This window comes from Lontra canadensis, unplaced genomic scaffold (assembly GCF_010015895.1).
Source record: "Lontra canadensis isolate GAN:19392208 unplaced genomic scaffold, GSC_riverotter_1.0 scaffold106, whole genome shotgun sequence".
Classification (NCBI taxonomy): domain Eukaryota; kingdom Metazoa; phylum Chordata; class Mammalia; order Carnivora; family Mustelidae; genus Lontra; species Lontra canadensis.
The window spans coordinates 1,697,055-1,984,283 of NW_022631100.1; the positions used below are offsets into that span (position 1 = coordinate 1,697,055).

Genomic DNA, 287,229 nt, shown 5'->3' on the forward strand with positions numbered 1-287,229 from the left:
ATGGGTTACGCCCGCACACAACCGCGTGGGGATGAGCGGGGGTCTAGGTCCTTCTTTTCACCACCTGAGTCTCGCTCGGTCACAACAAGACAACCACGCAGAGCCCCTCACTCGTCCCCTCTGCTGCATGGTGTCTGTGACCTCAGTTCCTGCGGACATCAACTACTTCGTGTGTTTCCACGTAACAAAATTCAAAAGCAGCTTCTCGGTCAGGAACACATACCTGTCCAACTGCAGGGCACCTAAGTAGTAAAGCAACTGCCAAATTCAGGGACCGGATTTTCGAGTTCCGCAGTATGACGTAATCCCTGGGAAGCTCAGAATCATGTTTCAGACCATGGAAATTACTCAAGTTAAAATACAAACAGCTGAACACATGATGTAAAAGATTGAGTACTTGGTTCTGCTAACATATTTACCAATTAAAGTCACAAAATAGTCCTCATTATTATTCATGCAGGTAACTGAGGAAAAAAAGTGCAGAAATTAAAAGAAAAATTATTCCTTCCCTTCCTCCCGCCTCCCCCATACTCTACAAAAGGTTTTCCCTGGGACCAGGCCTTGAAAAGGCCGCTACGTGTTAGTGGGACATGCATTACTGTCTGCAATTAAAAAAGCTAATTTTGTGGTGGTTGTAATTACATTATAAAAATGTCCACATGCATAAATCTAAAAAAGGTTGAAAACCTACAGTAAGTCTACAATATATTGTTTTACATTTGACCACTGGTGTGTTATGTAGGAGTCATAGATTTTGGTAAAGCATTTTAACAATTTAGGAAGGCATCTAAATCTTTAAATTCTGGACGAATTTTATGTTTTAATCTACAAAATTGCATGAAGGCTAACTCGAGAGACTTCCTATCATTCTAAAATTCCTCAAGCCAGACAAACCATTTTTAGGACACTTTCTTATAAATATCACCCTTGGAAAGCACATACAATTCCATTTGTTCCACATTTTAGGATCTTAACCTACACAGGGCTGATCTCCATCCCTCACGGAATATCAAATGTGATAGGAAGACAAACCTGAGAGAAACATTTACAATACAATTGTGTAACTTGCTCATTTCTTCATCAGCACTCTCTGAAAACAAACTTCTTAAGCCTTTCTCCTCTTTATTTTAGCAATGGATTGTGAAAAACGTGCGATTTTGTCTTGACATGAAAATATTTCAATGCACGGCGATCTTGCCTGATAGGTTTAGTATTTTCTGCATAACTATGAAACAGGAATTCATATCCGACTCTTTCATCCTGTTGAAAAGGTCAGAAAAAAGCAGCAAACTGGGAGGGAAATAGCTTATCGCCAGAATAACGCGTCTGAAGGCTCGTGAGGATGTTGGTTTTCCTCTTCCGACTGTTTGTCTCCACTTTCTTCTCGCAGCTCACAAATGTAGGGGTTTGTTGTTAACAGCTGTGGTTCGCAGGGCTCTTTCTCCAGACTAGAGTCCTATTCCTCCTCGGTTCGTCTCTCTACGCAGAATTGGACTTGCTCAGTTCTTGCCTAATCGCTGGGCATGAAAAGGAAACGTATTTCAAGTAAATACAATGGTGAGGTAAAATCAGTGAGAGATTCCTTCTAAGAAACCTCAGTGGCTGTCTTCAAACTCCCAGTAACAGAGAGCCAAGCAGACCCTGCATCTGCTGCTGCACAGACTTTGGTTTTCTTTTTTTCTTTTCTTTTTTTTTTTTAAAGATTTTATTTATTTATTTGACAGACAGAGATCACAAGTAAGCAGAGAGGCAGGCAGAGAGAGAGGGGGAAGCAGGCTCCCCTGCTGAGCAGAGAGCCAGATGTGGGGCTCGATCCCAGGACCCTGAGATCATGACCTGAGCTGAAGACAGAGGCTTAACCCACTGAGCCACCCAGGCAGCCCCAGACTTTGCTTTTCTTAACACAGAGACGGTACTAGCTTGTGTGCACAGACACACACACACACACACACACACACACGCACATGCACACGCTCATTCACACTCTCCCTTTCGTGTCCACAATGATAACACGGACGTTGTGGGCTCAGAGTCCATAGAGAAGGCAGCAGGTTGGGATGTGAGGCCAGAGACAGGCCCCTCTGCCTGGACTTTGTTCTGATGTTAATCAACCCCTGTCACGTAGGGACCTCGTTTAATCCCAATTTTTACAAATAACTTCCACCGTAAGAAGGAGAGGGCTCCTTTCTGACATCCTAAGCCATGTGAAGGGCAGGATACTATACAAAATTGTTTTATACCCTCAAGTAATAAACTGGTTACTTTTTATGTGCATTTCCTTAAAAATGGGTATTCTCCAACATTATACAGTCAGCAAAGCTGTTTATATACTCACCATCAATGAGCTCTTCTTTTAGCTTTGTTAATTCTTTTCTCATTTCATCTAAAATGTCCTAAAATATTAGAGAAAAACATCAGAAATACAGGGAGAAAAAATTACTGCTACAAATATTCTTGTTCACATAGAATTTTAAGAATGCATGAAGTCTGCTGTATGGTTTCTGTTGCCGGACTCCCTCCCAGACAAAGGCTAAGCGCAGCCGGGCAACTCGTGTTTTAACAGTCTTCCCAGTGTTCACTTCTTTCAGCCTAGCGAAACGGGAAACATTATAGTGCTTTCTAAAACTAAAAATAATTCTATCATCCAGAGAAAGGTAGGCTTCAGGTGATTTCTAGAAAAGATAATAGCTCTGCTTTTAACCTTGTCTTCTGGGAGCAGCCTGGAAGATGGTGCGTAGGGCAATTTCAGGGAACAGGAGATGTAAACCAGATAAGCAGATCCTGGCCTGTGTGTGATCTGGTTTGAAGTATGGGGTTCCTTAGGAATCGCACTATGGCTGTCAAACCTCCCTTCAAGGAATCCGAGACTCCCCTGGAGCTGCCTCACGGGCGGGCTGCCCTAATTGGCAGAGGCGAGGGTGGATAGGCCCCACCTGGATCTATGTGGTCTGACAGGGCGGACGCAGGCACACGCAGCCTCTGAGCACTGGAGACGTGGCCAGTGTGAAATGGGATGCGTTGCCAGAGTAAAACACACACAGATTTCAAAAACTTAGCATTAAGAAAGTAACGTGTAGTAATTCTTTAGTAATGTTAAAATATTGATTACATACTGAAATACTATTTTAGTTACATTAAATTAAATTAAACTAAATACATTAAAATGAATTTCACCTATTTCTCCCTACTTAGTTAATATGGCTATCAGAAATTTTAAAGTACTTGTGTGAGCCCTGTTTGTATTTTGATTTAATACTGTTGTTCTAGATGCTTCTTCCTCCATGAAAACCACTCCACCTTAAAATATTTCGCAAAATCTGTATTTATAAATTCACTTTGAAATAACGGACCATCACCCCACCCCCGCCCAAACTTAAAAAAAATCACTGAGAACAGGGGCTCCTGGTGGCTGAGTCAGTGGGGTGTCTGACTCTGATTTTAGCTCGGGTCATGGTCTCAGCATTGTGAGATCAAGCCCTGCGCCGGGCTCCGGGCTGGGCATGAAGCCTGCATAGTACTTCCTCTCCCTCTGCCCTTCCCCTCCCCAAATTGCCAAGAACAGTGTCACATGCCAGCTGAAAGGGCTCCAACACGGTGACACAGTTTGACACCTACCCTTTGAATGATTAGTTTCCACTATGGGACCTTTTCTAATACTGCACACCTCAGGTAAAATTAAATTTCTCTAGTTTAAGGTTCATTTTCTTAAAAAGCTTTTCATGTTTAAAATAAGGTTGAAATTACCAATTAGTATAATAACTCCTCCACTTTACCAATGAGGAAATAAGCACAGAAATTATTAGCACAGACTATCAGATATCCTTACTCAAATTATAGTAAAATCAGCCCCAACAGGAAACCTTTCCTCTCTTCTCCACTACTTCAGGTAGCCAAAAATTTACCACGTGTTCAAGTGTGTGTAAGCATCTACTTTAAAGTGTTTTTAAGAAAAGAAAGCCATGTTTAATATACAGGAAAATTAGGGCTTGATCATCAATGACCTCAAGCTTCCTTTTCAAACTATATAACTCAAGTTAACTTTTCTAATAGCTTTGCAACATAAAAATCAGATTTATCTGAAATTGGCTTTGAGGAACGATCTGGGCTCTGATCCTGACTCAGCTGCTGACCCAGCCATGGGACCGAGCCAGGTAACTCCTCAGAATCTCAGACGCCAAGTCTGAGTCTACACACTATCCCACAGGCCTCCCACGAGGACCAGAAAACAGCACCATACTAAGAGCCCTGCTGACGCCTGGCCCGCACATCTACCGGCAGGTCAGTCCGAGGCTATGACAAGGACTGGTGTGGTCACTGCTCTCAGAGGCCCCCAGGAATGTGGGGTAGGACGACCAAGGAGACAAGACCCTGCTGGCGGCAGCAACTCTGGGTTCCAGTCCGTGAAACTGACCATTGTCTAAGGTGTGTACACTGGCCCTCCTTTAAATTTTTCTTAACACTACCAATTTTTTTAAATTGTTTTACCTCTCCTGGGAATTAAATATTTTAAAGCCCCACAGCTCTTCTCACCTATCAGTCCTTCCCCTTTCTTGTTTGAGTACCTATGTGTATAAAGCAGAGGTATCCAAAATATGGACAAGATCCTTTTCTTTTACAGAAAGTTGAGAGAATTGTTCATACTGTTTCGTTACTTGTCTCTCTCACCTAGCTGGGTGAGTGCTCACCATTCAGTACATAACATGCTCATTTTTGATTCCTTAATGACCACTGGCCCCTGCCCAACCCTATAGAGTTATATACTTCTACAATAGTTTCTTAGCATAAATTCTTGGAAGTGAAATTATTTGGTTCAAAGGTAAAATATTTATTTATTTTTAAGGCTTGTGATCTGTTTTCCTAACTGCTTCCTAGAAAATAAAAGTATCCGAGAATGCCCATTTCCCCGACATTCTTGCCAAAACCAGATTCACTGGGTCCATTTTTGCCAATGGTAAATGGAAAGTGTAACCCCATTTTCCTTTACAAATACATACCACGCGCTGACACTGAAAGCTGACGTTACACCATTAAGACACCTGCCCCACCCTCCACCACTGCTGGAACTTTATGTGAAAACACTGAACCAAAAAAACGAAGATTTGAAAAAAAAACAATTCGGTACTCGTGTTGCTGTTTCCTTTGTACAGAAAGATCTAAACTCTATTTCCCAGTATATTCATCATCCGTCAAATGCCAGCACACCAGACATTTTTACAGAGAAAGCAGTGCACGCGGCGGGAAAGGGAGGGAAAGCTGCTGTCAGGCGCCTACCTGCTTCAGCCTGTCGTAGTCTAGCCCCTCCGTCTGGACGCCGTTGGCACTGGGCTGTGATGAAGGTGCAGATTTTGGTCTGTACAAATGGAATTTCCAGGACAGGTAAAAAATACTTGGGATGTTTAAGGAGTTCACAAAAAACTGCAAATTTATCAACCCAACATCAGATTTCGGTACTTTTCTTAAAACACAGATGTTAAAAAGTTAACCGTCAAAGTTGCAGCACTGATTAGAACAGAAAATAGGAAGCATTTTTCACTTTGCTCAGTGTTTCCAGTTCTTTGTAAAGAAATCAGACAATGGTGACAGGAACACGTTCTCTGCCCAAGAGATGGGAAACGGGGCCGTCTGCAGCACAGTGACCGGGAATGGACACACCGGACGGACGAGCTGCGACATCAAGGCCCAGGGAACACAATCTCGTTCTTCTGAAAGTGTGCAAACCAACCACCAAGATGCATCAGTTTACAAATCCGATGGTTTATAGAAAAAGCCACTTTAGTAATAAGCACATGATCTGTTCCATGTGTTTCATGCCGTTTCAAGCATCCAAATAAATAAGAATGCTGGGGAAATAATTAAAAGATTCATATCCAGTTGGCTATGTGGCTGTTTCCGGACAAGTTTTTATGGAGATGCTATCTGAACGAGTTTCCAACTACTTACACAAACTTATTTTGCCTTAAAAAAAAGAAAAAAAACAAAATAGGGCAGTGCCTGGGTGACTCAGTCAGTTAAGCGTCTGACTCTTGGGTTTCAGCTGGGGTCATGATCTCAGGGTCGAAGGACTGAGCTCCACGTGGGGCTCCACACACCATCGGGAATCTGCTTGGGATTCTCTCTCTCCCCCTCTCCCTCTGCCCCTCCACCAGGAGCACTCTCTCCCTCTCAAATAAATAAATCTTTAAAAAAAAAAAAGAAATGCCACACAGATGCAGTTTGCCAATTATTACTACACGCTCAGAAATTTAGCCTCTCTTAAAAATTCAACATGAAGAAATAAGTCTTAGAAATTAGGTATGACTTAAGCAAAAGCTTCAATAAAATAAACCAGTCATGGCTCCTCTCCCATTCCAGCAAGTAGAGAAAATCCCAGCGGAAAATCTAGAGTCTTAACTGGGCACTCCTCTACATTTTGGTTTAATACCAGTAAGTGGCCACAATTTGAGTTCCACAACTCAGTGCAGATGAAAACTATCAGCTGAGTCATGGATCTTCAAGTTTGCAGAGGACCAACATCACAAATCTAAACCAAAACTGGTATGCCCAGTAACTTCTCAAAGTTATGATTTCATAACTCTTAAAGGCATATTATGCTCCAAACCCACAGGCATTGCTGGGGAAGATGAAATAGTAAGTTAATTTGCTTTCATATCAAACATAACAGCTTAACATGTTGTTATATAAAGCAAGTCGATCAATTTCATTTTATGAGACCTCGGCTGCTCTGCTTGGACGAACCAGGGAAACCAACTTTCAGAAAACTTAATTCAGTAAGCCCTGAGCGAGGCACTAGGACATAAGAACACTTACTCCCAGGACGTATTTCCTTTCCGCTTTGCGGAAGGGACTGCTGCACCCCCTGGTCACAGAAGAGGCACTGAAGGCCCCGGCAGGCAAGGCAGGCGCTGTGGCCACAGGCCGGTCTGGGGAACACCCCTGACGGTCCACACACTGCATTTCAGTCACCCACGCTGCCTGGCCCTGCTCGCCAGACTCACACTCTTAATTACTTAGCTTCTCTCTCACTTTTCACATTTAAGTGGTAAAATCAGTGAACGCTTTTCTCCTAAGTTATATAATGAGTATTCCCAACGTTCATATGAGTATCTACAGTATGCTAAAGTTAACCGGGCAGTGTGTTATGAATATATCTGTACTTATTAAAAACACAACACATTACTGTTCCATAATAAACGATCGAGGAAACATGCAATTAAGAAATTTAAATTCATGCTAACATGCAATCCACCACCATCACCATGATGATTAACTAAAGGGGGGAACTTTTCATACTGAAGGAAAGAAGTAATCACCACTCTTTTAAAAAAGGTTTATTAACGTTATCCTATCAAGGGGCCCTAGTGGGAAAGCAGCAAAAAAACTGAGAAGATTAACAGAAGATCTCATTAAATGCTATTTCCCTATGTCCTAGCAAATTTTCTAAGTAAGTCTTCTGGTGACAATGATTAAACTACCTTGAGAAAAGCAGGAAAATGATTTCATGCTTGTAATATAAACATTTTATGCAGATTCAACTGACTGGCAAACTTACCAAATATTTTTATCATCAATGGCATGAAAATAATTTGGCCAAATACAGTCTGCAGAACTCCTGACTCACTGCCATAGGCACCCTTCCATATACTGTTTAAGTCATGTTCCTAGTAGACTTTCACTACTTTCACTTGCACAGGATAACATGGGCGTACCTCGGTTATTTATAATCTATGGGTTTTCACCACAACTGACAACAAAGTATGAGGCCTTCCCAGAGGTTACTGTGTTACCTCGAAACAGCTGCCTAACAACTACCACAGTATTTAAAGTCCCTGTTCTGCCAAATCAATTCTAAATATAAGCATGAACACTTGAGGAGTTTTAAAAAATAGTCAATTTCTTTAGTTAAGAAATACGTGTTTCTTAATTTTAATTTTAAAAAAAAAAAAAAAAAAAAAAGGTGTCACAGGACTCATCCTAGAAAACCAGCTGCCCAGGATGGGAGACGTCAGACTGGGAAAGGCACGTAACCTGACCCCAAGTGCGGACAGGCCGGGGATGTTCCTCCAGGAATACGTTTCTCGCAAGTGCAGCTGTGATGTAGTCCCGTGTTCCATGAACTCCCAGTACGAGTCTCCTGCTCTACCTTTTAAAGGCTGTCTCAAGCTTCTACGAAGAAAAGCCTTTAGAGGAAAATGCAACAGCTACCGAGGGCCTGGAGAAGACACAGGCGGCCTCATACACCACTCCAGCCTTGCTGGGGTATATGCTGTTCATATGTATCCTGATCCAACTAGGGAATCAAGGCAGGAGAATAAACCCTATTAGCTTTCCTAATCAAAATCTCGTGTTTTTTAAAAAGTGCTCTAAATAAAGCTAAATACGAAAGATTTGCTCTTCCTCAAGTCATCTCCCTCGTGGTGATTACCAATCCAGGTAGAAAAAGCTCAGCCCTATCCTGAACATGTTATTCCGAAGTCTCAAACCACAAAATCACACCAGGATGATACCTGTGTAATGAATCATAGGACCTGTTGTCAAAAACAATCTGATTTTTCCTTGGAGAATCCCGTCTATGAAGGGGAAAAAACCATTTAAAGGGAAACACAATAGAACTTTTAAAAAATAATGCGCACTATGTTCCTGTTTTATAGATTTGTAGTCACAGCCGAACAATGAAAGGAGTCCATTAACCTTAAAATGATAGTTTTTTTTCCCAATATGAAAGGAGGTACTCGGACACTAATTCTAGTTATGTAACATACTTGTTTGATAGCTGCAGAGAACGAAAAGTAAATCGTGGTGCGTTTGCGATGACCACCTTTAGAGAGTGCACACATAGTAAAGGCTACTCCACAAGGTACCAACAAGTACAGAAACATAGTAGAAATCACTGTAGCCTTAAGTTCGCAAAATTAACTCTTCTCAGAAAGAAAGAGTGTGAACTCTCTTTCTACCTTGAATATAAGATCTGTGAGCTCTTACTGAAAACCGTATAACTCACAAATTTATCAATGGGACATTCTAGTCATAGTTTAAGGTAATTTTAACAACATTTTTGCATTTACCCCACTACCTGGCATCTTCACTGAATAAATACGGCACAGTGTAGCACCTCACGTGCATGACCGGAGTCAATCCATCCCACCCTAACACAACCTCGACATGGACGTTTGTAAGAGAAAGGGGTTCTTTCCCCACCACGCAAGGATGAGGTGCACATCAAGTGGCCATATTAATACAATGGTTCTCAGCAGGAATGGGGGAGAAAAGTTGGGAAGAAAAGCCACACAGTTTAGTCCTTCCAACATACTTGCAAAATCTTTTTGGCTTAAAACCGCTTGGTGTGAAATTTTAAGACACGTTATCACTGGCTGGCTCAAATCTATCAAAAGGTATATGAGTGGTCAGAAAACGACCGGGCGTTTCCAAATTTTCATTTCAAGAAAGGAGAAGAAAACCAACCTACCAGAGCAGAACACCATTATGATACACTGCTAGATAATAAGAACCAATACATGGTTAATCTACAGAAAAGTCCTAAAAATGAAAAGGTGACTTTCAGAACACTTATTAAACTTCCTTTAGAAGTCTGAATAATCTTTTAAAGACTATTTTTTAAATGAACCTAAACACATCAAGGAACTTTTATTCCACTTGGGAGAACCCACTTCATGTCCCTCCATGGACTTAGGGTTTGCTCAGGCTCACCACAGAACCCCTATCAGTAAGGTACAGATGAAGAGTAGAGAGAAACAGGAAGATTCTTCCCTGTCCCATTTCTGTCTTCAAAAGATACATGGGACATCACAGTTCTGTGCTCTGATATGTACTCGATAAATCAGGCTTCAAAATGTGCTAGTGGAGAAAATCTATAAAAACTACCAGAGACACACTGGGAGGCCACATCAATCAGGTATCTGATAAACGTAAATGTGTAATTTTCTACTCTGTTGAAACCATGTCCACCAAAAGCAATTCTTGCATTTCCTCCTAAAATAAAATACATTCATCTTATAGTCACTGAGAAACTAAAAGCTTCTACATGGTTGAAAAGGCTTTGAGGAACTAAAGAAACTGTGCTATCACCAAATCCTTCCTACCAGCACAATGAACCACATAAAAACAAGTCCAAATTTAGATTTAGGCTAACATTGAACAGATTTGTGACAATGTGAGGTCTATCCTTGTTTTTTATTAGTTTTCTATTATTAGAGCCAAGTTTGCTTTTTAAGAGGTAAAACTAAAGCAAACAACTCAGAAAGAAAAGGCCAAAACCTTTTTAGTCTCTAAAGACATACTTTTTTTCTGGAAAAAAAATGTAAGTCCTTTAAACTATCTCATAAATCCAGAAAAAGTTTCATCTATGTTCAAGACCTGAGATATAAATTTAGTATGACAATAAAATATGCATAGCTAAGAAATGCTGAAATTTGCTAAGACCATGCCTCACGGCCCGTGGGAGAAACAGAAATTCACTAGTCTTGTTTCTGGGCACTCTTTCCTAAGTTGATTTTAACTAGAAGTTTCAACTGAGAGAGAAATCAATCTTTCTACTTCACAAATTCAAAACTTCAGGTTTTGTTTTGCTCTCTCTTAAACATTGCAGGCATTTCTCTCCTGCTGCCTTTCAATTTAAAACATAGCAGTTTCTTTGAAAGATTACATTACCAAAATGAAGGTTGTCATTTTGAGACTACTGGGGAAACGTGACTATATCACATAATATCATTGTTCAATGTTAGATTTCTTGAGAGCGATAATGGTACTGCGGTTACACAGGAGGATATCCTGGTTCTTAGGAAAAATGATGAAGGATTTTTGCAAACTGCTTTTTCACTCTCCAGAGGAACACAAAGGCACGTCTCTTTTTTCCCAATGGGGGCAAAACTAATAACTGGGGAACCTGGGTAAGGGGCACACGTGCATGTGCTCTACTATTCTCTCAACTTTTCTGTAGTTTTGAATTTTTTTAAATAAAAAAAGTGGGAGGAATAAAAGTGATTTTAAAATTTCAGACAACCTGTCTAAACAGTAAGCATCCAGACAATCGCTAGGAAAAACACCATGGTGCTCAGCAGGAATAGGATTCCAGGTTTTATCTGCTTCTCTGTACAATTTCAAATCCACCACTAGAGCCCAGAGAGGTTAATTTCTTTTAGATACACGTGTAGCATAAAAGTCAGAAAGTAGACATACCTGGAGATAACAGGTGACTTGCTGCCATTCATTGTATTTGTTCTTTCCCAAGGTTTTCTTGTTGGTTCTTTAAAAATAAGGAACATAAGTTATGAAGTGCCCTACGTGCTCCCAGAGTAATTAATTGCAAAAAAAAATAACGAAATATTAAGTAACCTTTTTTTATTTTTTTATTATTATTATTTTTTTAATTTATTTGATAGATCACAAGTAAGCAGAGAGGCAGGCAGAGAGAGAGAGGAGGAGGCAGGCTCCCCGCTGAGCAGAGAGCCCGATGCGGGGCTCGATCCCAGGACCCTGAGACCATGACCCGAGCCGAAGGCAGAGGCTTCAACCACTGAGCCACCCAGGTGCCCCACGAAATACTAAGTAACCTTAAACATGCTTTTGTACAGATGAAAAGTTTTTAGTTACAATTCTGAACTTTAATTAAAATCTATTAAGGATCCTAATTTGTAGATAAGAAGATATTAATAAGCAAGTGTGACGAGCCCCCTGGGAGAGCCGCAGGCCGTGAATCTCTGACAGCGGAGGCCTACAACCAGGAGGCGCACCACCTCTCTAGCAGAGCAGGGCTCCCTATCAGAGACGGATGTCTCAGCTTGGGGCCCGGGGAAGCGTTAGGGAGCGCAAGAGAGAAATTATGAGCAAATCTCTATAAAAATATGGTCATCCCCTCTGGCAGGGTGGGGCAGATTCATAGTTCTTCTCAAACTGTACATGGTTCTGTGACTCTAACTTACAGTGGAGTTCTACAGTTTTTGTGTTCTTAGTAAAAACATCTGTGTTAATTTTGGCTTCTGGAAGAAAGATAAAGCTATTACAGTAAGTAGTTCATAAACCAGAAAATTTTTAATGGAAGTAACATTAACAAACTGAGCTGAGTCCTATTTAGGAAAAAGTCACAATATTTACCACAGTACAGCCTTCAAAATATTGAATAATCACCATTCAATAAGGAGAATGTGAGATTCTTTTTTCCTTTTTGACAAATGGGTCGCAATCACACAGACTTTTTTTTTTAAGAATTTCTTTCTTTCTTTTTTTTTTAGAATTTCTAAACAGTGGAATTCCAAAGGTCCCGGACAGTCTCCAACTGAAAATGGATAGGAATTAACGTGGACGTTTCCCTATAAAACCATGGCCATTATGGATGTTAACTCATTGAAATGACCAAACTTATTCCCATCACTTTATTTTAAACTAGATAAAGAGCTGAACAGGTAGATCTGCTCTTCGCTTTGGCCAAACACAGGGAACGGCCCCTCCCGTCCTCGTCGACCCCGCACCGGTCAGGTGCCTCCAAGGGCAGGTAGTTTGTTCATATTCTACGGAACAGCCTCGCCACCTAGAGTCCTTGACATCAGAAACCTCACGGAGCTCAACACCACTTCCCCAAAGCTGTAACGAAGCCTCTTTTTTCCTTAAAAATGAGAAGTCTTAGTTCCCCGATTGTCTGTATTACCCAGAGGCATGGTCAAAAGGACAGCGCTCTCCATCTGAGAATGTTTTGAAATGGACATTAGTGCTAACTGCGTGCTCACCACGTCTCCACCTTTAAAATTCCGGGATTAAAAGTCCTTCCCTTCCATCTAATCATATACGTCTCCATGCTCTAGTGAATCACCTTAAATCATCAACAGCTATACACATGGAATGTGTAAAAATTAGGATTTTCGAAGACAGAATCCTCAGATTCTGATCTTTGGGTTTTGACGGATCTTTTCATATCACGAAGGCAGAGGACAAACAAGTCGCTGCTTTTAAGGATGAACGAAGAACAACATTTCCATCACCAGGCAGGCACTTGGCTCCAACACGGGTAAACAGGGCATTTCCAGTTGAGGAGTATTAGTATTTCAAGGTTCATAAAGGTTAAAAGAGAGCTCCTGAACTTACCGGGTGTACTTGTCGACGAGGCCTTAGAAGTTACAGGCTCTGACTCTTCCTAAACAGACAGGAACACTTATTAACCACACGGAGACTACCAGAAACCTGGAGCAGAGACTCAGAGGCTCACACTCGTCCACACCCAACACATCTGCTGCGTTGCCTGCCGTGCCCTTCATCAGCCCCCTCTGCCTTCCACCGCAGCCCAGACCTGCCTCCTCTGTCCTCCACAGCCCCCGTCCGGCACTGGGCACCGCTACCGAGCCAGGCGTCAGGGCACCGGAGCCCAAAGGTGGCAGGGAAGCCACGGTGCGGCGTGTCCGACGGGGGCACGCGGAGCGGACTCGGGGCGGGGGCACAGCTAATAACCACAGGGCTCCCAGGGGATCAATCTAATTCTTTCCTTTTCAACTCGAGGAAAGAGAGACCCGAAGAGACTCCAAATGCCGAGCAAAGATGCGGCACTGGCTCCCGGCTGAGCGCCGTGCTCCCCCACTGCAGCCCCACCCTGGCCCATCTCACAGGAATGCTCTGAAAACGTGACACACCGGGCTCAAGACAGCCGTCTGTACCATGTGCAGAGCTGACGTAAGAAACTGAACGTCCAGCTAACCTTGGACTTCGCTCTCCTAAAGAGCTACGCCTGGCTTTCCCATTTTCAGTTGTGGTCGACTCTCCTTACTACTTACATTTTTGTCCTCTTTTTGTTCTGTTTCTACCGTTGATCCCTTTTCAGCAATTCTTCTCCTAGAGAGAAGGGATATCCGACTTTTAAAAATTCATCTTAGTGTAAGAAATACTCGGAAAGGGAAGAGCCACATCTAGTTACACTGCACGTGGCCTCAACGAACACAGCCCTCTCGGTTCTGAACGCGTTTACACGGTTGCTCACTCACCTCCTGGCCAGCAGGGCGCTCATCTCTTCCATCAGCCCACTGCCTCCTAAAGGAAGGGGTCCATTCCCACGGCCCGTGTCCGACTTCAAGGAGGCCGCGTTCACACCGACGGTAGTCCCTCCGCTTGGGAAAGAGCCATCCTCCATCTTAATGAGAATACAGACAGATAGTAAACTCCCGTGTTTAGGACCTTAATTTCAATACAAACATCCAGATATTATTTTTTAAGTCTTTCTAAGAACCTGTGGCATGACTGATACTAACATTCTATTAATCAGTGGAAGTTTCATCCCAGTTTACACCAACAATAATGGGATAAAACATTATCACGTCTCCCTGTTCCCTACACTGAGGACACGTCACTGTTGTGGCAAAAAAAATGCGTAATCTGCCAAAACATGCATAATCCAAGTGCAATCTTGAAGAAACTATTGGGGAAACCAAACTGAAGGGCGGGCTCCAGAGTCAGCTCTGTAGACCTCGCCCAAGTCAACCTCAGGTATGAAACTATGAGGAATTGTCCCCAATTTTATGGCAAACTCGGGACCTCACAGCTAAATGTACCAACTGATCTCGGGCTAGAAAAGAAAAGTGCCCTAAAGGACACTGTTGGACAATACATGACATTTGAATCCACTTGCAGAATAGAAGAGTCCATCAACTAAACCCCCCATTCCTAAGCACTCTCCAGTGGGCGTGGAGGTCAATGTTCCTGTTTCCACAGACCACACACTCCAGCGTTTAGGGAAATGGGGGTGCAATGTGTCTGACTCACTCTCAGTTCAGACAAAAAAGGGAGAGTATGTGTGTCCCACAGAAGGAAACCCATGCACAGAGAATAATTAAGCAAATATGACAAAATGTGAAGTGGTGAGACTGCGCAGTGGGTTTACAGAAGCTGCATTCTCCTGACTTTTCTGTAAATGTAAATTACCTCGAAAATTTTAATCAGTGAAGTAACACTGGGTTCATGAAAGAAGGCAGTAAACAGGCTACCCCAGTCACCGAGGAGGAAGAGGCACAAGCAGACAGCACAGAGATGGGAAGATGCATTTACCCGGGACACTTTCCTCAGTTTCGCTCCGGCGATGGCAGCCGCAAGTCCAGTCAAAGGGCGATTGTCTTCAGATGCAGATCCGGCAAAAAATCCAGATGCAGGGAGTGGGGGAGCGGGAGGCGGAGGGGGAGGCGGGGGTGCTTGATTAGGAAGAGGGGGCGGCGGGGGCGGGGGTGGAGGCCCTGTAGCAGGGAGTGGAGGTGGGGGCGGAGGCCCCGGGTGGGGGTGCAGCACTGCTGGAGCCGGCACTGGCCCCGGAGGGAGTGGTGGGGGGGGCGGAGGTGCTGGTGGTCCCAAGACAAGGCCTGAGTGAAAGAGATGTTAAATAAGACCGTCAACAACAGAGCCACACGGGGCGACCTCGTGGACAGGGATGTGGGATGCCTCAAACATTTCCTGCCTATTCGTGAATTCTATTTAAAATAACGTTTAAAGTCTAGATCAGTGTTAAAAAGATACTAAAATGCAAAGCCAAGTATGTGAGGTCTTACTTTAACGTTAGAGCTTTATTAACAGAACTGTGCGACAGTCACCCAGCTCCACCTCTGGGGTTCCCAGGGCTGGGGAGGTGCTTCTAAAATCTGTGATGGAGGCAGCACCCTGAAGAAGCAAGCCTGTGCAGAGGACTGCAGTTAGGACGGATGGAAATAACAGACCCCCAAGAGTCTGTGTGAACCTGTCACTGTTGAGACCCTGGAGCCTACACCTGTGAAGACCTGCATTTACACTCTGAGAGATGGCCACAGTGGCTGGACTGAGAACAGGATGGGGGGGGAGGGGGGAGGGGGGTGGGTCCCCAGTTCAGCATCTTAAAAACGTTCCGCCTTCAAATGCCATGTGTACAGAGTCACTGAAGTGAAGGGATCTACCAGGACAAATACAACCTGAAAGTAACAGCCGGAAATAATTAAATTAAATGATACAGAACTTGAAGCTCCTCCTAGTCTAGAAAACAGGATAAGAGAAAAACGTCTCCAAACCTTGTAAAAAATCACAGAAGTGAACGAGAACTCATTCAGTATCAGAAGACCAAATTAAAAGGGGTATTTTAGGACAAATAAGATGCTATTCGTACATGGGGTGGTAATTTTTTTTTTTTAACTGTAAACAGCAGCAGCTCTCAGAGGAACACAGAGCAAAAGACTGCTTCTCTCCCTCAGGCTATGGGCTGTAAGGGCTCGGCAGGTGGGTCACACGTGATCTTGTCAGGCTCACGGTGCCTCCCTGTCTGGTATTACTGTCATGGGACACAAGTCCTCATGCACTAGAATTCCGACTCAGTGTTTAAGCATAACTGATGCATCCACAAGGAAAACATATTTACACACACAGCAATAATAAGTCTTATTACTTAAGAATAAAGATTTTTTAAAGGATATTTAAATCTAGGCTATAACCCTGGTTCTTTTTTTTTTTTTAAAGATTTTATTTATTTATTTGACAGAGAGCAATCACAAGTAGGCAGAGAGGCAGGCAGAGAGAGTGAGAGGGAAGCAGGCTCCCCGCTGAGCAGAGAGCCCGATGCGGGACTCGATCCCAGGACCCTGAGATCATGACCTGAGCCGAAGGCAGCGGCTTAACCCACTGAGCCACCCAGGCGCCCTATAACCCTGGTTCTATGTACAAATTAGTTGTCACGTTCCTTCCTATAATTCCTGCTAAATCCTATCACTGCAAAAAAGGTGGGACACCTGGGTGGCTCAGAGGGTTAAAGCCTCTGCCTTCAGCTCAGGTCATGATCTCAGGGTCCTGGGATCCAGCCCCCATTGGGCTCTCTGCTCAGCAGGGAGCCTGCTTCCTCCTCTCTCTCTGCCTGCCTCTCTGCCTACTTGTGATCTCTGCCTGTGAAATAAATAAATAAAATCTTAAAAAAAAAAAAAAGAAAGAAAGAAAAAGGGGGTTGCCAAGCATCTCCTTATTCACTTACGGAACCAGGTCCCTCTCTCCTTACAAATAATCTAAACTTAGGAGACCACGTCCTCCCTCCCCTGTTACCATGATGGCAAGTTGGGGCAAGGGGAGGGGGTGGGAGGGATAACTGTGGAAGATGCTTTTTCTCTTCCTGTCCCTTCAGGCCACGACTTCCTGTAATTCTGTAGCATGGAATCGGCTGGGGCACACATCATGCCTGCCATACTCCCGCCACCCCTTTTGCAGTGTTGGGCTGCTCCTTAGGATTCCAAGTGTACCTAGTCTAATGTGGGAAGCCCAATACAGGAGAGGCCAACATGAAACAGGGCCCAAGAATCGGAACTGTTCAGGAGGAGACTCCAGGATCACACACGTCCTGACTTCAGTTGGGAACCAAACAGAATCTCTCAATTTCCCACAAATTAGAGGAAGACAGGTTAGGTCATGTATTTACCATGTAGTTAAATGTGTCAAGTAACGTTTTCCTAGTGGGGTTTACAAGGGATGTGCCGCGGAGGCCCTCAAACACGGAACACCCCTCCAGCTACAACGCTGCGGGAGACACCAGACCCCAGTCAGTTCGGACACTCCTCACGCGGATCCTCTGGCTGCACTTAACCCAGCAGAAGGAGCCTCACTCTTCTGCTACTTGTTTAAATTCCAGAAAGTCGGGCACAGTGACACAGGGCTGCTCGCCTCTCCAACCCACCCCACCTCCCCACGCTTCGAGGCAGTGACATCTGCTGACACCACGTTTCCAGGACGCGTTGTCAGCAGCACAAACGGAAGCCTTACCCTGTTGGGCTGGAGTCTCGGCCGGCTGAGAGGCTGCCTGCAAGCCTGGCTCAGAAGCAGAGGAGTCCCCCAGCACAGAGTTTAGAGGAGTCTCCGCAGAGGCAGGGGCAGCTGCAGAGGGAGAAGGGAGAACACTAGGCTTGGATGAGGGAGTTGAGGCAAGAGGGGTGCTTGGAGGAGGAGAGGCTTGAGATCCACAGTGTGAGCGCGGTGCGAGGGAAGGCAGCGGAGGCGGCGGCGGCGGCGGCGCTGCTGGCCCTGAGGTAGGCGGCGGAGACACTGGACATGGGACAGAGTCAAGCGGCCCATTGGGTGCTGTTGGTGATGGAGGCATTGGGGGCACAGGAGAAGAAACACAAACAGGGAGGACAGGCCTGGGCCCAGTCGCTTTGCCTGGGGGGCTGCTAATCATTACTGGAGGAGATGGAGGGAGGGGCGAAACAGTGGAAGTAGACCAGGCACAGGGCTTCGCAGCTGAAGGCTGAGAGGAGGGTGTGTTCACAGGAGAAGAAGGCCGAGAGTTTTTATTCAGAGGACGAGGAACTGTAGCGTAATGGGGAAGAACAGGGTGGAAGGCTGAACCTACAGATGCTGCAAAACGTGTCGCTGAGTGTCGAAGTGGTGGTGTAGGGGGTGTGGAAGTAGGTGGCAAAGCGGTCACTACAGCATAGTCGGGAGTGGCCTCCGACACCGGAGCTGAGATGACTTTAGCATAGGATGGAGGAGGTGCCGAAGGAGGCTGGCAACTGGCATACTCAGGAAGTGGCGCGTTATACAGGGAGCTGTCGGAGGATGGAGCTGCACAGAAGGTGGGAAGCAGCAGCAAGGACAGGATAAAAAAGGAGAGAGAAAAAGGGAGCTAGTAAAGCCACAAAACCAGCATTCAGACAAAATGTACAAATGTAGACCACAGTTAGTACCCAAGAACTAAGCACGTGTGCAAGAACTGATCTCACCCGAGAATGTGTGAACTCGTTCGTGCATTTTGAAACCCAGAGGAGGAAGAAATGTTTTCTATTTAGCTGATAAGTATACGGATAAATTGCTTAAGCTTATCCCTTGCAAGAACAAGACTATCTTAATTCTAATTGTTTAGCCCACTAAAAGGACATTAAAATTACAGGAAGAGGACCACAAACAGAAGAATACATCTGCTGGTCTTTCAAGAACAACAAGTAGCGCAACTGGCAAAAAGTTTTTACAAAGGGCTAGGAACCCCCTATTCAATGCTTATTTGTGGATAAGTGTTGTTTTGTCGGCTATCACCCCAGAAAATAACTAGGCAGTTAAAAACAAATATTGCAAACAACAAACCAATCAACCACACTGGGACCCACAGTGAGACCTTTGATATAGGCATATGGAATAGAAAGATTATTCGGAAATCCTATTCCAATAAATGTCAATTTTAATGACTGACTCAAATTTTCACTTTTCTCTTAACCCTTAGGTCTTTCAATAAACTCCATCGGATTTAGACATTTTCACTAAAATTTTGCAATACCAGGACATCCGTAAACTACTTAGTCAGTTTTAGAGAGGGTATTTTCCTCCTTTGACAAGTCTAAGTGCCATCAAGCACATTTCTTGAATCCTATAGGATTCAGGACAGTTGAGGCAACCGCAAAAGGGAAAGAGATTCCTAGTTCACGCAATATAAAACGTTTCCCATGAAAAACACACTTGCACTTTACAGCCAATTTACTGTCAGTCAGAAGAATTAGAAAGCCGGACTACAAAGAGCTTTCCTAAGTCTCCAAGCAGTAAGTGCCATACAGAGAGGACTAAGAAAGTGGTAAAGTAGCAAGTGCTGCATGTTTTGCCCTGTCCTCCCTCCCCGCACCCAGTGCCCCACACCTGGTGCACCCCGCACCCCCGCGGCAGAGCCCGGCCTGCACTTCTTACCGGCGGCCGACAGCCTGCGCTCACGCTCCCACTCCAGCTGCTCGCGCTCCAGCTGCTCCTGCCGCTCCCGCTGCTCCCGCTCACGCTCCCGCTCCCGCTCCCGCTGCTCCTGGCGCTCCCGCTGCTCCTGGCGCTCCTGGCGCTCCCGCTGCTCCCGCTCGCGGTCGATCCGCTCCAGCCGCTCCCGCTCCAGCCGGTCCTGCCGCTCCCGCTCCCGCTGCTCCCGCTCCAGCTGCTCCTGCTCCAGCCGCTCGCGCTCCGCCCGCTCCACGCGCTCGCGCTCCAGCTCCTTTTGTCGCTGCTGCTCTTGCAGCTGCCTGAAATGTAAAAATGTTAACAATCAGAAATATGCAACAATGGCTACTCCTCACTGACAGCACCCACTCATCCAGATGAAGCTCTGCGTGCCTTAGTTCTGGGGCAGATACCAAGTGGAGCCTTCGATCAGCCAACACCCACCAGTGAAGAGATGGGAGCGGTCAAGCAGCCAGCGTTCCAGACAGGAAAACGACTCGGCTGGATCAGCCACACACAACACCAGCGTCTCACTCTAGTCTGCACTGTTCACGAATGAAGTACTACAAATAAATGAACTCCTGCTACCGAATGTTCACTGTACAAGGAACACATCCCTTCAGCAAACACAATGGCTGGCTGCAGCCGCAGCTCCGCGGCAGCTGGCTTCCTTTACTTTTGTGCCTTGTCCCTACGGCTTTGGAAGGACCGCCACCAGCAGGCTGGCTAGGGCAGAAATGGCACCATGTCTCAAGATTTGGATACATGGCTCCAAACTGTGTTTGGGAATGGTGACTGGGCCCACAAGCAGCCCGAGAGATGAGAGCTCCCTTTCTCCTCTCCAACAGTGAACACCATCACCGTTTTTACCGGCGGCCAAGAGGCTTGCTCCCACGGACAGCCCACACCATGCCCTTTCAGAGCGCAGCATCTGACCCATGGCTGGACGCGCGCTCAGACTGGCTTGCTCCCGGGAGAGTTCAGATTCCATGCTCATGTGAATAGCTCCTTTCTCTATTAAAGGTAATAATAACCCTTTGTCACAAACGCTGGTTGTATGTATTTTCAACTGTTATTATTGCTTTTTAGATGCCTTTGATTTTTAAAGTTTCATTTAAAACTACAATGTGTTAACTTTGTTAAAGTCGTGATCTGGCTTGTAACTTTTCCACTGAGAGTCTAATGCTGGTATTCCTTTATGTGATCTGCCTTCGCGATCTTTCTTGGCCCCTTCTCACAAGGTTATATAATTACACGTTTTTACAAAAAAACTCTTAGTTCCTATGAAATTCATCTTGGGTTTGGGATGTGTAATAAATACTGAGCTACATCACAGCACCATTTAGTTGCTTGTGGTCCTGATTTGGCATGCCAACTTCATGTGTCTTCACTGTTTCTGAAATTCCAGCATGTTCTGGTTGGTGGATCTGTTTGGTATGGTACCAGTTCCTTGATACTCTGCCATCTGAGATAAATACCTAGTAGGGTGCAACCATCCTTATCACTCCTTTTTGAGTTTTTCTAGGTGATTTTCAGACACTCAGCTTCTTCTGGGTACATTTCGGAATCCTTTGTTAAATTTACGCCTTCCACCAAGACCTATCCTTCTCAATTCTATTAATGCTTTATTAAATTTGAAGATCAGTGAGAAAAACATTCATGTATTTTAATCTCCTTGTCTAAGAATGTACGGAATGTCTCAGTATTTGTGCAATTAAATTAAAAATCTCCTTTCACTCTAGGACTTCACTCCTTCACTTCTAGAACTTATGCTAAAACTTGAGGCCCAATGTATATGGCTCTGAAACATACAGTTTAGTTTCAACTTCCATACGTATAGGTAACAGAGCAAGCAAATGTCTCCAAGTATCCAACCCAACCTCAACAATAGTTTTGGTATAAAAGTTAACTCTCCCCAAAATAAAAAATAGCCCCATCTTATATGTATTTCATAGCATTGTAGGTACGATTAAATGAAGCTCTTTAAAAAGTTCCTGGGGCATAAAAACACTCAATAAATGTGAGCTACAATGGGGAATTTCACATGTGGACTTCTCTTGGACTGGCTAATACACCGCAGGGTTCCTAGGAGAGGCACAGCTAAGCGACAGACTGTGGATGCCAGCCTTTGTCCCTCCCAGCACTACCAGGATACCACTTTTTCTCCAGAAATCTCTCCCCTTCATGTTTCCTAAACTAACTATAAAAAGGAAAGAGGCCACTTGACAAGTGAGCCAATCCCACTTGTCTCAGAAAAGCAGGAAGGCTCTCTCTGGGCCTATCCCTGTACTTAACAGTACCTGCATGGTGTGTGTGGGGGGGGGGGGTTGGAGCCCAACGGTGGCGCTCTGTGTGAGCGAGCGGTCGCTGCCTCAGACACTGGCCACAAAATTCTAAGGCAGACCTTTAGGGTGCGGTACTGACATCGTGATCCTGGCGGACAGAGCACTGGCTGCCACAGTTTCTGAGGGGTAACAACAATATTGCCGCAGGGGTGAAGGCAAAAAATTCAGGATATTCACAAGGATGTTCTCAATAATAAATGAGAGAAGAGTTGGCTAAATAAATGAACTCAGCCGGGACTTATATTTAAAACACACCATATGTGTCAAAAAATAGGAGCACACACTATACATGTGATACTCTAAGCAAGCTACTGGGTCCAGAAGGGAAAGACACACCCGTACTATTCTAATTACAACGCACCTGTGTACAGAAGCTAAGGGAAACTGTTTAGCTTCAGAGTGCGGCAGCTCCCCAAGAAATCGAGGACGAAATGACACAAGTTCCTAGGCCCTTTTCTGTTCCCATGCCATCTCTTTCATTTTATTCTTTTCAACACAATACAGGTACATAAAGCTTATTAACAAAAACTAACAGCTCATTGCTCCAACCTTCCCACCCATTTCCAATTACTGTCAATTCTTTTGGGACATTTCTTTGAACTTCAGACACTGCCTACGGGTAACTCCTGTGGCTCCCTCACCACATCCAAGCCTCCCCCAGCACAATCACAGGAGAACACACCTTCCTGGTGAAATCGATATTCAGAATCTACGTTTTTAAGACAGCTACACCGTACAGTATCCTAAGACTACACTACATTTCTCTTCTTTATTTATTTTAAGTCATCTCCACACCCAGTGTGGGGCCGGACCTCAGGCCCCTGAGGATCAAAAGTCGTAAGTTCTTCCAACTGAGCCAGTCGGGTGCCCCACGCTGCATTTCCTACTGACATTCTTTGGTTTGTTGTGTTGTTTTGTTCTTTTTACCTCACAGGACACGGCCACTTCTCCAAGCCACACATGCTTTTATCACAAAAATAAACTCAAGCCACACACAGGAAGCCAGATCTCAAAGAATTACTGCATGACGGCATTTACAGCCGGGATTCCTGATTTAGGAAGATTATTCCACATGTCAGAACGTCGTATTTATTCAAGGGTTTTCAGTCTTTCAAGATCAAGAATGTCTACTGATATAGGAAAGGAGTATGGTGCCAGAGAGATTCCCCAAGCTCATGGGTAGTGAGTGGAAGAGGCAATTCACAGAGCTGCAAAAGATTTTCTTAATTTGAAGGGGGAAAAAAGGAGGTGATGAAACTCCCCGGTAATTTTTAGCCTGCTCCCTGAAGGGATGCACATCTAAATATATTTCCCAAAGTGGTGTGTCAGAAAGAAAATCTCAGGCTTACAAATCTTTAGTGGCATGAATAATTCCCACCTTAAATGGATGATATATAAACCTGACATTCATGTTTTGACCTCTAAAGCAGGACATCTATATTATCTTTTTAAGGGGACAGTTTCCAAGTTTATAAACCCTGCTTTGCTTAGAAGCATCACTGCCGACTCACAGACAGGGAACACACGTGACTCTTCTTCCCAGAGCTACATCTACAACCGTTCTTTACTCACTGTTACAACCACCAGAAGACTTCCTCACAATACAAGGGCTTGAATTCTGAACTATGCAAGAATTCTGCCAGACTAATTCTTAAGCTAGGATATGTGTTTTACATCAACTTGGAAGTTTCTGAAAAAATATACAATTTTTCAAAGACAATTATAGGGCAAATGACCAATATTATAGCCACCAAGAGCATTTAAAAAATCATCAGAAATCGTTCCTCCCACCACCAAAATACCTACTTCCTCCAAAGAGCCATCCCCAAATGTAAAGAGATTCCCAAAGCACTAGCCAATGATGAAGTTAATAGCTTTTTCTTAAATATATTCAGACACAGATTTAGTTTATGTTGGCTCAAAGACTTTTTTTTTTTAAAGTAAGCAAAATATAATTAAAGTTTAAAAATAAATTTAATATGGCTTTACCTATGCGGCAGAGTGTTAGGTTGGTCAAGAACATTTAAACTTTGACACAATGAAGTAGAGGAGAGCAGATCTGGCAATCAACCTGAGTTGATAACATTTAGTAACACTACAATGTTCCTGACATTTGTCAGAAAGAAAAAATTACATGACTACATTCTGATCACATCATGTGGATATCTCACTTCTCTCTTAGCAAACCAATGGAAAGTGGACAAAACAAAACAAGACCATCAAGACATCACGCTGTGGGCCGTACTTACAGGAGGAGGCGGTCGACTCTCGGCCCATCCTGCCTGTGAAGGCCGACTGGGGGGCTGTACACCCTCATTGCTGCCCGCTGCCTCGTGCTGGGACAACCAGTCCCCTTTTATAACTTTCAGGTAGCAGTGCTGATCTGCTAACTATTTATAGACATTAACTAAATTGAGTTCTATGTTGAGACTAAACACAGGACTGAGTCATGTTTCTTAAATACGTTTTCCATCACTGTCGAAGAAGCCAAATATTAGTAATATGAGTAGACACCAAAAGCTGATATTAACAAATGAAACAAAAATGAGTAGAAAACTAAACCATACTAACATCATGGGATGACAGGACTGACTAACATCCAAAGTCAACATTTGTTTCTTCAACTTGAACTCACCCTCACTGAAGGAAAATAATGAAATGTATAAAATACACTCACAGCAGGAGGACAAAGTTTGTAACAAAACAAGAATCCTTCCCTGGGGAGGGACCCTCCCTGCTCCTGATTTCTCTCTCCAGAAGCAACTACTTTCAATCTGGTACTGAGCTTGTGTTTCTAAACACCATGGTGTGCTCAGAGCGGCTCCTTCTTAGCCCCCAGACTGCCGTTCTCCCGCACGAAGGAGCGCATTCCCACCCCTTCGACCCGCAAAACCTCTCTCTCCTCATTCTTCCAACCAAACCACACTGTCACTTCAGTCACATTATTCATGGCTGGTCACATTTACTTTTCAGAGCAATTCTTCCTTGTTCTGGTGTTAAAAATCACTATTTTTTTTCACTGATTCTTTTTATTTACACTATCCCTGCTTCACCCCAAACTCTCCAAGAGAACGATGAAGCCTCTTGAGGTAGAGCCTGCCCCACTCCTCTCTCCAGCTTCTGGTGATGGCTGCTATTTCTCGCTGTTGCTTGGCCTCCAGATTCATCACTGGAGTCTCTACCTCCAGCCTAGGATCTTCTCCCCATGTCGGTCTCTGCCTTCACGGGGCCATCCTGCTTCTGTATTTTTTCCTCTTCTCAGGACATGTCGTACTGGATTAAGAGGGCCCACCCACTCCGGTATGACCTCATCTTAACTAACTAATCTATCTCCACAAAGCGTCACATTCTGAGATACCGGGGATTAGGACATATCTTCCTTGGGGGACACAATTCAATCCGTAACATCCCTCACCAATACTAGTTTGGAAATTAGAAAGTGGATGGCCATTTCGTATCTGTCATGTTACATAACCGATGGGCTTCAAAGCCCAGTTGACTTTCCTAGACAAACCAGATTCTAAATATTGTTTAAACTAAATGTTGTTTAAACTTTTCTTTAGTAATTAATTTCCTTTTTGGAACTATTTCAGAAGCCTCGAAAAAACAACTTAAAGAGTAAGAATTCTTAGTTATTAATTAAAATAATCCATTAATAATTTATGGTTCTGAACAAAAATCCTACAAGCTTGTTAGGTGTACCCAACATACATATGCCTGAGAAGCACATCACTCCTATCATTCTCTCCCCACCCATCACTCAGTTTGACCACCAAGTACAAACCACTTGCCTGCCTTCAAAAATCAATTCCTAATACCCCTCACAACAGCTGACCTAAAAGAAATACATAGTTTATTATAACATGAACTTCATACTAAAAACAGAACTACCCAAATCTTACAGGTGAATATTAAGATGCAAATGAATCTTCATTTTCATTGTCCTTTTCAGTAATGGTGTAGAAAAGAGTCAGTTAGGGAGCCAAAGTTAGTAAGGTCCCAAAATAAAAGTTGGTCAAGGGTACTGTAACATGCCTCTGAAAATAAAACCAAACACAAGAAAATTTATTTCTATATAAATAACCACAGGAAGTAAGTTTTGGAAATAGAATTTGTATTGGAAACCCAACTTCTGAGCAGACCACACGGTGTATCCCACCACCACGTCTCCTCAGCTGCAGACGATGGTCCCACAGCCTCACACTGCTGCAGAGACGAAGGCCAATGCCAAGCCTGTGTGTGAACACGTACTCTAAAGCATCTTCTTCCAAGTACAGTTTCACCAGGGGCAAAAACAGATCCTGTAGGATGTAGGCAAAGGAAATGGCATATACCTTTCTCATAATTTGAGAATCCTAAAGTGTTAAAAAGCAAAGTGCCTTTTTATTATACGACAAATTCAGGAGAAAAACACTTTACAAGCTGGATACAACCTACTTGTCCGACAGTTCCATCAGTCCCGTGTCACAGGGCTTTCTGCACCCCTGTGCATCTGCTCTGTCTACCTGGAATGTTCCTCCCTTCAAGGACCTCAAGTTCCTACTCCGCTTCCTCTTCAAGGAACGGCTCCAAGCGCATCTCCTCAAGGAGGCCTCCCAGCATCTCCCAAACAGCACAGACAGAAAAGTCTAAGCAGCGTGAAAGTGGGGTGTATTATCTTATTTAACAGTTCCCCAAGCCGTACAAACACATATATTTTCTGCCTCTGATACCTAACACCTACAGATACATGAATTCAGTACCAGAAGCTACTTGGCTTTTTCTCAGAGACTTTATTCAGGTCTCTACTCTCAAGGAGCCTAGAATGTTCGCTGTGGAGGCAAGGCTGTATGAATTACATGGTAAAATATAAAATAAGAGAGTGTGTGATGAAGCCGTAGGGTTCAGAAAAGCCACTGGTACACCTGGAGAAGAGGCTGCAGACAACAACGCAGTCAGAAGAAGAAAACGCTGGTGAGACAGCCTGGAGAGAGGAGACAGGCGTGCAGGGCGGATCCTCAAACATCAGGCCAAACGGTGAAGCTGGATGTGAGCAGGGCCGGCCCTCGGGAGTGCTGAGGGTGAAGCGACACAACAAGACTGTCTCAACTCATACTCAAGTCTCCCCGCACTCCCAAGATTCTACTGGAATTCCAGAAAGTTGTATCTGTCCATAAACAAACTCATGACGAAGCAGAAAACCAAGGGGTCGTCAGCAGACCAGCTCTATCATCAAGGTCATGAAAGCAGGAACGGCAGAGAGGAGTGTAGGCCAAACCTCTCTCCTCAGTTTCCATAGAAGGTATATCCAAGTGCCCATTCAACCTCTTTACGTGGATGTCCAACCTCACCCTCATGTTCTCAAAGTTCACCTCTGGTACCTCCCAACGAAACCTGCTCCGCTCACAGTCTTCTGCATCTCAGTTAAGCACAACTCCATCCTTCCCACTCGCTTATTAGGTTAAAAGCCACAACTTCCCCTCCTCTTCATACCACACACACGCCCCCCCAGAAAGTGCCAGAATCTGCCTTCTCACCACCTCTGTAACTTGGCGGAAGCCACCATTACATGCCGCCTAGTTTCCGTTCACAGCCTCCCTGGTTTTCCCGATTGGGCTGCGCTCACCGCCTCCATCTGTGCTTCTCCGCAGGCTGGTGTCGACAGAGCAGCCAGACTGGCGGTTTCTGTGGTAAGCCAAATCCTTTCTATCAAAGCCATTCAGGGGAGCCGGCTGCGCATCCAACTCTTGATCTCAACTCAGGTCTGATTTCAGGATCCTGGGATTGAGCTCCATGTCCACGCTCTGCAGAGAGTCTGCCTGAGATTCCCCCTCTCCCTCAGCCCCTCCCCCCATTCTCTCTGAAACAAACTCTTAAAAAAAAAAAAAATTCAGGGGCACCTGGGTGGCTCAGTTGGTTAAGAATCTGCCTTCGGGGGGCGCCTGGGTGGCTCAGTGGGTTAAAGCCTCTGCCTTCAGCTCAGGTCATGATCCCAGGGTCCTGGGATCGAGCCCCGCATCGGGCTCCCTGCTCAGCAGAGGGTCTGCTTCTCTCTTTCCGACCCTCCTCCCTGCTTGTTTTTTCTTGTGTGCGCGCTCTCTCTCTCTCTCAATAAATAAGTAATCAAAAATGCCATTGTCCCCCTTTCTCTCAGAACAAAAGCTACCTTCCCTGCAATCACTGGCCAGGTCCCGCACAACAGGACTCTCCGTTAGCGTCACACTCTCCCGGCATTCTCCCCCTTCTATTCTTGCTCTCTCTGCCCAGGCCACCGTGGCCTCTTCGTTTGTCCTCGTGTATACACACACACACACACACACACACACACACACACACACACACTCTCTCTCTCCTGCTCCAAGGCCTCTGCACTGGCTGTTCCCTCTACACGCAAAGCACTTCACCCAGACACCTACTTGGCTGGCTCCTTCCTTGTGTCTCGGTAAGACCCACCCTGACCAGCCTATCTAAAATTATAACCGGCCTTCCCTTGCCCCTCTGCCACACATACTCCCTTCTGCTCCGCTGGGTCTCCCCCCAGAGCACTAGGCACCTTCTGCTATGTCTACCGTTTACTGTCGAATGGGGTAATAAGGCTGTTTACGCCCCGACCCCACTCCCTGCCCCGTTGTGTCGTTAAGCATGGGGAACAAACGGTGCCCGGCACCTCCTCGCCGCGCTGCAGAGAGGAGGCAACCACAACCAGCACATACACGGAGAGTGGCTGTGGTGCATGCAACAAGAGGAACCTGGGGGAGACCTCCCGTGAGGCCAGTGGACACAGAGGACGGCAGAGGGTGACATCGCCATGATCAGGCTGACTCAGAACCTCGCGCCTTGTCTGAAGAACAGCGGCATCCACCACTCCCTCCTCCCCAGCCTCAGGTCAGTGGACGGGGTGACATTTGCCACAGAAGACTGTTCCCTAAACTGGACATGCCGCCTCGGGTGAGCCAGGGCTCCTCAGCACCTGTGGGACCCCACCCTCATACCCTAAAGGACAGCCTACCAGTCTACACACTCCGCCCGCTGCCACAGACCTCCTGGAAGCCCTCCGGGTCAGGGAGGAATGGGCCGACCAGAGACCTCACTTCCATGATGCAAGAGGAAAGCCAAGCCAAGGACTGAGGCCAGTCCATCTCATCTGTTTAAAAAGAAACACCACTCAGGATGACCAGGTATTTGAATAAAACCAGTAAAACAAACCAACTCTGCAGGAAGGAGAAGATTCAGGCAAAGGAAGAGAAACAGGAGAGGCTTAAGATATAATCATGAATTTGGAATAGGCTGTCAAAAAGGGAATAATTACAAAATACAAAAAACTCCTGGAAATTAAGGTTCATCTTTTGACAGACAATCTACTACTACGTTATGCCCACTGGGTGGCCGTGAGCCATGCATGTGGCTCCTCAGCATTTACCATGTGGCCTGTCTGGACAGAAATCCGTAGTAAGTGTAAAACACACACCAAATTTTGAAGACTCAGTATGAAAAATACAATGTAAAATACCTTAGCAACTTTTATACAAATTTCATATCAAAATGACAGTACTTTAAATGGACTGGGTTAAATAAAATGTATTTTTAAAATTAATTTTACCTATTTTTTTTTACTTTTGATAACATGGCCACTAGAAAAATTTTAATTACATATATGGCCCATATTGTATTTCTACTAGAAAGTGCTGATCTAGACTATACCGTTAAAAATATCACCAAGAATACAGAACAAAAAAAAAAAGAAGCAAAAAAATGAGAAAAGAGAAGTATCCTGACGAAATAATCCAGAAGGACCAGAATTGACTAGTAGGAGTTCGCAAAAAAGAGAGCAGAGAAAACAGAAGAAATGTTTAAATGGGTGTGAGTCTTCAAATGGAAGAGGTCCATTAAGTACAGACCTAAAGAAAAAAAATGATGAAAAAGAAACCACAGAAACCAAACACTTCAGCTAGTGACATATTCCTGAAAACCCAGATTACCATGGTTGACAGGTTTAAAGGGATTCCAGAAAGGGGTGGGTGGGGGGAAGATCACCTGTGACATACAGACAGAGTTAACAACACATGTAGGAAGACTGCAAATCTCTAAACTGTGAAGTGAGAAAACCAGGGGGTGGGATGGAAGCGCAGGGACAGGGGTGTCACAGAGCAAGGAGCACAGAGATAGCTCAAGTGAAGAGGCAGGTTCAGTGTGAATGAGAAACCAGCAGCAGAACTGAAACGAACAGCTAATGGAAACCGGCCAGGGAGGCGGACAAGTCATACTTCCTAGTGCAGGGGCTTGGGTGGGGGGTGGGGAGGGTAAGAAGCCCCCAGCCGTCACATGACCATCAAGAACTAGAAAGAGAAACATATTATTTCCATGGGAGAAGCCATCAGAAGTACTAAACGTAGAAATGGTTAAGCGTGAAATTCATTCTGGGGATTGATATGAAGGGAAGGGCATGACTGCATGACAGGTGACCTCTCCCCATCTTAGGCCCTCTGGTGCCACATGGGAGTATATCACATGCAAACAACTTTAAGAAGAATTAATCTGAAAGAAATAAAGTGGGAATAGCTGAAAGGGGTCTGGGTTAAGGACCAGAAAACCAACTAGAAAGCACCAGCAGTACACAGAACAACAAATCCTGGGAAAGTTATTAGTCCTGACAGTGTCAGCAGATCCAACAGGCTGTTAGAGAAAGAAGTCAAAAGCTACACTGGGACAGGGATGGTCAATGAAGAGCATTACAGGCCTCCTGCACAGGAAGCTTGGGAGGAAAACTGAAGAGAAAAAGCATGCACACGAAGAATAAAATCCTACGGGTTTACACTGCAGTATTAGTGGGACATCCAAATGCATGAGCTCCATGACAGGACTTCTCACAGCAGATCACCTGGTGGAACTGAGAGGGTCTCTGACCCTCTGAAATGACACACAAATGCATGTCTACATGCATATTAGAAGGGTGGGAGGTGAGGGGAAGAGGGCACGTGTCCACTGCTTATCACCCAGTTCCCGAAAGGATGCACGAATGGCTCCATTTCGTGGAAAATACCACATGGATCTCAGGTGCAGGATCACAGCTGTCCGTGTGGAAGCCGCCAGCCTAAGAAGAAACGACACTATGCAACCCTATCATCAGTCTATCGAGGCAGACCATGTACAGAGGGAGCATGAGGATAGCTCGTGCACGGGTGCATGGAAGAAGCTGGAGGGGCCTATGGGACAGGAGGTGAGAAGCTAGAGAGTCTGAAGGATTGAAAGGAAGAAAGCAAAGAGGCAGACGTGCATGAGCAGAAATCTCAAACAGAAACAAGTCAATGCTGGAAGCAGTGTTTCCAGGAGATTTGAGCAGACACAAAACAGATCCACCGGGTAAAACAGGAAGTGGGTGGAGGAGAGAGAAGGGACAGAGATGAAAATTAACATCGACAGAGAAAGACAGTGGTTTCTGATAGGTTTCCCTGAAAGAAAGAAGAGGGGCGCCTGGCCGGCTCAGTTGGTGCAGCAGGTGACTCTTGATCTCAGGCTCATGAGCTCAAGCCCCACACTGGATACAGAGTTTACTAAAAAGTAAAAAAATCTTTAAAATTATTTTAAAAATTAAAAATTTTTAAAATAAAAGAAAGAAGACTCCATGTGGCTATGGACAGAAAATAATTTTAAAATGCATATCCATTTTTCAGAATTTTAGATTTCACTCTTCAAAACAACTGAGCTCAAGTCTTGAACTAAACAAGTAATATAAACACCATTCAATTTTCAAGCCCTGCAGTAGCCTTCTGCACACAGGCAGACAAGCCTCAAGTCCTGGGGAGTGCCGCAGGGCCAGCCAGCACTCGGATAGGACCAAATCAGACACAGGGCACAGCAGTTTCACAGCGGTAGGTAAAAATTCACTCAATATTTACTTCTACTGAAACTGCAGGTTGCTAGTTCTGAATAACATCGTGCAGTGGACCCCTCATTGGAGGGATCACTGGCAGCACCCTCCGCTGGCTCCAACCTCTATTCTGTGTTGTCCCCACCCAGCAACTGTCCCTGGGGGGCCCTTGCTTGCCAAGCCATGATGCCAGAAATTATCTGTTATGTTTGGGTTCTCTCCTGGTTCTTCCTAGCTTTCTACAAATGGTATTCCTGATAATACCATGATCTTTTTTTTTTTTTTTTTTTAAAGATTTATCCATTCATTTGAGAGAGAGAATGCGAGGATGGGCAGGGGCAGAGGTGAAGTAGATGCTCCAAGCGTGGAGCCTGACCTGGGGCTTGATGTCACAACTCTGGAGATCACATAACCTGAGCCGAAACCAAGAGTCAGATGCTCAATGGACTGAGCCCCCCAGGCACCCCATGATCATTTTGTTATTAATCACTTTTCTGTGGGGGAGGGGCAACAGAATCATTACAATTTCTAACTCTTGGAATTGTTCTGGTATGTTTAAAACACTCAATATAGAACTAAGATTCTATCTCTTAAACTTCCCTTATTTCTACAAAAGTTTTATTTGCATGTTATAATAGCATCACTCAAAAGAGTTGCATAGATTTTCATCAAATTTGGGGGCTATTTCTGGAGCGACTGAACTGAATATAAAAGGCTGTGACAAAAACAAAATTCATTTTGGGAGGCCTTCCCCAAGAGCTAAGCAGTTACACCCCAAAGCAGCCAGTAGAGAACATAGTAGAGATCCATCTGTCTGTCAGGGGAACATGACACATGTATCAAAACAACATGGAGAATCTGAAGAGCATTTCAAATGTGAGATCCAAATCCAAGGTCACAAGAAGAAATGCTGGCTTGGCATGGAACAAATGCTTATCAAATGGAAGAATCCATCCGTACCATGGTTATCAGCTCTCTAAAATAAAACAGGTGACCTATAGTGATAAAAAGCAGTATCAACATCACCAAAAATTTTCATTTGTTTTAAAATGGGACCCCTGGTTTAATTTTCATTACTGTATGTGCCTGAATTTTATAAAACTATTTTGTTGTGAATTTGGTAACTTAGAGTTCAGAGACTCTGCTAATTCAGAACAACGATACCTGAATGAGGTTGCATCAGGCTTTCCAATGTATTTCTTTATAAACTGAACTGAAGCAACGAGGTAATATTATTGACCTCGCCAAACCAGCAATTTAATCATAAATAAAATGAGTTTGTATTCCATTACTAAGCAGGGGTAATATCTCAAGATCAATGACGTCTATGAACAGCCAACAAGATTTCGACTTTCTAGTTAAATTAGTTATGTGAAAGCCATAATGACCACGGATCAATTTATAACCGCTATAAAAATAAGACTCCTTGGAATGAAAGTCACTTTGTATGCTAAGTGACTTTTAAACAGCTGACAAGACATAATCCACTTTTGATATTAGGATGCTCACAGGTCCTCTGCAGTAGAAAGAAAAACTGCAAAGAGCAACTTATAAAAAATTTACCTTCTTTGAATTTCCAATTCCTCTTGTGATGGACCATTTTGAACTTGGGCAGGTAGTTGAGAATTTTGTCTAGGCAATGTTGGCCCTAAAAAGGAGGAAAACATTATAGATGAACATTATCTTTATAGTTAGCTGGATGGAAGAGATAAAAACATGAGAAGAATAACATAAAACCATCACATATTTACGAATGTATCTTCTTTTTTTGTTTAGCAAAATAAAATATAAGCTTTACATAACACACAGCAAATGAAAGATTGCAACATAATACTGTCATCATCTCCAGAAGGCTTACTTGAAACAAATGGAAAACATCAACGATAAAGGCAAAATAAAACATTTGTATATGAAGAGCTTGAGGAAAACAAGTGTTCAATGAGCATCTGAATAGGCACCTGAGCTGGACGTTTCTAAGACAATGAGACATTCTCTTTGGGGTAATTATTCATGAAGTGGAGAGGGAGAACTTAAATGAAAAAAATCAGAATTCAAACTCACCTAAATAGAACACTGGAAATGAAAAACAGGAGAGAGAGAGCATGAGAACCTTATTACTAAGATGAAGAACGCTAATGCATTTAACAAATTTGCCCAATTTAAGCTGCCATTTTTATTTAATGGGTTGGCATTTCCAGCACTGGTGAAAACAAACATTTGCTAAACTTCTATATAAAATTAACCTACGTATCTGAATTTTTAATGTAACATAGATCATCACTTTTCATTTGGGACTTAAAAAAAAAAAAAAAAACCCAAAATCAAAAACAAAACAAACAAAAAAACCCACCCAAAAGCCAAAAAGCTACCTTCAAACCAGCATGGTTTGGTCACGAGAAACTAATGACCATCCATTCCCACATACCATGTGCAGTGCAGACCCATTTTACCATCTTATAACAAATGCCACTAAATATGGGACAATTTAATGTCACTGGATATAAAAATTAAATGTGTCACGAGAGAAATAAATACTGGACCTAATACACGAAGCCTAGGGTTAAAACAGAACAATCTTGAAATCTAACCCAGTAAACAAACAGAATCCAGTAAACAAGTAAATCTAGAGTGCCAGCAAATGCCCCTAACAGATATTTTGACAGTGTTTTGTAGGCCGCTAGTACCAGAAACAAGTAAGAGAGAAATGCCTCTTTGTACTAACGTAAATTTTTGGTAACTCTGTGCCGTGCTAGGGAAGTAAACCTTGCAGCTAGAAGGATGAAGTTCGGGCAATTTTGGTATGGTACTGGCATATCCCAAATGTGGAAAAACAGATAAGTGGATCTAAACTTACCTACTAAATTTTTGTTCTCATCTCTTTACCCATTTCTAGATTATTCATGTAATTTGTCCTCTAAAAGACAAGTTACATGACAATTGCAGTGATGTATTTCATTAGATTTCCTAAGTCTGCTATTTTGAAAACCACATAAAGGAAATATTAAAATATATTAATTCTAAGTCATCAGTAACAAGAACAAAAAATCAAAAAGCGTTTTAAGTTAGTGTTAAACACACACTTAAATTTTTGCATAAATGAAAAACAGAACTTGTCTAGTAAACAGGCTGGAATTCTTTCCTTCTTTTGGAAATGAACATAATGATGTAAAAACAGACTGTCATATTAAGCCATAAACTAATGTCTAATACTCATAGAAGGAAAAGATGTCTTATCTCTTCCAGCAGAAGGGGGGACAAACAGAAGACTGGGAGTGGAGAGTAAACACGAAAAAATATAAACTAAACTATTTGGGGGAAGTATTTTTTATATCCAAAGTTGCATTTATCCAAAAATATTAAATGTGAGCACTTAGCCTGGGCAACTCATGAAACCATTCTGGCTTAATTATTTTTTAAATTAATATTTGTTATTTAAGTGAAAAGCTCAGACTGCTCAAATAATTAAACAGCTGGATGTCATGGGGTCAGAGAGATTCATCCATCACCCATCCCAAAAAAGGACACCAACATACTGCTCACATGTAGCACAGGCATTTGTGACCTCCATGGTGATACGGACAGATGAAATACCCCAATATAAAACTACCGATTTAAGTTTTAAGTCAAATACACAAATTCAAGAAAAGGGTGTCAAAATTTCAATTCAACCCTGATTTTGTTCAACAGATTAAAAAAAAAAAACTAACAAAAGTTTGATTTAACTCAAAAAAAGTTTGAATGAGAAAAAATTATCTTTTAAAAACAATTTACAGAAACTGTTCTGGATTTCTTTTTTTTTTTTTTGTAAGTTAAAAACTTAACAAATTTGTTTTAAAAGGAGGTTTTAAAAATGTGGAACATATTCTCTGGCTGGTATCATTAGAAAATTAATTCACCACAAATTTATTCATGTAGCCAAAAGAGGAAGACCCTTTTAACATGAGGGGAATCCTGATCCAAGAAAAGCTCTCCCGAGTGTATTCTACATGGTTCTTTGTGGTAACGGGCAGCTTGTCTTTCCACACACATCCCCTCCCTGGTGGGCCGGAGAGGAGGGGCCTGCCCCTGGGGTCTTCTCGCACCTGTATTTAGTCTAGTTGTCTTGTCTGTTTCTTCGCCATCAGTACTGTCAAGTCACAATAAGGAGCACACTCAAACTCATGTGTATTTAAGAGAATGTAAATATACCGTAAGCACTGCATCGAAGAGTTCAGGGTCACTTAACTCCAGGGACACAATCTCATGTTTCCTTCTGGTTGGTCCCACCCACAGGAGGGTCTGGACATGAAGCAACAACTAGAAGTAGTCAAGGCTGCCAGCTGCCGCCATGTTTTCTGGACTGTAACCACTACTTCACATCGGTCATAGATTCCTAAATGAGCATCTGTGTTCTCACAGAATGCAAAAAAAGGCACTTTCCTATCCGGTGGGCACAAGACAGTATTCTTATGAGCATCCTGTGGTGGCTAATGGTTCTCTTTCGGGAAAAAGGAAAAGAGACACGTGAGCCTGCCTCATCCCTACTGTGGTGTCATGAAGAATGGTAGCTAATTTTGAGGGTTATTGCCTCTGTTTTATTACCAGAGCCGGAGACAAGGACTGATATTAATCTGTCCTGGCTATAATTCATACAGCAGAGATGTGACTTAGTTTCTAATAAAGAAAATGTGTCCATGTCCCTGATAGATTCTCTATAAATGATGGAGAGCAGAATAGTGTGTCTCTCGATTCCAGGAATGAATGGCATTTCAGTCTTTACTTAATACTGAGTTTTGGCTAAAGCACACTGCACCTGCTGTCACATTTTAATTTCCACAAATCTGGTTTTACACTTAGCCACAGACTGCTTAAAAACACAGGACTAAAAGACCAGGAGGTGTTATTATACACAATACAATCAAGTGTAAACTTAGCAATGTGGTAATTATATTATTGTACACAGTTAAATCAATTAAAGGTAATAATGGGGAAAAATCTGCTTTTTTAACACATTATTTTACAACTTAAAAATTCACCTTTATTAAGGGAAAATCAATCCTCTCTGCAATTGGGTAAATTGTATCTATTACTCTGCATATGGAACTCAACATAGTAAGTAGCAAAGTACAGAACATCAGAATGAACTAAAAAAAAGTCCTAATAACACCAATATGAATAATAACTCATGGCTAGTTCAAAAGGTGGCCTAGAAGAACCCCCAGGAGGAGGCTGAGAGAAGCATCGCTTAGAGTCGCTGATTAAACCCTGGGAAGCAGGGAGTTAGGAAGACCAGCAGCACAGGCTCACTGATGGGACCGTGTCGTCCGGAGCAAGCCAAAAATGGAACTTTAGGTGATTAAGAAATACACCAGAGTTTTTATTTTTGGAAATTTTATAACACATGCTTCTTTGCCTCAACCAGCAGTACATAAATTTTTAAATTCTAAAGAATTAGGTAAAGAAACAATATAAGAAATACTGAAGAATCACATCAAAAACTGAGTCACGTGGATAAAGCACACATACAAGGCTGAACTGTTTATATAAAATTTTAGCAATATTAATACTTTATAATTATATGTCTCATAGAACAACTGGGCCAGTCAAGGTATACAGGAGTAAAAAAAAGATCTATATATTAGGAGTCAAAAAAAAAAAAAAAAAAGTTCTAACACTTACAAGTCATTTTTTGAACTTGGTTTTCCAAACAGAAGGTTTTAGAATCAAATAAGGATAAAAACAATTCAGAGGAAGGTGTGCGTGTCTGTGTGTGTGTTCATGTGTGTGTGCACGCGCACAAAGCTCTATCCTCGTGTAAGGGCAGGAACACGCACCTAACTGTGACTCGGGGCAGCTAAGGGACGTCTCCGGCTCGCACATGCGAACACCACATAGGTGTGCGCGCGTGTGCACAGGAGTGCAAGAGCACTCTGTGAGCCCAAGCTCACGCCTCACCTACTGCAGGAAGAAGGCGGTCACGGAGGAGCCGGAAGCAGCAGTGGCTTCCACCCGCCTCGAGGACTCATGTGCCTACAGCTTCACTCGGGTGGAGCAAACGATCCCTTCGGAGAAGACACATTCACAGTCCTCGACACATACTGAGGTGCATGGATTCTGTCCCTTCAGTAATAAATTAAAAGACTGCCTCAAACAAAATAGTTGAAAACAAAAACGAACAAACAAAAACCCCTCTTGCTCCCCTGGCAAGAACTGCGGAAGAACTCACTGGAAGACCCTCACCCTGACTACGTCCTAAGAAGCCAACTCAAAAGCTGCCCGAATCACTACGTGAACCACGACAGATAAAGAGCACGACATAAAACGGGAGCTTGCTGGATACCCCGAATACCACAAGCCAGACTATGGCCTACGGAAACAAAAGTTATGGAAATGTGCAAGTAGTATGTACCACAGCTTGAAAAAGGAATGTAAACATAATGTTGCTTACCACAGAAAATACATCGCAAATTAGTGCTGTCCTGGGTAGCAGCAACCTTGCTCTGGGCTGCAACAGACACCTGGTGTTAGAAGCTTCAAAGGACAACGGGGCCGTCTGAAGAACTTCACACAAACTAAAAGGTGCTTTCAAAGGTTCAAAATGTTTTTATACATACGTCCTATCTAGATCCTCATTCTGGAAGCTCTGTAATTTAATAAAAACGTATCTTCTTTAATATAAACTTTAAAAAAGAATTTTTATGTGTAATCTTATTTGTGGAAAAACCCTGTAAGAAGCCCCAGACCAAATGACGCACTTCTAGCTTCTTTCTGGAGTTAGACAATCAGAGAGTGCAATCAATCCACATTTCAAAACCATATTTTGAAAAGTAAATGGAACTGAGGTACAGGAGGTCAGCTTCCATAGCTGACTTAATTTCACAGTATCTACCACTTTGCAGCTGAAAAAAATTCAGGGGAGACACTTAAAATTAACTTAAGCTAAAAAGAATTCATTTCTACTAGTTGAAAAAGACAAAAGTTGTTTTAAACAGCCTGTAGCAATTAAAGTGTTTTATAGTCATTGATGTAAATAAGAGCATCTTCATTGCACTCTGAAAAAACATCAAAACTATTCACTGTTTTACCAAGCCATATTTAATGATTCCTTTTTTCCCCCCCAATATGTTTACATACTTGTTAAAATATCTTACTAAATACACGTGGCCACTTCAAATAGCCATTTTTATTTAGGCTACCTACATTAAAACTTACCCTAAGTATTAATGAAGTAAATTCTCTTTAACAGAAAAAAACTCAGTGAGAAGAAGGTGCTAATTTATGAAAAGGGGAAGGGCTTATATAAAATCAAGGTGACACTCAAAATTGGGATGGGAAAAACAAAATTAAAAATTTTCTTACTATTACATTAGTGCTATTTATAACTGTATCAATAATTTTCTATAAAATGCCAAAGAAATTCTTTTCAGCGTAGGAAAGATTTTCTTTTTCCCTTGGTATTAGCCAAAAAACAATGAACAGATTAAAATATACTGACTCAAGAAAGACCGCATAAAGGCAAACAAGACAGTATTTTAGATTTCCCCAAACTGTGTTCTTTAAATAATACAATTTATGCTAACTAAAAAAGTTTACATAGACTCAGAACCAAACCAATTTAAAGACCATACATCTGAAAATGGCAATAAATCTTAAATAATCAGAATTTTAAAAATCATTTTTAGATTTAATATCATCCAATTAAGTTTAAACTTTGCTTTAAAAATATTACATACAGCAGATATTTTCAAACACAAAATAAAATCGAGAAATGTCACCTTTGCTAAGTACTTTCAACAACCCTGTCTATTATATTATTATTATTATTATTATTAAAGCCGCATGCACAACATTCACTGTAATGACAGGAGAGAGACCACAGGCATACGTGTAACATGTCTACCAAGTCAATCACATCATTTCAAAGGAGACAAACAATTTGGGAAATTTTCTATAATTATATTTTAAGTTTAAACTTTAAAAGAATCTGTCTTACCAATGTCTGCAAATGACTACTCCTGTAAAGCCTTTATTAATAAACATGCCTGGTCTTCAGGTTTTACCCTTCTGTTCCTTTAATTCACGTTTAAAGGGAAAAAGAGTAAGGAAAATATGAAAACTTACAGAAAGCCCTGAGACAGGATCTCGCCTCGGACAGCAAAGCGCCTTCCAGGCTGCGCTGCCAATCACACTGGCTCAGCCACCTGACCGCTGTCAGAATGCGGGGAGCCCATGCAGACCTCACGAGACCCCCCACTCACCACCAGAAACTCCCACTCTTGTCTCCGTTTACGCCTGCTAAGCACCACTCTCGCACTCGGTATCTTAAGGCATCTTTCTACGGACTTCCACTGCTCACCACCGCATCGAATACTGCTCTCCGTCCTACCGCAGAGGGCACTTCCCGCCGGATGCTGAGGCCACTCTGTCCAGGCTCAGCTGGGGGGTGGGGGAGGGTGGGCAGTGCAAGAAGCGGCAGTCACGGCCCCGACCAGGCGGGCGCAGGAATGGGGACGCCTGCGGCAGGCTAATGGCCCACGCGAGTGCCAGTGCTCCGCACACCCGCAGAGACCCCGTCTCTCCAGGTCAGCCACAGGACCCATCAGGCTCGGCGCTCAGACGAGCACGGGCCCTTGAAGGAAAGTACGCGCCGAGGAGGTTAAGATGCGCCAAACCCACAAGATGTAGCATCTGTACTGGACGTCCAGAGAAGCGAAATGAGCTCGTCTATCAGCCGCTCTCCCCGAGACAGTCCTGTCACGGGGGTGCCCACCACTCCCCTCAGGGGTTTGGTCTGAGTGGCAAGAAGGAAGCAGCCTGGGAGAAGCGGCAGCGGCGACCATGCCGGGCTGTTTGCATCTTATCAGTATGACATGCTCCCGCCAGAGAGAATCACAATGGCAGACCCTCGGCTACAGTCCCCAACGCAGCTCGTGATGGGGCTATTACCCCTCTCGGCCTTTTTTCTGAGCGGTCAATGAGATAATGCTTGCTTAAAGCTGGTTTTACTTCACTTTGCTTCTAGAAAGCTGTCTGTTGAGGGGCACATCCATCACCAGCTTCCAAATGAGCAGCATTCGTGCTCTGACCATCAGTAAAGCCCCCAGGTGCAACCCTCGTGACAGCGACGTTCTATGACATATGTTTTAAAAGGGAACAAAAGCAAATGTGTGTGTCTGTGCTAAGGTGTCAAGAACAGAACGAAGGAAGACACTGCAGTGGTGTGGCTGCCTGCAATGAAAAAACAAAACCAAATAAAACCAAACAAAATCGGGCAGCGCGGGCATGCCAGTGGTGCAGCCAGTGCTGCGGGACAGGATGGAGGTTCCTCAAAGCTGGTTCCCCCATCCAGCAATTCTGCTTCAGGGCATATAGCCGAAGGAAATGAAAACAAGATACCCAAAAAACACCCACACCCCTATGTCCGCTGCAGCCTCAGTCACATCCATCAGGACGCTGCAAAAACCTACTGTCCATCCGCGGATGAACGGATCAAGAGGATGCAGTGTGTGAGATATTCTATTCTGGAACCTTACGGAATACACACAAGGGTGTATCACTCAGCAGTAGGAAGAAGGAAATCCTGCGCGAACTTGGATGGGCCCTGCAGGCATCACGCTAAGCGGAATGAGCCAGACAGACAAAGACAAAGACTGCATGGCATCACTCGTGGGTGGACTTGAACAAACAAACTAACTTACAGAAACATCAGAAAAGTGGCTGCCAGGGCCTGTGGGGGAAAGGGAGGTAAACAGAGGTTGGTAAAAAGGTACAAACTTTGAGACATAAGATGCATAAAGACCAAGGCTCGAATACACACATGGTGACGGTGGTTGACAGCACTGTACCGTGTAACTGAAATGTGCAGACTCACCCACAACACACACACACACACACACACACACACACACACACAGGTGAAGATGATAGATGCGTTAATTAACTGGATGGGAGGGATCCTTCCACAATATATGCTCTATCGGGACATCATGACATGTGCTTTAAATATCTTACAATTTCGTTCGTCAATTATACCTCCATAAAGCTGAAAAAAAGACACATACAGACATATACGTGGGTCTCATTCTACAGGACCCCGCGCCAGCAGACACGAGAATCACAACAAAGACCAAACTGTGTTCAGAGTAATGGTGTTTTTAAAGGGCATTTTAATACATTTTCAAAAAATGTTCATATTTTCTTTTAAAATACATGCAGTTTTTAATAAAAGAAAACCTTTATATATCTCAGGAGTGTCATGGATCAGCGACACATGAAAAAATGCCAACATACAAACTTCCCTCTTGTGTCGTCATGCCAAGTCTCAGGGAAACTGTACAGGTGATGGGGTTCCCCTGCCCCTTCGATTCTTGAATCCTTCCCCAACTTATGGCCTCAAGAAACATTTTATTCCTTTCTCAGCAAGTGGAAGATGGCTGCTGACAGACTGCGGAGAATTCCTTACAGGCCTGAACTGCGATAGTCCCGACGTGTCCCCAGCCCACACCTGTTCTTACACCATTTATCTTCAGCTGTGGAATCATTAACTCTGCCCCCAGCTAAAGAACCCGTTAGAGTCAACCAGAATATACCAGCCTGCCACATCCCGACACTCAAGAAGGGGAGACTGACCCACGTCCCATGCCTACTTCCCTGCAGGGCCCTCGGCCACCACGGGCACAGTCTGGCAGCGGCACTTTAACGAGCAGGATCTGCTTATGGCCGGAGCCCGTGCTCTATTCAGTGCACACACCAGAAATCCAGGGCCCTGCTCACCCCTTCCTTTTCATTACTAGTGAACCTACTGCCAAGCCCTTCCTGTCCCCTCGAAATCCCTCTCTCCAAAAGCCTCTGCTGCCCCGTGACCTCTTGTCCAGACGGTGGTTTGCAGAGGGATGCACTTACCCCAGAATGCTGACCACACACAGGCGCGGGAAAGAAAACACCAGCACTTCTATTTCTGTTCATTTTTCTCTCATGCCTTTTTTTCCTTAGGTTTCATAATATATGCAGAATGTCAACACCCAAGTACACACACTTACACAAGACACACACACAAGCAGGGATCAGCTCCAACACTCGCGGACCGCTAGCCCTGACTGTGGCGGCAGCATCGCCTCACGAAGCTGCCCATTCTGATCTCGGTACGACCCCCTTCCCCACAGCAGCCAGTGAACCAGATCAACTCGCCTCCCTCCATAAAACGTCTTCAATTGCTTCCCACTGGTCTTCAGCTAAACCTCAAACTCCAGGGCCCTCTCTCTGTGATGTGACCACTGCCTCCGTCATCCAGTTCACGCTGTCTTCCCAGGCTCCAGGCATGCCAGTCTTCCCGCCTTCCCGACGGGCTCGCTCGCAGCGCCTCCCTCTGCCCGGCCCCCTCCCCAACCTCCTTCCCCCGCTCCCTTCCCCTGCCCATGCCCCTGCCCCTGCCCTTGACCTCCTGCCCACACTCGTCTTCCCCTGGGTGGCGGGAAGATTTCCTTCTGCAGTAACTAGAACTTGCTGATAGTCTACACTCAACGTGAGTTCCCGTCAGGTCCCTACAATGAGGACAATCATTACCCGCCTTCACTAGGAGTTTTTTTTCCCTACTTCAAGTTTTAGCAACCATTTTCTCCTGTTAGCCACTTCAAAAAATCTGAAAGGATATAATAAGCATGAATATAAATTAGGTAATTATCAAATTATCTAAGAAACTTGAAGAATCGGTCTGAGGACTTAGGAGAGAGGTTTGAGTACAATATTATAATTAGGCAAAGTGGTCCAAACTTCTACTTGGGCGAGAGACAGACCAAACAGGCCCACAAGAGCCCCCAACACTGGAGACCAGCTGGGGGAGAACCACCAAAGCACCCAGCTCAGCGGGGAAGGCTGACTGAGGCACGGGCAGGAACACAAGGACACCTTGGATCATTTCTCAGAAAACTCGTTGCACTCTCACCATACAACAGAGACTTTCAAAGTCCCTGTCTCTTCGTTCCTACTTTTACGAAACAAAAAGAATTAAGAGAATCAAAAAAAGGTATCAAGTTTCTAAGCGAATGCTCCTGGATGTGGGAAAAAATGAAGTCAGGGCAGCTGTGGGCAGGGGAACCGAGCCTGGGGACAAAAGACGACGTGGTCAGAGATTTTGCAAACGCGATCAAGTGCTTCCTCTGTTTGCATTCAGCTCGGCACACACTTCTGCTGCAGTTCACCACGGTTTAAGAGGTTGAGGTTTTTTTTTTAAACTAAAGAATCTGCAGAAAGCTTTCTGCTTTGCTTTTAAGCTCTTTACTTTAAAAAAATGCTAAGATTCGGTCATTGCATTCACCATACACCTCGGCCCAACAACTTTAAAATAAGAAAGCCAACTACTGACGTGTGAGAGTCCCACTGGCACAACTTAGCACACCTAGACATGTGACACACGCTTTTTACTATGCTGGACTTCTCACACTGCCATGCGTGACCCACACTACAAGACAGCTGGAACCATGAACACATCATGCTGAACAAAAGCCGGTCACAAAAGAGCACGTATCATCTGGTTCGACGTACAGGGGACGTCCAGAATAAGCGAGTCTCCAGAGAGCAACTCCGTGGTCGCCAGGAGCAGGGAGGGGTGGTGGCGGCGGCTCCAGGCTGGGGGGCTGCTTTCCTGTGTGACTGAACTGTCTAAGGCTGACGGCGGGGACAGCTGCTCAACCCGGTGAAAGCACCGACCACTGGGCCATACGCCTCACATAGGGAAACGCTGTGCGAAAGCTCCAGAAAGCTGTAAAGGAAAAATACAGTGCCATGGTGGCTTTGTGTTCTTTATCTCAGAATCGTTTTTAACACAAACTTGAGAAGTATTTTGACCCCTATCACCTTTCCCTTATGGAAAATATAAAAGGTGACTGTGTTCGGGTGGTAGGCTTTTAGGTTTGTCTTTTTTCTCTATGTTTTTCTGCACTGCTTAAATTCTTAAAATAAGCACACAACTTTTTAATCATAAAAACAAAAAACAAAACAAAACAAAAACCACTTATCTTCCCCTGAAAAACAAAATGCTGTGGAAATCAGAGTTCCATTAGCAAGAGCTCTGGCTGGCTGAGGGCCCTCCTGACTCTGGCCTTAGATCAAAGAAAAGGACACAAATGATGAAGGAAGGGACCCGAACAATGACACCAGGGTGACCCCAAGGGTCTGGATGGGCTACAAGGCTACGATGCCCTTTCCAAACTCAACAGCTTGTGTGGGAAGGTCCGTGGCAGCGCCCCTGCCAGGAGGAATCAACACTGAAGGGGTTTCTTAGGTGGTGCCTCTGAATACCCATGCGCTCGTCAGGATGGTTCATCCCAGTGACACCAGGACAGCGGGCTCCCCGTCCATGGGGCCCAGCGCCTGGCTCTCATCTCCGCACAGGAACTCCAGCTACTCCAGCATGGAGACCAGGAAGCAACTTCTACCGAAAACCACATCAGGCAATTAATACTTGCAACGAAGGTATACACAAATTTACTTTTTGAAACTCAAAAAAAGGTAAAGTTTTATTAAAAGCATAGTTTGGTTAAATACATAAAACACAAAATAAGCTGGGCTTGTTCACGTGGTGCAGGGTTTACCACTGGGGCTTGCTGGAGGAGGTGGGGGGGTGGAGGAGGGTAGGAGGACAGAGGCAGAAGGAGAAGCAGACTCCAGGTGGAGCAGTGAGCCCAATGTGGGACTTGATCTCAGGACCTTGAGATCATGACCTGAGCTGAAGGCAGAGCCTCAAATGACTGAGCCACCCAAGCACCCCATTACTCTCTAAATACACTGTCTCACGAATGGCAGTTAGCAGGCCATAAACTCGGCTGCCTATTCAAACGTGATGGTTTGCGACGGTGATGAAGAATTGATTTACTCAAATAACACTAAAAACAGGGATCGTTTAGGTTATAAAACTTATAAAAATTAAGGAAACTTTAAATTATGAGTGTCACAGGTTCCCACTCTTAATAAAGTGTTACTCAATAAAGTACTTCTTTTTCAGGAAAACTGTACACTTACCTTTTAAATTTTATATATATATATATATATATATATATATATATATATATATATTTTTTTTTTTTTTTATATATTCTATTCATTTATTTGACAGAGATCACAAGTAGGCAGAGAGGAAGGAGGAAACAGGCTCCCTGCTGAGCAGAGAGCCCGATGCAGGGCTCGATCCCAGAACCCCGGGATCATGACCTGAGCCGAAGGCAGAGGCTTTAACCCACTGAGCCACCCAGGCGCCCCTTAAATTATATTTTTAATATTTATTTTCATCTTTAGGTTTCTATTATTCTACTTTCTTCATTAGACATTTTTCATGTTAAATCTGAATCTTTTAACTACTTACCCTCTAAAAATAAGATGTAAAAGCAGCAGCAATTCATTGTTGTTTACAAACAAAATGGGGGTTTGGGGGGGTGGTCTTCAGTACCAGCAAGAGCCTGGAAGGAAACACCATGAAACGCCAGGACAGCCCACGGGAGCCCGAGGTCCCTGCGATGCGCTGTGTGACTGTGGAGTTATGGCCTTGTACTGTCTCCTAAGAGTTAGCGGTCTGCCTCGCCGGACTTGAAGATGCTCAGAGGTAACATCTGTGCCACGTTCACATCCTAATGTGAGCGACCAGCTTGGCACGGAGAAACTGATATACTTGTTTAGCTCAAGTGATTTTTCACAGAATCCACTCACATTAAAGAGCTTGTAAAAGGTATACTGTGTGCTAGCGGTCGTCTAAGTACCTTTACTTCAATCCATCTAAATGATGCAAATGGGTAAGATGAATATGAGAACAAATCAATCTGTACATAATTTTATTAAAAAGGAGAGATACATAAGACCAAAAATATTTAAACAAAAGTCAGGGAAGGGCGCCTGGGTGGCTCAGTGGGTTAAGCCTCTGCCTTCGGCTCGGGTCATGATCTCAGGGTCCTGGGATCGAGTCCCGCATCGGGCTCTCTGCTCAGCAGGGAGCCTGCTTCCCTCTCTCTCTCTGCCTGCCTCTCTGTCTACTTGTGATCTTTCTCTGTCAAATAAATAAATAAAATCTTTAAAGAAAAAAAAAAGTCAGGGAAATAAAACTGGTTTTAAATTAAAAACAAAACAAAACAAAAAAAACCTCTGTGTGGATGTATCTGAAGTTTTTAATGGACTGTAACGTTGGGCTCCCATGAGCCTCCAGCAAAGAGGGAATTCTTTAAAAACAAGGAAGCAGCCTCGTCCACAGCCACTTTCCAACATGAAGAAATTCAGGTGAGGGCAAGTTCTTTGCCCAGTCCTTAGGACCAAAAGCCATCAGAAGGCAGGGCACAGGAGCAACCCTTCAAGGGAGGCAGGACCGCAGAAACCAGAGCTGTCCTGAAAAAGGCAGTCTGGCCATGCATCCTCTTACCATGTACCCTCCTAACAAGCTTACCCGGAGCCTGCGTGGAAGCAAACCCACACTCCACACACCGCGGCCATTGCTCTAAGGTGAAGTGCACAAGAAACACTCGTGCACGGTGGGATGTCTAGATAACACTTGCTCAAAATCATACTGTACTGAGTAGAGGGGAAGTTTCGACAGAAATAAAAGCTGCACTAACAGACAAGGTGGGATCACCTCGGTCCTGACCACCCACTGAGTAGAGGGGAAGTTTCGACAGAGAAATAAAAGCTGCACTAACAGACAAGGTGGGATCACTTCGGTCCTGAACATCCACCCCCACTTCGGGGGGATGTGATCTTGAAAACAGAACCACACTCTGCAAACGGAAGCAGATGTGTTTATTTACAAGTGAGGAGATGTCATTCAAGCCGAGTTCCCCAAAGAACAGCATGGATCCTGCTGGAGTGGAAAAACAGTGATGGTTTCCTGCGAACAGAATTCTAGACGCGCTGACATCCACTCATGGAAATAATGCTACCAGGTACTATTACTGCATTAAATACACTTGAGAGCTGTTTATAGATCACATCTTAGTCCAAATTAGCAGGCAGCAGGTCAGCAGAGATGCTTTGAGTACCTTGATCTGTTTATGCCAAGAGAATCTGCTAGTAAAGACTAGCATTGTCACTAACTTTGGTTCTGCCAAATTCATTTATTCACTCCAGAAATAAAAAGTTTAAAGTGTTCTGAGAAAACACAAAGTTCCTCAGTGGTGAAAGCAGCAGCAGAAAAAGCCACGGCCCGGGATGCAGGGGGCTGTTTGCTGAATGTACAGTCCAGAGGGGCCAGAGCCCAAGGACCAAGAGCCACAAAAGATGGAGCTGCTTTGTTCTAAGAACAACGGAAAGCAAGCAGAACGCTACCTGGTGCCCACGATAGCAGGACTGTGACAATCTACAGTGCCCCACATCAATGCAAGGTTCTCCCAACCCCCCAACAGTACTTGTAAAGAGACCAGAGACCCACTTCCTGGTAATTAATGTCACTCATTCAGTCGACATCTTCAAATTGGGATGTACGCTCCTAAGGCTTAAATATATGAACTCTAATTCTGAGTAAGAAAAGGTAATTCTTGTGTTTAGCACAGCATTACCACAGTAAAGACCAGGACAGTATCTGCAAAGGAAAGTCCTTACTATAAATGCATTTCTTGGGGGGGGGGGGGGGGTTATGGACATTGGGTAGGGTATGTGCTATGGTGAGTGCTGTGAAGTGTGTAAACATGGAGATTCACAGACCTGTACCCCTGGGAGGGGGGGAAATATATATATATATATATATATATATATGTTTATAAAAAATAAAATTATAAAAAAAATTTTAAAAAATGCATTTCTTCCTACGTGAATGACACTGTCATAACCAAATACTCCTGAAAGTTTCCAGAAAACAGAAGCCGTTTGTTTTCTGGTGTGAATTTTCTCAGAAATTGCAAAAGCCCACAGACACAGCAGGTCTACCTTATGAGAACTATTTTCAGTGTCTTCCGATGAGCAGCTCGCTGTGTTCATTCTACCTCACAATCACCACTCTGTCCCTCTGCTGGGACACACGCTGCCAGGCAGACCTTTCTGACTCGTCTGTCTTCTCTACCCAATTCACAGCCTCTTAAGGTCCACAATTTTGAATTACTCATTTTTGTTTCTCTCATAACACGTAACACAGAACCTTATTAAGAGTGTAAATAATTCAGTTTCCTGTGGCTTTTCTTCTTTAGATCATGAGACCCACCTACCTCTTAGGAATTTTCTATGGGTTAACGAAACAATAGTCTTTATACAATACTGACTTCAAACATACCACTATTTAATACCATCTTCAAAAGACTGATTAGAATTTTTCTGTCTTGCCTACTAGAACACAGAAACAGAAATGCCCAATGTTCACACAGAGACAGCAATGTACGCAAGCTCTTTGCTGAATGCAAACACGGACAAGCCACAATACGCCATCCCACCTACAGACCAATCCACGGCAGTCCAAATCCAGCTCTAAGAATGGCGGCGCACCTCGGCTGCCCCTGTGTTGTGACTGGTCTCAGCAGAGAAGTAGGTCCTGCAAGTCAGTTCTCACCACCAATGAAGAGCAAGGTGGAGTCTGTTTTATTAGAGCTGCTCCCTACTCCCTACATCCTTACTTAAAGATGGAAAAATCTAACAAAACAGGTAGCAGAATTTCTGACATCCAGCAAATACTTCTCCAATTTATGAGCAACACACAGGACTAAATTTCAGGAATACAAGTAAAGGGACTATATAATTACCACTCTGCTGCAGTAAAATGTGCAAATAATCAAGGATGACATCCCAGATCACGGCAGTGCCACTCATTAAATTTTAAACTGTCTGTAAAGTAAGCTGAGAAACGTCATCCCCAGCCAGACCTGAGTCAGACCTGACAAGAGGTCCCGCCACCAGAGAAGCAGAGAAACAAGAATGACAGGCAGAGAGAAGAGCGTGTATGACAATAAACTTCAGGCCACAGGCACCTTCCATAAGACTATGACATGCAGATTCAACAGAAAAATCTTATCTCTTGTAGTCATTCGGTCACATCCTTCTGTAGCGGGACCAGCTCCAATTCCGTACCGTAAGACTAACACCACGCCCGTGAACAGTGCAGTGTCAGACCTGAGTCACAGCCACGCTGAAGTGCTTTCCCCAAACAGCTAGCCATCTGGAACTTCAAAGTCTAGAAGCAAATATTTTCAACTTCATTTATTACACGGATTATAGAAACATGTAATTCAACTATTAGAACATCACTGTGGAAATCACAAGAGAAGTCACAAACGCACCAATGAGAAACCAGAACCTGAACTTCTAAGAGGCAGAGCTCACACAGCCACAGGGGTTACTAGTGTTGGAGAGAAGATGGTTCCAAATCTATTGCTGGGCATTTTTTATACCTGCAGCAGGAAACAGACCCCCATTCTCCCTGCTGCTGATAGGTGGTGACAATCCGGACAGGAGTGAGGTCTGCACTCTGCCCACTACCGGACAGGCCCAGCATGGGAGGCCTCCTGATGGGAAGGACAGAAGATGCAGAACAGAGGGAAGAATAATGACAGAAGAAAGGCTCCTCTGTTGTAAGCAAAGCTAGGCTTATCTTAAAGACACAGAGTCTTAAAGAGATAGAAAATATGGAACCTCAACTGTCAACCACTAAGAGGACAAGAGCTCTTTGCTAGGCTGCCTGGAAAAATTGACTTTATTGTTGAACTATGTTTTCACTCCAAATTTCCAAAGCCATTGGAAATTCTCTCCTCAGTCAACAGTGCCCCTGTTGATTAAGGAGGGCAGTCATCCTCAAAGGCTCGGGTCCCGGCCCCCTCATACTCTTAAACATCATTAAAGACCCTGAACAGCTCTTGTGAAGGTGAGTTATAGCTACTGTTATTTGCTGTATTAAATAAACAATATCCTTCCAGTTTTAATTTCCAGTAATTCATTTTAAAAATAGTAATTCTTTTCCAAAACAAAATTATTTCCCAAATAAAAAATACTATTAGCATGACATGGCTTTATATTTTTACAAATCTCTTTAATGTTTGGTTTAGCGAATACACCTGGATTATTTTATTTGCTTTTGCATTCGGTATGTTACAGCACCTTGCTTTGGCTGAAATGTAAGAAGGAAAAAGGAGTGCCTTACAGACTCCCTGGAAGGGTCTAGAAGAGGGTCCTCAAGGATCCCTGGAGCACACTTCTTAAATCCTGAGTAAGGGCTTTCAACTCAAGATTTCTGATGCTGCAGGTGGCTTGGCCCAAAGAAAATGAGAATATGGAGAACAGTTAGATAGAGACCATAATCCAGGGATGGCATCGCTTCTTGGCCTTTTGGCCTAAGATCAAGTGCAGAATCCAGGGATGGCATCAACCCCTCCGATGACAAGGGGACGATGAGGGCATCTACAAACCACTAGTGGAAGCTACAAGGTAAACACTCATTCAAACTGTCCTGACCAAGAACTAGCAACAGAGTAGTTCCAAGTATGACTCACCACAAATACTGGAGGATAAAGCTATCCTGAACAAATGAGAAGGATGTAATACCTTAGTGTTTACCACTGGCACTAATCCAGTCACTTTCTAGTCCCAGAACTTCAAGATAGCTCTTGCAGGTGAGGCCAAGGGAACAGAACCAGCGAGAGGCAGCCTTCCAAGGGAATCTGGGTCTGGTGCACCCACTGAAAGTAACGATGCCTGCGCTCCATCCTGGGGAGAACAGAGATCCATCACCCAGATCACTTTCCAGAAGTGCTCAGTGCCCCCTGGAAGCGCAGCTGAGGAAGGGAGAGACATGGGCGGGAAACTAAGGCTTGGAAGTATGGTGGGTAGGACAAAGGAACTAGAAGCCTGACTCAGCAGCTCCTGACCTGTTTCACAGCTGAAAACCCTTATATTACTTTAACTAACCCCCTTGGACTAGACGTTGGGAGTGAGTCTGTCCAAAGAACCTTTCACAAGTAATCAGACATGCAGCTGGTCATGTTTTCAATTCAGGTCCTGGGACTATTTAAGCTTTTCTTATTGGCATCTTGGCACAATCTCATAATCACAAAAAGATCCAAAAATTCCTAAAATGTCAGTAACAGTAGATCAGAATTTCTGATAGGTTTTAAGCGGAGTATCTCTACAAAGAGCTGGTAATTTTTAGTCCCAAGCAAAAAAACTTAGTATTTGAGCTAGTGGTGTAACATCACCTATCACTAGAATGTATGGTGTAGTACCGTTCCTTTAGCTTTCCAAACTGAGGGAGATCATCTCACAACTACTTGTTGTGTGGTAGTCTTGTGCGTAACAAACTGAAAATCACTGTTCTAACATGAAAGAAATCATCTTCCACAGAATAGGACATACACGTTACACTCATGTTAACTGTCAGTAAGTTACTGAACTGGGGCGCCCGATGGCTCAGTCTGTTGAGCCCAAACCAAGTCATGATCCTGGGACTGGGCCCCATGTTGGGCTGTGTTCAGCAGGGAGTCTGCTTGAAATTCTCTCCCTCTCCTCCTCTCACTAATAAATAAGTAAATCTTCAAAAATGTTGTTACTCAACTTGGGGCTGAACACCTTTGCTCTCTAATTTCATTTTCAAGTCTGTAGAAAAAATTAATAGTTTCTTTGCCTGAAGACAAAACTGTGTCTATGTACCTTCCTTTCTGAAACCTGGACTCAGATTCACAGTAAAAATTGACTTTATTGTTGAACTATGTTTTCACTCCAAAGCTAACAGTCATACCACGTCTCCCACAGACGCCGTCCTCGCCCGCAGAGCTCTGCCAAGGTCCTGTAAAATGGGCAGCCAGAAGTCCTTCTCAAGGAAAACAGGCACCTAAGGGGGTGAAGCACTAGCGTATTGGCTTCCCGTGCACTCACCTGACTCACTGCTGTCATGCTCCCGTCTCAATTTCCCCTCTGTTCTCGTGATTTCTGTCTCCACGAGGCATCTCATGCTTGTCCCCCTTGCCTCCAGCAGCTCCCTTTTCAAACCACTGCCACTTTCTTAAGCACAGTTTCTTCCCCCTCGCGCCACCTGCTCAAAAACTCCACTAACTCCACGTCTCCCAAAGGCCCTTCTTGATCAGACCTAGCTTCTGACTTTCTCCCCAAAGGACAAAACAGGCAAACAGGGCTCACTCCTTCCCCTCCCGTTCTGCCATCTCCCGGCTCCCTGTGCCTACACTTCATTTACCTCCCTAAAGTAGCTCCAAAAGCCACCTCATCAACACCTGCCCAGCGGCCCCTCTGCGGACACCTCATTCCCCTTCAGAGAGAACTTCATCTGTGCCTCAGCGGGGGCCTTCTTTCAGGGACAATGGGTGTGTCTTCTCTCCCCTCCGAGATAAGAACCCCTGGACAGGAGATCTGAGGGCATTCAGATGCACCCATACCATGGAGGAATTAACAAACTTCCTCTGGGAAAAAAAAAGGAACAAGGCAGGTCTTCACCAGGGAGTGAAGACAAGGAAGAGGCTAAAGAAAACCAAAGTCCTTCCTCGAAGCAAGTTAACCCATATTGCAAAATTTTCCAGGTGTTTATAAAGATTAGCATTCAAAAACAACATCTTATAGCTTTGTAATACTAATGTCTTCATCTCATTGAATTCCCAGCATGATCTCCTAACATGGTCTCCAAAGGAAACAGTGGTAGAGAAGTTAAGAGAAGGCACCCGGCCACCACAGGAAAGGACAGCATTAGAGAAGTTAGAGAAGGCACCTGGCCACCATAGGAAGAGACTGGCTCTGACTCCAATTACAAGTGCTTTCCACTAAATGAAAGACCTTGAAATCTTACTAAAATACAAGAGACAAAAAGTAAATGAAAGCTCTTTTCTTTCCTATTTTCTGGCCCCAAAGTGACTTTCCCTGATGATGTTGATTTGAAAAGCAGAGAAACAGCCCTTACCCCAGCTGTGCCTCCCCCTCTGGGGCTATGACCCAAGGGAAGTCCCCTGGGTCTTAACAGTCTCTGTAGCTGGACACTGGAGACACAGCTCCAGCAGATCAAGCCCCCGTGCCTATGAAGACTGTGAAATTACACGTGGGGGAGAGTACGGAAGAGGTAAGGATAAAAGCAGGACGTGACCGGACCCACAGAAAGCCGGTCCCACCCACCTGACCCCCAAACCCGTTACTCACTGCATCCTGAGGAGCAGCTAACACTGTCTGTCTCGAAAGAGGACTTTAGTAAGGTAAGTTGATTGGGGAAAACTCAGTGAAAAATACTGTCCAAAAGACAAGCTCTGGGATTCTTTCAAGGTCCGATCTCATAGGATTTTATGAGGGCCTTAATAAAGTGCTCCAAATGTAGCATCTCCAGAATCAAACCCGTGACCCAGGGCCCAGAACCACACCCGCCCCTCTCCTCCTCTGGCTAACGCCATTTTTGCCAGTGGCCTGGATGATGCTCGGTGGCTGGAGAGACACGTCTGTAATCACCTCACAGCACCCCTGCCTCCTTCCTGGCCTGCCCATCATAAGTCACCGACAGAGATCCTAAACGTGTTTTTTTTTTTTTTTTAAGATTTTATTTTTTGACAGAGAGAGAGAGAGAGCGAGCGCACGCACACACGCACACGCAGGGGGAGAGACAGGCAGAGGGAGAAGCAAGCTCCCCTGCCAAGCAAGCAGCCCAATGCAGGACTCGATCCCAACACCCCAGGATCATGACCTGAGCGAAGGCAGACGCTTAACCCACTGAACCCCACAGGTTCCCCCACCTAAATGGGATCCTATGCAGTGGTCTAGCCGTGGGCCCCAGGGCAGGTCACGTGACCGTCTGTAAGCTTCACTCTTCTCTCCAAGAGGAAGACACTCCCAATGCTGCAGGGTTATCATAAAGACCATCAGTGATATGCATGCCTAGGAAGGACCAGGCATACAGCAGGCACCTAGTAAACAGACCATCGTTCCTGCCTCAGACGGGCTTTATGGACAAAATGCAACAATACCCTCGAGGACACAGCAGCCAGAAGTAGAAGCATCACCTCTTCGTCTCTCTGGTCCTCTTCCTCCGTGACGGCTCCGTTTCAGGATGCCACCTTTCTCAACCGCGGCATCACAGCACACCCTAAACCAGGCCAGGCCTGGGGCGCATGCTAACCTGCTAACCAGCCTACCACGTCCGTGCTAGAGCACACACCTGCTCACAGAACATGCTCCTGGCCCCCTCGCAGGTGGCATCCCCCCGACCCGGCAGATCCGGCGCCTTGCCACGCACAGCCCTCAGCGGGACACAGGCCCCTCCCCGCCTTCCCTGCTTTCTCTCTCAGATCTCTCTCCTCTGTAAATTCTCACACCTAGGCCACAACACTGCCTCTCGGTTGTTTCCCAATGCCCCCACCCAGAGCATCTAGAATGTTCTCCTACCACAGCTGAGGCCTACATTCTTCAAATCATACCTCCAGCATCATCTGCTGTTCGAATCTCCCCTGGACCCCGGAGTTTTCTTCGGTACTCCCCAGTCCTTGGTGCACACCTCACTCATGGCATCCCACACACTGTATCCTAATGTGCTGATCTTGTTTCCAGTAGCCCCAGCCCTGCTGAAAGCCCGGAGGGCAAGGGACAGGCCTCAGCCTATTAGCACCAGTCCCCACGCCTGCACAGGGCCTAAGCTCAGAGCACACTGGATGGCATCTGTGATAGGACCTTAGTATTGGTCCCATGAAACATGCGATCTGCAGGCCTGAAAAATAAATGTCACTATTAAGATATTTCTAGGAACTTTTTGAGATTTCTAAAATCCAATTAATTCTAAAACATATCTCCAAAAGATTGAAAAATGCGGAGATAAAATTCATATAAATGCTCATACTGAAGGTATATCAGACCAAATTTCCAGTAAGAGTAATTAATGGACTCTCTATATAAAAATATTTTTTAAATCTGAAGAAAAATTTAAACATGAGAATCGCATTGTATTCTCTTCTTCAAGCTATAAAATATATCTTACAGCTATAAAATAAATCTAGCAAAAGCAGTCTTAGCTAATGGTAAAATATTTTAAGGTTTTCCCTCTACAAAAGTATGCTTAATCTTGGTCAAGAAGAACAAAAGTCGAATACACTTACTGGCTATGCTTACAATTTTCCTTTTTAAAAAGTGAATTTTTTAAATTATTTCCTATTTTCAAATACCCTCAACCTTTCTCAAAAAAAATTGTGCAAATTTACCTCCACTAATCATCACAAGACTAACTTTACATTTTATATAATCCACAACTATTTATCTGCAAAACTGTTATAAATATACTTGACAAACAACACAGAAATAAAAAATATTGGTCTGGATAATGCCATCCGAATGTAAGCGTTTAAAAATCGAGTCTCTCATTAGAGAAAGGGGAGAAATACACTGTAGCATTTGGTACAGAAGAAGGAAGGCTAATTCAACTCTTTTTCAAAAACGTTAGAACATGTGATTTGTGGTTTTAAATTCCAAATATAACTAGCTGTATTTAGCACCTCCTGTACTTTCCAGTATATTAGATAATTGCACACCAAGTTAAAAACAAAATAAAGGAAAACACTCCTGCCACCCTCCTTTTCATAAAAGAGATGGAAATATCACACACACACAGAGCACCTTATGAAGGTCAGTATGAATAGCCCCAAAGAAAGTAGTTTTTTTCTTCATTTAAAAAATGTTTGAGGGTTTAGAGAACTCAGGGACAAGGGAGAGGTAAAAGGAGAACCAAGTGATTATGGGTTTTGGCAAAAGAGACGGGCTAGTACCTTCAGCCCCTGCTCTGGAGAGCCGCGTGCTGCCTGGGCGGCTTGGGCTCTGAGCCCCCAACAGTCAGAGTGGCGCCACGGTTTTGCATGTGAAGGTGCTGAGGTTCTCAAGAAGATTCTGTCTGAACAAAGGTGCGCGTCACTTTAAAAACCTAAAAATCACTCAGAAGGATAAACCAACATTCATGGATAATACTGCTATTAGCAGCTAAAAAAAAAACAAAAAAAAAAACCAAAATGAACAGAACTATTCAATATTGAAAAATGGTTTTACAATGTGGCAAATCATTAAGCAGCAGGAAAGACTGATGTCTGCAGTCACTTCAACTTTAGGAATGTTTGTTTCTGCTGCTTCTGATCAGAGGGTCACTGGGTATATTGTTTGCTTAGGGAGGGGACACACACGTTAAGCTTTTCCAACGTGGTTTTGGCAGGAAGACAAAAGATGATTTCAGTAAGGAGCTGGCTGTGAGCCCGAAGCAAACAGCTATGGAAGGGGAAGGCACGCTCAAGATGAGAGGTGACATTACTGGGTACGTTTGTTTAGGTGGATGGGACGGGCCCACTAAATAACCCTGGGGACAGGAGACACACGTATCCTACTCTGCAGAGCTACAGAGAAGACTCTAGCCTTCTGACTCTCAGCGCCGGCCTCCTCCTGCGCCTCCACTTCCAAGTCAGTTAATGCCATCAAAGATCAGAAATCAGTATACTACAGTAATTTATGAGAAGTCATTTTCTAACTAAACCCTCTCCCAGGCTTTGTTTTCTCTGAGGAAACCAAATCCTCTCTGCAGGGAGCCGGTTAAGCCAGGCCCACCTGTTCCACCACTATCCCCCTCCCCTCGGCCTGCACAAGACAGGCCTAGGCTGTGACACGGAAGAGAACAAATGTCAAGATCATCTAAGAAGAATCTGTTACATTTTTCTGCCTTACCAAATGCTCATGGCTAGTGAGATGATGGGCGATTTCCCCACTTGCCAAACTTTCTAGAATGCGGAAACTACAAGAGAATGTAACAGCGTTTCTCCACACTAAGACTCACTGATTCCAAAAGATGGAGCTCCGAAGGAAAAACAAGAGCATTTGCATTCTGAAAGCAAACTGCAAGACTACACAGGATAAAAACAATCCTTTCCATTGGGTAAAAACAAACCGATGACAAAATGAAAAACAATCATTTTAACCACTTTAGTAACATTTAGTTCCTAACATCCAGGGACACTCTTTTGAAGGTTCAGAAATAAAAATGCTAGTTTGTTTCACACATGGGGAAGCCAAACGTCAGTGTCATATATACACCCTCTACACTTTGGGCCTTTCATCATTTGGTGTGCAGCTGGCCTCCCTGTAGAATACGGAGCCACAATTCTAGTCTCTCTGCTACAGTGAGACCACAACAAGGGGACATTCTACCCCTGGAGCAGAAGGCAGACAAGAGACGGGCACAGGGGCACTCAGACAATCTACACCTGAGACATGCACACCCCAGGGCTTCTCTAGGCTCTGCACTTACAGATGAACCAGGAACTCCTGAGGCTTCTCAAGACAGAGAAGATATAAGAGCTATGTACCAATTCTTTACAGAAATCTTCATTTCCTCAAAAGAGCTCGTATAAACCATCTACAGGCATAAAAAGGTGGTTTGGGCAAGATTCCCATATGTCTTCTTACTCTGTAATTCATATCTGAAATAGACTAAGCCATAGGCTAGATGTTTCAACCCTTCGTAGAATAAGACACGGTATAAATAAAATTTAACATATCAATAACAGGTTTTGAAACTCTACACCTTAACAAGGTATCAAAAATGAATCTGTCTCTCCTCTTAAAATATATAAATACATTTTGCTTAAGGCACATTTGTATATTCAACATCACTACTAAGCACACAACAAAAGCAAGAGAGATCACATTTACATTATTTTACATAGAACTTATTTTTAGAATATAAAATCTCTCTCCCTAAAGAGTTCACCACACACTGGCGTATTCGTTTTCAATTTTGTGAACTAAAACTAAAACACAATTCATCTCTGATACATACACAGATTTAAATCCTGCGTTTTCAAACAGTGAATCGTTTCTGCTTCTCTTTTTTTAACCACCACGCCATGTCAGAGGAGAGGCAATTCAAGGCTCGCACCACCTGAGGGCGCTCCTAAAATCTTTAAACAACTTTCAGAATCAAGTTCTCACGAACGAGGACGAAAGGAAATCCAGTCCTACTTGAAGTTCACAGGCTCAGCAGTGACTTAAAAAACGTGTTTCAGAAAACATGCGTTTCTTCGTACAAGGGCGAGATGATAAACACACATAATTTATCTCCACTGCATGTTCTCTGAGCCTCACATCACGCAACAAAAGCTGAGGTTCTAGAGGAGCAGAACTACCTTCGAAGGCGAGTTAAAAATTGACTGACTACCCAATATCATGAGATCATCCCTCTAGGCCATATGCTTACCATCAACAAGCCAAAAATTACATTTCTGTAGAGAACAACAGAAATTCGGGAATTACTTCAAATACATTTTACACACACATATACACGGCACTTGGAGAAAACAAGGAAACCCGGACACCGTACCTGTTTCCTGGGAATTCAACACCTCTAAGGCGTGCATCATGGCACTTGCGAAGACATTGGCATCCTCCTTGCTGCCAAAGTTGAGGCCGTACACCTGTCGAGCATCTCGCCACTGGTGGAAGGTCTGCGTAGCCTGATTGTACTTCAACCCCTTAGGGATGGCACAATTTATCACCACCTGAAAGATACGGATGCCCCACAGAGTCAACCTGATATTCAGCAGAATCAACAGACCCTGACTGAGTGTTCTTACTCAAACCTGGTCCTTGTGGGCCGTGGCAAAAAAAAAAAGGTTAAAAACCATTCTCTCAGGTAACATCAGTCCACAGAAATCACAGTCTGATAGAAGGTAAGCTGTCTGACGTTACAAAGGTCTGCCTTAAAATAGTAAGTCGGCAGAAGAAAAAAATAAAAAATAAAAAAAATCGACACCCTCATTAAATACATTTTAACAAGCTCATTTAAGTATTATACATTCAGAAAGCATGTGAAAAATAAGCAGTGAAGCAGCCAGGACCCTGATCAAGAAAAAGGCATGTTAACACCAGAAACTGCCTTTGTAAGAAGTCCACCTCCCCAAAGGTACTAGCCACAGTCCGAGGCTCACAGGATCAGTCTTGCAGGCTTCTGCAGTTATTTAAGGAGAGCTACGCGGTACATATGTCACATGCCTGCTCTCTGTCCCTCACGACTGTTTACGGGAGTCAGCTATCTGTCGCATGCGGCTCCAATTTATTCTTTTTTTTTTCCTTTGAAGATTTTATTTATTTAATAGAGAGAGACAGCACAAGCAGGGAGAGAGGCAGGCAGAGGGAGAGGGAGAAGCAGATTCTCTACTGAGGAGGGAGCCCGATGCGGGGCTCAATCCCAGGACCCCGGGATGATGATGTGAGCCAAAGGCAGGCGCTTCACCAACGGAGCCACAGAGGCGCCCCATCTCTGGTTTCTTCTTTATCACTCTCTGCGGTGTTCCATCTTATCAACCACGCTTATTTCCCCATCCTCCCATTCATGAACATTTGCATTACTTGCAGTTTGGGGCTATTAAATGAGTGATGTTATGAACATCCTACTAAATGTCTTCTGCTACCCATGGGCACCCCTTCTGCTGGGCGTATACCCAGGAGTGGCGCTGTCATGGCCAAACTCATGCTCAGCTTCAGCAGACAGCTCCCAGCAGCCCTGCAGATCCGTTCTATCAATCTCTGCTCCCACGGCGGCGTACAACAGCTTGTGTGAACACACACACAACATTACAACTGAACGGTCCGTCTCTATCTGAGCACTTCTGGTAGGTATGAATACCACACCATCCTGCTTCCAATCTGCATATCCCTGATTACTAACAAGATATAGTACTGATTCGTGTTCTAACAGCCACATGGATTACCCTCTTCTATGAACACCTGCTTAAACTACATCTCTTGCCATTTTTCTACTGAGCTGTCCATCTTTTTCTCTATTGATCTGAAGAGTCCTTTATACATTCTAGATGGGACCCCACCCTGGATAATCCAGGCTGCAAAAAGCTTCCCCCAGGGTGCAGCCTGTCTTGTTACTCCCTGAATAGTGTCTTCTGATGAATGCCAAGTTCATAACTTTTATTCAAGTCCAAAGTAGCAATCTTTTCCTTTCATGATTAATGTTTTTTCTAACTTGTTTAAAAAGTGCTTCTCAATTCCAAGACCATGAAAATATTATCCCACATTATTTTAGGAGCTTTACTGTTTTACTTTCATAGTTACATCTCCAATCCACCTGGAAAGTTTAGCCTCTGGTGTGAAATAAGGCTCAAGTTTCCTTTTCATTTCTATATGGCCATCCAATCAATCCAGCACTATCTATTAACTGTGCTGCAGGCTTCCTCATTTCATAAATCAAGCGTCTAGATGGCTGTTTTTGTTCTGCTGGTCAATATGCCTAACTTTGAGCTAGCATCAGTGTCTTAATACGTCGCTCTATCCTGAGCATTGGCTGCCACTGGAGTATGTCATCCTCACTCTATTGTTCCTCGCTGTTGCCGTGGCTAGCCTCAATTCTCTGTGTGCAGCTACAGTTTTATATGCAGACTATCAATTCTGCATGATTACACAATCTGCCTCTCTCTGCTTTTCACTGGAGGGTTCAGTCCATTTATTAGTTTCATGTAAATTACACATGAATTTGGGTCTAAATCCATCCCACCTTCTTTTAGAGTGTTACTATTTCTTATTATACCCTTCTACTAGCTTGCTAGTTATACAAGCTTTCACTGCCTTAGAGAGTCTGACAAGCATCAGCACCTCACTGTTACTTTTATAAAACAGATGACCACTGGGATTTGCCCATATTTACACCTGCTGCTACTTTTTATTCCTTTTGCCCTTTCCACGCTTCTGTTGGGACCATTTCTGATCGTTTCTGCAACACTGCAGAATTTCAGTTTCTTTCAATGCAGATCTCGTGATAAATTCTCTCCTTTTGTCAAAGAATGTCTTTAATTCACCTTCATTTTTGAAGAGGATTTTTATTACATAGGTCACTTGTTTTCTTTCAAACCCACTGCCTTCTTTGTTTTTGATGCTTCTACTGAGAAGTCAGCTGTCTGCGGCAGTATCTTCAAGCTGTTTCGTCTCCACTGGCCGCTCGCGGGTCTCACACTGCACTTAGTTTATGATCATTTTGTATGATGGGTTTATACATGGTTTTCTCTGTATCTATCTCACTTCAGGTTTACAGCATTTCTAAGCGGATGTTCTATTATTAATTTCTGAAAATTCTTTTTCATTACCTCCTCAGTTTTTCTTCTGCCCTATTCTCTCCTCTCCCCTGGGCCTCTAATTACATATATATTATACTTTTTACTATGTCCACTATGTCTCTCTCTCTTTTTTAAAAGATTTTATTTATTTGAGAGAGAGAGAGAGAGCACAAGCACACATGAGATGGGGGAGGGTCAGAGGGAGAAGCAGACTCCCTGCCGGGCAGGGAGCCTGATGCAGGACTTGATCCCAGGACTCCAGGATCACGACCTGAGCCAAAAGCAGTCGCCTAACCAACTAAGCCACCCAGGCGCCCCCACTATGTCTCTTTTTTCTCTTAATCCCCCTTCACCTCTTTCACCACCACCCACCAATCCCTCCTCCCTAAGCAATGCCCCATTTATTCTCTGGATTTATGAGTCTATTTCTGTTTGGTTTGTTTTATAGATTCCACATGTAAGTGAAAATATACAGTATTTGTCTTTTATTTTGTTTAGTGTTATAACCTCCAGATCCATCCGTGTTGTTGCCAATGGCAGGGTTTCATATTCCTCTTATGGCTGAGTAATACTCTACTGTGTACACACACCACATCTTCTTTATCCACTCATCTGTCAGCAAACACTTGGGTTGTTACTTCCACATTTTGGCTACTGTAAATACTACTGCAATAAACATCTGGGTGCATGTACCTTCTGGGGTTAGTTTTTGTTTCCCTATGTTTTTTTATGCGTCCATATTTTTCCTCTCTCAGAATTTCTTAGTTTCAGTCTGAATATGTTCTTCCTCTTTCTTGGGTGGGGGGCAAAGGGAGAGAGCGAATCCTAAGCAGGTGGCTCCTGCAGCACAGAGCCTGATGCAGGGCTCCAGCTCACAACCTCCAGATCACAAGCTGAGCCAAGCATGCCACCCAGGTGCCCCTGAATATTTTCTTCTGACCTATATTCCCTTTACTGCTTCTCTTTAGTTGGCTGGAAAACCCACCACTGAACTGTTAACAGCACCGAGCTTTCAATTCTGAAATTTCCATGCGGTTCTTTTGTCAAGTTTCTATTCTCTGCTAAAATTCTCACCCTCGTGACACTTCCTAGAATATACTGGGCACAGTTACTCTAAAGTCAATTCTGGATTCCTGGTGGGTCTGTCTGTTCTGTTACCACTTGCCTCGCCTCCTCACGCCAGACGCTGTGTGTGGACAACTATATGGAAATCGTGAAGCCTACAGTGATGCTCTGTTTTTCCAGGAAGAGTCACATTTGCTTCCGGCAAGCAGCTAGGGAAACTAGCAATCTGAAATCAAGTCAATCCCAAAGTGAATGACGTGATTAGAGGCTGGGTATCAGTTCCCATAAAGACCAGCCTCATTCGGAGGCAAACCTCTTCCCAGGGGATGGGGCTTCAGGGTCCCAAATCATGGCCCGGGGATTAGCAAGAAAGTCCTCTGCCATGAGCAGGCTCTAACTCCCAGTGCTTGTTCTGCTAGTCCCAGAAGTCAGCCGAACGCTCCACTCAGTCCCTCTTTCAAAACTGAGACGCGCCTCTAGGTAAACAGAGGCCCAAAGCTGGGCGCACTTCTCTGGTTCTCTCCTTTCAGGTCACGGACCCGTAATTCTTCTGTCACGCAGGCTCTCCAAATACTTTCTTCTTAGGATCATTCCGTCCGATAGTGCTGGTTCTCAGAGAGAAGCTCTGTCTGTATTACGTCATCCACCAATACCCAAACTGGAAGTTATTTTTAAATACGGTGACAGCCTAAAGACATTACGCCAAACACAAGCTGACAAATATTTTCTGACTCCACTTATTTGAAATACCTATAGTAATCAAATTCACTAAAAAAAGAGAAAAAAGGTAGATTGAAGGTTGCCAGGGACTAAGGAAAGGCAAACTGAGCCTGTTTCACAGGTTCGGTTTCAGCGCAGAAGGAAGACAAACAATGCTGACGGCTGCACGCCAACAGGAGTGAACATCACGCCAAACTCTACACTCCGACGCGGGTACAATGGTCAATCTCCCACTCTATTTTACAATTTAAAACAGGATGGCCTCTGTCATGTGATGTTTGTATGTACCGGGGCGGGGGCCACAAATCATTATCAGAAAATCGTAAGCCCCATTTAAAAAAAAAAAATTTTTTTATTACTATTTATCTGACAGCAAGAGAGAGACAGTGAGAGCAGGAACACAAGCGGGGGTGGGGGAGAGAGGGAAAGCAGGCTCCTCGCTAAGGGGCTTGATCCCAGGACCCCGTGGTCACAAGCTGAGCTGAAGGCTGACAATTAACAACTGAGCCCCTGGGCACCCTAGAAGCCCCATTTTAAGGTGGATCTATCCCCTTGCTAAGCAAATAGTCTGAGAAGATGGGCAAAGAGAGCGACGTTCACTTATTCAATTGTTCAGCAACAGAATGTTACAAAAGAGGAGGAACATGCTACTTAAATCCTACTGTGCACATGACTAGTTCCCTTCCTCCACTGGGAGAGACTGAACATGATTCAATTACTTCATTCCTTTCTAACTTTCAAGGATAGACAGTAGCGTACATAATCTCAAGAAACTTAATTTTTTGGTTATTTTTTACATTTTATTAAGTAGGCTCCACGCCCACCATGGGGCTTGAACTCACAAAGCTGAGATCAAGAGTTGCAGACTTTACTGAGCCAGGCAAGTGCCCTTCAAAAAAAAAAAAGAAGTAGTAAAAGGGAAAGCAGATGTATTCATGTAAGACTAACTGCTTGCTCCAGGTCCACTAGGGAGGTCACCCTCAATACCCCCACCCAGGGAGTCTGAGTCTAGATGAATGCTAATGCTCCATCTTCCACATGTTCCCCCACTTCTAGCCACATCTTAGTAGAGCAAACCATGCACTGGGCATCTACCCTTCCTTGTCTTCTTGGCTCAGTATCCCATCCCGTCTATGAAGTTGCTCATGACCCTCCCTTCGCATCTTCTCAACGAAATGACCATTCCTGTCTATATGCTTCACTGTGCTGCAAATTACATGTACCATAACTGAAACAACCCATTCTTTACTGCAGCTTGCTTTCAAACCTAAGCACAGTGCTTAGAACATAGTATCTGCTTAGTAAGTGTTAAGCATATTTTAATATGTATGAATGTATTATGTGTCTATTCGATTTTAAGAATAAATGGGGGATTTTTTTTTTAATGGCTCTCACTACAGAAAATTTAGGTATTATTTAACAAAGTATAAAAAGATGTTTCCATTTAAAACAAATAACCATTAAAAAATGTAACAAGGTGGCAGTGCCTGGGTAGCACAGCGACTCTTGGTTTGGGCTCATGTCATGATCTCAGCAGAGAGCCTGTCCCTTTTTTTCTGCCCGCCCCCCCAAAATAAATAAATGTTTAAAAAAAAAAAAGGATAACAAGATGATCTGGAATTAAAGGAAACCAATTAGGAGCACCTGGGTGGCTCAGCTGGTTAAGCATCTGACTTTTTTTTTTTTTTTAAAGATTTCATTTATTTATTTGACAGAAAGAGACACAGTGAGAGAGAGAACACAAGCGGGGGGGGGGGGGGAGGGGGGAAGCAGGCTTCCTGCTGAGCAGGGAGCCCAATGCAGGGCTCGATCCCAGGACCCTGGGATCATGACCTGAGCTGAAGGCAGACGCTTAACCAACTGAGCCACCCAGGCACCCCAAGCATGTCTGACTCTTGATCTTGACCTCACAGCTCAGGTCATCTCAGGGTTGTGGGTTCAAACCCCCTGTCAGATTCTCTCTCTCTCCCCCTGGCCCTCCCACCCCTAGAAAGAAGAAAGAAAGCAAGCCAATTCTTCAGTAGATTTATTCTTAATAAGTACATTATCATTTTTGTTATTTAGCAGTATCTTTTCTTTATAAAATTACATAGCTGACCCCCACACAACACGGGTTTAAACTGCATGGGTCCACTTACACATGGACTTTTTTTTAAACAATCCAGTGCTGTAAATGTACGTTCTCTTCCTTATGATTTTCTTAATGGTATTTTCTTTTCTCCAGCTTACTTTATTGTAAGAATACAATGCATAACACATATAACATATAGAACATGTGTCCACTGACTATGTTATTGGCAAGGCTTCCGGTGAACTGCAGGCTATCAGCAGTTAAGCTCTGGGGGAGTGCAAGGTTACACAGGGATTTTCAGCTGAATGGGAGGTGGTGAACTCAACCCCCATGTTGTTCAAGGGTCAGCTGTATTTTCAGATTGTTTATTGCTACTTACACAAAAGCGCTACTGATCTTTATAAACTGATCTTCTATCCAGCAACCATACTTGACAATGTTATTAGTTCTCCTATCTCATCTGCAGATGCTCCTGGGATTTTTTATGTAGACAACTGTATCACCGGGGAATAAGGTCGGCTCTGTTTTCTCCTTTCCAATTCGTACCGCTTGGATTCCTTCCTCTTCTTATCACTAGGTTACCTCCCCCTCTGCACTGCTAAATGCAAATGAATAAAGCTGAAATCCCCAAGTAATTCCTGAGTCTCATGGTAATCCCCTCCAACATGATACTATCCTGTAAGATGTTGGATGTATGTTTACACTATGAGTCATTATTAGCTTAAGAAAATACATTTTTAGGGCCGCCTGGGTGGCTCAGTGGGTTAAGCCTCTGCCTTATACTCAGGTCATGATCTCAAGTCCTGGGATCAAGTCCCACATTGGGCTCTCTACTCAGCAGGGAGCCTGCTTCCCTCTCTCTCTGCCTGCCTCTCTGCCTACTTGTGATCTCTGTCAAATAAAATATTAAAAAAGAAAAAGAAAATTCATTTTTATGCCAAAGGTGCTGGAAATTATTATGTATGGATTTCATCAAATGTTTTTTCTTAATCTTTTTTTGTAGGTTTTCTCCTGGCAAATTACATTAAAAAATTATCCAATGTTAAACTAGCCTTACATTACCAAGATGAAGACATGCCTTATTTGGTCAAGAGGTGATAATTTTTCCATATACATTGTTGCATTTGGTCTGCTAATATCTTATGGAAGATTTTTACATCTATGTCAATGCTCATAACTGAGGCTAGCCTATAATCTTCCTCTCTCAAACTGTTCTATGTTGCAGATATCAACATTATACTAGTCTCATAAAATACTATTGTTTAGAACAGTTTGTATAAAACAGGTTAATACCTTAAAGGTTTTTAGATTTTGTTTGTGAAGCTCTGGATTCCCTCCCTCCTTGTTTTTAGATTTTGGGGGTAGCCTATTAACTACTGATAGATTTTATGATGGTTGGTCTGTCTTCTATTTCTCTGCCAACCCTGGTAAATTATGTTTTTCTACAAGATGATCCATTTCTTGGCTAAAGCTGTTCATAATATTGTAATTGATTTCTTTACTATAATAACCTTTTTCAATCCTAATACTGTTTATTTTTAATTTTTCATTTGATTCTGCCAATTTTGCCATTCAATGAAACAGCTTTTGTGTTGTCAATTTCCATTTCTTTTTTATTTAACATCTCCTTTTATTTTTAGTATTTCCTCCTGCTTTCTTTGGGTTTGTCCATCAAAGGACAGCTTAGACGTTTTACTGGTTTCTAGATGTAACATCCTGTCACTCCAAAGTCTTTTCTAAACATTTTTTATCTTCATAATTATTTCATCTTAGTGTCACAAATTACTAAGAAGTTTTTTTAAATCTCCAACATTCTAAGAAACATTCCATTTGTCAAAACCTAGAAGTGATAGTTTACTTATGAATAAAAATGTCAGTGTTTCATATGAAATTTTCCTGACATATTTCTAAATTTTTTCACTCATTCAGGCATAACTGATACATATTTATATAACATAATAATATCCAGGTGTACAACATGATTCAATCGAACTATTTTTAAATAGTCATTTTCTTTTCTGCCAGCTTTTAGATATTTTAGGGTTGTTCATCAGTACTATGAAATGATCAATTCATTCAATTTACCAAAAATGTCATACTCGTTTGACATGTTGTATTAAAAATGCTAAGCCATTTCTAGCAAGTTCACTTTCTCCTCTGTAACAGCTTCTTCAGGAGTGTCTGCTTTGTCTCGGGCCTGACCCACACGGGGCCACTGTGCTGGAGGGAGAGCCCCCGGCAGTACCTGGGTTCCCCACCAGCAGCGAAGTTTCCTGGTACGCAGACTGGGGACCAGAGAAGAGCCGCACAATGGGGCGGAGAGCGGGAGGGGGAGACCGAGGAGGGAAAGAACAGGGTAGGGTGGGGTCCAGGGGGGCCAAAAGAGGGAGAAAGGACCCTGCGAAGGCAGGAAGGGGGGCAGGCTGGGCAGTTTGCATTAAGTGGGGGAACTGCTCTATCCGCAGGCCGACTCCTTACTGCACGCATTTCTGCGGGGTGTCCCAGGAGGGTCACCAGTGTCTGTTAATCTCCGGACCATGGCTGTGTAAGTGAAGCTGGAGGATCCCATCTTTCAGAAAGCCACAAACACATTTGCATCCCAGGCTGACAGTGTGCAGGCTGGCATGCAGCCCCGCCCTGCACCCCAAACTGTGGTCTCAGAGCCCGACCGCTCACAAGCCCACAGCCACTGTGTGCAACCATGACGAACCTAAGTCCCTGGTATTCGCAGTTTGTAACCACCACCCTATAACACAGGACTGCTGCAGCATCCTGCTACACACCACACCTCAGGGCGTCCTAGTGGAAACCTAGGGACCTGTCTTTGGTTAAGGACTCAGCTGGAAATCTGGTCCACTTTTCCTGCATGTGGCTAACCCTGGTTGATTCCACCATCTTAGTGGAACCAAAGTATTTCGTAAAGCTGTCCTTTAGAGAAGTTCTTGCTGCTATTAGCATATACTTAATGCTAGTAAGACTCCATCTACATTTTCCTCTATCTACTGCTCCTGGTCAAGAAATCAAGTCATCTGATAAATTCCGTCATCCTTCTGAGAAATCCAGGGCGGGAAATAGATAGAAGTTTAGTTTTCATCCCAGATATGCGTCGCAAAAGCCTAACTCTCCCAAAAACCTTGACACCTACAATTTTTCTATCACACATGAGTTCAACAGTACTTTCTGAAACTATGTACACTTTCAACTCTTCCCTCTAGCCCCACACCTTCGGCAGGAAATCAATTCCTTAAACATACAATCTGCTCCTTAAATCGTATTTCACATTTTTGTTTGTCCTAAATTTATTCCAGATTCCCAAACCTAGTTAATTGGAAGTCCAAAAGACCTGACACATGTTCATAATTTAAAGTTGTATTTGTATTTTTGGGCAATTAGCTCTAAATCCTCACCCAAATGCATGGCTCCTAAAAGGGGGAAACAATGGGAAGGAAGACCGGTACCCGGTTCTCCCACACAGAACGTGCTGACTGCACTGGCAAAGCACTACTGCAGCTCACTATTTCACAAGTCCTTTTATAATTCAAGACAACTTGCAGCAAGAATTTAATTAACAGACACTTACCTGATGGTCCTGAATCTTCCTGCCCACCACTCGGAACGTGTTGTTGCCTGTGTGGTGATAGATGTGAACTCTGCTGAACCCAGTGGAGCCACCAGCTGGTACCCACTTCTTGTTGGCGTCATCGTACACCATAACAGCAGCTCTTGCCTGACAGATACTCTGTTCACTGTGAAAAATAAAATATGCAAACTTAAGATATTTGAAATATGCTAAGTTTCCCATACAGCTATGCAGAGTTAGCAAACAATCAGTGCTTTCCTGGGTACTAGAACAAGAAAGACAGTGGCTTCTGGCCATTATGAGCAGAATCTGATGCGGAGAAGAGACCAAAAACTTAAGTGTGGTGAGGGACCGGAGGAGGTCCGGGTCCACAAACAGCAGAGACAAGCAACACAAGAATGGTTTTCTCATCAAATACGCTGAGTATCTAACATGCTCATGAAACTGAATACAACTGCAAGTATAAATTAACCACCATTTGTTCAACTGGACATCTGCTTATAATACTGATGACCTGTGATTACCCACTCTTTACTGGCAAGATTAGTTTTACCATCAGGCTTGCTTCAAGGTCTACAAAACAAATTCTGATAAGCTCTATTTGCCCCTTGAAATACGGAGAGGCCACCAACAATCAGTGAATGGCAATGAGACTAAGGCCCTGTTTCCATTTGGGAAGACGACAGACTATGTCCTCAATTTCTTCATGTAAAAGTGAGATAATTTTTAAAGATCCTTCTAGATTTTTAATTCTAAACTTCATAGACAAATATTAACAGAAAGACTATTTCCATGATAGAATCTTTAAATCTCAGCTTTGTTTCAATTATCTGTTACCAAGTAAGACTGAGATACATACAGAAATAAAATGTAGAGATGATCTGAATTACATATTAAGTACTAGGTTCATCTTTTAAATATTCTATAATACTACTGGGGGAAAAAAGACTGATTTGAATTTTATTACTTCATACCATATCTTATTTTTTAGAGTCAAATTCCAAGAGTGAGCAACAGATGAAAAGATACACATCTGACGCTTAAAGAGAAGTTAATGGAGATGCCCCTAAGTAGCTCATCCAACCTCATCCTTAACAAAAGCACTGCTCACCTATCAATTTTAGTCTCAAAGATTTTAAACCGCTAATCACGACAGTTCTTGGCCAATACCCTCAAAAGCAAAAAATCCCTTTCAGGCCCTCCCCTCTTACACTCCTGCCCCATCCCTCAACAGCCTGTGGTTTACTCGTCACATGACTTGATGACAGATGATCAGGGCAAGACCCACAGGGGTCACAGGACTGAGTGACAACAGTCACTTCAGAACAGTGAGGTCATCATTATTTCTAATTTTCCATCAGAGAAACTTTACAAAAACTAACTCATAACAATGTATGTATAGCACAAACACTGAAATAGAGTGGTACTGTCTAAATTTTCATGTTGCACTGAAATTTCTTGGTACACTAGTCCTGGGAATAAAAGCAAGTTAATGACAAAGGCGTGATTTCTAAACACCTGATTAAAGAGCATTTGTCAGCACAGAAGTTGAAATCTTCATCACTCACAACAGAAATATTTGTGAAGTGACAGCATTTTCAGGACCTCACACAAAGATTACATGAAAAAAGCTAAGGCAAAGTGCCCCTTACAGCAAATAATCCAAGAAATCTACTAATAATTGTAAATAACAAAACAGTATTTTCCAGTTTTCAAAAAAATTAGTATTTTGGACACACGTTTCCTAAATTCATAATTCAGTTTCTCCTCCATAAGTCGCAATGGGATCACAGAAGCCAAAGCAACAAACCCCCATTTGCTGTAAATTAAGTCATTCCATGACTAAAAACAAAACAAAACAAAACCCTTTTTAATATACATAGGAAATCTAAAACCAAGAGAGTTCGACACAATGTCCCCACTGTTTCCTCCATTTTTCTCCACCATTGCACTGGAGTGGGCAGCTCGAGACATTCCACACAGTGAAGTACACAGTTAACTCAACAGCTTCAACTCACCCTTGATTAATCAAGATAGATACAAGCTACGTAGCAATCAAGTGTCTGGTCACTTCCATTGCCCGGGGAAAGCTATCACCACAGAAACAAAGACAGACATATCCAAGCAGCCAAGAGAGGACACAAATGCCAAAATTAGTTGACTAGTTTTCTAATGAAGATGAAAAGAAATCGGGCACCTGTGTGGCTCAGTGGGTTAAGCCTCTGCCTTTGGCTCAGGTATGATCTCAGGGTCCTGGGATCAAGCTCCGCATCAGGCTCTCTGCTCGGCAGGGGGCCTGCTTCCTCCTCTCTCTCTCTCTCTCTCTGTCTGCCTCTCTGCCTACTGGTGATCTCTCTCTGTCAAATAAATAAATAAAATCTTTAAAAAAAAAAAAATCTTCAAAATGAGATACTAAAAATACAGACCCAAATCTAAGCAAAGCCAAGAAGCACAAAGAAAAGCCGAGATTAAAGAGAAGAAAAAGTAACACGCTGTGTGGCAAGCTGTGAGGGACAGGTCATGCCCGAATAACTGTCGTCCTACAAGCCACAGCAAGGCCCAGACAAGAAGCAACGGCACCACCCGCTGGGGTCCTCAGTGATGAATGCAAGCCAAGTCCTTCCAATTCCATTCCACAACATCTGAGGACCTCTCCTCACTAGACAGACATCTGTGTTGTCATAAAAATTATCTGGTCTTTGCCCTGGCTCCAGGCACAGAGCTCCTAAAACCCCTGGAATCTCCCGGTCAGGGAGTGTGTCTACACTTCCCGATGCGGGCCAGCTACTGGAAAAACCACACCATGCTTAGAGGGTGGAAACTTTCAGTTCCACTGCACCCCTCACCTCTGCGGAGGGAGGAAAGGCCAGAGATCGGGTGCACTCACCAATGGGGAATAGTGTCCTCCACAGTCAGAATACTTCGTGTGCATCTCCGTTCTCCCTCCACTTTAAAGAAACCAAGGCTGCACTCAAGACAAGGCACAACTGTGCCTTAGGAAAGAAAACGGAGAGAATTCTCGTCACCAGACCAACACTAAAAGCTTACCAGAAAAAGGCTACAGAACTAACATGTATATTTTAAGAGACTATAACGTTTACAAGCATAAATCATTTTTAAGGACACCAAGCTTGAACGAGTTCAGAGATCCAACCTTCATCACGAGGACAGGTCACACTGGATTTGAGGGCTTCCACTACAGGGCACATTTAGGAAATGCTGATGAAGATTTTCTCCTTCATATTCCATCCTGGGGCAGGCGGGAAAGAACCACCTTGCTAAGATTCAGAGGGAAAGCTGCCTGCTAGTGACAGGTGCCACCAAAGGACACAGGAAAAGACGTGAAAGAGACACAGAGAGAACAAGGAAAGGCAGCAAACAATCTGTTATCTGCAAGGCGAAGAAACCATCTGGGAGGCAGCAGTTCCAAATATGTAGAAGAGCAAAACTTCCCATAAAGACCACAGAGGCATACATCACTCTTCTGAGAAATACTAAGGTTAAAAAGGGAAAAAAGGGAAAATAAAAGGGCGCCTGGGTGACTCAGTGGGTTAAACCTCTTCCTTTGGCTCATGGTCTCAGGGTCCTGGGATCAAGTCCCGCATCGGGCTCTCCACTCAGCATGGGGGCCTGCTTCCCCCCCCCGCCCCCCGCCTGCCTCTCTGCCTACTTATGATGTCTCTCTGTCAAATAAATAAATAAAATCTTAAAAAAAGAAAACACCAATGTGACACTACTGAACTCTTCATCGCACAACATCTATATTCACGTGTGAAGTACAAATGCAATCGAGTTTATTAACTGATCCATAGTCACAAAAGAAAATGATCCATCTATCTAAGGCAAACAGCATGTTTCAGGAAATGTTTCAGCAAATCTGTTGGGTTGTCCTGTAGGATGAAACAAATCTCTTAAAATGGGGAAAAATCATTGAGTTGGGTAAAATGTAGAAAAAGTACCTTCGAGGAGGCGCTCACTGCACGCAGCCGTGCGTGTTCAGAGGTGAGGAGGGCATCCCCCAGACACCCAGAGGCACCATCTAGCTTTAGTCATGACTACACCTCTTGACTTGGGCAAGCACACAAAACGCACAAGCCGGTCAGCATGACAGTGACAAGAAGAACCGCCCAGCTCTGCCCACAATGTAGCTGGAAAGAGAGGAGCGACAAAGGAAATGAGAAGGCACAGCTCCGGAAAGCTCAGAACCACACGAGAGGAGGAAGCAAGGAAGCAAGGACAAGAGCTGGAGGCATCTGTGGGGAGAGAAGAAAATGAAGTCGTGCTGGGCTGAAGTCAAGGGAACAGCAGGACAGGAAAGAGCCTGGGTGGAAGCCTGCCTCAGTGCACGACTCAGGCTGGGTACTGGGAAGGAGGCTGGCCTTACTGCAAAGGAACACAGGCAAATTCAAGCCCTCCTGCCTTTCCTGGGGCCTACAGGAAGGAAGACTAGGTTCCCAAAGGAAAGCAAATGGTATTTTCCTAAAAATTAAAACCAACTGCTTCAGAGGACTGTGCTCTACCGCTATCTATAAACCAGTATTTTTTAAATACTTAAATTTAAAAATATGTTTTAACGTATTACTTAACTGCAAGGACAAAAATCCTAACAAAATGAAGGAGGTAAAATGTACTAATGGTACCACTCTCTGTACTCTCTAGTCCAGACTGTCACATCCCCTCTTAAAATCAAGGTCATAAAGAACCCCAATCACTTTACATCATCAAAGACCTAAAACCCAGAGACATTTCGGTGACACAGGTCATTAATTCCTGAGCCAGTGCTGTGGAGAAAATGACACTAATAAAAATATAACTATATGAATACAACACAAAGTATCACACACTGTTCTATGTGCTTTGCCTTTATTAATTCATTTATCTACCCACCAACCTTACTGGTAGATACTGGTCAGCAGGGGCAGAAGTGAAATTCAGAGCGGCCAGTCAGCTTCAGAGTATGGACTCAGGACCACTCTACTTGAATAAAGTGGACTCTTTCTAATGAATAAAGTAGACTCTAATGATCAATTATATTAGTTCCACAAAACCACCTCCTCAAAGTGTTCTACTATTTCCACATTCTTCTTCATGTTCTACTTTACATGAAGCTAAGAGAAAAGAACCTGGATACGACGGACTCTCAAACAACATGGGTTGCAACTGTGTGTGGATTTCAGATGGACACAGTGAAGTCCTGTAAATGTTTGCTCTTCTTTTGAGCTCCTTAACATTTCCTTCTCTCCAGCTTACTTTATGGTAAGAATACGATATATAATTCATACAACATACAGGATATGTGCTAATCAACTGTTCATGGGATGGTGAGGCTTCTGGTTAACAGGAAGCTATTCATAGTGAAGTTTTTTCAAGTCGCAAATTATACACAGATTTTTGACTGTGTGAGGGATCAGCACCCTAAACCCCATATTGTCCAAGATCAACTGTACACACAATGGAATATCAGTCTTAAAAAGGAAGGAAATCCTGACACCTGCTATAACACAGATGAACCTTGAGGACATTATGCTGAGTGAAATTAACAAGTCACAGAAGGACAAATGCCATTTACGTGAGGCACCCAGAGAAGTGGAACTCAAAGACAGGAAGGGGAATGGTGGTTGCCATGAGCTGGAGGGAGTGAAAGGTGAGGAGTGATTCAATGGGTTGTTTCAATTTGGGTTGATGACAAAGTTCTGGAGATGGATGGCAGTGATGGTTACATAACCATGTGACTGTAGTTAAGACCACTGAACTGTACACCAAAAATGGACTAAGATGGTAAATTTAGTTATGTGTATTTTGCCATAATAAAAAAATATATATAATAGCTTTTAATATTAAGAAAATGTAAGAAAATACTTTTGCCCATCAAAGAATAAAACTATATTCATTAATCTTACTTGCATTTGGGTGAAGGTTGTATCTTAACACAAATTTTAGGAAATTAGTATTAATAATGAAAACAAAGATGATGACATTTTCTAGAATGAATCTAACTTGTTATGGTAAGAATTTAAAGTTTTGTTATCCTCCTTTGAGATACTCTGCTACTCTCATTTCTTTCTCACTACAAGACTTTTCTCTTTGGGTTGTTACTGACGACCCACTGCTTCCTTGTTACAAACTCAGGGTTTAAAATCTCTGACCCGTGTACATTTCTGCCGCGCCCCCCCCCACCCCGCTGTAAGTACACACTTATGAGAAACAATTCACATCTCCTTCCCTCCTTCCAACAACAACCAGACAGGAGACTCCCAGCGCCCCCAACTTCCTAGTACTCATGCCCTTGTGTGATCTTCTATTCTTTGGCAAAAGTTACAGAATGTCATTTCCAAGGTTAATTTACAGAAACAGTGGCTTCCATTTGTGGGGAAGGCCCACGACAAGGCCACCCACCAGGAAGGAACAGAACCCCCTAGTTCAACAGCCCACAAGCAACTGAATCCGACCACTAACTCTGTGAATGAGCCTAGAGGCAGCTCTTCCCAGGGGTGAGGTGGCTCAGGACCACAGCCCTGGCTGGCGTCTGGACGGCACTTATTTACTAACACGCACCCAGATTCCTGACCCACAGGAACCGTGTGGTAATGAACGCATATTGTTTGAAGCCGCTGCAGTTTCACTATCATTTAACTGTATGGCCATTAAGAACTACACACCACACAGACCGGACACCCTCTTGTCTGTCCCTAAGACCTTAAACTTTCCCCCCATTATATTAGCTTCAGGTATACACACGATTCAGTATTTGTATATACTGTGAAAATTACCACAATAAATCTAGTTCACATTCACCACCACACATGGTAAAAAATATGTTTCTTATGACGAGAACTCTTAAGTCTATTCTGTTAGCACAAATGTACAATACAGTACTTACAGTATTTCTTTTAAAAGCCAAGATAACCTCAAACTCATACACCCCATGGCACTTCACACATGACAGACACACACAGCACATATTCTTTATCCAGCCCCCCATCTCCTTAAATCGAACTTGCAGTGTCAAAGACCAGTTCCCAGTGCACCAGGCACACCTAACAGCATGAGAGCTCACACAAAGTACAGACATTCAGAAACAGTCACAGAAGGAGAGATACACGGAAACACTTCATTTCACTATCCTAGCAAATCTTCCCATTAACAAGAAGTTTTCCTCAGAACGACTAAATAGAGGTTATTTCCCCTTTTTCCTGAGGCCTTTTGCCTCACATAACTTTCATCAGGTTATATACCAAAGCAGCCCAAAGAACATTCAAGCAATTGAGTTAAAAATACCCAGGGGGCACCTGGCTGGCTCCGTCAGAGAAGCGGACAACTCTTGATCTCGGGAGTGTGAGTTCAAGCCCCATGTTGGGCGTAGAGCTTACTTAAAAATAAAATCTTTTTAAAAAAAGTTTTTCAAAATAGCAAGTCTGGCTGATTTTAGCTATAAAGACACCACACAGGGCCAGGGTAGGCCCGACTTGGAAGTAAAAATGGGTGTGGGGCTGGGCTGGACGCAGTTTCACTTATTTCTCTTTATATTCTCACTCTGGTAGGTTATTAATTTCCTGAGGTAATAATTCAGTAAACATGTATGAGCAACAGGGGAAAAAACAGGTACCACCTAAGACTGGGAAAGAACTGAAGCAGAATCCTGTAGGATCTCAACTTCCTCCCCGCTGACAAAAATCCATGCCAAGAGGGTTCTGTTTCTGGCTAGCTCCTTCCCAAATGACCCTCCCATTGATAAAGCTATAAACTCTGGGTAAGATGGACAGAAAAACGATCTGGAAGTGCTCTTTAAAGAGTGATCGGAAAGGAGTCCGCTCTGGCAGAAAAGGAAAAATGCAGGAGGAGATCCCTGAATTGTACTGCTCTCAGCCTGAGGACAGGACCCAGGGACGGTACTACCTGGCAGATCGGTGCCAACAGAAAACGCCAGTCTTCCTAGTTTAAAGAAGCAAAAGCTAGAGTTGAGGGCAATCCAGGGGGCTGGAAAAGTGGCGGATGACTCTCAGGGAACACATCGCGTGGAGGAAAGCGGGCTAGATTCGTGTACACACTCTGCCTGCCCCTCCCAGGGAGCCCTGACATGACGCAGGTGCCAGCAGCTTCTAAGCACAGCACCCAGTGATGGCTGACAGCTACACAGACTGAATGTACAGTTCAAGTTCAGCCAAGCTACCGGCCTGCCAGGACATCACCAACACCTTTCAGGGTACCTCAAGGGCAGCCACAGGGTCCGCAGCATATCTCGAACCAGGTCCGTCAGTCCGTGAAAATACGCAGGGGTCTCCAGAAAAGGGACAGGTACAAGAGCCCATGCACAAGATGAAGGCGACCAACGCTGGACTGAAGGCAGCTACTCTCACTGCGTCCAAAGGCATAAAGTAAATGCACTGATAATGGAAAGACAGGAAATATCAGAGGAGAAATTCCCACTACTGAAAAATACTGTTTTCTTTATTGTTAAACTGAAAATTCTCTAGATGGCTCAACGGAATGGAAATGGCAGGGAAAGAATTGGTACACTTTACAATATATCAATAGAGATTACCCCATATAAAGATGAGAGAGGAAAAAAGACTGGGGGGGTGGAATAAGCAGTGGTTCAGGGGCCTGTGGGGAGCAGCAGCAGGTCTAACATACACGCGGAAAGAGTACAGGACCGCAAAAAATAAATAAATAAAAGTGAGGCATAAACACATAGAAGCAACCCCCACAGGCATACTGTAGTCCAAGATGAAGAGATATGCTTGAAACACCAGAAAGAAATGAAATATTACATACAAGAGAACAATTCAGATGACCACGAACTTCTCTTCAAGAAGCAATAGGGACACAAATGTCAATCCACACCACACACCACACAACAAAATTAGTTCAAGACACATCATCACCTTAAATATACAAGCTAAACTCAGAGAGGTTTTAGAAGGAAACAGGAGAGGGTCCCCATGAACTGGGAGCAGGCAAAAGTCATAGAAGAAAAGAGTTGGCAAATCAAAATTTACTCTCTTCAAAATACACCTTTAAGAAACGGAGTATGTATGAATATAAATAATAGCTCAATAAAGCTGGTACAGAAAGACAGGAGGGTGGAGGGAATAGATAGGCAAGGCGCAGAGGAGGAGAATAAACACAAAACATGAATCTGGCACACATCCAGGATCTGTCTTTTAAAACTACAACTAAATACAGATCTTCCTCGACTCATGACGGGATGGGGTTACATCCTGATAAATCCATTTTAAGTTGAAAATACCCTAAGTTGAAATGTATAGAATACAATTAAACTACTGGACTCCTCGCTGAGCCTTGCCCACCGTAGCAGCGCTCAGAACACTGACATTAGCCTGTAACACAAAGCTGGTTTCACAGTCAAGTATTGATTCTCCCCTGTAACTTACGCAACATGGGACTGGAAGTGAGACGCAACGCACCTCTGCAAATACAGCATGGCCGCATCAGCCGCTGCCCCCACGCCAGTGTGGCCAACAGACCCAGAGAGTGCCCAAACTGCCACCAACAGGAGAACAGGCAACTGTGATCTGCTCACACAACGCCCTAGCACCCATCAAGAACCTGCAACAATGCAGGTGACGGCACCTGCACCCCACCGTGAAGGAAGACTTACACAAAGTCCACATTCTGTGACTCCTAACAAATGAAGTTCTAGAACCAGAAACGCTAATCAATGTAGAAAGTGAGCAGAACGGGGGGCGGGGACGCCTGGGTAGCTCAGTGGGTTAAAGCCTCTGCCTTCAGCTCAGGTCCTGGTATCGAGCCCCACATCGGGCTCTCTGCTCCATGCGGATGCTTCCTCCTCTCTCTCTGCCTGCCTCTCTGCCTACTTGTGATCTCTGTCAAATAAATAAAATCTTTAAAAAAATAATAAATAAATAATAAATAAAAAAGAAAGTGAGCAGAACAGTGGTTATCCGTGGAGGAGAGAGATAAAAGCCAGGAGGAAATGGGAACTCTGCCCTCGCCCCCACAATGTTCTGTGTCTGGAAAGGGGTTTGGGTTACATGGGTGCGTTCATCTGTCAAAACTCACCCAATGGTTTATTTCACCATGTATATTTTGCCACAAGAGGAAGGAAAACTATTACTGGGCCCTAGTGAATGATACACATACTGAATACTTAAAACACCGTGCACTTGTGACTGAACCTTACTTCTTGGACATACACCTAAATAAATAATTTATACACACACACACATGGAAATGGATAAATGGACAGGAATGTGATGAAACAAGTCTAGGGAAATATTAATGATCAGAGAGATGGTTGCCAGAAGCGGGGGAAGGGAAGGAGTAGGATATGGAGGGGGGTCAAAAGGCACAAACTTCCAGTTATCAAATCAGTTCTGGGGGTATAGAGTACAGTTACTAATAATATAATGTATATCTGAAAGTTGATACAACAGGTCTTAAAGTTCTCATCATAAGAAAAAAATATTTGTAACTGTGTGTAATGACATATGTTAACTAGACTTAACTGTGTTGATCATTTCCCACTATAAGCATCAAATCACTATATGCTGTACACATGAAACCAATACATCAATTATATCTTGATAAAAAAAGAATATATATATATACATATATATATATCTCCATCCCCACACATATAACTTTTTCTTCACATTTGTGCCAAAATCCAATAAATATATAAATTTCACACTGCTGAAAATCAAAGTCCTGGAGAATGTTTAAAAAAGTGTTAATGGTAGAATCTAGATTGTGGGTATACATATTTTCACTGAATAATTCTTTCAACTGCTGTGTATGTTTGGAACTGCTCATAATAAACTTGTGGGGAAGGGGGACTAAGCAGAACTAAGTGTCCATGCCTGTGCAGCCTTCTCTCTAAAGCAGCTAACTCTGTACACGCTTCACACCTGTAATGGAAATTATGCAGAACAGTACATTTTTAAATCTTCGTTAATAAAAAGGAAAGACAAAAGACTGGCATGTTTTATTTTTCCACATTCATTCAAGTAAGAATTCTAAAAGTTTTAAATTGGATCAGTTTAGGAACAATGTGTAGATGAAAATAAAGTCTGGCAGCAGGGTAGTGACTAGTCCCCTCCCCCTTATTGTCAGCTCGCAAGCACACACACATGCATGCACACAAATGTACACGTGTGCATGCATGCATGCGTGCACACCCCCCCCAAGGCTTCCAGAGCCCCACAGCATAGTTGCAATAACAGCTGTAAGTGCCATAAAGATATTTACAGCCCCTACCTCTCTCCTGAGCTCCAAACCCACAGAGACAACCACCTAGCATGCATTTCTACCTAAATGTCACAAACACCTCAACATACCACCTCCTTTCTTCCCCCATCCTGTGCGCTCCTGCCTCCATTTCCCATCCTGGAGGAAGGGTACCGAAGACCCCGCTGTCTGGGCCCGGCTAGAAAGCCCAGCACCCGAGCGTCTCCAGCAGGCCCCTGTCCCTTGGGCCCCATGGACACTCCCGGGCACCCCCCTTCCGTCCCAGATGACACCCCTCTCCGGCCCTCTGCGAGCAGCCCGAGCACCGGCCCGTCCCAACAAGGACATGCATCTAAGCAGTACCCAGGAAATGCACTGTCCCACTATCTCCGCATAGGAGACTCCAGTTCAGAATATTTTAATTAGGGCTTTGACAAAATACATTTACATTTCTGCTGGCTTAAGGAACGTCCTTTTCAGAGAGACTGTTGGAGACGGTTTATTCACGTTACTCATCAACCAGGTAATGCAGAGACCTTAGATGTCCTCACGGAACCACCTCAAGGTCCACATAGGTCACCAAATTCACCGGCACACCAACTGGGCCCTTGTCCCCCACGGTGCCTGGAGTCCAGCTTCCGGTCTCACCCTGAAGGTTCTGCAGAGCAGGCGTCTTTGATGCACCGGGGCCACATAGGGCCCCCGAGCCTCCGTTCGCGCGCCTACAGTGCGGAGTCAGAGAAGCACCTGCATCCTAGAAGCGCCCCGAGAGCATGAGCAAAGGCGGCATGCAACACTCACGCTCTCCGGCCAGCAGAGGCAGCCACAAGCTGAGCAAGGGCCGCAAAGAAATGGGGCTCCCGAATCACATGTGAGTGTGCCACCACTGAACGACGACGGCGCCCCCTTGGCCTGTGATGTGTGCACAAATCACCCAGTGTGTGTGTGCTGTATGCATGACCGACTCCCCATCCTCCATGTTTGGGGCTCCCCCTCATGTGTGGCCATGGGGGGCACAGGGGATGTTTGCAGACCTGGGAAGTCACCACAGCCTTGAAACGGCCCCAGCGCACTAGCACACTGCTCGCACTAGCACACTGCTCGGCTCTCCCTCCCAGGGCTCAAGCCTCACTTCTTGTTTGCATTTAAATGAGCTGCTACTGCATGTGACCTACAAGGAGTGTGGGCTCACCAAGTCCTACTGAGCTGCTTTTCTGTTAGTGTCTAGTATTTGAATTAAAAGTCAACTGAGGGGCAACTGGGTGGCTCAGTGGGTTAAAGCCTCTGCCTTTGGCTCAGGTCATGATCTCAGGGTCCTGGGATCGAGCCCCGCATCAGGCTCTCTGCTCAGCGGGGAGCCTGCTTCCTCCTCTCTCTCTGCCTACTGTGATCTCTGTCAAATAAATAAATAAAATCTTTGGAAAAAAAAAAAGTCAACTGAAAACCAGATCTCTATGAATATAACACCCAAGTACCTTGAACACTCTGACGACTGCACCGGGACGCTGCTCGAGCTGGCAGGGGGCCAGCTGAGGCAAGCCTACTTTTCCTATCATTCTCAGGAATCCCTTTATTTTCCAAGAGAACTTCTTGGACATTCATGGGTCCAAACCAGGTATTTACACAGTCTGGCAAATATATTCAACATTCACCAGCTGCTCACTCCTGCTCAAAATGACTTCCTATGCTGTGAAATCCCGTCCAGAATGCTGGCCTGTCCACCACAGCTGGGAGAGCACACTGTCGCCTCTTTTCTGTGGAAGGCCCCTCCGTGCAGACCAGCACTCCAGCCCCTGACCACGCCAGGCCAGATCCCTCGGCACCACGAGCTCAATCAAATAAGGCCAGCATACTTCACTTCTGGGAACTAGACTCTACGACGGCCACACACCACAAAGCCCAGGAGAGATGATTCGAGACAGCACACAGCGGACTGTCAACACACATGCCCGACATGAGGCTGGGAGCCCTGACGAGCCTATGGCCAACAAAGATCTTGCAAGATTCATGCTTTCTATTAAAATTTAATGAGTATTCTGCAATTCACTCCATCATACAGCCGATCTGAATATGATGTTCCGCCCTCAAAACCTGCTCTAGGTGGGTATGCCACATTCACCCTATGGTCCGCTCCATGTGCTGGCACACTGCGCAGCCTGGCCCCAAGGGGTACCAGCGCCCCAGTAGGAGAAGGCAGACATACCCGAGAGTGCTGCTGAGCCACAGGAGGAAGCCTGAGTTTCAAGGCCTGCCACAAAAGCCTCCCGTGGGGCAGGGGAGGGGGCACGAAACGTACAGATGGAAAGTCATGTGACTGTCACTGACAACAGAACAAACATGATAAAAGCAAGGAATGATTTCGGCGTCACTAGCATATGATGTTTTGTTCACACACTTTGGCAGTGTGTTCAGAAAGTAATTATAGCACAGCATGATCAAAGAGAATTACTGGCCGTCATCTGAAAACCAGCAGCCTGCTTCTATCCTGTGTCTTCAGCCAATATGAACTGCATGACACTCAAGAGACTTTGGAATGGTGCGTCCTATGCTCTACAAAACGTTCAAACGAGATGGAATGCTAATTATTACATGTTTAAGAAGGGAAAAAAAGGTGCTTGACAAGAAAGCCTCCGTGCTATGCTTTTCCGACACTCGGGGCAAAGCGGAGTTATCAAACAGTCAACCGCGCCTGCAGGCAAGAGAGTCCGCTGGAACCTGCTGGAAGCGCACCTGCGATTCTCACACAGTCTCAGCTGTAAGATTCTCTTCCATCTACCTGAAGAAGCTGAAATGGGCATGCACGGATTCAAAGTTGAGGTGAGACAAGTTTGCTACCCTGAGAGCCAAGCACACTGCTTCTCTGGTAGGCCTGCTAGACTAGATTCAACGTTTAGGGCAATTTGGTCTTAAATGGCTGTGAAAAGTGACAAGCCATGCAGTTTTTATTTTTTCAATTTCAGTGATGACATTTTCAAGCAGAGCACAAAATCTACTGGAATTTCTTCAGGGAGATTACATCACGACAATTTACTAACTCTCATCATTCCCACTGAGGCAACAGTCTCTTCTCCCCATTCCATTAATCATGCTATTTACTGCCGAGCATCCGGAAAGCCTTCTTCATCTGACCACCTTGTTAAGCGCTGCTGCTCATCTACCTCCCCAGTTCACACCCAGGTAGTCCTCTCGGACTGGCCACTTCCCACACCAGCCCTTACATAGGTCTGCGACACCACCAAACTCCAGTAATCACCCTACCCCAGATGATTCCCACCGGATTCCCATCACCTGTTAACCAGGCCCGGCGTCCCAGCGTAGAGAGCTGCATCACCTCTACCCACGGTGCTAATACCTGGAGGCATATTCAAGTATTTGCTGAACAGCGAATGAGCAAATGAACGTACAATGTCCACGTGACCACGGACCACCATTATTTAATGTTTACAAACTTTTTAAAATTAGAGATCACCTTTCAGAAAGAACATGAAACTTTGTATTTTAAGTCAATGGGGGAAATGTCTCTTACTTTATGTCTTTGCTAAAAGTATGATCCATGGGGATGCCTAGGTGACTCAGTTGGTTAAGCCGCTGTCTTCGGCTCAGGTCATGAGGCTAGGGTTTTAGGATCGAATCCCGCATCGGGCTCTTGCTCAGCAGGGAGCCTACTTCTCCCTCTGCCTCTGCCTGCCACTCTTCCTGCTTGTGCGTGCTCGCGTGTACGCGCATTCATGCTTGCTCGCTCTCTCTCTCTGACAAATAAATAAATAAAATCTTTTTTTAAAAAAAGTATGATCCATGAAGGTTAGACACTATACACTAAACAAATATACAAAACTGATACAATTTAAGAAAAACAGGCATACAGAAAATAATATATACAGTGTCAGATCTATTCACTGAAGCCTGGGAGCAACTCAATCTTAAAACTACCACGTTAATCATGGCACAAAGATTCAAACTAAATCTTTCTACTCATCAATTAATTTTAACCAGATGAAGTATGAAACTGAAGTAGATTTAATGAAATGCATCTTGACCTGAGCAGGTGGTCACTCTTACTCTAGCACCCAGCAAAATGATGGGCAAGCACTCTCAACTTCCCCCCAGTCTCCGAATCACGAAATAGGCTTTGTCATGACACACGGATACCTAAAATACTGCACGTGCAGAATCAGAACATTCTAACCTATGATGTTCCTACCCACATCCTCATGTGTTAGCTTAATCTCTTAAATGTGTAGCAGCTGACTATCAACTGGCATGGGACCTAAATCCTGATCCGATTTCTCAAAATAATTCACACAACATCTCTAAGCAACAGCTGTGTAACTTTTATAGTATATCTAAAAATATAAAGTTCAAACATTAAATGAATTTCATCTAACATTTAGGAATATGACTGAACAAAATACAGTCAACTCAATTCATGTTAAAGAAGTAATTTAGCAGAAGGCAACCTCAAAATGACGAGTAATCCAATTCATAAAAAATAAAAACATTTTGGGGCTGCATTCTAATTTTAGAAGTGCCCTTTTTTTTCCTTCAAGATATATAATGCCTACAACTAACCACAGAGTATTCTTTTTATCATTATTTCCCTACTACTAAAGAAGATATTCCATTTGGTTAAAAATTTAGAAACTATAACTTTTCTCATTATATTGACATATTTTTCAGCCCTCCCACAACCGTAACCAAGACAGACTTTTCTGAAGCTGCCTCACTGTGTCATGCCACCTTGTCCTACCGATACTCTGCAAGTCCCACCTCTCCTGAGACCGACAGCTACATCTCACACAAAGTACTCATTGAAAACCCAATTTTCAGGTACTTCTTCCCCTCAGTGACAATCGCAAGAGGGACCTATACCATCTGAACTGGTCCCTCTACCAGTCAGACCTGCTGCTTGGTCAGCTGAGAGTCTGGAGGGCTCGCACTGAGCTCAGCCTTCCGGGGTCTTCAATTCCCTGATCTCTAGACTAAAAGGGTTCCTAATATTAGCCAAGTCATATTACAAAATAAGACCACACAGAGCCCTATAGTGATGCTGTACAACTTCAGGTGGGGGGGGGGGCTCCAAATAAGTCTTTTCCAAAAAGTTTCACTGTTTAAATTTACCAAATAGCAGTTAAATTATGCTACAAGAACAACCAAGACTACAAATACTTTTCTCCAATTCTTAAGCCGGAAATGAGTGATTTAGTTCCTAGGAAATTTTACTTACTTGGTCTAGGATTAAGATTCAAAATCTGATCTTCTAGACAGCCATTTCTTTTCAAAAGCCACGAAATAAAAACATAAGGGGCACCTGGATGGCTCAGTGGGTTAAGCCTCTGCCTTCGGCTCAGGTCATGATCCCAGGGTCCTGGAATGGAGCCCTACATCAGGCTCTCTGCTCAGCGGGAAGCCTGCTTCCCCCTCTCTCTCTGCCTACTTGTGATCTCTGTCAAATAAATAAATTAAATCTTTTTAAAAATAAATAAGTAAATAAATAAATAAAAACATAATCAGGCGAGGGGGGCCTGGGTGCCTCGGTCAGTTGGGCACTCGACTCCCGTTTCAGCTCAGGCCATGATCTCAGGGTCATGAGACTGAGCTCCCTCTTGCCTCCATACTCGGTGGGGAATCAGCTTGAGATTCTCTCTTGCTCTCTCTGCCCCTCCCCACCCGCTCTCTCTACCCCTCTCTAAAAATAAATAAGTACAACTTAAAAACATTATCAGGTGATGCAGGCACAAGCTGGGTGGCAAAGGGTTAAAGATCATGGTTTATCTTGCAGTAGGACAGGCCGTTCTTCACACAGCTGCCACCTTAAGACTTCCATCTCTCTCTGTAATGTTCAGATGAAAATGAAAATTAAACATCTGACCAGTGAGATAAAAATGGTAAAGAAGTTGAACAAATGGCCACAGCTGTTGGTGGCACAGTTTCTGTCATTCCGATGAGCACCCTGGGGCAGAAGACTTAAGGGAACCCCCCATCTCTCCCCCTCCTTTCTCCCACACTGCAGAACAGCAACAGCTCTCCAGTCACACCTGGACACCATTGCTACCCAAAGCAACCACACATTTATGTTTCTGTTCTGGAAAGAAACAGATATTCTGCCAGTGGTGACATAGGACAATTTAAATCTTTACCCAGGGAGACTGTTCTGTAATGGTAGTGCCTTGGAACAGGTTAACAATGAAACCCAACCTGTAACCCAAACTGGAGGACACTAAACAAAATAATCCTCTTCATCAAAAAGATCAAGGTTAAGAAAGACTGAAGGACTTGCTCTGTATTAAAAGACACATGATAATGAAATCTCCCATGCCATCTCAATCGACTCCTGAATTAGAAAATACCGCTTTTGGGGCACCTGGGTGGCTCAGTGGTTTAAGCCTCTGCCTTCAGCTCAGGTCATGGTCTCAGGGTCCTGGGATCGAGCCCCGCATCGGGCTCTCCACTCGGCGGGGAGCCTGCTTCCCCCTCTCTCTCTGCCTGCCTCTCTGCCTACTGTGACCTCTCTCTCTCTCTCTCTGTCAAATAAACAAATATTTAAAAAAGAAAAAAAGAAAATACCGCTTTCTTTTGCTACACTAAATCTGAACAAATTTTCATAAATAATGCATTAGGCCCACAAGGTATATTCTAAGATCATGTTCTATGGTGAACCAGATCTAAAGTCAAACTGCTGAACTTTTAAAATTTAAATCTTTACTTTTTAATCAATGGCATTAAGAGTTTCCCTCTATTTAATGTTTTTTACAATCATTATCTAGTTATATGCTTCCCAATTACCTCCATCTTTGCAACCCTCAGCAAGGTCAGTATTCTAAATTCCTTTTTAAAGATACGGTAACAGCTGCAAAAGCCAGAAAGAAGCAGAGCTGAGAGCCCAGATGGACCCAAAGACCCTTCACACAGGGTCTGCTACACTCACGTCCTGTGCGGTAAAGTTCACAGAGAATAAAGGTGTTTCTTCATACAGAAGTGTCAAAACCTTATTTGTAATTCTTTTAATTTAATCATTTAAAAAGAAACTATAAATTACACCATCCTTTGCTGTCTTCTAAGCTAACCCCACACAAGAGTACACAGGAACAAGAAAGTGAGAAGGAAGGAAGGAAGAAGAGAGGGGAAAAAGAAAAAGGCAAATGAAAAGAAAAGGAAAGACAGAAAGCTATCCATAATGAAAGGAACTAAAAATCCTACATAGCATCAGCTTCCGTGGGCGGGGGAGGCCTCACCAAAAACCTGAAATATAGTAAGGCACTTGTCTCATTAGAGAAGGTACAGTCTTTGGTAAATGTTTAAAACCAACAAAAGTAAATGAACATACACGTTTTAAGTGAAGAGTAAATTATGCTCAAGTGCACATGCACGCACACAAACTATGACTTGAAACCAAAGGACGAAGAGTACGTCTATCAGGGAAGGCAGGAGGGGCAAACAAGAACAAAAGGAAAGCAAACAATATAAAAGACAAAAGCTCAAAAAGCAGTAATACCCAACAAAATATAATAGTAAAGCAAAATTATAGAGGCATGGTAGTGAACAGAATAAAACTACTATCCTATAATAATGCTTGATTCATGCAAAAATCTATGAATGCTAAACAGTGGGTTGCAGCTGCTGGATATGCATTCGGTCTCAAAGCATCACTCCACAAAGTACTTATCAATAATGAAGAGACACAGATGCCTTTATAATGAAGAGATGTGATTCCGCACCACCTTAACCAAATGATCAAACCCAACACCCCAGAATTGGAGACGATGGACATCACTGGCCTCCACATGATGGGCTAGAAAGAACACAACATGGCTATGTAGTAGAATACTCCTGCCTCAATGGTTAGCCTACAGGTGCTCAAGCAGAAACAAGCAAGCAAGCAAACAATCCTGCAACCAGCCAGGACTCCTCAAACTGGCAATGGCAAGCCAGGGAAAAAAGGCATAAGAACCATTTCTAGAATCTAGATTATAAGAAACCAAAGAGACAGGCTGGACAAATGGAACTGATGAATGAATGGAGTGGAGGGGCAGAGCAATAAAGAACATGAACTCGGGGCCAGTCAGCATGTTAGCACAGCACCAACGTTAAACTCCAGTCTGATAACTTCACTGTGATGACAGGGCAAAGTGCCTGTGTTGTTCACATTTGAGGGAACTGAGTTCAACTCCCAAACGGTGCACCAAACACAAAGAAAAATTAAAAAGCAAATATGAAAAAATATTAACCAGTATGCTGGTGAATCTACATAAAGAGCACATTAATTTTCTTTGTAACATTCTTATAACTTCAAAAATTTTCCCAAAAAAGTAAAGTAACATAAAAAATATATAAAGAGGTTCATACTGATAAAAACCAAAGAGTAAGCTCTATCCACCATGAACACATTCACCCTACACAATATGCCCTGAAATACATCTAACAGAACTGTAGGGGGAAACTGACAATTATTTTTAATTGAATCTACTGTTCAGAATGGACAGATCAAGCAAACAAAATATAAGCAAAAACATCAAAGTCCTGAAGAACACAATTAAAAGGCTTGAATTAGACAGCCCAGCGGAGCCGCGGTCCGGAGGGAAGCGCGCGCCCCGAGCTCTCCGCCTCCCCCCCGCCCGCCAGCCCGAGGCCTCCGAGCCCAGGCCGCAGCCCCCGCAGCAGCGCCGAGAGCAGCCTCCGCAGCAGCGCCATGGCCGGGTGGAACGCCTACATCGACCACCTCATGGCGGACGGGACCTGTCAGGACGCGGCCATCGTGGGGTATAAGGCCTCGCCCTCCGTCTGGGCCGCTGTCCCCGGGAAGACCTTCATCAACATCACGCCAGCTGAGGTTGGTGTCCTGGTTGCAAAGACCGGTCAAGTTTTTTCGTGAACGGGCTGACACTTGGGGGCCAGAAATGTTCTGTTATCCGGGACTCACTGCTGCAGGATGGGGAGTTCACCATGGACCTTCGTACCAAGAGCACCGGTGGAGCCCCCACTTTCAACATCACTGTCACCATGACTGCCAAGACGCTAGTCCTGCTGATGTGGCAAAGAAGGTGTCCACGGTGGTATGATCAACAAGAAATGTTATGAAATGGCCTCCCACCTGCGGCGTTCCCAGTACTGACCTCGTCCGTCCCTGCCCCCCACCACTCCCCACGACTTTTGCACCCCTCTCCTTCCCAGACACACACATACACCATTTTTATTTTTTGGGCCATTACCCCACACCCCTTATTGCTGCCAAAACCACATGGGCTGGGGGCTCCGGGGATGGACAGACACCTCCCCCTACCCAAACCCCTCCTGTGTGTGGTTGGAAGACTTTTTTTGTTTTTGGGGTTTTTTTTTTCTGAATAAAAAAGATTCTACTAAAAAAAAAAAAAAGGCTTGAATTAGAAATACACAGAATGCCACCCCAATAAAAGAGAAAATATGCAGGTTTTCTAGCAATCTGAAACATTTATATAAATAAGCCAGGTACTGGGCAAAAGGAAGCCTCATTAAATTCCAGAATCTATCTTACAGATTATGCTCCAATATAATGCAATAAAATTAGATGTAACAAAATTACTATTAAAAAATTCCCAAATTTAGAAAGCAAAAAAAGTATAATTACATAACCTTGAGGTTGAAAAGATCGAAAAAAAGAAATATTTAGAAAACATGTGTGTCAGAGCAAAGACAGAGCTTAAGAGGGATGTTCGTGGCTTTAAACACACGTAGCAAAAAACAGAAAAGACTGAAAATTTTTAAACCAAAAGAGGAAAACCAAAGAAACAGAAAGGGAAAAATGAGATCCACAGAAGTCAATGAAAATCTAGACCAAGAGAACGGAGAAAATTAACACCAAAAAACGTTTCTTAATAAATATTAACAACCCCTAAATAATAAATAAATAAATACTAACAACCCAGATAAAGTGGTTTTTAAAGAGTTAAGAGATTAAAGTGGTTAAGAGTAGTAGAAAAACAGATAAAAGACTCAAGCGTAGGGAAATCATCAGACAGATTTTCGTAACACGGTAATTTCAACTACACACCAAGGAATATGTAATCTAGATAATCTAGATAATCTGGCCAGATTATCACAGAAAATACAGAGGATCTGAATAGACTGAAAAACAAACCAAAAAATTAAAGAAACTGAAATGGCAATACTCTTGTCACCCACGCAAACACCACACTCAGACACTGACACACACAGACATATACCACACACACCACACTCACACACACCAGCAACAAAAACTCCTGCCTGAGACTATTTTGATTAGGTAGATTCTACCAAGCTTGAAGAAACAGTTTATTAGTATGTTAAATAAGTGTGTTCATCAAGTAAAGAGCAAAAGATGCACAGTCCATTTAATCAGACCAGTGTTGTCTTGATTTGAAACCCGAGGAAAGTTAAAGCTAATTGACTTACTGAAGTAGGTGTCCCTGAAGTCACTGGCCAACCCAGTAATGTATTTTAAAAAAAAAAAAAAAAAAAAGGATTCTCCATATTAGAAGATAAAAGAAAAAACATGATTATCTCCACAGAAGCAGAAAAATCTGAAGGAATCCATTTAACAATTTTTAAAATCTTATCAAGCGAGGAACAGAAGAGAATTTCCTTCTTTTGGTAAAGGTTATATACACCAAAAGCCATGACAAATATAGAGGAACTTCAGATGCATTCCCCTGAAGTCAAAGGAGGACTGCAGACAGCCCAGCCAACACCGAAAAAGGAAAAAGAAAGAGCTAACACTCAGGAGGAAAAGAGAATACTGGCACGAGTGCCACAGACGACATCATCCATCTATGAGAATCCATCCACTGCCCCCCCAAAATCTGTACATTTGGGCAATCTCAAATTCTAGTTGGCCTCTTCAAGGAGCTCAGAAAATTGACCCAATATATTTATGCAAAGGCAATGGTTAATCAATGCCTAAATCAACCTGAAAAGCATCAACTTGCACAATCAGATAGGGAGACATACTATTAAATTACAGACACAACAGTATGAACAGTAAGGTGCGAGCACAAGAACAAAGGCCAAGTAGAAAACAATGGAACTTTCTTCATGACACAGGATGAAATGATAACTTAATAAAGGAGAGAAGGGGAGCGCTGGGTGGTCCAGTCAGTTAAGCATCTGCCTTTGGCTCAGATCTTAATTCCGAACTCCCAGGATTGAGCCCCATATCGGGCTCCCTGCTCACCGGGGAGCCTGCTTTTCCCTCTGACCCTCCCCCTTCTCATATTCTCTCTCTCTCTCTAAGAAATAAAAATCTTAAAAAAAAAAAAAAAAAAGGATAAAAAAAGCACCACAAATCAATGGCCAAACAATGAACTGTTGAATGGATGGTTCTTGGCCGTCCAAAATGAGGACTCTAACTTAGAACATTTCCCTAAGTTAACTTAAGTAATGTAACAAGCATTTAAGATTACACGTGGGGGATGCCTGGGTGGCTCAGTGGGTTAAGCCGCTGCCTTCGACTCAGGTCATGATCCCAGGGTCCTGGGATCAAGTCCTGCAGCATCGGGCTCCTTGCTGGGCAGGGAGCCTGCTTCTCTCTCCGCCTCTTCCGGCCACTCTCCCTGCTTGCGTGCTCTCTCTCTCTGACAAATAAATAAATAAAATAAAATCTTTTAAAAAATAAAAAAGATTACACATGGAACTTCTTGAAACTTCAACGGATTTTTTAACAACACATACAGTTCTTTATCAGAGTTCAAAGTACATGTTTAAAGCTTGGACACTTAAATAACCCCTGAAAGAATTTAAGATACAGTAAATTGCAGGTCCCATAAAATTTTTAATTATACAATAATACTCAAAATTAGAGAAAAACGGGACAAGTACACCTTCAAACAGACGCATGCTTTTCTCTTTGTCCACAACGCAGTTTCACAAAGACAGGGAGCTGCTGTTTATGCTACCATGGCCTCAGACCGCAGGAGAGGTTCATGGCAGGCACAATGGGCTGCGAGTCACACTTTATTTTCAAAAACAACACTTAGAGCCTATCAATCAAAATGACTGTGAAAACTACATTAAGGAAAACATCTGTATTTACCAAATGTAGTTTTAAAAATCAGAGATTGAGCCAATATACAAAATCATAAAAACCCAGTTTATATAAAATTTCAAACATTCAAGTAGCATATGGCTATTGGATTGAATGGTCAAAATAAAAATTGGTAGTCACTCATAACTGTAAAGAAAAAAAGATCATGGCAAAATCAGAAATGTGTTACATAAAACAAATGAAAATACCACCCAAAAGCCTTTCACATATCGGGTCTTAAGGGGTCAATCTTATTTAACTATAATTCAAGGTAAAACTTTTTGTGAGCACTATAAATTTCTGCTAGAAACTTCTAATAAGCAAACACCTGAGTGTATGCCAAAAAATTTTTAGTAATAGTATACATTATGAGTAAAAATAATAACAGTCATTCCACAAAATAAACTCAGAATCTTAAACAGGTTATTTTCAGTGGTAGACAATAAAAACAGGAATTCCTTGTCTCTTCATTTTGGAAAAAAACAAATTCCTAGTGGATATTCCAGGCAAATTAAAGCCCAGACTCTTCTACCATTTTCAGCCAACGAAGTTACTACTGTTCCTTTTTCCTTTGGACAGTACCTTGAGAAAGAAGGGACAACAGAGCCAAAGGGGAAACGGGGTTTTACCTTTGGGGGGGGGGGGGGGTGGCAGAAGCAGGTGGGAAAAAGGTACCAAGCAGCTACTGAACAAGGGAGGACTGCACAGAGTGACCTATCCACTTGAAGTGAACAACACGGTGTAAAAATCCCATGTGTTAACACAGAATACTAGACTATATTCCTAACAGTATGTAAATGACCTAACAGTAGAAATCCTCCTTTTTTATTCAGCTAAGTATCACAAAAAAGCAAATATTTTTGTAAATGGTGAAAAAACAAGATTTGAAAATAAGCATAATAGAGATGGTTTAAGTAATCCCTAAGGGAAAAGATTACAAGATGGCTGCAGGCTGACTTTAGTCACCATTAATTAGACATTCCAGTAGGGGTTGTCAAGGGTTAAAACAATGCACAAAGGGGATGATGTCAGTCTACAGCATTGATTTCTCACAGGGTTTATGAAGGAAAATCTGCACAACAGAAAAACAATTCCAAAAACATGAACCTAGAGCAATCAAGGGCTTGTTCATTTCTGAAATGCAAATAGGAAATACCAAATTAAAATCTTAAAAAAAAAAAAACCAACATCTTGTAAACAGGCATTATTACTTTGAAAACACAACATCATAAAATAAAGCTCAGAACATGTAAAACAAAGTGCTACATCTTCCCTTTCAACAGTCCTCTATGTCACAAAAACAGTACTTCCAATGTACTAACCACGTCATGAATTACTATAATCCAATTTTAAAAGATCGGAGACAAAGATCTAGCTCTTAAATTGTACTGGGTAAAGAAAAAAAAAAAAGCTGCCATTTTTTTCTCAGTATTTAACCAAGCTAAGCTGTCAAAGTTAAAACTAGGCACTGTTCTTATAATGCGCAGGCTCCAGTCAAGACACAGGGAGGGAGGGAGGATGTACTTGTGTGGTAACCTAACCAAGAAAAACCCAAGCACCGTCACAGACACAGGTCAGTTACTGGTCTCCACTGAAAACCGATGCTGACCTACCCCAGGAGTCCCTCTGAAACATGGTGCACCCTGGCTTACACCATTTTTAAACTAGCATTATCCCATGATTAGAAAAGCAAAAAAGCACCTAAATAGATGTATTCGAGAAATTACTTTGACACTAACTACAATTAGAAGGAAACACATACTGTCTTGAAATGAAAAATGATAAATATCATTTAAAATTTTAAATTTTATCACCAGTCGATGGAGTTTTCTAATGAAAAGGAATGCCAAAAACAAAGAGCACCAACGGAATCAAGGATTGCTCTCCCACCCACTGAGAAATCTGACTGCTGACCTTCAACAGGTTAGCTTCACTGACTACCCTGCCACAAGCTTCGCAACCATGACCCACTCAATCCTTGGAACAATCCCGGCAAACAGGTACTGCCGCTATCCCCATTCTGCAGATGACAATACTGAGGCTCAGATGTTAAAGACCTTGCCTATGGTTATAAAGGTACTAAGTGATAAACCCAGGGTTCAAACTTGAGCCATGTGAGCACAGAATGCTTCCCTTAACTACCAAGTGGGTATGTGTTTGGTCTTCTGGGTTTCAGCTTCTTCACCCGTGCAGTCAAAGGTTCTAACTGTACAATCCAAGGTTCTAACTAACAAAATGCAAAAGCAGCAACAGAGGTTTCAACTATTAGGACAGATTTAGAAGGAGAGGAAAGGAGAGTCAGTAAGAGAAACACAAATGCCCAATTAAAAAAGAACAATTCACAAAACATTCAGAGAAAACAGAGATGAAAAACACCCCAGTTAGCTATGGCAAAGAAATGCAAGCTAAAACAAGATACCCTTTTAAACCCTGTTAATGCCCATCTGGGAAAAAGGTTTATCTTGTTGATAAAAAGGAAATGGTACAAGCCCTGCCAAGAGCTGTTTGTCCTTATGCATCAGGAGTCTCTGAAATGCAGATATCCACTGATTCAGCGGATTACACTGTTTATAAGTGTATTCTGTAAGTGTATCATGTATGTACAAATGTTAAGCCAACAACCACTCATGATGATGGGAAATTCCAACATGAGACCAACTAGGTAAATACATTTTCAGATTGAACTTTATGAAACTGTCGATATTTGGCCACTTGTGAATTGAAATACACAGAGTAATTTTAAAAATAATATGTATCTCTATTTAAAGTTGACCTTTTAGGACGCCCTGGTGGCTCAGTTGGTTAAGCGTCTGCTTTCGACTCGGGTCATGATCCCAGAGTCCTGGGATTGAGGCCCACATCAGGCTCCCTGCTCAGTGGGGAGTCTGCTTCTCACTCTGTCTGCTGCTCTGACAAAAATAAATAAAATAAAATCTTTAAAGTTGACCTTTTAAATATCAAAGAGGAAAAAATAGGAGACAAACCCCACTATTTTAGGTAAAAAGAAAGGTCAGTGAAGAGAATATCTGAGAATCAACTCTCCGCCTGGCACCTTTACAGACATTGTCTCTAATTTCCTACAGTCGCCCTGTAACGTACTGTTACTCTCAGTTCACAGGTTTGGGAGCAAATCTCAGACAGGTTAAATAATTTAGGGAACTAATCAAAGGCGAGGCTAGGATTCAAAGGAGACCTTCATGTCTGACTTCAAAGTCTGTACCATCTCCAATCGGTTACTTCCTCAAGTGTATTAGAACTAATATTATAACATATTATCAATAACAGGAGGGCATCCAGGACATAATAAAAAATTTTCATGAAATAATACTGCTTTCAAAGCAAAAAAGACCATGAAAATACATGTTGTGGGCTCAGCTGTGACCCCACCCCTCAGAAAGCCACTGTATTTGGAGATGGGACCCTTAAAGAGGTGATTAAGGTAAAACGAGAGCTCATACAGCTGGCCCCATCCAACCTGACTGCTGCTCTTAGAAGAAAAGATGAGGATACAGACAGAGGGCAAACTGAGGACAGCGAGAAGGTGGCCTTCTGCGAACCTAGGAGACAAGCCTCAGAAGTAACTGGACCTACCAATACCCTCTTTCTGGACTTCTGCCCCAGAGCAGAAAGAAGGTGAGTTTGTGTCGATGAAGGCACCATCTGTGGTGTCTGGGTACCTACCCAGGTAGGGCAGCCTACCATGCTGCCCTTACTCTGAAAGGACTGAACGCCGTAAAAACCTAAACCTGTCCCCCCTCCCGTATTAAAGAAAATATGCTTTTAGACAGATTACCCAGAAAGCACCAAAAGAGAACATTTTACAAACACTTTTAATGAAATTTGAGATGATTTTAAAAATATACCTCCATTTAACCTACTGGAATTACCATATTAAACAGCTTTGGTAGTCCATTCAATTACAATCCCAAAACTAGCCCTTCTCACACCTATCTAATAAAATAACCTACCTCGGTCCTGATTAATGCAGCAGACAGTGCCCACCGCAAAGACCTGAGATGCACAGCGGAGTAGTGGTATGTCTTACATGTCCAACACTAAATCATGAATGATTTTTCTTTAAAGGCAGAGACCACAAACAAGAGCAGAGCACCACAGCCGACTACAGGTGTCAGCACAACTTGGGAGCTGGAAAGCAGATGGATCCACGCTGACGGACTGAGCAAGCTGAAGAACAGGGAAATTATCTCATGGAGTCATTGCTGGTACGAACAAAGAAAACCCTAGAAAGGCTCTGGAATCAGGAATGAGGAAGGCTAAAAAGAACTGGCTGAAACACCCCAGAAGGAGTCATCCATCAAGTCCCCAGATCCCATAACCCAAGCAAACAAGCAGACACGGAGCCCTCAGCACTGCCAAGTTCACAGGGGAAGGACATGAACAAAGGCGTTTCTGAGGGAGGCCCACCGGGAAAGATCACCACCAACAGCCCCCTGCCCGCCTCCCCCAGCTCAGCTGCAGGGTCTCCGCAGCCCACCTTTGCCTCTCAGGCAGGAAGACCCTTTTTTCCCTTACAGGAAAAAGGACCTACAGACACTGACAGCTGAAAGTCTCTCTGAGAAAGTCGGATCCAGCGGTCTGGTCAATAGAGCAACACCCCTCTGTAAGGCTCCATCCTCAGGAACGTGCCTCCCAACTCAAGGTAAGAGAAAAACAAAACAGAGCCTCACACTTAAATCTGACAGCCAAGGACCATGGAACATTCGTGAAATCCTCCAATTTGAAAGATAAACAAAACAGAGGGAAGGGAGACATTTTTTTAAAAAACAAAAACAAGACAATGCAGGGAAGAGGAAAATTTTCTAATTACATATAATTGATATCCTCAAAGGGAAATATTCATTGGTGAAATAAGCATTTTACTAGAAGAAATATTCATTAAACAAAAAACCCTTTGAAATTAAAAAATAAACAGTAAGATGTTCGTGAATCCAGTAAGAGTTGAAACATAAATAACAACAAAGATAAATGGGGGGGGGGGGAGCTAGTCCAGAAGGCCCAGAAACCCCGTACGAAGCTCTTCCCTTTCAGACTGCCCATTACCAAACAAATTGCTGAGCACTGAAAGGCAAATGCTTCTAGATTTAAAGCATCCATCAAAAGCCAGCACAATGAATTGGTTTTTACAGACTCACATTAAGACACACCACAAGAAAGTTTCAGAGCACCAGGAATAAAAGGGAAGTTTCTAAAGCTTTCAGAAAGAAAAAAACGGTTTCTTCCAAAGGACTGAGAAACAGAATGATATCCAACTTTTCAGAGCAACCCAGGAACTCAAAGACACTGGAGCAACACCTTCAAAATCCTGAGGAAGAATAATTTCCAGCCTTGACTTCTAACCACAGCCAAATTACCAATCAAGCAGAGGCTCTAAGAAAAACATTCTTAGACACTGTAGGTCTATAAGAACTTGCTTCCCAGGCCCCATTTCTCAGAAAGCTACAAGTGGTAAGGAACACAGAAAAAAGGCAAAGAGAATTCACAGGACAGTGAAAATTATACTGTACGTCACCCAAAAAAGCAACTGGTCCAAACTGGAACAGAAGGTTAAAGGTATCCAAAAAAATAAAAAATAAAAAGCCGCTGAAGGATGGCCTGGTATGTTTGTACTGAACGGAGAGGTCACCATTGGTGGGATAGTCTGAGGCCAAGAAAGTAGTGAGAGCGTGGAAAACAAAGCACAAAACGCCAAAATCCACCAAATCCAGACTCGACAAAGTCATCTGCAAGGAAAATGTGACCACGGTGTACCACAAAGCTCAGATGTAAACATTACTTATATAATCATAATAATACCAATCTTGGTTAAGATTGTTGTTACATAACTGTATCTAGAAGACAAAAAGAAAAACAAGTACGTATCATGGGGAGGGAGGAGGGACTAAGAAACTAAATTCCTACCTTCCACAATGGGAAGTCAAGGCATAAATTCTAAAACTGGAGCGAGTCAAGAAATGTTTGAAATACCAAAAAACTGCAGAAGCAGCATGGAAAGGTGGCAGTGGTTCTTCTGGAAAGCTGGATTCTAGAAAAGAAAGGTACAGGGCCAGGGATTCCTTTTTTTTTTTTTTTTTTTAAACTCTAGGATCTGTGGAACTATTTGACTTCATAAACTATGTACTACTTTGATAAAAATTAAATGTCAGAATCATGCTTTAGTTTTTAAAAATCATGCTTTAGAATAATATTTAATTACACAGGAAAATATCCACAGTACATTACCAAGGGGGAATCACATTACAGAACATTATGTTCAATTAAAAAAAGAACAGAAAATAAACATACGAAAAGTGTTTTTTTCTGTAGTGGCGGCATTATTTTCATTTTCTTACGTAAGCTTTTCTGTATTGTTCAAATTTTCTAGCATATACACGCATTACTTTGTAATTCAATTAATTAAGTAAAGAAGAAGTAAAAGGTCAGTAGAGCCCAAAGACCAAATAATTAAATAATGATTCCTGTCCCAGGAAGTCACTTAGGCCCCATTGTGTGGTTAAAAATAAATTTGTAATTTTTATAATTACTATAAAACCCTGGGGGACACTCAAAATCTAGCAAGAAAAAAAAACAATGCCAGGTCCCCATGCCAGAAGCTGTTCTCATCTTTTTCAAGGGTCCTTATATTTCATCTGTCGTAAACTTCACACCAAGATTACAAAGCTCAGAGAGCTGACTTCCAGCTTCAAAACTCTAGATGGAGCAATCACTTCGTAAACCTAAAATGTAACCCAAAATGCTGGAACACAGAAACAATTTAGAACTTCTCTTATGTCCAAAACAGAACTAAAATTAAAAGTGGGGGGGGGGAGCAACCAATAAAGTAGAGGAATATTTACAAAACAGAAGTAGTACAACCACTACAAACGCTGGATTTGGCCCACACATGCGTTCAGAGGAAAAACAAATACTCGAATGTTCATGACATTGTAATATCCCAGCATTAATCCAAATGCTCATCAAAAGTAGAATGGATAAACAAACTAGCATTCCACACAGTGAAATAAAATGAACAAAATGAGTGACATGCACAAACGACACAAAGCTGACGTTGCACCGAGGCAGCAAGACACTGAATACGTACCGCGCGGTTCTATTTAGGTAGGGACCAAAACAGGCAAAACTAATCTATGCCATCACACGTGAGACAGTGGTTACCCTCTGAGGACAGACTGTGACTGTGAGAAGGCAGGAGGGCAGCAGGGTTCTCTTTGCGCTCTGGATGCTAGTTACATTAGTCTGCTAAGTTAGGGATGACTTATGATATGTGTTCTCGCCATTACACGTTCTTCTTCAGTAACAATTTCAAACGGAAGAGTGGTAGTACTCAAATGACCAACAAGCACATGAGAATATACTCAACATCAGTAATTATTAGGGAAAGACAAACAAACAAAAAAAAATACAAGATACCCTTCACACTCACTAAGATGGCCACAACGAAACAATAAAAAAAACAAAAACAAAAACCCTAAAAATTAGAGCCGGCAGAGGACATGGAGAAATTGGAACTCACATACATTGCTGATGGGAGTCTAAAATGGTGCAAGCACTGGGGAAACCAGTTAGACACATCATGAGTAAGTTAAACACAGACTGACCGCACGACCCAGCAATTCCATCCCTAGATCTATGTCCCGAGGAACTCTACAGGACCTCAGACAAAAACGTGCATATAAATGTCCACAGCAGCTCCATCCACAGCAGCCAAAATGAGAAACAACCCAAATACCTGTCTACAGACAAATAGAGAATCAAAATGTAGCTATCTATATACAAGCAATGGAATGAAAAGGAATCGAAGTGTGAAAAAGAATTAAGTATTGAAGCTTGCTACAACACGGATGACCCTGACACCCTAGCTAGATGGGAGACCAGACACAGAAAGCCACACATTTGGTTCCATTCATTGCAGATACCCAGAACTGGCCAGTCTGTCAGGTCAGAATGCAGATCAGTGCTTGCCAGGAACTGAGGGGGTGACTGCTTCATGGGTATGGGGCTTCAAACAGTGCTGGCAGTCACACCACATGACCAAGGTACTTAATGCCACTCACTCATGCACTTTAAATTGGTTACCATGGTAAATTCTGTGTTAAATCTATTCTACCACAATAAAAAAAAAGTCTTTGAAAAAAGGTAACCCTTAAATGCAGGCCAGGATATGGTTAGCATTTAAACTAAAAACAATCCATTTTGCAAAGAATTTTGGCAATAAATAATTTAAAAAATTATCTTTGGGGACACCTGGGTGGCTCAGTTGTTAAGCGTCTGCCTTCGACTCAGGTCATGATCCCGGGGTCATGGGATTGAGCCCCACACTGGGCTCCCTGCTTGGGGGGGAAGCCTGCTTCTCCCTCTCCTACTCCCACTGCTTGTGTTCCCTCTCCCACTGTCTCTCTATCAAATAAATAAATAAAACACATTAAAAAAATTCGTTTTTGTCCAAGTTCATATTTCTCCTTCTGAGAACCCTAAGAAACAAACAAAAAAAACCCTTTAGATCCAAAAGTGCTCATTATAACATTTTTAATAGCAAAAAATAACTAAATGCCAAGCTATCAGGGAACAGGTAAGTAAATCAACAATATATTTATAAAATTAATTATGCCAAAATGAAAAATGTTTACTGAAGGCATCCATTATAAAATAGGGGAATATTTATATGAAGAAGCAACTATGATTAAAAGCAAAAAATACAAATTCTATAAACACAAGCCAATAATTGTAAAAGACTCAAAGAATGCTTACTGTGGGTTTGCTATGGACACTGTATTTTCATTCTACTTTCTGTCTCTTGAACAAAGCAAGCTCGTTCTCATCTCGGGGCCCTGGGACCTGCTCTATTTGGAATGCTCTTCCTCCTCACCTGACACCTCCTCTCTCCAGTCAACTCAGACTTCACCCATGAGAAGGGCCTTCCCCTACCCACTCCCATCACAACAGGCCTTGGTGCACCCCCCCACCCCATCCCACCTTTTCCCACCCCACAGTTCATCTTCTTTACACTAACTTGAGAGTAACTGACTTGATTTACTGGTACATACTGCTTCTCCATTCCCTACTAAAATACACCCCCTGAGTACAGGGACTCTCACCTTGTCTATATACACATCCCAGACAACTGTACCTACCAGCAATAATGAGTATTTGTGAAGCTAATCAATAAATGCTCATTGACTGGTTAATGTGTTCCCTTTACTTTCCCACAGTTTGTCAATTTTCTAAAATATATACTACTTTTCTTTTTAACCCTATTTTTAAAGTTTACTTCAATGCTTAAATATTATTTATCAAGGCAAAGAATATACAGAACTTTGTTGGATATTCCCAAAGGACAAGCCAAGGGTCTAGCTTTTTATCACAACCACAAAAATAACTAGTTATAAATCCTTCCTAATAAAGGATAATGCTCTAGTATACTTTATAGCCTATCTTACCTATTTTCAGAAGCTTAGAGAGCTCAAATTTCAAGTTCCATTAAGGTGTTTAATCACCTTTCCCAACACCAATCCTCCCTTCATTCCATCACCCATGCCCTTCCCCACCATACGACCTCTGAGTGCCATTTTAAAAGACTCACATGTAATTTATGAGAATTATTTCAGAACTCACTGGAAACAGTATGCAAAAATATTAAATGATGTTGAGAAGTAAATAAATTTAATCTTACTCATATATATGAATTTCAAATTAAGATACACTAGAAAAGCAGCCTAACTGTATTTGCTCTTCTGTTGATCTGTGGTTGAAGTGCAGTTTCACAAGAACATAGCTATATATAGCATTTATAATTATATTTATATTGTATCCATATACAAAAATTGAAAAGAAAAATATCCTTTTCTGAAGACAGAGCAAGTCGAAATGTTCAAGAATCAAAAGTGCTACCACACTTTGTAGGCACTGACAATGCCAGATTCCAATAAAATACAAGCATTTAAAATTTACTCATTGTTTCCATTTGTCATTGGAAAACTGTGCCCATCCACTAAATCAAGGTTTGAAGATGCCTGGCTTAAATGCTAAAAATCTACTGAGCCAGCAAATATAACCTTGAACATCCAAAAAAAAAAAAAAGTTCTCTCTGTCATTTTATCATTAGAAGAACTTTGCTGGTGTACTGACAAATGTGCCAGCCATTTTAAAAGTAGATTTAAATCCTACTCACAATGATACAACCAAACTACATATACAAATAGACCTCCAAGTTCTTACTCTTCAAGGCTCAAAGATATCACCAGAGACCTTCAAGATAAAAAAAACCTGCTCCGGTAACACAGAAAGACCTTCTACTGATGACTGACAGCTTACAGCTCAAGCCTAAATAGACCCAGGGGTTGTTAAGATCCTGGCTCATAATTTAGACACATTATCTGGTGTTTAAAGATGAGCATACATTCACATTAAAAGTTACCCACCACAGGTTCTTATTTCTGTAGTATTAAGTAAGTGTTCATTCGGATGATCAAAAGAATCTCAACAGAGCAGTACTAAGTCACAGGGTGGCAATTAGTGTCTTCTGTAAAGTCTTGACATAATTAGAACCATCACAGCAGGTGAGATATCTCACCCCATGGATGCCACACAAACCCACTAGGCAAACTTAGGATTCAATCAACTAAGTAAATTCCACTACCAACGCTTCTACTACCAATGCTTCTAGAAATTATTAGAATTTAAATTCCAACACAAAATATGGATATGATAAATCATGCCTCATACAATCCAAACAATAAGAAGGCATTTGTGTCTCTGCCATTGCCAAAATGGTTAAATAACATACAGGTAATTTTTTACATTCTGCTACCACCACTCATAATTAAACTCTGAACAAAAACTAAGAGAACACACAAGCAACATTTTCAGTTTGCTCAATACTAGCTGTCAACTACTCTTTAAAGGAAGCTCCCCTAAACAGAAAGGTTATCCATTAGAAGCATTATCAGCCAAAACGAAGTGAATGTAACAAGAGGACTGAGCAGAGAAAACACTCATTCTTGGGGCACCTGGGCAGCTCAGTGGTTAAGCGTCCGCCTTCGGCTCAGGCATGATCCCAGAGTTCTGGGATTGAGTCCTGCATCGGGCTCCCTGCTCCGAGGGGAGTCCGCTTCTCCCTCCTTCTCTCCCTCTCCCCTGCTGTGCTCCCTCTCTTGCTGTCTGTCAAATAAATAAATAAAATCTTAAAAAACAAAAACAAAAGCAAAACCCCTTCATCCTTGAAGCAAAGGAACATGATTTCAGGAACCAGGAAGCAGATTTCAGCCACATACCAATGTGCACCTAATCCCCAAACGGACTGTTTAGCAGCCGCTGCCCCAAACATGTTCCTGGAAGAAAATGACAACTCCCTGAAAGCAATCAGCCTTCCTAACATTCAACTTTTCGGTAACTGGGGAAAAGAAAAAGGGAACCATGGGCCAATATCCCTAAAAACTAAAATCACCAGCAGTCTCTCTTAAAAAAGAATGGTCATCCAGATACAAAACTGCCCCAAGGATTGCTTTTAACCAACCAGATGCCAATTTAGAATTCCTGTCTCCTTTATTTCTCTCCTTCTAAGAGAATACAGCACAGAAATAATGGGACAACAACTACCTCTGCTCCTACCGTCACTCCTGCTTCATCACTCACTAATAAGTAATTCAGGGACCCTAGACAGGTGCTCAGGGTTCTTCCCATCCATTCATTCATTCAGTCCAGAAAGATTCACTGAGTGCCCACTAAACGTCACACGCTATCCTACCTTGTTTTCCTCTGAATCACTGATGAATCCTCAGTGATTTCTGTACTAAAACTCAACCAGAAGTTTTAGTCTTACAACACTGAAATGAAAAAGCAGAGAGCCACCTCTGTGCCTTAAATTTCCAGTTTTTAACTATCTTTATACCAGCAACTACTAGGAAGCCCCTTAAACCCAACCAAACAAAACCCCAAAGGATTCTGACACAGCAAAAAGGCAGAAGGTTAAGAAAATCCCAAGACTCCTACAATGGCATACCGTGAATCACAGAGATGTCCAACCCACAACCACTCATCTCCCAAAAAGCACTTGCCAATGCTTTGAAACCAATGAAAAACACGCTGTACAGAATACCAGCCCGTACCTACTGGTTGGACACTCAGAGAAACACAGTTTCACAAATCAATACTTGCCATTACCAATACAATGTATTCTGGCATATTCTATTCTTTCAGTTCAGATAAACGCTGTTAAAAACCCAGCTGGAGGGGCACCTGGGTGGTTTAGGTCATGGTCTCAGGGTCCTGGATTCGAGCCCTGCATCCCACTCTCTACTCACCAGGGAGCCTGCTTCTTCCCTCTCTCTCTCTACCTGCCCCTCTGCCCACTTGTGAAATCTGTCAAATAAATAACATCTTAAAAAAAAAAAAAAACCCACTTCGAAGACCACCACCCTAAACAGTCCTTGCTTGCCCTGTTCCCCCCTCCTCAGCCTTATTTTGGAGACACAGAGGAAGGGAGGCGAACTCCTGGAGAGGAGAGCCATCCAAGCCTGGAGACTCAGGAGTCCCTGTTCTCAAGGCAGATGACGGAGGGAGCTGCATCGAGGGGAAGGGGGTCTTCAAACCTGGGCATTCCACTGGGAGACGCTGAATGGGTGGTCCTGGAGAAATATTTTTAAGACCTATGAGGTCAATTTTGCGGCCCCAGTACGACAATGAAAATCGCTGGTGATGACAAAATATACCGAATTGCCCATATCTGACGGGTTTTGTTTTGTTTTGTTTAGAACATCTTAAACTTTTTGCCCTTTGCGGGTAACCTAGACCACTTTTGAATGGACATCCGTGGAAGGCCAGTAACCGCCTCGAGCGAGCAAGCGCCAGGCGGGCGGCCCGCGCTCACCCCTCCCGCGTCCCTGTGGAATGAAAGCTTTCCCGCCCTCTCAGCACTCTTCAGATAGGTTGGACGGGAGCGGGCGCTAGGGCTGGGGGATCGTGCCTCAGTGCTGTGGGGAGCTGGATCACGAGGTCGGTTTCGCCTGCTAGCTCCCAGTTTCCAGCACGAACTAATGGCACACTGGCCTGCCCCTTTTCATCGAGGTCCGGGTCACAGGTCTTCGGTGGTTTGAACGTGCACTCTGCAGCGAAGTCAGCTCCAACCCTGACGGCCCCCCTCCCCTTACCACATGCAAGGCCGCCCGCATCCGCCCCACCTGGTCCACCCCTCATCCTGGCCTTCCCAGGATGCAGAGCGGCAGCCCTCCCAGGGTGCCCCACGCGCCTGCAGCCCCGCACTTCCTGTGCGCGGGCCTCAGACCTCCCAGAGCTGTACGGGGCGCAGCAGAACAACAGCGCAGCACCTGTGGCGGCCGCCGCCAACCCCCACCCACCTCCAGCTCGGCCCACGGCCCTGACCGGCCCGCCTAGCTCTCCGAGTCTCTTCCGCCCCGAGCAGCCAAGGAGATGATCCTTAGGCGATCCTTTCCGTCCCTGGCAACCCGGCTCTCGGCAGGGCCTCGGGCTGCTGAACGGAGTCTTCTCCGGGAAATCCCTGCCCCATTTCCTTGGCGGAGTGCCGGCTACGCCGTCCGACCTACCAGCAGATTTGGTCGCTGGGAGAGCCCCTCACACCCCGGGCCTCATGTCACCACCACGCAGGCCGTCGCTGCGTCAGTGCTACTTCATGCACAGAAAACTTTCCCCAACATTCCCCCCTGCTCACGCCCTCCTGACTCACCCCTGCGGCCGGGACCGCAGAAGACCTCCGAGTGACCTCTCTCAGCCTCAGGGCACCACGGGTTAGTCAGGCGGATAGAGACGAGCACTGCACGCTCTCACTTGCACGTGGCACCTAAGAAGGCCAAACCCGTAGAAATATACTAGAGGGGGGTGCCAGGGGCTGGACGGGGAGAGGCGGTCAGGGTGGGGGGGCTACACGACTGTGAGCTCAGTTCTGGTCAGTCTACAGCGCGGTGACTTCCTTCGATGAGTCGGATGTTAAGACAGGGCGTCTTAAATGTTCTAGCCATAAGGAAAAAGGAGATTATGTGAGGATATGGAGCTGGTGAGGTTTTCACAACGTTCACGGATCAAATCTGCACGATGCACACTTAAACTTCCCTACGTTGTCAACAGCGTTTCTCCATAAAGCTGGGGAAAACAGCGGTGCACGCGTAATTAAATGGTCTACCTCCTCAACACACACACCATGAGGATCCTATCACACCACCCACCAAAACCCTCAGTGGTTTTTACTAAATTATTTTTTGAATTCAGACTTCTCCCATATGGCACAGGAGCCTCCAACAACTGAATACATCCCACCACCTGGGCACATACTTCGGCCCCCGCTTCGTTGTCACCTAACATGTCCAAATATAAGCTCTCTGCGACATGCATGTTCTCCCTTCCTAAACTACTCCCACAGCGCAAGGGGACAGCAGCATCCGGTCTGGCGGACAGGGATCATTCAGACCCGATCATGCTCTCCCACAGTCTCCTCCGACCCCCCTCCTTATAGCCCCCCCTCCTTGTAGGAAAGGCTTGAAATGCAGCTGAAACTGTTTCTACCCCCAACATGAAACATTCTGTGTACTATCCTGTTAGACGCATAGAGAGGGTGTTTTTAATGTGTCAACTCTTTAAAAAGTCTTATTAAGACCATGTAACAATATGGAAAAGCGTTAATGATACCGTGTTAAATCAAAGAGACACTGAAGCTCATGCATCTTAAGTGTTAGGGTTTATAGGGAACGTCGTTCTCTTTCCTATATTCCAAATTTTTTTGACAGTGCTTCTAATTTTAAATTGAGGGTGATGGATATGTTCCCTAACTTGCCTGTGCTGATGGTTTCATGGGCACATACATGTCAAAACTTATCAAACTGTACACTGTATATAAAGTGTACATTAATGAAGCAGTTAAAATGCCTCAGTGGTATGCCTGAGAAACTGCTGCACAATGTCATTAACCCAAACCTCAAACATGTAACTACAGGAAAGGCTGGAAGGAGGGGGTCCAAGCAGGAGTCTGCTCCATAACGCCAAAGACTGAATTTCAAAAGGAAGAAAGGACGAACCTGAAAAAAAGAAAGATATGCTTCTAAAGAAACTGCCCCCCCCCCCCCCCACACACACACACCACCCGGTGCACAGAAGCCTTCTCTACGGAGCAAAAAAATACTTGGAAGTTAAGGCATTAGAAGTGGAACTTTTGTATTGCAGAGATTTGGGATTACACTAAAACCCAGAAGAAAAGCAGTCAAGAACTTTCAAGGCATTAGAGTTCTTCCCATGAATTTAAGAAATCTCAGGGGAAAAAAAAATCCAAAAAAATAGGCTTAGAGAAAGGGCCAACATGAAACAAAGAGGTGGCAGGTTTTTTGTTTGTTTAGGGACATATGCTTCTTGTGCTTCACTTCTCTCTTCTATTGCCCCATTTTTTTTTTTGTATTTTATCCTATAATTAGTAAATTAGTCCTTTTCATTTGTTTTCTAAAATGTTTTTCCCAATTTTTTTTTTTTTTTGCTTTGCTAAATATTAATAAGATACTTCTCCAAGGGTTCTCAGATTAAAGGGTAACCCTTTTGTGCTGGGTAGCTATTCTAAAAAACATCTGTATTAACCTGGTGAGTAAGGAAAGAAAGGAAACAGCCAACATGTCTTTTTATCAAGCAATCAAAACCCTGTAATTTCATCTATAAATCCAAAGTCAATGACTCTCTCATTAACAAATCTCTTGGAAGAGATAAGAGACTTTAAAAGCTAAAAGCTGGAGAGCCCAAGTGGCTCAGTCCATTGGGTGACTGCCTTCAGCTCAGGTCATGATCCTGGAGTCCTGGGATGGAGACCCACATCAGGCTCCCTGCTCAGCAGGGAGTCTGCTTCTCCCTCTGTCCTTCCCCCTCTCAAGCTCAAACTCTCATTCTCTCCCTCTCAAATAAATAAAACCTTTTAAAAAATAGTAAAATAAAAGCTAAAAGCTTTGTAATTTAGTGGCAATTGAGCAATCTGTCCTTGACAACAAAAGGGTGCTCTGTTCCCCACATCCGGTCTCAACCGCAAGGTGAAGAAGCTTAAAGATCCCCTGAAGGGGACATACCTAGGATCCCGGTTCTTATGACACCTGGCATGGGGTCAGTTCTCCCCAGGCCACAATCTTACGTGGCGTGTACTTCCTGCATCACCAAGTAGGTGGGATGTGAAGTGGCTTCTCCCCTGCTCTGACACCTGATGGTGGAGTGCCATGGTCAACAACATGGATATGGAACACTCAGACACCAGGTCCAAGCATCCTTACTCTCCTACATGACCCACCCCAAAGGTTGAGTGGGCAAGAGCCAACCAAGCAACAGTCTTAATGTAAAAATGAGTTTTCAGGGGCACCCAGAGTAACTCCTGGTCAACCAAAACTGCTCATATTCTTCTCATCCCTGAGGTCCAAAGGCAGCTCTGATTCTGGAAGAGGTGTACTTCCTCAGCTGACTTGAATTTCCAACAGTTTCAACGAAATCATCTTGCCTACCATATAGAGACAGCTTATGTATAACTAGGGCAGAGTCCCACTGAAGACGGAAGAACACTGCTTAGGAATACCTAGTGACTTCTGGATTTGTATCAACTGTGTTATTAATATTTCATCTCTTCTATTTCCCCCTCATTTTTATAAAGGCAAAAGTACAGTCACAATCAGTGCACCCCACACTCCGTACAAGGGCACTAACAGTGCACCCCCAAGCCAGCAGCTCGTCCACCCTGCCAACCGCCCAGATTCTTGTTCGTCAGCTGATGTGAAAAATACAAACCTGAGAACCGGGAGCAGTGTCTGCAGGCACAGGGACACATGAGAGCTCCCACAAGTCAGTGTCCTGTGTCCTGAGCAAGAACTTCTGGACTCAGTCATTCAGGAGGATGCAGGCAAACGTTCCCACTAGAAGAAAATGACGGGGTCTAAAGCTTACCAAACGAGATGGAAGGCATTTGCCTTAATAATTCAGCCCTTTATGTTATTGTTTTAGTTAGGACTCTAAGAAAACGCTGTCATTGCAAGACCCATTTCTCAGTCAGTGTAATTTTGTAGGAACATACTGCACACGTGGATTTGGACATGTGGTATCAAAGGTGCCTGTTAGATACACAAATGAATTAAGTTCTCAGATGACTGTCTAGAGCTCACAAGAGACAGGGAGCCTGAAGTTTAAATCTGGGAAGCAGCAGCACACGGGGCATAAAGAAAAACTGGGAGGAATGCAAGTCTGAGGGGGAGAAGAGAAAGACAGCAGAGGGAAGGACCCAGGGAAGCAGCCAGTGTGATAAAGAGAGAATCAAGAGCTTCAAGTCCCTTAAGTCCAAGTGGCTCAAGGCCAGGAGGGCTGACTGTGCTGGATGCGGTGACAAAGCCTGGGGTGACCAGGAGTCCCTTCCCTCAGCCTCCTCTCCTCAGAGAAAACATTCTTCTCAGCACATGAGAGTTGGGAATCCTATAACAACCTTTCCTTTTTCTTCTTTTTTTTTTTTAAGATTTTATTTATTTGACAGACAGAGATCACAAATAGGCAGAGAGGCAGGCAGAGAGAGAGAGAGGAGGAAGCAGGCTCTCTGCTAAGCAGAGAGCCCAATGTGGGGCTCGATCCCAGGACCCAGGGATCATGACCTGAGCTGAAGGCAGAGGCTTTAACCCACTGAGCCACCCAGGCGCCCCCTGTAACAACCTTTCTGAGAAAAGCCACTTGACCTCCAGAGTTGCTAATGATTTTCTAGCTAGAGAAGCAACAGTAACTCAGGCTACATCCCAGAAGCACCCCCTGGACCGGTGGCTCCTGAACCTCGTTTGGGATGCGTATGCTGACTGTACAGAGCCCAAAGGCAGGGGAAAGGAGACAGCCAAACCTATTCCTGCCCCCAGCTTCCAAGGGAATGGCATTTCCAAAGACTCACTACTTTGTCCCACACCCTCCAACTTATCAAAGCAATGAAAGCAGAAAGAGTCCATTGTTTCACGCATCCAAAAGGGCACAGCAGTAAATGAGAGCTTACCTGGGCAGCAAATGCATCACCACAGAACTTAAAGAGAGCCGGAGGAGATGGCGGTAACCAGGCCTTCCTCCTCCCAAACGCAATCCCACCACCTTTAGAGTCTAGGTATGATTCAGGATAAAGGCCCAGTGGAGCCATGAGTCAATTCTTGTAGATTTAAAGGTCAACATCAAAACATTCTCTGCCGCCGCCGCTTGCCGTGAAATGGACACTCTGTATATTTGCAGGCTGCCATGAAAACTGGCACAACGCTTCTGGAAAGCATTTGGCACTGTGATTCAAGAGCTTTTAAAACGGTTTCTATTTATTTGGAGATCTAATACTATTTCTGGAAATCTATCTTAAGGAATTAGCTGCAATTAGGAGGAAAAAACCCTTTGGGTCCATAAAAGCATTATTCATTATAGAGAATCACTTTAAACCATGTAAATAGCCATTTAAAAGGAAATAGGTAAATTACAGTGAAATATGCAACTAATAAAATTGAGTTTTTTAGAAGCATAGAAAATGCAAAACTTCAAATGAACAAAATATGCAGAGCTCATAATCAAATGTGTACATGAATGCACAAAAATAAAGGGAGGAATTTTTTTAAGATGGTGAACAGTAAAGAGAAATGGAAGTAAACTGTAGAGCCAATCTGGTTGATCAGGATGGTATATACAAATTAGGGGGGATTCAGGCCGAGGAGTCTCAAAGGCAGAAGATGTGCCAGAATATTCACAGGAGGAGGGAGAGAGTCAGAGGGAAGAGTGGGTTCTTTAGCTAAAGAATGGGAGTAGAGAAGCACCTGGGTGGGCATCTGACTCTTGATTTCTGTTCAGGTCACGATCTCTGGCTTATGGGATTGAGCCCCGTATCAGACTTTCACTGGGCGTGGAGCCTGCTTAGGATTCTCTATCTCCCTCTGCCCCTCCCCACCCTTCTAAAATAAGTAAGTAAATCTCTATTTTAAGAAAAAAAAAAAAAATGGGAATAGAGATGTGGTCCCTAGCAGAAAGAAAATCCATCATCTCTTGCATTAACAGAAAGCTCCAAGGACCCCGGGCACTGCCCTCTCCTGCCTCACTCCAGCCTACTGCTCCTCATTCGAGATTGCCAATATGAGCATCAAAAAGGTTCTCCATGAAGAGGAGGAGCATGAACTCAGAAAACACTGAGAAGCAGAAGATCCAATGCTGAAGGGCTTCAGACTTTGGATGCATCACATCAGAATTCCCTCCTAACAACCCACCTCCCTATATACATGTGTGTTAGGCTACCAGAAAACACCATGCATTCTGCGCACTCTCCCAGAAGGAACAGCATGGGAAGTGGCCCAGAAACAGGCTGGAAAAGGGCACTAAATCCTCGACATGCAATTAGCCGTAACATTTATAATTTTATACACAATTTGCCATAATAGAAATGAACACAAACTGCATCCTTTTAAAATTCATGACATACACAATTTATAGCCAAACTAAATGCAATAATGGTCCAAAATGCCGGCAAAAGATACTAAATTTACTTGAAAAAATTCTGTAGCTTTTTTTTGGGGGGGGGGTAGTTTTGAAAAGATCATCACTCTTAACCACTGCACAGAAAAGAAAGTGATTCAAAGAGAGGGCGCCGTCTCGTGGCAGCTGAGCGCATGGGTCTGGACTCCCGGGACCAAACCCCGACTCCGTCCGGCCTGCTGCGCGTCCTGCTCTGCCTCACACAATGTGTGCTCTCTTGGAGCAGAGCAAAAGCACCGTTTAGGTTTGTCACGAAGATTAAATGAGTCAGTTTATCAGAAGCACGTGGAAGACAGCCTGGCCTAGGTCACTAACTGGCCGCACAGCCTGTCCCTGGAGGAGGACAGAGGGGGCAGCCAGGACACCACTGTGAAGGTGCCCAACGCAAACATCCCACCCCTGAGACAGGAAACAGTATGTATACTGTACCACCATGTTCTAGAAAAAGGCTATTATCTGTCATCCACTTGCTATCAGAAGATTTTGATTTCTCCTGGAAAAAAAAAAATAAACTATTAGATTCTACATGAGATTCTATATAAGGGTAGGAATCCTGTAAAAATAATCTTTATCAAGCAAGGCCTTCTGACATCAACTTCTGGACCCATACTTCAAAAGAAACAAAGCTCTGATGTTCCAATTACTTAACTTGAATTTTCCAGCAAAAATGTACTCATTTTTGAGTAAACAGTAACAAAACAAATAAATACAATACAAAGCAAAAATATAAAACCCTTTCTTTGAACACAGCATCTCAGTGTAACTTATATGTGAGAACAGAAAGACCTCCCAGGCCTTTAAAGTAACCAATTATAAAAAGCAAGGAGAATCATCTTTAAACGTCTGTTTTAAAAAGAAACCTTGCAAAATAGCCCAAAACCACTTCTCTCCCATTACAAAATGAGCATGTGGTGCGAAGGGACACAGAATACCAATTTCCGATACCCTGTACTGACTGACAATGCTTGTTGCCTGGCAACGAGGGCCCGCAGGCTGGAAACAGCACAGAACTCCTTTTCTCCACTTGCCAAGCCACAGTTAACCCTGTCGCAGCTGAGGAGGGATGCAAACACTGTCAGGCAGAGACTACCACCAACACCCACAGCCTAATGGTAGAAAGTCTAAAGCCACAGAAACACAAGCCCAAGTCCCAGCCCATTTATATCTTGAGAGCAACTGAGATGCCTTTACTCTGTCCCTAAGTACAAGGAAAAAACCACTGCCCAGGGGACACATTTCTTTGAAATGCATCATCTGCAAGAATTGGTTTAAAAAAAAAAAAATCCAGGATGCCTGGGTGGCTCAGTGGGTTAAACCTCTGCCTTTACTCATGTCATGATCTCAGGATCCTGGGATCTAGCCCCACATCGGGCTCTCTGCTCGGCAGGAAGCCTGCTTCCTCCTTTCTCTCTGCCTGCCTCTCTGACTACTTGTGATCTCTCTCTCTGTGTCAAATAAATAAATAAAAATCTTTTTTTAAAAAATCCTAGGTAATGACATACCCATGCATCTTTTGTTTCATAATTTAAAAGAAGGAATTTGAGTGTTTCATTTTGTTTTCTAAAAATCGTAATTTATGAGTGAGGGCTGTAATTTCCTAACAACTTAAATTTTTCCCGATTTAAAATGTTATTTGAACTATTTGTATGTATTACCTTATTACCTATACAGGTAATTAGTAACATTTCATAAAACTTTTTTTCAACAGAATTCTGCTTCATCTAAAGACCAAAACATAAAAGCTTGTCATTATTCTTGCCATGGCTTTAAATACTTCCTTGTTTTGGGATTTCCCCATTTCTTTTGTGAAATGGTTGCCACACTCCACCTAATAAACAGATTAAATACCAGATAAAATAAACTTACAGAGTGGCTCTCAAACTTTTCGAAGATGAGAAAGCCATTTTAAAGTCATGACTTGTACTTTTAATGTACATTGACTGAGAAAATGTGATTGAAAAGCACTTTGGGGGGGGCCCCCTGCCCTGGGTGGCTCTGTCAGTTAAGTGACTGCCTCTTGATTTCAGCTCAGGTCATGTCTCCAAGTCGTGGGATCGAGCCCCGTGTCCCCGTGTCCTCCCTCCGCACTCAGCAGGGAGTCTGCTCAAGATTCTCTCTCCCTCTCCCTTTGCCCCTCCCTCTCTCTCTTTCTAAAAAAAAATAATAAAATACATATAAAAGCACTTTGAATTTACTATCTTTGAAATTAATCTGTATAATATCTTAAGGGCATGTACATATTTACTTGAAATATGATGCATGCGAATTGAAGGCTGGCAGCTTAGGATCACAGGCAAAGCTTGGTGCACACAGGTATATAAGTACTCTGCAAAATAATCTTACAGCTGCCCTCAGAGTCCACAAATGGGAAGTCATTAATCTACCAGAAAAGTTCAAATCATTTTGAAGACCTAGGGTAAAGTACACCCTTTGGTGTACTTTGGAAATGAAATGAACCACTCCCAGGTTCGGGTCTAGGCTCTGCGGCTTGCTAGCCATGCTCACTCATGCGCTGTCTCTGTCTCTCTCCAGCCAGAGCATCGCCGAGGCTAATCCCCCCATTGCAGGTGGCTGTGCCCTTCACGACCCATCAGTATCATTCCTTTACCCTGTCCTTCAAAGACTTACAAAATCTGCGCCCCCCCTTACATTGCCCATCACTTCCTTCCTGTACAAACTGAGAGGAGAGCAGAGACAGCACAGGATGTGATCTTAAGGTTGGACCTCAAATCTGAGCAGCAGCACTAGAAAGTAAAAGAATTACGGGCCGTATAAAGTCTGAGGAGCAAGGTCTTTGAAATTAGGCAGGACTCTGATTTGAACCTCAGCTGTCATTCACCAACCACATGACTAAACCCAGGATTCCTCCAAGGTAAGTGACCACACCAATCTCATGGCTTATCCTAATCCATTATATAAAGTGATTCACCGGAAGCACCTAGCAAGTCGCCTGGCCTGACCTTAAATGTACAATAGCTTTTACATATCACAGATTGACATATTTTACAGAAGGAGGGAATATTAAAAGTTGTCATATGTCACTGGCTGCCTCACTTGGGTTTGTACCCAGCGTGAGCAAAGGTTCACCTTGGAGATACTGTGACTTCTAGCCAGGAATTCGTGCCCTGTGCCTGGCCTGTATCGAGCTGCCAGATCAGTGAGGAAAACTCATCAAGTCTTTGGGACACAAAAGTTCATCATGAAAATATCTTTTAAAACAATGAGCTAATTAAATACTTGCATGAACTAACAATGAGGTATAACAAATTTCTTTCAATGTTGTTGGTTTTTTTTTTTTTCATTTCACTCGTGTTAAAATTCAAAAGTTGATTTTTTTCATCTTCATGGAGTTCCTAACTTAGAAATGGGATTTTTTCAACTGATTTCAGGACAGATTTTCTTTCTGAAACACTATTTACAAATTGTGGTGATGTTACCAAGCTAACAGATGTGTCTTTTGTAATAAAAATAGGGAACAGCACAAAAATCACCTTTTCTCACTTAAACAAAACAAATATTTTAAACATTAAGCTTTTTTTTTTAACTTTTCAAAATTGTACAGTAATTCCTGATATTACAGAATTTAGAGTAATAGTTCTCGACTGAGGGGACTTTTCTGCCATGCAACATTTGAGGCTGTCTAGAGACATCTTTGGCTGTGGCCACTGGAGGCCACTGAGGGACGGCTGGGGTGAGCTACTGGCATCTACGGGCAGCAGCCTGGACAGCCCCCACAACACAGAATTATCTGGCCCCGAACATCAATAAAGCCTGATTGAGAGGTTGGGATTCACAGTGGAGGTAAAAATACTTTCTTTCAAAATGACTAGAAATATCCAGTTTTCCCAGCATCATCTGTTGAAAAGATTATCCTTTCCCCATTGAATGGCACCCTTACCAAAAGTCAACTGACCACAAATGTGCAAATTTCATTTCCAGATGCTCCGTCTAGCTCCAACAGCCTACAGGGCTGTATCCACACTGGAACCGCACGGCTGGGATCACTGCAGCTCTGGGGGAAGTTCTCAATCAGCAAGTGGGAGTCCTCCAGCTCTATTCTTTTTCAAGATTGTTTTTACTACTCTGGATCCCTTGAAATTCCATCTGAATTTTAGGGTGGGCTTCTCAATTTCTGCAAAAAAAAACTGCCATTGGGATTTTGACAGATTATACTGAATGTGTAGATGACTGTAGTACTGTCATCTTAACATTATTAAGTCTTTAATCCATGCACAGAGCTCTGTTCATTTAATTAGACCTTCAATTTCTTTCAGTAATATTTTATAATTTTTAATATACAAGTCTTTCACTTTCTTGCTTAAATTTATTTCTAGGTATTTTATTCTTTTACATAGTACTATAAATAGAGCTGCACTCTTATGTCCTTTTTCAGACTGTTCACTGCTGGTATACAGAAACACAACTGATTTTTGTGTGTTGATCTTATGCCCAGCAATTTTGCTGAATTTATTTCTTAGTTCTGGTAGCCCTTATGGATGTTTTGCATGTGTTTCTATTTAACGTGTGCGTATGCATGTATCCCCCCAAATCTGTCATCTTGGGCAGTTAGCTGATCAAAGGGAGAGATGAAGGAGACCAAAGTTGTGGCCCATACCATAGTGGGAAACTCAGACAGGAAATGATGTTGAAATCCTAACACCCACCCCCCCACCTCCCTTACCTCCCGATCCCCCCACCCCCCACCCCTGTACCTCAGAACCTTACTTGAAAACAGGGTCATTACAGATGTAATCAGTTACAATGAGGTCACACTGAGGTAGGTCGGGCCTTTAATCCAATAGGACCAGTCTCCTTAAAAGAGGAAAACACCACACGAAGACAGACACACACAAGGAAAGGTGGCCATATGCCCACAGAAGCAGAAACTGACTGATGCATTTATATAAACCAAGAAATGCCAAGGACTGCCAGCAAACACCCGAAGCTGGAAGAAGCAAGGAAGGAATTCTGGCTCAAGACTGTAACATAAAAATCCCGAGTTTCCAACCTACTGGCCTGCCCTACAAATTTGAGATGCAAGATCAACTCGCCGGAGTTTCCAGCCCGCCTTACAAAGTTCAGACGTACCAGCCCGCATCACCATGACTCAACTCCAAACATCCACCAGCAAAGGGAAAGAATACATTTGGAGCTCGCAAAAAGTAAACTGCTTGCTTCACAACCGCACCCGTGATCTGTATAAAAACGTTACCGAATCAGTTTCTGATTTTAGTACTTTGTGCAGATTCAAATAGAACTGCACCAATTAATCAGTTAAAAGGAAACAGAACTGCTGATTGGGTGATAGGATACCTATTTGAATAAGGTTTCCAGGCAGGAAAAAACAGACTTGATGTGTCATCCTTATACTACATAAATATATTAACATTTACATATGGAAATTTCTTATCCCAATATTACACCATGATACCTTCACTTTGTCACTTAATCATACCTTTCGGCATAACTTGATTATAAGGGTATAAAAACATACTGTATTTAACTCAAAATTGTTCAAAGTACTATCTTAATACCTTTGAAAAATCGCAGGATTCAGCTAGAGAATTAAAATGGGAAGGCCTAAAATAATCAATAATCATGACTTTAGTTTTTAAATTTATTTAAAAGTTATTAGAAGTCCCTGATGATGCCCAGCATGTTACAAAGTGCTTAGGGAAATGCACCTGAGTAAAAGCTTACCTTTAATTTTTTGAGGGAAAACTTACGCCTAGAGTAGTACCAAATGCTCTGGAAGGTGAACAGATGCTATCAGCCCAAGAAGGGAGTGACCACTAAAGACATAAAGAGAAAGCTGAAGCGAGAGACAGAGTGGGCACCAAAGCAACTTTCAGGAAGACAGAACAGAAGAAACAAGACCAAAATCCCATGGTCACCTTCGGGGAACCACAGACAGACCATCCTGAAAGACTGGCCCGGCGGAAGGCTCATGAAGGTGCCGAAGGGCCAGGTGGAGACGTCCGTCCTGAGTGCCACGGGGACAGGTCAAGGGTCTCAGGAGCAAGTGTGGGGCCACACAGCGCCCAAGCACAAGGACGGGAAAGTCGGGGAGATCTGAAGGTTGATGGGGAAATGGGAGGCTGGTTCCCCACGATGCAGACGATGGCTCTACACTTCAGGGCTTTGTTTTTCAATTTGAAGATTCCTCTTAACACATTTTAAACATCATTTTAAAATATAGGTTCTCGGGGCACCTGGGTGGCTCAGTGAGTTAAAGCCTCTGCCTTTGGCTCAGGTCACGATGGGGGAAGGGAGAGTCTCTGCTCAGCAGGGAGCCTGCATCCCCCTCTCCCTCTCTGCCTGCCTCTCTGCCTACTTGTGATATCTGTCTGTCAAATAAAATCTTTAAAAAAAATATATAGGCTCTCTAAAAGTTTAACTGGTTCCTTGCTCCTAGAGTGCCTAAAAACAGAAGTCATTCACATTCAAAGAAAAAAGGCCAAGGAACAGTCAGAAGCCTGTACTTATTAAAATAAAAGTAAGGGTGCAACACAAAGAAAAGAGTAACTAGAACACACCAAATCCATAAATCCTCTAAATGCACCACAGCGAACTGCAAAACAAGGCAATGGACTGTTAATCCCATTTTGCACAGAAAGGCTCTGAGATCTGGACAGCCAAGGGAAGATCTCACAGCTGGTAAAGAGCAGAAAGGCTTTGAAGCCAAAGAGGATTCTGTTAAACTTGACTATCTCTTCCCAAAATGAAAACACCCTGAAAAACTTCCACATCTAGAGGAATATAAAAAGATGACGGAGAGAGTTTCCTTAAAGTCGATGATTTGAACAAAATAACAGGTATCACAAAACACTAAACCAATACAAAATAATCCTGTTGTTCTCCCTTAAGTAAAAGAGACTACAAGAGAAAATTTTGAAGTATTATTTGCAGATGACATTTTGAAAGAAAGCAAACACAAATATATGAAATGGTCTCTACCCTCAGGATACCACATACCACTCCTCAAAGCTTGTGAAAAGCGATTAATGGCTACTCCCCCACGAAACCATAATTATGCACAAGAGAATGCATCATGTCTATGCACATCTTTACCTTTTTAAAGTGGTTTCTGAGGATTTATCTTACTGGGCCACATCACTAATTTTGAAATCACACAGCAAGAAGAATCATGCAGGAATCATGCCCCTAGACCATGACCAGTTCAGTCTTAATTCTAACGGTGGAGGGAGGCCACTGAAGTGTGTTACTCAGGAGAAGAGCTGACCACAAGGGAACCACAGAAAGGGCTGACTACCGCAGAGACAGCAGATTGGATGGGATAACAGAGCCACACAACAGCGAATCCAGAAGGACATGTCTATGAAAACATAATACAGGGCAAAATAGGTCCAGGGGTCCCGATAGGATGCACTGCCGGACTCCAAGAAGATGCCAGGTTGCCCAAAAACACAAAAGGAACCCTAACACAGAAACATCCACTAATGAACTAACCGTTTTGAAACTCGGTCCCTATCAACTATCTGTGCCCGGCGGCACTGGCTCTGTCGGTCGGTTTCCCCTCCGCCCCACTGGTCTCTCGGTGATGGGCACAGGCTTCAGTGACAAAGCAATGCGAGCCACGTAGGACGTGCAAGTGCGAGCCTCATGAAGCCACTCCAAACGAGGAGCACGTTTCCAACCAGTGGCAGAGCCACAGAAATGACAATCTGAGAGGGACCCTGACGGGGCAGGAACCTGGAAGAACTTAACGGGCGGGAAGGGTGCTCTGTATGCTGACGCGGCTGGTGGCTACAGAGGCGTGCACACACGGTACAGACCCACCAAGCTGCGTGTACGTTTGTTAACGAGCACATTCAGCAGCAGGTGGATTACACCTTCGGGGGAGAAAAGGGGACACTGGAGATGACCCTCCTATCTCCGAGAACCACAGGGTCTGAACTTGAGGCCAGCGTGGGGCGGAGCTCAAAAACACCAGTGCGCCTGCGCTGCCGTGAGCCTGATGCCAGCTCTGTCTCTGGACCCAACTACAGGTCAGTAAATGTGGACGTTTAAATACGTTCAGTCTGTTACTTGCCGCTGAAAGCATTTTAACAGTTACAAGCAGAGTATAACTGGAGAAAGCTAACAGAGATGAGGTAACAGGAGGTTAAAAGGAAATAACTGGAAATTGAGGTAAACCCCGGGCCTTACTAGTGGAGCCCTGGAGTATTTGGGTGAAATGACCTTCTGTGGGATTATACTAGAAAAATCTATCACGACAGGAGGGGTATAGCTCCATCCTATCTTACAATTTTTAAAGAAAAATTATGTAAAAACAAGAACTAACACTTGCCTCATTCTTGTTCCTCTAAGAATTTACACAGTTGCAACCACAGCATGAATGTTTTCATAATTTTGTTTCATTGTTCAGGATTAAAGCCAAACAAATGAAGCCTTTTCTCCCCACCCTGGCTATCGCTGAAGTGTCGCTCAGTCTAGGCCTGCCCATTCCACGCAGCCCTGCTCTCGGACCAGTTACCTGCAGAAAATAAAGCACCCTTATACGATGAGATCACGGAGAAAACAAATCATTCCTCACACATCAACATTTTAGAAAACTTAAATACACACTTCAGTCCGCACAAGTTAACCAGGACATAGAGGCCCCTGCACACACTGGTTGAGAACGTGAGCTCTAGAACCAGCCTGCCGGGCCAGGACCCCCTACTCCACCGGTTACTAGCAGGTGACCCTGGGCAAGTCACCGTAGCCCTCTGTGGCTCAGAGTCCTCATCTGACTCAGTAACAACAGCTCCTACTACTTTGTAAGTAATTGGAGGAGGGGCACCTGGGTGGCTCAGTCGATACGTGGCTGCCTTTGGCTCAGGTCATGATCCCACCACGGTCCTGCTTGGCAAGGAGCCTGCTTGCCCCTCTCCTCCCAGCTCCTGCTCTCACTTGCTATCTCTGTAGATCTCTCTCAAATAAATAAATGTTAAAAAAAAAAAAAAAAAACTTACTGGAGGAACATCAAACAAGAAATAGGTAAAGCATTTCAGGCAATGAGTACCCAATAACCATTAGCGGTTAGATTTCAAAATCTAAGAAAACCGTAGAATATAAATTCTGACTTTGGAATTAAGTTCTTAGCAAAGGAAAAACTTCTTTAAAATCCCAGACATTATGTTTAAATACAAGCACATATATTTTAAGTAAAATTAAGAAAAGCAAACATGAGAACAGATGTACTAGCAGTGTAAATGAGCTGAAAGTTTAACTTCTAAATATAGAAGTTTTTTTAAAGGTAGCGTATCAAACCTACTGAACTAGAAACTATGTGATGCTGCACCTTCCTAGAGATGATGTGAGAAGTCTGAATACGGAAACAGAACAGAAAACTTCATATTATCAAAGGGTCAATTCTGTCCTTTACCCATTATTAGTCCATTACCTTAACACAATTCAAACCAAAACCCCAACAGGGTTAGGGATATACCTTTTCATTTTTTTTTTTTTGAGATTTTATTTATTTGTCAGAGAGAGAGAGAGGGAGAGAGAGCGAGTGAGCACAGGCAGGCAGAGGCAGCGGGAGAAGCAGGCTCCCCGCCGAGCAAGGAGCCCCATGTGGGACTCGATCCCACGCCACTGGGATCATGACCTGAGCTGAAGGCAGCCGCTTTACCAACTAAGCCACCCAGGGGTCCTTACCTTTTCTTTTTATTTCATTTTTGTTGTAACTAACAAAATAATTCCACGACTAATCTAGAAGAATGCACTAAATGGAAAAGTAAATAAAGTTCTGAAAATCCTAAGAAAAGGAACAGTAACTTCACTTCTTAGACATTAAAACATATTATAACCTTAGAGTCACTGAACTGTGAGGAAACAGCACAGAATTAGATAACAAGTCCAGATCCAGAAGCCAGTATTTATGGAAACCCAGGACACACGGACATGGCATTTTAAACCAACGCGTAAGGATGGGTTAGTCAACAAAGGATACTGACAGGTGACCAAACACTCGCTATTTAGCTCGAGGCGAACCTAACGTCTCCCACCTGACACCACAAGAAACTGCAGGTGGCTTACACTGAAGCATAAATGGAACCACCAAACGAAAAGAAAATACAGGGGCGTACACATACAGCTTTCGGCTGGAGAAGGCAGAAACGATCAAGGTAAGGACAGATAGATGTGACACGAAATGGTTGCGCTTCTACACCAAAACAAACAAAATCAAAGACAAGGTGACGAGTCCGTGTCTCCCCCCACCCCCCGCCCCGTAACTCTGGGCTTGAGCATGTGCCTGGCTTCTGCGCAGAAGGCTGGGGAACAGGTTGTCGGCAGAGGTCTGATGAGAGCTTGCGCACTACGATGGCCACGTCTAGGTGAGAGACAGAAAGACGCACCACAGGAGCCCAGCCAAGGGATGAGAACACACGGGCGAGTCCAGGGGCACCAGCAGAGGCGCACCCGGCCAGCTCACACACAGTCTACCAGGCAACTGATCTACCTGCACGACGAAGGGCTACTTGTTAACCACATAATAAATCACTGCAAGGAGGACTGAATATCCCATGGAGAAAACAGACAAAGTGGACCAACAGACAACTTGCACAAAAACAGAGTTGTTCCATAATCACATGAGGAAATGTCCGATTCTCCTAGTAATCAAGGAAATGCAAATCAAAACACAGAAGGGTGCCTGGCTGGCTTGGACAGTGGAGTGCGCACCGCCTGATCTCAGGGTCAGGAGATCCGCCCCACATTGGGTGTGGATAATGCCCTAAGTTGGCCAGAAGGTCAGTTAACTGGAACTCTCCTGTATGTTGCTAATCTGGTAAAAGTAATAAAATTCCCTTTGGCCTGGTAAATTCACCTCACTTGTTATTCACTCACATATTTATTGTGTACTTATAGAGGCCAGTGCTGGGAACTAGGAACACAGATGGACCAGGACCTTAATAATCTGGGTTTCGTTCTAAGAGTATGAAGATGCCACCAAAGGCTTTAGCAAGGATTAACAATAGTTGGTGGCCACTTTTAAGATTATTCCAACTGCTTCATGGAAAAGGGGGGAATGAGAATGGAGACAGGGAGACACTAAATGTTCCTGTGACAGGTGCCTGGCTAGACCACTCGGACGAACCTGTGACTCCTGATCTTGGGATTTTAAGTTTGAACCCCGCACTGGGTACAGAGATCCACTTATAAATAAAATCTTGGGAAGCCTGGGTGGCTCAATCAGTTGAGCGTCTGCCTTCGGCTCAAGTCATGATCTCAGGGTCCTGGGATGGAGCCCCACATGGGCTCCTTCCTCTGTGGGGAGCCTGCTTCTCCCTCTGCCTGCTGTGCCCCCTGCTTGTGCACATGCGCTTTCTCTCTCTGACAAATAAACAAATAAATAAAATCTTTTTTTAAAAATTAAAAATAAATAAATGTTCACATGAGGTAACAGGGGCCTATACTTGAGCAGTATCAAGGAGAAGCAGCTGCAAACACACAGGTCGACCTCACAGGACCTACTAACAAAAAAAAGCAAGAGAAACGAAAAAAATCCTGCTGATTCTACTACTAGGAATTTATCACAAAATACAAGTAGATGTACAAATACAAAATATCGAACATGTACACAAAGACATATATCCAAAGATGCTTATGGCCGTTTCATAATAACAAAAATAATGAAAAAAAACCTGAAAGTCCACCCCCTAAGATATAAATTAAGTAGATTAAGGTCATCCAAAGCGTAGTGAAAAAATACTGTGCAGTCACTTAAAATTACACAGCTTGGTATTTAGTGACAAGGATTACATAGAAAGGTGCCAATTACAAACCATATAATGTAGTATAATTTCACCTTTACTTAAAACATAGACATACACACACAAGCACATTTACAGCAGCATATGTGCATTACAAAAAGCCTAAAAAGCTACAAATCAAAACAGCAAAATTCTGGATGGTCTGGGTTTGAGTTATTAACATCTTTAAACTTTCCGTATCTTCTAAAATCTACATAAAACCTGTACTGGCAGTTTATAACGCAAGGGAAAAAGTCACTAAAACACAACACTGACCAGGCATTTATCAGGACAACAGTAATTGGTTCATTCCCTCAAAATACTACACATACGAAAGATTAAAGAGATTACAAAGTCATAAAAATAACCCAAGTTTTTAAATTAAGACTTCAGATTCATGAATTGTTGAAACTGTTAAAAACTGAATTGTCCCAAGTTGCTCGGGATGCTGGTGTGAGAGGAGGAGGAGGGCCATCTCAGGACTCAGGTCTGAGCAGACGGTCACAAGTGGGAGCCACAGAAAGAGCCCCTCACTGCAGCCCGAGCTCCCCTGCGATCTGACCTAAAGGGCTCTTCATCTGATGCCACCTGTGCACTGCAGATCTCGAATCTTCTTCCCTACCAAGTCGGCACAGTCAGGGCCCACCTGGGCTGTCCCCACTGTGTGACTCCTCTGGACGCGGCCACAATGGACATCCGTGGACTTGCTCCTGGTGTGCATGAAGGCTTTCGCTTCTCTGGTATCCACACCTGGGAGCGTAACTCCGCGTTTCACTTTGTAAGGAACCGCCAAGCTGTGTCCTAACACAGCTGTCCCATTTTACAGGGTTCCTCACATGGTTACCACAAACTGAGGAGACGGCAGACTTTCATAGAAATAAGGGATTCCCTCCTCTCAAGTCCATTTCATGTGCCAAGTGCCATGCCAGGGTTTTCTATAATTTCTGATTTAATTTTGCCAACAACTCTATAATGCAGAAAGCATCTCCATCTTACAGAAGAAATTCAAATCTCAAACTAGAACCTACTCCAAAACCAACAAACTGGTAAATGTCAAAACAGAACCCAAATTCAGACTGACCTCAAGGCCTGTCCCCTTAACCCACTGCCGTGCCCACCTGTACACTTAGATATATGGACATGGCTTCACATCAAAATGGTTCTTTGGAAAAGCTGCATGTTAATTAAGTTTATTAGAATCATTATAAAACAGAAGCTTCCCCATATACAGAAATTTCTAGAACATATGATGTCTCCTGCATAAACCACATCCCTCATTTATTTTCTTTAGCAAAGAACACTTACGTGTAGTTACTTAAAACCTATCTACAGACTGCCTAAACATTATACAAATTAGCTTCTTCCATCAAAGTCTTATCAAAGACAAAAAAAAAAATGTGAGCACCTCCTGCTACAGACTGAATTGTGCCCCCCCCCCCACAATTCGTAGGCTGAAGCCCTAACCCCTAATGTGACTATATTTGGAGACAAGACTTTTAGGAGAGAATTAAGATTAAATGAGGTCGTAGGGTGGGCCCTAAATCCACAGGACTGGTGACCTTACAGGAAGAGAAGAGAGATCTTTGTCTGTCTCTAAGTCTCCACACAGGGTGACACCACAAGAAGGCAGTTTGCCAGGAGGTAGTGGGAGCCCTCCCAGAGCCAGACCACACCAGCACCCTGATCTCACACATCCAGCATCCAGAACGTTGAGAAAGTTAAGTTTCTGAGGTTCGAGCCACCCAGTCTACGCTACTGTTAGTTATGGCAGCCTGAGCTGAGAAATACATCTTCTTTGTATCAGAAACTAAGCAATTACAGGCATTTTAAGCACTGGTGAGAATCAAAACAAAGGAGGCACTAAGTGGAACAGAAACAAGCTAACCCAAGAGACACAGAAAAAAAGCATTTTGCTCAAAACAGTTACAAGTCCCATATCAGAAACTGGCAAACAGAAAGACCCGCCTTCTATTAATTCAGAATGCAATGAGACAGGGCAGGATCCTGGTATCCTCCAAAGAGCTTTGGAGCTGGACAAAGCAGAGCCACACTCTTTTTGCCATTTCCATTTGTGTCTGAATAAGAGACAAACTCTACACCCAATCTTGTGGTCCAGATACTGGCTTTTGTTTTAATTAAATTGACATTTATTACATGCCAAATACCAGAATGTACCCTCTAGTACCCAGTCCAGCTTAAAGAATGTTAAAGGTGCTCCAAAAATGGTGCTTGTTACTGCCAGGGAACAGATTCTGGAAAAGAAAACCTGGGCCAAAGCCAAACATTGACATGAGCACCCTCCATTTGCCAAATATTTTATCAATACCATAAACATAAAAATGCAATCCCTGCCCTCAAGGGGCTTACAATGAAACAGGACAGAAAAATCCATTATTTATAAAACAATGTGATAAATGCAAAAGCAAAAAATATATACACAGAATATATAGGAACACAGGGGAATGGCTGGGGAGGGGGGTGGGTAGATAAATCTGGAACTACATCCCAGATGGTTGACAAAGAATTCCATTCTTGCTTTTTACTCCAGAAAGCTTCCTAAGCCTTTACTTGGGGAACCACCTACTGAGGTACAGCTCATCTCAGACTCTCTCCTTTAACTTTTACGCACACTCAATCCCATTCATCACTGGGGGGGCGGGGGGGTGTTGTGATTTAAGCAACACAGAGAAGGGTTACTTCTCTTCCTCTCCCGCGACCACATAAAAATCGAAATCACATTTTCCCAAATCCTTCTCACATCCATGATAAAGACTGGGTGTTTTACAAGTTACACAATCACCCTAGATTTAAGCTGTGTGGAGGGTAAGGAACCAAAACCATCAGACTGGGATGTCATTTCTTCTAGACCAGCTAAACGGGGTCCGCCTGGTTATTCTGCCTATTCCACTAGGGGAGCAACGTACCGGAACTCTGCAACACTGTGCAAACGTCAGTAAATCTTCTCCGTGAATCCAAACTGTTACCAAGATTTATATACTTAATAAACATCCAAAACACAAACCCATGCCTACATAAGGAGCGCTGGCATTCCCCCAAAAATGCAAATTTGGCTGCTGCCCCTAAAATAAACCTCTGTGGGAAAGTCAGACACCCAACAGCTACAGTGTAGTGAAGACCGGCGAGAACACAGGCACTTGTATCTGCATCCACTCCCGGACATCCCACTTGACACTCAACACAGCAATCCTGTGAAAAAACAGGGTATGTCCATTTTTACAAGTCTGCTCCATTAACGAGCAAATCCTGAATCTTCTGAGCCCTGATCAATTGACACTCTAAAATGTGCATGAAGCCTATTATCACCATAAAGCAAAGTAACAAAAAATCGTAACAAGTATCCCGAAGGTTCTAAATATCCACACAGGAAGGAAATGGTAAAAGATCAGTTTCCTGACTTATGAAATAAGAAGGCTGGACTGGATCAGGTGATCAAATAAGGAGCATTCCAGGAAACCCTCCCACCGCCACTCTCTGGGACCACGACCTCCCAAAGCAACCCCGAGGGTGAGGACATCAAGCACTCTTTCCCGCCAAGCCCAGAAACGCATTTATGTGCAGATCAACAAGAGAGCCACTACCTGGAGAAGATAAGCAAAATGTAACCTACTTACCATCCTGGAACCAGAAGAGGCCCAGAAAGGTAAAGCAGACTACTCCAAAGTTTTACATAACTAGTCTAAGAGCCGAGCCCCGAAACAAGAGAAGCAACATTACTGTATGTGCTACACGGCATGCAAACATCTTCCCTTCCACGATCATCTGACCTCTACTACCCCGTCAATAACCGTCCCTTTTTATAAGACATGGATCAGTGAAATCACGTGATTAGCTGCAGGTTCCCCAGCTAGCCAGTGGCTTCGATGAAGCCTCACAACCCTACCACGCCTTTTCTTTCTAAGGTGAGAAAGTGACACAGTAGTAAGTAGAAGCGTGGACTATTTACATACACAACGGACCCACGAACATCAAAGCAATAATCTTCCAGGCTCTTCTTACCCACTAGCCTATGTACAGTTGTGTTACGTCAGAAAGCTCCTCCTTCTGTAAAAAAAAGATCTTGGGGCTCCTGGGCAGCTCAGGCCATTAAGCATCCTCCCACTCTTGAGGTTTTGGCTCAGGTCATGATCTCAGGGTGGTGGGATCAGCCCTAAATTGCACTCTGTGCTCAGTGGGAGGCAAGATTCTCTCCCTCTCCTTCTGCCCCCACCCCCCCGCTTGTGTGCTCTCTGAAATAAATAAATCTTAAAAAAAAAAAAAAAAAGATCTGGAGTAACCAACTAGTTAAAAAAAAAAAAAGGAATCATTTAAAAGGCCTACACTCTATTACTACTACATATACACACATCTACCTCCAACACAAATCATCTTATTCTTTTGAAATATTACCAAAATGAAAAATAGTAGAACCAAGAAGCTGGAAGTTATGGTAAAAAAATTACCAGTTTTGGGGGCCTCCTCCTTTTCACCATATTGTCTGAGAAACTTTCTCATTTCTTTAGAGAATCTTCTTTAAACAAAGTATTTACCAGTAATTCTATATAGAGCTTTTCACATGTGTAGAATGCCTTAAAGATGGTCTCAGGAATGTAAAGCATTATCCACTCCCCTTCTGCCTAGGAATATTACACCCAGCCAGCCTGCTATTCCTGAAATTGAAGTCATCGGAGTGATCTTATCACAAATACTTAAAAGGCAACATATCCTCTCTTCGGAATTCTGACCAACTTCATGGAAATTCCTGCCCATCCGTTCTTTATTTCTGTACAGACTTTAAACCATCAAGTACCTCTTAATATAAAAAGACTCAATTTAATACCGTAACACTAATGTCCTACTGTACTTAAAAGCATCACTGAGATGAAGTCAAATATTAATAGAACCTGAAAAGCCCTTTCTTAAACACTGAAATATCCCAAAGCTTTTTGCACCCGACACAAGAACCTTTTACTTCCACACCAAAGCAGCCTACTTTCCCCAGGATATAAGGAAACGTGCACAGGGGAGTTGCACCAACCACCTACCAAACAATCCAATGCCTACCAAGTGAAAAGCTGATCCTCTTTTGTGCTCTTCAATTATTCAGAATTCGCCTACGAAGAATCGCTGTGGACTACCTGAGCAAACCTTTCAGACCTGGCCACCCATGTTTTGCTTTTATGCTACTGGAAAGTACCCACTCCAAATTCAGTAAGGAACAGAGCAGGAAGTTTGGAAATTTACAAGTTACTCTGCATTAGAAAAGGAACTTATAAGTGAACACATAATTTACCTGTGACACACAGAGAACTACACAGGACAGGGATCAAACTTCCTTGAATACCCAGAACTTACCTTTTTTTTTTTTTTTTTAGTTCATAACTTCTGAATCAAAAAGCTTTATAATTTTATTTTAAAATACCCCAGTTTTCGCTGTTCTACATTTCCCAATGTTGAGATAAATTTACCCAAATGGGGGGGGGAACACGTCGTAACTTCTGGTCTGCAAAACTCCTTACAGCATTGAGTTTTTAAGACAGAAATCAACAATACATGCTATTAGAAGATATAATGCTACATATGTTTTATTTTAGTTCCTGCGTTTTCAAGGATATCAGTACCCGGATTTAAAAAAAAAAAAAAAATGCTCAAACCCATGGTTCAAGTTTTTCCGGCCGATTTTTTCAGAGATGTTGTTTCTGGTCTGCACGCCATAATTACATTTTAAAATGATCCATTACATTTGAAAATAAGTTGTGTGGAATGACTAAGGAAAAGGGGTCACTTTTCCTTAAAAGCTTTAAACACATTTTTAAAGCTAAGAAAATCAGGCTTGTAACTTGAAATCGGAGAAAACAGAATTCAAATCCCCAGTAAGCTGAAGTGAAAAACACAGCTATGTCACACAAAAACATATTTAAAAATAAAAATGGCAAAATGTTCAAGCTGGATAGAAAAAAAAAATAAAGAAAACTAGCGTTTAAAATGGAAACTACTTAAAATTGAGAAAGAATCTCAATGACATGACATTTTCTCGCCAAAGCAAAGGAATCTCAAGGCTCTACCGCTGAAATCTCATTGTACTGCGTTATGAAGGTCTTGGCAACGGCTGGCCATTAATCTCGAGCACAAAGGGGCCTCCGCGGTGAAGGCAGCGAGAGCCCACCTCCCCTCGAAGCCAAGCGCAGCCCCCCGCGGGACCCCCGGCGGCGAAGCCCGGAGGCCCGCCCGCCCCGAGTCCTGCGCCAGCCCCGGGGACTCCGGGCGCCGAGCGGGCCGGGGCGCACAGAGCGCGACGCGTCACCACCAGCAGGGCGGGCCGGGGGGACACGCAGCCCACCGCGGCTCCCGCGCGGCCACCGCAAGCCCGCTTCCCGACTGCACGCTGGCGACGCGGCTCCGGGGAGGACCCGCGGGCGGCGAGAGGGGAGCGGCCGCTGCAGTGCCTCGCGGCCGCCCCGGAGCCCAACGCGCCCTCCAGACGCAGGCCCGCGCCGCGCCCGCGCCCCCGCCCCGCCTGCGCCCGGTCACCTTCCAGGGCTCGGCGCCCACCGCGCTCCGGCACCCGCTACGGCACACTCGGGGCTCCCAAACTTTTCTGCCCTCCCCATCCCCCCCCACCCCTGGTTCCAGCCGGGATGAAGGCGCACGACTCCTCACCTCCGCCCGGAACAATACCCGTCTCCCGGCAACGCGCACGCCAGGGCCCGCGACCCCCTCCCCATCCCTATCCCGGGGCCGGGCCGGGCGCGCGGGCGGGGGAGGGGACCGGCCGAGCAGGGCCCCGGGGACGGCAGGCGGCGCCGCGACGAGACCCAGCGCTGGGTGCGGAGCGAGGCCCGAGGGACAAAGGGACGGAAGCACTGGGGCCGGGCGGCGCCCGCCGGGGTTGGGGGCCTCCGCCGGGTCGCGGCGCCCGCCGCACAATGGCCCGCCGCCCCCGCCCGCGCCCGCGCCCTCACCTCATGATGCCGGCAGCCCGCGGCTCCCCGGCGGCTGGGAACGCGGGGGGCGCGAGCCGGGGCCTCTCCTCCGGGGGCGGGGACGCGGCTGGCGGACGGCGGACGGCGGCCGGCGCGCGGCTCCTCCTCCGGCGGCCGGCGCTACACCATGTCCCCGCACAAAGCGGCGGCGCGGGCCGAGCGCGGGAGACGCAGCGGAGGCCGCGAGGCTGCGAGGGCGGGGGCCGAGGCGGGCGGGCCGCCGGGTGCGCGTCGTCCCCGCTGCGGGAGCGCCCCGCCGCCCTGAGAGGGAGCCCGCCGCCGGGCCGAGTGCAGGCGGCGCCGCAGCCGCGCAAGAGAGCCGCGAGCGCCGCGCGGGGCCGGGGAGGCGGGGCTCGCGGCCGGGAAGCACGCAGGCGCCGCCCTCGCTCCCGCCCCACCCCCCTCCTCCCCGCCCCCACCCCACCCCCGGGGCGGGGGCGGGGCGGGGGGGCGCACGGCGAGGGGCGGGGCAGGAGCGCCCCCGCGCCGGCCGACGGAGCCCGCTGGCCTGCGGAGTGCGCTCGGCGGAGTCCTTTTGTGGCCTCGGGCCCGCCGCCTGCGCTCCCCCGCGCCCGGGCTGCGGGGGCTGCGGAGGCTGCGAGCTCCCCAGCCCGCGCCTGGGCGGGGGCGGGGCACCTAGTCACGACAGGGGGGCCGCATTGTCCTCCGGGACCGCCCGCGCGACGCACCAGTCGGGAGACACGCTCCCCGGCAGTGGGCATGACCTCATCAGCGAGCGCACGCGGTCCCGGGCGTTGGCGGTGGGGGGGGGAGCGGGGACGGGGGCTGTCGCCGGGCGGTGGGGGGGCGCGGGCCGGGGGGTTAGTGGGGGACCCGGCGACCAGGGGTCAAGGGTCCTGTCTTTCACGGGGCTTCCAAGTCACCTGCTTGGAAAGGTAACTGCGGAGTGCGGACGCCGCAAACTCGTGGAAAGCCCCGGGGCGGGGGGCGGCCTCCAAAGACAAATCCCCTAATCAAGTAAGGCTTCAGAATGGACAAATGGCCGGCGTCCTGGAGTCCCGACGACAAGAAGGAGGGGGACGGGGTGGGTGAGGGGAATTCTACTGTACAAAAGGTGGCTGGCGTGGAAAAGGTCCCCTACAACCAGGTTCGGATCGCTGCACCATCCGGTCCAAAATGGAGGCCCTAGCATGACTCCAGGAATCTATTCAAAAGTTTTGGTGTGTTATTTTAAGATGGACGTACAATTGCAACTGTACTAGGACACTGGAGATCATGTGCACTTCCAGAAGCAAAGCAAGCGAGTGACAGTCATGCTTGGTCAATGCCTGCCTCGTCTCTCATGGAACTGTGCGGCCCAGTTTTAACTATAAAAAGCTTCCCCTGGTTCCAGTTTCCGTACTGAAGGATTTTTCTTTTCGGGACCTGCAGCCCCAAGCCGATAGCCCTGTGGAAGCAGTGGCCTGGAGCTAAGGCCCAGGACCGGGGTGGCCTCAGGTAGTAAAAAGCTCCGTGCGTCTGCCTTAACACGGTGTACTCAGAGAACGCTAATTTCCACCCACATACCTAATTACAGCTTACCGCCACAGAGAGTTTTATTCAGGGATCTCCAAGCACGGAGAGAGAACAGCCTTGCCAGTCAGGTGTCCTTGTTGCCATATTGCCAACAGAGATAGGGAGGCAACATAGGGACTGGGCCAGGCCCGCGCTGGGCACCCCTAGACACCATAGCTACAAACTATGAGGCACACCGTTTGACCATCAACATAAAACACAGGCAACCTCAAAGAGGATCCTCCAAATCAACTGAAGACCATTGGCTGGGATGCTTTGTTCTTGGAAAAGGAATAAGACACACTGAGCCATCGTGGGGGAGGTATGATTAAGACAGACTCGACCACAAAGAACTAGCACCCATTTGCCCTAGTCAGTTCACAGCAGTACAGTAAGCTCAGCAAATCTTACGTTTCAGGGAAAACTCTCTCAAAGGGCCCAAAGGGGGTGGAGATTTTGCTGTAATGACTCAGACCACCTCCTCCTGCCAGAAAATGCCTTACAGATGACTCCATAACCCACTTCGCGTTTGTGAAATTTAATCCATCCGCACTCAGTAAGCCATCTATCACATCGTCTTTGTCCTAACAGCAAACGTTCCAATGGTATGGGCACCAAGTGGAAAAGACTGCTCTTGTTTTCTACGTTTATTAAAAATGTACCAGCCAAGAGTCTTGGCTGCCTATGACCCTTTCCATCCTTTGGCATGGCAGCTCTCCAGCTCTGAGTTGGGCATACCGTTGCCCTTGGACTTGGATATTGCAATGGGTGGCCCGACCTTTGAAGGTCATTCTGTGGCAGGGCAATTTGTTGCTTGTGACAAAATGTTGTTGCTTCTCACTCATATTTGGTTTAACAGTCAAAAAGGGGCAAAGAAAAGCTCGAGCTTGGGAAATCACAGACGAGTTCTGGTCACAGAGGAAACTTTGTAGAACATGTTGCCCTATGGAATTAAAGAATTTTAGAGACGGAAAGAATCTTAAATCCCTCCCACTCGTTCTTCCAGAAGGGGAAAGGGAGACCTAGAGAGGTTAAGTAAACTGCCCACTGACACACAGCCACTTTGTGGGGGAATGTAAACCCAGGATTTCCAGGGACAGGTTTAGTCCTCTTTCCGCCCCCTGAAACCCCCTATCTATAGCAAAAGAAGAGCGGGGTGAAGCGGTCCAAGTTAAAGCTGATTCTCTTCTCATAAACCCTGCTTAAAGGCTAATTTTTAATTGAGTGACTAGGCTGGATGGCGAAAATGGTTTGAACACCTAGAAGAAGTGTTGCCCAGCCAGGAGCCCAATGCCCGGCCTTTATGTAGGCACCCAGATGTTTGAAAGGTGAAAGAAGGCAGGCAGGCAGGAAGGAAGGAATGTCCACCTGTTCTAATCAAAGATGAAAAAGAGACCATTCATCAAAAGAAATGGATTCTCCTCTTAATGTTAAGTGTGTGAGCCTCCACGTCCCCTCCTCCAGCAACACCCCAGCTGGATAGGACCGTAGGAGGTCTGCTCCAAGCCCTAGGTATTCACAGCCTTGGTGTTGGTCTACACATCTGTCAGTGTGCAGCCAGGCGTGAGATGAAACAGAATCCATGCTTCTGCTGAAGATGAGTTCGCTGCTGGAGTGTTGTCAGTCTGGTTCGGAGGGCTCTCTCAGAACACGCCTTGTTTAAATCCGTCTGATAGCATCAGTGTGGGCTTGTCCTCCATTTATGGGCATGAGGAGGATGAATGACTAATGCAATTCACCCGTCAGGAAGTCAGCGTTATGGATTGTAGGCATGGTCTCCCGGGCACCCAAAAAAGGGTTCTCCAGGAGTGACTTAGGGGAAGAGCAGGTCACTCAGAGGGAACATGATCGTATCCTTCCTTCTTCTCTTATCAGTATTTTTTCTTGTGTGGCCGACCAGCTCATGGCATATTGTTTATCTCTCCAAGAAGGGGAAAAAAGAATAGAGAATGTGATGTTCCAGTAGGATTCAAGATATTTTCTTACTCATCTTTCAGCCCTAGCTGCCCATATATAATCTGGGTCCTAAAATATTATCAGAAGACGTAAACATGAAGGGAAAGTATTTGCCTCTGACATTTGTGTTTTTCTCCATTTGTCATTTTTCTCCCTTCCAAATTAGGACTTATTCGGTTAATTTCATTTCCTCTTCCCAGAGTCTCTTTTCTCAGTGCTTCACTGTGGTAACTTGACAGAAGATTCAAAAATCCTGAACTGTTACACTGAATTGGTAGACACCATATTCAATAAAATGTAGTACATTATTTCCACAGAATTCAGCCATGGCTGTGATTCAAAGATTATTGGGGAGGGGGAGGGGCAGAGGGAGAGAATCCCAAGCAGACCCCATGCTTAGCAGGGGAGCCCAATGTGGGGCTCCATCTCATGACCCATCATGAGGTCATGATCTAAACCAAAACCAAGAGTCAGATGCCCAAAAGACTGAGCCCCCAGGTGCCCCTGCCACAGGTGCTATTTAAAGAATACCGCAGGTGGGCTCCAGTTCTAAAGAATTTTTTTATTTGTCTATTTTCAGAGAGAGAAGGTAGAAGCAGGGGGAGTGGTAGGCAGAGGGAGAAGCAGGCTCCCCACTGAGCCAGGTGCCCAACGTGGGACTCGATCCCAGGACTCTGGGATCATGACCTGAGCCAAAGACAGATGCTTCACCAATTGAGCCACACAGGAATTCCCCTCCGCCCCGACACTTTTTTTTAAGATTTTTTAATAGATGGGCTCCAGTTCTAGATAACAATCAAATCATGGTGCTTTACAGACTGGATCGAAAAGAGGCACCACCACAATCCATTTCTGAACCCTCACGTCTTCTAAGATCTGCTGGCAGCTTGTGAAGAACTAGTGGTTTCCCTCTTTCTTGCATTTACATTGATTTACTTGTCCCATTTACTGTAATCAGACTCTAGAATACCAGTCAATCATCTTAGGGACATTACAATCAGGTGACAACTGACCTTGGAGTCTTTCCTCAAAGGGGATCAGGCAGAAAGTTAATAAAGAAAAGATGATTTTCTGCCTAATCACAGTAGCGGAGAAAGTACCATGAGGCTGTATCCTGAACGAGCAGGCTGTCCAAAATGAGTTCACACGGCTTCACACTGCATTGTCTGTGGCTTTGCTCAAGAGCCAGGCTGTTTGTTGCAAAGTTCATTAAAAATCCCAGCTATCGGGGCACCTGGGTGGCTCAGTGGGTTAAGCCACTGCCTTCGGCTCAGGTCATGATCTCAGGGTCCTGCGATCGAGTCCCGCATCGGGCTCTCTGCTCATCAGAGAGCCTGCTTCCCCCTCTCTCTCTCCCTGCCTGCCTCTCTGCCTACTTGTGATCTATCTCTGTCAAATAAATAAATAAAATCTTTAAAAAAAAAATCCCAGCTATCTTTCTCTTTGAAACTGTTGCTAAGCATGGTGATCTGGCCAGAATCTAATTCAAGAAAGGATCTTTGACTCTTCATTCTCTTAAGTTTAATGTCAGAATCCAGAATCCAGAATCCTCTGGTCAAGTCTTCCTATAGTTGAAAGAAAAGCAGCAACCTCCAGCAATCATTGATCGCTACCACCAACTTATGAGGAGGGAAGACGGTGACATCATATCCATTCTGCGTATGAAGAGGCTGGGTCCGTAAGCAAGGTAGCTGGTGGCTGAATTCTTGGTGCAGCAATCAGCAAACTGAACTGCAAATCAAAACTTAAAGAAATTAAAGGCAGAACCCTTCCCCTCTCCTGTCTGTGCTAACAATCCCTGCTTTAGATGGAAGCCCATATGGATAGGCTCTCCATCTGAGAAAAGTAATGGTCTTAGAGTCACAGGAATGTGAGCGATGAGTGTGGCTCAATAATCCGCTGGCCAATAATGGTATTTGCTAACCCTCGAGGCATTTACATACCTCATTAAATCCTCCCAACATTCCTGGGAAATGGGGCCCATTCTTTCATCCTTGCAGGGCTTACAGCTCATGCAAGTGAAGCCCAGGAGGGCTAAGCAGTTGATGAGAAAACTGGAAAAGCCATTCCACAGGCCACATTTTCAAGCTATGCACAAGAGAGCCTCATCTACGTCCCTTCCTCTGAATAAAAGAGAAAAAGACTCACGGTCCACTTAGGAAATGGGACTAACATATTGAAAAACAAAACAAGCAAAACACTCTCAAGTCGACCCCTGGTAGCCACAAGAGGAGGCTACCCAGTAAATCATGACATCTGGTCTCCCAGCAAGAAATAAACTACACCCCATCCCACCCCACCCCCGCCTTAGACACAGGTATGTGTTGTCCTGGTTTCCGGGCTGGTACTTTGCTCAATGGAAGCACTCAAATGAGTCTCCCCAAATGAGAGAGCTCTAATAATGTTTGTTCGTTTGTTTTCCAGAATAATAACACTACTGAGAAGTGACCAGAGGTAACTCACTCCTTCAGCTTGCCTTTACCTCGGCTGTCCCACGCACACAACTCGCAGGGGGTTACAGAGCTTAGAGGAGTGGTTTCTTAAGCCAACCCAGTGAACCAAAAACTCATATGCAAATGCTTGGAGTATGTTGGACTATGCTAGAGTATGTTTTTCATTGAATACATGGCAATCAACAAACATTGTGGCCAAGACCAACAAACATGGAGGAAGCCAAACCCTCAAGGTGCCTAGAGAGGTGTGTACATTCTCTTTATTAATCTTCCAATTGGTTATTGGAGAGCCTAGACAGGGAATACCACAACCCCTGGGTGACTCCATGCTTTCTGGAGCTTTGATCTTTTGCAAAGGAATTGGGCTCAAAAGTCTGTCTAGGATGAGAGTTGTAATCTCTGTTGGTATATTCTCTTGTGAAAGACTACTTTTTAAGGACTAAAGTACTCACTGAGAATGTACCACCAATCCACACGGTTGTAATAAGTCAGGGAAAGGTCTTGAATGCAACCCCACTACCTGTCTTAGCTTCCCGTCCATGCTTTCTGGTATAACTCGGGTAGCACTGCATATCTGTCAAGCATCTCGGCATTAACTTTTCTTTAAATAGCTCCTGTTTGGGGGCACCTGGGTGGCTCAGTCAGTTAATTCTCTGACTCTCGACATCGGCTCAGGTCATGATCTCAGGGTTCTGGACTCAAGTTCTGGAAGTCTGCTGGAGACTCTCTCCCTCTCCCTCTGCACCCCCTATCCCCCCCGCAGAGTGCAAGCAGAGGGAGGGGCAGAGGGAGAAGGGAGAACCAGATTCCCTCCTGAGTGGCGAGCCTGATGTGGGGCTTGATCCCAGAACCCTGAGATCATAAATTGAGCCTAAGTCGGACACTTAACAGACTGAGCCACCCAGGCACCCCCTTTTTAAAAATATATAAAATAAATAAATCTTTAAAAATAAACAGCCCCTGTTTTGTGTGGGGTTTTTTGCAATGTTGCTTTCACTGAACATCCCACTTAACTTGAATTTACTCAGTGTCTCTCACTTGCTAACAATGTTTCCCTTCAAAGTTTCACAGTCTGGTCTTTTCCTTCTTTTCACCTTATTTTCTCTCCTATTACTAATGAGATGGTAGTCTCAACTTTCTTTATTTGAGTCATTTATATCTTCAGGCCTCTGTTGAGTGTCAAGGCTGGTTTGGTGCTCCTTCCTTAAGGAATGATGCCCAAATTAAGTTAAGAAACAATTCCTAAGACAGCTGGCCTGTGATTCTTCATGGTCCCCTGGTATCCCAAGCACTGGACAGTCTGTTTAATATTGAAAGTTGAATAATCGAGCCAAGTGCATAGTTTATGGCAGGTTTGACTCCCGGAACTTTCCAAAGTAAGCCTGTTCTACGAGTGGATGAGGGGGATACAAGTAGGGAAGGGAGAGTCAAAGCAGTCTAGGTGTGAGCATAAATGCATAAAAGCTATTGACATGGGGCAATTCGATCTCTTGGCTGACTCCTACTCATCTGTCATCAACCCCTAGCATATAAGGCACTTAATCCTCTCATAATAGGGTTTCTAGTGAGAGGACACTAAGGGGAGTGTAGTAAGGAGCCCCTGATGCTAAATCTAATACAACTATTCCACTCTTGCTAGCAACGTGGTCAAGAAAAGGAGCTCGTCTGCTTTGACCTTCCATCCAGGTTCTTTTGTCAAGATTCTGATCGCAATGGACAGAAACCCAATTTGAAGTAGCTTAAGCAAAAAAATAAATTAACTGTGTATTTCTTTTTTTTTTTTTTAAGATTTATTTATTTATTTTGGGCTGCCTGGGTGGCTCAGTGGGTTAAAGCCTCTGCCTTCAGCTCAGGTCATGATCCCAGGGTCCTGGGATAGAGCCCCATATCGGGCTCTCTGCTTAGCAGGGAGCCTGCTTCCTTCCTCTCTCTGCCACCTCTCTGCCTACTTGTGATCTCTCTCTGTCAAATAAATAAATAAAATCTTTAAAAAAAAAAGATTTCTTTATTTATTTTGATGGGGAGGGGTCAAGGGAGAGGGAGGGTCTTTAGCAGACTCCACTCTGAGTGCAGAGCCCAACCTCATGACCTTGGGATCATGCCCTGAGCTGAAACCAAGAGTCAGACACTCAACTGACCAGGCCACCCAGGTGCGCCTGACGGTGTATTTCAAGGATCATCTTCAGACTAGCTAGATAGCTAGATGCAGGGCTCAACGTCACCATCTCCAGCTTCGTGTAATGACCTGTTCTCTCCTACTGTGCAACGTTCAATTTCACATTCTAACAGCCTTGTGATCAAAAGGCTGGACAGTCTGTCCAACCAGCAGGGACTCTGGACCAGCTTGAGCCACATAACCATCTGGAGCCAGTCATGAAGACCTGAATGAAGAGGTTCTCCAGTTAGCCAGAACCAAGTCATGGGTTCACCGTGTGGTGAGATTTTTTTTTTATAAAAATGATCACAATAAATATAAATTATTAAACACTAATAGATAATATTACAATAGTCATAATAGATAATATTAAAATACTAATAGATAATATTATAATCATCATAATAATATCCGTGCCTTTGGGTTGGTCTCCCACACTGATGCTGAGGTTGCTCGTGTCATTCATTTTGGCCAATGAGATGATAGCAAATGTGATGCAAGCAGGGACATACAAAGTCCTGCCCTTACTTGTTACTCTCTGGAAACCAAAACTGAGATGGATGCATGATGGAAGCTGGGCTGATTTGCCAAAAGACCAAAGATGACATGGATAGAAGAGAGTTGCCCGAGTTGAGGTCCTAGACAAACAGCCTGTCAACCCCCAGACCATAAATGAGGTTTTCTAGACCATCCAACCCCATCTGAGCTGACCCCAACCAAAATGACTCCCCAGTCAATCTATGGAACCATGAGAAACAATGATCATCGTTGTAAGGCCACTGATGATATGGGACAGTTTATTATGTAGCAAGATGAATGAATAAACCAATTCTCTTCTTCAAGAAGTGCCCACGGTGTTCGAGTACAATGCTGGTTGCTACCCTGAGGTGGAGATCTGTTCTAGAAGATCTTGCTCTACCTGAAGGATGTCCACGTTGGCCCAGGCTCCGATATCGAGGGATGCTCCGAGGACACCTCAGAGTCCATGTGGTGACATCACAGCTCCTCACTGGTTGGTTTGTTACTATACTTTACAGTTCTCCAAGCAGAAGAGAGCAGGAAAGTCAAGACAGGCAAGTGGAAATGAAATGATAAAAATGCAGGACCGTAGAGCTACCCAGTGGCATGCAGATAAGAGAGGAGGGCTTGAGGTCAGGCTCAAGAATTGCAACTCGTAAACTGAGCGATCGACATTCTTGTCCCCTCTCTGCTCAGTTTCCTTTTGTTATCCACAAATCTTCAGTAAAGTCTCACTGGAATATTCCAAACTGCTCCCAGCTGGTACACAAGACATGACTAGTCTTTGCTGATGCTCAAGTTCAACGTTCTCGTGGGAGCAGCTCCCCTCCTAGACCATCAGTTTGGTGGCAGAGTTAAATAGGAGGAAGAAACTCCCTCTGAGCCACCAAATCTGCAGAATCACTTGGCACGGTTCTCAGTGAGAGACTGTTGTCTGGCTAAGGAGCCAGGCAGACGCTGGGCTAAAATCATGTTTCTCTCCAATTTGAGCAAGACACTGAGGTCATCCCTCAGAAGAGTTCAAGAAGGCCATACCTCTCCAAGGAGAGAAGAGGAGAAGAAGTGAATAATCCTGGAGGTCTCAGGGCAGAAGTTCAGACCTTGGCCTCCCGACGTACCAGGCAGCCATCCAGGGGCGTGACTGGAGGGAAGCGAGAGTACGGGAGAGATCCAAGGAGGCTGTAAGAGGCAAATGCAGAGCTTAAGGCACTTAGGTCTGATGGAAGTGGACATGAGGGTCAGGAGGAGGGAGGAGCAGGACAGATGGCGGGGAAGGAGAACCCCTTTATACATACCTGGGGCGAAGTGGTCCGGGAGAAGTCCTGGAAACCAATAGATTACATATCGACATGCATGTTTCCCCGCCAGACCCCTCAGTGGTTTTCTCATTAGGGTCTCAAGTCACTTTTGCTGCCCTGAGCAGGTTGACTGCATTGTCATGCTAGAGGACCCTCTTAAAAGGCTGCGATAGACAGCTTGCACTAAGGGAATAATTTCTCATGTCAGAAAACCTAGGAAAAGCAGGGATGACTGGTGTCTCAAAGCGTCAAAACCTCATCTGTCCTTCGTTCTCCCCATCCCTGCCCTGAGTATTAGCTTCTTCCTCTCAGACTGGCTTCTTCACAAGACTATAACCACAGCTACCAGCACTTCCTAGCTCCCCTCCTTCTTGGCTGTCAGAGGGACTGCTCTACTCCAATGAACTGTGGGCAGTGGGGGGCAGGAGGGAAAAAGACAAGCCCCAACTGACTTGCTTGGGTGGTGTACTGGTACACAGTCTGGCTGCGGTCCCATGCGTGGCCAGAGAGCCCTCCTAGAATCAGACCCCTGCAAGGAAAGAGTGGGTTTTCCTGGAACATAGAAATAATACAGTTGCAAATTCTTCTGGCCTCCCTACAAAGTTCTTCTACTTCCCAGTGGATCACTAACACTTAAGGAGTAAGACAGAAAAGAAGAGAATAACATCTAAATCATGGCATCACAGCTATGGACCAAGTTCTGGGCAATGTTTCTCTCTCTGTTTTATCTCATTTCATCTCCCTCTATATTTTACTTCTCCACATTTTTTTTTCCTTTTAAGATGTTATTTTTAAGTAATCTCTGCACTGAATGTGGGACTCAAACTCATGACTGTGAGATCAGAGTCGCAGGTTCTCCAACTGAGCCAGCCAGGTGCCCTTCCATATTTCTTCTCATCTGGACGTAGAACAAAAATCATGAATGTGAGAATAAAAAGGAAAATAAAAAAAAGTTTTAAAAACTTTCTTTAAATGGGGATGCCTGGTGCCCTCCCCCTCTGCACCCCACCCCAACTTGTGCTCGCTGTCTATCTCTCTCAAATAAATGAAATGCTTAAAAGTGAATTAATATACTTACCTTAAACAGCAGTATTAAAGATAACCCAATGGTTTTAAGCCTAAATACATAAGTAGAGCAAAGATGCATTTAAAGCACAGAAAAAGGTAAAAATAACATTTCAAACAGGTACGAGGTGGTGTGAATCCTTAAATTATCCCTAATTCTAGTGGAGTTTATGATTACCCCTATTAACTTCTAGTTGAGTTGCTTTTTACTACTGTGTAGAACAGGGGCTTTGTATTATATTGGCTACTGAGTTTTACTATAGACTTCTCTCCCTTTGGTTAGTTGGATGGAACAGGAAGCCCTTTCTGTATTTGTTCCTGTCTGTGTTTGTTTGGCTTATTCTAAGACATCAATTCATAATTAAATGGAACCAAGAGGAAAGCCTATAAAATCAGATCAACTACCATGTCTTTAGTTTATTTCATCCACCAAGTTCAAATTCATTATTTTTAAATAAAATTGATTATGATATCATTTATATGGAATAAAATGTATCCACCTCAAGTGTACATTATTTCAATGAGTTTGGGCAAACTTACATGCCATGGTCCACCAGTATAATCAAGGAGTAGAAAAAATCCATCACCTGAAAAAGTTCTTAGGTGACTCTTCTCTCACCCGCAGCCTGGCAACCACCAGTCTGCTTCAGGTCATCATAGATTAGATTTGTTTTTTTAGAGCTTCTTAGAAATGTGAACACGTCATACGTACTCTTGCACTGACTACTTTCACTCAACATGAGGTATTTGTGGTTAGTCCATGTTATGTCCATCTGTGGACTGGTCCTTTTGATTGCTGAGTACTATTCCATTGTGTGGACGTACCACAATTTCTTTACCCATTTATCTGTTTATAGACATTTGGGTTGCTTCCAGTTTTTAGGCTATTATGCATATAGCTGGTATGAACATTCATGTATACATCTTTGTGTGAATGCATATTTTCATTTCTCTTGGGTAAATATTTCTATTTGGAATGGCTGGATCGTCTGGCTAGGATATATTTAACTTACAGGAAACTCCCAAGCTCGTTCCCAAAGTATTGTCCCTTTTACGTTCCCACCAGTGGTAAGAGTTCTAGTTGTTCCACATCCTGTCAACACTTAGTATGGTAGGACTTTCTCATTTTAGCCACTCTAGTGGATATGAAGAGCTAACTCACTGTGGTTTTGATTTGCATTTCCCTGGTGACTAATGATGTTGAGTACCTTTCTGTGTGCTTATTGGCTGTACGTATATCTCCTCTGTTCCTCATTATTTCCACTCATCCACTTTTGGGCTCTTTTGTCTAGAATGTAAATTGCTAACTCACCTCCAGTGTAAATCAAGGTCTGATCATATCCTCCCTGTACTTATAAGCCTTCCATGGAGCCCTATTTGCTCAGAATACAGTCCACACTTCTTAGCATGGCATTTAACCTTTCTACCAGTTGAGCCACATGACACTTTTTAAGACGAATTTCCTGACGTTAATCTTCCCTATCCTTTCCCCCTGGCCCCCATTCCTCCCCACACTTGCACCTTAGACTGTCGACCATTTCCTAACCCTGCCATATATGTGTTCATGGGGTTGTGGCTCTCTCTCATGCCATATATTCTACTGGGGTTGCCCTTTGCTCTTCGCCACATGAATACATAAAGCTCAGCTCAAAATTCTCTTCTTCTGGGAAGCCCCCCCAACCTACTCAGGTAGAACTCACAGCTATCTTTGTGTTTCAGTGGTCCTCAGCACACACGGTCTGCTAGGTGCCTGGTCCTGGGGCTGCCTGCCAGAGTTTAACTCTTCAAAAGCAGCTGTGATGTCCTATCCCTTCCTGCATCCCAAGGGCTTTGCATTGACTCGTGCTTGGTAACTCTGGCTGACTGAATGGGGATGTGCATCTGAGCCGATAAACCTGAAACAAGCCTTGAGACCAGGGTTCACGCTCCAGAGTCCTGTATCTCCTTATCTTTGCGTTGAGTGTAGAAGAGCCGACTCATAGTTTCTTTCCAGGTCTAACATTTTTTTTAATTCTATATCTAGTGCTTGAAATCCAGTTAAAAGAGTAGATGTCACCATACCCTGAAACCAGATGACAAGTCCAGTGGCGCTAATTAGATAACTGGATTGTAGTTGAGTTTGAGGCTTGGAGGAGCAGGATCTGATTCATTATAAAGTGACAAGTTGAAAATGGTGGCATTCTTCTTGATCACTTCTGCTGGCAGATGTGATAATGAAGAATTGCAACATTTGGGTCTAAATTTACCATGTTACAGCAACAACACATTCTCACATTTTCCTATGAGTTCATGCCTTTCTGTCTCTGTGTGTCCTGTATTTGTCTCTTCTACAGTTTGAGGGAAGAAGGATAGTACTTAGGGACATACAGTATTTAGCTGGATAGTCACAATTAAAGCAATCTAGTAATTATGACTTAAATTGTAACTTGTGGTATTTAGCATCTTTAGAAAAAACAAAAACAAAAACGGGGTGCCTGGGTGGCTCAGTGGGTTAAAGCCTCTGCCTTCGGCTCAGGTCATGATCCCAGGGTCCTGGGACCAAGCACCACATTAGGCTCTCTGCTTGGCGGGGAGCCTGCTTTCCTTCCTCTCTCTCTGCCTGCCTCTCTGCCTACTTGTGATCTCTGTCTGTCAAAAAAATATTTAAAAATTTTTTTAATAAATAAAAAGACACACACATAAAAAAAAAAAACACATATGGAGGCATCAGCCCCAAAGTTCTAAGAACATCAAAGCACCGTTAAAATTACTGTTAACTGTCCATTAACTCTGAGTCGAAAGCTGCTTGTGGAATTATTATCAGGATAACCTTCCAGGACGCTTTCATAGTTTTAAGGAATTTCATCCAAATTAGGAATCTTCTTCTTCCCTGACAGTTTGAGAGCTGCACTGAATTGACCCATACTACATGTGTCTTTCCCATAAGTAGCAGATCCATATTCCTGCCATTTAGAAAAAGGTACCAGACCAGAGCCACCTCTCAGTGTGTCTGTCTTCCACCATCTATAAAATGAGAGTTGACAGTCTTGGGCAGGAGTCTACCCAGTGGAACTCCTGTGAAAACTGGTGTGATTTTTTTTTAAACTCTACAGTATCACCAAGAAAGTCCAGAACATGGACACCTCCCCAACAGATGAAAAGAAGTCATTATTACTTTTTTCAGGATTCTTACCATACAGCTATTAAAAAGTAAGTGAATAATTTAAAAATGTGATGACATGGGGAAATGCTCTTAACATATTATGAAGAGTGAAAACCTGGCTACCAAACTGGAGGAATAGAATGAGGTTAACTTTTTTTTTAAAGATTTTATTTACTTTTTGACAGACAGAGACAGTGAGAGAGGGAACACAAACAGGGGGAGTGGAAGAGGGAGAATCAGGCTTCTGGCTGAGCAGGGAGCCCAATGTGGGGCTCGACCCCAGGACCCTGGGATCATGACCCGAGCCAAAGTCAGATGTTTCACTGACTGAGCCACCCAGGCCCCCCACAGAATAAGGCCAATTTTTATTTATTTTTTGTTTAAAGGTTTTACTTTTAAAATAATCATTACACTCAAGTGCGGCTCAAACCCACAACCCCAAGATCAAGAGTTGTACTCTCTACCAACGGAGACAGAGCGAGCTAGGTGCCCCAGAATAAGGGCAATTTAAAAAAGTAAGAGTGGGTAATCCACAAATCCATGAGCACACGCGGCAGGATTAGGAAATGACCCAGAATCTGAGGAGCAAGCCTATGTGTGTTGAGGGGGGTGACCAGGAGAGAGAAAATGCAGAAGAAAAATGGAAGCAAACAAATGTATCTATATATATGTACTTACACATGCATGTGTCTATATACACATTAGTATCCACATACACGTGCGTGATGTGCGTGGGCTGTGTGTTGGGAGGTACAGAGAATGGACAGACATGCACAAAAACATTAACCAAAGGGGGCACCCCACCCTCTCCCCTCCCTCCACCTACTGTTCTGCCTACTTGTGCTCGCTCTCTGTCAAATAAGTAGATAAAATCTTTAAAAAAAAACAAAACACCGAAGTTCTCTCTAGATAGCGGCACTATTTTCTTTCAGTTACTTTTCTACAACTTCTAAACTGCCTACAATGAATGTACATTATTTTATAACAAAAAGCTATTTTTTAAAGATGTGTTTATTTATTTATTTTAAAGAGAGGGAGAGTCTCAAGCAGACCTCACTGAGCACAGAGCCCGACACGGGACTTGATCCCAGGACTCCAGGATCATGACCTGAGCTAAAACCAAGAGTCAGATGCTTAACCGACTGAGCCAGCCAGGCACTCTCAGTAAAAAGTTATTTTTAAAAAGATCTTTTCAAATAAATGATTACAGGTCTCTTTGAAATAGCTAGTTCTCCTGTGCCTTGAGAACACGATTTTTATGATCATTAACTGCTGCACAAAGTGAGACATCCCTACTTAACTTGTTCTTGCTTCGTGTAGGAAACCCCCCATGATCCAGAGGAGAGTCTGAAAGCTGGTGGTCTTCAACATCTAAAAGATAGCCAAGAACTCCTACAAAGGCAGAAAGGGCATTTGACAGAAAATCACAGGAGCCAGCAAGGACGTGGAGAAAAAGGAACCCTCGTGCGCTGTTGGTGGGAATGCAGACTGGTGCAGCCGCTGTGGACAGCAGGATGGAGGGTCCTCAAAAAGTTAAAAATAGATTAACTATATGAGCCAGCAATCTGGGTAAATCTGGGTATTTACCCAAGGAAACTGAAAGCAAGGAGTCAAAGAGATATCCACTCAGCCACGTTCAACAGCATTATTCCCAATGACCAAAAGGTGGAAGCAACCCAGGTCTGCAATAACTGAAGAAATGGAAAAATATGGTCTATATCCACACAATGAAATCTCATGTACCTTAAAGCAGAAGGAAATCCCGGGGCGCCTGGGTGGCTCAGTCAGGTTTTGGCTTGGGTCGTGATCTCGGAGTGATGAGATCAAGTCCCAAATCAGGTTCTACACTCAGCACAGAGTCTGCTTGAGATTTTCTCTCTCCCTCTGCCTCTCCCCTCAGTGCTCTTCGTTATCTCTAAATAAATAAATAAATCTCTTTTGAAGGGGCACCTGGGGGGCTCAGCCATTTAAGCATCTGCCTTTGGCTCAGATTGTGATCTCAGGGTCTTGGGATCGAGCCCAGCGTCAAGCTCCCTGCTCTGCGGGGAGTCTGCTTCTCCTTCTCCCTCTGCCCTCCCCCAACTTGTCTGCGTGCACGCTCTCTCTCTCAAATAAATAAATAAAACCTTTAAAAAAAAAAAAGGAAGATTATTCTGACACACCCTTCAACACACATGAACCTCGAGGACATTTTGTGAAGTGAAATAAGCCTGTCGCAAAAGACCAAACGCTATATGATTCCATTTATCTAAGGTCCTTAAAGTAGCCAAATTCATAGAGACAGAAAGTGGACAGGGGGTGACTAGGGGCCAGAAAGAGGAGGAAATGCGGGGGTTATTGTTTTAACGGGGACAGAGTTTTGGTTTTGCAAGAGGAAAGCCATTCTGGATGGTTGCACGACACTGTGGACGTGCTCAATGCCGCTGAGCTGTACACTTAGAAAGGGTGATGGTGGTAAATTTTCTGTTATGTGTATTTTACCACAATTAAGACGAATCATTTATTTTTTAAAAGATTTTACTTATTTGAGAGAGAGAGAACGCAAGCAGGGGGATCCACAAAAGAAGAGGGAGAAGCAGACTCCCCATTGAGCAAGAAGCCCGACTTGGGGCTCGATCCCAGAACCCTGGAGATCATGACCTGATCCGAAGGCAGAAGTCCAACCAACTGAGCCCCCCAGGCGCCCCAAGGTGAATAACTTAAAAAACATATTTCTGTTGTTTTAAAAATCACTAGATAAAAGCCCAGGCACTAAATTCATATGCAGACCCTGACTGTTCACCAGTCCAGAGAAGTTGGGTGTGCTGGCTCCCATGCCCCACAGAAAACAAGTTAGCAGAAGAGAAAGAGGCCTCACGAGGCAGCTGTGGCCATGCCGTGGGACAGAGTGGCAGGCCGGCACCTGTGAGCAGAGGCAAGGGTGGTGGGCACTTGCGGAAATGGGAGGGGAACTCCACGACCTTAGGTGCCCGGAACACAGAACATTAAGGGCATCTCAGTAATGAGGATCTAGAGTCCAATCCAGATACATTAAAGGGAGTAGAAATTTTCCAAACAACACAAAAAGTTGAAAATGTGCAGCTTGGGTTCGTAAAGGAATAAGCTCTGGTTACCTGGAAAAGTCACCCATGTTGGCCGACACCTAGGAGTGCGTTCTCTACCCCAGGGCTAGACAAAGGAGGTGTCACCCGTCCAGAGGCTGGCTGTCATTTGAGTAACCCCACACGAGGCCAGCCGCCTTGGTTATAGTCCCCCGGGGCCATCTTCATTCACTCCCTGAGTGCTCTCTCTCCAGGCAGGTGCAGTTGTGCTCCCAGATTGCAGGGCAGGGCCGGGGTGGGGGGGACATGACCACACCCCTCACTGCAAGGGGCTCCTGGCCCTTCCCCTCTCCCTGCACTTGGGGCCCAGACTGCTATCCTCTGGCACATAGTATATATTTTTTAAAGATTTTATTTATTTATTTGACAGACAGAGATCACAAGCAGGCACAGAGGCAGGCAGAGAGAGAGGAGGAAGCAGGCTCCCCGCTGAGCAGAGAGCCCGATGCGGGGCTCGATCCCAGGACCCTGGGATCACGACCTGAGCGGAAGGCAGAGGCTTAACCCAATGAGCCACCCACGCGCCCCTGGCACGTAGTATTTAAAGAAGTGCTCCATGAGGATCACTTCTGGCTGATCCAACCCCCCCCTCCACAAAGCAGAGCTACGACCCCACCGCCTTGGGGTTGGGGGAGGGCTTTCTTAGGGAAATCAGTTTTGCAGTGCTGGAGGACCAATGATCAGCTTTTACATCACAAAATGTAAATGCCACAGTTCTGGCCTGGAGAGACAGAGACAGAGAGAGGCGGGGGGCTGACTGTGGTCAGCCTGTGGACAGTGCTCTCCCAGGGCGGCCCCTGGACCCCTCACCCCCTTCAGTCAGAGCAGCTTTGCCTCCATTAGGAAACTTTGGGAAACCATACCCCAAAATTCAAACATGTTTCTGCTTCTAGAATGGAGGTAAAGGCTGACGACTCCCCAAAAGAGGCAGGAGCCAAATCCCACACTCCCCCGTCCCGGGGTGAGCCACCTCCCCGGGCTAGCGTCTCAGGAGGCGAGGTCAGGGTGACACTCTTTATCCCACGCGAGATGACTTGTGAGTGGCGAAGCCAGAACTCACAGCCTGCGTGGACTTAGTGCTTCACCCCCAGCCTGTCGTCTCTGCCCAGGATCAAATACTCCGACGTCCAGAGAGGGTCTTGTTTTCAAGTTTACATTCCCAGGACCTGGCCTCCAACTCTGGGGCGGCCACATACCTAGAGAACTCTGGACGTGTCATGGAGCTTTTCCGAAAGTCGGTTTTCTCACATGTAAAACTGTGTGTGACTCCCCTCCCCTCGGGCTGTCATGAGTGTCGAATGAAATGACCCAGCTTTTGTGTTTCAAACAGATTTTGAAATATTTATGTTGAAAATGTTGTGTCCCGAAATGATCAACATTTTTATTTGAGTGTCTTACAGCCTGAGGTGCCAGAGGCCACATGCTCCTTTTTGCCCCCTTTTTTCTTTTATTTTTCTGAGGCGGGGTGGGGAGGGGCAGAGGGAGAGGGAGATAGAGAATCACCAGCAGATCCCCCCCCCTCCGCCCACCCCACTGAGCATGGAGCCCTACGGCGGGGCTTGATCTCACGACCCTGAGATCATGAGCTGAGCTAAAACCAAGAGCTGGGGATATTCAACTGACAGAGCCCTCCTAGACACCTCTTCTTTAGAGGTTTTTTTAAAAAGAGATAGAGCTTTTCTGGGTCATCTTGCTGCCGCCTGCCTGGCTTTGGGTAAAGTTGGCCCTGCCCTCCATCCGTAGGCTCCTGGCTGCCCACCTGCCTCCGCCCCTCCCCCACCCACAACTGTGTCTGACTCTCGCTAGCCATCCGAAGGTGGGGGAGGTCCAGAAGTGAAATAAACATGAAAAATAACATCTCACGTGGAAGCAACCCAAGCGTCCACCAACAGATGAGCAAATAAGCAAAATGTGGCAGAATAGAGACAAGGGGCGGGGGCGCCTGTGGGGTTCCGTGCGTTAAAGCCTCTGCTTTCGGCTCAGGTCATGATCCCAGGGTCCTGGAATCGAGCCCCAAATCGGGCTCTCAGCTCAGCGGGGAGCCTGCTTCCCCCTCTCTCTCTGCCTGCCTCTCTGCCTGCTTGTGATTTCTCTCTCTGTGTCAAATAAATAAACAAAATCTTAAAAAAAAAAAAAAAAGAATAGAGACAAGGGACTATTTTCCAGGCTTAAAAAGGAGGGAAACCCAGAGACACCTGGGTGGCTCAGTGGGTTGGGCAGCTGCCTTCGGCTCAGGTCAGGATCCCAGGGTCCTGGGATTGAGCCCAGCCTCTGCTCTCTGCTTAGCAGAGAGTCTGCTTCTCCTTCTCCCTCTGCCTGCTGCTCCCCCTGCTCCTGCCACCCCCCAGCATAAATGAAGCTTGAAGGCATTATTCTCAGTACAATAAGCCAGTCACAAAAGGACAAATGTGTGATGCCACTTACATGAGGTACCTGGAGTAGGCACCTTCCAGAGACAGAAAGTCATGGAGAAGTTACCAGGGCCTCAAGAAGAAGGCCTAGGGGGTGTTAGGATGGGCAGTGCGGCTTTACAAGATGGAAATGTCCCGGAGGAGGCTGGCAGTGATGCTTGTGGAACACTGTGAATGAATGTGCTTCATACCACTGAACTGGCCCTTAAAAATAGCGAAGATGGTAAACTTCATGATTTGCATATTTTACCACAGGAGGAAAAAAATAAAAGTAACATCTTCTAGCAGAAATTTAGGGATCTCTAATGCCACTTGGCTTATTACGTCTCTAGTATGTTCTGTTTTCTCCTACTCATTCTGGGAGGAGGTTGGTAAGTAAATTACATCTTAATTTCACACCCACAGTAGGAATTATAAGTGGACAGAGGGTGATTTGGGCATCTAGAAAAAGTGCCACTTCCCTGCTAACACAAACTCCAGCAAATTCTCCCAGCCATTCCAGAAACTGCTAGCTGCTTTCCCGGCTCCCTGTAAAATGTCTACGTTTTCGAAAAGCTTAGGTGTCTCTGACCCCTTTTGGAAATGTCAGATAGAATTGTTGTACTTCACTAATTTCCCGTCTATGAATTCATTCGTCTTAAAACATGAATCACATGGATGGAACCCCAAAATTCAGTAACTTGAGATGCCTGTCTACACGGGGCTGCCTAACCAGGAACAGAGACAAATACTTTGCTTCAGCAGAGTCCCACACTCCTCCCCTTGTTTGAAGGAGAGCCTGTCTTGTTCTGTGGAATGACTTCCTTAACAATGAACCATTCATTTACTTGTGATCACACCAGAAGGAGAGAATTACCAGTTCTGCAGAGTAGCTTTTTAAAGCACGAAATTAGCTTTCGGGGCGGGGGGCGGGGGCGGGTAGATAGCCTGGGAACAGGTAGGGGTAAGAAATTGGATCTAAATTAATTCAGCCCGGGCTACCCAGGACCTGGACGCTGGTTCCACATTGACGTCCTCTGTCCGAGTTCTAAACGGGTGGCCCTATTTCTGTTTTTAATGCAGAGAAATCTTCATCACACTGCACACAGCTGATCTAAGAGGGACTTTATCTGATCAGCACAGCAGAAGGAGCGAGAGCTGAACGGGCTGAGTGGCCTCCTGTCCTCTCTCTGAGAGCCAAGGCAGAGAGAGGTACAGCAGCGGTAGGCGGAGGAAGACATCTGCTTATCCTCTCCAAAAGACGTTTTCCCTCCAGAATCGTCTACACAGCATTATTCAGCTGCGTTGAACTCTCCTTAAAATTAAACAACTCTGTTCAGGGGACTCTTAAAACAAAGAGAAATCTGTGATATCATAACAGCCTTAGTCACCAAAATTAGTGATGGGTTTTAAGGCAGGAAGAAATGAATTTCTGGATGACAAAGTTTCTGGATGAGGGACAGACGGTTCCCACAGAGAGCCCATTGGCATGAGGAGCTGACCTTGGGAGTAAGAACACAGATGGAGGAGATCAGCAAGATGCGTGTGCACGAGAGAGGGAGGAGAGGGCAACAGGATCTCAAGCTCCCACCTTTGATGCCTGAGAACAGAAACCATCTCTACCTATTTGTGTACATTTCAAACACAAGGACCCAAGCCTCCAATGTCTACATTAGCATGACTTTCTTATCCCACTGTGTTTAAGAGAACTGCTTTCCTTTCCTGGGATGCCTGGGGGGCTCAGTCAGTTGGGCATCTGCCTTTGGTTCAGGTCATGATCCTGGAGTTCTGGGATCGAACCCCGCGATGGGCTCCCTGCTCAGTGGGAAGCCTGCTTCTCCCTCTGCCTCTTCCCCTCTCCCCTGCTCATGCTCTCTCTCTCTCAAATAAATGAATAAAACCTTAAAATAAAATAGAATTGCTTTCCTATGCCTGGTGACAGTTTCATAGGTAAATAACCTATAACTTCTGGAAGTTATAGGAACTTCCAACTGTTTCAGCAAAAATCGTTAACAGTTTTTGTCCAAAGACCCTTTGAAACCCTTGCTGTTCCCACTATTATAGGACAATCTTTACCAGATGGACTCAAGCCCCCGTGTTGAAAGACTTGCCTGAAACCAAATGGCCGGTTCTTGATATTCTGAAGACCTTGCCTTTTCTCCTTGGAGACGCTACCAAAACTCTGTCAAGGGGGGTTATTCTCCTCTTTCCAAGTAAGCAATAAACTCTGCTTTCTCCCATCAACGGGTTGTGCCGGCGTGATTTGAAGACCCAGCATTTGACACACTGAAGTGCACAACACACACGAAGGTTAGTTGACAATCAATATTGACTGTGATCTAGTGCTTTATAATTCACCAGTTGCCCAAACTTCATAAACTTTGTCTCACTGTGCCCATTTACCACCATGAGGGGGAAGGGTAAGTCAGTACTGCCTTCATGACAACTTCACAGGAGACAACAGGAGCCCAAGGAGCCTGAACACCTTCTTTGAGGTTAAACATCCAACTAAAAGGCAGGCTAGAGGGGCGCCTGGATGGCTCAGTCATTAAGCGTCTGCACCCACGGTCCTGGGATTGAGCCCTGCATCAGGCTCCCTGCTTGGCTTCTCCCTCTCCCACTCCCCCTGCTTGTGTTCCCTCTCTCGCTGTGTCTCTCTCTCTCTGTCAAATAAATAAAATATTTAAGAAATAATAATAAAATAAAAGGCAGGATAGAATCTTTCTTCCAGGTCTCTTGATTCAAGAGGTCATCATTATGATATTTTGCATTCCATTAAGAAATAAAACATTTGCCGAAATCGTAAAGAACCAAAATGTATTCGTTGCTGGGACCACAGTAATAGAGCATCCCAAACTGTGTGGCTTACAACAACAGAAATCATTGTCTTACAGTCCCGGAGACAAGAAATCCAAAGTCAAGGTGTTAGGCGACTCATCCTGAGGGCTGTGAGGGGAAATCAACTCCATGCCTCTTGCCTAACTTCTAGTGGTTTTCTGGCGATTTATCGCATTCTTGGGTTTCTGCCAAGAAACTTCAACCTCTGCCTTCATCATCACACAGCAAGTTCCCTGGGTGCATGTCTGCATCAGATTTCCCCCTTTTTATTGATATTTTTATTTCTATTTCTTTATTTGTGCAACTTGCACTGGTGCATATAGGCTCGTGCCAAAACACAGTTCGAAGAAAACAACCTGTTTTGCTCACAAAACGTAGACAAGGAAAGTGGTGTGTTACAAACTTGGGTGAATTTGTTCCGGAAAGCTTTTCTGCTTTAACAGTCAAGGGCCGACCCCAAGGGCGAAGGTTCTCCTCCTCAGCAAGGGTCTCACCTGACCCATTTACCCACTACGAAATCAGGTTCCCATCTGCAGCACCGAAGTTTCACACAATGGGCGAGGATGGCCCAAGGGGGTTGTTCTTTCTCTTCTTCTTCTGTTTGGTCCATTTTGTCTCTATTTCAATAGGGAAAATTGTAATTGCTTATTGGAAACAGATGTGTTTTGAGTCAATGGATGAGATGTTTTTATGACTATATTCATGTAATGTCGCACACTTCAAATACGATATACACAGATACACACATGAAACCTGTCTGTAAGGATGAACTAGAACAATAAAATCAACATAGTGAAACTCACCACCCAGCTGAAGAACCAGAACACTGCCCTTCACTTTCCCCTTCCCTGTGTAACCTACTGGATCCATTGTTTGGCTTCGCTGTGTGTGAATATATGTTGGCTTTTTTTGCTCAGCTCTTTGTTTCAATGTTGTGGCTCTGAGATGTACCCCATGTCCTCACGTCGCTCTAGCAATCGTCCATTGTGTTAATGCTCTAAAGTTTACCTGGAAAATCACACTTGAGTTCTTTACCTTTGGTTTGGTTCTTTTTGTTTTTGTTTTTGTTTTTCGTCCTTGTGAATAATGAGCATTCTATGGGTTTCTCAGCACCTATGTCAAAAGTTACTCTGGAACATTCGTTTTCAAACATCTTAAAAAATGTAATATTCTGGACACTTACAATAAACATATTTTACATGTATAATAACAATTGTACACACATGGGAACACACACATGGATGACATGATTTATGAGACGGAAGCTATCCTTTCTACAGACGATGTCCTTTAAGTTTTTCTACCCTACCGTATTTTGTTGGGTTTGTTATAGACACTGGTTGTGTACCAATAGATCGGTTTGGCAGAGTCAACGTTATACTCAGGAGTGTGTCCTGAGCAGCACTGTGTGAGGGTCAACTGTGTGTCCAACAGTGCGACTGCCAAGTCCTAGCCACATGCATGTTCAACTTGACGGCGAAATGCCCACTTCCTTTCCAGGGGGACCGTACTGGTTTGCGCTGCCTCTGGGCAGGTGGGAGAACCGTGCAGGTCTGCGCCCTCCCCCACACCTGCTCACCCTTGCTCACCCTGCTAGTGAACAGTGACACATGACTGTGGTCTGCATTTGCAGTTCCCCGAGGAATGAGGAGCCTGGCAGTGTTTTGAGTCTTTCCTGCCCTTCTCCCTGAAATGACTAGTTGTGTCTCTCGGTCACTCTTCTGTTGGACTTTTTGACACCGCAACTTCTGGACGATTTGCCTCCCGGTATTGGCTCTGCTAACCCAGAGCTTAGGCAGGAAGATTACCCCGTTTGGGGTACACTGGGTGCCAAGGTCCTTGAGCTTGTCTGAGACAGCTAAGAGGAAAACTAGTACCCCGTTGTTTCGGCTTTACTACCGAAGCCCTCCGTGTACGTTTGACAGGAACAAACCTGCATCAGACATTCTTCCTCTCTCAACCAGACCTGCTGCCTTTTTCCTTTGTCTCTTTCTCGAGCGTGCAATAGCTGCTGAAGACCGTCGCCAGCCTCTTCTCCCGGGCGCCGCTGCGGGGACAGCAGCCCATGTCCCCTTCCCTGTGGCGTCTCTCTTCTGGCCCCCCTGGAACTCCTTGCTCCTCGGCTCACCTGGCACTGGGACTCTGGGCCCCTGCACGCTCTAGAGGCTTCTTTTGAGGCATCCAAAATTGAACCTTCAGCTGAAATTCTGGACCTTCCCTCTCACACGCTCCTCTCCTCCCTGGTGTTTCACCAGAAGGGGCAGAGAACCGCGGGTCACCACCAGCTGGTGGCACTGCTGTGGGTCTGCTCACAGACACCAGGAGGGCTTTGGGGACTTTGGGGGGGTTGTTTTGTTTAAAGATTTTTACTTAGTTATTTAGAGAGCACATGTGAGCAGGCGGAGGGGCAGAAGGAGAGGGAAAGAGAGAATCCCAGGTGAACTCCCCACAGAGCTCGGAGCCGGACACAGGGCTCAATCCCATGACCCCAAGATCACGGGCTGAGCCGAAACCAGGAGTTCGACGCTGAACCCGCTTGGTTCCCCAGGCACCCGCTCTAGGAGGGCTCCCGTAACGGTGCGGTCCACACAACCACATGGTAAATAGATGGTAGTTTTCCACGCTGACCAGGTGCTGATGGGGGTTTGTGCTGTTGACTAACTCCATCATGGATCTAGCACCCCAGTGTCATAAACCAAAAATCAAACATCACCCTGGCCTCTGTCATGATGCACGCAGGACCCAAAAAACAGGTGAAGTTTAGATTTGCCGCTGATGTGATCTGGAGCATGACTCTGGGAAGACAAGGGTTCCCGGAGGTCCTGGCTTGCCCGATGATGCCATTCTTGGGAGCAGCTCCAGACCCTGCCTCCCTCAGCTCTGGGGTTCTCTACCTGGGTTCCGCCGCTGTCTTGGAGGTGACATCCAGCCCCCTGGGCCTCAGCCTCCTGGATGCCGAGCCAGCAAGAGCAGCAGGACAAACAGACCCCGTCCTCTGTTTCAACCAGAGAAGCCTCTTGCTCACTTTTTCGTAAATAGAACCCCAGGTAAGAACTCGTTCTTATGAAAGCAACTTCTTTTTTTGAAGTTTGAAAAACACAGTGGCGGCTTGCCATGAAGCAAAAGCCCTCAGAGGACTGGGTCGAAGCTTCTGCCGATGGTTTCTTTCCCTTCAAATAAACATGGGGCTGCTGAAAGGACACCTTTCCTTCTTTGTTCTTCCCCTGACATCGAGATGACTGCTTGGGGGTCCACAAACGCCCCTGTCCCAGCAGCCATAACCTTCCGTTTCCTTACTGTGGCCAACAGCAGCTGTTTCCCCAGATCAGTGCTCCCCATCGTCCTCAGTAGCGGGGTTTCGGCCCCCCCAACCAGAAGCCTCTCTGGCTCAGCTCAGCCCAAGGACTCTGTTGCCCCAGGGGACTGTGAGCTCCCATGGGGTGTGGAATTCCCTATCATTTGCTTAAAAAGAATCTGCTTGTTGGGGGAGGGGAGGTGCCTGGGTGGCTCCATCGGTGAAGCCTCTGCCTTTGGCTCAGGTCATGATCTCCAGATCCTGCGATTCCAGCACCTTGTCAGGCTCTGTGCTCAATAGGGATCCTGCTTCTCCCTGTCCTTCTGCCCCTCTACCTCAAATAAATAAATAATACCTTTAAAAAACAATCTGCTTAACCACATGTTTTCTTCTGCTCTCCCAAAAGTAGGGCACTAACGTGGTGACCACCCTGCATGCCCCACGCAGACAAGGACAGCTCTGGGCACAGACTGGGATGGGTCCCCACAGGGCTGTCCCACCGATGGGGATGGCTCACCTGCAGATTGGAACAAGTGTCTGCATCAGTTGCCATGTAAGGGGTCTGCTGCCCTATTCTGTAGCAGAATCAGCAAATCCAGTAGTTTCAGAGTTGGGAGAAGGCCCTGGGCATTGACACCAGTTCTGGGATTTGGGGGAAGAAACTGCTTAGGGATTTCTGAAGTCCTGGGATCACAGGGAGCTGGAGTATGGGGTGGGAACATACATTCCATGGAGACAGAGAAGCCCATGGCAATGGGGAGCTTCCCTCTCCTGGGTGTGGGATCTGCCGCCACCCACTCAGGGTGCCGCAGGGACAGAAGGATGCCCGCCAGGCGCGGCTTGCTGGAAGGATTCGGCTCAGGTCCTCCAGCGAGTCTGAGCTCCCCTCTGACTCTTCTGACCAGGACCTCTGCTCTAGGGACCCCACCTCAGTTCAACCTCTTCTGCGTGGAGAGAAGTCAACCCAGCTCAAATGACTTGTCCAAGTTCTCACGGTGATTTAGTGACGCAGCCAGGACTAGAAGAAGCCAGCACCCCAGAACCCGCTGTCTGTGCAACCCTGCTCCTGCGCTGCTGATCTCTCTTCCTCAACTCGGAGCAGCACGGAGACAGAGAAGGCGCAGGAGGCCCTCGGGTGACAGATCGCCTGGGAATAGGATCCCACAACATCCAGGAATAAATGAGTATCGAGCCAATGGCTTGACACCTGGAAAAGACCATCACCTCCCCTGTGGACACCTGGAGCTCCGCTCTCAAAATGAATGTGTGGGGAAAGCATCAGATTCTCAGAAGACAGCATATTCTCCACTGTTCAGACATTTCTCCAGTCAACACCTTTCTGGCTGAAAAGAAGGAGGAACCCCCACTCAGGCTCCTTTCTGGGGCTCTCTAGCTCAAGAAGGAATCCCACGTTATAGCATTGCCTTATATTTTGGTCCCTTCTCTCCCTTCTTTTAAAAGTCAATCATTGAACAGACAAGGGTCACAGCTAAAAAAAAACCCTCATTTTCCTGGCATTACTGTGACGTCATTGACCATGCTCTCCGGTCTCCAGAATCAACACCAGACTCACAGGCAGGTGGGTGCACACTGGGAAAGTCAAACCTCGGCTGGCAAGCAGCTTCTGGAAGCCCGTGGCATGGCTGTAGCCTGAGGGCTGGGCTCTGCCAAGAGACATTCAGCCTGATTACCGCTGGCCTCCAAGCCACCTCTCATCCAGAGATCTCACCCATATTTGTCGCCAAGCCCCGGTGCTCACACCTCCCTGTGGAGGGAAGAGTCAGTAACTCTGTTTTTAGCGTAAGGAAACCGAGGTTCCACCAAACAAGGCAACAGGCTAAGTGGTTGGGGCCATCTCCAGCCAAGTTAGAAATAAAAATGGAATGGGGCGCCTGGTGGCTCAGCGGGTTAAGCCTCTGCCTTCAGCTCAGGTCATGATCCCAGGGTCCTGGGATCGAGCCCCGCGTCGCATCACATCGCATCGGGCTCTCTGCTCAGCAGGGAGCCTGCTTCCCCCTCTCTCTCTCTGCCTGCCTCTCTGCCTACTTGTGATCTCTGTCTGTCAAATAAATAAATAAAATCTTAAAAAGAAAAGAAATAAAAATGGATCTTGCCAAACAACCAGGAATATCTGCTTCTCTCTGTTATTCTTTTGGCAGGCACCAAAAGGCGGTCGACACACAAAGGGTTAAAAGCAGGGGTAAATAACATTCCGCGGTGTCGGCTCAGGACAGGCCATATTGGACATGAAAAATAGAAAAACAGTGCTCTCACTCAGCTTCATAAAGCCAGCAAATTTGTGGGTTTGGGTTAACCGAGGCTGGAATTCTAGAGAATTCCAGAGCTCCAGGAACCCAAGAGTGGTAGACCACGGGAATTTCTAGCGGTTGGGTTAGAAATCTTCAATGTCAGCATTCATGCTCAACTGAGCTCAACATGTTCACCCAATACATAAGAAACTTTGCTTCCATTCTTAGGCCAATACGGAGCCCAGATGGAACGGAGGAGCAAAAAGTCTATATTCATTTGAGACTAAACGTGGCCACCGGTGGTAGAGAGCACTCTCCGTGCTCCCCAGCAGCTCCTCCTGCCTGGCACTGGAAGGCAGGGACACCTCAGGCTGCAGGGACAAGGCAGTGAGCACACTGTGCAATTGTCATCCAGTCCATAGGCCGTCACAAGTCCCCAGCTGGCTGGGTCTGAAGGCTCCAGCTCCCCGGGGGGCTGGAAGTCCCTGGAGGGCAAGGACTTCCTTACACTCTTCTGCAGGTCACGGCATACATGACGACTGCTCCATGAGCCAGGGTTTGGTCAGGGTGTGCCCCTTTCCCCTCCCCGTGTGATCGCAGAACACACCAGGCAGTCTTGGGAGAAGCCAGGGAAGTCGGGTCCCTGGGGGTGCTGGAGGGTCCGTCACTGAGATGAGAGCAGGGCTGGTTCACGGGGAATGGTCCCCTTTGGATCTGGTGGTGCGGTTTGGCGGGAAGAGGGACATGGGGAGATACTGGCCTGGGGCAGAAAATCTCAGTTAAGGGGAGTGGGTCTTAGAGATGGCCCGGGCAGCACGCCGCCTGTGGTTAAGGACACTGTGCTGTATATTCAGACACTTGCAAGGGAGAAGATCTCAGTTTAATGGTATCACACACAAAATTACAATAGTAAGAATGCAAATGAGGGGCCCGGGAGGAAACTTCAGGAGGGGAAGGCTCGGACCGGGTTGCTGGCCTCCCAGGTAGGGTATTTGGCTCCAGACACAACAAGTTGTCCATGGGAAACGTGGACAGCTTTTTCTAGGTCAATCACAACTCAATAAAGTGCGTGGGTATTTTTTTCAGGAAAGAAAGAAAGAAGTACTGAATGTAGAATGGAAGTCAGCAAGCACCAGCCGGAGCCCCCCAGCACAAGGACCCCTGCCACGGCCTTGAACCACAGCCCCTTTCCCAGAACAGCAGCTGTGGTTGGACTCCAACCTTCCAGATTGGGCCCCGCATCCTACAGAGAGAGAGGTCCTGGAAACCTAATTTCCGCGAAACCGAGTTGACCCCAGATAGCCCACCACCACCAAAGATGTATCCGAGGTGCCCAGAATCCAGCTGGTCACTCTCTAGCATCATGGGGAAAACCCAGGCCTGGGGTCAGGACAACAACAGGAGCTCTGGTCATGGTCCCACCCTACAAATGTGTCCTTGGCCAAGCTTCTCTCTGCACCGTAGCTCCTCTGAAGGGGGAGAAAACAATGCATCATTACTAGACGTCTATGAAGAGGCAAGAGAGTTAAAATGTTAGCAGCAAGCTTTGGTAACTTCCACCCAAAGCTTCTAGAAGATACTAGATTCTGGAGCATTCTCTCTCTCTGATTTCCCTGCTGTGCGCTTCAAACATGTCCGTCAAGAGCTGAATCTCCTAGCTAAAGCATAGGTCTGAAAATCAGAAATTCCAGCCCGTTGTTCTTTAAGTATTCTTCTCTGAAATTTGGAGCAAGTCATGAGACCATTCTCTGTCAATGTTTACTCACATACAGAATGGGGATAGTAGTGTCCCAACAACAGTGACTGTCCACCAGCTGAGTCCCTTAAAGCAATGAGGTCCTCGCACAGTGACCAGGAGCCTCACCAGAGCCATGTCTGCAAGATTTCCAGGGCTAGCTGTTACCTCCTTCTTGGGACAAAAAAAAGATTATGTCAGAGTTTGCTAAGCCGACAAAACTCTCCTGTTTCACCTTGAGCCAGAGCTACAGGGGCTCGTTTCCTCTAACCATGGGCCAGCCAGTGTAGAAAAACAATCCACTTCTGGGTTCCAACATAATCACCAGCAAAGCAGTAGAGGGGCCAGTCTTGCTTTGTCCAGTGGCGGTAGTGACGGGGAGCTGAAGAAAGAGCGGGGAGACGGGGCCAGGCCAAGGCAGAGGAAGCAGGAGCGATGGCCTCTCCCTGGACCAACCACCTTCTTTTTTCCTTTTTTTTTTAAATATTTTATTTTTAAGTCATCTCCACACTCAGAGCTGGGCTTGAACTCACAACCCTGAGATCAAGAGTCTCCCGCACACACCAGTCGTCCCTGGACCAGCCTCCTTCTGCAGAAGCCTGAGGAGTCTGGCTAGGGGCCTCCTCCTGTGTCAACAGATCTGAAGAGCACAAACTCCCCTTGGCTTCAGAGGGCTTACTCCACGGTAAACGGGGGTTCAGAAAATAATGCACAGGGATATTTGCTCCATGTATTTCCACGAACCTGGACTTCCTAGGTCTGAGTCCTTGACTGGCGAGCCTGAGGAATGTCGACGTGAGGCAGTCGACGCTTCAGCTTTGTCCCGACATCCGCAAGTGACAGGTGCAAACGTATGACACTTGAACATAAAGAATCCTCTCTTTCCATCACAGGTGACAAAGCCCAGAGTGACATTTGTCAGCCTTAGCGTGCCTCTCCTAGCCTGAGTTTATTTATAGAGGTAAAGCCTTGTGTCACCCTGTCCGCATTCTTGCCCATGTCCCTGTGATCCAGGGCGTGCTTAAGCAAGCTGGCTGGCGGACAGTAAGGGAGGTCTGGAATATTTATGTAGAGTCGAAGACGAACATCCTTTGGTATCTGAAAAGCGCGGCATTAAAAATAGCCGTCCAAATATTTCACGATCAAAAGAGTCAGTTCCGAAGCCCTTTGGTTGGTTCGTTTCCCTCTTTCATAACTGGAAGAGTTCTTTGTGCCTGACTGCATCTGGGGCCAATGTCATGTTTGTTATGTTTATATAGTAACCAAAAACTCCGGATAAATATTTATGTAGTTACAAAACTTTTCGCAGGCCCCAAGCTTGGAATAATCCGAAAGAAAACTAAACACTCCATTTTGGGCAGTCATAAACCCCCGTTGTCCATGTGACTTGGACATCAGGAGAGGAGGAGGAAGCCCAAAGGACTGCCGTATGTCTGCCCTGAGCAGGCTCGGAGGGGTCGGGGAGAAGGGGGAGAGAGGAAGGGGCTGCCCAGGCCGGTCCACACTCAGCGTCCCAACAGCTGGTAACATGCCCCACGTCGTTCTGCACCTGTCAGCTGTTGCCTGGTGGACGTCTGTGTGATAAATGAATAATGGGGTCCTCAGGGCTCTTCTTACACTAAAAAATTCAGGGCATATGGTTCTGGACAGTTCTCTCTCCCATCCCATGGTCCAGTCATTGCGGAAGTACATTTGTTCCCCAGGCCATTAAAAGGAGCATCATAGCTTTTAGGAGAACGTGGAAGCCAACACCGCAGGGCATTGGTCTTCGGGGACATGATCTCAAGAACCCACATTTGAAACCTCCCGCAGCATCTGCTCGGGGTCAGTGAGGTGGGAGTGCGGAGAGAAAGAAGAGCCTACCAGGAGTTGTTCCTTTGAATACTTAAAGGCCAAGTGCACGTTGGCCCTGGTCATTGGTTGAGAAATTCCATGCTCCCGGGCACGTATTCGTGACAAGGTGGCTGTGGGTTCCCAGTAATTTGGGGCCGGGGTTGTATAAAAGAGTAACAGCAGCTGTGTTTGCCTCTCAGCATTTCTGTGAGGGAGGAGGACAGCAATTGAGGAGGTGCAGAGCATGGTGGGGGCACGGACGCAGTGGTCAACATTCCCCAGCTTCGGAGATGCAACCTCGCCGCCCACCCTTCAAGGAAGAAGCTCGGGCCAGAGACACCGTTAGATGGAACTACCAGAAAACTCGGAGTGGAACGTCTCCACGAGGGCTTTGACCCGGAGCAAGGATGTCTCTGGTTCTGTTTCCCTACAGCTCCAGCCTGGGTGTGTAGCCATCTGTCCCCTCCCAGAAAAGAAACCCTTCCCTTGCTGGGGCTGAGTCAGCAGAAGGCTGGCTGCCCAGGGGGGGCAGACTGCGGGATCTTTTAGTCTTTGAAGAGTTCAAAGCATTTCTAGAGGCCAGGGGACGCAGGGTGACACTTGAAATAGTCCCCAGTGAGGGCAGTTGTGGTGTCCCAGGTCATGCATCTGTCCCTGGGCCTGGGGAATCCCTGACAAGTGGTCGTGAGAGCCTCACATTTGTTCTCTGTCTGGAAGCCAATGGCTCTGGGGAGGCGGCGGGCGGGGGTAGGGGGTGGCGTTGGAGGGAGGAGGAAGCCAGACTCTGCCCCTGCCACTGGCGTCCTCCCGCCAATCCCTTTTCTCCCCACAGAAGTTGTGGAGTCTGAGGGGGAGAGAGGCTCCCCCTTCTTTGGAGCAAGGAGAGGACTCTTCTTTAATCCTGTTTTCAGGACAGTCTGAGGTCTTTTTCCACTTTGAAATTCAAGTAAATTTTTCCTCAAAAGGAATCGGACCCCTGGGGCCCTCTGAAAGGCTTGGGAGCACTGAACACAACAGGAGGAGGACTCATGAGGCTAACGGGCTTTTCCTGAGCATCTACTATGCACCTTGCAGTGTCGGAGGCCCTGTACACACCACTGCCCTTCCTCTCACAGAGCAGATCCCCAGTACCATGGTTCCTGAGGGGCCTTGGCAGAATCCGCTTACCTTCCTTCCCCCCCCACCCGCCGACAGAAGGCCTCCTGGGTTTTTAAGGAGTATCTCGTAGCATTGTTTTCCTTCTTAAATATAGTTCATAAAGTTTCCTGGTTATTAGAGTAACGCCTGTTCATGTCAGAAAATGTGGAAAACGTGAAGTGCATTAAAACATAGCCATTCTACTACCCCCATAGAACTTTCCAAGTTTCTTGTAAGGTATCTTTCTGTGTATCTATTTATAATATTCCTTTTTCTTTTTTTCCCCCAAAATTGGGAACTGGAAACTTTTGAGACTTAACGTAGACTTACAAATCGACTTAAGATACCAGGAAGCCTGTTTTACCCAGAGAAGCAACCACGGACTTCTCAAGTTCAAGTACAGTTCAGAGAGCTGACCAGGCGGTTTCTAAGAGGGGACCAAACTTGGCAAAACGCCTGTTTCCCTCCCGATGGAGGTTTTAAGTGCCCGATGATTTGTTTTTCTTGCAGTTGGACCACTTCTCAGTGTAACTGGTGGCTATTAGCATCTTTAAAAGTTCTTAAACCTCTTTGGGCATTAATCTTGTTCCAGACATTATAAAAATTTAGTGACTGAAAATGGACATACGTTAAAGCCTTCCTCTGCCAGCTCAAGGTCATGGGGGTTATATCTCCGTTCTCTTAATTTAGAGCTTCAGCCAGACCCCATCAGAGGGATTTCACCTCCTTTATAAGCCAAGGAGCCCTCACTATGCGTACAGTTCAGCATTTGATGTTTTCTGTCAGCCTCCCAGAAAGCTGCATATGTCCCTTTGAAAGGTCAGTCCTCAGTCTGATAGCCCTTGGTGGGATTCTCTCATGGGCACGAGAGTTTATGCTCTGTTCTGAATCTATCTTCGCTGCAGAGACTCCAACCAGTAGCCTTTTTCCTGCTTTGTCTGATCAAATGGAATTACTGGTGGTAGAGGCTGCTTTGCTTGGAAGACAGCCTATAATCCTAAAAAGTCCTTGACGTTGCAGACTTACAGGCTTCCAGAGAGTGCGTCTAGAATTGCAACGTCTTCTCTGCCCGTAAGTATAGCTTTGACTCCCCCCTCCACCCCCGTGTGTGTGTGCATAAAAGATCCACGAACTGTTTTGGCCCTGAATCTAGTAAGAGCATGTATCATGTAGAGACCCAGAATAGAGAATGCTTCATCCCTGAGTGCGGTAGAAACCCTTTTTATTGCTTCTCAAAGGTGCTCGATGGTGCTGAGGGACCCAACTGGCAGGCTGCAGGGCCAGGTCAGCAGGAGGGACCTTCCGGCGGCTTTTCCACGGGGCTATGTGTCTGCTTAACGAACTGGATGGACGCTCTATTTTGCCTTAGCCCTGTGGGCCAAAGATGGAAAGAATGTGGGAGCTGTGTCACGGACCACAATGGTGGCGTTCTGTGTAATTTGAAGACAAGATTCCTTTGCCATGTGTCACTCACCTCCTGTGTTAACTCCTTCGTCAATATTTCGTAACCACCAATTTTTTTTTTTTTTTGCCAGTGCCCACATGCAAAGATGGGCTTGCACTAAAAAAATAAATGAGAACAGCACATTCCACATTCTGATGTGTAGTGTAGCCGCATTTTCCACCCGAAGCCTCGATGCCTGCCCTTTCTCGTTCAGGAGACAAAAGACACAAGGCAGAGAGACTGGTTCTGTTACAGTTCCCAGTGAGAAGGGGGACAGGACATCAGCAATAAAAGCAAAGCCTTCTTCTTTTGAATCATCCAAACGTCCAAAGATGGGAACAGCCACAGGGAGAGAATGCCGCACGGTGCTCTTTGATCTGATTTTACAGATCGTCTATTTCCAATCAGAAAGTTCAACTCCTTTCAACAGCCAGAGTCAGGAAACCAGACTCACAGGGCCTCCATTGCAGGGACAAGACTTTTTCTCATGTAACAAGGAGACGGGAAGGGGGCAGACCAGGCTGGTCCACGCAAGACTTAGCTGCTTCTGCCTGTCCCACCAGCCTTACCATGCTGGATTCTGTCCTGGTGCTTGTCCCCTTACAGTGGCCAGATAGTGGCTGTGCCTCTGGGATCCATTTTTAAGGCAGGAGGAAGGGGACAGGGCCATGCCAGGCGGGTGCTCTCTGGGCATCTGGGACGTAAGACATTTCCATGAGCCCAGGGCCGATTCTGCTGTTTTCTCCATGACCAGAGCTGGGTCATGTGGCCACATGCCACAGGCTGGGTTCCTGACAGATGTCGACGGCTGTGACCCGTGTGGCGTGGACATTGCAAAGCACCGTCGCTTATGGGACAGTAGTCCCAGAGTTCTGTGCATAGCTGAAATTGTAACAGGTTAATTCCCCATGATCATTATTATGAAAACGCATTGGGTTTAAATTAATGGAAAAGTAAGACTTATTTAAAAACTCAGTCTGACCATCTTAACTCCACACGCCCCCCCACCTTAAAACACTTTGGAAGTTTTCCATAACTTTTTTTTTAAGATTTTTTTTTTTTTTAATTTGAGAGAGAGTGGGGCAGAGGGGCAGAGGGGCAAAGGGAGAGGGAGAAGAAGATGACTCCCCAGTGAGCAGAAAGCCCGATGTGGGGCCTGATCCCAGGATCGAGTGTGCTAAGGCAAATCTGAATCACCCAGGTGCCCCTCCATAGCTTTTAAGATCAAATGCAAATTCTTTTGACTACCCTAGAGGCTGGCAGGACATAGTCTGCTATTCATTTCAGCAGCCCTTTACCTGCCTCTCAGCCTCAGGGCCTTTGCACCTGCCCTTCTACTCAGAAGCCTCTTTTCCCCCTCTGGGCCTGGCACCCCCTGCTTATTCTTTAGCTCTAAGATGAAAGTTTCCCTAGGGAAGCATTCCCTGACCTGTCCATCTAGCTTGAGGCACTGTGATATGAACTCTAAGTACTCTAATCTTCTTAGCACTTATCTAAATACTATTTGGCAGTGAACTGTTTCAAGTCGGCTTCCCTGTGAGAATGTTAGTTTTGTGGAGGCCCTAATGTTCTAGTTTCCTGCACCTGGTTTATCGTCCGCCATACAGTAAGCACTTAACAAATACTACTGGATGAATGGAGAAGTTTTAAACGCATGAAACGGATTTTGCTGATAATAGGCATTTGCGCTATTCAAAGTTTGGTCCGCAAACCGATGCCAGTCTGTAAGACATTGACGGGTCATCTGCAACAAGGATGGACACTGAACACCAGTGTTTAGAAACGTCTATAGCAGGATTCCTAGGTGGCTCAGTTGGTTAAGCGTCTGCCTTTGGCTTGGGTCATGATCCCAGGGTCCTGGGACTGAGTCCCGTGTTGGGCTTCTTGCTTAGTGGAGAGCCTGCTTCTCGCTCTGCTTCTCCCCCACTCAATGGTTTGAACATTTAAAAAAACATAGAATAAAACTAGTCCTTCAACACAGATAGTTTAACGTTCATTGCACTAATAAAAGGCAAGGAATGTGACTGCACCTCTGTGTCCTCACCCGTAACTGGGGATGATGATGACAGCATCGTTGTAAAAAACGCTGAGCCGGCCAATGTCACGCAGAGCGTTTGGAAACATTATAGGAGTATCTGATATTACTTGGCAATACAGGGGAGCGCCGGGCGGTATAAAAGAAGAAAGGGTTTTTTAAAAAATAAAACATGGTTTTGATTAAAATAACAGTTGGGCTATAAAAGCCCAGGGAACAGAGATTGATATCAAAGGACACAGAGAACAAACAGCCCACTAGGAGGATGGAAGACCGTGTGTGCCTGAGGCAGGCTGAGACCTGGCTCTGACCTCATAGCAAGGAAAATATTTGCACGGCAGAGCTGGCAAATTCGTGCAGAGTTCTTATGTTGGAGAACTTGCAGAGAGGTAGGGAAGGAGGAGGATCTGGGTTTTGCTCTGAGATTCTTCTCCAGCACAGAGTAGAGGCCTGACACTCTAGCTGGAAGGCTGCATCTTCTTAGTTGAAGGCTTTAATGCAAAATGCAAGGATGACTTACAGGTTTCTTATGAAAGTCTGGTCAGTCATTTACACTTTAGTATGAAGAACACATTTGAGGGAGCCTCTTGCTCACTCACTCCTCTAACCCCACTCTGCCCCTGCAAATCCTACCTTTCGTATTCAGCTCAGCGTACTTTAGGCTTCAAAATCGCCCCGGGAGCCTCCAGCCTTGCTGTCCACCCCCTTCCCCGCCAGGACAGACAGACGGACAGACAGTGCCATGAAACTCAGCACGTACTTGCATTCCGCCATCCACTGCTCCACTCCATGTGTGTTCATCTCAATCACATCTCTGCATTCAGGGACCACCCTCACACTTTCCATTCCCCCCTCCCCTGCCCAGTACAGAGCTGCACACAGGACTGGTGTTCAGTGGATTCCCGCAGGGTGATGGAGAAGGTGAGGCAGAGAACCCCTTGCACCTGTGTCAGTGGGGTCGAGGCTGGGGACAGTCATTCATTGGTGACCTAAAGAGGGCATTTTTGGGGGTGGGGCAACCACACTGGAGGGCGAGGAGGAAGGAGGAAGGGGGCGGTGAGAACAGGGCAGGCAGGAAGTACACCGGAAATCCTGTTTCTTCTCTCTTTTTTCCTTCTCCTTCCTTACAATCGTTTTCTTTTTGTTTGATCAAGACGTAATGGGCCTGCCACCACGTGTAAGTGTGCGCAGCACGAGGACCTTCCACAGTGCCAAACCCCTACCTCAGCTGCTTAGGTTGTCTGCATGTCTGGAGCTTGTGAACCTGCCGTGAACTCAGGCGTGCAGGCATCTCTTGGACACAGTGATTTTGTTTCCTTTGCATAAACCTCCACGAGTGGAATTGCTGAGTCATACGGTGGTCCTCTTCCTCATGTTTTGAGGTACAACTCGCATCCCCGCAAGCAAGGAGACTGGGTCCCTTTGCTTTATGTCCTTGCCAACACTTGTCTCTTTCATTTTGATGCAAAGAAGTCCTTTTTGAAAAGAGTCTGTTGGTGAAGAGAGGCCGAAGAGAGGCAAGTGTGGGGGGAAGGGTGCGGCTGAAAGGGGGAGACGGTGTTCCAGACTGGAAGAGGCCGTACAGGGAACAGGCTGTGGGCTGGGGGTGGGGGATATGGTTACAGGTAAAGACAGAGGGGAGAGGTGGAGAATCATGGTCCCCAAGAGGCCTGGGATCAAGGGTCCCCAGAGGAAGAGTGGCTAACCTCGGCTGGCAGGAGGGACCCCTCCTCTGTGGGGACAGAAGGAAGGAAAAGTGGGTGAGGACACAGAGACCGAGCAGTGGGAAAGAAATGGGGGGGAGGGGTGGAGGGAGTCGTGACTCAGAGAAGCACGAACCCGGGTCTCCTCCGGGGGAAGCCTGCCACCTCTTCCCACCTCCTTCCCAGATCCCGAGGCTCAGGATTGGTCATGGAAAGAATGTGTGCAGCTGCTGCTGAGATACCAACAAAGAGTGTTCTAGAAGGTTCTCAGCACTCTGGCACTGCTTTCCAGGCTAGCATGGAGCCACAGCTGACCCAGCAGACCACTAAGTCCACTGACCATTATGTCCCTCGGTTCCTTGTGCTTTGGGGAGGCAGAGCTGACAGGAGAGACTCCCGCTCCGCCTCCAGGGCTGTGGGGAGCTGGCAGGAGCCAGGCAGGCAGGCCTTGGGAGCCCACAAGGGGATCTGTCCCAGCAGGGCTGAGTGCAGGGCTATGGGAAGCTGGGTCCTATCCTCACAGAGAGCCACTGGCCACAAGACTGTCCCAGGCAGGGCGAACGGCAGGGGCAAGAAAGAGCCCCGCATTTCCGGGGACTGGCAGTGGGGCGGCATGCCTGGGGACAGGAGGGGGACCGCCAGGGGGCAGGTGAGCATGGAGCCTGGACTCCAAACCTCTGGAGTCTGGGTTTCATCCTATGGGAGGGAGGGAGTTTGGAAACAAGGCCCTGGAGGGATAATGCTGGAGGTGAACAGACGGGAAGACACCTGAGGCACAGCCAACAAGGCCTGTCATCCCCTGGCAAAGGGGACGTGAAGGCATCCCTGTTTCTAGCTGGGGGCTGGGTCGGGAGGGCCACCCCTGTTTCTAGCTGGGGGCTGGGTCAGGAGGGCTACCGGTTCATCCCAAGGGGCAGCAGGAGGAAGAACCAGCCTGTGGGGGAAACTGATGAGCTTGTTTTTAAACATGTGGACTTTGAGGGCCCGTGGAGAGCAGGAACTACAGTAGGTGCTTGGATGCTGCGTCTGGGGCCCCGTGAGAGAGATGGGTCACCTGCCTTCAGCTCTGGGGGGTGACAAGCCATGGAGTCGCTGGGATGAAGGAGGGTGGGGTGAGTGAGGCCCCAGCAGGCATGCACGCCCTCCCTGCAGAGGAGGGGGCCTCCCACAGGACCCTGAGGGTTGCCCCCTGCCCCGGGCAGTAGGACAGCAGTAACACTCATCCCGGCAGAAAGGATCTGTGTCCGGACGGGAAGGACCCTTTAACCCCCAGGACCCTCTATCATGCCGACAACAACCCAGTAAATGACACGCCCTCATTACCCCCATTTCAAAATGGGGCGGATTTTCAACTGTGGCCCACACAGTTGCCCCAGTCGCTCAGTGTCGAGGTCTGGGAACGACAACAGTGGCCACTGTCAACCTTGTGTCCTCTCAGTGAAGCAGGGATGGGAGGTCAGTGGAGGGGTCAATGAGGAGAGCAAGGTTGCCCACGCCCTGAGTGGTGGGACAGATGAGCACCTGCCAGGGCCCATGCATGGCTCCTGGCAGCCCGGGTGGGGGGCACCTCGCTGCCTGGGTCGGGGACACTTGGCGGACAGGGGACAGAAGCCAAGGACAAGGCAGCCACACGGCAACGACAAGTGAACAATCTGTTTTCACCTCTCAGAACTGAGGGTGGGCCTGCCTTGGAGGTGCCCTATCTAGAGCACCAATTTAGTTCCAGAAAGAAGGAGGCAGGCTGGCTCCCCGCCAGGACTAGCACAGGTCAGAACAACAGTCTTACGGAGTCTTGGAGAACGGAGGACCACGCCCATGTCATTACCACCCTCAGAATCTTCCATCTGCTTTTGGATCCACCTTGTAATTTGTCCTAACATTCTTTTTGACCTTCCAAACCTCCGTAGCATGACGTTTTTTGTCCTGAAATGTCCATTCATTCATTCCTTCCACAAATGTTTATTCCGCATCAGGCAGCGGCCCCTCCAGAGCCGGGGCAGGGGGCACATCTACTTTGGTTGGACCAGAACGGAAGTGCCATGAATTAGGGACTTTGATGATTTTGTTCATTGCTCCATTCCTGGAGCCTGAAACAGTGCCTGGCCATCATAGGTGCTTGGCAAATGTTTGCTGGCCACACAAGGCATTGACCATGAAGACCCAGGGTTTTAAGCTTTAGCCCTCACTTTTGAAACCCTGTTCACACCAGCCCCTTTCGGGGCTCTGGGAAAGGCCCTACTATGGGCTGTCATGGTGATGTGTTTTGTTTTTGTTTTTGTTTTGTTTTTAAGATTCTATTTATTTGAGAGAGAGAGAGAGAGTGAGTGAGCACAAGTTGGGGAGAGGCAGAGGAAGCAGACTCCCACCAAACAGAAAGCCTAACGCAGGACTTGATCCCAGGACCCCAAGACCATGACTTGAACTGAAGGCAGACACTTAACCGACAAAGCCAAGCAGGCACCCCTGGTTTCATATTTTTATAAAAAATTTCAAAAGCTATTTTAAGTAGTTGAAACCTCTGTCTCTAGCCCAGCTTCCCCCCATTACCTTCCCCTGAAGTCAAGTGACACTGGCGTAGCCATGGGCATTCGGAGACCCAGCTAAGAGGAAGTGGTGTCGGGAATACACTTAGTGTGGGCCATGGAGACCTATTTGTGTGTTATGCATCCTTCAAGGTGTGTGGCTGAATTGTTGTTAGTTGTCCAGTATGGGAATGACTTCCAGGAGTACTTGTGCCCTCCACTGTGGACACTCACGGGGCGTGTCACAAAGGACAGGCGTCAGATGTGGTGTCACAAAACTGAGTGTGTCCTACTCCTGGCACTGGAAGTTTGTGGACGTTAGAGAAACAAGATCTCTCTTAAACAGGGTCTCCAAAGTGGTTGGAGCTTGGGGCCCCGCAAAACCAGAAACCCCCCTCAGCTGGTTGAATGGGGAGATCTAAGTCCTCCCGGCCTTGAGAGACAGTCAGTCCCTACTTTTCTTTGGCGCTTACGGCCCACAAAGTCTGGTTCAAGGTTTATGCTTGGTCCTCGGACATACATCAAACCCTTCCGGTAAACGGTCCATCTTCCTAATGTCGCTCTGGTGAGAACAGCAGCTAGCTTCCACTAAGATCTTCAGAAGTGATCCAACCATCCAATTCTAATTGCCTTTATACAATAACCAGATAAATATCGTCACTGCCCAAGTCTTTGTGACCAATGATTTGTAAGCACGGTCATCCCACCTTAAGCAATGACTCTCAGAAGATTTCTGGCGATGCTCATCCCTCCTCCTTTCTCTCATTCCTTCTCTCCTCCTTTCCCTGTTCGTTCCTTCCCTTCTCTCTTTCTTCCTTCCACGAATATGTTGAGCCCTTACCATAATTCAGGCCCTGGGGATAAGACATTAAATAACACGCAGTGCCTTCTTCAAAGAGCTTTTAGTCTAGACAGGGGAGAGGGAGGGGGTTGACTGGCCACCCAGGTGATGGCGGTCCCTGATGTTCACTAAGGAAGGTGGTGATGTGCCGACGGGCGGGGCAGCCTGCTCGGGCTAGGCAAGCCAGGGAACGCTCCTTGGAAAGGCTGAGTCAAGCTCTTGGCAGTGGTGCTGTAGCCCTGGGTGGAAGGGCAAAGGGACTGGATCAAAGGGGCCCAGATCTGGCTGATGATGAGAATCACCTGGGGGAGCTTCGCGAATCCCAGACCCACCCAGACATACTGACTCAGAATTTCAGTGGGTTGAGCCTCAGGAATCCACCTTAAAAAAAAAAAAAAAAAAAAAAAAAAAAAAACAAAAAACACCCCAGGGAGGTTTTTGATCCACCAGATTTGGTGATGTGGTTGCCCTTTGTGACCAGTGGGGGATAAAGACCCTGCAGGAACGAGGCATCCTGGGGGGCAGGAGAAGGGGGACCAAAGCCGGCAGGACCCAGGGACGGAGAGCCTCTAGGTGACGCACGCGGTGTAGGCTGCCCTGCGACCGTGCAGCTTTCTGTACCCATGGGGCGGGCAACGACTTGTCCCGCCTCCTCTTCTTAGTTCATGAGACAGCTCATTGTGTCATTTACCTTTAAAAAACCGTTTACCTTTAAAAAAACTTTAGGGTACCTGGGTGGCTCAGTCAGTTGAGTTGGGTCATGAACCCAAGGATCCTGGGATCAAACCCTGCATCAGACTTCCTGCTCGGCGGGGGGCCTGCTTCTCCCCATCCCTCTGCCTGCCGCTCTACTTGTGCCCTCTCTCTATCTCTCTGCCAAATAAAACCTTTGTAACGTAAAAAAATAAAAAACCAGTTTTATTTCGATGTAATTCCTATGCCATAAAATTCGTTCTTTAAGAAGTTTAGGATTCAATGGGTCTTACTATATTTTGAGTTGTGCCCGCATCACCACTCTATAATTTCAGAATGTTTTCGTCACTTTAAGAAAGAAACTTGAGCCCGGGAGAAGTCTCTCCCCTCCCCTCCCTTCCCCCTCCCTTCCCCTCCTCCAGAGACTGCCCCCCATCCCGCTACTTTCTCTCTCTAGACACCTGTCTGTTCTGGACACTTCACACACATGAGGTCACACATATGTGGCCTTCGTGTCTGGCTGCTCTCACTCAGCGTGTTTTCAGGGTCCATCCACATTGTATATATCCGTCCCCTTTGATTGCTGAAGAATGTTCCATCACATGGACTCATGTACCGTTTGTCAGCTGATGGATATCTGGGTGGTCTCCCCTTTTGGGTATTAGGACTAACGCTGCTATGCACACTAATGCATAAGATTTTTTCTTAAACACAGGCTTTCAGTTCTCCCAGGCATACATGTAGGAGCAGAATTTCTGGGTCATCTGGAAAGGTCATGTTTAACGTCTTGAGGAAGAGCCACATTGCTTTCCAAAGCAGTTACTCCCCTTCGTGTTCCCACCAGGAGTGTGTGAGACTTCTGCCTTCTCCACACCCTCCCCGACTTGCTGGCAGTCCTTGTTTTCATCATAGCCATCCTCGTGGGTGAAGTGGTACCTCACTGTGCTCCCAATTTGCATCTCCCTTATGACTAACGATGTTCAGCATCTTTCCACGTGCTTCTTGGCCATGTGCATATCTTCTTTGGAGAAGCGTCTACTCAAAGCATATGCCCTTCTCTTTTGAAAAGTTCAGACTTTTATTTTTTATTGTATTTTATTTTGAGAGAGAGAGCATGTGGGAGTGGGGGTGGGGGGAGGGCCAGCAGAGAGAGAGAGAGAGAGAATCTTAAGCAGACTCCACACCCAGCACGGAGGCTCTCACCACCCTGACATCATGACCTGAGCTGAAACCAAGAGTTGGACACTTGACCAAATGAACCACCCAGGTGCACCAGCCTATACCCATCTTTAAACTGCATTTTGTTTTTACTGTCAACTTGTAAAAGGTCCTTAGACGTAATAAATAGGAGTCCTTTATCAGACATATGATTTGTAAATATTTTCTCCCATTCTGTGGGGGTGCCTTTTCACTTTCTTAATGACATCCTTAGAGGCATAAAAGTTTTTAATCTTGGTGACGCCAATGTATTTTTTCCTTGGTCATTGGGTGCCTGTGGTGGTATATTTAAGAACCCACTGCCTGGGGCACCTGGGTGGCTCAGTCAGTTAAGCGTCTGCCTTTGGCTCAGGTCGTGATCTCAGGGTCCTGGGATCAAGCCCTGCATTGGGCTCCCTGCTCAACAGGAGGCCTGATTCTCCCTCTCCCACTCCCTGTGCTTGTGTTCCCTCTCTCACTGTCTCTGTCAAATAAAAAAACTTAAAAAAAAAAAAGAACCCATGTCCTGATCCAGCCTCCCAAAGATTTGCTCCTGTGTTTTCTTCTAAGACTTTCATGGTTTAGCTGTTATATTTAGGTCCGCTTCCAGTTCCTTTTTATATGTTTTGATAGAGGGTGTCAACTTCGTTCTCTTGCATAAGGATGCCCAGTTGTTCCCAATACCATTTGTTGGAAAGACTATGTTTTTCCCTGTTGAATTCCCAGTGCCCTTCTTGAAAATCCACTGACCGTATGTCAGGGTGGATTTCTGCACTCTGGACTACATGCCCTTGACCTATACCTCTATCCGTAGGCCAGCACCACCCTGTCTCGACTCCAGTCCCTTTGTAATAGGTTTGGAAATCCAGAAGTGTGAAAGCATGCCAACTTTTTGCTTGGTGGTACTGGTGGTGATTTGGACTCTTCTGGGATTTCTATATGAATTTGGATCCACTGTCGATTTCTGCAAAAAAGGCAGCTGGGATTTGGTAGTGATAGCATTGGAGTCATCTCTAGTGACTTTCAGTGAGGTCACTAACAGGAATATTTACCATCTGTTAATACTCAAGTACTTGTTACCTGTTTGACAGATAGGAGACAGGCCGGAACAGGTGTTTAAAGCTTTTATTTATTTATTTGAGAAAGGGAGAGTGAATGAGAGAGAGAGAGAGAGCACATAAGTGGGGAGAGGGGCAGAAGGAGAGGGAGAAGCAGGTGACAGATTCCAGGACTCTGGGATCATGACCTGAGCCGAAGGTAGAAGCTTCACCGATGGAGCCCCCCGAGGTGCTCTTGGGCCACACCTGGCCCTGTGTGAGCCAAGCTAGTAAATTAAAAACAATAGTGCAAAAAAAAAAAAAAAAAAAGTTCATTCAGGGGAGTTTGGGGAAGCTTGAGTGCAATTCATGCAAAGTAACCGCAAAACTAATCAAGGATCCTAAGGGGGTACAGGGCTGGTGGTCCCCATCACGCCTCCGCTGATCACCAGTCTGCACCCAGCACAAGTCAGGCGGACCCCAGACGATGACAAGGGATTCCTGTGGTCCACCAGGCAGGGGCCCCCTCTGCAGCTGCTAAGCCACACGTGACCTTAGCTAGAACAAATTACCATAATTGCACGTAATAGGTGGGCACCGAGCCAACAAGTGTATTCTTTCCCAGAACAGTTGATTCATTCGGAGCAGACAACATATACCTTTACAGTCTTGCCCCAGGGCTACATTCGTGCTCCCGCTCTTGGCATAATACAGTCCTGAGGGACCTGGCCTGGCAGGGGATTGAAGACACCATGCTCAGCACACCAGCCGGGCAAGCAGTAACTAGTACATCAAAGACCTTCGCAGCACATAACTCCAAAGAACGGGAGGAAAACACCAAAGATTCAGGGGTCTATCATGTCAGCAACACTTTCAGGGGCCTGAATGTCTGGGTCATGCTGAGATGTCCCCCCAAAGTGAAGGACATATCGCTGGCTCTTGGACCTCCCAGCACAAGGAAGGAAGCACAGCCCCTGGCCTCTGAGACCTGCAGGTCTCATCTTCCAAACCGCACGTTGGGGGACATGGAAGCCTGTCCACTTTAACCAAAGCCGAGGGCAGAAGGGGGCCCTGCGGAGAAGCTCCAGGCTGTAGCGCCAATGGTCCTACTCTGGGGCCATGTGACCCGGCTGGCCCTAGGTCATGAGAGGTGTCGGCAAGAGCGCTGACCCGTCCGCATGGGACAGTCACAATACGCATTCCCAGGGTCCTGGAGCAAGGCCGCCCCATCTGCAGTGGAGACTGTTGTCCCTTTCTGGAGAGCTCTGGGCATGCTCTTAGGCCCTCAGAGAGACCACCACCTCGTGGCCAGGCAGCCAGAACGGCTCCTCGTGAGCTGGGTTCTGTCCAAGCCATCAGGCCATCCTAAAACGGTGCACCAGGAAACAGAATTGGTAAAGTGAGGATTGCCTGCGAGCAGGGCTGAAGGGTGCACGTGATCTAAACCAGCTGGTGGGCCAGATGCCCATCCCTACTGACCCGGGCCCTCTCCCTCCATGGCTCCGTGTGCTTCCCTGGACAGCTGGTTCTCAGAGAAGGAAAGATCCAGAGCACGGTTCCTGGATGGCTTGGCTCCATACCGGGGTACACACTGCAAATGGATGCCAGCTAAACCAGCTTGTAAGTCAGAGGTGACCTTGAAAGACAATGCGAGGCAGAGATCCTCTCAAGGGCCAGGCCTTCCGACAATAAATGTCATTCCCACTGCTAGGAAAGAAGAAGTGTCTGGGTTTAGAGTAAACAAGAGCTCCTGAGTAGCGTGAGGAGTTCAGTCAAGGACCTTGAAAGAGAAACACTTGAAGCTGGGGACTAGGAAGTCTGCAGTAGAGGCAGCTGGATAGACATATGGGAGTGGGTGTGCTGTGGAAAGGTCCTGGGTTTGCATGCTCGTGCCCCTGAGATCTGAGATAGCACCCGCCAGAGAAGTGTTAATAGACAGGCGGGTTCGCACAGCGCATGCGTGAGCCGAGCAGCCACAGTAGGGACGGAGGCCAGGTGCAGAACCACCACTTACCCAGCCACTGCCGCCGTGTGTCCAGCCTGCCACCAAAGAGACCAACCCTGAGTTCTCTCTTTGGTCTCTACTCTTGAGAGGAGCCCCCCCACACACACCCCAGTTGTCTTACAAGGAGTAGCCATTGGATTTTTTTTTTTTTTTAGAGAAGACTAGCAGAAAACGGAGTACCTATTAGGCGTGTGCGGGAATGACTACATTCGCGTCTTTAAAGCCAGAGAAGCAACCAGCGACGCAAAGATGACCAGAGCTGAGTATGTCAACATCTCACACTTGTATGCAGAGGAAGAGACCCCAGACTGTGTGTTCCGTGTGCGACATAGGAGTGGTTAGTGGGTGTGAGGACTTCGACGCACAGCCAACCCGACGTGTGCAAAACGGGCCAGGACCCTAACACACACCCAGACTCTCATGAGCAGCACGGACCAAACAGCGTTCGCTACCCGCAGCGAGTTAACAACGTCAGGTCGAGTGGATGGTTTCGGGTACCAAAGAGTTCTTACATCACCGCACAGACTGTGTTCTCAAACCTGCCTTTCAGTGGCTGGAACGGATTTCACAGGGGAAGAGACACTGCCCTGTTTTACTTAATGAAGTTCCCTTTTTCTTTTTTTTCTGTCTCAATAATTAACTTTGTAAGAATTAGACAGACCCTCCAGGGAGGGCTTTGCCTTCACTCCACGTGGGGCCTCAATGGACACCTGCCTCCAAGGGCTCCATGTTCAGGCCCCCAGCACAGGCGCCCACAGACTGCTGCCCCACACCCTGGGGCCCACGTGACCACAAAGGAGGCACCAGAGCAGGCCCGTGAACTTGACGCCTGCCCCGGACCACCTCGTCAGAGGGAGGGGTGAAGTATCACCATGGGGCACTGTGAGGACGGCGATAGACCCTTGTAGTCTGGGGCCTGAGAAGAGGGAGTGAGAGCAACCCTGCTCGCCACCCACTCCGTGACCCGCTCAGGGGATCTGTGCTTCTGGTCTCTGTAACGCCAGGCTCCTCAGGGTCAGAGGGCCTGGTTTCGAAAGAAGAAACACTTCCACCCAGGGACACATGGAGCTCTGGCTGCTGTGGCTGGGCTAGGCCAGGCTCCTCATGCTGGGTGACCCGCAGGGGTCACATTAGCTGCAGAAATGCACCTGTATCAGCAGGAGAAGGCAGGACACTCCCCCATGGGAGGGGCAAGAGGGAACATGTCTGGCGCACGGGCGACCCATTTGGGTGACCCTTGGTTTTCCCTCGCCCCATTTTGACAGCTAATGGACAAACACAGCAGCTCGGGCCGAGAAGGGCATGGTGGCCCGGGGACAGACCCTTCAGAAAGAAGGGTCCGGATCCCCCCACCGGGTAACTGCCTAGGCTGGCAGACATGCCACTTGTGGGTGAGGGGAATCTAGAATGGACAGAAGGTCAGCAATGCCAGGGGCTGGGGTTCCTCCCCGGAACCTTCCTTAGAAGTTCTCCAAGAGAAGCCCCCTGGGATTTCGGGGAGCTACTCCCCAGACTTCTAGGAAGGAGCGGATCTGAGTGCACCAGGATAGGTTATCACGGATGCTGTGATCCCATCGGGACGGATGCCCTGTTCCCCCAACTACTTGTGGGGCCACCAGTGCATAGCCTGGTCCCTTCCCGAGGGCCACCACATCCCATGCCCCGTGGAATCAGGTGGAACGGACTGGCCCCGCACCCGAAGGCAGAATAGTTCTGACAGGCTCCCCTCGAACTTGGCCGACAGCTTCAGGGGACTGCTTCCTTTCCCCGCTGTGGGATCAGACCCCAGAGCACTCCTCGATAGACGTCCCACTGGCCAATGCCAGCTCCAGGGTGGCCTCTGGGAGCCCACCTGTGACAGTGACATCGGAGTGGATCCAAGGGGAACAAGAAGGAAGACGCTTCAGGCAAAGGGACAGCTGATCCAAAGGCCCTCAGGCAAGAGTGTCCGTGTGGTCAGAATAGCAGAAGCCTGACTGACTATAGGGGAGGGAGCAAAGGGGCCTAGTGGGACCAGGAGACAAGATGGATCACATGGACCCCACGCAGGACCACGCAGGACCACGCGGGACCGAGAAAGTCACCCTGAAAGTCACCCCCAGGATTCACTCAGCTGTACCACTTCATCGTTTTGATACAAAAAGTAACAAAGTCTAACCTACCATGTAAAGGAATTGTTCAGGCTGCTATTATTTGGGGTGAGGATGGTCTCCAGGAGGCTGCCTGGGAGGGTACGTTAGTGACCCACGGCAGCCAGGACAGCGGCTCAGACCAGGGTGACAGTGCAGAGTCAACAGGTTTTCTGAGAGATCGTGAGCAGGTGTTAGAGAATGAAAAACAGTTAAACCAACAGAAATCCTCCCCCTGCAGTCCCCTGTGCTCTCAGATAATTGATATTTACATCTAGTTGATGTGGGTTTCTAGAGAATGTTATTAAAATTTTCATATGATACATTGATGAAATCTATTATTTTCAGGTAATAAATCTTGAACATCTCTCACTTTCTCATTGTCAGTTGATCTACGTTGTCATTTATAATGAGTTAACTTTGCTAAAATACAATTACGTGGATAATTTTCATGATTACACATAATCTCTTACTTAGGGACTTTGAGGTTATTTCTTAGTGTTTTACTACAACAAGCCAGATCAGCAATACTGTGGACATGGATCTGTGTGCTCACGCGCTCTTACTCTAGGATGATGTCTAAGGAATGGGGGCTACGGGGTCAGAGAGCGCGCACATTTCTAGGGTTTTTGAGATGGACTCCTAGTTGCCGAACTACTGTATCTCCACAACACAGATCTAATTCACACATGAACGTGGGTTTTTGTCCAACAAGTTTGCACTGAAATAAGCAAGAAGGAAGTCACAAGTTCTCTTTGGAAGAATACTTTCCCAGGCAAGGATAGGACTTGAGAAAGAGGGAAAGGAAGAGCTAAATAGAGGGAGGGCAGCTGAACTTGTAGAAAGTGAAGAGTTAGGTCTGTACCAAGGGGGAACAGAGTCTCTGGAAACTTCCATCCAGCTTGGCCTCTAGTTTATGGCTCCCCACGGTGTGCAGGCTACCGTTGCTACTGCTAAGTGAGGCGTGGACAGCCCTGAAGAATCTGTCCTCCCACCTCTTGCTTTTCTGTTCCAGCCCGGCCCCCTCTATCGCAGGCTCCATGTGATGGGACCTCCCCCCCCAACTACCATCTCCTGTGCTTCTGTTCCAGCCTTGCCCCGTGCTGTCCTCCCTCACTCTCTCAGTCTCCCGAAGACCGTTTCGTCCCTGGAGGCCTGGTGCAAACATGAATTCTCTGGAGCTTTCTCTGGACAGAAATTATTACCCTCTCTTCCGCTGGGGGAGCAGTTTCCGTGGTGTCAGTTGCCTCCTGCTAGACGCAGAGTTCCCTGCAAAGGGTATGCCTCTTTCCTCACTGGACTCCAATGCGAGGCATGCAGCAGGTGCATAGTAAATCCTGGCCAAACCAGGCTGACTCAGAACCAGATTCAGGGCACCTGACCCTTACCCAGTGCCCTTTCGAAGGCCTGCGAAGCAAGCATGCCCATGGCCAAAAGGTGGAGAGGATGCGTCTCTCAACTCCCTGCCAGCCACTTCCCTTACCTGTGAAATTCCAGCAGAAATTACTTCCAGGTGTGATATTACCTCCAGTTCCATTACGAACATCCTTGGGAAGAATCAATTTTCTTCCACTGTTCCACTGTTAACTCTACTAACTAGAAGGTAATTAGCTCCTGTCTCCTTGTCTGCGACAAGCAGCCTACAAGAGCCACGTGCAGGAGGGCCTGGAGTCTGGCGCGTGTTCATCAGCATTGCAGGGAGACAGGCGCGGGCGGGGGTGAGCAGGCGGGAAGGGCCCGTCCTGCATGGGGCACCGTGGACGGAGGTACAGGGGAGCAAGGGGACGGGGGTGTCCACGTGGGAAGGATGCATGTGCTGAGGGGAAGACGGCAAAGGGAACTTCCCTGGGACTTCCCGGGACGACCGTTTTCCCTACACAGAGTACTGATCCCCAGCTCTGATTCCCAATCACCACCGGTAAATCTCGTTTTTGCTCGAGTGCCAGAAAAGTCTCAGGTAATTTTCCAATTTCAATTCACCTTAGTCTTAAAAATAAATACATGCCTCGTGGCATTTTTCCGAGGGGTGGGTGTTTGATGAAATCAAGTGAGTGACACCAGAGTGTCACAACTCCAGAAAGGTTTCGTATCGCTGGTTGAGAGTTTCCCAGTGAGTGGGAGTTTGATGAGCCGAGAAACGGAGTGGCTTCCAAGTCACTCTGCCCCTACCACACTGATTTGCAAACACGGAACCTTCCCACATTGCCGCAGAGCTCCCAGCTCCGGGGTGAATGAACCGTGCAGAGCTGGAGAAAAGGCTGGAAGGGTGTGCGAGCAGTCAGTGGACAGCCGCAGGACCCTCAGTGGGGGTGGGGGGAGGCTGGGCCGCCAGGTTAGGGCACAAAAACCTTCCCAGGACCTCTTGGGACCCTGGCAGGTTGGACCCCTGGCCTCACATTTTCCTGTAAATGTTTCCCCATTTAGGTGGGTTCAGGGTTGCCCTGAGTCTGAACACCCAGGTAACTTTTATAGCTTTTCTCAGACCCAAGGGCTCACTTCCTCTCCCTCTGGGTTTTCCCCTTTCAAAATTCTGTATAGCTACTAATGGGTAGCATAGGGATAACACAGGTCAGGCCTCTGTGGACATTTTTTTTTAATTTTTATTTATTTATTTATTTGACAGAGATCACAAGTAGGCAGAGAGGCAGGCAGAGAGAGAGGGGGAAGTAGGCTCCCCGCTGAGCAGAGAGCCCGATGCGGGGCTTGATCCCAGGACCCTGAGATCATGACCTGAGCCAAAGGCAGAGACTTTAACCCATTGAGCCACCCAGCTAACATTCTTTTTTTTTTTTTAATTTATTTGACAGAGAGAGAGAGAGAGATCACAAGTAGGCAGAGAGGCAGGCAGAGAGAGAGGGGGACCAGGATCCCTGCTGAGCAGAGTGCCCAATGCGGGGCTCCATTCCAGGACCCTGAGATCATTACCTGATCCCAGGACCCTGAGATCATGACCTGAGCTGAAGGTAGAGGCTTAACCCACCGAGCCATTCAGGCACCCCCACCCTGCCCCCAGCTAACATTCTTAAGCACCTGGGTGGCTCAGGGTCCTGGGATTGAGCCCTGCATCCGGCTCCCTGCTCATCAGGGAGTCTGCTTCTCCCTCTGCCTCTGCCCCTCCCCCAGCTTTTACTCTCTCAAATAAATAAATGATAAATAATAAATCTTTTTTTAAAAAGTTCTCTTTCAAATTAAATCTATACCCACTGTCCGTATACGAAACAAAAAAGAGAAGAGGTCCCGTGGCTGAGCTCAGATGGGGACCTGGAGCCCTGACCCGCCCACTCCCAGCCCCTGGAAAGCCAATCTGTCACAGGTTCCAGAATTCCGCCATCATCCGAATTGCAATGTCTCCATCTCCACGGGGAGTTTTGTCATCTGGCATTTCAATGGCTGCTTTAGAATATTACAAGAGACTTGGCAGCGCCCCAATGGGAGGGCCAAGCACCTGCGTCCCGGCGGGGAAACCAGCAAGCAGCACTGGGGAGCTGAGGGACCAGTGCCAGCCCCACTCAGTGGCTGTCCTGCCACCACCCCGCTTGCTGTGGGCATCACACGGTGCACCTGCTTGGGTAAATGCCTTGGGGAGAACCAGAGAATGGAAAAAGGGCGACACGTGTTTTATGTAGGTCGGATGACACGTCTGCTTTCCTGCCCAGCTGAGGGTACCCCCCACCCCCCCACAAGGAGCTTGCCTGCGGAGGCCCCTCTGGTAAGCTAACAGGAGACGGTCATGCCTAGCCAGCCACTGATAAGCCAGCAGCAGGTGCGTACGCATGTCCCCTGGAATTCCTCCTAAAACTTCAGGTCCAGGCAGGGCCACAGGAGCAGCCTCCATTCTGGGTCAACTCCTTAACGCAAGACAGTTGTTGACTTGGGATTTTTCCTGGAAGAGAGGAGGGGCTCAGCCCCAAAAGGGAGACCAGAGGGAGCAGCTCTGGTATTGGAAGTCTATGAAATGAAATGCATTCTTTGCAATTGATAAACTGTTCCCAGGCCAAGGTAGGCATGAGATCAGGCCCAAGTTAAGGACTGATTTCAGGCACCTGCTGGCTTTAGAGAAGGAGGAAAAGCAACCAGCCCTGTCCTTCTAATTCCCCTCGCCAACCAGGCCTAGAAGGTTCACCATGTTCTCGGTGCAATTCAGGAGCTCACTAAACATCCTGTCCTCAGAAAACGGACCCACCCAGCAGGGCACATGACAAGAGTGTTTCTTTTCTGGAATCTGGGACAGATTGCAGTGCTCTTGTGGTCAAAGGCATGAGTTTCCCAGATGAGGGGTGCTGGTCCCCAGAGCCAGAGCCCCACACTGAGCTCCATGGGTTCCCCACTTGGTATCATCCTGAGAGGCAGTGTGGGGAGAACAGTGAAGGTCCGGGAGCTGAGAGTAGGACTGTCCGAGCTCAGCCCCCAGCCTCTGTAACGGGGGATAATGATCAGACCAGGGTCCAGCACACAGCAGGTGCAATGGAAGTGGGAGGCCCTTAACTTTGACCTCTGGATCTATCTCTGTGCTGCCACGCTCCCACAATGATTTCTTTTGGGTGCTGAGCACAGAGGCTGCCTCTGCCTGTGCTCCCTGTGCCCACCCAAGGCCTATCTCCAGGACTTCACGGGGTGACATGCATCCCGGATGAGCACCAACATCCCTGCTCCAGAACTTGCTGGCAGCAGATCCCCTCGTGATTTGGGTGGAAAAGGTCATTTTTCATCTCTTCCCCTAAGCTGAGAGGACCAACAGTCACATGGTGGTTGTGAGCATCTGTGAGTGGAGAGGCCCGGGCAGGCACACCTGGAGCAGGCGGGGGAGCCTAGACATTCGGGAGTCACACGCCCTTAATTTCGCTCTTCGGCTCCCCAGTCTTCAGCCAGGTCCTTCCATGAACTGGCGATAAGCTAGCACTGAGACTGTTTTAAGGAGAGATGATGAGAAAATCGCCAAATAGAAAGTAAAGTGGGCATAAATGCTTTCTGCGATGAAACTCGGTCCTCCGTCCTCCCTTGGGCAACCCGACCCACAGCATAGGAAACATTATTCCGAGGGCAGCGGCCCTGGGACGAGCTGTGGGTCTGCTCCCTGCACCTGGCCAGCCTTCCGGAGCCTGCCGTCTGGGGCCGGGACCCGCTGCGCCGCCCCAAGTGCCCATCCCTTCCTGGGATCCCAGCCAAGATGCCACGGTTGCAAATTTCTCTCCTTTCACTGGAAGCTTTGTTCCCGGCTTCAGCGCTCACAATGGCTGTGGCCATCTCTCTCCATTCTGTTTTCTCAGCTGTAAACTTCACTAGCTTTTAGGGAGTCCTTATTATATTCCAGTCACTATGCCAAACCCATCCACTGACACCAGCTTGTTGACTCTCCGAGGTGGGTGTCACCGCGTTCCCATTTTATCCGGGAAACAGACACCTGCGGGAGTCAGGTTAGCGAAGCGACACAGAAGACAGGGGCATGGCCCGGGTTCTAGCCCAGAGTGCATTATCGCACTTGCCCTACATTCCGACATTCCCAGTCTCAGAGGAGAGCGATTCTCCATTGGGAGGGGTCGATCAGAGGTTCTGCCCACGGCGTGGGGAGAGATGTTGTAAGTGTGGCTGTTAGGGGTGCTGTGCCCTGGGGGATGAGGACCAGGGATGGCGTCCTCCTCCTCCATCCTGGACACCAGTGCGTGGCCCCAGGCTTCTGATCCCACAGCAGGGCCCCGATGTCCTGTGCTTCATGGGCCACTGTGGTCAGTACCCACTGGGGCTAAGTCAACCCACCTCAAGAGTGCCCACTAGCTGAGGAGACTTCCCACAGCTTGTCCGCCACGGACTCTTCACGAGGCCCCGTCTTGTGGTAAAGGGCAAGTGAGGAGCGCCAGCCAGAAACAGAGGACAGGGCTCACCCCTCCACGCTTCTCGCAGTTCCCCACGCAGAGATAAAAGTATTGATCACTGGCCTCTCTATCAAAGGCACTGAGATGTACAGCAAAGCTGACCTGCCTACAGATCTGTGGATTTTTTTTTTTTAACTTATTAAAAAAGAGGCCCTTTCTGACAGTTTTTCCTAGAGACCGGGGCAGAGATTGCAGGTTCCTGTCTGATGCCCATTCTCCTTTTCCCCCTAATTGTAAAACTCCATGTTTATCTGTGGCAGCACTGGGCTCCGCTGAAGTCTGCATGTGCAAGCTTTTCTGGCCAGTGACGTAGCAGGGGAGGAGGTACAGGCAACTTTCAGGACATCTGCTTAGACTCGGACGGCAGGTCGCCTTTCTTTTGCCCTTTGCTATTTGCCGTTCTGCCTCTCTCCTGATACCTAGAATGCAGATGTGATGGCTGACATGCCGTAGCCCTTTTGAACCATGAGGTAACCCTGGGGATGGAAGCCCATGCTGCAGATGGTGCTGGAGAAAGCCAGAGCACCTTGGGGTTCCCGATAACTTCATGGAGACACCATGCCTGCCCAGAACGGCATCCTTCTGGACTCCTTTGACACCAGAGAACGTGCCCTTGTATCTGTTGTATAAAGTCTCACTCAATCCTAGACAGTGGGTCTTATTTGACTAAAGGTCCCAGAATGTCTCTCTAGACTAGGGCCCCTCAGTCCTACCTGCTCTCTCTGCCTTTTAAGCACATATACGTGAGTTTCCTTCATAGTGTGACAATGCACAGAACGTCTGGTCACCCGTGCAAGTTTAGAAGGGAGTTCATCTTGTTCCTTCTTTTGCTTTTGCCACAGCGTTCACTCCCTCCTGGGGCTGAGAGCAATGGGGAAAGTGCGCGTGGGCCAGATAGTCCGATCTGATACGAAGAGGAGATTTAGGGGAAGGTCACACTCCGTGTTTATCCTGATCGATTTGCGTTCCGGGGCCTTGGCCTGGCAGGAGAGGTGGTGGGAAGCAGGGGGCGCCCCAGGGAGCCCTGGTCCTGGCCCCATTTGACTGTCTCTCCCAGACCTGACAATATCGAGGCAGCTCGAGGCCTGCTGCTTCTGCCCCTAACAGAAAGTTTCTGTTCACATTGGAGGTGAGAATAAAATGGTTGTAAGTAGCAGAAACCAACTCGACCCAGCTCATGCACAAAAACAAGTCACTGGCGCCGTGGCCACGGAATGTGACAGAATCAGGTGCTGGAAGGTATGGGGAGTGTCTCTCCACGTCTCGTCTCTGCATTCACGTCCGTGCTACTTTTCTTGCTCTATGATGGGCTTTCTGTGCCTTCTGTGTACAGAGTCACAAAACTGAATCAAATAATGATTTCCTGGTTCCCATGTGGTCAGAAGACCGGCCCTAAGGAGACTTTCAGTCTCAGTGCCAGGTCCTGTGGCAAAGACACCAGCTGGTCCAGCTTGGTTGAGAAGCCCTTCCTGGTGTGCAAGCCACGGGCAGGGCAGGGGGCTCCAGCTGACTGCTGTCGAGCCCACGCCAGCAGCCACAGGCATGCGAGCTGGCAAAGCTGGGGAGGAGGGTCTGCTCTGGTCTCCCCCACACCCTCCGACCCACACAGCACTGACAAGATTCCATGGGAACTTGGTGTCTCAGACCAGTGTCCGTGCCCTGGCTGGAGTGAGGACCAGTTCCACGGAGGTGGAGAGTTCTGTCGGCTCTCTGCATCTCGAGCCCAGCCTCCAAAGTAATCCTCGCAGATAATGCAGCATCTGAATAATGCTCATGGTAGGCACGCAGATACCCAGTACAGCAAAGAATGAATCCATGCTTTCTTGGAGAGGGAAGGGGGCAGGGGGGCAGCAAGGGAGGGAAAGGCACTGGAGAGGGATGGCAGTGGAAGCAGAAAACACTCCTGAGGCAGATTCATTTTAGGGATTCGTATTCAGAATTAGGGAGCGAGGACAAGCCCTGTCTGGGAACCTGCAGGCACAATCACTTAGTTCCACGAGGCCTCAGTCCCTGGACACTAAGCCCTACTGGGCTGTCGGCCCCTCTCTGGCCCTGGGATACCTGGCTACCTTGGGGTCCCTCCTAGTCTTCGTTTCCTTATCGGTACATAGACCTTGGTGTTATTGAGATGAAATGGTGTAATACGTTACACACTTCCTTGTATAGGTGTATAAATATTTATTCACTCTTGCGAAACAGGGCTGGGTGTTCTGCTGTTTGGCGGGAGGTGGGGGCAGACCAGGGTGCCCCTCCCTTCCCTTCCTACAGTCCTGAGGCTCTTCGAGGGCACGGAAATCACCAGCACGTTGACTGTCTCACACAAGAGGAGCCCTGCCTTCTCCTGGGCCCTCTGGTTCCTCTACTGCAGGAAGGCGAAGTGATCCTGTCTCCTGTTGTGTCCTATGTCAGAGGGCAGGCTGAAACGCATGGCTGCCCAGGGAGGAGTGAGCCTTGGGCCCCACTGCCTCCAGGCCTCCTCCCAACCTGGGTTCTGTCCCTGGCTCTCCAGCCCAGGTGGGCCTCTTTGAATGGCCCTACTCCTCCCTCCTCTCCCTCCCCAGCCGTCCTAACCCTCAGATCTATTCCCAGCTCCTTCAGCCTTGCACCCTCTACTGCTCTGTTCTGGGATGCCCTACCCCCACCACCTCTCCTCAGGCTCCCCTCTCCAAGCTCTGTCTCCAACAGGGGACCAGAGAGAAAATGTGTTCCAGGGCCCTTCCCTCAGAGGCTCCCCTCTTCCCTCCCTCCCAGTCCCAGTTTGGCCTCAGAGCAGACCGTTGGTGATGGTGATGGTCATTCCCATCCTCCCGGGGGGCCCCCATGCACCTTCAGCTGTTGGGGACACAGTGACCTAAACCAAAGGGAAGAAGCAGGAAACATTTTTTAAAGAAAGAGAAAGAACAGATAATTTCCAAAGGACATTAAGCTCTATTCAGGGACACAATCTCCAATCAACAAAATGAAAGGGGGTGGGGGGTGGCCCCAGGAGACTGGCTGAAAGGCAGTGTGATGGTGAGAATGTCCTAGAGCTGGGCTTCTCACCCAGAGCCAACCCCATCCCCAGTCCCAGCCCTCTGGGCCTCCCTGCCCCCTGGGGCTGCCTCCCAGATCACATCCAAGGTTTCCCTCAGGGGCATAATGGCAAGACAGGTTGGCTGACAGAATTCTCTGAGTGGCCCAGAAGGAATGACCCCTCGGGCTGTTTTTGGGAGCACTGAACAGGGTCCCAGGCTGAAGATGCAGGCGTGGGGAAGTGTTTGACTTCTAGAAGGAGGGGAGAGAACCCCTGAACAGTCAGGCCTGGGTTCCCCCAACCCCCCCACCCCCACCTGAGGCGGTGCGGCCCTCCCAGCTAGCTGGGGCCCCGAGATTGTTCTGGGGGCAGAGAGAAGGCTCTTCCTCCCTAGGAGACTCTTCCAGAAGCCTCTTTCCTTTCAGGGTCTTTTCTTAACATTCGAGTCAGACAGGAAGCAAATCCGAAGAGAAGCCAGATGCCACCAGATGCTCAGAGAAGGTTCTAGGGAAACAGGAGCTCCAGACCCGGCGTCAGGGCGTTCACCACCAGGGTAGAGAACTGAGACACGAAAGACATTAGATTAGATGTTGGCCGTGCATTCACACATCTGGTGTGACTTCAAGAGAAGGGGTATTTCCCTGAGCTTAAGACCGGGAGCTCTGGGACTTGCGAAGACGCTCGTGTTGTCTGGGATTCACACTGTTTCTTCCTTCGAAGAAGTCTTGGAACTCCCTGCCAGCATCTCAGGAACCCTGGTCAGATTCCCCTCTTTCGTTTTTCTCCATTCTGAGGCCAGAATTGCTCATCCTCCCTTCACAGCCAGGAAAGTGAGGAAGCAGGCCAGGGGCCCGCCTGCCGGGCAGCTGGCCTAAGGTTTCCTCAGACCCGAAGGTTCAGCCAAGGATTTTCCAATCCCCACTAGCATCCCTGTCTTCATGCACAGGATGGATTCACTGAGTGTTTAATTGAGAAGTGCACTCTTGGAAGAGGCCTGGTTCAAAGAGAGTCAGAGACCATGCCGGGGCTCACTGTGGATACGGTCAGAATGTAACACAACGTTGGGGGGGCTCAGAAGGATGCTGTGGGGTACCAGCTCGGGGCAACAGTCTTCTCTGGAAAGGGCCAGGTCCCAAATAGCAAATAGTTTAGGATTTACGGGCCAGATGTCATCTCTGTTGCCCCTTCTTCTCCTCCCTCTTCTTCTTCATCTTTACTTTTGAAAAAAAATTGTGTTAAAGTACACCTAACGTAAAATTTACCATCTCTCCCCACCAAGGGAAAGGATTGTCCCCAGTACCTGTATATCCACATGCCAAAAAATGAAAGTGGAAACTTACCTTACGCTATACAGAAATTAACTCAAAATAGATTTAAAACCTAAACATAAGATCCCAAACTATAAAGCCCCTGGAAGAAAACAGAGAAAAGCTTCAAGACGTTGGATTGGTGAAGATTTCTTGGACATGACACCAAGAGCACTGGCAACAAGAACAGAAGTACACAAATGGGACGACATCACACTTTAAAACTTTTGTGCATCAAAGGACACACACATCGGCAGATTTAAAAAGCAAGCTTTGAAATGAGAGAGAACATTTGCAAGTCACTTGTCTGATGACGGTTTAGGGTCCAGACTATGTAAAGAGCTCGCACAACTCAACAACATAAAAAATCAAAGAACTCAATTAAAAAAGAGGCCAAGGACTTGAATAGACGATAGTTCTCCTAAGACGGTATACATGGCAAACACGGATATGCTCACTATCACTAATTATCAGAGAAACAGAAATAAAAAACCACAGTGAGGTATCACCTCACACACCCACTAGGAGGCTCCCAATCAAAAAGAAACAAACAAACAAAAAAACAGTAAACCGTGATTGCTGGCGAGGATGTGGAGAAGTTGGACTCTCAAGCACTGTAGGCTGGATTCTGAAATAGTGGCGGCCACTGTGGAAAATCATGTGGTGGTTCCTCGAAAAGTTAATCCACATCCAAAAGAACAGAAGCATGATCTCAGAGAGATGTCTGCGCACCCATATTCTGAACAGCGATACTCAGAGCAGCCAAGAGTTGGAAGCAAGCCACGTGTCCATCAGTGGATCGATGGGCACAAGGTACTAGCTACACATAATGGAATATTACTCAGGCCTCAAAAGGAAGATGATCCTCTCCCGTCATGTGTTACGTGCGTTGGAACTGGGGAGAACCACAAGGATGTCGTGCTCAGGGATATAAGCCCATCACAAAAAGGCAAACACAGTGGATTCCACTCATAGGAGTGAGACCTCTAAAGTAGATTTCTAGAAACAGAAGGTAGAACGGTGGTTGCCGATTGGGGAGAGACTGAGAATCGTCATGTGATGTGTATAGAGTTTCAGTTTTCATAAGACACAAAAATCCTGGAGCCCCATTTTATTTTTATTTTATTTTATTTTATTTTTTTTTGTTTTATTATTTGACAGACAGAGATCACAAGTAGGCAGAGAGGCAGGCAGAGGGAGAGAGGAGAAAGCAGGCTCCCTGCTGAGCAGAGAGCCCGATACGGGGCTCGATCCCAGGACCCTGGGATCATGACCTGAGCCGAAGGCAGAGGCTTTAACCCACTGAGCCACCCAGGCGCCCCCTGGAGCCCCATTTTATAACAACATGAAAACACCACACTATGAAACCGTATGCTTAAAGATGGCTAAGATGGTAAATTCTGTTATGTTTTCACTACAAAATTTTTTTTTTTAAGATTTTATTTATTTATTTGACAGAGAGAGAGAAAAAGAGATCACAAGTAGGCAGAGAGGCAGGCAGAGAGAGGGGGAAGCAGGCTCACCGCTGAGCAGAGAGCCCGATGCGGGGCTTGATCCCAGGACCCTGAGATCATGACCTGAGCCGAAGGCAGAGGCTTAACCCACTGAGCCACCCAGGCGCCCCTTCACTACAAATTTTTTAAGGCATTCAAAGGCCCAGCCAGAAAAAACTCTGTTGCCATCTGAACCATGTTTAGTGTAGCATTCAGTGTGTGTGTGTGTGTGTGTGTGTGTGTGTGTGTGTTAATCACCCTTTAAAGGTGTGAAAAACCATTGGGTGCCTGGCTGGCTCAGTCAGTTAAGCATCTGCCTTCGGCTCAGGTCATGATCTCAGGGTCCTGGGATTGAGTCCCGCATTGGGCTCCCTGCTCAGTGGGGAGACTGTTTCCTCACCCCCCTTCCATCCCCCTTCCCAAACCCCTGCTCACACTCTAGTGTGTGTGAAATAAATATGTTTTTAAAAATTGTGAAAAACCAGGCCACAACTAGATTTTGCCCATATGCCGAAGTTTGTTGACCCCTGCGTTAGCTCAATGCACACAAGACACAGATTTGGGAGAACGTAAAGGCTCTCATCCAGGTCAAGGGAAGGAGAGCCCATACAAGAGATGGTCAGAGCTCCAGACCAGCACCGGGACGGTTGTCAGACTTTCAGCTCCACCGCCTACTGCTGTACGATCTTAGACAAGTTACTCCCCCTCTCAGTCAGCTCCTCGGTAAAACTGGGGCAATAACCAAACCGTCCCTCTGGAAGCAGAGTGAGGATTAAATGAGATAATACGCAGGAAGTTCTTAGCGTATTATCTCAGCGCATGAGAAGACCACAGTAAACATACAAAGGAACTCTGAGAAAGTCATTGGTTCACGACGCTGTCCCGACTGAAGCCGCTGGAATCCCAAGATGAGGTCACGGTCAAAAGCTTTAGCCCAGTCTCAGGCTTTAATGCAGGGGAGAGGCTGCACCCACCACATAGAAAGGGGGTGACCAGAGGGTCAGGAGGGGTAGGGGATGGGGGGATGACAAGAAAGAGATCCTGTGGCAAGCTGGGTGAGGCCAAAGCCTCACACCAAGGCGCCCACACAAGCCCTGCCTCTTTGTTCCAGGGACTGTGACCTGTGGCGATGGGGCCAGGCACTGGGAGGGTAGCTGTGCACACCCAGGCTCTTTAACAGGCATCAGAGAAATTCAGGGTCAGGGTGAGGATTCCGACACTCTCCCCATAACACTGGATTTGAAACTGCCTCCCCACCTCACCCCATGCCCTGTCAGGAGCGTTCGTTCCAGGTGCCCTGTGTGCATAGCCTGGTGGGAATCCATGGGAAGTGAACTGGGAAACCGACTACAGGGGCTCAGCCGTGGCCGTGGCAGGCTCCCAGGGCTGTAGGCAGGTGGTCACGAGACCCAGGCTGGCTCCAGATCAGGCCAGCAGAGCTTCCAGAGCAGTGGACGAAGCCTGGAGGGGCACAGGGGGCCCCTCCTGGGTCACTGCGGGACTGGAAGGGTGCCCTGGGCCAGGTGCTGGGCGGGGATCCCTTCAGGTTTAGAGGAAAAACAACCACAGATCAGATTTCAAGGCTCGGAGTCTCTCCACCCCTCCTTCCAGTCCTTTCTAAAGAGCTGCGGACCTGGAACTCCTCCCCAACCCCCCCCCCCCCCCCCCCCCCCCCCCCTCCCCCACCCCCCGCCAGAGGTGGTCTGCAGGCACCTCGAAGCCCCCAGGTGTGCAGTTTACATGGGTACGGAGACAAGATGAGTCCCGGTCCGGGGAGGACCAAGCCCGGGAAGTTCGGACACGGAGGACAGAATGCCTGCAGGATCTGCACGGGAATCTCAGCCAAGAACAAAAAGAACCAACAAGATGAAATCCCTACCCACCTCCACTCTCCACTGGAGCCAGAGTTTTCTTAAGCGAAAGCTACTGATGTTCAGAAAAACTTGCATCCTGTGCAGGGACCCCACTGCCATCAGGAGCCCCTGGAGCCAAGGGAGTGACATCCCTACCCACTCACCCTGGGACCCCTTTGAAGTGTCAGCAACAAATGCTTACACGTTATCCTTCCCAGGGTGGGTTAGCTTCCAAACTCCGGGTGGGCTATGATGTGGGAAACAAAGGCAGAAGAAAAATTATTAAATTTCCTTACTGCCTAGACCCCACCATCAAGTCCTTGAGACAGGCAGAGTGACCTTCCTCTAGGAGCTCAGCTGCCTCGATGTTAATCCTTCGCTAAGGGCAAAAGGCAATCTTAGCCCGACCCCCAGGATCTTGTGAGTCTACTTTAACATATAAAACGTCCTCTGGAGACTTCCTTTATCTCTGTCCCCCAAGATACGTGTTAGTAATCATCCCCAAGCATATGACCCACCGATACACATCCGAAGGGTCTTATGACTAGGGTTTTACTAGACAGAAATAAATTACCTTTTCTGAACAACAGCTAGCCCCACAAGGTCCTGGAAACCTTGCTTCCAAATTCCTTAGAGACTTATGCTCTCTCTAACCCCCTCTTCATGACCCCAGTGCAGCTCTTTCTGCCTATGGGTCCCGTCCCTGTGCTTTAATAAAACCACCTTTCTGCACTGAAGATGTCTCGAACTCTTTCTTGGCCTTCAGCTTTGAACCCTAACGTCTCTTCTACATCACTGGGAGTTAGGCTGTTTATAGCCTAGAAGTCCCACACCTCCTCTCAAGCCATGTCCATTGGCGTCTGCAGACCAGGGGTCCTCGGGCTTCATCAGACTCCAGGTCCAGGCATCAAACCTCTGGCTCTGGCCGGAGCCCCCCACTCCAGAAGGCAGCCCAAGCTAATACAGGGAGGGGTATTTTAGACATCGTGTCCCAAGCTGGCTTCCTCTAACTGCATATCTAGTTTCTACCAAGACGAAAATCTACATTATTTTGCATTTTAAACAATTTATCAGTCTTCCAAAGAGTACTGATTGACGAGTAGCAATTAACAATGAAGTAATCAGTTGCAAATTGCCAATAATTGCTGTCATTTCAAGTGTGCTTTTTTTTTTCCCTTCCTCTTCATTTTTTTCTCTCTGCTCTGCCTCTGATTTTTTGTTTTAAGTAAGCTCTGTGCCCCAAGTGAGGTTTGAGCTCAGGGCCCCGAAATCAGGAGTCTATGCTCCACTGACTGAGTCAGCCAGGCGCCCCTCAGTATCCCCACTTTAGAACCCAGCCTTTGCCTGTCTCCTATTTCTACAGTTCTGAACCTCACACCACCCAGCTCAGTGCAGAACGTACAGCTAAGGACAAATTGCCTGGTTATTAAGTATGCTCCAGTGTCATGGTTAAGGGCAGACACCGGGCTCAGGAAGCCAGAGTTCAGATACTGGCTGTGACTAATTGACTGTGTGACCTTAGGAAAATTACTTAACTTCTCTGGACTTCCGTTTCTTCAACTGTCCCTCATTAGGTCGCTGTGAGTATTAAACTAAAGTGCCAGCATGTAGTCAATATTTAATCCATGTTAGCTATTTTCATCGCTAATCTTTTTTTTTTTTTTAAAGATTTTCTTTATTTATTTGAGAGAGAGAGCGCACAAGTGGGGGAGAGGGAGAGGGCGAAGGAGAAGCAGATTCCCCGCCAAGCAGGGAACCTGACGCGGAGCTGGATCCCAGGACCCTGAGATCATGACCTGAGCTAAAGGCAGGCGCGTCACCAACTGAGCCACCCCAGCGTCCCTCATCGCTGATCTTAAGCGTGTCCTACATTTGGTCACTGAGTGAGGAGAGAACATGGCCAGTGCGTGGAGGGCCAGACTTCAAGGACAGCCCAGAAAACTGGTCCCAGACATTGTTTATCTCTTCTGACATCTCAGGGTCCTTTAAAAATCTCAACTTAATCCATATTCGCAGGAGTTCCTGGACCTGGATGGAATCCCATATAATTACCCCGAGAGGGCTAGTGACCTGCTGAAGGTCACTCGCCAGGGTCAAGCGCAGGCTGAAAATAGAAGTTGGCTCCACGGTTACCTCTTTGTCTCAGCAGCTTCCTCTCTGTGTGGTTTTGGCAGAGACAGATCCCCCAGGCGTGACGCAGCAAGGGCAGCAGTCAGAGCGGCCTCGTCGGTCAGCATAGCCTTGACCAGGGGCTTTGGTCCCCTTGGCCTCCCGTGGGCAGTTGATAGTTCCAGCAACCGCTGGGCCCTCTCAGAGCGCTCAAAATTGTACTCCCTGACCTGCCTTCACCAGGCTGCTGGAGGGAGAGGAGACTGCAAACCCAGAGCGGCTCGGCTCCCGGACCCCAGCCCTTCCAACAAGCACTTCTCCTCGCCCGCCCTTGCATGCACACCAGCTCCTGGGAAGGAACCCATCATTCCCTTGCCACTTCCGTAAGCAGGAACAGTCCTCTGCAGCCAGCCCCCAGCTCAGGCAAGTGTTCAGGGACCGAGCTGGCCACCGCCCCGTGTGTGACAGCGACAGCTCTCGCCAGGAGAAGAGCGTGTAACGAATCACCAAGAAAACTCATCCTGTGTGCGTGTGCGTGTGCATGCGCGTGTGTGCAGACATCTCTCTGCTCTGCCTTTCTGGTTACAGAGCTCCTTGCTTTTACAACGATCACAGTTAATCATTTACAGAGGAGCCTACCACCCCCACCCCCCAGCCAGGTTGTCACAGGGTGTTTGTCACCTCAGGCCCTCAGACGGCACGGGCAAGGCAGGTATAAGGGGACGGGTAAGGCTCAGCGACCTAAGTTGGGGTCCTCTCCTCCCCGAAGAGTGGTCTGAGGTGGGAGCACCAAAAGATGGGAGAGTCCGGACTGCCAGACTCCTCGAGGGGAGAGATGCAGAGGCAAGTGGGACTCAGATCAGAAAAGGACAAAAGGATAAACAATGAATTCCAGACGAAACTCTCAGGCAACTCCTATTGTCACAACACGTGTCTGGGGTGACAGTCTGATGAGCCAGCCTTCTCCTCCTGGTGGCCAGAGGTACCGGAGGTGAGATTGGAGTGCGGCCGTCTCCCCAGGACTGAGGCCGGAAGCCCCAGGCTCAATTCCTAAGCCTCCATGTGTTCTCTCTGTGCCATCAATCAGTGGCTGCCTCCATAGAAACTTCTGGCTCACACTTTCTGCTCACAGGGCTTCATGTCCACTCATTATTACCTTCGTGCAGAGAATACCAAGCTCCATCTCCCTCTGGGTCTCTGCCCTCTTCTCCTTTACAGACTTTGGCAGGACAGATAAGACAAGTACATGGTGCTGCTTCCGGGAGAGAATGTGCCGGACCCCTGCTCTCAAAGTGTGCCTGCCTCTGGGTATCCTGGCTGGCTTTGTCAGTAGGGCTTGTGACTGGATCTCCACACCCTGAGTCAGAGCCCCACATGGGGCGTCGAGCTTAGTTAAAAAAAGAAGAGACGATTATGGAGAGGGTGGTTGGGTTATGGACATTGGGGATGGTATGTGCTATGGTGAGTGCTGTGAAATGTGTAAGCCTCACAGACCTGTTAACCCTGGGGCAAATAATACATTATATGTTAATAAAATAATTAATTTTTAAAAAGATTTTTTTTAAATCTCGGAAAAAAATAAAATTTTTTAAATTTAAAAAAAAGGGAAAAGAAAAATAAGAAGAGATGAGAGATCAAAGTGGGCCTGCCTAGTATTCCAGAATCTGATTTTTTTAAACACTGGTTATTAATATTTATATCAAATAATAAAAGCTATTTACTTGCATTTTATATGCATTTTTTAAAGATTGATTTATTTTAGAGAGAGAGTGCACAAGCAGGAAAGGGCAGGGAGTGAGAATTTCAAGCAGACGTTGGCTGAGCACTGAGCACCATGCAGGGAGGGCTTGCTTTCACAACCCTGAGGTCTCAACCTGAGCCAAAACCAAGAGTCAGACACTTAGCTGATTGTACCACCCAGGTGCCCCATCCGTATTTTATTTATTTATTTTTTTTTTTAAAAGATTTTACTTATTTATTTGACAGAGCGAGATCACAAGTAGGCAGAGAGGCAGGCAGAGAGAGAGAGGAGGAAGCAGGCCCCCTGCCAAGCAGAGAGCCCGATGCGGGACTCATCCCAGGACCCTGAGATCACGACCTGAGCCGAAGGCAGAGGCCCAACCCACTGAACCACCGAGGCGCCCCCCATCCGTATTTTAAATTACCTTCCCCTGTACCTTATTTCATCCAGTTACAGACACCATCTCTATAAGAAGCACTTTATTTTTGTAAACCACCCAGGGAAAACAAAACAAAACAAAAAAACTTGCATTGATTGTGAAATGCATCCTGATTTCAGAGACATTAAAATGTGAAAATAGGGGACTCCTGGAGGGCACAGAGAAGAAAATGGAGTCCCGGTTCTGAGAAAACTTGAGAAGCAGAAGGGAACAACCTCAGGAGTGAAGAAATTGTTTTCTTAAACTACCAAGTATTTGAAGCATGCAGAGTGGTACAGAAAACAACGTATCCATCCACTGCCTGAGCTGTGGGTGGGCGCCACCGCAAAGGGGGATCAATAAAACCAGTCCTGCAAATGCACTGGTTTCCCCGTGCATAGAAAGGGTACGTCCCCGGGACCCTGGAGTCTGGTAGGTGTGCAATAGCATTATGTCTAAGGAACAATGTACCAAAAAAAATTTTTTTAATGGACATCCCTTAATCAAAAGATACTTTATTGCTTACAAACGGTAGCCATCATCTGAGCTTTCCGGGAGTGGCAATCTTTTTGTTGCTGGAGGGCCTCACCTCCACATTGGTGGCTGCCAACTGGCCAGAGTGGTAGGCACTGAAGGTAGGGGGTAAGGGGCTGTGGCGATTTCTTAATAAAACAACAATGAGGTTTCTGGCATCACTGGATCTTTCTTGAAAGATTTCTCTCTAGCGTGCTGTGCTGTTTGATACCATTGGACCCATGGGAGAACTTCGTCCAGAATTGGGGTCAATCATCTCAAACCCTGCTGCTGCCTTATCAACTCAGTTTCTGGAATGTTCTAAATCCTTCACTGTCATGTCAGCGATCTTCATGGCATGGTCACCAGGAGTACGTCCCATCTCAAGAAACCACTCTTGTGCCTCCGTTCAGGTTTCACCATGGATTGCCGCCCATCGGTCCCATCTTCAGGCTCCACTCCTGATTCCAGCTCTCCTGTTCTTTGCTCCCCAACTGCAACGACTTCCTCCCTGGAAGCCTTGAACTGTCAGTTTGTAAGAAACACAGTGTCCATGAAGCACACAATACAGCTAGGTATGCCTAATCACCCTGTACCTGCTAGTCAGACATGCAAATGTCACTCTTCCCAGGCATTTGCTTTGGATTCTTCTAAAAACATTGTTCACTCAAGAAAGAACAAACATTACAGATAAATCTGAGGTCATTCCCATTCTCTTCTCTCCTTCCCTGGAGATAAGCTCTACCATCCTTTTGCTCTGTGGCCCTTCTAATTATTTTTTAAAAGATTTTATTTATTTATTTGACAGACAGAGATCACAAGTAGGCAGAGAGGCAGGCAGAGAGAGAGGAAGGGAAGCAGGCTCCTTGCTGAGCAGAGAGCCCGATGTGGGGCTTGATCCCAGGACCCTGGGATCATGACCTGAGCTGAAGGCAGAGACTTTAACCCACTGAGCCACCCAGGCGCCCCGTCATATATAGAGACCCAAAAATATTATGTAGGGATTTTAAATTGTTTATACACATGGTATAATAACATACATATCCCTTCATAACTTTCTTTTATTTCATTCAATATTCATATTATGTTTGGGAAATTCAACCATAATTATCCATATATATTAGTATGTATTGTATTTATCTTGATGTCTATATAGTATGTCCGTATATGACTATGTCATTAATTATTCCCCCATTTTGGGGGGCTTCAGCTATTCCAAACAACACAGTAACGGGCATCTACTGTGTGATCAAATCTGTATAGGGTACCAGCCCAAGACTTTTTTATTTCTTTATTCTTAGTAATCTCTATACCCAAACTCACAACCCCGAGATCACGAGCTGCACACACTTCCAACTGAGCCCTCCAGGGACCCCACCCAACATTTTTTTGAGGGTAGTACACTCAGAAGTAGACTCCTAGGTTGTAGGACATACAGGTTTCTAACAGACATTGCCAAGTCGCTTCCTAAGTATATGTTTTAAACTCTACATCTCCCCATACTTGCTATTGCCAGACTTTCAAATGCCTGCCCATCTATGGCCATTACTGTCTTATTCTCTACTTGGTATTTTCCGGATTACCTAGGAGGATAGACATTGGCTATTCAAGTTTCTCCTTTGGGGAATGAAATTGGTTTGTCTACTTATTTTAAAATTTTATTTATTTATTTTATTTTTTATTTTTGGAAAGAGAGAGGTGGGGGAGGGCAGTGGGAGAGGGAGAAACTTAAGCAGGCTCCACGCATAGCAAGGAGCCCAAGGCAGGGCTCAGTCTCACGACTTTCACACCAGGACCCGAGCCAAAATCAAGAGTCAGATGCTTAACCAACTGAGCCACCCAGGGGCCCCTGAAATTGCTTTTTATAATCTATGTCTTTTTTCCTATGTGTTGGTAGAGTTGTTTTTTTTTTTTTCTTTTTTAACTATTTTGTGGGAGTTGTTTATACATTTCGGGTAGAAATCCCTTGTCAGTTACATGTGTTCTAAATATCTTCTCCCGTCTGTGGTTTGTCTTTTAACACTAGTCACAGTGTCTTTAATTTTTCTTCTAATTATGAACATGTTCAATCCACCACACAAGTTGAGAAAACTGTAAAATGAAACCATATTATCCATCACCCAGACTCTAGTGTTAAAAGGTTTTGTCTCACGTGCTTTACCTCTTTTCTTTTTCTTACGTTTCTGCTAACATATTTATTATTTTCTTAAAGATTTTATCTTAAGGGGTGCCTGGGTGGCTCAGTCGGTTAACTCTCTGCCTTCGACTTAGGTCATGATCCCAGGGTCCCGGGATCAAGCCCCGAATCCAGCTCCCTGCTTGGCGGGAAGCCTGCTTCTCCCTCTCCCACTCCCCCCGCTTGTGTTCCCTCTCTCACTGTGTCTCTTTTTGTAAAATAAGTAAATAAATAAAATCTTTTTAAAAAAATTTTATCTTTGGGGCGCCTGGGTGGCTCAGTGGGTTAAAGCCTCTGCCTTCGGCTCAGGTCATGATCCCAGGGTTCTGGGATCGAGCCCCGCATCGGGCTCTCTGCTCAGCAGGGAGCCTGCTTCCTCCTCTCTCTCTTCCTGCTTCTCTGCCTACTTGTGATCTCTGTCTGTCAAATAAATAAATAAAATCTTTAAAAAAAAATTTATCTTTAAGTCATCTCCACACCCAACTTGGGGCTCGAACTCACGACCCCGAGATGAAGAGTTCTCCGCTGCTCTGACTGAGCCGGCCAGGCGCCCCACCACTAATGTATTTTCAAGTCAGTCCCAGACTGTAGGTCCTGTCCCTCCCACATATGTCAGTACCATCAGCAGAACAGCAGATGGTTGGTAGTTATCAAGCCACAATGATACCTGTTAACACTTACTCCTCGTATCACTTACTACATAGTGATTGTGGATATGTGGACCTTTTTCACTGGGCTTTAAATTTTTTGCTGCCAGACACAGATGTCCCATTGCCCAGCCTGGCATGACAAGAGCTGTCCTTCTATGTGAGGACAACCTGGGGGTAATTCCGTCTCGGACCCATCAGACTCTCCTTTTCCAAAACGCAGCAGCCTTTCTACACCTGAAGGGACACGTGGGCCACTTGAGTCGCTATTTGTCTGACACTTCTGTTAGAAAGCAGCTATCGGGGGCGCCTGGGGGGCTCAGTCAATGAAGCGTCTGCCTTCGACTCAGGTCATGATCTCGGGGTCCTGGGATTGAATCCCGCATCGGGCTCCCTGCTCAGCATGGAGTCGGCTTCTCCCTCTCCCTCTGCCGCTCCCCCTGCTCATGCTCTCTCTCAAATAAAAATCTTTTTAAAAAAGAGAGAGAGCCATCAACCTCGGAGAGGGGTCTGCCTGCCGCTATTATTTTCCCACGCCTGAGGAGGAGGCCGTTGTGAGCTCACACAGGAAACTCTTCATACGCCTCCAGGAAGAGGGGAGCCAGAGAAGCCCCTGAGACTGCTCACTCCGTGGGGTAGGCTGGGCTGAATCCCTCTGCCATGTTTCCAGAATGATAAAAACAGATGTTTACTGGGGGTGGGGGCGGGGGGAGGTGGGTGGAGAGAAGGGCTTGAGTACAAATACTAGAACAGGGCTTCTCAAACATGTGTGTTCTGTGATTCCCTTGACTCAGCGGAAGTCTATGGAGTTCTCCCCATCCTGCTTAACACGGGAAAAGACCCCAAGTCACAGGAGCGGCCTTGGATAAGACACCAGTGAGGTAATGTCTGGTTTTCGTTAAATCTCCCCAATAGATTACTCACTCTCGTTAGATAAAAGGTAAAGAAACTATCGGGTTATAAACACAAATCCTGCGGAAAACAAGGCCCCTAGCCCCCACCCTGTCCTGCACTGGGGAGCCTTGGGGCTGTCCTAAGACCACAGGGGAACCCTCCTGACCTTTGCAAGCTCCTTTTCCCTGGGACCCAGGCCACCAAGGAGAAAGGGTATGCTCGTTCCCCACATGGTCTCCTCTCAGTACAGGGGAAATGCTAGCCTGAGGGGCCAGAATCAGGCCCCAAAGCGGACAGACAACAACTCTTACCCTCTGGGCCTTCGATCCGGTGTCTGGCAGCAATTCCTCCCACCTAAAAAGTACTTTGCAGATTTTTAATTTTTTTTTTAAGATTTTATTTTTTTGAGAAGGAGGAGCACAAGCAGGGGGAGCCGCAGGAGAGGGAGAAGCAGGCTCCCCACTGAGCAGGGAGCCCGATGTGGGACTCGATCCCCAGACCCCGAGATCATGACCTGAGCTGGAGGCAGATGCTTCACCGACTGAGCCCCCAGACGCCCCTCTTTTTTCTCCCCTATGGAGCTCATATTAATCTGGTCCCAGCAGTGGGTCCAAGCCTGCATCCGCCGGCAGGACCGTTCATCCCGTCCACAGCTGCCCAGGGCTGGCCTGGCCCGAGCTTCTGTTCTGCGGAGAGTCTAACCAAGTGCCAGGGCAACCGATGACTTCCCCAAGGGTCCTCGCTCGCCGCCAAGTCCACCCACACGCTCTCTGACCCTCTGCGGTGGGGTCTTCGAAATGTCATTTCACAATGTCCTGGCCGACCTCCCCAGGACCTCGGGGTTGCGGCCTGTGATCCCATTAGCATTGGCCCCGCTCCCCTAACAGGGCTCCACAGCAGACTTCCTCCTCCCCCACATTGTTGCCAGGCCGGCTGGTCTGGAACGCGACAGCAAGCTCCAGACGGTGCCAAGAAGCTTCTCTGGGACGCGCTAAGGCAGCCCATGAGGGTGAGCAAGCAGCGGGCTGATGCTTAGGCCTCCCCACCCCCCTACCTCCTCCCCCTCCCCCTACACAAGCTGGCTGTGTACAGGGCAAGGGGGCCCTGCCACCCCGAGGGGTTGCTCTGGGGAGTGTTCCCTCAACCTCTGTGAGCACCCATTCCCAAGTCCCCTCCCCCACGAGGCTCCACAAGGCTCTCCCTGCTCCTTGGGGGTCCCAGACCCTCCACTGAGGAAATCCCAAGGGGGCAAGAGGCTTTAGTAATCTGCCTAAACAGCAGGGAAATGCAGTGAATCCCCAGGATACTGAGGGCCTGAAGCCTGAGCAGACCAGAGTGCCCACCTCCATCGCCCCTGCTGGGAGCGGGGGTGCTGTGGCCAGGAGCGCGGCAGAGCCGAAAGTCACAGTTAGCTGGGGGTTGCACTGCGCAGGTGACAAGGTGATGGTTTTTTACATCCATTCTTTCCCAATGTCGGCTTGCGACTGCGTCTAGAACACAGTGGATAGTGTTGCTTTCTCTTGCTCTCTCCCACTGAGGCTGGAAGGGAGAACACGATCCCCATTTGCAAAGGAACCAGCCAAGGCTATAACTGTTTAAGGTTAAATAGGCAGAGAAGGGGACCCCAGACTCAGAGCCAGCGCTCCTGGCCACGCACATCCAGCCCCAGGATCCTGGGACGCCTCTCAAGCCCTTCCTCCCACCCATCCTCCTAAACCTCTCCGCTGTACACCATCCTCGCTGCTCCTAGCCCCGTGGCGGGGCACTTGGCATCTGTTAGCCAGCCGGGTCCGCACAAAGCAGGAAGGAAGGTGGCCTATTCTCGCTCTGCGCAGGAGAAACCAGATGCCCGTGGGGGCCGAGTGATTTCCCTAAAGAGCACAGGGGCCGTCCGGCTCCCAGGTCCAATGGGTGGGGGTCCCTCGAAGACACCATGTCCAGCAACCTGTATGTACTCAGCAGGGTGAGTAAGCACCAGACAGCTGGGAAGGAGGGAGGCCGCAGAAGGCTGCTCCGCTGACCCGAGGCTTTCCAGCTCTACCCTGGCAGGAACTCCCTCCTCTGCTTTTCCCAAGACACGAAACAGCCACAGAACAGCCCACCCTCTGGGACGCCTGGGTGGCCCAGTCGGCTAAGCGTCAGCCTCTTGGTTTCGGCTCAGGTCATGACCTCGGGGTTGTGAGACTGAGCCCCGCGTGGGACTCCACACTCAGTGCAGAATCTGCTTGGGATTCTCTCTCCCTCTCCCTCTGCCCTTCCCACTCATGCATTCATGTTCTCGCTCTCCAAAACACACACACAAATCCTAAAGAAAACAAAACCTCAAACGGTCTGGCCTCTGCCAGACTCTGAGCGACCAGCCCCTCAGAAAGCAGTACCAGGTCTGCAGACCTAACGCAGGGCTCCCGTAGCCCCAGCCCAAGGTCTGACTTTGGTCCCTGGGGTACACACTTCTGCGTCAGGGCCTAGAAGCAACGCGCTCCCCACAAAAGCTGGAAATGGGACACGCAGCTTCTCTGCTGACGAGCTGAGGTGTAATCAAACAGGGAGGACTTCCCAGAAGGTCCTGGTGAATCAGCTGCTCAGGCTGGGAAAAATCCAGAACATGCTCCCACAAAGGGCAGCGAGTTGCACACTGAGATCTAATATGAGCCATCTGGTCCGGAGGGACAGGGGCCTGGAAACCACCCCAAGAGCAAACTTCTCTGGGGGAAATGATGAGGCAACTCTGCCCGGAGACAGAACCCTTCCCTCAAGCCCTCTACTGTGGGCCCTGCTGGAGCTCTTCTGGGGAGGAGGCCAGAGTTGGGGAAATCCCGCTACAGAGGACCCGCAGATTCAAAGCCCTAAGCTGTCTGGTCCCAGGCTTGGCCAGGACATGGGTGCGCACGGGCTGGGGGGTGGGGTGGGGGTATGGAGGAACTGGTCACACCAGACACATGCGCCAGGCAAGATGGGACAGGATGGTGGGCCCTGATGGGGACGGCTCAGCCTTGGTCCTGGAGAACTTTCTTCTGTGTGTTCCCCTCTCATCCACAGTCCCTGCTGCCCTGTAAGGAAGCAGAAAGCCAACCGATTACCAGGTCTAATTATCTCCCTTCTGCCTCCTTCTGGCAGCCGCCACCAAGGTTCTTGCCAAAACTTTGCTTCACCAACACCCTTGATCCAAAAGGTCCCAAGTCGGCGAGACAAGGCTCTGCAGGCTCAGGCCAGCTGCAAGATTTCCCTGACGCGGGAGAGACCACAGGGGCTCATTTCTTGGCCCCTGCATCCAGCCCCAGGAGAGGTGAAGGCACTGGCCCCCTGGAACTGCAGGGGGCGGGGGGATGACACAGCAGCAATGATGGTCAGGAAGGGAGGAGGCATTCAGAGGCCTGTTTCTGCTTGCAGTGGTCAGGGCCTGCCGAGGGCTGCGCCCAGGCCTCGGGGCCCCAGACGGCTGGGAGATGGGCCAGTGTTCTCCAGGGGACGCTGGGAAGCTCTCTGGGAGCTGTACCATGGCATGGCCACATTTTCTTGCCCTTCCAAAGCAGCTGTCCCACCTCTGCCGTCAGTCTCTTCTTGCCCAGCTCAGGTGACCGCTCACCCCTGAAGGAGGCCCCGCACCCTGCTCCAAGTCGCCCTCCAAATGACATGTCTGCGGGGGTCGGCCTCCAACCCCAGCGGCATTGGGGGCCATGTGGTGGCAGGTGAGAGCAGGGAGTGGGGGAGAAGGTGGCCATCCCCTTAGCCCCCAGCCCTGCAGCCCAGGGGACCCAGACCCTGTGCCCATCACAGGGCAGTTCTGAAACCAGAGAAGCAGCAGGAGTGACTTGGGGCCACTGCTCAGAGAACAGCAGGTACTGCGTGCTCGGGTACAGAGGGCTCTGCGGACCTGCCTGTTCTGTGCAGGCCCTGCATGGAGGGACAGAGGCCCAGCAGCAGCCTGGGAGGCCCGCCATCAAACCCCGATGGGAGGAGGGAGTCTACATCTGGGACGTGCTGGTGATTTGCCCCTGGAAGAAAGGTGTAGAAGCCAAGACGGACATGTTTCCCAGCCCTGACCCCCTGCGTACAAAAACTTAGCCATGCCGTGTCGACACATGGGCCTGAGAGGTCTCTGGGGATACAGAAATCTTCCTACTAACTGTGGTGGGTGGTAGTTTCTCCAGAGATCATCACGCTGGTCATGAAGGTCAGCGCCTGCTGCCCAGCCCCTGCATCCTGGAGACAGACCACAGAGGCCAGCAAAGCTTAGCAGGAGCCTGAGCAACCTGATGCCCCGCCTTGCACCTGATCACAAGCAGGGACATGCTACACTCACCTTTGCACACTTCATCCCTTTCCTCTTTGGCCGGGATTGGAAGGCTGGGTGGGGTGGGAAGGAGGGGAGAGTGTGCCGAAGTGAGAGCAGGGGGCTGAGGGACACGGCTCCCAGATCTGCACCAGGAAGGGGACAGGGCAGGCACTTCTCCTGGGCCTGAGCTTATCTTCTCCGTCTGTCTCTCTGGAGCTCTGCCCTCGGGGGGGGGGGGTGTCTCTTTCCTCTCCCTCACTGCGGTGAAGGCTGGGGTTATCTGTGCCCTGCTTCCTGCAGCCCCATGCGAAGATCCTCTAAAACAAGACACAGTCAAGAAGGGGTGGGATGGAACAGGAGCATGTTGCCCGCCGTGACGCCAGTGGTCACTGCCCCCTTCAGCACACTCTCTCCCAAGTGGCCATTCCGGGTGACTCTGCTGCTAAGCTCACTAAACTCCAGGTATCCTGACCTCCCCCTGGGGAAGGGCTGCACTTGCTCCCCAAAAGCTCATCTCTGTGCCTTTGCTCACACCCTCTACATCCAAAAGCCTGGCCCTTCCATCTATCATCATCTGACCTTTGTCCTTGAACTCGAGCACCCCTGTCAGCTTTTTCAGAATCCCAGCCGCAGTGAACCTATGCCTTGCCCGCTCAGCACGATTGTGTCACTGGATTGTACACAGCCCTCGTTATAGCCAGCCCTGAGTCCAGACGCTGCCGTTTCCATGCTGGGCTCCTTCCTCACAAAATGCCAGTGAGTAGCAGTAGGCACTCAGGAGTGTGGACTGACGGGACTGAAGGACTGAGGACAGACAGACGTAACAGCTGGGATCAGTCAGGAGGCCGCGGCCACCGTTTCCCAGGCCACCCAGACAGTCTCCGAGGCACAGCTCGCTACCGAGTGGAGATGTCATCTGATTTATTAATTAATGCAAACACAGTTCATCCAAATGCTCCAGGGCATGGTTAGACCAAAAAAAAAAAAAAAAAACCAGAACATTTTAAAAATGATAAAAATAACATTTACCAGCCTAGAAATAACTCCCCGTCCTTTCTTTCCAGCGCTGGTCCCCGTCCTGGCCTCTGGGGGGGGGGGCCCTCCACCCCCACCAGCTGGTCGTCCCCTTTATCCACCGCCCTTCTTTGGTGATTAACAGAACTCCTGCCAGTGCTTGCTAACTGGGTTAACGTGGTAGTTCTCCCGGCAGCCCAGCCCACCACACTGGCCGTTTTCCCAATACCTGCCTCTCATCTGTTCCAGGCTCCCGAATTTGCAACAACAACCTCCATTGTCCCCCACATCTGGGACTTCGGGGTTTCAAGTGAATCTCCCTAAGGCAGAGAACAGAAGATGCTGCTATTTCTGTTTGTTTCACGGACAATGGGGCCATTCTCTGGGCCTTGGGCAGTGCAGGGGAACCTGAGCAGTGATGGGACTCGGGCCAGCGAGGGGAGCACACAGGGCTAAAATTCTGACCTTTTCTTCCCAGCTACTTGGGTTTGCATTTCATTCCAGTCGATTTCAGATGCAACTGACCAGCCAGGAGCCTGGAGATCTTGAGGACCCACCTTTGGCCTCCCTCTCTAGAGCAGCCAGCACAGGGGGCTTAGGCACGTCTGACACCGCCTGACCCAGCTTCCCCCAGAGAATTTAACATTGAGGGTGTTCTTCCCCAACCCCAGGGCTCAGCCATTGCCTCTCAACACCCAGGGTTGGGGGGAAGGCTTTTCTACCCTGTTGTTTGTGAGGTGTTTTCATTCTGCTTAAATCAGTTTCACGTTAAAGAGCACTTGGCTGGCTGCTCTTGATCTCAGGGTAGCAAGTTCAAGCCCCACGTTGGGCGTGGAGCCTACTTAGAGAAAGAGATCATTACCTACCCAATGGAAGGGCAGTGTCAGCGTTCTTGGACTGGGATGCACCTGGGACACCCAGAGCTGACCCGGGGGCACCTTAACCCTTAACTGTAACTGGGTTACAGTTCTCACACCGTCTGTAGTCTCTGAACCCCCTTCAGCCCGGCTCCCGGGAAGAAGCTTCATCCCTCAGAGAACCTCTCTACCTTTGCCACTCCCAGCCTGCAGGTCATTCTGCTGTCCCCTGGCCGCTCCCAGGACTTCGGACTACAGGTTCAGAGAGTTCAGAAGGTGGGCCCCTGGGGCAGCCCCGGGCTCCTCCCACGGACACTCCCAGGGAGTCTTGGCATTTTATACAGTCACACCTTCTATTGTTCTGTCTGGACCTCTGAGCCGGCCCTGGCCCCACCCCGAAGGGAGGGAGCGCCTAGACCTGCCCAGCTCCACAGGGCGCCTCATGGTCCCCACTGCAGGGGCTCCAGGAGAGCCTTCAGCTCTGAGGACTCGCCCACTCGCCTCATCCCGTCCGCTTTGCTCTCGCACTCAGCTCTGGGCTCACTGCAGCACTGGAGAGGTGCTCCGTGTCCTTAACAGATTCAGCTGGGTTGGAAGTTCCTGGCGAGCACTTCCGTGCCCAGTTTGTCTCCCCAAAGGAAGTGTCGATTGAGCAACAGGCACCCAGAGGCACCCGCCACTCCCCCGCAATGCTGGGAGCCCGGCTGGCTCCCCGAGGGTGGGAGGGCCCTTCCTGCAGGGACGTCTCCCCGTGACTGTCTGCACACCACTGCCCCCCACTGGACACTGAGGGACGCGGCCGCCCTCGGGGCTCCTTCCTTCCTCGCTCTGTTCGCGGCTCCCGGCCTAACCCACTGCGTTTCTCAGCAGCCTCCTCTCCCCTGATCAGTTTCTCACCCAGACATGTTGCTGAGACTTCGCGTCCCCCAAGAAGGTACGAGTGAACAAGGCTGCTTGAGTCCTGGCACACTGCAGGTCCCGTGAATACTGCCTGAAAACCAAGGTGACCCCGAGTCACTGGCAAGCCAACCACACCGTAGCCTGTTACTGAGATGATCAACCCTTTTCCTTTGGGGAAAGATCAAGGGAAGGGAAAGCCCACACATGCACCCTGGGCCAGACTGCTCTCTCCTTCCCCATGACACTCTTCCTCTCTTTGATTACAGGGATTCCTTAATTTGCCTTACTATTTCTGCCCTGACCCCGTTAGCTTGTAAGTACTTTGTCCAGACCAATGACTGACTCATCTGTAAAGCACAGGTCCTCAACTCCAGGTAACAGGACAGGAGTGACTTAATTTGCCAAAAGCGATGGTAAAATAAACAAAAAAGAAGGTATCACACATATGGCCTATCCATTGCTTCGGTTTGCCGAGAAGTTAGGCTCATGTCCACAGATGGAACTGGGGTTAGCCCAGGGCCTGGCAGGCATTGGGTCACAGGAATCTGGCTTAGGGAGGAAGGTGACACTCAACAGAAATCTGGGAGTGGCACAGCATGGCCCTGGAATGAACTGGGGGTTGGGAGGTGAGCTTGAAGCCTAGCTCCTTGGGACCGCTGCTGGAGGAGCTGGGGAGCCCTGGGGGCCAGAACAGAGCCAGAGCAGTAAAGCCACATGGGGAGAGGGAGGACAAGGGAGAATGAGATCAGACAAGCCAGGGCCCTGGGCAGTTTTCAGGACGATGGGGTGGCCAGTGGCCTCAAGGTGAGTAATGTAGTAAGTAATGTAGTCACTGCAGGTGAGTAATGTAGTCAAGAAAGGCTTGAGAGTCTGCGGGACGGGCGACATGAAGGTCGATGGGGACCATCTCAGGCTGCCAGGGGGCCAAGCTCCGCTGCCAATGAGATCGATGGGAGATGGGGGCTCCCCCTCCCAGGACAGGAGAGCAACTGGGGAGGCAACCAGAAGCAGGCCAAAGGACAAAGGCTTTTGGTTTTGACCTTGCACCCGAGCTTGGCTCCACCAACCCTGCTCCCCTACTTCCACCAATTACAATTTCTAAAAACCAAAACGAATCATATCAACTTCCTGTTGTGATTAACACATCCGCTGGCCTGCCACTTGATGGCCAATGAAGAGCAAAGTTCTGTGCCAATCTGGAGGGTATAATTTATTCTCCGATTTCTTTTCTTTTAAAAGATTTTATTTTTTAAGTCCTCTCTGCACCCAGACCCTGGATCGAGAGTCGCAAGCTCGACGGACTAAGCCAGCCAGGCACCCCTCAGACTCAGTGTCTTTGTCACCTAGAAGGGAGGGTTGCACAGATCCATGACCCCTTGTCCAGAATCCTTGGCGGCCACGTGTTTTGGGGAAGTCACAGCTTGCTGGAGTCCACAAAGGGAGGACGGCCATGTGGTACCCCAAGCTCCAGCCTGTCTTCAAACACACCAGGTGGGACAGAGACTCCACCGTCCGAGAGGTCAGGCCGTCTTCTACCAACGCAGTTACTAAGATACTTTGGTTTTTGTGAGCTTCTCCGATGTTCAGAATTGTGCTAAGGGTTTGAGAACCACCCTCTCAGGGTCGTTCTAACACCTAAACAAGACACGTGTGTGTGAAAAGGAGGCCAAGTGCAATGTAGAAAGGGTGCTCTCAGGGAGCCTTTCTGAAGCCATTCCTCTACAGCTGGAAAAATAACCTGCTTTAGAGAATGCATGGAGCATAGCTGGGGACCCTGGAATGTTCCAGCACAGATCCCCTAACCTCTTGCTCATCCTGGGCTGTCTGTCTTCAGGCGCCAAAGCTGGCTGAGCACAAGGGTGCAGGAACCCCCTCACCACGACAATCCCTGCTTGTGAAGCTGTGGTCTCTAGGAGGCAGGGCGAAGTCAGCCCTGCTCTTGCCCCGGGGAGGCACGTGACATAGGGATGTTACTCACTAGGACAGAAGGCAAAGGTGGCACCGTCTCATGTCCTACAGGCAAAAACCCCTCCTCCCAGAGGGTCTTTGGTCCATACTCTGCCCTCCATCCCCTCACTGCTGTCCTGCGTGGCTCCTCCACCCCATTCTCAGTAACTGGCTCTCAGTCCTCTTCTTCACCCTCTCCTCTGCCTGAATCGTAGATGATGTTGACAAAGAGCGGACAAAGTCAGCCTCCCCAGGAGCTACTGCTCCTCTCAAATCAGCTCTTTTTTTCTGGTTTATAAGCCTCAGACGCCCTCGACACCTGCTCCCTTCACCTCTCTCTTTTGACCCAATTAAAGACCCACCTATTTAGCCGAGCTCCTGTGATGTATCCCTTCCCACGCTCTTGCCAGTACCTTCAACATTTCTGTCCCCTTGTCCTTCTGTTGCATCCACCCTACAAATCCCTACTACCTGTCTTTCACACTGCAAGACCCAGGCTTTTGGATGGTGCTGGACATGGACCCCAAAACACACAGATTAGGGCTCTTCCAGGAGTAGGATCTCTAACTTCAACTGGGCCTTTGGCTCTGTTTGACATGCTATCTGAGTTTCCGGTCTGCTTCCTTCGTCATTTCTCACTCCGGCTTTTCCACATCCTCTCCTCAAGGCTCCGAATCCCGTTTGCCCTCCTACAGACATCTTCACCTCCACATCACTCCCCTTTTCCTCCTTCCCCACCACCTCCAAGGCAGCCAGGAACCTCCTCCCATTCACACATCTGTGCCTTTGGTCATCCCCTTTATGTTCTCCCTGAGATCTTGCTTTCCCCTTTCCTTCTAGTTTTAATCCCTCCAGCTCTTATGATTCCTTCTCTGAAAGTTACCAACAGGCACAAACTCTTTCCATGTTAAAAAATAACTCTCTTTCTCGGTGCCTGGGTGGCTCAGTCGGGTAAGCATCTGACTTTTGATCTCAGTTCAGGTCTCAACCTCAGGCTTGTGAGTTCAAGCCCCTTGCTGGGCTCTACACTGGCCGGGGAGCCTACAGAAAAAAAAAAGAAAAAGAATACTCATGCTTCACCATTGTCTTCAGGCCGTGTTCTGATCTCTTGTTTCCGGCTGAGCTCTATCAAGAAGAGTATAAAGCAACTGGCTCTGCTTTTCTGCCCCTCCTGCTTCTTTTCGTCAGTTCTACCCAGATCCCAGTCCAACTGTGGGGCTCTTCTGGCCCAGGTCACCAACGACCACAATCTACTGACTCCTTTCAGTTCTTTGTAATTGTGTACCCATCTCTCTGCCCCCTGAGATCACTGACAGTTCCTCCTTGGAACCTGCTCCTCCCCTCTCATCGCAGACCCTCCTGCCTTCCTTTTATCCCTCTGATAACTTCTGTCTGCCTCTCTCTCACCCTTGTTCGTGTGGCTGTTCCCGGGGCTTGTGTTAGTCTCCTCCTCCCTGGAGGAAGGCTCCATGATGCCCTCCCTATCTGCTGATGACTCCTATGTCTGACCACTGCTGGAGTTTCCCATAGAGACAGACGGCTCCACCCGCACAGTCTTCCCCAGCCTCCCTCGAGGCTGTTCCCTTTTCTTTGCCCTGTGCCCCCATCAGTGGCACCACAAACTGCCACCAGGCTTGGGCATCCCTATACTTTCTCCTACGTACCCCACGGGACTCACCAGTTCCATCCCTAATCTGTAAGCTCCTCTCCAGTCCCAGGTGAGTGCCCTAACTCAGATCCACGATTCCTATGCCTGTAACTAGGCACCAGCACATTAAGGGGCCTCCCCTACCTTTGGGTTTGCACTATTTCCCTTCAGTCCCGTAAAAGGCAGTGGACAGGACTCTAGAGTTGCAGAAAGCAGATGCGTGATCATCCAGGGTCAGGGGTGGGCAGGGGGCGATTAAATATAAAGTAGCATAAGGGAACTTTTTGGCATTGGGCATACTGGTATGTGACTGCTGGGTCTACACACATGCTTGTCAAAATGCATCAGGCTGTACATTTAAAACCAGTGTGTTTCATTGTACGTAAAATATACCTAAATAAAGGTGATTAAAGCCAGATACCCTTCCATGTCACCGCAGTGCCTGGAGAGCCAAGTTAAATTTTCTGACCCCTGCACAGGTAATTATGGGACCTCTTCCCCATGCCCTAAACACCCGCCCACAGTGTACCCCTGAGACCTGGAAGGGGCCTCTCCGTCCCCGCCCTTCCGCGGAACATCCGCTGCGACCCTCGACACTAGGCTTGCGCCCCCGGACCCAAAGGCTTCCCATGGGGTCCCGCGAACCGACATAAATGCCCATCGCACACACTTTCCGGTGGCGTCCTTGCGTTTCTGTCCCCTCCGCCCCGCTTTGGTAGGCTGCGGGCGTGTTAGCTGGAAGCTCCCGGCTCCAGGGTTGCGTCTCCAGCACCTTTCACCCAGCTGCTGCGTCCTGGGACTCAGGCCTTGCATTAGTCTCTCTGGGAGGACCCCCGGGCCAACAGCGTCGACTCGCTCCTCCAGTCCTGAAGGGGGCACTGTGGCAATATCGCACCTGTCTCCCTGCTCTTGACTTCTCCCTGCGAGCAACCAGAGCCGCTCGCTCGGGGCTCCGCCCCTTCTTGCAGCATCTCTCCTTCCCATTGGGCGAGGGCGGACCGGGCCGTCCAATGGGACGAGGCGTTGGTGCGAGGCGGTGCCGCCATCTTTGGGCCCCTAGGCCCCCCGCACCAGTCTCTGGCCGTCTGAAGTAGGTGATAGGTGTGCTGGGTCGCGCCGCCTGCGGTCCTCGGCCTCGTCCCCTCACTCTCCGCTGCGGAGCCACAATGCCGCAGTACCAGACCTGGGAGGAGTTCAGTCGCGCGGCCGAGAAACTCTACCTCGCCGACCCTATGAAGGTAAATCCCCACGGGGCCGCTGCATCGGCCCCGGGTCAGGATGTCATCCCTAGGGTCCGCGCGGCCTGCGGAGCTTCTCCAGCCCCGCCGGGAGGTGCTGGGTGTGAGCGGAGACGGACCCTGCCAGGTATCGTGGCTCCCACTGCCAGCTCCCGGAGGAGCGGCCGGACGAGTCCCGGAAACCGGGTCATCGCCCCCAAGCGGCCCTTCTCTGCCTTCCCCGCCCCCAAGTCCTGTGGCCGCGGTAGGTTTACGTGTCTCTAAGGGCAGGGCTCCTCCCCCTGCGGCTGCGGCTTCCTGACCCTCGGTGGTCTCGGTGCCCTTTTCCCGTCCCTCTGCGGCGTGTATGAGAAGGCTTGCGTCCTTTTCTTGGGAGAATACTCTTAAAACGTAAAATGTTGGCGGACAGTTTAGGGGGCTCATTCGTGGTCCCCACAAAAATTACGGTGAGTAGATGCCAGAGGTTAGCTCCTTATTAAAGAGCAAAGAGGGCCCCATGACGGGAACTGGAGCATTTAGGTCTTGATTTTTCTTCCTCCCGAGTTTCTATTAATTTTGTTGTTCTATCCAGAGACTGTTTAAATCGCTCCTTGTTAATTAAAAGTCTCAGTAGGTTTTTAGACCTAGATACCTAACAAGAAGCTGTGAAACAGTGTTTGTCATTCTTTACAGTAACATAATAGGTGATGACATGAGTTAGGTATTTTTGAAATCGAGTGTTTTGTGTATGACAGGATTTCTAGCTCCTCCATTTGGTTGACGTCCTGTGTGTGCTGGGACATTTGTTTCTCCATGCAGTGTACTGTGAGAACAATACAGGATTTTTGTCCAGAGGTACCCACATGGTACACAAAATATCTGAAAACATAGTAAAGAGTATAGAAGTTCACGTCAAGAGTAATCGTATTTTAATTAGTTAAATTTAATAGGGAAATGAACACAAGATAGTAATGACAGCATATTGCCGTGAACAGAGCTGGTCTAGAATACGCAGGATCGGGAGAGAGCTTTTCCTCTCTTCACCCCACAGAAAAGTCCAGGGCCTGAAAACTTCTACTGGTTTTCAACTCTGATTTTTTGATAGGTGAGGGGCGCTTGACTAACAGTTTTATGGAGTGCCTTCTATGTGACATTCTACACTACGTATCCTCAGGTGTATAATTCATGTGAACAGCCAAAACAATCCCTTGAGGCAAATGAATAAATAGTCTTTGATACTTTACATGGATTGCCTGGTCTCCAAGAGATGAAACTAGAATTTGAACCCCGTTCTCTAAACGCCAAGTCTGTGCTGTCTCTGCTAGAACTAAAGAAGAGGACTTTTGTCAAGACTCCTCGGAATCCGTTTTGGAGAATTTTCTATCCTCTCTCCCACCCTCTAAGCCTGCCTAGTACCCCTGTCACCTTTTACTGTTCTCTCTTGCATTGCTCTCACTGGAGATGGTGTTCCTGCTGGACCATGGGATAACCTCTCAGTCAGTCTTTCTGCCTTTTTAATCCCTCTTTTACTCATGCCACACCTCTCTGAAACAAAAATGGAATTCTCTCAGTTTCCTACTTAAATACTGGCTTTTTTGTTGATTGCCAGGTAAAATCCAGACTCCCAGTCCACAGTCTGACCCTCTCCAATCTTTCTGGCTTTGTCTTCCCACCATATCCACCATCGTCTGTTCTAGTCTCATGAAGTTACAGAATTTAGATCTTCATTCACACTGCTCCTTCAGCTTCTCTCCTACCCTTTTCCCTAAAAGAAAAAAGCGTGCATTGACAAAGCCATCTTTAGCAAGCCTTTTTACACTTCCCCTTTCCCCAGTTATAATTATTTGTTTTCTCTCTTAGCATTTTACCTGTGTATGCCTCTATAAAAGGACTTCATTCATGCTGTCTTGTGCTTGGTTATTTTGGTTGATGGAATTCAGAGTTCCTAAGAGAGCAAGAACCTTGATTGCTTTTTCTCCTTTTGTGGCATCAGATAACATAGGTGCCCCCTCAGTTACAAAATAGACTCTCTTACAGTGTTCTAGAGCTTTTAACTCCCACTTCCCCTCATGAAGCCAGCCATTATTCTTTCAACCGAGACTGAAGAGTTTACATAGTTGTCATGCTTAGCACATTTTTTTTTAAAAGATTTTATTTATTTATTCGGGAGAGGGAGTGAGTGAGAGCACAAGTGGAGGGAGGCAGAGGTAGAAGCAGACTCCCCACTGAGCAGGGAGCCTTAGGCAGGCTCCATCCCAAAACCCTGAGATCCTGACCTGAGCGGAAGGGAAGTCAGAAGCTTAGTCGACTGAGCCACCCAGGCACCCCCATGGTTAATTAGCACATTTTAAAGTTTCTGTTTGTTTCTGGAGAACTGAATTTTTTTAAACATGTAGAATTAAATAACCCAATATATAGAATCTGGTGTCTAAAGATAATCTAGTTGTAATTTATATAAGTGCTTTCTGAGTTCCCTTTTCTCCTTCACCAAAACAAATCTCCGACTGGTGCCCCCCCACACACACCCCCAATCCCAGGAGAGCAGAGACATAATGGGGAAAGCTGGAGGGTACAGCTCTTCATAAGCCCTTTTTCTTTAGTTTCCAGAATTGTCTTGAGGCTTCTGGTTCTACATTGTGACCATTTTAAAATTATGTTCCTGTTTTGGCTTTCCGATACTTCACATCTTTTGAAACAGCTGGTTATTTTTGTAGGTCAGCAAAAACGGACTCTGCCGCACTACACTATTTTGAATCCATCATTTAAAAAAATAAAATTAATGTTCCCAGAAGTGGTATATCCTACTGGGAGATGTTCTCTTCTAGATAAATCATTTTCTTGGCTCCCTAACTGTGGAATGCAGAACAATGGAAGGTGTTGTGTAGCATGGTGTTGAGTATAGGAATTGTTTTTGGAAAAGTCGTTGATGGAGACTTCTTTCCAGGACAGAATTCTGTTTTTCTGTCCTAATGCGTTGTGTGGTGCCTTGATTGCGCTGAATGCTTGAGCCCGATTCTACCTCCTGAGAGCCACAGGGAGGGGACAGCATGAACTGTGACTGCCGTACTTCCTGCCACACAGATTTGGACTTGCATAGTGTAGTCTGCTGTTTTTCCTCCTACTTTTCCTTTCATTCTTCTGTGGCTGGGTTGATCTTGTAGGGAAGGAAAAACTGTTCTCTTTTACCCTCTTAGATTTCATAGCTGGGGCCCTGCAAATTAAACTGACAAGAGACAGAGTAACAAGAAAGAAAACTCAACACATGTATGCAGTGTGCACAAAGTTTACAAAGCATTTGACTTGAGGAGGTAGTTAGAATTGGGGCCTATGTACGGTGATCAGCAGTGCTGATGGAGTGTGGGAAAGAGGGGGGACTAAGGACAGGAGATTTGGAGATACTGTGGAGGGGAATGTGATTAGTAGGGATTGTTCTGCAGATAAGAGTCCTCCTCTTCCCAGGAAGGGAGAAAGGAGCACCTTTACTACTAGAAATTTTTATGTCACCTTTACGAAGGTTAGTTTATGTCCTGTTCTTTAGCCAGAAAGGGCAGAGAGCTAATTATTCTCTGCTCAGAACAGTCCTTATTCCAAAGTGACATATTTTGAGGAAGCATGTTGTGATCCCCTTCAGTATATAGATGGTCCCCAACTCACAATGCTTGGACTTTAGTTTTTTGACTTTTGGTACTGCAAAAGCAATATAAATGCAGTTGAAATTATACTATGAATTTGAATTCTGATCTTTTCTCGGGCCACAAAGTAATTTCTATACCCAGTGAAGGGCTTGAACCCACAACCCCGAGATCCAGAATTGGATGCTCTACCCACTGAGCTGGCAGTGGGTTTATTGGGGGAATAACCCCATCATGACTTGAGGAAGATCTGTATATTTGTGTCAGGGGGTGGGCAGAGAGAGAGAGAGAATCCCAAGCAGGCTCCATTCCCAGCACGGAGCCTGACATGGGGCTCAGTCTCACAACCCTGAGATCATGGCCTGAGCCAAAATCAAGAGTTGGACGCTTAACCGACTGAGCCACCCAGGTGCCCTGAGATCTATATATTCTTAATGCCAAACCACCTTAAGAGTCTCTTGGATACTCCCTGAATGTGGGTGTGTTTTGGGAAAAACTGGCTGCAAATAAATATTGAACTTTTTAGTAAGTCTTTTTAAAAAATGAATTATAGCAATAGGAAGGAACTAAAATACTATTTTCTACCTCATTTCAATAATGATATTTGAAGTAAAGATGTATGTAGATGTTTTGGCTATTCTAGAGGGATCCTCTCTAGCATACCTGAAGACTAATTATTTATGAGAAATGTCTTCTGACTTCACTGTTTCTAAATGTGTATTTTTATTTCAGGCCCGTGTGGTTCTCAAATATAGGCATTCTGATGGGAGTTTGTGTATTAAAGTAACAGATGATTTAGTTGTAAGTATACATTTTTATTTGTTGCATATTTCCAGATTCGTTTGAGTTAATCATTTGTTTGAAATTGTTTGCATAGAATTTATGCAGATTGTCCATTAGGATGCTTATTTTGCATTTCATTCCAAAGTCAGAAATCTCATTCTAGAAGGTACTTTTATAGACTCTTGGGGGAATAATGTAGTACGTCAAGTGTCATTTAGTAATTACTTCAGACCTGAAGCAAAAGGAGTGTACAGACTAAGACTAAAACTGGGTATGAGGGGATAGAGGTCTCCTTATGAGTGTATGGGAAGGAAATGGTGTTTGAACACATGTTACAGGCTTCATAGTTGCCTCCCTCCTTCCCGCCCTGCTCAGTCTTGTCCCTTCCGCACACCCCGTTCCTTCCGGGACCCTCTGCCGCCTGGTCTCCACACGGCGGCAGTTGTCTGCTGAACGAGTCTCGCGGCCAGCCCAGCAGCAGCCCCGCGCTTCCAAACCTAATGGTCTCAGCAGTCTGCATCTTACTGGACCTCCTGGCTGCTTCTCATACATAAAACCACTCTGGGGGAAATTATTGTGGCATCCGTGGCTCTGTTTTATCTTCTTTTTCTTTTTCTGTGCTTGTCTTCATGCTCTTTGCTAATAAATACTGGTTTCTCCAGAATTCTGTCCTGGGTCAGCTTTTCGTACGGCTTCTGGAGCAGTCCATTCAGCCGCGGTGCCCGGCGCTGCTGCAGCCTGGAGACAAAACCTGTCTCCACATTTGTACATGTAGGTCACATTTTTCTTTGGACTTCCTGACTAGCTCTCTGTTCAGCGTCCTTTCCTGCATGCTCCTCAGCATTAGCCTGTCCAGGATGGAACTCCTCATCACGTCTGAAACTGCCACCTCCTGTTTGCTAGTGCGATAGAGTCCTCCGTTTCCCGTTCTCACGTCCACTGGCCCCTCACGTGAAGAGCTTGTCTTCCATCCTCTGACCTGCTCCGTGTGCTTTCCCAGGCACTTGGGAATTGCTGACTCAAGCGCCCTGGTCTCATTTCCTGTCACGAGCATTCTGTCTCCACTGTGCCTCCCCTGAGTTCAGGGTGTCCTCCTCACTTGGCTGGCCGGCTAGACCCATCTCCCAAATGGGTCCCTGCTTCCAGTTCACCCTTTAGTTGTCTGGAGAGATTTCTAAAAGGCAGGTTTGGTCATTAGACCCTGCTTAAAACCTTAGTGGCTCCTTGTCACTGCTAGTGTGACTGCAACCTCACATGCCCTCCATCCTCTGCCTTTCCTCCGTTAATGCGGGGCTCCTGTGACGGGGCGGGCTGTCTTGGGCCTCTGTGCCTCTGAGTGTCTTCTTCCCATCTTTGCGGCATTGAATCCACTGCCACCCCGGTGTGGTGAGATGGGTGCTTATCTTTCAAAACACCCAGCTAAAGGAATGCTTCCTCTCTTGCTTTTCTTTTTGGCTCTTTTTGTGCTGTATCACAATTGTTTTATCATATTTGTCTTCTTAGTAGATTGTGAGCTTCAAGACAGTAGAGAGCAGTAAAGTTCTTAACCTGATGTCCAGTGACTAGCATGGTATCCGGACCCGGAGGTTACTTAGATGAATTCTTTAAAAAAATTTCAGAGTGACTTTTTGTCTTTGCTCATATATTAGCTTTTTATATATTTGCGTTCAAGGTTCTGTTGTGAGGTTGCGTGAATTCAGACTTTTGATGATTACCGTGTCTTCCAGGCACCAGTTAGGTTTTCCAACTTAACTGGTGCCTGGAAACGTGAAAAATGGTGTCATGTGCTAGACTTAGAGTCAAGAGATTGGAATCGGAGTTTAGCCATTTACCAGTGTCTCAGCCTTGGAAAAGTTCAGACCAAAGTTCGGCTTTCTGGGGCTCCGTTTCCTTATCTGTAAACTGCGTAATGGTGGTCTGCTCCCCTGATCAGGGGATGGGACATAAACCCCACACGGGAAGGTACCTAGCATTAGTGTTTGCCTCCCAGTACATCCACGCGTGCGCTTGAGTCTGGGGTGTTCACACTGATGATTGTCTCCATCGTCTCCGTTGTGATGGGCACAGAGTGGGGAGGCTTATCTGCTGAAGACAGGTTGGCGTGTCCTATTTTTAAGTTAGGAAAAAATGCAGAACTGATTTTAATACAAAAGGCTTTAACTCAAAATGATGACTTTTTGCCTCCAGTAATGATTAAACATAATTAAGGATACATGGATGCCAGTATTGGTAGGAACTTTATGTCACACTGATGGTTCCTGTGACAAGATCGAAATATGAAAAATGCCTTCTGTGTTCTTTCTTAAAACTACTGAGAATTAGTCCATGTTTGGAAGGGGCCAAAGACACAACCACATCCATTCTCCTAAATATTAAATATCTGACTCAACTCTGACAGAAAAAAATCTATTTCCTAATGACTCTCTTAAAAAGTGTGTGCACTTCCCTTGCCAGTTCATCTTAATAGTTACTACTTCCTTCAGAAACTCAGTCTTAGGCTACATTTATTATTATCACTGTGTCTTTGACTTTTTTATAATCCCATTTATGCTTCATTTTTTTCTGATCCCACGACTGATTTATAATATTTTCTAGGACTTTGAAATCTTTTCTGTCAAACCATAGTGACAAGGTAGATAGATTCTCCCACAGCACATATACCGAAATTGGAATGTTGGAGATTATTATGGCCTCTCTGTAAGATTGTTACACAAATTTCTACAGTATGTAGATAACAGTTTGAAGTGAGTGCCTTTTAAAAGCTAATCAACTCAGACCAGTCGGGGATGATAAGATTGAACTATAGGTTACTTGAGTTCATGAATTTTTTTTTTTAAGATTTTATTTTATTTATGTATCTGAGAGAGAGAGAGAGAGCAAGCCTGAGAGAGGAGGGAGGGCCAGAGGGAGAAGCAGACTCCCTGCTCAGCAGGGAGCCCGACTTGGGGGGGGTTCCGACTTGGGGGTTGGTTCGGAGTTCGATCCAGGGACTCCAGGATCATGACTTGAGCCGAAGGGAGTTGCTGAACAGCTAGCCACCCAGGCACCCTAAGCTGATGAATATTATTGGAGAATCATTCGTTTCTTTAAGACTCATGTGAACCCTTAAGATGGGCTAAAGAAAAATGGACCTTTTAATACAAAATAAGGGGGAAAAATTGCCCCTTAAATTTGATATTTTTGAAGACTCTAGAACAAATGGTTTTTGACAAACCACAGGCAGATCTTAAGCAAGTATTTAACTTAGAGCAAGGAAGAATTTGGTTTGGATTAAAAATTGGGAATACCTTCAAAAAATCAAAGCTGGACAGATTTATCTGGTTTAATTTAGACCATGACCAGCTGTGAGCAAGAGATGGTGGATTTTTTTTTTTTCCTTAAATTATCATTACTATTGCCTCCCCATCTCCCAATTTCACAAGTAGGGAAACAAGTCCTAATATTGCTGTGCTTTTCCCAGTATAACTCAGTTAGTCATGACCAGATCCCAGGGAGAAAATAATCTGATTCCTAGCCTGGGGTTCTCATCAGACCCCACAGCAGGATTTAGCATGTTACGTAATTGGTCATTTTTGAGGAGCTTCAGTTAGAGTTCATTTAGTTTTTTGCTTATGGCAGTGGAGTTGGAAATACTAAAAGATACTAAAGGAGTGAATTGTCAGGGGCTTAGAAACCTTAACTGCCTTAACTGTATGAGGAAAGACTCCTATTTGTACCCAATCCTACATTTGCTACGTTGATAATCTAGTTTTGCGTAGTTAATGTGTACTTTTAAAATTTCTGACAGTGTTTGGTGTATAGAACAGACCAAGCCCAAGACGTAAAGAAGATTGAGAAATTCCACAGTCAACTAATGCGACTTATGGTAGCCAAGGAATCCCGCAGTGTTGCCATGGAAACGGACTGAATGGTTTGAAATGAAGATCTGTCATGTTCTTAGGAAGTAAATCTCTTTTGAATCTGAAAAAGTATTGGGAAAGAGAATGCTTTATGTAACTCAGTGGGCTCTTCAGAAATGGGGAGATGATTTTTTTTGTACTTTTTTTTTAAATGTTTACTTTAGAGAGCTAGGAATGTAAATGCTTTCAGGTAGGAAACTTTTATTTATTTTTGGAAACTGAACAAATACATCTATGTTGGGAAACCTTTTGTAGGTTGATGTGGGACAAAATACGTAATTATTCTCTGGTAAATTTGTATCAGTAATTTGAAAATGAGATACCAGTGAAAGGCAGTTCTTCCTTAAATTTAGTTAATCTGTCTTTGAAAGAAAATTAAATGTAACTATTTTGCCAGATTGTTATATTTCTTTTGGAGCATGAAATCTGTGCTGTTGATGACCTATAAACAAAATATGGTAACTGGAATTAATCTGTGCACAGCAGCATACCATAGACTCTGTATGATACAGTGTGTAGTCTCTGTTCTGTCTGAAAGTGATCACGGAGGGCGCCTGGGTGGCTCAGTGGGTTAAAGCCTCTGCCTTCAGCTCCCGTCTTGATCCCAGGGCCTTGGGATCTGGCTGCATCAGGCCTCTGCTCGGTGGGGAGCCTGCTTCCCTTCCTCTCTCTGCCTGCCTCTCTGCCTACTTGTGATCTCTGTCAAATAAATAAATAAAATCTTAAAAAAAAAAAAAAAAAAAGAGGGGCTCCTGGGTGGCTCAGTGGGTTAAGCCGCTGCCTTCGGCTCAGGTCATGATCTCAGGGTCCTGGGATCAAGTCCCGCATCGGGCTCTCTGCTCAGCAGGGAGCCTACTTCCCTCTCTCTCTCTCTCTCTGCCTGCCTCTCTACTTGTGATCTCTCTCTGTCAAATAAATAAATAAAAAATCTTAAAAAAAATAAATAAATAAAAAGACTTAAAAAAAAAAAAAAGAAAAAAGTAATCATGGAAACAGATAATGCTTTCCTTACCTAACACTTTACAAATTTGAACTGTGTTTTTGAATATAAGGGATTTGTAGTATCCTTAGCTTGTGGAGCAGAGACTTGCTTTGAATCTAGTTTTCAGTGCTCGGAAACAACTGCAGTTACTTTAAGTGCATGAACAGTGATCACTAGTGGACTGAAAACAACGTATTACACAAGTATTTGTCACAGATTTCCCAACTACATTTTCCTGGAAGGGCTAAAGATTATTCAAACTGTTAAATCTTTGCATGTGTCTGTGCCTGCCCCCACCCCACCCCCACTCGTTTCTCTCTGTATTTAACCAAGGTGTTAAGCCTGACTGTCACAGCTGTTATGTTTTCCATTAGGCCAGAAGGATATTATTTGATATTTATCATATTGTAACCTTAATTTTACCATCTAAATGTTCACATGTTGCTTCCTACATTACAGTATTTTTTTGTTAGGAATTTGTCATGTTGAGCGGCATTTTAATGTGGAAAATTCCATTAGCCATATGAATTTTTGCATGTTTCAGAGAATTAAGTAAAATATTATATGAATATATTGTCTCTGTTCAAGTTTTTAAGTTCTCAAGAATATACTGTATTCATTTAGTCTAAAATGAGCCTGATGATGCTGTAAGTAAATTTTGTTTGTTGTTTTGTTTGTTGGTACTTTTTATTACATGACTTTCTCTGAAGATGTATATTGATGGCAAGGTTGTTTTCTTCATTAAGAGGAGTAACATTGAATAGTAAAGGGTATTTGGGGTTTGGGGTTGTGTCCCCACACCCCGCCCCTGAATCAGTGGAATCACTGGAGGATTTTTGGCCTTTTTCTTTTTCATTTATGCCTTCTACTTATTAACACTACTTTATAAAGAAGGGTGAGACTGGGATTGGGATTCCTCGGGTCCTTACAACTTAGAACTTATGGCACAGGGCACAAGGCAGATAGCCTGTGTTACAGTATTGGCTGTGCTACTTCCTCACTCTGTGGTCTTTGGATACTTCTCTGAGCCCATTTTCTTCTCTGGAAATTGGGCTGACAACAGTACTTCTAGGACTTGAGAATCAAATGGTAGAGCCTATCTAGGTCAATAAATAGTAGCTGCTAGCAGTAGTAATTGTATTTTTTTCAGGGGAATAGGTGTACGTGGCTCTTAAAGCTTATTTCATAATTTTAATTGAAGGATTATTTAGAAATAACATCTGCTTTTTCTGCTGAGAGCTGTATCTTTTATTAAATGTCATTTTTGGCAGTTGGGGAGTAAAACAGGACCGTCCCCATAGAGAGTGTTCTTATGTGGGAAGAAACTGAAATCCTTAAATCTAAAACTTCTGTTTGTTTGCACAAAATAAAATTATTAAGATAATTAATTTGTAAGTATCGAGTTTCTTAAAGTAAATATAAATAACAAAACCCCAAATCATCATATATTCTGAAAATTGCAGTGCTCTATACTCCCAATTTTTTTTTTTTTACTCATGAAGTATTTCTAGACCCCCTAATCACACACACCCGGGTTAATTTTTAACAAACGTGTTTGTGATATGTTTGGTCAGTCCCTGCTGACTCTCATGTAACCCACATGAAGTCACGGTAGTGATTGAGATGCTAGGTGTAGTTAGCAGTTACAACAATTTCATTTTGTTCTTCTAAGGACCCACTCTCCTTGGAGCGCAGAGTTCATTAAACATTGCTGTTGGACTACATATGTTCTCTTCTTACCTCTTGGGGTACCTAGTCTGCCAGCTTTCTGTCTTAAAACTAAAAGGTCTCGTGGCACGTGAGTGGCTCAGTTGGTTCCAAGTGTCCCACTCTTGATTTCAGCTCAGGTCATGACCTCGGTCGTCAGATTGAGCCCTGCATTTGGCTCCATGCTTAAGATTCTCTCCCACTCCCTGTACCCCTGTCCCACATGGGTTGCTTGTGCTCACCAAAAAAAAAAAAAAAAAGGGGGTGTGTGTATAAAGGGTCTTTCTCAGCCACAGCTTTAAGTCATTGACAGATGCAGCGTTGGCAGCATTTTAAAGTTGATAACCTTCTGTTACCCTTGGGAAACTCTAAGATTAACAATTGTATGATGCTAAAAGTCTTCAAAGTATTCTAAAACAAATTGAAAATGTGGGAAATATGAAATTAATTGCCCAAGAACAGTAAGAGGTCCTATCCTTTCTGCCTACTGAAAATAAAACTGAAAGCCAAATCCCTATATTCGTTGCACCCCTCCTGTTCATCTTTGTCAAAGATGGCCTTGTGGTAATTTGTCATCATATTCAGTATTATTTCTCTTGGAACAACAGGGAGAATATTCCTTTTACTGCAGTTGAAATGCATGGTAATGTGAGAAGAAAGTCAAAATAATTTCATTCCTTTCTTACATTAAAAGCACTAGTTGGGGGGTACTTGGCTGGCTCAGTTGGAGGAATGTGTGGCTTTTGGATTTCAGAGTCGTGAGTTTGCAACCCACGGTGGGGAGAGAGAATAAACTTTAAAAGCACTAGTTGGACTGGTTTGAGATAAGGTGGAACAGCCACTTGCCACCACAGCTCTTCTATCAGCTTCAGCTATGAGTACGTGGACCTCCAGAAGAAAACAGCAGGTGGATTAGGGAAGAAGATAAGAGCTTGAAGTACCACTGAACCCATGACGAGTCCACCCTCCCCCAGCCCCCCCCCCACCCCGGTATCCCGCAGCCTGAACTCAGCACATGGGAAAGCTGGAAGTGAGTATTGGGATACAGATAGGCATAAGCCCTCTCAGTCTGGCTCAAGGAGTACAAGGGGAACTTCTAATACACCCAAGAAAGTGTAGAAATCTTTTGGTTTTTTGCTCTTTTATGTTCTCTTACCACGCCACCACTTTGACCCCCAGCAGTCCCATCATGGTGATAGCATCTGCTATTGGCATTGGGAGCCTGTGGGAGCCAAAACGTGGGGAGAGGACCCTTCCTCTCCCGTACAGCTTTGTCTCCAAAAGGGTAGAACCAATCCCCATTGCATTTCTCTCTTTGCCCTCCATCCACTTGGCCCTGGATGCACACGCAGTGGCAAAAGTGGTCTTCTGGCCAGAGAATTAGAAATAGAAGGAACCAGAAAGTACCAAAGAGATCACAGAGAGGAAGGAATTCAGAAAGGGACCTCATACTTGCTGATGAACCCCTGGGTCCACTGCCAAGCTGTATGTATGTGTGGATCTGATCCTTTTCAGTAGACCAAAGACTCTAATGAAGAGACCACCACCTAGATCCCAGCCTGGCAACTGGGAGGCATTTACATCCTGTAGATCCAGAAAGCACTGCAATGATTTTGAACAGACATCCCAAACTGTCTTCTGAAGGCTGTGAGTCCAGTGTCAGTTTAGCTTTCAAAACCCTTGCCTTGGGACGCCTGGGTAGTTTAGTGGGTTAAAGCCTCTGCCTTCGGCTCAGGTCATGATCCCAGGGCACTGGGATCGAGCCCCACATTGGGCTCTCTGCTCAGCAGGGGGTCTGCTTCTCCCTCTCTCTCTCTGCCTGCCTCTCTGCCTACTTGGGATCTCTGTCAAATAAATAAATAAAATCTTTAAAAAAAAAACCCACACACAAAAAACTCTTGCCTGATCTTACACACCTGAAACTCATATAATGTGTTATGTCCATTTTACCAGAATTTTTAAAAAATAATAAACTTTTGCCTACAACCTAGCCAGGTTGACTGCCTGCTGAAACAAAAACAGTATTTTCTGTTGGATTTGAACAAGAGTTAGAGTTTAATGACAGTGTTCGAAATGTCAAGGATACAATCCAGAATTACCTGGCACACCAGGAAATGGGGAAAACCTCAACTCCTAGAAAAAGGCACAGATATCACATGTTGGAATTACCTGACAAAGACGTTAAAGCAACTATTATAAAAGTGCTCCAGCAAATAATCAAGAACTCTCTTGAAGCCAATGGGAGGAAAAAGAACCTCTGCAAGGAAATAGAAGATATATATAAAAAGAACAAAATGGAAATTTTAGAACTGAAATACACAGTAACCAAAATTAAAAACTCCCTGAATAGCGTAGCATAATGGAGGAAACCATGAACTTGAAGATAAACCAAGAGAATTTAATCTGACCAGAGAAAAAGGTTGGGAAATGACAAAACAAAACCATGAGCAGAACTTCAGAGATCTGCAGGACAATAATAAAAGGTCTAACATTTGTGCCATCTGAATCCCTGGAGGAGAGGAGAAAGCATAATGCTGGAAAAAAATATTTGAGGAAATACTGGCTAGAAACTACCCAGTTTGGTGAAAAACTTAAACCTTTGGATTCAGGAAACTCACAAGATACCCACACCCAACAGAGTCGTAATGAAAACTGGACAATACTCTTTAAAGCAGCCAGTGGAAAAGCAATGCATTATCTATGGGAAATAATGATTTAGATGACTGATCTCTCATCAGAAATGGAGGCCAGAAGGAAGGAGCACAACATTTCAAAAAGGCTAAAAGGAAAGAGCTGACAACCCAGAATTCTATATCCAGTGAAAATATCCTTCAGGAAGTGACTGGAAAGTCACTCTTACATGAAGAAAAACAAAGAATTCATTCCCAGCAGACCTGGTGTAGAACAAATCACTAAAGGGAGTTCCTCAGACCGAAAGGAGATGATGCCATAATAAAAACGGAAACATTCAGGAAAGAAGGAAGAGCAACGGGAATAGTCATGATCTGGGTTAAAAAAATTAAACGGTTCTCTTGAGTTCTTAAAATACATTTGATGATAGAAATAGAATAAGACACCGATGGTGTTTTCACTGATGGAATACATAAGACATCAGTAACAAAGGGGGATTGTGGAACTGTATGATAGTAAAGTTTCTGCAGTCCACTCCAAGTGGTGAAATCTTGATTCCAAGTAGACTGAAAAACTACATATGTGTATTCTCATCTCTCAAGCAACCACTAAAAGAACTGCAAGTAGTTCTTTTAGTAGATAGATAAATGAAATACTGAAGAAAAAAAAAATGACCCCAAGAAAGGCAAGAAAAGGTTATCAGGAATAACAACAAAACAGGAAACAAACACAAAACAATAAAATGGTAGACCTAAAGGCAAACATATCAATACTTACATTAAGTGCCAATAGTAATTTTCAAAAATCAAAAAACACTAGAACCAACTATATGCCCTTTACTTAACAGTTTATTATAAAAGATATAAATCAGGATTGATCAAATGAAGAAATACAGGATAAGGTCTGGAAAGATATAAAATGTAAACCTTCCATGTCCTTAGGGCTTATTACTCTCCTAGTGTGTTCATGAATGATTACAAACGCAAGCTTTGGCTGTCCATTATGTTCTGTGATGTAAGAACGATTGAATCACTGGCCATGCACTAGAGCTTGATCTCCAGCCACCCTTACCCTTCCCAGAGGATGGGCTAACCACCCTCCTTAGAGCCCTAATCCTTTAATTACACGGTTGGTCTTTCTGGCATGGCTAGCCTCCTTCCTGAGTTACTTCATTAGCATAAACTCAGAGGTGGTCCTAGGGACCCACCATGAATAACAAAGGTACTTCTGTCACTCAGAAGACTGCAAAGAGTTAGAGGTTAATTCCTAGGAACCTTGGTTTCCTGGAACAAAGACCAGAAAACTTCTTTACAATAAATCTCAGCAGTAGAACATTCACTGATGTCATACAGAAGACAAACCAGTGCAGTAAGGCAAGAAAAAGAAATAAAAGGCATCCAAATTGAAGAGGAAGAAGTAACTATCTGTAGACAACTTGATTGCCTACATAGAGAATCTTACGGAATCTACCAAAAAAAGCTGCTGAAACTAATAAGATTGCAGGTTACAAGATTAATATATTTCTAAAATATATACAACTTTATATTCCTATATATATATGTACATATATATATACACATATATTCCTATATACTTGGAAGAAACGTGGAAATTAAACTGAAAATACATTTTTAATATCAAAAGATATGTACTGAAAGCTACAGAACATTGCTGAGAGAAATTACGAAGACTTAAGTGAGTGATCTATTTTATTCACAGGTCAGAAGAATCAGTATATTAAAATGTCATTTTCCCCCGAATTGATGTATAGGTTCAATGTATTCCCCAGTTAAAATCCCAGCAGGCTTTTTTGTAGAAATTGGTATTCTGATTCTGAAATTCACATGGGAAAGCAAAAGAGCAGGTGAGAATAGCTAAAACATCTTTGCCAAAGGTGTGCCAAAGTGTGGAGCTATAACTGCCTTTTTTCATGTCTTGCAAAGCTACCAGCATAAACTGCACCAGCATAAATGCACCAGCATAAACGAGATCAGTGGAACAGAATACAGTCCAGAAACAGACCCACACATATATGGATAACTTAATTTACAAAGATCTAAAAGCAAGTCATGGAGAAAAGACAGTCTGTTTAACAAATGGTGCTGGGATTCAATATTCCTATGTTTAAAAAATTCAAACATTACTCTACCTTGCACCATATGCAGATATTAACTTAAAAGATGAACTATGGATCTAAATATAAAACCACAAAACTTTTTTTAAAAGATTATTTATTCTGAAGTGGAGGAGCAAAGGGAGAAGGAGAGAGAGAGAATCCAAGCAGACTCCTCGCTAAGCACAGAGACCAATGCGGGGCTCAATTGGGACCCCCGAGATCATGACCAAGGCAAAATCAAGAGTTGGATGCTTAACCGACTAAGCCACCCACTCTTCCCTAAACCACAAAATTTATGGAAGAGAAAAGGAGGGAATCTTTGTGACCTCGGTTAGGCAAAGATTTCTTAATCTGTATGCAATGTATTAAAAAAAAATTGGGCTTCAAAATTAAAATCTTCTGTTCTTCCAGAGACACTAAGGCAATGACAAGCCACATATCAAAAGAAATTATTTGTAAAGCATATGTGTGTGTGTGTGTATGTGTATATATATATGTGTGTATATATATATGTATATATATATACACACACACACACATATGTATAAACTCTCATATAAAGGACTCTCAAAACTCAAACCTCCCCCAAAAAAAGTACACAAAAGACCCTTGACTGAGGATGTACATGTGGCCAATAAACCCATGAAAAGATGTTGAACAGTAAGTATAAGTTGTTAGGAGATGCAATTTAAAATAATGAGATACCACTACGCAACTATTAGAGTGGCTAAAATTTAAAAGCTTGACTGTACCAAGAGCTGATAGGGACTTGGAGCAACCAGAAATCTCATACGCTGCTGGTAGAAACGCAAACTGGTATGACCATTTGGAAAACAGGCAGTTTCTTTAAAAATTATACATGAATCTACCATCCACACAAAGACTTGTACATGATTTTTTTTTTTTAGTTGTACTTTTTTTTTTTTTTTTAAAGATACTATTTTTAGGGACTCCTGGGTGGCTCAGTCAGTTAAGCCACTGCTTCAGCTCAGGTCATGATCCCAGGATCCTGGGATGGAGCCCCACAGAGCAGGGAGCCTGCTTCTCTCTCTGCCTCTGCCTGCCACTCTGCCTGCTTGTGCTGTCTCGCTCGCTCTCTCTCTCTCTGACAAATAAATCTTTAAAAAAAAAATATTTTTAGGGCACCTGGGTGGCTCAGTGGGTTAAACATCTGCTCAGATCATGATCCCAGGATCCTGAGATTGAGCCCTGCATCGGGCTCCCTGCTCCATGGGGAGTCTGCTTCTCCCTCTGTCCTTACCCCTGCTTGTGCTCTCTTGCATGCACTGTCTCGCTCAAATAGCAAATAAATAAATAAATAAATAAATATTTTTAAGCAATCTGTACACCCAACCTGGGGCTTAAACTCACAACCGCGACATCAGGAGTCCCACATTCGACTGAATGAGCCAACCAGCTGCCCCAACTTGTACATGAATGTTAATCCTGGCTTTATTCGTTAATAGCCCCAAAGTCTGAATAACCAAAAGTCCACCAACAAGTCAAGTTTTGGATAAACAAACTGTGGTATATCCATACATAGCAATACCACTCAATGATGAAAACATCGATGAATCTCGAAATAACCCTGAGTTAAAGGAACCGGGTCTATAAGAACATCCTGAATGATTTAATGTAGGTGGACTTCTAGCCGCAAAATCTGCAAAATAACCTAGAGTGCAGGCAGAGGAGTGCTTTCCTTGGGGACAAGGGGCCAGGGAACAGAAGGGATGGCGGTGACACATGAGCGAAGTTTGCAGGCTGTGGATATATTCACAAACTCCATCATGGTGACGGTTCCATGAGCGTTCCTATACCTCAAAACGGGAAATTGTATGTTCTAAATATTTGCAGCTTCTTGTATGCCAATCATACCCCCAATAGGGTGTTTTGAAAAAAAAAGGAGGGGGGCACCTGGGTGGCACAGTTGGTTAAGCACCCGACTTGGTTAGGGTTAAGGTCCTGAAATATATAAGCTCAGCACAGAGCTTGCTTGTCCCTCTCCTGTTCCTCCCCTCCTCCTCGCATGCTCCTGCTCTCTCTCAAAGTAAAGATCTTAAAAACGAGCGAGAGCGCACCGCAGCTCGCTGCAAGCCTCCAGCTGCCGGAGCTGAGTGATCTGCTGCCGGCTCTTCCTGGGCTGCTCCCGCCACCATCCCAGCGCATCGGGGGTGTCCGAGGCTCTTCCCAGCCACCTTCCTTCCGTCCCCCTCCCTTCTCCCGGTTCCCGCCATTCGTCTTCACTCTTCTTACTCCCACTTGGTGTGCTTCCTGGAGCACTGGCGTTTACACCTTCACACGTGTGTTGTGTGAATTCTGATTTTGCTCATTTTCCTGTTGAGTTGTCATTTCTGTAAGGGAGCTTGGGACCATGGACAAGGTATTTAACCAGAGCACCTCAATTTCCTCAGCTGTAATTGGCAATAAAAGTGGTATTTACCTCATGGGGTCGTTACAGAGATTGAGTGAGTATTTGGAAAGCGCTTTAGACCAGTGCCTGGCACAGTCAGGCACTGGTCTAAATGAACTGTGTGTTCATTAAAAAAAAAAAATAGGGGTGCTTTGTGGGGCCAGAATATCCTTTGTTGTGTGTGTTGCAACCGTTTTCGCCCAGCCTTGGTGTGTGGGAGATCTGGTTCCTTTCCTGTGGCTGCCATCTCAAATGACCACAAGTTCGGTGGCTTGAAACAACACAAATGTATTCTCCTACAGGATCACGGGTCTGGAGCGGGTCTTCAAGAGCTGGGGTGAAGGTGTCAGTAGGGTTTGCTCCTGCGGGAGTGTCTAGGGGAGCATCTGTTTCTTTGCCTTTGCCGGCCCCCGGGGGGGCTCTCCTCCTTCCCTGGCTCATGTCTCCACATCACATCATCTTCCCACCCTCTTTCTGTCCCGTCACCTCTGCCTCCTCTGACCTCCTTGCCTCCCTCTCGTAAAGATCTTGTGACTATGTTTAATGCCAACGCATCTAGTCCAGGATTGTGTCTCCATGTCAGTCTTATCTGCAAAGTCGCTTTTCCACATAAGGCAGCAAATTCACAGACTCCGGGGATTAGGGCATCAGGGGAGCCATTGCTCAGCCTGCTACAGATAAGCTTTCCTCAGATGCGCATTACAGCCTTGGATGGTCGCCACTCACTGTCCTCCTCCACTCCTTTACGGATCGGGTCTGTCCACTCTTCTTGACATCCATGCACACACAACTCACAAGAACAGGGGAGCCGAAGCCTGTGAGGTCACCCTGGGCCAGTGAGGGATGGGAGCTGTTCCTCCCATTTTTCGTCTCCTGGGTGGAGAGCTCTGAGACTCGGAACCACCTCAGAAGGTTCCAGAGGAGCAAGCACGGGCCGCCCAGAGCAGTGGCCCAGCCGCCCGGAGCAGTGGCCAAGTCGAAAACACATCCTCATGGGGCACCTGGTGGAGGCTTAATCAGTTAAGCATCTGACTCTTGATTCCAGCTCAGGGTGTGACCTCAGAGTGGTGGGATTGAAGCCCACATCAGACTGGGCATTTGGCAGGGGAGTCTGCTTGAGATTCTCTCTTTCCCTCTCCCTCTGCACCGCCCCCTCCCCAAAAAGAAAAGAAAACACGTCCTCATATCATCTTTTCCTCTCTTACGTTTTCACCTCCTCACCCTTACTCCTGTCCCTGGGGTCACATCCTAAATAAGCTCCTTACATGCAAACCCTTGTCTTACACTGCTTTCAGGGGACCCTTGATTCTAGCAGCAACAACAAACACCTCTTGGAAATGAAGAACGTGATCGCTGGAATGAAAACACAGAAATGTGAAGAGAAAAAAACACAGAAATGTGAAGAGAAAAAAATACAGAAATAGCTCAGAAATTGAAGCCGAGAAGGAAAAAAAAGAGAGAGAGAGAAAGGATAAGAAAAGCAGCTCAAGATTTGGATAACAGGAATTCCCAAGAAAAGGAAAATGAAGTGGAGAAAATCATCAATAAGATGACCTAAGAAATATTTGCGGAATTAAAGGACACGAGTTTCCAGACTGGAAGGGCCCCCCTGGTGCCTTGGACAGAGCATTAAAGTCAACCAAGTATGAAAACCAGTGATGTTGGAATTTCAGAGCTGTGTGGATAAAGAAAAGATCCTAGAAGCTTCCTGAGGGAGAAAGACGTTTTTAAAAAGGCTCTGGCATTAGAATGGCTTTGGACTTAGGGCACCTGGCTGGCTCATTTGGAAGAGCGTGCGACTCTTGCTCTTGGGGACCTGAGATTACTTAAGTAAATAAACTTAAAAAAAAAAAAAAAAAGACGACGACGAATGGCTTTGGACTATGTCAGCGGCAGTCCTAGAAACCAGGAGGTCACAGAACAAGGCCATCACACTTCTGAAAGAAAATTCTTTCCATTCTGAAATGTTGCATTAGGTAACGGGAAGCATCAAATAAACATGTTTTCCAGACACACTTAGATTATGTTTCCTGAAGTAAACCCCCCAATCTCAGTACCTCGAAAAAAGTTTAATTTTTTGCTCAAATTAGAGGGAGCTGTGGCTCCACAGTTCTGCTCCTACTCACAATCAATGTCTCAATTCCAGGATCGAGGAGGAAAGAGCAGAATCTCACAACAGCTCTCGAAGCCTCTGCTCAGATGTCATGTCCTATTCTGTTCATCAGAGCTGGTGCCGTGTCCAAGCCTCGTGTCAGTGACCTGAGAATTATATTCATCTGCAGGGAAGCACTAGAGGTCACCAAGCAAAGGGCAGGAATCCCTGAGAACAGTAATCTACCTGATGTCTCAAGACTTTACAAGAAGCAATCAGGGATGTGCTCCTCTAAAACCTTAAAGGATGGGGCGCCTGGGTGGCTCAGTGGGTTAAGCCTCTGCCTTCCGCTCAGGTCATGATCTCAGGATCCTGGGATCGAGTCCTGCATCGGGCTCTCTGCTCGGCAGGGAGCCTGCTTCCTCCTCTCTCTCTCTCTGCCTGCCTCTCTGCCTACTTGTGATCTCTGTCAAATAAATAAAATCTTTTTTAAAAAATTAAAAAAATAAAAAATAAAATAAAACCTTAAAGGAGTGAACCACGGAAGAGGGAGAAGGGAGGATACAGGAAGCAGACACCTAACGGGAGACACGGAAAAGATCCCCAGGGTGGGGGTGAAGGGCAGCCCTGGCGCGGTGGTGCTCCAGGCAGGGGAGCAACCAGACCGGATGAGGCAGATCAGCAGTCTTCCGAGTCACTTAAAAAAAATGAAATAGAAGGAAATCCAGCCTGAATGAATTTACTATTGAGGGGTTGGTGTTGAAGTAGGGGCGGATCCACAGGAAATTACACAAATTTCAAAAAGTATTAATGTTAAGGGGAAACATGTTAAACAAGAAAAGAAAATTAATCATAGTTCTAAAGATCAGTGCTGAATTGCCTTCAGAACCATGAAAACAGTGAATAATGATACCGCTAAAATTATTTGGCGGACTTTGGGGAGCATGGGAGTCCAGGGAGTGATGTCATTTGAAGACAGAGCTAATCTCCATATCTTTAGATGTCTTCAATCTATGGTGCCTGAGATGTGAGTGGGAAAGCAAATGTAAATATACAAATACAGGAAGAATCCACTAGAAGGGTTAAACCTGGTTTTTACTCTTTCAGGAGAATGGGGGCGGGGGGTGGAATGGGGACAAGGGCTGAAATTGCTGTTGTCTTCAACACCTCACAGACTCAGCTGATGCTTCAAATAACAGATTGAAACGAGAGGTTTAAATAAGAGCGCCCCCCCCACCCCCCACCCCCCGTGCCTCCAATCTGTTCAGAATGGGAACAAAATTATTTTCAGTCAAGTAAGGCAGTGAAAAGATGCCGTGTCCTGTGCAGACCCCTAGAGGGCCCAAGAGAGCCTTTCCTGACTTGGAAGTCTGTGTATGTACTCGGGAGCTTCACTTCCGTTGACCTCTGATCTTCACACGATTATATCGCTGATCCTTGCTCTTGAAGTCCTGAGAACAGGGTACAGTCAGAGAACCCGGGACACCTGGGAGAAAGTGGTCTGGAGAGTCAGTGTGAAATCGTCTAGAAGAACTTTGGGGATCGGTGAGTAATCCTCTATCCTTCCTCCTTTCTGTGGATGCGGGGAAAATGCTTTCAAGTCCAACAAGTTGCATCTCTCCTCTTTGCATTCTTTATAAGTGTGAAATCTATAGAAAATCTAAGATTACTTTCTATTAGTAGTAACTCAGTACATAGGATATATTACATATTATTTTGTCATTCCTGATATCCCCAGCAGATACCTTTGCAAATTGTCTTGTGTGTTGTGCATGGGCAAGTTATTAGAAACTGGGGATTCTGTTTGGATTTTATTTACTGGTCGGTTTGTTGGTAACAACAGATGCTGACAGATGACTGGTAAATATACTTGACAATAAAAATGGTGAGACGACGCAGAGAAGAAACTATTCTATATAATTAATATTCTTACAAAAGTCTTTCTCTCCGGAACGTTTTTAAAATACCCATTTGGCATCCCCGCCCTCACGTCTTAATGTCCCAGTGGGTTTGTAATCTGTTCATCTTGCAGTAATGTGTAGTGGGCGTTATGCCCTTTGAGAATGTAATTGTCATAAAATGCAGGCAGGATCTGACGCAATCAGTAAGCTTTCAATTGGTGCCTGGTAAAGGAATTTATTGGTAAGTATGGGGAGTGTCCGGATAGCAGACTGGGCGGGGGTCGGGAGCCCCGTGGTGAATGAGAGCCAAGGAAGAGCTCGCGTGAGGAGAGGAACAGCAGTTTGTGGGAAGTGATCCAAGCTTGGAATTGGCAAGAGCACCAGACATGCTTTAGAATCTTCAGGAAAAAGCAATGAATCTGGACGGTCCAACCTCCGAAAACAGTATTTTTTTAAGTTAATTTTTATTTTTCTTTCTTTATTTTTGAAGATTTTAAGTATTTATTTATTTGAGAGAGAGAGGGATACCCAGAGAGAGCATGAGGGTGGGGAACCCAAAGCAGGGCTCGATCCCAGGACCCCAGGACCATGACCTGAGCCAAAGGCAGACACTTAACAGACTGAGCCCCCCGGGCATCCCCAAGCTAATTTTTATTTTTATCCCTGCACATGTTTTGTTGTTGTTGTTGTTGTTTTAATAAAATAATCAGGACTTGGGATAAAATAGAACAGGCCCCCATCACTCATTTTTCTTATTCTACCTTCCAAGGCTTTTAGCATTTACTTCTGTATTTTGAAATTACATACTTACAATGTGTATTTCCAGGTTTGTCAATTTGGGACATTGTCTATTGATTTTATAGTAGATAAGTCTATACACCTTGACTGTTCCCACTGCATCCTCCCAATCTAGCCACAGAAGCTTTTTGTTAAATCAGTAATTCACACAATCATGGTTGCATGAATACTGCTCACTGCAGAGCCAAGCCGTGCACCGTGATTACTTTCTCTTTCGTGAACGACTTTCTGGTTTTCTTGTAATTACTCGATTTTTTCCACTTTGCTTATTTTTCCATGGTCCTTTCTTTAGTTTTTTCCCAAATATGCCCTCAGATCTGACAAGTGTCTATTCATATTATTTTTCCAAAAGTTTAATTCTACCAGTTAATGGGTTAATTCCATCTTTTCCCTGGAGACCTGCCTCCCAGCACCTTTTGTAGCCTGCTACACACTTGTCATCAGGACCAGCAGCTCCTCCTTTCTATCAGATCCCCTGCTCCTAGGGACCATGTGTTCTCCTTTCGTAATTTTTGCCCTTGTTTTGCTGGAGCACATCCCCTAGTTGCATCTCAAGAAAAGGTACATGAGAAGTAAAAATGGTTTTTTAGCCCTTGCATATGTCAACATGTCTCCCATTTGCCCTCATACTTCATTCTGGAATTCTCTGTTGTAGATAATTTCCCTCCAACTTTTGAAGGCCTTGCATCACTGTCTTAGGGCATCAATGTTACTATTAAGAATATTGCTGTTTGGGGCACCTGGGTGGCTCAGGCATTGGGCATCTGCCTTCAGCTTGGGTCATGATTCCAGGGTCCTGGGCTCGAGCCCAGCGTCGGGTTCCCTGCTCCGAGGGAAGCCTGCTTCTCCCTCACCTACTCCCCCTGTTTGTATTCCCTCTCTCACTGTCTTTCTGTCAAATAAATAAAATATTTTAAAAAAAAAAGAAGAAGAAGATGACGACTACTGTTTGTGTTGACCTCTTTACATTTTAGTTTTTCTCTCTAGGAGTTTCTAGGAGCTTATCTTTTCTTTAATATTCTGAAAGTTCACAGTGACTTGCCTTGGTGTGGTTCTGGCTTTTTATTGTGTCTTTTCAATGTGGAGACTCCTGTCCTTTGGTTTGGGAAATATTCTTGGGTTATTTCTTTAGTTACTTCCTTCTCTCTATGTTCTTCTCTCTCTCTCTTTTTAAGATTTTATTTATTTGAGAGAGAGAGAGAGAGCAAGCGAGAGAGCTAGCCTGAGCAGGGGGATGATGGTGGAGGGGCAGAAGGAGAGGGAGAAGCAGACTCCCTGCAGAGCCTGAGCTCCCAGAACCCTGAAATCATGACTTGAGCTGAAGGCAGACACTTAATGACTGAGCCACCCAGGCACCCTGGTTTTTTTTCTCCCCTGCAGAACTCATATTAATCTGGTGACTTCCCAGATTGATCTTCTGATTTGTGTTCTGTTTTTCTGGGAGAATCCCTCAACTCTGTGCTCTGACTTTTCCATGAAAAATTTTATTTCCGACAGTGTTTTCTAACTGTAGGAATGCTTCTTTTGTCTATTGCCTCCTGTTCCTGCTTCATAAATACAATTCATTTCTTATCTCTGTAGATATTAGTTTCTTCTGTTGCCTGCGAGCACTTTCTGTACTTTGCCTTTCATGTCAGAGGCATTCCCCAAATCTTTTAATATTTAGGACTGAGACAGCTGACACTGAAATCCAGTTGGCAGCTCCGGGAGAGAACCACAGACTGGCCTCAGTGGCGGGCACTCAGATGGGGAGCGAACCGCTCACTTATTCCAGACACGGATCCTCCATTTCCTGCCTGGGGGTTATTACCCGGAGGCGGTGATCTGTGAACCCACAGCAGGAAGGGGCTGAGGAGGGACTCATAGTTCAGCGCAAACACTTCCACTTGATTCTACTTATGCGAGTGCCTCTGAGTGGGAAGTCTCTCTGGTCAGTTTCAGAAAATAAACCCCTACCCTGCCGAGTTAGGCAGATCAGAGGGCTTGGAGTAGGAACCAGGGACAGGGGATATAATTTCTCGTACAGACTTTAATCCTTCTAGGGTTCCCCCTCAATTTTTTTTTATCACAGTAAAACACATGTGACATAAAATTTGCCATCTAAGCCATTTTAAAGATTTATTTATTTATTTATTTATTTTAGAGAGAGCACAAGTGAGCAAGAGTGTACAGGGGAAGGGCAGCAGGAGAGAGAGAGAATCTCAAGCAGACCCCCGTCTGAGTGCAGAACCCTGTATGGGACTCGATAGCACCACCCCGAGATCACGACCTGAGCTGAAACCAAGAGTCAGTTGCCTAACTGACTGAGTCACCCAGGCGCCCCTGACCACTTTTACGTGTACATTTAAGTGATATTCGGTTGATGCCTGTTGTTGGACAGCCATCACCGCTATCCATCTGCAGAATGCCTTTCACCTTACAAAACTGAAACTCTCCTCCTGAAGCAATAGTGCCCCCTGCGGGTAAGTCTTTGCCTTGCATTCTTGCCCTGCAGGGACACTCAGGGTGTCCCCACACCCACCCACAACCCTGCCTTCAAAGGCTCGTGATGCCTTTAGGTCCTAAGACTTTGCCGAGCTGTAAGGTGGGTGTTGGCAAACTTTTCCTGGAAAGGGCCAAATCATAAATATTTTAGGCTTTATGGGTAACTGCTCATCTCTGCTCTTGTAGCCATGGACAAAATGCAAACAAGTACAACCTCATTCAGTAAAACTTGATTTACAAAAGTGAGTTGCGGGTCCTGTTCGGCCAGGGCTGTAGTTCTGGTTGTAGAAAGGTTTTTGGCTTTAGTTGCTTAATCAATCACCCTACTTTCCACCTTACAGAAATTTGACATCTCTCCTCTGCTCTTTTCTCTCATTCATTTTGTCCCTATGGAATATATAGCTTTTTTTTAAATCCCTCTGTAGTTATGTTCATGTTGCTTTCAGGAACTGAGATCAATGCATATGTTTGATCCACAGTTTTTTAAAAGATTTGTTTGTTTGTTTTACTGCACAGTGGGGAGGGGCGGAGGGAGAGAGGGTCCTAAGCAGACTCCGGGCTGAGCGTGGAGTCTGACACAGGGGGTCTTGATCTCACGGCCCTGAGATCACGACCTGAGCGGAAACCAAGAGTCGGTTGCTTAACCCAGGTGCCCCTCCCTGATCCACAAGTTTTAAGCTTTTTATTTCAAAATGATTCCAAGCTTCCAGTAAAGTTGCAAGAATAGTATAAAGTTGTTACTATTTTGCAACATTTCCCTTATGATTCTCCCTCCACAAACAGATAGAACCATTTCAGATCTGGTGTTCTATTATTCCTTAAATACTTCACTGTATATTTTTCCAAGGTCACAAATACTGACTCAGGAGAAATTCAGTGCTCAAAATCAAGCTATTTAACGTTTATAATCTGTTGTTTTATCTATAGACCTTCCTCAGATGTCCCCAATAAGTCCTTTCCAGAACTGTTCCCAGCCCAGGGCCCGGTACAGATTACAGTGGGTTTTCATGATTCGCTACCTCCTTCAGTGAGAAACAGTTTCTCAGTCTTGTTTTTTGTTTTTTTGACACTGACGTTGTTTGGACACTGACATTTTTGGAGATACAGGCCATTAGTTTCTAGAATGTCACTTTATTTGATATTGGATGTTTCCTCATGTGTGCATTTTTGACATAAAGAATCTTGTTTCCTTGGTGGTGAATCAGGAACTGATCTACAATTTTTATTTAAAATCGTCCCTCCCCCAAGTTATTTTTCATCCTTCCTGACATCCCTGGAAACTCTCCAGTAGCTTATCCAGAGCAACAGCCTTTGTTCTGGTTTTTAAAAATATACAATGTATTCTAGAGGTCGCATTATACCCACTCTTTTGCTTCATAAACCTTTGGGTGGCTTTTGACAGAAAGCAGTGGAAATGCGACTGTCTGAACTTTGTCCTGCTGGCTCGGAATCGGGCTTATTTATTTACGGACCGCCTGTATGCAGATTGCACTTTGAAATATCTTGCACTGTCTTAGATTGCATATCCTAATGCTGGATGGGTGATGTACCGGGAGGAAAATGTTAGGATACAGGAGTGAGCCCTGAGGTTACGATGTCGCTAATGTTATTTTATACAAAAATACCCGTTTTGCGGAAATATAATTCACATGCTACACAATCCACCCTCTTAAAGTTTTCAAATCAGTAGTTTTCAGCACAGTCACAGGGTTGTGGCGGTGCTGTCACCACCAGGATCAAATTTTTTAAATGTTTTCATCATCACTGCCGTTTTAAGAATAACAGCAAAATCAAGTCCCTTGGTGAAATGGCTAGAGGTTCTGCTTGATAGATTGGAGGAAGGATGGGGGAGGGGAGGATGCAACAGAGGGCAAATTTTGAACGAGTATGGAGATGCCCAGGACCGCAGGGTGATGGAGGGCTTTTGCAGGACGGTGTCGAATGAAGGCTCACGGGCACTGCACGTCGCATTCAGGAAGGCATCCTGTCCAGGGCTGCGGCACGAGCAAAGGCCCGGAGGCTAAGACGAATCGTGCGTCCGCCGGCCAGAAACAAACCCTCTCCTCGAAAGGCAGAGTCCCGGGGCCGGGGTGAGGGGCCGGTCCCAGCATCCCGCCCTCCCCTCCCCCCCGCCCCGCCCCGCCGCGACAGGCCCTCTGCCGGCTGAGGCCCGAGGGTGCCGGACGTGGCGACAGCCACCTCCTGGGCGCAGAGGCGAGGCGCTGCGGGGTCGCGAGGAGGGAAGCAGGGCGGTTCACGGGCGGAGGTCTGCGATCAGCGCCCGTGCGACGAGTCAGGGAGCCCACCACCCGCCTTCGGGTCGGCACCGCAGACTCCAGTCCTCGCTGGGAAGACCTCAGAGCGGCTCCTGCCTCCATCCGGACGACTGAATTTGTTCTAAAGTTGCGCCGCGCTCCTGGCTCTCCAGGTATGCGAGGGGCAGCGGCAGTGAGAGGCCGCAGCGAAGAAACGGGAAGGACGCCTCTGCCCCCCGAAGTCAGCCGACCCAGGGGCTGCCCCGAACTTCTCCAAGTCCCTCAACGCCTCGGCTGCGAGTCTGCACTTGGAGGCGCCCTCTTCCCCAGCAGGGGCGCAGCCAGCGGCGGGTGACGGGACCTGCCTGGGCAGCTCCCGGAACAGGGGCGGGGCTGAACCGGGTCCTCCGCGGGCCCTGGGCCCGACCCGGGACCGCCCCTTGGGGGCCGAGTCTGGGCGGGGTCAGCGCGGGGCCTCCGGAGCCTGCAGAGCGGGGGTCCGAGGGACTGCGCGCAGCTGCCGCCGCCGCCGCCGCCGCCGGAGCCTGGGGGCCTGGGAGGCGACGACCGTAAGGGGGTGCGGGGGGTACGGGCGAGTTCGCAGCTGTGGGTGCGTGCGGGGGGGTGCGGGGGCGCGGCTACGGGGGTCGGAGGAGGGGAGGATGTGCGGGGCGCTGTTGCAGGGGGCTGACAACAGGAAAGTGTAGGGGCCCGGTTGCGGGGGTGGGGCGAGGCGGGGCAGCTGTGCGGCGCGAGGGGGTGCAAGGGCGCCGGCTGGGGGCGCGGTTACGGGGGGCGAGTGTGGGGCGCGAAGGGTGAAGGGGGCGAGTGTAGGGGCACGGCTGCGGGCGCGGGCGGCAGTGGGACTTGCAAGCAGGGACTCGCTCACCCCTCAGGGGCCCGCAGCTGCACAAGGACCGAGGGCTTGGCGCGCCCACGCCTCGCCCCCTTCGGCCTCCCCCAACCTGGGGCTGCAGGTGCGTGCGGCTCCGGGAAGAGGCCCGGGCAGGCCCTGCGAGCGAGCTCCGGCGGGCGCACGGGGGCGGGGAGGGAGGCAGCGGGGGTCCCCAAGCCTGTCACTCCCCGACAGTATTGCTTCCAGGGTGCGTCGCGCCCCCAGTGAAACGCTCTTGTTTGTCGCCGGAGTCCTAAAACCTGTTCCAAATCTCGCAGTTGAAGCGTGCTTTTCTGCCTCCCGGTTTTCCCCTCCCGCCCCTCTCTCTCCGCCCTACCCGCCGCCTAGCTAGGGGGAGGCCTGGGCTTGGAGTCAGAGCTCCAGCAATCCCGCTGGGCTGTTTGACTTCTTTCTCTAAAGCTGCATGGCCCACTTGCCCTCCCGCCTCCCACGGTATAAGCCTTAGTCTCCGCAGAGCATGGTTTTGCCCTCCCCTCTGCCTGGCCAGACACCCCTGTCCCGGCCCTGGCAGCTCTGTGAGGGCTCTGCATCCTGCACCCCGGGTAGGTGGGGAGAGGGGAGGCCTGTGCATTGTACATCTCTGCCTCCCACCCAGCGCCTTTGCTTGGATGGATGAGCTCTTGGGGGAAAGGGCTGAGAACGTGGGCCTCCCCTGAGTGCAGCAGCATGGACAGTAAACATTCCCAAGGGAGCTTCCAGCTCCAGAAAGTAACATTGTCCTCTCCTGGGTGGTGGCTCCCTTCAGGGCCTAGCCCCACTGGGTCTGACTTAGCAAAAAGTTCTGGGGTTGTTCAGCAGTAGTCCGCCCCCCCCCAAATTTCCACACCTAGGATGACTGTGAGGACGGGTGTTTCCCTGGGAAGTGTGGGCGGTGCTTAGGGACCACCCTCTGTCCAGGGCAGGGGGCTCCTCCTGGATCATGCCCTTAGGAGGCCAGCAGTTTTATGGAGAGAGAGGTGGGCCATGAAATAAACTCGTAAAATATAAGGTACCTTCAAAGATGGGGAAAACCTGGAGAGGGAAGGAGTGTCAGGTGAAAGAGAAGTCTGGGTTGAGAGGTGACATCTGAATAACAATGAGGAGGTAGGAGTGGCAGATTGCCATCGGGGGTGACTGTGCACCAGGTTGAGGGAAGAGCAAAGGCCCTGGGGCAGGAGCGCTCCTGGCACAGATGAACTCTTATCTGTGTTTTCTGAGTGTGGGGCTGGCTGCCACCAGGGCCTTTGGTGTGAGTGACCTCTTGTGTAAACTGTCCTGGCCCAGCTTGAGAGCAAGAGGACTCCGGAACTTTCTGCCATGTGCTCCCTTCTCTGCCCCCCTCCCAGTTCCAGAAAAGGAAAGACCTTCACAGACACACAGACAGTAACTGCTCAGCAGGACAACCAAAGTGAACCTCAGTGCCTTCTGCTCCAACCCATGTGCACCCGTGGGCCTAGGACACTCTAGCTGGTACCCACCTATAGGAGCGGGGTGTCTGGTCAAAGTGGCCAAATGCGTTTGGGGAGAGGGACCTGTCCCATGCTCCCACAGGAGCTCACAGGGAGCCCCAGCCATGGATGGAAGAGTCCGACAGGCCCCAGGCTTACTAACTGCCCCACCCCCTGCCCATGCACCCTGACTCTTCCCTTCAGCCTCCTGGCCCAGGCCCAGACCCGAGGACACACGGGTTGCCCAGACTCTGTTCCTGAGTGCAGGTGCGCAGAGCTGCGGAGCACAGATAGGCGCACAGAATAAGGGGGGCTTAGTGGGAGCTGGGGGCCGCTGTTGAGGAACTGGTGCCAAGGACCCACACTCAGGGCCGGAGGGCGCACAGGGAGAGCAGGCGGCGGGGGGTTCACAGGGCCCCTGGGAGCTCATGCCCAAAACCTACCTCCGGAAGGCCCTCAACCCCATCGTCGGTGATTCCTTCCTCTGACGGAACACGGTAGTGCGGAAGGAGAATTGGCGCTGAAAGAAGAGGGGACGCGTGTCCTAGCTGTGCCATTGGGATGTCCCTGCCCTGGACCTCACCCATAAAATGGAGGGGTTGGGGTGTTCAATGTGAGGGCCCCTGGAACGCGAGTGTGTGACGACTGTGCGGGTAAGAAGTCCAAACGGACCTTCAGGGGGAAAAACGTGTCTGCGGGGAGCGGTCAGTTTTGATGGGGCCTGGGGAGACCCTGTGCCAGGTCCACAGGGGAAGCCACAAGCGAAGTGACAGCCGTGGCCTCAGGCTGTGGGGCAAACCCTCAGACAGAGGGCAGGGGCTCGGGATTGAAGAAGTGTCCCTGCCCAGCCCAGCTGGCCCCTCGGAGTCACCACCCACCCACCTGTGAGTTTTCCTGGGCTGGAGCAGGGGCCCCAGGGTGCTGTGTGGAGAGGATTGGGGGTACAGCAGTTCCCCAAGAGGGGATCCAGCCACCTGCCTTCCCTGAGGAGAAGGGCGTTATGTGCTGCAGGAAATCCTCCCTCTCACCAGGGAGGGAACACGCGGTCCCATCTTTGGTTACATGACCAAACACACTCGGTGCGAACCAAGTTCACACTGGGGTTTCACTTCCCTCAAGGTGTGTTTGCTCTCCTGAGGGAGGTCATGGTGCACCCTTCCTCACCCTCGGAAGCCCAGCTGAGGCCTTCCCCAGCCCAGCTCACATACCTGGTGTGGACACCCCACTGTCTGTGTCCAGCGTGGGGCTGTGCTGTCCTAGTGCTGCAACCCCTCCCTCTCTGAGGTGCTCTGAGACATTCCAGAAGATTCTATGGCTGACTCACAAAGGGCGACCGTGGGAGGAACGGAAGGTCCCTGGATCAAGAACAGGAGTTTTTGCCGCCTTTACCTTTAGAGAAGATTGATACACTGAATTCAGATGTCTTCTTGGTGGGTCCACACAGTGATGTGTGCAGGGAGTCCAACTCACTTTCCAAGTCTTCAGGGAAAGTGGATGTACTTTTCTGCTTTCCCGGGTTTTTTGTTTGCCTGTGGCAGGACCTGCTTGCTGGACCATGTGGTCACTTTGAGGCGTCAGGAATGGGCAGGCCCACCTCCCCCACCCCAGGGGTGGGAGGAGGTGGCCATGTCCTCACCCGGGTCCACACCTTCCTCCCTCCCTCAGAGGCTGCTTTGTCCACCAGGACCTTCCACTGAACTTCAGAAGTATTTTTAGCCTTTTGCAACTTTTTATTCCTTTCTGCTACCCAGACATTGCCACTAGCAAACTGACCCCCACCAAGATACCAACAGCCCAGAACATTCCTGGACACCCTGACTCTCGTCCTTAGGGCCCCCCTCCATGAAGCACGGGGCCTTTTACCACATTCCAGAGGAGAAAGCAGCTTAGGTTACTCAGCAAGGCCCAGCCAACAGTGCTATCAGCTTACATACCATTGAGGAAGCTTCCAGACCAGGGAGCACATTGTTGAGGGCTGGCTGACCTGGGGACAGAGGGGAAGGAGATCAGGTACGTGACTGACAGCATTTCAGCATGCATGGCCCACTCCTTTATCCTCCAGAATGGGGCTCTTCTCGACTCAGGTAGAGATGCCAAGTGTTGAAATCCCACACCAGGTAAATTGCTTCTTCCTCAGAGGCAGCGAACTGTGCTCTGCTCGGGGCATTTCTCTTGTAACGTAAGACCAGTGGAAAACTGGCCTGGTGTCCTAGGGCAGCCAGGAGTGAAGTGGGGCCTCGGGTGACATCGGCCACCAACACACTGATCCCAGCATGCCTCCCCCCCCGCCGCCGCACTACCCACCTTCAGGCCTGTGTCAACGGGTCTGTGGGGAGCCCTTAGCTCAGCAGCCAGGTCTGCAGGTCCCTGGGTCCCCTCCAGAGGTGCTGGGGGTCAGCCAGTCCTGCCAGGGGTCCTCCCTTCTCCCATTGCGGCGGGGCTTGGGCGCCCCACACGTTCTGCCTTCCCTCCTCTGAGGTCTACTCCTCAGCTCCCCATCTTGGTCGGGGTAGCATTTCCTCAGGGAAAGTGCTGGATAAGGACATGGGTTGGGGTCCCTCTCCTTGACCTGTCGTGTTCTGGGGACTTAAAATCCAAAGCGAATCCCTGGCTGGGTGCATCGCCCCTTTACCCGAAATGACTCTTTGAACCCCCCAGTTCGGTGAGGCCTGGAGAGCTGGGGTCACTGGCCTGAAGTCGCGTGGCTGGTGGGCGGCAGGGCCAGGACTAGAGGCCAGCAGCCAGCGCCTGACCACCGGCCTGCAGGCTCCCGGCTTCAAGAGCATGCCATCCAGCTGCAACAGGAATCGAGCCGTGTTGTCTGTCTACACAGAGGCATGAACAGAGAGTCAGTTTGGGGGTGGGGGACACACTCCATGTCCAATGGCGATGTGTCCCTATGCAGGCCGAGAGCAGGGCTTCCCCCACGAAGCCTGCACCCCGCCCCGGTGCTGTTTTTACTGCCCTTGCATTCTGCTTTGTTTTTGCCTGTAAACGATGTTTTCTTTTCCCCTGGGTGCTGGTTCCAGGCTGCTCTCCCAGGCTTTGCTCCAGGCCTTCTTGGCGGAAAACAAGGCCTGGCTCTGGGGTAGGGGTGCAGGGCGTGTTGCTCTGCAGCTGTCCCAGGCCTCACCCATCCTGAGGCCCTGCTGGCCGCTGGGGTCCGGGGAGAAATGTCTGTGGGGGCAGAGGCTGTGTGGCTGGTCAGGGTGTCCTCCCCGCCAGGCTTTCCTGCTCTGTCCCTGGTCATCCACCCCCCAGGGTGCTCTCAGCCCCAGCGAGCAGGGCCTGGGACTTTCTGGGAATTTTGGGAAGCCCCTTTGCCGGGGCAGCGGCTGTGAGCAGTGCCTTGGCGGCAGGAACATTCCCATTCTTCACGGCCAGCCCTGGGATGGGAGGGAAGCCATCTGTTTTTCCATTCCACAGGGATGTTCCTTCGGCCTTCCTCCAGAGAGGAGTGGTGAGACTTGGGGGGGTGGGGGCGAGGGGCCCGGGCCTAGGGGAGGGCACAGAACCCCGAGCCCCACCTTTCTGTCTGGCCTGGCGTCACAGCAGCCTGTGGTGCCACCGTGTGCCCCCTCACAGCCTCTGCCCCAGAGTTTTCTGTCGAGATGACTTCCCCCGGAAGGAGCTGAGGTTCTCTCTCATGTGAGTGTGAGTCACAGTCAGGAAACCCTCAGCGCCATGGGGCAGAGGGCGGAGTCCTCCCGGGGAGGCAGAGCTGGGCCCCCTCGGCCTCTGTTCTCAAAGACAGCCTGGGATGCCCTGGGTCCGAGGTGGGGGTTGGGCCCAGAGAAGGCAAGGAAGGGAGAGGTGCGCCGCTCTGACCACAGGGGTCTTGAAGGCTGAGCCGTGTCCCTCTGTTCCAAGAGCAGCGGGAAGCTATTTGAGGGTTGTAACAAGGGAAGGGACATGAGCAGGTTTGGATTTACAGAAGGTCCCTCTGTCTGCAGACGATGTGGGAGGGGACTAGACCGAGGCTTCACTTTTGGTCCAGATAGTGGCAGAGGTGGCTTCCAGACCATCTTGGAGATGGAGCTGCTAGAATCTGCCAACAGGTTTCATCCATGTGGGTGGAATGCCGGAGGGGGTTCAAGGTCATGGCATGGGCCTTGGGGGCAGCATGCAGAAGGTGCCTAGTGCCCGCCACAGTGAGTAGGAGCCCCAGAAGGAGACAGAGGCATAGGGGGATGAGATCACTGTGCTGTTGCAGATGCCCCCGCAAAGGGTCCAAGATATTTGGGAGCCACTACATTGGCAGGTGGGTGCTGGGATCTAGGTTAGAACCACATACGTGTCTGTTGCCCACGCAGGAGGCAGCAGGAGCCCGGTGCCTGGAAGGGATGGCCCCGTTTGGGCACAGGACCCCTGGCAGCCTGGCCAGCCTCGTTAACCCATCTGTTTCACATTTCCACCAGGCCCGTGGCCCGCAGAGGCCCCTGGGCTTCCAGATTGTCCTTTATCCCAATGGGGTCTCAGCCCCCAGGAAGTCACCAAACGGGATCCCCGCCATAGCTGCGTGACTAGGTTCTGAGTGCCTCTGGCCCGGAGAGGGCATCTGACTCACCGTTGACGCTGAGTCACAGGAAGGACTGTTGTCCCCCTTACGAGTTTTCGTGGTTTAAAAAATGTACAATTATGTTGTTTTTGAGAGGATAGTACATGCATTTGGTAAAGGGGATTTTTTTTCAAAGTACAAAAGCTTATCGAGCACAAGACTTTTCCTCATGGGGCGCATAGTGGCTGAGTTGGTTGAGCATCTGACTCAACTTCTGATCTCAGAGTCATGAGATCGAGCCCCGCACTGGGCTCCGTGCTCAGCGTGGAGCCTTCCGGAGATTCCCTCTCTCCTCTGCTCCTCCTCCTGCTTGCATGCCCCCCTCTCTCAAATAAATAAATAAATAAAATCTTTGAAAAGAATAAAAAAGATCGTTCCCTCTTTGGGGTGGTCACTGTTGCCAGCATCTGGGTGAAGTCCCAGACTGTCCATAGGAAATTGCATCCTTTGGTCCATGTGGGTGGCACTGTTGGCCATGCCCTCCTGCTCTCACTTAACTGTTCATCGGGGAGATCTTTCTGGAGTCACAGATAATTGACCTTCTGTGCAGTGTAAGGAAGAAAAAGTTCTTCATCTACCCTCAGGGTCTTCAGCTGGACCAAGAATTCAATTCACACGAGACAGATTAACCAGAAGAAAAACCTCAAAGTTTTATGACCTGTGCATGGAGGTCCAGTAGAGAAATTGGGCCCAAAGAAATGACCAAGGTAGACAATTTTTATACTTTCGAGACAAAGAGACAATCAACGCGTGACGAATTAACAGGATATAGAAAACAGGTGTTTGCGAGCCTTAATCTGTGGGGAATTCTAATCAGAATTTAGACATGGTGAGTAGATTAACCTGTGTGTACCGCTTTCTCGACTCTCAAGTCCCCATCTCCGGCGACAAGGGTGTCTTTTTACTTCTTAACACAGGAAGGGTATTTTTCTTTTGGGAGGTTTGTTTCCTGCTTTCAGGGGCAAACAGGAGGGTCTGAGGGTCCTCGCACCGGCTGCTTCCTAAGTGACTTTTATTTAAACTCATCACCATGCCGAAGGGGCACATTTGGGGCAGCTGTCCCTAAATTCATTTGATGAGTACATGACAGCTTACTTCCGTCCCCAGCCAATAGACATTCAAATTGTTTCCAGGACGATGTTTATTCATCAGATACGTCTCAGCCATGGAGCACAAATGCAGCGTTGAACCTTTCAAAGACTGAGCATTTGTTGTTGAGAATGTGTCCACAGGGGCAGGGGGATTGGATATATTTTGTTTTCTCCCTGACTTTCGCAATTAGTGAGGATGATGTTAGGCTTTCTATAATACAACGCTCAAAAGGACAGTGGCTCAAACAATGTAGAAGTTTGTTTCCCTGTCACATGAAGGAAGTTTGGAATAAGTCATCCAGGACTGGGCTGCTAGTGCCACAGTCAGCGGGAATCCATCATCGCCATCATCGTCCTAGCGCTGACCTCTCTCCTCAAGATGACCTCACGACCCAAAATGGCTACCAGAGTCCAAGCGTCACATCTGTATCCCTGGAAGCATGAAGGAGGAGGGGGAAGGGCAATAGGTGCACACTTCCCAGCTGAGGCAGCGTTCTTTACACAGTCTGCCACACCCATGTAGGACCCATGCACCCTTGCTCAGGTGGCACACTGTGCAACCTGAGAGAATGCCATGCACATCGTCTGCAGCGTGGATTTGCATATGTATTTACAAGTGCTTTCTGGGAGATGACAATGAGACGTCTTAGGACCAAACAATACACTAGGTTAATTTTTTTATCTCGTTTTAAAGGACAGGTGTCTTTTGCTAATTTATACCAAGTACTATCCAGGCCACAGGTGGCTCTTCCCCAAACACACTTACGGCTCTTTGTCGGCACCTCATCACTCCATCAGACTGAGCTGCAGAGAGGGCCAGGAAATGCAGTGTTCAGCTGGGCTTTGCCAATGAGAAGCAAAATTCCAAGTGAGGAAGGAAGCAGGAGAAGGGGGGTGCACGTTTGCTGAGTGCCCAACTCCCTCCAGGCAGCGGGGGCAGGGCGCCAAGGTTTCAGTAACCCGGCCAGGCTGCCTTTTTCTCCAGCAGCCACAATGCGCCCACCTCCCCAGGCACATTTCCTCACCTTGCTCCCAAGCCCTGGCTTAGGATTTCCAGAAGGGGCATCTGAACGGCAATCCTGACTTCTGCGTTAACACTCGTGGCATCGTCATGAAGAAGCAGCAGTTTCCAGGAGGCTAGGTAGGGACAGCTGGAACAGACGGAAATGGAAAGACTGCACCCTGAAGCTTGCAACTGTCACTGCCTACGGTGGGCACAGGTGTAGATCTCGGCATTCCTCGCCCACATGTGCACTTTCCTACTTTGTGTCTCGTGAACTCCCGGGTAGCCTTCAAAACTCCCAGCCACACACACACCCATGGTGTCTGCTGAGCTCATCTCTGGTCCAAGAAGACTTTTCCAAGGCACCAATCCAAATCCCTTATTTACTTTAAAAGAATGAATGACTTCCTGGTCCATTACAGACCAAATTCAAGTTATAAGAAAAGAGTTGAGCTTTTAGTCTCAGTCCTTAAATGAATCGTCTGTTTTTAAAACTTGGGTTTCTGCCCCAAGCATAACAGAAAGATGACTTCAGTTCAATTCTTAGAAGGATGTCCATTTCACCCATGCGTGCAGGAGACGGAAGCGCCTCCTTTATTTGACCTCGTGTATCTAAGAGTTGGCTTTGTAAGTCAGACCCAGGAAGGCAGGAGAAAACGAGTTCACAGCCCCATGGACTTTCCTTGTCCCTTTCAAGTACTTTACATGCAGTCCTAAGGTTACCGTATTGCCCAATTAGCTTCTTCATTGCAAACTGACCCCGATTTTTTTTTAAGATTTTATTTATTTATTTATTTGAGATTGAGGCAGAGAGAGAGAGCACAAGTGGGGCAGAGGGAGCCTGACGCAGGACTCGATCCCAGAACTCTGGGATCATGACCTGAGCTAAAGGCAGACGCTCAATCCACGGAGCTACCCAGGCGCCCCGATGATTGATGTTTTTCCCCAAGTTGCATAAGTATGTGTCCAGAGCTTGACCTCAGAGAAGAATTTGGGGAATTAAACTCCATATGATCTTGTTTCTTACCCGAGTCGTCAAGGTCCCTTTGAGCACGATCTCACATGACCACTGTCCTCCAGTTACTGTGCTAAAAAAGAAAGAAATCAGGCTGGTTTACAAGAAAAACTACATTTTCCTTATGAGGCAAGCTAATCACTGTTTTAGGAAGGGTACTCTGACTCTGAGGAAAAAATGTTTCCACTGGGAAAGACTTCCTCCCCTCTGACCCCCCGACCTCTCCCAGCAGAGCATCAGGTCTGGGTTCTGGGAAAATGCATTACAACCAAACAACACGAAGCGACGAAATCAGGTCGAATATGGATCTGGAGCTTTCAGAGCGTGCCTCCCAGGCTCAGGCATCAGGAGCCTGCCCCACGAAGCTGCCACGCTCCTTCTAGAACCTGAGACTTGTGAAGTCTTCACGGTGGCTCCTGAAGGCTGGTGTTTTGAACGAGGCAGAGTGTTTTCTCCACTGGCAGGAGCGGACCCCATGCAAGAGCTCTCCCTGAGGACGTGATAGCCAAAGAGACAGAGATCTGTCCCTGGGGGTGAGAATTGCAGCCTCTCAGGACAGATGGAAACAAAGATGGGCACCTGCCCCTGGACGGGGATTGCGGGATGCAGACAGCCAGAGGTCCCCACCCCCCCTCGTGCTGCCTCCATCCTCCCAAGCCATGTCCTTGGGGCGCGGACACTCCCAGACGGCAGTTTCCCGTGCATGGCTCTGGTGTGCAGGAATCCCCCGGGGGCTCTGCCAGCCTGAAGATTGCACCCAGTAGGAAGGGATTCAGGGGAAGGAACGCACGGGGCCAGAGACCTGCTTTGAGCCAGGCGTGGTTTCCCCCGGGTTACAAGGCCACAGATGCTCAGAGTGCTTTGGTCGCTCGGGATTTCAGCTACTGGGAACAGGAGAAGCTCCCTTTTTGTAAACCCTGGGATGTTCAAGTTCTTAAGTCAAGGTAGTCCCAGTTTCTCTTTTTGGGGGGGAATCCCATGGAATGGGGGTTCTCTGGGAAGGCCAGACCGGGTCTCCCCAGACCCACAAGGGCGTTGTGTGTTACTTGGAGTGTGGTGGGCCTGGGAGATGGTGTGTCACCTCCCCAGCGCACTCCCACTTCCAGGAACCAGGCCGCCTGTGACTTCCAAATCAGCAGGTCTTGCTGAGTAAAGAGTCAGAGCCCAGGTGGGTTCCCACACTCGAGGGGCGCCTGCAGGCTTGGGGGCCATGACCATGGCCGCACCGGGCTCCTAACAGAGTGTCCCTGCAGCAGTGACCCGGCACACCCCGAGTTGTGTTATGCACCTGCCTGAGCCCTTGCTCTCCACATCTCTTCCCCGGTCTGGGTTGTGTTTAGGTTGGGTCTGTACCTAGGGGTGATTTGCTGAGTCACAGACTTTGTCAAGGTCCAGTTCTAGTAGATTCTGCCCCTTTTCCAGAGAGACTGTAGGCAATTCTCCTGCAAGATTCTGGTTTATCCCTTACAGTTGGGATGGTGCCGTCCACGGCCCTGTGCCACCTTAGAGGGGAATAGAGAGGATTTAGGGCCGAAAAGGGCATCTTCCCTGCCTTCTAGAGGCCCACAGTTCCATCGTGCAGAGAGATCTTCCCTGAGTAACCAAGCACAGGGAGTAGAGGTGGTCTGGGGTGCATGTCCGCGCAGCTTGGGAACCTGCCTCCCCCGTTTACGGGCTTTTGGGGCTTAGACACACTGCTCAGCCTTCATTTCCTCAACTGCAAGATGGGACTATTACGATAATTAGGTGAGCTGAATGATATGGAGTCACTCCCCCCGAGGAAGCCCTCCCCAACACTGCCTGTCACCTGCCCAGACCATGAGCCCCCAGCAGTGAGAAGGCATCGGCCGGAGTTGGGGGGCAGGGAGGGGCACACACCTGACCCCTGCGTCAGTAGGATGGGGACAGTGAAGGGCATTTGATCTCTGCAGTGCTGAGGGAAGGGCAGGAAGGCTAAGCAATTTCTGGATGCCCGCGGACCAGGATTTCAAGGACCAGCCCCCGGTGGCCCATTTCAGGGGTGGTAGGAGCCAACCCCAGGGCCTCAGCCTGGCCCCAGCAGGTCCTTCGGCAAAGAGGACTCGGACAGCTTCTCAGGTTGTCCTAAGAACAGGCAGGTCTATAGAGACAGAAAGCGGAATTGTGGTTGCCTAGGGCTGATGGAAATGCTCTAAAATTGGGGCTCTGGCCAACTAGAAATCATCAGATCCTACACTTGAGACGGGGGAATTGTACAGCTTGTGAATCCTATCTTCTTTTTTATTTATTTATTTATTTATTTGACCGACAGTGATCACAAGTAGCCCGAGAGGCAGGCCAGGGGGATGGGAGCAGGACGCAGGCTCCCTGCTGAGCAGAGAGCCCAGTGCAGTGCTTGATCCCAGGACCCTGAGATCATGACCTGAGCCGAAGGCAGAGGCTTAACCCACTGAGCCACCCAGGCACTCCATGAATCCTATCTTCTAAAGAGGTTTTAAAATTACAGCTGAGATGTATGGCCTCATAACACCCCGTCCCACCAAGCCTCCGTGCTGGTCCCTGCACCCATGGGGACTGGAGACAGGGGGTGGAGCCTCCAGAGCCCAGCACTGCATGGGGCGGCGGGGGTGGGGGGGCACTCACGAGGGTGGAGAGAAGCTTCCAGAGCCAAAGGCCCATTGGGGAACCAGAGAACCACGAGGCCACGGAGGGGAGCCCCCATACCTGGGGGCTGTGGAGAAGCCACCCTGCGTCCACGTTTTTCCGATTCAAAGAATGAATTTCATAGCTCAGTAGATGAGCTTACAGATGAGGCTTGTCTTTTCTTTCTTGGTGTTCAGTACTTCCCTGTGCTTATATTCTTTTTTTTAGGTCAGAAGTGCATGAGGTCTGGGGCATCTGGGGCATTGGTGAGGGTCTGACTCGATCTCAGCTTAGAGCTCGAGCTCAGGGTCGTGAGTTCCAGCCCCACACTGAGCTCCATGCTGGATGTGGTGCTTACCTTAAAAAAAAGTACCTGATGTCTAGGGTGCAGTGGGAGACCAGGTGGGGATTCGGGGTCTCCAGCAGGGGGTCGAGGCGTGGCCGGGGTTCTCAGCGGCTGACGGACACTCCTCGCTTTTGCAGGAATCATGTGGCTGGAGATTCTCGTCTCCTCCCTGCTGGGCTTTGTCATCTACTGGTTTGTCTCCCGGGACAAGGAGGAAACGTTGCCTCTTGAAGATGGGTGGTGGGGGCCCGGGGCAAGGCCCGAAGCCGAGGAGGATGGCAGCATCCGCCCTTTCAAGGTAGAGACCTCCGAGGAGGAGATCCAGGTAAGGTAGCTTCTGCAGGTGGGGCTGAGCAGGGGGGAGGACAGCGAGGCCCCTGCTGGGGCTCCCTGGAGGCTGGGACGGGCCAGAGAGCAGGTTTCCCTCCACTCTCCTCCCACTGGCAGGTGCCCAGGGAGACATGTCCAGCCTGCCCCCTCTGCCCACCCGTCCCCTCTACTCCTTCCTCCTCGGGCAGGACCTCCATCCCCTGCCCAAGTTCCAGCCATGCCCAGGTGAGGGGGTGGTGTCACCTGTCCCGGGCATGTGCATCCAAGGAAACGGAAAGCAGCTGTGTCCTCCTCCTTTGCATCCAGGGAAGCCCTGGGAGTGAGCTGGCAGGAGAAGGCCAGCAGGTTCTAACCAGGGCTTGGGCAGAGATCCTGAGTGAGAAGAAGCAAGGCTGCGGTGATGTCAGATGCTGTCAGGGTCAGCATCTGTTATGCGCCTGCTGGGGGGCGGGGGCTCGTGGTCCTGTGCAGTCCCCGCAGTGACCCTGTAGGCTGAAGACTGTCATCCCCTCTACGGACGCAGGAATTGGAGCTTGGACAAAGCAATGGGCTCCAGGTGACCAAGATAATAAGCAGGATTTGGGCTCAGGTCTGTCCAACCCCGGAGCGTGTGCCCCTCTCCCACACGCTGGAGTCTGGGGTGCCGGGTGGGGTGGGCTGCTGGCCCAGGAGGGTGAGTGGGACCCAGGGCAGCCCTGCACATTCTTTTTTTTTTTTTTCAAAGATTTTATTTATTTATTTGACAGACAGAGATCACAAGTAGGCAGAGAGGCAGGCAGAGAGAGAGGAGAAAGCAGGCTCCCCGCTGAGCAGAGAGCCTGACGCGGGGCTCGATCCCCCGACTCTGGGATCATGACCCGAGCTGAAGGCAGAGGCTTCAACCCACGAAGCCACCCAGGCACCCCAAGGCCCTGCCCATTCTTGCTTTCGTTCTGTGCACATTGGAGCACCTGCTGTATGCAGGTATGGTGCTGGGCTTCCCAAGAAGGGAGAAGTCCTGCCCGCCATTCACTCCCAGTCCTATAATCTAGAGAAGAAGTGGGCACAGAGGAAAAGGAACTGAGGGTTTACTAAGGGTACATGCCGTACAAAGTGCCAATAAAAAGTAAGATTTCGGTGAAAAGCAGAAACTGGGCTACACCCAAGAGAAAGCAGGCTGAGGCTCCTGGGGGGGGACCGCCAATGCCTTGCTGTTCAGGACAGAGGCAGGGCCCCGAGGGTCACTTCTCTCGTGGGTTCTCAGACCCAGAGCTAAGACATCTGAAACCTGGGTGCTGGAGAGCTCGGGACACTGACCGAGAAGGTAACGGTTGGGAGGCCCCCTGAGCCGAGGCGGACGATGTCCTAGCTGGATGCTCGCCCAGCAGGCTTCCTGGTCTGTGTCTTGATCCCAGCGGAGTTACAGCTTTTCCCAGTGCTGAGTCTCCGAGTCTGCAGACCACAGCCGTGGGACAACTCTGTCCTGCCGCCTGCTGATCCCGATAGCTTTTATGTGTCTCCATATGGCTGAAAAACATCCAGAAAAGAACACTGTCTCAAGACATGTGGAAATCACATGGCACGAGGGATTCCATGTCTGTAAATAAAGTTTTACCGAAACACGGCCGTGTCCGCTCGTCCGCGACTTGCCTGTGGCTTGGCTGCTTCCATGCTGCAAGGACAGAGTGGACCAGGGGCAGCTTCAAAAGCCTAAAATAGTTACTGGCTGGCCTCTGACCAAAAAAGGTTTGCTGGTCCCTGCGTAAGCCTAGATTAATGAAAGATGCGTATCATTCGTATGGTTAAAAATAGGGAAGAGTGAAGTAAAAAAAAAAAAAAAAAAAAAGTAAAAAAAAAAATACTGAAGTCAAAGGTGAAGAACATAGGGGCCTCTGGGGGGCTCAGTCGGCTCAGTGGCCGACTCTTGGTTTCAGCTCGAGTCATGATCTGGGGGTCCTGGGATCAAGCCCTGCGCCTGGCTCCGCGCTCAGTGGGGAGTCGAGTTTCTCTCTCCCTCTGCCCCTCGCCCCCTTATCAACTCAGGCGCTCTCTCTCTCTCTCTCTCCCTAATAAATTAATTGTTTAACAAGTGAACAACATAGGCTTTGGGAACAGCCACTGTTGTGGGAAACAAGGAGATTTCTCCTGGGGTCAACCTGACTGGCCGGGACACACATCTGCAGACCGACGACTCCCGTCCTCCAGCGGGATGGGACGCAGCTTTGCCTCGACCGCTCATGCTGTCTCGTGGCGGCAGGCTGCGCTCTGTCTTCTGGAAACAAACCTGCTTTGTGCTCTGCCCCCGACCCCTGTCTCTCCCCGGCTCCTGTGTTTTGCTCCAGGACTTACACCTGAGGATTGACAGGGTCCGTTTGACCCCACCTTTGGAGGACGCGCGTTTCCATTTTGGCTTCAACTCCACGTACCTGAGGAAAGTCCTTTCCTACTGGCGGAATGACTTTGACTGGAGGAAGCAGGTGGAGATTCTCAACAGGTACCCCCACTTCAAGACTAGGATTGAAGGTACGTTTGCACGTCAGCCGCTGGAGAGGGCCGTCTGTCGTGGGAGCGGCCGTCGTCGGTGCGGGACGTGATACGGACCCCACTTAGAACCCAAATACCGGTCCTCCAATGGATTTGTAGGGTCACCTTTCTGCTGGGCACAAAGATGCCAAATCCCCACCAATCTAGTGGGCATTCGAGCAAGACAGGAAAACACATAAATCATTTCAAAGCCAAAGTAACACAGAATCTGATGGAACAGCTGTGGAGAAGAGGGAGCGGAGGCCTGGGCCTGCCATGGCCACGGGCAGCTCAGCCCCTCTTGAGGCCTCGGAGTCCGGGCTACTGTGTCCACTCAGAGTGCTCGGCCCATCAGGCGAGGTCCTATGGAGGATTGCCCTTTCTGTCTCCAGCCCTCTACCTCGCGTCCCCCCTGGATGGCAGGTTGTCCCACAGCTTCTCCTGGAGGGAAGGTGCCTCTCAGATAGTCTTGCCAAGGTCACCTCAAGATCACTTGAGCTGAGGGAACTGTTGCCTCAGTGGAAAAGGTTTTTCCCCACTTTGATGGAGAAATCGTTGAGACCCATCACGGTGCGAGGTTGAGGCGTGCAGCGTGATGGTTTCGCGGCCGTCTGCTGTGAAGTGATCAGCACGGGAGGCTCTGCTAACATCCAGTTGCTCCTACAGATACGACACAAAGACACAAAGCCCTTGTCTCCATGTGGCGAGAACTCAGGATTTTTCCGTCCCTCCAAGTTCCACAGCAGGGTTGGCTACGAGACACGCTCCGGTGCTTCCTTCCCTTACATGTGGGGTTTGAACCCTCTGACCCCCCTCGTCCAGCTCTCTCACTCCCCCATAACCACACGTCTGATCTCTTTTCCTGAGTTTGTTTGTTGTTTTGTTTGAGATCCCACGTATCAGTGAGATCCTGCAGTGTTTGCCTTTCTCCGTCTGGCTTATCTCACTTAGCGAGATGAAGGCATCATGTTGTCACGAGTGGTAGGATTTCCTCAGTTTTTATGGCTGAATAATATTCCATTGTGCACACACGCACCATGATGTCTCTATCCATCTCTCCATCCATAGACATGTCTTGGCTACTGTAAATAATGCTGCAGTGAACTTGGGGAGTGGATATCTCTTTGAATTAATACTGTAATTTTCCCCAGAATGGGATTGCTGGACCATATGGTCGTTGTGTTTCATTTTTTGAGGACTGTCCATACTGTAAATGGCTGCACCCATTTACAATCCCAGCAGCAGAGCACGAGGGTTCCTTTTCCTCCGCATCCTCGCCAACACTGGGTATCTCTCGTCTGTGTCTTTTGATCATGGCCATTCTGACGGGTGGGAGGTAACATCTCGTTGTGGTTTTGATTGGCATTTCCCTTAGCATCTTCTCATGTGTCTGTTGGCCGTCTGGGTGTCTTTTTTAGAGAAGCATCTATTTGGGTCCTTTGCCCATGGTTTAATTGGGTGGTTTTTCTGCTACTGAGCCGTATGAGTTCTCTCTGTATTTTGGAGATTAACCCGTTATCAAACACACAGTTTGCAGTTATTTTGTCCCATTCCACGGGTTGTCTTTTCACTCTGTGGATGGTTTTTTTTGCTCTGCAGAAGCTTTTGAGCTTGATGTGGTCCCACATGTTATTTTTTGCTTCAGTTGCTTGAACTTTAGGTATCACATCCGAGAAACCATCACCAGGACCCATGTCGGGGGAGCTTTGTGTCTGTGTTTCCTTCCAGGAATTCCGTGGTTTCAGGTCTTACATTTAAGTCTTTGATCCATGTCGGGTTAATTTTTGTGAGTGGTGTGAGGTAGGGGTCCAGCTCCATTGTTTCCCATGTGAATATCCAGTTATCCCGGCACCACTGATCAAGAGACCATCTTCTCTCCTGTTCAGCATCCTTGTCAAAGACTAGTTGACTGTACATCCCTGGGTTTATTTCCAGGCTCTCAGTTCTGTTCCACTGGTCTGTTTGTCTGTTGGAAAAGCATATCTTAACCCCGGAAAGATTTAGAATCAAACAAATGTTGGGGCCCCTGGCTGGCTTGGTTGGTGAAGTATGTGACTTTTGATCCTGGGGTTGTGGGTTTGAGCCCCACACTGAGTGTAAAGATGACTTAAGAATAAGATGTTTAAAAATAATAAAATTTCAACAGTATGGAGAAAATAATATTTGTGAGTTGAACTCAAAGGCTTAATAGAGAGCTAGGTCTTGTAACTTTATTTTGTAACTTGAATAAGGTGAGGACTAATTTTAAATATAAATTGGTTGTTGCTGTGCCCCTTAGGGGACACTGATGTCTTCATCACGAGCCTCACAAGAGGACCTAAGCCATTTCCTCCATGCTGAAGTACATACAGGTCCTTGTATGTGATTTCCAAAGGTTGCCTTTCGCACCACTACTGCCAGATGGCCTGGCTTCCTCATGGTGACTGGGATCACTGTGCAGCCCCAGCTCTTCCCCAGTCCTCTAGCCGGTGCTGACAGGCAGGCATCTCCTGGACCCAGGCATTCTGCTGGGCTTGAGGCCCCACGGCCAGGGAACGGGCTCCCTTCCTTCACTCAGGGGTGAAGCCTACGACCCCAGCACAGGGTGAGGGTTTCTGTGAGGGAGGAAGCTCTGGGAGCTTCGTGAGCCCAACATACTGCCTGGAAGTGTGACAGAAGGCTTCCCGGAGGAGGTGGTGGCTTGTAAGCTGAGACTGAAAGGATGAATAGGAATTTGCCACTTATGTGGGGAAGGTGGTCCAGGAGGAGGGAACAGCATGTTCAAAAACCCACAGGCGAGTGGCACTAAAGGGCTGTTCCCTTCCTGGCAGCTGCAGGCTTGAGAAAGTCTTACCCCCCAGACATCATGGCACAGAGCAGTGCAAGCTCCACAGGGGCTAACTTAGGGCATCGAGTCATCCTGGACCACAGCCCACTGTGACTGAACCCGTGTGTGGGTCAGCCACTTCTCCTGGCTGGCAGCCTGACCCCGGCCCAGTGAGCCTTCGTGCTTCTCTTTCCCTGGGTCCCCAGCCTGCGTGGTCCAAGAAAATCTCCCTCCTCCCTCCTCCCTCTGTCTGCTGCCATCCTCATTCATCCCGCAAGCTTACCCCTCTCTGGGGTCTTCTCTGCCCCTAACTTGTGTTCCCGGCTCTACATTTGCTTCCCTGTCCTATGAGGAGGCTTGGGTCTCCCTCCGGAAATTAGTCTCTAGCCTCAGAGTCTGGGGGTGAGCAGGTGGGGCCTCCAGAGGGCTCAGGGCAGCCCAGGCTGTCCCCACGCCCCGCCCACCCCACCCCCCGCGAGAGGACAGCATTGGTGAGTCACTGGGAGGCCAAGGTTCAGGGCCCCAACTAGCTCTGCACTTTACCCTTCATCTCCAGCCCCTGTCCCGGCTCGGGCCCTGGTCCCTGACCCCGTCCACTCATGTCCCCTTCACCACCCAGCAGGAGCCCACATCCAGGGCCTGGGCACCCCTTACCACCACAGACAAGCAAGGAAACCTGGGGGGCAGGGGGCTTGCTTCCTCCGCCAGGGAAAGCCCCCTGTAGGACAAATTAGGAAGTATGGGTTTTGAACATTTTTCTTCATTTTTAAAATTCAAATGTATGTGTATATATATATCTGTGTGTGTGTGTGTGTGTGTGTGTGTGTGTTTATATATTTATTTATTTATTTATTTTTAAAGATTTTATTTATTATTTGACAGAGGGAGACACAGCAAGAGAGGGAACACAAGCAGGGGGAGAGGGAGAGGGAGAAGCAGGCCTCCCACCAAGCAGGGAGCCCAACACGGGGCCCAACCCCAGGACCCCAGGATCATGAACTAAGCCGAAGGCAGACGCCTAATGACTGACCCACCAAGGCACCCCTAAAATTCAAATATTTAAAATTCGAACAGTATACAAGGACACAGTGAATAGGCAGCCTTGGTCTCGCTCCTTCTCCCTCCCCGGTTCCCACCCCGGACAGCTTCTGCTTCCCTCACACGCGTGCTCATGTGCACACCTCCAGGACCACCCGTGCACACCAGCACACGTGTGTATGCGTGGGGCCGCCCAGCTGTGCATGCAGACGAGTTAGACATCCTCTCACATGGTGCAGTGTGTTCCGGAGGAGGAACGGTTACCTTCCAGAATGAACGCTAGAGCGGGCAGCCTGGAGGGACACAGACAAAAAGGCTCGGAAGTAGAGTGTAGGTAGGGTTCTGGTTTTGCTCAAAGAAAGTTATGATCTGTATTTCTTTAAAAAGTCTGAGCTGGGGCCACCTGGGTGGTTCTCTCTGTTGAGCGTCCGACTCTTGGTTTCCGTTCAGGTCGTGATTTCTCGGGGTCGTGAAATCAAGCCCCACGTCAGGCTCCACGCTCAGCCGGGAGCCCGCTGGGGATTCTCTCTCCCTCAGCCCCTCCCTCTGCTTGCTCATGGCTCTCTGTCTCTCTCAGATAAATAAATCTTGAAAAAAAAAGTCTGAACTGCTACAGTCCAGAGAGTCTAAGGAGATGTGACAATGGACCATAACGTGGGGTCCTGGATGGGATCCTGGAACAGGAAAAGGACGTTAGGTAAAAACGCAGGACATCGGAGCCATAGTCCATTGTCTGTGGACACCAGCGTTATTCAGCCTTTAGAAAAGAAGGAAGCCCTGCCCTAGATGACCACGTGGGTGGACCTCAAGGACATTCTGTTGAGTGATATAATTCAGTCCTGCGAGGACACATACTGCACAATCCCACGGATGGGGGGAATCCCCAACTGTGACGCTCCTAGAGGCAGAGAAGAGGATGGGGGGGCCGGGAGGCGGGGAGGTGGGGAGACGCTCAGTAATGGGCATAGAGTCTCAGTTATGCCAGAGTAAGTTCTAGACACCTGCAGGCGCATCATGCTTCTCGCAGTTGGCGGTGCGGGTTGGCATGCGAACCAATTTGTGAGGAGGGATTAAATGTTCTTCCTGCCAGAAAATTTTAAAAATAAAAATGTTTCTAAAACTAAGGAAATCTGAATAAATGATGGATTTTAGTGGAGTTACGAACGTATTAGTACTGGTTCGTTCCTTGTAACAAATGTACCAGGCTAACGTAAGCTATTAATGACCAGGAAACTGGGTGTGGGTTCGTGGGAACTTCCTGTATGGCCTCACTGTTTTTCTATAAATGTGAAATTGTTCCATAAGGGTGCCTGGCTGTCTCCGTGGAGCCTGAGACTTCCTTTTTTTTTTTTTTTTTTTTAAGTAGACTCCATCCTGAGATCAAGACCTGAGCTGAAATCAAGAGTCGGACACTTAACCGACTGAGCCACCCAGGCAGCCTGAACATGCTAATCTTGACCTTGGGGTCATGAGTTTGAGCCCCACCCTTAAAAAAAAAAAAAAACTGTTCCAAAATAACAAATTTACTTTTAGAAATTTGGGAAGACAACATAATGTTCTCTTCAGTTAGTGGTATTATGTGTGATTTTCCCCCTTTTGATTTATATGAATTTTCCATTTCTTACAGTAAACATGTATTGTTTATGTAATGAATTAGCAGTGGCCCAGAACGAGAGCTGGTCGTGGATTGCTGGTCATGGTGCGGGCCCCCACAGGGGACAGCAGTGCAGGCTGTTTGCCTTTAATGCCCAGGCACTCTCCGGGTCACTTGCCTGGGAAGGGACCGCCCTCAGAGGGACTCCGGGGAGGGACTGGATTCACACACCCCTGGCCTGGATGTGTTCCTAATGCCCAGCACGCCACTCAACCTTAAAAAAAAAGTCTCCACTTAAAAGAAGCTATGCTCTGAATTTATATCCCTTTTAGAAGATTAGGAAGTTCAGAAAACACAAAAAATGAAAATAATTGGGGGCACCTGGGTGGGTCAGTTGTTAAGCAGCTGCCTTCGGCTCACGTCATGATCTCGGGGTCCTGGGACTGAGCCCCCCGTCGGGTTCCCTGCTCAGTGAGGAGTCTGGTTCTCTCTCTGCCCCTACCAACCCCCTCTCGTGCTCGCTCCGCACTCTCCATTGCTCAGAGGAAACTACTTTTTAGGTGTTTGTAGTCTGTCCTTCCAGACTTTAAAATGTATATACATGTGAGTTCGTATACACACACACACACACACACGACAGCTTACAAAAACAAGATATTTGACTTCGGGATTCGCTTTTACCAATTGGCAGTGAGCTGTTTTACATGTTAAATAAAAACGTATTTACACTGTCATCTTAAACAAATGTATCATATTCCAGTGTAAACCTGTAATCTCTTTCAGCCTCTAGTGCTGGATAGACAGGGTTTTTTTCTCCCAATCTCTTTTTAAGATTTTATTTATTTGTCAGAGAAACAGAGAGAGAGAGAGAGCACAAGCAGGGGAAGAGGCAGGCAGAGGGAGAAGCAGGCTCCCCGCAGAGCAAGGAGCCCAATGAGGGGCTTGATTCCAGGACCCCGAGATCATGACCTGAGCTGAAGACAGACGCTTAACAATGGAGCCACCCAGGTGCCCCTCAATCTTTTTTTTTTTTCCCCAAGGTTTTCTATTTAAGTGACCTTCACACCCAACATGGGGCTCGAACTTACAACCCTGAGATCAGGAGAGGCATCTGCTCTACCAAATGAGCCGGCCAGGTGCCCCTCCCCGAGTCTTCACAATATTAGGCAGCCTTGGCAAGTGCACGGCCGGCCAGCCCCAGGCAGGGCTCATGCTCCCATGTGTAAGGGCCATGGTCCCAGTCTGTACCTTGCAGGCGCCCCTGTGGCTGGAACACCCAGTAGACACGTGGGTGGCCGCTGTGCTCAGTACCGTGGGGCACTGCCCGAGCTCAGGGAAGGGGGGTACAGTGTGCAAACGGGGGGCCATGGCTGCAGCCTCCCCCATCCCCGTGGGCTGACTGTGCTCTGTCCCCCAGGGCTGGACATCCACTTCATCCACGTGAAGCCCCCCCAGCTGCCGTCTGGCTGCACCCCAAAGCCCTTGCTGATGGTGCACGGCTGGCCCGGCTCCTTCTACGAGTTTTATAAGATCATCCCGCTCCTGACTGACCCCAGGAGCCACGGCCTGAGCGAGGAGCATGTGTTTGAAGTCATCTGCCCTTCCATTCCTGGCTACGGCTTCTCGGAGGCATCCTCCAAAAAGGGTACGGAGTGCTACTGGGGCTTCTGAGGGTCAGGTCTTCCCACAGGCAGGGAGCCAGCAGGGACAGCTCCCTTTGGAGCCAGGGGGTAGGGCCCAGATGGCTAGCGCTCCTTCTCAGGCTCTCCTGGGGGTGGGGGGTGGGGGATGGGCAGAGCAGCCTGTCCTCAGGGGCCAGCACTGGCCTCAGGGCCTGCACTCCTGTGCTCTCAGGGGCTCCCCGCACCGGTTCAGGGCCACCTTTGTGCTTCTTGCTGTTCCAGACCAGCCCTCGCAAAGCACAGGCCCCCAGAACCTCGCGGTGCCAACCTGAGCCCACCGCACCTTGCTGTGTGGCCATCCATTCACTGACCCTCTCTCCCACCAGAGGCCAGGCACACACCAGTGGCCAGGCCGCCATGGGGCCCCAGTACTCTTTCTCCCCTTCTGTGAGCTGCTGTTACCCCAGCCTGCAGCAAGGGTTGTGGGGGGGATGAGGAATTTCCTGGGAGCCCAGGGAGTGACCCCTCCGTGACTCTGTTCTCTCCCCTCCAAACCAGGCTTGAACTCTGTGGCCACGGCCAGGATCTTTTATAAGCTGATGCTGCGGCTGGGCTTCCGGGAATTCTACATTCAGGGCGGGGACTGGGGGGCCCTGATCTGCACCAACATGGCCCAGATGGTGCCCAGGTGAGGATCCCTGTCATGGGGAGGTTGCCATCTGGGCAGGGGGTCCACCTGGGCACACCTGAGCCTTGGTGCGTGCTCGCTGGGGCTCACCCAGGCATGGTGTCTGTGGGCCTGGGAGAGGGGAGTGAGGGCCCCCCGTCACCCTGCTGGGCCTGGGACACCTTGATGTGGATTCTGTCCTGGGAGTCACAGGGGGTTGGGGACTCTGGGCCAGGTGCCCCGGCAGAGGGGGCAGGTAGAGGAGGGGAAAGTCAGGCAGTGGACCTTTCTGGAGGACCAAGCCCTGGAGGAGACCAGAACGTTCTAGAAACTCTGTCTTTTCCTCCCCATCATGGGGCCTCCCCAGAGGGGCAGGTTCCAAGAGGGCTGGCACCATAGCCAGAGGGCTCATCTACCCTCCCCCAGCCCTGCGCCAACCTCACCCAGACCCTCTCTCTGCCCTCAGCCACGTGAAAGGCCTGCATTTGAACATGGCTTTCATTGTAAATCCTGGCATCCTGACCCTTCTTCTGGGACAGCGTTTCCCGCGGCTTTTCGGCTACACACAGAGGGATATGGAGCTGCTGTTCCCCTTCAGGGAGAAGGTTTTCTACAGCTTGCTGAGGGAGAGTGGTTACATGCATATCCAGTGTACCAAGCCCGACACTGTGGGTTAGTGCGTGCTTCCGGCCAGGGGGCCTCACCCAACCCTGTGACGCTGCTGGGGATGGGCAGAATCCTCCCGGGAGGGACCCGAGCTCGTTCTCGGGCTGCAGTGCTGGGCAGAGGTCAGGCGAGGCAGACACCTGCCAGAGCGGACTCGGTGGGCCCCGGGGTCTGGACCCCTGAGCCCTGCACCCTGAGGCTAAGTCCTGGCAGCCCCAGGATTCTGGGGTTTGGAGGGGGTCAGGATGCATTTGGAACTGTTCCCCTAATTTGGACTTTGAGGCTGTTTCTTACTTTTTAAGAATCAGAGCATATAAACTAAAAAAAACCATTTTTTTTTTTTTAGTTTTTTTAATTTAATCTCTGTACTCAACGTGGGGCTGAAACTCACGACCCTCAGATCAAGAGTTGCATGCTCTTTGGACCAAGCCAGCCAGGCACCCCAAAACCCCATCTGGGTCTCCCCAAATGTGGGAAGCTGCCCATGCCATGGAGAGACCCAGGAGCAGTGGGGACAGCATTACCCCTTTTTCTCAGATGAGCGTTCCAAGGCCGAGGGTCGAGTAGATAGGGGGTGCATGAGTGCCCCAGGAGCAAGGGCAGCGCTGTGCCCCAACACAGGGCCCTGACTGCTAGCTGGTCCCAGGCGCGAGTCAGTCCCTCCCTTGCTTCTCCCCACCCCAGGCTGCGCTCTGAACGACTCCCCTGTGGGCCTTGCTGCCTATATCCTGGAGAAGTTTTCTACCTGGACCAACCCAGAGTTTCGAGACCTGGAGGATGGAGGCCTGGAGAGGTGAGACACTGCCGTCTAGCCGCCAGCCAGCATGTCCTACCTACGGCTGGGTACCCCTCGGACCCTCGCCCTGGTGAATATGGCCCCAGTTCCTCTGGATGAGGGAGCAGAGGCACAGAGAGGCCTAGCGACTCTCTCCAAGCCTCATAGTAGAGCGGTCAGGAACGGGATACAGGGCTGGAGAATGTCTATGGTCCATTTGCTAAACAGTCCCCTCCTGGGATCAGTGGGTCCAGAGGGCAGCAAGCCCCCTTTATTGCCAAGAGGTCCGAGCAGCCAGGGACCCCTTCCCTCCAGAACCCACGAGAGCCCAGCGTCTACACCTGACCGTGTGCCCTGGGGAAGCCAGGCCTGGAGACAGCTGCAGGGAGCCTGGGAGTATGTACGTGACTTCCAGGCCTCTGGCCTGACTCGGGCTCCATCAAGGTCAGCCCTGACTCAGCTTCTCCAGCACCCATCTCTCTCTTCATTGCTGTGGGGGCACACAGAGCACCAGACACAGTGCTGGGGTGGGAGTGGGGTGAGCTGGGGCTGGCTCCCACCTGGGACGTGGGGACCGTGTCTAGGCAGTGCTCTAGCCCCAGCACCTAGAAGGAAGCTTGAGCTCGACAAACACGCACTGGACAAATGAGCCCGGGCTGTGCGAGTCCGGAGAAAGGAGGATCTGCTCTGTCTCTGGGGCAGGGAGGGGAAATGACTGGGAGAATCTATTTGATTGGGACCTTGAAGGGTGAGTGGGAGTTTGCTGGTGAAAAGGATGGAGGAGAGTTGAGGCAGAGAGAAGAGCAGAAGCTAAGGTGGGAGGCATAGAAACGCGAGGTGCTCTTGGAAAGACTGACTTTGCCGAGGATAGGGGCAGGTATGCAGGGGCCACACCATGAGCCCAAGCATGAGCCCTCATGGTGGGATCCATTCCCTGCCCCACGCCGGGCAGGGCCTGGCGGTGCAGAGGTTCTACCAGCATGTCCTTGGCAAGGAATGGCAGGATAGCCAGGGCTCGGTGGGGGGTCAGGGGGAACAGGGACAGCCAGGGCTCAGTGGGAGTGGGGGGAGGCGGCAGCAGAAGGAGCAGTTTCTAGCTCCCCACCAGGCTGCAGGGATGCCCTTCATCAAGCAGGAACTAGGGAATGAGGAGGGGAGCCTCGGAGCATCTGTGCCCGTTTGGATGGTGGAAGTGTGCACGTGGATTTGGATACAGACACACGTGAGCGTGTGTGTGTGGGAGCACTTGCATCTGTGAGCGTGTGTGTCCGCCAGGGGCTCAGCAGAGATGCGGGCTGCTTCCGGTGTGGACTTGCTGAGTGGGAGGTGCCTGCTTGGTTAGGGACTGAGACGGGTGGTCCGGAGCCCCAGGGAGGGGTCGAGGGGAGGAAATTACTTTCTCTGTGCTCCGGAGGGAATGAGCAGGCTGGGCAAGCAACACCCAGGGGGGTGGGGAGGACAGAATCTGGTGGGAAGCCCCTACCTGGACAGGGGTTGGCAAGTGTGGGTTGACAGTTGCAGGGATGCAGAGAGGGGGCCAGAGGGGTGACAGGAAGGCAGGCCTGGGTGGTATGGACCCCAGACTGTGGGCAGGGGAGGCAGAGTGGCCCTGGAGGAGGCCAGTGAAGGGATGAGCATGGGAGGCGGAGCTCTCCGAAGCCCCCAGATCTGGAATCGAGCAGGGAAGGCATGAGGGGAGCTGCTCCACAGAGCTGGTGTCCCCTGGGGTTTGTGGACCATCAGGTGGGTCTGGGTGCCAGAAGGCACAGGGCTGATGGCATTGAAGGGGTATCATAGCGGGGGCGGGGGCAAGGTGTGAAGCTAGTGGATCTGGGCGCATTGGGGGGCTTTTCTGGGAGGGAAGGCTGGAGGCTGAGGGGGCAGAAGATGAGTAGGGGGAGGGCATTCGGGGGCAGAGGTGGTGGGCACCAGCAACCTGGACAGGGGAGGCCATGGAGGGCTCCTGGGGCCTCTGGACACAGGGTAGCATGAGGGGACCGAGCAAGAGCAGGACAGAGCCCGGGTGGCATGTGGGGTTTCAGGTTTCCACGTGCCCCCACAGTAAGAACCAGATGGCTCTTTCCTCTGCACGCGTGGAGCCCCACAGCCTGGGTGGGTTCCCATGCCGGGCGGGGAGGTCCAAGCCTGCCTGGCCTCAGGGATAATATGCACCTGCCTGGGGCGTCTGAGCAGGAGGCAGGACCCTGGGTGGGGGTCCCCAGGGCTCACAGCCTGAAGGCCGTGCCAGGCTCTGAGGGGCCTCCTGGGGCTGTTTCTGCAGGAAGTTCTCCCTGGACGATCTGCTGACCAATGTCATGCTCTACTGGACAACGGGCACCATCGCCTCCTCCCAGCGCTTCTATAAGGAGAACCTGGGCCAGGGCTTCATGGCCAACAAGCACGACCGGTGAGTGTGGCCAAGCCCGCAGCAGGTGCCTGCTGACGTGCCTCCAGGACCGGGAGCAGTCAGACCACCGGCTCTCCACCCCGAGAGGCTCGACCCCCAGGGAGGGTCTTTGACGGCCAGACTTTGCAGCGCAGCTGGCCCTTCCGCAGAAGGAGGCTCCAGTGGGTTGGAATTGAAGAGTGTGTTTAGAACCCTGGGTCTGTCCTTTCCGGCTCCCTGTGGGTGGGCAAACAGACCCCACTCCCCCATCCCCAGTCCCTGCTGCAGGGGACAGAAGGGGACCAGGATGCCACCTTGCCTCTCAGTGGGATCTCTGTCCTTCTAGGATCAAGGTCCACGTGCCCACAGGCTTTGCTGCCTTCCCTTGTGAGTTAATGCATGTGCCGGAAAAGTGGGTGAAGTTCAAGTATCCGAAACTTGTCTCCTATTCCTACATGGCCCGCGGGGGGCACTTTGCTGCCTTTGAGGAGCCAGAGCTGCTGGCCCAGGACATCTGCAAATTCGTGGGGCTGCTGGAGCAGCGCTGATGCCCGTGGGGCTGGCTGTCACCCGCAGGCTCCCCGGCCGACAGCTGTCCTCCCCGCCCCAGGGCCCTCCCAAGGAGCAGGGAGACCCCCTCTTCTCTTTGCAATGATGTACGCCCCACACCTGTCCCCCGCCCCTGCTGGCCCCCTACTCACTGCCCCCCTCCAGTGCTCCCACACGCATGTCAGTGATGATAAATGAATCTATTCCTAAGAATGGCTGGAAGCAGGTGACATGGGCACACCCGTCCCAAATGGGGAGCCGTCCCAGTACAGCTGGCAGGTTGGGTCTGGGTTGGGGAGGGGGTGGTCCCACTGGGAAGGGTGGAACAGGCCCGGGATGGGGGGGGCACCGGGACGCTCCACCCCCTCCTCATGTCCCTGGCTGCCCAGAGCATGGGGCTGCTGTGGGGGGGGGGGGTGGCAGGGGGCCTGGTCCACCACCCACCTGGTCCTTGTGCCTCTGGCACCCCCTGGAGGCAGTGGGAGGCTGCCAGTCCCCCATCCCCACAGGGAGAAAAAGGAAGGGGCCACCTGTCCTTCCAGCCAGGGTTGCAGCCCACCCAACCCGGCCTGGCCCACTGCCTGCCTGTTCCCACAGCAGCTCCCAGATCGGAGGGGGAGGGCTAGACACTAGCCATCGTCTGGAACCCCTCTCCAGCTGGGATCCGCTGCAGGCTTTTTGGTTATTGGCTAGTTGAGGGGTCTTCTGGGGCTGGGCAAGTCGCGTGTCCTCCCTCGTACCAGATTCCATCACCACAGCAATGGGGCTGTGGGTGCACAATTCCAATATGGGATTCTGCCCAAAATCCCCAGGGACGGCATCCCAGCTACAGAGCTGGACATTTGTGCAGGAGGGGGACCTGGAAATGAGCCGGGCTCTGAGCTGCTCAGCTCTCGTCCCCTTTGCCGTGGCCAGAAAGGCCAGCGCTCACCACCCAATGGCAGTCCCAGCCTGCCCCCTCGGCCAAGGGCAAGAACACCTTTCCGGTTCCATCGCTTAAGAGCAGCTGTGCTTAAAACCGGTGGGAAGTCATCCTGGGCTCGGCTGGGGCCTGAGTCAAGCCACCTTCCCGCCTGGGTCTCCTCTCCTGGCTCCGAGCCTGGCCCAGCAGCCCTCAGGCCTCTTAGTAGGTAGGTATGCTGCTGTCACTGTCCCCGGGGCCCTGGGACAGTCTCACTGATGCTGTGGATGGCGCCATAGGTCTGCTGCTGCTGCGGGGACAGGGCTGTTCTCTCTGAGGACAGGCCGCTCAGAATCCGGGGCACGTAGGGCTGCCAGCAAACGGGAGGAGGAGGAACTGAGTGCTTGGAGCAGGGGGTGCAGGGGGAGCTGGGAATGAGACTCCAAACCCGCTCCTTCCCTGCTTCCTGCTGCGAGGCCCCAGAGCCCAGTGAAGAAGGGGACTCAGGCCCTCCACTTGTTCTGCTTCCTCCCCTGTCTGCAGGGGCAGGTGACCTCCGGGAATGCATCTTTCTGAGAACTCTCTCTCCACTGGGGCTGGTCCAAGGACAGACACACAGCCACAGGAGCACCTGGCCCAGGGAAGGCAGGGGCAGGAGAGAAGGCTGCTCTACCCTGGGTCTCTGGCAGGGCCCCTGGGGGCCTCCCACGGCAGGCACTGGGGCCACCCCGTTTCCTGCACACTTCCGCAGCCACAGGCCCCTACCACACTGCCCTGGGAGAGGCCTGAGTGCAGCGGGCATGAAACCTGCAGAGAAGGAACCAGGGCCTAAAACCAGAACCAGGGGGTGGGGCGGCATCTTGGCCAAATGTGGCTTCATGGGCATCAGCGATCACTTCTGGAATGTGGTTTTACCAGTGCTAGTGAAGCATCCCATGGGACTAGGGACTCCTTCTGGAACCGTGGCTGACACGTGATCGAGGCACTTTTGTGCCCCCCCAGCCCCGCCCCAGGGAGCCCCCCAGGCTGGTGGCTGGGGAAGAAGGAGAACTTACCGTGAAGGCTGCTGGCCTGGGGGCATCTGCCTCACTTCCTCTGTCACTGCCCGAGTCCTCCGTCTGCGGATGACAGCAAAAACTCACCATGATCAACAAAACCCATCTCCCTGAACCAGCAGCCTTGGAACAAACCGACCGTTACCCCCTGGGATGACAGTACTGGCGGGCACCAAGCTCCCTGCAGCAGGTGGGGGGAGCGGGCCGTGCCAGGGTTGTGGGGAGGGGAGGGAAGCCACACATCGCACCCACCCGTGCCTTCCCCATGGATAAACAAAACATGGACAAGACTGCCGACAGGCTGGGCTGTGACAAGGTGGGGACCGCCCCCACCACCTCCCCACCCACATCCCCGTGGAACCCCTTACCCTGTAGTTCAGAGGGCTGAGGTGCTTGAAACATCCAAAGCAGGTGTAGGCCACACAGACCAAGATGGTGAGCAGCACGACCAGGAGTGTAAACAGGGTGAGGGGGGCCCTCAGACCTGGGGACAAAGGGACGCCAGCCATGCTGGGGGGAAAGAGGGGCCGCAGCTGGTGCGGCAACCACGTGGGAACTCTCCCGAGGCCAGGAGGGTGTCATCTAGTCAGGAGCAGCCGGAGGGGGACCCGCTGAATGGCTGGCCTCATCCCTGGTCAGATTTCAGGAGCTGGGACCCCAAGCCCCGCTTCCTTGCTGGGCCGGCTCCCTGGCAGCTCCATGCCCTGGGCTAGGTGGGATGGAGGCCCCCTCACCCGATCAGGGCTCGGTCACAATCCTTCTGCCTTTTTCATCAGCTGAGAGTGTCCACTTCTCCTCCCATGGGCCCCCACTTTTGCACTGTGCTGATGACCTGGGCCCACCCGCGCCCCAAACGGCAGCCTACACCGGCTTGCCCTCTCTGGTTCAGGCCTTCTCTGTTTCTCCACTGACTTGGGGTCCCCTGGGCTCCAGCCAGCTCTGGCCCTGCTGCCCCCACCAGCCCTTGCCCGGGACCCATGTTCTGATAGGGCTCTCCAGTGAGGAATCCGACCAGCCGGTGTGCACGCAGCACCGTGAGCCCCACTCCCCTCCCCCCGCAGCCCGCCTTGGTCAGAAGGGCCCCTCACCCAGGCGCAGGAAGGAGAAGAAACAGAGCCAGAAGAGGCACAGGATGGGCGCAGCCAGAGCCTGGTTCACAGCTGCCAGGTGGATCCTCTTCTCTAGCTTGGCCGGGAGGTAAGCAAAGTAGAGGTTGTGCCGGTCCACCATGTGCTTGAGCAGGATGTAGATGAGGCCTGCGGAGGTGGGGCTGTGAGCAGCAGACCCAGCTGGGCCACCCCAGCCACGGGCCCACCACCTCCTGCTTCCCGGGACTGGCTCCGCAGCCTGCCCATTTGGAACCCAAGTAGTATGTCTAATGTATAAATATATACATATTTTGGTGCCAAAACCTGGGACCCTGATGTTTACTTTAGTGGCAAGACCTTGGTCTCCAAGGTCAAACGGTCCCCAGTCCAAATCCAGGTCTGCTCCTCACTCCGTCCCACTTCATCACTGGGTTTCATCAGTGAAAGGGGGACAGAAACCACACCTGCCTCGCAGCCCGTGTGGCACGTGGCGGCGAGATCCCGGAGGCGTGCAGTGGTGCGGGCCTGGCTGAGTGCGGGTGGTCCGCTACAGAGCCGTTCTGACGGAGGGTGACCTAGCACCCCACCCCCAGCCACTCACCAAAGGGTGCGATGATGGGGCAGGTGATGCTGTAGGCCATGATGACCGTGAAGACACACAGCACCCATGCGTACATGGCGCCGAACTCGTACTGGAAGGCCTGGGTCTGGGTGGAGGGGCGAGGAGCTCAGTCCGGGCTGCCGGGGGACAGCACGGGGACAATTTCCGAAACAGGAGGTGCACAGCTACTCCCACCTCTTGGGGTCCCTTCTGCCCTCCACAAAACCCCAGCCTCGCCGGGCTCCCACCCAGGCCACCCAGGGCCATGAGGATTCGCGGGCCTTTCGTGTGTCTCTCATTCTGATCAGGGGTGCTCAGGACAGAAAGACAGTGACCCCAACCCGCAGGCTTCAGGGTCAGGCCCCCCATGGAGCCACACAGCATGGCACGGAGACTGGGGTCCTGGGGGCAGTCTACATCCAGGCCCCGCCCACCGCGCCCCTGTACCTGCTTGACATTCCTGCGGTCGGCTGCGGTCTTGGCCATGAACATGCGGAAGGTGTAGAGCACCAGGCCTGGCAGCCGGAGCAGCTCCATCCCGTTGCCGATGAAGGCCGAGGCGATGACGTAGTTCACAAAGAAGGCACCCTGGTCAGGCAGGAAGACGCACCTGCGGGGCCGCCGGTGGGTGGGGGGTGAGCCGAGGCTGGGAGCCTCTCTCCCACCACGGAAGGAGCCTCCAGGGCTCATTATTCCTCCCTTCCCAAGTGGCTCCATTCTCAGGAATAAGTCTCAAAGAACGAACAAGATGACCACTAATGGAGTTCCGCCCTCAGAGATGACCCACATTTAGACACAGTTGGCACAGAGTGGATCCCCTCCCCCCGGTGCCCACCGAAGGCTCTGCCCGGGCTGGGAGGGGTGCTGGGGAGGTGCTGGGCCCTGAGGCCGCTGGAGGAGAGGACTGTCCCAGAGTGTGCTCTGGACCACCCCACCCCCCACCGCCCCAGCAGAGCCCCCGGGGGATGTGTCCCAGGGACGGTGGCTCCCAAATGCGGCGCGGCCGACACCTACTCCAGCCTGATGTAGCCTTCTGAGGAAGTTTTGTCAAAGAGCCACCGGAAGAAAAAGTCCAGACTGGGGGGGAAAAAAACGAGTGCCATGAGAATTTCTGTCCAGCGCTCGCTGCGCTTACCAGGCGTTTTCACATTTTTCTGCTCAAAGCATCAGGAAGGACCTCCAGGTCCACGTTCCTTGTCTAAGACGCCACTTAACTGCAGAGTAACCGGTCAGGCCGCTCTCCCAGCAACTCCCTCCCTTAAAACAGATTCTCCGTTCCCTACGGGGAAGGTCCGAGCTCCGTTTTGCTCTCAAGCTTCATTTAAGGAAGAGACCTCATCTCCAGAAGAATCCGTGAACCCCACAGCACCCCGAGTGGGCGGGACAGGCGTGGATGTTGTCAGGGATGTGCACGCCCCACCCCCAGACCATCTCCCCTCTACCAGGAACCGGCCAAGGGGACCAACCGACGTGAACTCTGAGAGGTGGCGGCAGGGGGTACCTGGTGAGGCCCAGAGAAGGCAGGATCAGCACCATGAAGATCAAAAATATGTAGACTTTTGACATCATGATCCGGTTCTCTCCAGACCTGCAGGAAGCCGTAGGTGGGTCCTCCCAGCCCCCCAGGTGCTCCAGGTGCCTGGAAGGCCCCTGCTGGAGGCGGGGGGGAGCCCTACCCTGGGGGTGGGGGCTGGGCACTTGCGGTGCTCACTCACTTGGTCCAGTGAGACTCCAGCAGTGTGGAGTAGTACACGGCGGTGGGGAGCAGGGCCGAGAAGGACCAGAGCAGGAGGGTCGGGAAGAACTGGCTAATGATGGGGTCCTGGAAAACAAGGGCCACGGAGGAGACAGGTGGAGGGGCCATGGGCACCGCCACACGGTGACATCCCCCGGAGCCAACACCGGGCCTGGGACGGTGTATGTGTCCCATGACATTGGCCGAAGAGGCCATAACCGGCCTGGACAGGAGTAAAGCTCTTCAAAGCGAAGCAAGGAACTTCACAGGCAGCCCCCATCACCTCTGGGGCCCCCGATACACAACCAGCAGTGACTGCCAAGGGAAGTGGGCACACCGAAGCCGGGCGCCCTGGGGCAGCCACCCACTCAGCTCCCGCCTGCCCAGTGGGGGCCCCATCCCGTGTAAGCCCACAGCACCCACGATTATCATCACATGGGCTCATAGACTCACCACTTTCCCTGATAAAATGAGCATAACCATAGAAAATCTGGTGAAAACCAAATGGCATACTTCAGAAACTCGATAAAGGCCAATTTCTAGAAAATGCTACTGAATGAGGGGCACCTGGGTGTTACAGTCGCTTGAGATTCCAACTTCTGGTTAACTTCAGGTTTCACCTCTGGGTCATGGGATAGAGCCCTGAGTCAAACTCCACACTCAGTGGAGTCTGCTTGGGATTCTCTCTCCCCTCTGCCCCTCCCCACCCTCTCTCTCTCTCTCTCTCTCTCTCTCTCAAATAAATAAGTAAATCTCTTTAAAATGTTACTGATGGGGTGCCTGGGTGGCTCAGTGGGTTAAGCCTCTGCCTTCGGCTGAGGTCATGATCTCAGGGTCCTGGGATCGAGCTCCACATCGGGCTCCCTGCTCAACAGGGAACCTGCTTCCCTTCCTCTCTCTCTGTCTGCCTCTCTGCCTACTTGTGATCTCTGTCTGTCAAATAAATAAATAAAATATTTTTTTAAAAATGTTACTGAAATAGACGAGACTAAATTAACTACAGAACAGCCATGGACCAGAGATCTGGGAGGGGTCTGTCCAAAGAATGATGGCCAGTGTCTGTAGATCCCCATTTTACTGTAAGAAACCCAAACTGGTTTATGCAGAACAGAAAACGGGGCTCCGCTCCACCGGTCCACCTCTGAAGAACACGCCCTGGCCACACGTCCCAAGATCGGCAAAGGTATGAACATTTACCAGCTTTAATTCTAAGCAAAACTGCTTAGTGTTCGTTGTGTATTTCTTTATTCTCATACCACGTCAGGTAGGAGAGCTCCAAGTACACATTAGCTCATGGTGGGTCCAGCCCCGCAGCCCGAGAGGGTGCTGAGGCAGGTGCTCTCACTTCAGCTGTTGGATGAAAATCCAAAGCTCAGAATTCACCAGCCAGCGACAGCACAGCAAGGACCAGCCCCGTGTGCTTTCCCAGAGCATGACTCACAGAACGCCAAGAGGAATTGGAAAAAAGAAAAATGACTTAGGGTCCAGCAGAGCTAATTATGGGAAACCAATGCCTTTTTAAGCAGATGACCATTTAGGGCTATTCTGGATTTATCTAAGATTTTAAGACTTCATCAGTTTCCTATCTAGGCTCAATGGTTTTGTAACAAGATTATTAGATGCCAGAACATGACAGGGACAACTGCCATCCCAATGCGTGAAGCATTTGTCACTCCTTTCTACCTGTCCCCCCAGCACCCTTCCACACAGGAGTCAGCCACCGGTCTGGCCTGGGGGACACGTGGGGGAGCGGAGTTGTGTACACGGGGCCATTGGCGAACCTGGAACATGATGCGGGGATGAGGACAGCCTGGCAGAGGCCCTGGCAGGAGTGTCCGCTATGCACCTGCACCCCTGGCCTCCCCTCAACTCGGAACCACTGCTCCCAGGTCAGTGCCGTCCCTTGGCTCCTGATCCGCCCACTACGCCTTCTCGCCACCCTCCCCGCAGCAGAGGCCTTGCAGCACAGTCACTCACGTTCAGCTCGTGGATGGGTTTGGTGACATTAAACTTGTCTATGGTGGAGAGGATGATGGAGGGCGTGGTCAGAAAAAACAGTCCCACGAAGAGCGTGAAGTTGATACCCAGCCACTGGAACCACCAGCGGAAGCCCTGGATGGACAGGTTCTTCCTGCAGAGGGAGAACACAGGCCCTGGAGGGTTATCTCCTGGGCTCTGGCTGCCTGCCATGCCAGCAGCGGCTCCGGAGTAGGTGGGTCAGTGGGTCAAATTGAGACACAGCAAGACACTGTGCAGAGGACTCCGGCGGGGGGCTTGTTTCAACCTCAGGGGTACAGGCAAGCACTCTGTACAGATCCTCAGCTTCAGCCGTGTCAGATCTGGGGTCCCTCTGAGCTCAGAGGGAAAGCAGGTTATGCATGGTGAGCATGGCTCCCCAGCCACAGCGTCAGGGCCAGAACCCACCAAAGAGGTCCCGTGAGCACCCAGGCAGGAAACCGAGGCTCCGGCCTAGGACTGCCCAGCCATGTCTACAGCCCTGGTGACTAGTTAGTTACACATCCTCCCCAGTGGGCCCGGGGCTGGGTGCAGGGAGGGGGAGGCAGGGGACAACAGGGCCTGGGCCCCACCCCGCCACGAACAGACAAACCACCCCTAAGGTTGGTAAGCCCTGTGACACAAGGAGCAGAACTGTCGGAGGCCGGTGGGGACGAGCACCTAAACGTTGATCTCGGCAGGGGGAGGCAGTACTGAGGCCAACTGTACTGGGCCTCTCCTGGGGCTGTCCTCACACCTGCATCATGCTGCAAGCTCACTGATGGCCTCGTGGACACAGCTCAGCTCCCCCGCATGTCCCCCAGGCCAGATGGCTGTCACCTGACCAAAGCCTGCACGGTACCAGGGCAGTGGATGGGGGACGGGGGACAAGAGCCGGAAGCCAGCCCTGCCGCTGAGTCTTGCAGGGCCCAGTCCCAACCAAGTAACATACTTGCATTTCAAAGATACTAAGTATGAAAAAGAGAAACATCTCAACTGAAAAGTAACTGATCATGTGTAGAAATTATACTATTTTGGATAGTTTGGATTCATGGGAGTGAAGTCTAGGGCATGGACAAGCCCTCCCCCCACCTGCCGCACACACACCACGCCCCCCCCACCCCAGCCCTGGTCCAGAGAGGAGCAGGGGATACATGCCGGCCTCCCTGACTGCCCACTCCCAGTGACCCAGCAGCCCCAGCAGGCATCTGCCTTGCCCCAGGGGCTCACCAGCAAATGTCCTCGGGGTAAGTGGCAAAAGCCACTGTCCATTTGGAGGTGTGGAGCTCCCCGCTGCAGGAGGACGGCTGGGGCTCCCCTTTGCACCGCAGGTTCTGACACTTACAGGCATTAAAGTCCTTCAGGATGCTGCCAGGGAAAGCAGAAGTGGCCAGGGTCTGTCTGGACGCCTGGGGACCACGTACACACATGGCAGATGGGACCCAGTGAGAGCGGGGGGCCCCCGGGGCAAGGGACCTTGGCTTTATTAGTTTATTACAGGTGATGCTAAGAAAAGCCATGCCTAGCACACTCTGGGGAGGATTCTAATCCCCAGAACAACTGGGTAAGCCAGGGAGGACTTCTGCTTCACGGATAGAGAAACTGAGGCTCCACCACCCAGCTGTGTGCCCCCTCCGTCTGACTGCCTCCCACACTGTTGCATGGCCTCGATCCGCGGCTCTTCCCCGGGCCACCCCCTGTGCCCACCCTGCACACTGGCGCACGGTGGGCACATCCTGCGGCCAGACCAGGGTCTCACCAGCCCTCCCCCCACTCCTTTCTGCTCTGACACCCTCCCCAGGACAGCCACCTCACCCCTTGCCATCTCTGTACCCCCCACTCTTGCCTCAGAACACCCTCTTTCCACGGGTCCCCTCCTGGCTCTAGCCTTGAGGCAGGGTCCGTTCCTGGGTCCATGCTGCCCACAGAGAAGACAGGGGAAGGGGCATCTGTGTGGCCACCTGCTGTCACCAGCGCTCTCCCGACCCCAGGCACAGGACTGCTTTGGGAGTGAGCACCCCATGCCAGCCTACAAACTGCAACCCTCCCCAGGCCTCAGCTCAGCAACAGGGAGTCCCAGAGTGCCTGCGGGGGGGTGCATTTGTACAGGGATGGGCATCCCGGGCACAGAAGAAGATCTGTGGTCCAGAGTAGACATCTGAAAGAGGGCAGCATCTGTTCTGCCGGACAGAACACTGGACAGAGGCAACAGGATCCCTGGGGCAGCTGGTGAGAGCCCAGCAGGAAGGTAAGTCTGCGTCAAGCCGAGAGGGGCTCAGAAGAGTCACCCCTGCCCAGCCATCACACACACATGGGCTGGGATGACCGGGGGTGTGCAACGTCCCCAGCCACACCCGGGGACGGAGATGGAAATGCCACTAGCGAATCCGAGGGATGGGTTCCGCAGGACCACCTGCATCCAACAGGGACAGCAAGTCACCTGCGGTGGGACCAGACCTGGCTGGGGAAGGGTCCCACTCACTAGGTGGCCATGGACTTCTCCTGGAAGGTGACGAAGGCCATCCCCAGTGGCCTCTCCTGGACCCGGCGCTCCTCCTCCGTGATCCTCTCGGTCAGCCTGTCCTTCAGACGCGTGTAGTAAGCGATGGCATCCTCCTGCCGGCAGACACACCCCCTGGTGACCAGGCAGCCAGCATGGGGGTTGGGGACCACGCAGTGCACTCCTGCAGGGGCCGGGCCCTCACCCACTCACAGCCGGGCACTTCGCAGCAGCAGAACTGGCCACAGGGCCTGGGGTTGATCAGGGTCCACTGGCCTGTCTTTGCCCGTAGGCTCGTGTAATAGTTCAGGCTCTTCTCTGTCTTCTTCCTGCCAGGGGCGCGGGGGGGGGGGGCAGTGAGGGAATGTCAGCCTCGGACACCAGCCGCCACACCAGACCCAGCCGCCTCCAGACCCGAGCAGGAGAGGGGCAGAGCCGCCCTCCTGCCTTCCCCAGGGCCAGCAGGAAGGAGGGCGGGGTCTCGGCAGGGGAGGGGGACCCCCGGCCAGCGCCCCCCTTACCTCTCCCTGCACAGGGACAGCAGTCTGGCCACGTTGTAGCACAGCTGGACGTCCAACACCTCACATGTGGGATACGCGTCCCTGTGCCCAGAAAGATGCCTGTTGGACAAGAGGACCCCCCGGGCAGGGGGACCCCCAAATCTCCACGGCTTTTATTTTTGTGCCAACAGGGACCTCTTTTCTCTTTGTCTTTTATCAATGGGGGAAATTTTGAAATTTAATACAAAGAGGCCTTTTCTAAGAGTATGAAAGTCACTGCAAGTGACAGGTTTAGACCCTCATGGCTTTACGTCAGCAGGTGCTTGTGGCCAAGGCTGGACACCACAGCTGACGTTCTCCACCCACCCAAGGGAAGACATTTATCGTTGGCTCTAGGTCACGTCGACCTTGGACCCCTGAAGTTCTATCCAGTCTGTGAGCCTTTTGAAGGTCACAGACCTTTCAGGTTTAATGAAAGCAAAGGACCCTCAGCCCAGAAAACGTCTGCACCCTTGTTAACCACCCTAGGAAGATTGTGTCTACTTATACGCAGGCTGTGCACATCCTTGCCATTGACCAGGGACTGGCAGGGGCTGATTTAATCCTCATAGTAACCTGGGAGGTTTCATCCCCATTTTCCAGATGAGGAAAATTGCATTGGACAGGTTATAGGACTTGTGCCCCAGGCCACACAGCTAGTGGCTGTTGGGAACCGCGATCTGCCTCTGGGCAGCCCTGCCGTACCGTGTGACCTTCCCTCCCGTGACACACATAATCCACCCCCGCCATACTCCAGGCACACTTCTGGGTACATCTTTGTGAGACAAAGCCCACCACATGTCAGTCATTGATTTGAACAGCAGGACAAGCCCAGGTCCCAAGAAGAGCACCAGGGAAGAGAACCCCAGCGTGAGCACCCCGGCCACAAGGCAGATGCCAGGTCGGGCCCCAGGGGTTGCTGCGGCCCCACGCACCAAAAGAGCCGCCTCAACTGGGAGAGCTCTGACCCAGGGTCTGCGCGGTAGGAGGGGGCTTTTCTTGGCTAAGGTTATACAATAAATGACACAATTGCTTTCCATGCTGCCCAGCAGGGCCCCTCAGGAGCTGTTTCAAGGAACAGAGGAAAAGGACGCCAGTACGGTGTTTACATAAAAGGGTCCTTCTAAAATACCTGGAGCTGCTGAAGAGGTTAGTCAATAAATTGTAAACACTTGCTTTACACCTCTATGTAGTTCTTCACAACTGGTGCCATACTACATGGACCTCTGCCCCAGCCCGCTCTACAGATTACTGACCACTGAGCTGGTGGGAGTGAAGACAGACTGAAGCCCGCTCCCTCACCTGCAGCCCAGGGGGTCCAGGGGCCTCTGCACCTGCTCTGTGCCCCCCCAATCCTGCTGCTTCACTGCTGACCCTGCGCACACCTCCTCCCCACCCCACCACCTGCAAGAGCCCTGGGGCAGGTGCTCAGTGGGCGCTGCGGAGGAGGTCCTGCCAGAGAGAGCTTGGACTCACTGACTGGTGAACTCTGTGAGGACAGAGCCCAGACACACGTGTCCCCTGCCCAGATGCCTGCACATGGAAGAGCTACCCTGGGCCCTCCCCTTTGGAGACAAGCTCCATCTCGGGCATCAGACTCCGCACAGCTGATGCCCAGGTGCCCAGGGGAGGTCATCTTCCTGGTGCTCTCCAGCAGCTTATTTGCCCCTACACCTTGGCCTCCCCTCAAGCTACTATGGTCACCTGGGGCGGCCATGGTGGCGGGCAGAGGACAGGCCAACCCAGCTGGAATCCTTGCATGCCACCAGCAGCCATGCGATGCCTGTGTGGCAGGGCCAGGCCCTGCTCAAGGTCTCTCGGTCCCCAGACAGGACATGGAGTGTTCCCCTAAGGCACTTGTCCCACCGCAGCCCTGCTCACCGGAAGTGGTTCTCCACAGTCTCCTTCTTGGTGTCTCTCGGGAGGCCCGTGATGAACAGGGTCCGCCTCACCTACCGGAAAAACGCCCCAGGGAGAGAAGTCAGAGGGGCAAGCCTGTCTGCAGGCAGGCGCCACTCTGCAGTCCTGTTCCAGCCTCCCCAAAGAACACAGTGGGAGCTCGAGAGGCTCAGGTGCCCTCCTGCCGCCTGGCCAAGGCCGGACAGCTGTCATTCCCATGGAATCGTCCTACAGACTGCACAAAGAGTACCCTGCCACAGCAGTCCTGGGAGCCTCCCTTGCATGACAAGACAGGGAGAAGGAACCCAGAGAGGGTGAGTGACTCAAATGTGGTCATACAGCAGATAAGAGGAGAACCCAGGCCTGGAACCAACTCACAGGCATTCCTGTGCCCCTATCTAGCTGTGGCTGATACAGAGAGAGGGCTGTTCACAGTCCGACCTTCCACGAAAGTGCTGAAAATCAGCAACCACAAGCCTGAACCCCACAAATTTAAGGGCTTAGCTGGCAAAATGGAGGAGAAAAAAATCTGTGTTCTAAAATAATCAGAATTTTGGGGAACCTCTGTCATTGACCATCTGCTTTCAGCTCAGGTCATGATCTCAAGGTCCTGGGATCGAGTCCCAGGTCAGGCTCCCTACTCCGTGGACAGTCTGCTTCTCCCTCTCCCACTCCCCCATGCTTCTGTTCCCTCACTTGTTATCTCTCTCTCTGTCTCAAGTAAACAAATAAATGAAACCTTTTAAAAAATAAGATAAAATAAACTAAAATAATCAGAATTCTTTTTAAAAAAGCAAAAGGCAGAGGCACCTGGGTGTCTCAGTGGGTTAAGCCTCTGCCTTTGGCTCAGGTCATGATCTCAGGGTCCTGGGATTGAGCCCCCCGTGCCGGGCTCTCTGCTCGGCAGGGAGCCTGCTTCCCCCCCACTCTGCCTGCCTCTCTGCCTACTTGTGATCTCTCTGTCAAATAAATAAACAAAATCTTTTAAAAAAATAAACAAAATTAAAAAGCAAAAGGCATTTTTGCATGCTGACACACCAGCCATGTTCCGCAGAGACCCTCGATTTAAGCTCACTGCTCACCGGGCCATACACCAGGGGCATCGCCAAGGGCACTGCAGGGCTCCAACTCCCCCTGCACCCCCAGCCGCACTCACCAGGCTCTCTTCCTTGTACCAGATGGACTGGGTGTGGTGCCGCATGAAGCCCACGGTGAGGATGAGGTAGAGGACAGCGAAGATGGTGTGCAGCCACAGAAGGTCATTGCTGGGGGTCGGGGGGGAGCAGCACCTGCCGTGAGGGCTGGCTCCCGAGCCGGGGTGCAGGTGCAAGGACGGGGCCACACGCCCCTGCAGCAGAGGGGCTCTTGCACATCTGCCCGCTGGCTGAGGACTCTCTGGCCGAGCCCGGGCCCGAGCCTGACTTCCCCTTGGTGGGTGCCCCCCACACCCCCATCAACCCCCACCCCATACTCACTCAGTCTGCAGGTTTGCTATCGTCGTCCTCCCAAAACTGTAAGGGTCTTTGTCTGCAGAAAAGGAAGATGCTTAGTCCCAGGATCAGGCTGGGGGAGGGGAACGGGGCCCGGTGTGTCACCTCCGTGTGTGGCCTCGGGCCCGTCAGAGGACCTTGATCGTCTGTCCAGTCTTTCCAAAGCCCCACCAACCAAGGCCTCTGCTGAACCGACAGCTTCTTCCCAACCCACCCCGTGGGGAAGTTGACGTTGGAATTCCTCTTGCTCAGAGATTCCTGTGACACTCTTTGAAAATTTAAAATCAGGGATGCCTGGGTGGCTCAGTCGTTAAGCGTCTGCCTTTGGCTCAGGTCATGATCCCAGGGTGCTGGGATCGAGCCCCGCATCAGGCTCCCTGCTCAGTGGAGAATCTGCTTCTCCCTCTGCCTTTGCTTGTGTTCCCTCTCTCGCTGTGTCTGTCAAATAAATAAAATCTTAAAAAGAAAATTTAAAATCACCGTAAGCTGGGCCCAACACCAAGCTGGGAATCACTGGGCAAAAGAATTGCATTCTTGGGGCGCCTGGCCGCCTCTGTCGGCAAAGCATGCAACTCTTGATCTTGCGGTCATGAGTTGGAGCCCCAGGGTGGGTAGAGAGATTACTTTAAAATTTTTTTAAAAAGGAAAAGGAAAAAAGTGGGTTCATGATGGCATTTTGGAAGCTGGCTTCCTGCAGTTGCTGGGAAACATTGTTCCACACTCCGATGTTGACTTTGAGCATCACCAACATCTTCCAGCTCCGCTAATTACGGCCTCTGGATTGCGTGGGGGCAGGAGAGTGTAAAACACACTCCAAAAGCTCCATTTGACAAATCTTGGGGTTTTAGTCCTTGAACTGGGACAGAATCAGAAATTGACATGGGGGGAGGGGTGGGTTCTTCTCCAGACCTTGGGGCACAGGGGAGGGTTCCGGGAGTCGCCTCGAGGACTCCTCACGTCTGAATGAGAGCAAGAGTCCCGGGGTTCTGCCCTATCACAGGGACACCTGTGGCTCTGCCCCGGCCCAGGTCGCACGGGATGAGGTGTCATTACCCAGCAAGTCGCCCGAGAGGTTGACAGGCAGGATGACGCACAGGGACAAGCAGCTGACCACCACCAGCAGGAAGATGATGTGTCTCTGGAAGGACAGGTAGTGGATGGCGTCCTCCCCACACCACTCCAGGATCTGGTCATCGCTGGCCAAGACACGCACATGGAATCTCCGTGAATGGCAGTGCCAGGCCCAGCCACAGCTGACCTCACCGGATTCTCAGGACCAGCCCGGGAGGTGGGTTCCCATCCCAACCTGGTGTTCTACCTATGAGGACACGGAGGCGCAGCTGGCGTCCCCGGTCACACAGCTTGTGTGGGGACTCCGGAGCCTGTCCCCACAGCAGCACGCCTGGGAGCCATCTGTGCACCAGCGAGGTGTGGAAACTCAGTCCCCACCCCACCCCCGCCCCACTGCTATGAATAAGCAAAGCCACTGACAACGGGGCTGCTGGGGCTCTCCTCTTTCCCAGGGCTCCCTCGGGTCAGCTGTGAGGCAGGGGGAGCCGGTCCTGGAAGCATTCCAGGGCTCTCAGGTCCTCTGCCACCCCTCCTCCTCCCTGTGTCCTGCCGGGGCTTCACAGGGGCTCCACCCTCTCCTGGGTCCCATATCTGGAAGCTCTGGCTGGCTTGGGGACCTGGAAAATTCCAGAGGCTGACAGCCAGACCTCCGTGCCAGGAGGCAGAAGGGGAATTTCCCTCTTTCCCGCTCTCCTGGCAGGGAGGTGCCCTGGGGAGCGAGGCTCCAGAAAGAAGGCGGGAAGGGTAGTGACGAAGACTCAGAGCAATGAGCGACGCTCATCCCTGGTGTTTCTGGGGACGTGCCTCTGACTTCTCGCTGGGAGAGGCAACTTGAAGCAATCTGAGGGGCCTCCTTGAATGTCCGTTGTAATGTTGGCCGCGAGCAGCTGTTAGAATTTAGTTGTAGCCTCAAAAACGTCAAAGTGTTGTCCTTTCTGAGACAGGAACAGGAGAAAACTCCGGGGAGTGGACATGGGAAACACGTCTGACCCAGTGTCACAGTGACAAAGCAGGATACGCGGCGATCCCTGTGACAGCCCTCCATGAGAAATGTGTGTCCCTGCGCAGGGTGGGGTGGGGGACTGGAGGAGACACGGAACCAGAAAAACGGGGCATAGGGAGAGAATCCGGCCTCAGAGCCGATCTGCCCACTGCTGTTGTGGGTTACCATGGAAATGATGAGTCAGTGTCCTCTGCTGCTCCTCTGGGTGGTGGTTGGGGGGGGGTGTCCCCAGCCCAGGGGCGGGGGCATGGCCAGAGAGCAGCCAACCAAAGACCACACCCTGGGCATCTGGAGGGGGTGGGCAGGGCATGGAGGGTTCTAGGCAACCTCAAATTTGTTCTCACTGATTCTTTTCCTTATGTGGTGGACTTTTTTGCACGGAGTACGTGTGACTCAGGAGAAATGTCTCCTAGTGACACAATTCTGCAGTGGCAGAGAAGGGTGGAGTTGGCAGATGCCCCTCTCCCACCATGTCATCCTGGGCCCCCTCTTATAGTCAGGGAAACTGAGTCCCAGAGAGAGGAATGTCCCCAGCACCCCATAACTGCCACGTATCATCAGTTCTGAGAGGTCCTTCCCATATCTGGGTGCCCTGGAAGGATGCTCCCTGTGATCGCAGCAGACCCTAGCTAGATAGGATTTTTCCCCATAGCCCCCACATCTTAAAAACAAGGCAACTTTTAACCCAATGAGGTAAATGTACTAAAGCATCATTATTTCTCCTCTTTGCACCGAATTAGACACAGAAGCCTGCTAGGTAGAGCCTTTGGCCAGGCATGTCCATGTTAGATACTAAGGAGGCATCACTCCCGCCTAGAGCCCAAAAAATCAGCTTTTGTGAGCTTGTGCAGGGATCGTCCAGGACCCCCAGTTCTCAGCCCCCACATCCTACTTTGGACCTGAGCTGAGAAGCAGCGAAGAGACCCCATCTCAGGGTCGGGCCATTTTGGCCTTTCCTCCTCGTGGGTCAAACACGCAAAAACCCACCCGAGAAAGACAGCCAGCCAGACACCCCCACACACACACCCCGACACACACGCCAGCCACCGCGCTGTACTCACTGCAGGCGGAAGATGGCGGTCAGCCAGGGGCAGCATCCCTGGAAATGCAGAGAACAGGGGTCAGCCATGAATGTCTGTGTCTTTGGGAGGTAGATGTGATCATTGTCTGTGACATTAAACAACCCCCTAACCTCCCCGGGCGTGAAAGCAATGCTTTTGTTCCCAATTCAGCAAGCTACCACGTGTCCCCAGAGTGACAGGGTCTCCATGCTCCCACTGCATGCCTGGAACACTTGTAAAAACCTCTCAAGCTTTGACAATTGGCAGAATCATACAGGCTCTAGGGACAAATGCTGAACTTGAAGAGAGAGCTGACAGGAGCTCGGGACAGCTGCAGAGAAGCTTCCGTAGGCCTGTTTGGTTGTCTGGAATGACAGGCTGAGACTTGGGATGGATGCAGGGAAACGAGCCTCGTGGATGGATCGGTCCCCCTTCCAGTGGGATTATGGAGGGAAGAGAGGGTCTGTAGGTTTTACTGTTCATTGCATCTCTTACAGATAATCCTCCCTAAAGCTGGGCTGTTCCCTGACTGGGAAACACACAGGTTTGGTCACCATCCCTTCCAGGGCGACAGGGCTGGATAGGGGCATGGTCCCTGCCCAGAGATGGCTCAAACCAGCAGCAAGCCCTCAACAAATTGTCACACCTGTCCCTGAGTATGACCACAGAGACAAGTGCTGGGATCACAGGGGATGCGGGGAGCCCTCTGCCTGAGAGTTGATCCCGTCCCATGCTCCCCCCAGCTGCATCCTCCCTGCGCACATGCCAATCTGGGTGGCTTGGTCGGTGTAGGGAAGAGCTGTCACCAGCACCAGCCACTCAGGATGCAGGGTCCCGAGTCAGCTGCTGAAAAGACACACGATGGCCCTCCCCTGCCCCAGCCCCTGCCATGGCCACACCAGTCCCTTCAATACCAACCAGCTCGCTTTCAAAATCTTGTTGCCCGAAAGAGGAAGATGAAGATAATCTCTGGAATCTGGACTCACTAGAAACACAAAAGGGAAAACAACAGAAAATTCTTTCCCCAGGCCTACACTCCGCATCCAGCATGCTGCCGCCTCTTAGAGCTCCGGGCCAAAGCTTCAAGCCAGCTGCAGAGCTGGCACAAGGTGTGACACGGCCCGAGGGATGTGCAGACAGGGCGAGGCCCACACCTGCACGTGAGAGCCGTGACACTCCACCTCACAAGGGACGAGTGCCCAGGGCTTAGGCATCAGCAGAACACCCCCGTACCCCATGTCCTGGGGCCCCAGCGCTGCCACTCGTCCACATAAAGGGCCCTGGAGCATGTACGTCCACGATCCATTTCCCCAGGTGTTAAATAGAACTCAGAACAAATGCCGTATTCTGTCCGATCCACAGCACCACCGGCTCGCAAACACCAGCACCAAGGCCACAGGGAAGGAAGGTGTCTGTGCCCCCCGCTGCCCCGCATAACAGACCGTGTTACATCACGGCCCCATGGAGCAAGAGCGGCAGGGGTCGTGTGGTGAGCGCCCGAGGAGGCTGGGGGGCCAGAATTGGGCACACGTGGATCTCCCCCACAGCTTCCCATTCTGTATCTGACATAGGATCCAGGCCATGCGGGAGCAGCTGAGCTTGGAGAGGCTGGCACACAGACTTGGGAGTCCAATCGCCCCTTGGGTGTCCTGAGCCGTCAGAGCCTAGGGCTGGGGGGTGTCAGGCCAAGGGGGGCCCTGCTCCCCTACAGACTCAGCCGACCCTGGCTAAGCAG

The 287,229-nt window shown here is 47.8% G+C and overlaps 4 protein-coding genes, 1 long non-coding RNA gene and 1 pseudogene across 21 annotated transcripts in view; 3 read left to right on the forward strand and 3 right to left on the reverse strand.

The window, feature by feature from the left end:
* Nucleotides 1-794: 794 nt before the first annotated feature.
* On the reverse strand, nt 795-130,569 carry ENAH (ENAH actin regulator). 11 transcript variants are annotated; one of them, XM_032838835.1, is made up of 16 exons: nt 130,451-130,569; nt 69,272-69,437; nt 59,096-59,273; nt 38,282-38,338; nt 33,418-33,502; nt 19,648-19,964; nt 17,743-17,853; nt 15,037-15,341; nt 13,980-14,125; nt 13,773-13,830; nt 13,093-13,141; nt 11,194-11,260; nt 8,505-8,567; nt 5,272-5,350; nt 2,336-2,393; nt 795-1,517 (listed from the first exon to the last, which is right to left on the reverse strand). In XM_032838835.1, exons 1-16 carry the CDS (start codon nt 130,513-130,515, stop codon nt 1,480-1,482), a joined length of 1,842 nt encoding a protein of 613 aa, XP_032694726.1. In that variant the 5' UTR covers nt 130,516-130,569; the 3' UTR covers nt 795-1,479. The 11 variants fall into 11 exon arrangements, with proteins under 11 accessions (XP_032694726.1, XP_032694732.1, XP_032694727.1 ...); XM_032838841.1 differs by lacking the exon at nt 8,505-8,567 and adding an exon at nt 33,916-33,927 and having other exon boundaries at nt 130,451-130,566; XM_032838836.1 differs by lacking the exon at nt 130,451-130,569 and adding an exon at nt 115,930-115,999.
* On the forward strand, nt 89,145-89,701 carry LOC116855813 (annotated as a pseudogene).
* A 73,438-nt stretch (nt 130,570-204,007) lies between the features above and the next one.
* LOC116855743 lies at nt 204,008-205,457 on the reverse strand. 2 transcript variants are annotated; one of them, XR_004380425.1, is made up of 3 exons: nt 205,398-205,457; nt 205,222-205,297; nt 204,008-204,144 (listed from the first exon to the last, which is right to left on the reverse strand). It is a non-coding gene; the product is annotated as an uncharacterized LOC116855743 (long non-coding RNA). The 2 variants fall into 2 exon arrangements; XR_004380426.1 differs by having other exon boundaries at nt 205,150-205,297.
* Nucleotides 205,458-212,805: 7,348 nt separating this feature from the next.
* On the forward strand, nt 212,806-221,907 carry SRP9 (signal recognition particle 9). Its single transcript, XM_032838723.1, has 3 exons — nt 212,806-212,974; nt 217,318-217,386; nt 221,156-221,907. The coding sequence occupies exons 1-3, from the start codon at nt 212,903-212,905 to the stop codon at nt 221,273-221,275; spliced, it is 261 nt and encodes an 86-aa protein (XP_032694614.1). The 5' UTR covers nt 212,806-212,902; the 3' UTR covers nt 221,276-221,907.
* On the forward strand, nt 212,873-268,769 carry EPHX1 (epoxide hydrolase 1). 3 transcript variants are annotated; one of them, XM_032838720.1, is made up of 10 exons: nt 212,873-212,974; nt 234,655-234,750; nt 253,759-253,946; nt 256,273-256,453; nt 263,309-263,536; nt 264,072-264,201; nt 264,647-264,852; nt 265,531-265,639; nt 267,903-268,028; nt 268,354-268,769. In XM_032838720.1, exons 3-10 carry the CDS (start codon nt 253,764-253,766, stop codon nt 268,553-268,555), a joined length of 1,365 nt encoding a protein of 454 aa, XP_032694611.1. In that variant the 5' UTR covers nt 212,873-212,974; nt 234,655-234,750; nt 253,759-253,763; the 3' UTR covers nt 268,556-268,769. The 3 variants fall into 3 exon arrangements, with proteins under 3 accessions (XP_032694611.1, XP_032694609.1, XP_032694610.1); XM_032838718.1 differs by lacking the exons at nt 212,873-212,974; nt 234,655-234,750 and adding an exon at nt 241,172-241,212; XM_032838719.1 differs by lacking the exons at nt 212,873-212,974; nt 234,655-234,750 and adding an exon at nt 241,174-241,220.
* Nucleotides 268,770-269,552: 783 nt separating this feature from the next.
* Nucleotides 269,553-287,229, reverse strand: part of TMEM63A (transmembrane protein 63A) — a 24,763-nt gene continuing 7,086 nt past the window's right edge. For 3 of the 4 annotated variants that reach the window (XM_032838715.1, XM_032838714.1, XM_032838713.1), the window contains exons 5-24: nt 286,413-286,479; nt 285,495-285,532; nt 283,413-283,555; nt 282,345-282,396; nt 282,026-282,134; nt 280,852-280,922; nt 278,953-279,033; nt 278,637-278,760; nt 278,414-278,547; nt 277,162-277,299; nt 275,914-276,067; nt 273,917-274,023; nt 273,703-273,789; nt 273,216-273,278; nt 272,649-272,811; nt 272,202-272,307; nt 271,601-271,768; nt 270,881-270,996; nt 270,513-270,575; nt 269,553-269,827 (exon numbers count right to left, since the gene is read on the reverse strand). In XM_032838715.1, coding sequence (XP_032694606.1) covers nt 269,702-269,827; nt 270,513-270,575; nt 270,881-270,996; nt 271,601-271,768; nt 272,202-272,307; nt 272,649-272,811; nt 273,216-273,278; nt 273,703-273,789; nt 273,917-274,023; nt 275,914-276,067; nt 277,162-277,299; nt 278,414-278,547; nt 278,637-278,760; nt 278,953-279,033; nt 280,852-280,922; nt 282,026-282,134; nt 282,345-282,396; nt 283,413-283,555; nt 285,495-285,532; nt 286,413-286,479 — 2,110 coding nt within the window. In that variant the 3' untranslated portion in view covers nt 269,553-269,701. The remainder of the gene's footprint in view (nt 269,828-270,512; nt 270,576-270,880; nt 270,997-271,600; nt 271,769-272,201; nt 272,308-272,648; nt 272,812-273,215; nt 273,279-273,702; nt 273,790-273,916; nt 274,024-275,913; nt 276,068-277,161; nt 277,300-278,413; nt 278,548-278,636; nt 278,761-278,952; nt 279,034-280,851; nt 280,923-282,025; nt 282,135-282,344; nt 282,397-283,412; nt 283,556-285,494; nt 285,533-286,412; nt 286,480-287,229) is intronic. The other variant, XM_032838717.1, reaches the window with a different exon arrangement.

Excerpts from the sequence above, each read along its gene's own strand:
- EPHX1 (XM_032838720.1), top strand. The coding sequence starts at position 253,764 with ATGTGGCTGGAGATTCTCGTCTCCTCCCTGCTGGGCTTTGTCATCTAC. Across the intron at positions 256,454-263,308 it reads CTTCAAGACTAGGATTGAAG|GGCTGGACATCCACTTCATC; the intron begins GTACGTTTGCAC and ends TCTGTCCCCCAG. Across the intron at positions 264,853-265,530 it reads TACCAAGCCCGACACTGTGG|GCTGCGCTCTGAACGACTCC; the intron begins GTTAGTGCGTGC and ends TCCCCACCCCAG.
- SRP9 (XM_032838723.1), top strand. The coding sequence starts at position 212,903 with ATGCCGCAGTACCAGACCTGGGAGGAGTTCAGTCGCGCGGCCGAGAAA. Across the intron at positions 212,975-217,317 it reads ACCTCGCCGACCCTATGAAG|GCCCGTGTGGTTCTCAAATA; the intron begins GTAAATCCCCAC and ends TTTTTATTTCAG. Across the intron at positions 217,387-221,155 it reads AAGTAACAGATGATTTAGTT|TGTTTGGTGTATAGAACAGA; the intron begins GTAAGTATACAT and ends AATTTCTGACAG.
- ENAH (XM_032838835.1), bottom strand. The coding sequence starts at position 130,515 with ATGGGGAGGGGGTCGCGGGCCCTGGCGTGCGCGTTGCCGGGAGACGGG. Across the intron at positions 14,126-15,036 it reads AACTGAGGAAAGTGTCCCGG|ATGGAGGATGGCTCTTTCCC; the intron begins GTAAATGCATCT and ends ATTCTCATTAAG. Across the intron at positions 11,261-13,092 it reads CTCGTCGACAAGTACACCCG|AACCAACAAGAAAACCTTGG; the intron begins GTAAGTTCAGGA and ends TTATTTTTAAAG.